The sequence below is a fragment of the Heptranchias perlo genome, chromosome 11 (genome assembly GCF_035084215.1).
Source record: "Heptranchias perlo isolate sHepPer1 chromosome 11, sHepPer1.hap1, whole genome shotgun sequence".
Lineage (NCBI taxonomy): Eukaryota > Metazoa > Chordata > Chondrichthyes > Hexanchiformes > Hexanchidae > Heptranchias > Heptranchias perlo.
In genome coordinates this window covers 65,719,611-66,007,968 of record NC_090335.1, presented here as the reverse complement: position 1 = coordinate 66,007,968, position 288,358 = coordinate 65,719,611, and the positions used below count along the sequence as shown (strand labels likewise).

The window sequence follows — 288,358 nt, the reverse complement described above, 5'->3', positions numbered from 1 at the left end:
TGAGTCACCCCTTCCTTAGCCAATGGATTCTTTCCGTTTCTGTGTGTCGGTATGTTTATATATTGTGTATCTGTGTGTGTCTGCAGGCGGGGTGGTTTGTATGTGTGTGTGCGTTGGTCTGTATCTATACATATATTTCTGTGTCTGTGACCCACTGCTGCTCCTTGTTATATAAGATTGTTATATAAGAACTGGTTATAATTATAATGTTCATAGTATATTATTTTTGACTATGATTTAGATTCCTGCTGCAAAGAACTGTTTGTGTTTCATCCTGATGATATTTGCTTTCCCAGCTCCTATATAATCATTTTTCTGTTGTTCCTTCTTTGAAGTGACAAGCAGCAAATATCAAATTTACTGCGCAAATAAAGAAAGCATAATGCAGACTTTACATTAACAGCTCACCCTGTCATTTCCAGTTCATATCAGATAAAGCCTTGTTTTGAGAGAGTTCAATTTTCTTTAGTAAATTTAACTTGCCTTTACTTGGCAGCCAAGTCAATAATGTTTAGAACCCGAGGCCGAATTATACCACAGGAAACACTCTTTCAGATAAAAGCCACACAGTTTTCCATTGCCACTCCTTCCGGTCCCAATTAAATACCAATTCAGCACCCACGGGCTGAGGAGAGGGAGACTCAGCAGGATTCTCACTTATATTGAGTGACTAATCAGAAAGTTTGCATGTGTGAGGACATGGTTGGACTGGCCTGTGACACCCCCATGGGCAAATCTCCTCCTGATAAGCACTGGCCAGGCTTTTATCTCCTTGCTTATGCTGTCTTCAGAAGGTTGTGGGTTCAAGCCCCACTCCACAGACTTGAGCACATAATCTAGGCCGACACTTCAGTGCAGTACTGAAGGAATGCCGCACTGTTGGAGGTGCCGTCTTTCAGAGGAGACGTTAAATCGAGGCCCCATATGCCCTCTCAGGTGGACATAAAAGATGCCATGGCGCTATTCGAAGAACAGCAGGGAGTTCTCTCGGTGTCCTGGCCAACATTAGTCCTTTAACCAACATCAATAAAACAGATTAACTGGTCATTTATTTCATTGCTCTTTGTGGGACCTTGCTGTGCGCAAATTAGTTGCCTTATTTTCCTACATTATAACAGTGGCTACACATCAAAAGTACTTCATAGGTTGTAAAGTGCTTTGGAATATCATGAGGTCATGAAAAGCACTATATAAAAGCAAGTTCTTTCCTTCTTGAACCTTAAAGCAGGAGTTGCCAGGCTTTTAGTCTTCATGGGCTGTTTAGGTGCACACCATGGAACCACACTGAGCATGTAGAGGGGATATTTTTCACCTTCATCGCCTGGGCAGTAGTCTGCCCAGTGAATCACCTGCCTATTGCAGAACCCACCCAATTTTCATCCCATTGGTGTTCTGATTCAGGATTTAACTACCAACAAGGCAACAGCACTAAGAACAGCCCTTTCCAAACTTTCAAGCCCAAAAATTTCAAAGAAATTTAAGGCAAAGCTAGATAAGTACATGAGCGTGCAAGGAATAGAAAGATATGCTGATAGGGTTAGGTGAAGTAGGGAGGGAGGAGGCTCCTATGGAGCATAAACACAGACAGACCAGTTGGGCCGAATGGCCTGTTTCTGTGCTGTAAATTCTATGTAATTCTGTGTAAATGAGTAAGAAATATGAGCGCAAATAGAATCGAGTTGCCTCAGCCTCGATCACCTGGGCTCACGAGCTGCACGTGGCTCCTGGGTTGTAACCCTGCACTTTATTACCAACTCCCAGTATTCCACAGCCTTATGTTTATTATCCTTCATAATCAGGCGATAATTGAGAAGACTGACATGGTATAGTATCAGGAAGAAATTTGGTTGCACAGGGAGCAAAAGAGTCAAGCGGTAACCTCTGCCCAAACTGACTAAGCAATGGCGGTGCTCATGATTGGTGGGGGCAAGAGAAAAACAGGCATGTGCCCTGTTACTGAAGCCGAGTGACATTTGGAGACACGGTGCTTTACTGAACCGAACCTTTCACAAGGTTAGCAAAATAACATGAGTAATACGGGATGCCTCTTTATGTAGTCATCTAGCTTTTTTTCTTTTGCTGTCTACTACAAAGAAAAACACACAGGACATTTTTAGAAACCAAATCTCCCAACTGGCTGCATTCCTACGATGTCTGGGGTTACTCTTTAACAAAATACTGCTAAATTTGCAGAGACAGCTTCCAATGTGAAGTTAGCATTTGCAGCTGTGGGAACTGTTGATTGAAAAGACAGTTTCTTATAATAACGCGCTAAATAAGCCCTGCAGCAGGCCACTGGCAGATGGGGAGAATTATCATTTCCCTGCAACTGTAACCAGAACGCTTTAGCCATTAAGCCATTCACTCTTGGACTCAGTCTAGATAAGTGAACCATGAAATAACTCGGTTGATATTGGAATTATGGCAAATTGGCATTTCAGCAGTGGCTACAGTGACGGTAAGCCTGCCAATGTCTGTGTCTCCTTGGCATTGCATAGTTTCCAATACTAAGTACAAAGAATTTTTTTCAGAAGTCTTCAATTTAGTCTGAAGTAGCCGGTCTCAGCTGCAGTGGTAGTAGGATCGGAGAGTAGACAACAGCACCTCTGGACCAGCAAGGGAAAGAACCAGCCAGGGTTCGTTCGCCTGCTCATTATCCAATGATACCTGCTGGAAAGTCCAAGAAATGACATGGTCAAATTAGAAACATTGGAAGTTGACATTTCAACCAACCAATCTCTGTACTTCCTGGACATGGGAGAAATTCCACAGAATACTAAGAATGACTATTTATGGTTACTTTATCCTCTTGTGCTACCTTCCTACCTCTATGCTACCTTCTTCCAGCCAGGTGGGTATGAAGTTCCAAGCCCACGGATGCCCACATGGTCACTATCAACTGGCTGATGGTCAGCTCGTTTCGTTGTTCCTCCTCTATTCGTTTTTTTTTTCCAGCCCTACCTCATCCCTTTACCCATCAAAAGATGAGGGGGTAGAGATTGGCACTCATTGCACCAGACAGAAAACGGGGGCAAAAACAAGCAGCTCTCACACAGTTATGCCCTGTGCCCCAAGGACACCTGAAATATGTCCGACTCCATGTTGGCCTCGGGCAATTTTCAGGCGTTCCAGTTGGCCGCCGTAAACAGCCATTAGGTCCCTTAAATATGCTAATGATGGGCATAATATCTGTTTAGGGACCCTTCAGTAACATTGGTAGGCTGAGCGGAGTAGGTTTGCTGGGGTTGCTGCAGCTTATGGTCGGTAAGGCAACAGGCTTAACTTTCATGTCTGACTTTAAGTGAGCTGCTTCTGGAGGCAGGACAGGCACCAGCAGCTCACCTATATTATTAAAATGAGGCTGTTATTAGGGACAGGGTGATTAAGCATTTGGACAAATATGAGCTGATCAGAGAGAGCCAGCATGGATTTGTAATGGGTAAGTCACGTCTAACAAATCTAGTTGAATCTAGAGGAGGTAACTAACGTGGTAGATGGGGAATGTCTATGGATGTTATTTATGTGGACTTCCAGAAGGCATTTGACAATATTCCACATAAAAGACTGTTAACAAAAATGAGAGCGCATGGAATTGGAGGCAACCTATTGGCTTGGATAGGGAATTGATTAGGACGCGGAGGTAGGAGGCAGAGAGTAGGGATAATGGGAATGTACTCAAATTCACAAAATGTGACAAGTGGTGTCCCCCAGGAATCTGTACTGGGGCCGCAGCTTTTCACTATATTTATAAATGACTTAGGTATATGGCTCTCTATTCCTTCCTTCATTCAAGTTTGCTGACGACACCAAGTTAGGTGGCAAAGTAAATTGTGTAGATAGGAGCAAAAAGTTGCAAAGGGACATTGATAAATTAAGTGAATGGGCAAAACTGTGGCAGATGGAGTTCAATGTGAGAAATTGTGAGGTTATCCACTTTGGACCTAAGAAAGATAGATCGGAATATTTTCTAAATAGCGAGAAGCTAGGAACTGTGGATGAGCAGAGAGATTTAGGGATCCAAGTATAGAAATCACTAAAAGCTAGTGGACAGGTACAAAAAATAATTTAAAAGGCTAATGGAATGTTGGCCTTTATCTCAAGAGGTCTGGAATACAAAGTGGTGGAAGTTATGTTACAGCTGTACAGAGCTCTGGTTAGACTTCATCTGGAGTACCGCATTCAGTTCTGGGCACCGCACTTCAGGAAGGATATATTAGCCTCGGAGGGGGTGCAGCGCAGGTTCACCAGAATGATACCAGGGCTAAAAGGGTTAAATTATAAAGACCGATTGCATAGACCAGGCTTGTATTTCCTTAAATATAGAAGATTAAGGGGTGATATAATTGAGGTGTTTAAGATGATTAAAGGATTTGATGGGGTAGATAGAGAGAAACTATTTCTTCTGGTGGGAGAGTCCAGAACAAGGGGGGAATAACCTTAAAATTAGAGCTATGCTGTTCAGGGGTGATGCCAGAAAGCACTCCCAAACTCACTCCCCCAAAAAGCTGTTAAGGCTAGGTCAATTGAAAATTTAAAAACTGAGATTGATAGATTTTTGCTAGCCAAGGGTATTAAGGGTTACGGAACCAAGGCGGGTAAATGGAGTTAAGGTACAGATCAGCCACGATCTAATTTGTGCTGGAACCATTCTATGATTCTATGGGCCCAATATTAGGAGGGCGGTGGGTTGGCAGCGGGGGGTCGACTGGGCGCGTGGGTAACGCACCCAGTGAAATCGGGGTGCTCCGCACGCAATCGCAGCTTGATTGAAGGTACTTACTTTTGCATCCGGGTTTCGCGCTGGAAAGCTGCGCAGCGGGCGGACTGCGCAGGCGCATCATAGGCTGTCAGCTGGAGGAGCCCTATTTAAAGGGGCAGTCCCTCCACTGACTGATGCTGCAAAAAATAGGCAAAATTACAGCATGGGGCAGCCCAGGGGGAAAGCTGCTCCCAGGTTTAATGATGCCTCACTCCAGGTCTTATTGGGTGGGGTGAGGAGGAGGGGGAGGACAGAGATCTTCTCCCCAGCGGGCGGGAGGAAGTGGCCTGCCTCTGCCACCAAGAAGGCCTGGTTCGAGGTGGCAGAGGAGGTCACCTGCATCACCAACATATCGCCCACCTGCATACAGTGTAGGAGGCGCTTCAATGACCTAAGTAGGTCAGCTGAAGTGAGTACACTTACTCATTCCCCTACACTCCATCTGCCACATCACCGCCCCCACCCCACATCTCCTTCTGCACTGCCAAAACTACTCTATCACATCACTCCTCACACCCACTCAAAGCTCATCCTCATCTTACCTGCACTTACTCACCTCGCCAGTACTCATCCCACCACTACCACTCAACCCAATCCTCATACAATCTCATGGCTCTATCTCATACTCACCCTCTCATGCATCTCTTTCATGGTCAGCCTCACTCAACCTGCCACTACCTGTGCTACAGCCGCAGGGCATGCATCACATATGTGCAGTAGGAAGCGTAAGGCAAACGTGTCGTGAGCATGAAGGGGATGCACAAGGGTGTTTGAGGGTTTGTCATGGTTTTTACTTATATTTAATTTCTGATCAACTCACATTACATATTATATTGTCACCACTACTGCCACGTCTTTGCGAATCTTGTCTGGTCTGTGCAATAATGCCCTTTCCTGAGGATCACAATGAAGACCCACAACTGATGCCACCCATTGTGTCACTGTAGAGTGGGTGTAGGTGTATTTGCAGGGCTCTTTTGTGCAGACGACTGAGAGACGTCGGCGATGTCCCCGGTGGCACCCTGGAACGATGCGAAGGAGAAGTTGTTGAGGGCAGTGGTGACTTTGACAGGTAAGAAGATGGTGCTCGGGCCAGCCGGGAGTAGCTCGGCATGAAGGAGGCTGCAGAGAGGTCCAGGAAGCTGAGCCTCGGGCTGTGGACCCTGTGGCAAGGGTAGTGCCCTCTGCGACGCATCTCTCTCTGCGGTTGGCCTCCCTCCTGCTGTGCAGATGGATGTGTCACAGCACTGTGTTGTGCAGCTCCACGTGTCAGAGGTGGACGGCATGGTCGGCGAGGCTGGTGATGCTGGTGATGCTGTTCGTCCTCCAAGGAGGTCATGACTGCAGCTACAGCGGCCCCCATCCGGAAGATGTACATTTGAGGGGGTCCGCAAGGTAGGTAAATGTGTCTGGACACCGGGGTTGAGGTTGCAAGTTAGTGAATTTTATTGTTAGGAGGAGGGTGGTGGAGGCCAAACTTTGTCCAAAGTGACAGAGTGGCCTCCTGCAATGAGTGAGGGTCTCCCCCCCCACACCTGTCAAATGGACCTTTGCAGCTGCCACAGGCTGATGGCTGCAACACGTCCATTTCAACTGGGAGTGTTTCCCCCAGTACGGGAAACAGTCTCAGTTGCTTTGAAAATCCCACCCCTCCTAAAATATCAGGTCAATCAGGTCTGCAAACGACCTGAAGTACCTACTTAATTACTTTAAGTGGCATCCTGCCGCCTTTAATTGCCGGCGGGAGTCCCGCATGCGGGGGCTGTGCGCGCATGTAAGCGTGTCACTGGACCCACCCCGGGAATCCCCGATTTTCGGAGGCACCACCCCCCCCAACCCCTGCCGCGAACCCGCCGGCTCGGGGGTCTGAAAATCGAGCCCTATGATTCTAATTGAATGGCGGAACAGGCTCGAGGGGCTGAATGGCCTACTCCTGCTCCTTTGTTCCTAGGCCCAAGGCCAAAATTCGGGTGAGCCTCTGGCTTGTAGCTTCTGGCGTTTGCTTGCAGTGCATCGCCAATCTTGGGCCCGAAAACAGGCTAAAACCCATATCCACCTGGAGACGTTTTGCCACCCTGAGGAGTTTCATCTTGAGGCCTGCCCAAGAACCAGCTAAACTTGCCCGTGGATGTTGGACAAGTTGAATAGCGTAGTCAAGGCTATGAATCTAAATCAAGCCCTCTGAATCCTATACTCTGATGCTGGAATTCTGAGCCTGCCAGATTTATTTAGTTATACAGAATAAAATTCATCTTTTGTACTGTCTCCAAGCCATCAACAGTTAACATTTGATATAAATGCCAGCTCTTTCATTCTTTATAGGATCTTCCCCCTCCCTGCATCTAATTGTGCTGAAATTAAAACTTATCACGCCATCTCTTACTTGAACTCATTCTATTCCAGGACCTCAAAAATTAGGAATTCACATAGAATTACATAGAATGTACAGCACAGAAACAGGCCATTCGGCCCAAAGGGTCCAAGCCAGTGTTTATGCTCCACACAAGCCTTCTCCCACTCTTCTTCATCTAACCCCATCAACATATCATTCTATTTCTTTCTCCCTCATGTTTTTATCTAGCTTCCCCTTAAATGCATCTGTGCTAGTCGCCTCAACTACTCCTTATGGTAGCGAGTTCCACATTCTAACTGCTCTCTGGGTAAAGAAGTTTCTCCTTAGTTCCCTATTGGATTTATTATTATCTATCTTATATTTATGGCCCCTAGTTCTGATCTCCCCCTGCAAGTGGAAACATCTTCTCTTCGTCTACCCTATCAAACTCTTTCATAATCTTAAATACCTCTACCAGGTCACCTCCCAGCCTTCTCTTTTTTTTTCAAAAGAGCCCCAGCCTGTTCAATCTTTCCAGATAGGTGTAACCTCTCAGTTCTGGTATCATCCTAATAAATCTTTTTTGCACCTTCTCCAGTGCCTCTATATCCTTTTTATAATATGGAGTCCAGAACTGTTCACAGTACTCCAAGTGTGGTCTAACCAAGTTTAACATAACTTCACTGCTTTTCAATTCCCTCCCTCTAGAAATCAACCTCAGTGCTTTCTTTGCTTTTTTATGGCCTTATTAACTTGCGTCGCTACTTTTAGTGATTTGTGTATCTGTATCCCCCAGATCCCTCTGCTCTTCTAGCCCATTTAGATTCTTATTTTCAAAGGAGTATGTGGCCTCCTTATTATTCCCACCAAAATGTACCACCTCATTGAAATTAATTTGCCAATTACATGTCAATTCTCCAAGTTAAGTAATTTACCTCCCTCAATCTTCCCCATCCTACAGTCTATAGACTTTTAAAACCTACGCCTACCAACAGTTAATTATTACTTCTTAATTAATTTTGTCTTCCCTCCTAGTCTGTGATTTGGTCATTTGCCCTTCACTTAGATTTCTCAATAATATAAAATTCCAAACTATGAAGTTCCAATGCATGGTAGAAAGGGTGATAGAAATCAACTTCAACTGAAATCTGTCAAGTTCAGACAATTTTTAATCTAGTCCCAAGTGGGAATTATGCCAGAGCTGCTATCTATCTCCAAACCACATTGGAGCGGCTCTGCTTTAGAATATGAGAAACACAAATTTCACAGGGTCCAGCAGCAGGAGTGGGGGAGGGTGTCCTTTTGAAGTTAATATGGCACTGTTGAACATTGCTGGGAACAGCTATCGTTTTAAAACCTCAGTTACAACCTTGTCTTAATGATCCAAATAAAGACTGCAGAGGACAATGATTGCTTTGATTCATGCAACAAATCTGCCTGACCTTTACTCATTAAAAACACTTGCCAATGGGGGAGGGTGAGAAGCAACAAGAACATAGAATCATAGAAAGGTTACAGCATGGAATATTCGGCCCATCAAGTCCGTGCTGGCTCTATGCAAGAGCAATCCAGCTAGTCCCACTCCCCCGCCCTATCCCCGTAGCCCTGCAATTTTTTTCCTTTCAAGTATTTATCCAGTTCCCTTTTGAAGGCCATGATTGAATCTGCCTCAACCACCCCCTCGGGCAGTGCATTCCAGATCCTAACCACTCGCTGTGTAAAAAAGTTTTTCCTCATGTCACCTTTGGTTCTCTTGCCAATCACCTTAAATCTATGTCCTCTGGTTCTTGACTCTTCCGCCAATGGGAACAGTTTCTCTCTATCTACTCTGTCTAGACCCTTCATGATTTTGAATACCTCTATCAAATCTCCTCGCAACCGTCTCTGTTCCAAGGAGCAGTTTAGAGGATACGAAGCCTGACATATCTCCAAAAACAGTGCTAGCACAATTAGTCGTGAAAACATTTCACTTTTATTTTGAGAAGCAAAAATACTACTTACACCAGCGTGCTCTAGCCATCGTTACTAATTTATGCAACTATCATTAGCACTTTGAATCAGTTTTACTGTGCTCTGTGGCAAGAATGACATCGACACTAGTGTGAAATGGGACACGAAACACAGAATAAAAGGTAAACACCCAGACCTCTGGATTTTCTCGGAACTGACCACATCAGGAAAAAGCACTCAACTTGGATTCCTCAACAGGAACATTATCTTTTAATTATCACCAAACTAATGACACCATCTGGATGGAAGAAGAATACATTTGTTCCAATAGCAGCCCTTGAAGCATTCCAAAACTGTAACCTTCGCATGGCTACCACATGATCACACCAGACTTGCATTCCTTCTTCCATCTTAGCTACGAGGTGTTTACAAGAAGAAATTTCTGACTTGCAAGCTATGAATTCCTGTAGCTGCTGTCCTTCAACAGCCTTGTACAGCCCTTGGAGAAAATTGGAAGAGATAAAATCTACACCGACAAATTTTACTGTGTAATATTAGTTTACTATTTTAACTGAGGTGTTGAGATATTTAAAACAAAATAGCGTACTAAGTAATTTCATATGAATGCATTAAGAGCTTGTATGCCAATATTACGCAGTATAATTTCTAGGCACCATTGAAGGTCAGAAGAAGGGATCATATTGAGATTTCATTTTATGAATGATCAGCTTATGAGATTCTGTGACAAGACATCACTGGGATGGTCTTGAAAGATAATACACTCTATTTGCAGATACAATGTATAGTGTTGTCACTAAGATTTCACACTGCTGTAAGTAGTATATTTGCTCCTAAAAAAAATGCCAAACCTTTGCACGATGAATTGTGCTAGCACTGTTTTAGAAGCCATGTCGGGCAACGTATCGTCTACACTGTTACCATATTCTTGTTGCTTCGCACCCTCCCCCATTGACAAGTGTTTTCAGTATAGTATAATAGTGCTAGTGCACTGAAACTGTGAAAGACACCCAGCAATACAATTATAGATTTTCTCTACCCGAGTTTGGAAGGGCATTTCGCTTCACTAGAATGAAGCGCTGGTGGTTACAGGCCCATCTCTGACGGTGGTAGTCATTGCTGTTATTTGAGGTGATGAACTAAGACTATGACACAAGAAGAATTTTGGTGCAGCATTAAAAACTAATGCGCCTGGAATTTCCTCAGAGATGCTCTCACTCTGCTGTCGTAACTTTGCCTGAAGTGCGGCGGAAACCCAGTTACAATGGCGGAGTGGGAGCAGCTCCAAAGAAGTTCCGGGCCAATAAAGAAAGAAAGACTTGCTTTCACTCATATAGCGCTTTTCACAACCTCAGGATATTATAGCCAATTAATTACTTTTTGAAGCTTAGCCGCTGTTGTAATATAGGAAATGTGGCAACTAATTTTCACACAGCAAGCTCCCACAAACAACAATGAAGTAAAAGACTAAATAATCTGTTTTCGATGCTTTTCTTCAAATAAGTGCCATGGGATCATTTACGTCCACCTAGAAGGCGGCTCACCACCACCTTCTCAAGGGCAATTAGGGATGGGCAATAATTGCTGGCTTTGCCAGCGACGCCCTCATCCCATGAACGTATAAAAAGAGAGGGCAGACAGGGCCTCGGTTTAACACTCATCTGAAAGACAGCACCTCCAACAGTGCAACACTCCCTCAGTACTGCACTGAAGTTCCAGTGTAGATTATGTGTTCAAGTCTCTGGAGTGGGACTATGAACCCACAATCTCTGACTCAGAGATGAGAGTGTTACCACTGAGCCACAGCTGACACCAGCTTAATGACTTAAGTACAATTAATTACTATTTAATTCAGTTGAACTTGTTTTACTGAAAAAAAATACACGTAGAGGGCCAGGCATAGCAGGTGGAAGTGTGGTGAGTTTTGGAGCTGGGTGATCCTAGCTGTAACCAGAACCCAAACCAGACAGAAAAATTAGCCTCCATTGATGGCTTAGGCCTGTTAGGAGTTGTATCTGCAACGACAGAGTCAGACTGGTTTCGATTCTTTGGGGGGAAAAAATTGGATAGGGGCCGTTTTTGGGTGCAGGTAGCGTGATGTGCTATTACCCTGCGCCCAATGGCCCCTGCACAGGCAGGACGCAAGTTTCAGCCACCCCAGGACTTACCTGCAAAGAGCGTTCCATTCCATGCCTTGCACGTGGAATCAATGCAATTTGCACTTTCCACCATCAGAGGGAGCTCAATCTCTTAAAGGGAGGATGTTGCTCAGAAATGTCTTAAAGGTAGTTGGTACCTGTTTTTTGCTGAAAATAACAGTCTACTGTCTGCACAGAGTTTGAACAGAGATCAGACATCGCACAAGTAAAACACAGATGCAGGTCCCATCCCTATTTTTACACGCTGAAGAGTTATGTTAAAACATTGAATAAAGGTTGCGCACTACTAAATCCTACATCCTCCAATCTGCACGCCAGACCTCACCAATCTGCCAATCTGTGTTGGTACCAGGCCTGCGGGAGTGCATGCACCATGGTTCTTTGCTGATACACTGAGGTGGACAGAAGGAGGGTCATCCTATATCCACGGGGGGGGGTGGTGGTGGGTGGTGCAAGAGGCCCTCCAAACATATATCCAAAAGGCAGTGGGAGGCAGCGGGGGATAAAGTCAATGCCAGGCGCACAGCATCATGAACATGGATGCAGTGTAGGAAGATGACAGTGCTATCAAGCGGCACTTACTCACCAATAATCTGCTCATCGATGCTCAGTTTGGGTTCCGCCAGGACCACTCGGCTTCAGACCTCATTACAGCCTTGGTCCAAACATGGACAAAAGAGCTGAATTCCAGAGGCGAGGTGAGAGTGACTGCTCTTGACATCAAGGCATCATTTGACCGAGTGTGGCACCAAGGAGCCCTAGTAAAATTGAAGTCAATGGGAATCAGGGGGAAAACTCTCCAGTGGCTGGAGTCATACCTAGCACAAAGGAAGATGGCAGTGGTTGTTGGAGGCCAATCATCTCAGCCCCAGGACATTGCTGCAGGAGTTCCTCAGGGCACTGTCCTAGGCCCAACCATCGTCAGCTGTTTCATCAATGACCTTCCCTCCATCATAAGGTCAGAAATTGGGACGTTCGGTGATGATTGCACAGTGTTCAGTACCATTCGCAACCCCTCAGATAATGAAGCAGTCCGAGCCCGCGTGCAGCAAGACCTGGACAACATCCAGACTTGGGCTGATAAGCGGCAAGTAACATTCGGGCCAGACAAGTGCCAGGCAATGACCATCTCCAACAAGAGAGAATCTAACCACCTCCCCTTGACATTCAACGGCATTAGCATCGCCGAATCCCCCACCGTCAACATCCTGGGGATCACCATTGACCAGAAACTTAACTTGACCAGCCATATAAATACTGTGGCTACAAGAGCAGGTCAGAGGCTGGGTATTCTGCAGCGAGTGACTTACCTCCTGACTCCCCAAAGCCTTTCCACCATCGACAATGCACGAGTCAGGAGTGTGATGGAATCCTCTCCACTTCCTGGATGAGCGCAGCTCCAACTCAAGAAGCTCGACACCATCCAGGACAAGCAGCCCGCTTGATTGGTACCCCATTCACCACCCTAAACATTCACTCCCTTCACCACCGGCGCACTGTGGCTGCGGTGTGTTCCATCCACAGGATGCACTGCAGCAACTCGCCAAGGCTTCTTCGACAGCACCTCCCAATCCCGCGACCTCTATCACCTAGAAGGACAAGGGCAGCAGGCACATGGGAACAACACCACCTGCACGTTCCCCTCCAAGTCACACACCATCCCGACTTGGAAATATATCGCCGTTCCTTCTTCGTCGCTGGGTCAAAATCCTGGAACTCCCTACTTAATAGCATTGTGGGAGAACCTTCACCACACGGACTGCAGCGATTCAAGGAGGCGGCTCACCACCACCTTCTGAAGGACAATTAGGGATGGGCATTAAATGCTGGCCTTGCCAGCGACGCCCACATCCCATGAACAAATCAAAAAAAGTTCAATACTTTGACATGAGTGGTCAAGGTGAGTGAGGTCAACTGTCAAGTGGTGTCTCCTACCAACTGCACCACGCACTACACCCCCCATCACCCACATACCAATAAACTCTTTCCATCAGTACTCAACTCTTCCAACCAGATGCTTCCTCTCACACTTACACATTACCACTGTTTCAAGCCACCCACCCACAACTCACAGGCCACACACACTGGCAGCTATTCAACCATGACAAGCACATCACCCAGACACACGTCCCGCTTTCTTGCAGGAGAAAGTGGTGCATATCATGAGGCAGCAAGTGGCAATAGCATTTAGCCCGTCGAGCCTGTTCCGCCATTCAATGAGATCATGGTGGACCTGTGACCTAACTCCATACACTCGCCTTAGCCCCATATCTCTTAATATCATTGATTCACAGAAATCTATCAATCTCAGATTTAACTTTCACAAGTGATCTAGCATCAACTGCCGTCTGCAGAAGAGCGTTCCAAACATCTCCCACTCTTTGCGTGTAGAAGCATTTTCTAACTTCACTCCTGCATGTCCTGGCTCTAAATGTTAGGCTATGTCCCCGCGTCCTAGTATTCAAGTCAAGGAGACCTCCAAAAATAGTTACAAATGTCTCAGCAGCCAGAAGAAATAATCCAGCCACTAACCTGTAAATTCTGCATGGTCCCTTTAAATAGCACTGGTGGGAGGTCCTCCCGGCACTCTAAGACACGTTCAGATGGTCGGGGTTAAGACTGTGCGTTGAGTTGAGCGTTAGACACCATTTTGGGACTTATCACTTTAAATCAGCGTTGCACACTGATGGAAGCCATTTTCTCCCTACTTTACATGATTCCAGCATTCGTTATCTGCGCCTACACTAACTCCTATTGGGCCGTGTAGCGCCGAAACAACGGGCGCTACACGGCCCAATTTAGCGCCCCTTTTCTTTTATTGAAGAATTGAGGTGAAGGACTAAGGCTGCTCATTGAAGACACCAACTAAAGTTGAAAACCATCGATATATATGGAACAATAAATTTGTGACTGAATCAAGTTTTCATTAAAATGCTTAAATTTAAAACTGTGCTTTTAAAATTATTTTTCAGGTTAAATACTTTTTGTGCTTATCAAGACAAGGGATTTTAGAACTGGCAAATGGAATATCTGTTTTTACTCTGGGCACCCAATGTCAGTATCAAACAGGTCAGGTAGATCATGGGCCAAATGTAATCTAAAATCTATCTATTCTGCCCAACAACAGAACAACCCTAACCTCAGAAGAGCACCCCTTATTGTATTAGTGTGAATTTTTCTATTTCCCACACTGGCTGTCCCTGAGGTCCCTTTAAGTGAGATTACCAATTTAACACTGAATATTGGGCACTTTTGTGCCGTGGGCCCACTAGGAACTGGGTTGAGTCTCGCCTAGCACATTTCACATTGGACCTTTTATAGTCAAAGGAAGATTTCATCTAGGACAACAATCTATGTCCCAGAGGTGCTAATCCATTACATCTCAATCCCTGATAATTTGTTTCTGAAACATTCCCTGTTGCTGTGTCTTGTATTAATTTGATACTTACCCTGTATAACTCGGTGATAATTAGTCCACTTCCTGCTGTGTGATATTCCATACAAATGGTTATACGACACACAATGGGACTATTAATGCTGTAACTTTATCCTTCCACCACAATCTTTAGACAAAAATAAAGTAGGTTCATGTCAAAACAATTCTAGTGTGTTATCGTTGATACAATCACTCTCTACTTGACATGAATACTTTAGACGTGATTTCAGTCTTAATGCACCTCAAAGTAATTCATTTTATATGAAGAAGTTTGAGACATTTCTGAGGGAGGTAATGGGATGTGTTTTTCCTTCTGATGTAATCACTGATCAGAGATTATAGGTGCACTGTATAACCAGTGAGCAGTGACATTGCTGTGTCACCTCAAGTGAATTTGTTTTAATGCAGAAATTAAATTAAATTATAAAACTAGAAATTACTGTTCCTGATATTATCGGATAAACATTTTATGCGCTCATATGACATTCCTCTCTTCATATATAAAGAAGCGTAACCCTTATATTTTGTCATTATTATATAACATAACCTCACACAATGCCCAGTGGATAAAGGCACAGCTCTTTGTAATGCTAAGCCATACAGACCAAAAGATTCCAAGTTTAATTCCCACGCTAAGCTGAGTAAATTGATCCCAGGTCAGGCACAGTAGGGGTGATTCAATTAGCCTCAGCACATCTGGGCTATTGGGGAAAATTCAGGCAGACTATTTGTTAGTGGGGGCTATCAGCCTTGGCTTAGTGGTAGAAATCTTGCCTCTGAGTCAAAAGGTTGTGGGTTCAAACCCCACTCCAGAGACTTCAGCAGATAATCTAGGCTGAAGACATTAAACTGAGGCCTCATCTGGTCAAAAAAAATCCCATGTCACTTTTTGAAAAAGAGCTGGGGAGTTCTCCTGGTGTCCTAGACAACATTTATCCCTCAACCAACATCACTAAAACAGATTGTTTAGTCTTTTATGTCACTGGTGTTTGTGGGTCCTTGTTGTGCACAAATTGGCTGCCATATTTGCCTACATTTCAACAGTGACTACACTTCAAAAGTACTTAATTGGCTGTGAAGCACTTTGGGACATCTTGAGGTCCTGAAATACTCTATATGAATGAAAGCTTGTTCTTGTCCAGTGACTTTTGCTGAAAAGTGCACTTGTGTGATTATCAGATTTCCACAGCGGAGCAGACTTCTGACACTCATCACCTAGCCAGGCATGAAGGCAGCCACTTGAGGAAGGTACCTGAGAGACCCCAATATCCTAGGTATGGTACTTTACCTTCAGGAGAGAGGGAAAGAAAACTGAGGAAAATGCCACATAGTTCTTGCTTTTCTCCCTCCGCAAAGAAAAATAAATTGCCTTTTTTTTTGCAATTGGTGCTCCTTTAAACTTGGTGGGGTGGGGGAGGAAGGGATGGGTTCTTCAAACAATGCTCAGTTATGGACCTTCTTGCCATCCCAGAGTCATTTGTGCAGCTGTAGTTTGATTGCATTGCATGGGGAATCCAGGAGGCACGCTGTTTTTGAATTATAATTATTGATTATTTTAGTTGATAAAAAGCTTCACTGCACAATTTAAATAATTAAAACTTTAGCAATTTTGACATCCTGATTTCACTACATTGAATAGTTTATATTTTTTAACTGCAATGTGCTTGCACAATGAAATTTATCAAGCCAATTAACTCCATAAGTATTGTGAGAACTGCCACCATGGGACTGGGAGTTCAATTTGTTAGTGTATCCCAGCATGCAATTGGTATAGTGCTGCAGTAACATTGTTGTTAAAATCACAATTTTTGGAGTTAATATGCACGCTCCATGGTGTCGTGCTAAACCAGAGGATCACAAACTCAATCCCCCGTCTGGGCTGAACTGGCTGGTCTCTGCTGGGGTAGCAGTTGGAGCAATATAATTAGCCATGGCGACCCTAGGCTATAAAGTGGAATAAGCCAATATTCCACTCCTGATGGCCAAGCAGTGACTCCTGCTACAAGGAGCAGGCGGTATGAAGATGACGTAGGGTAAGGATAGGCTCGACAATGATGCCCCTAGAGTTGACTAGCATGCTCACACTCACTGTATAGGTTCATATGTGAAAATTAGCGACTTGGATGAAGTCCTGGAGGCCTGCCAGCAGATGTGTAGCAATATTCAGCAATTTGACGAGAGGGTTGTGGAGAACTAGAGGGCAAAAAGGCCTTCGCTTGCCATGTTTATGACTGGAGCTCTTTTAGAAATAGTCAACATAAGTTGCAATGTTTCCAAAAGATTGTATGATGAATAAAATTGATCTGCCTGGAATTCCATCTCTTTTATTTGAATTAAGGGGAATCCCCATCCCCAGTACAACATTGTTATTTAGCTCCCATGCAGCTTGTGACGTTTTGATGAATAAAGCACCAAGCCATAAAGTTTGGTTGTGCAAGCGCCAAATCGAAAACCAGGCAGAGTTCGGAGCAGGGAATGGGATTACCACCTGGGTTCTGAGTGTTTACATTGCTGCTGATAAAAATTCATCAACAACCGTAATAACCCCGATTCAACTAATCATGAGACACTGAAGTAAATGTGAAAAATCACGCAGGTAGATTCTCCTGGGCTTGTGCCCAGCTGTACTGGAATTCCTGGGCACAGCAAATACAGGAAAATCAGGCCGGGACGAGCGCAAGCTATTAAAGGAGCTCGTCTGACTTTCCAGCCATTAATTTAAATTAATGGAAAATCAGGCAGGCTCTTCTTACCTCTCTCCACCTGATTTTGCTATAAGCTCTGCACCCAATACACCTGAGCTCAGGCCCAGGAAAAGTTCCCCTTCAGACTATAATTTTTTTTAAAAGAGCTTCGATATTTGCTTTGCACATTGGAACTTTTCCAGACATGTCCCTCCAAAACTGGCATGTCCAGTTTTTGTACAGACTGGATGGGTGAATCTGTTTAGCTCAGGGCACTGGGGAAGAAATGTTCCTGCAGTCACCAAACAGTTAACAGTTCTCGATTAAGTGTAGAAATGCTAAGATCATCAAATCTGGTGTTTTTGTGAGCTGAAACAATCTTCCACTCCCAAGAAGTGAAGACTTTGGGCAATGCGGCCCCTGCAGTAAAAAAAATCAGCCACAAATTGCAGCTTCCAACATCTGCAAGTCATTATGCTGTAATTTACACACCCGAGACATAAAAATGAACGTCACTAGCTGAGTGAGTCATGGGGTGGGGCCTCAGACCAGCAATTACACAATGTGGCTCATTGTCTTATTACACTTCCCTATTTGATGATAAACAGCCACCGTGCACCTTACACAGCGTTCCTAGAAAGGACATTGTCATTTATTCACCTTGCTAAGATAAACTAAACTCACAAATTTCGCATTCACTAACTTTCAGCCTCCCGTGCAGTGTGATAAATTTGATAATTTGAAGGTTTTTAGAAAAAATGTTTTTAAAAGTTCATCCTCAGGATGTGGGGCTTCACTGGCGAGGCCGGCATTTATTGCCCATCTCTGGTTACCCTGAGGAGGTGGTGGTGGGCCACTTTCTTGAACCCCTGCAATCCATGCGGTCTTCCGTGCAGTGGTTTAATACAACTGAGTGATTCGGCTAGGCCACTTCAGACGACAATTAAGAGTCAACCACATTGCTCTGAAAAGATACGATCAGAATTTCTGCATCAATCGATATTAAGCTGTAGAATGTGCTCTCTGCTTTACTCAGCAATCAGTTCTATCTCCTCTATTTCATACAAATGTAAGAATTGCGCCTAAGTATCACTGACTTTAAAAAGAACTTGCATTTGTAAAGCGCCTTATCGTGTCCTCGGGGATCCCAAAAAGTTTCACTTCCAATTAATTACTTGTGACGTGTATTTTGTGTTTTTACATGGACAAACACACAAACAACAAATGAGGTGAATGATCAGCCAATGTGTTCCTTAGAGGTGTTGGTTGAGGAAGAAAATTTGGCCAGGACACTGAGAACTTGCTGCTCCTCTTCGAGTAATACCCAGAGATCGTTTACATCCATCTGCAACATGCAAATCAGAGCTGTTTAGCTGTCACAGTTTGTGCTGTGTAATGTGTGGAGAGCTTGCTGCTGTGCATGCTCATGTCAAAGTCATATACCACAGGAACAGGCTGGTGACCTCTGTACGCTGCGGTGTGTACTGTGGAGAGAGGCTCTCATCGTTCAGTTATCAGACTTTATGTTCTTAGATGCAAGGGTCAAACTCCTGGATTCCCGCTGTCAGCATGAGCAAGAAACCAGCTACTCGGAAGGTATAGCAACATCAGGTATGATCATGTTGTGATAATGGACCCAAGAGATGAGATTGACCGACCTGTGGCCTCTTCCTTTTTCACCTAGTCCTTCACTATTTATTTAAATGTTTATCACTAACAAAATCACGTGTGCACCAGTACAGGTTCTCACACAGTGACTGGAGTTGGCAAATCGTAATTCAGCAACGTCCCATTAACTCACTTACTAAGGATTACTCCTGATTACTATCCAATGACTCCTGCTGGAAAGGTCAGGTACGTGGATATCGGAGTGGGAAAGGACTGAGCTCAGCTGTGATACATGGTTGCAATTTCTGCTGACACACTCAACAAGGTACCAGAGGGCTTGCCTGTGAAAACCATACCCCATGATGAGTAAGTCCCTTCAGGGAAGGAGAAAGAGAAATGGGAGAAGGAAGATAAAAAGAGAATATTATTTTTTTACTGCTACACTTAATCATCGATGTAGGTTTTGATGTGGATGTTATTCACTGAGAATATCTGGCTCTTGCAAACAGTTGTCTTATGAGGCACAGCACACAGCCGAGCCAAAGCAAACAAAATATATATGAATAAGCACTGAGAAATGCTGTTTTAAAATCTTTAAACACACTGAGTAACTACAAAGTGCATTCATACTCATTGACTCATTACTGACTAAAGGCAGAGTCTGAGCTGCTCGGTTCAGAACACTTGAGAGAGAATAATGGGCAGGTTGAGGAGCAGTCACTCTCTGAGTTACATAACTTAGTATGACTGAAACTGCTTGCACTGCTCCCAGTGGACCACAGAGGTATGGCACCATGTACAGGCAATCCCTGTTTTGGGTGGATAATCTCATAATTTTATTCATATTTCCAATTGCAGTGCACAGTTCTTTGCATGCTGTGATTATAATGGGGAATGTGCAAATACACAACATTTCACACTGTTTAACATTTATTGTGCCCTCCTGTTACCACCACCCCCCCCCCCCCCCAACCCCACTGCCACCACACTTTAGTTTTCTCCAATTTTCTCTTCAGTTTTCTCCAATCCCCTCCTGAAGTCATTGACTCCCTTGCTGGGGTATTTCATGGGCAATGGTTACCTGCCATTCCCCAGTATCTTGCACAAGTAGCCATTATACTTAAATCTTGACAATGAGTGCCAGCAACTGTGGAGGGCAATGCAGTACTGAGGGAGTGCTGCACTGTCAGAGGTGCTGCCTTTCGGATGAGACGTTTAACAGAGGCCCCACCTGCCTTCTCAGTTGGATGTAAAAGATCCCGTGGTACTATTCGATGAAGAGCAGCAGAGTTCTCCCCAGTGTCCTGGCAAATATCTATCCCTCAACCAACATCACTAAAAAAGCAGATTATCTGGTGATTATTCCTGGGATGGCAGGACTGTCACATGAGGAGAGATTGGGTCGACTAGGCCTGTTTTCACTAGAGTTTAGAAGAATGAGAGGGGATCTCATTGAAACATATAAAATTCTGACAGGGCTAGACAGACTGGATGCAGGGAGGATGATTCCCCTGGCTTGGGGGGGGGGGGGGGGTCCAGAACGAGGGGTCACAGTCTCAGGATACGGAGTAGGACATTTAGGACTGAGATGAGGAGAAATTTCTGCACTCAGAGGGTGGTGAACCTGTGGAATTCTCTACCACAGAAAGCTGTGGAGGCCAAGTCACTGAATCTATTTAAGAAGTAGCTAGCTAGATTTCTAGATACAAAAGGCATCAAGGGATATGGGGAGAGAGCAGCAATATGGTATTGAGATAGAGGATCAGCCATGATCATATTGAGTGGCGGAGCAGGCTCGAAGGGCCGAATGGCCTACTCCTGCTCCTATTTTCTATGTTATCATATTGCTGCTTGTGGGACCTTGCTGTGCACAAATTGGCTGCTGCATTTCTTACATTAAAGCAGTGACTACACTTCAAAAGTACTTCTGTAGCTGTAAAGGGCTTTGGGATGTTCTGAGGTCATGAAAGGCGCTATATAAATGCGAGTTTTTTTACTTATTATGCAATGCAGTTGACAGAGGGCAGTCCACTGAATTCCCATCAGTTGCACACTGATATATCAAAAATGCACAGGTAATTGGAGATGCCAGGATTTGGAAGTGCCATGCTGAAGAGGACAGAAATCCTTCAGACAACAACGTCACAACAGAAATAAAGATGTGGCTGCAATTCTGAAAGAAAATTCTGTTGCTAAGTGATGAGGGTGTGGGCATTCTAAGAGTGTGAAAATTGTGAGTCAAAGGTAAAGAGAATTGTGTAAGACTGTGGGAAACTCCACAGGCTGGGTGGTGAGCTCAGAACTATCACAATTGGCTTTGTATCTCATTCATTTAGTTACCTCACACCAAAATTAGTATTAAATTTGCATTAACACCAAGAAGAGTTCTTACTGCAATCCAAAACACATTAGATGTGTGTGATTCCGTTTTGGTTTGGAGATTTTTTATCCAAAAATTGAGAATTTGTTTAAAACATCACATAACAGTTTATCACATAACAGACTGGGGCACTTTCCTCTAGAAAGGGGAAGGCTGAGGGGTGACCTAACAGAGGTCTTTGATAGGGTAGACGTAGAGAAGATGTTTCTACTTTAGGGGTCATAAATATAAGATAGTCTTTAATAAATCCAATAAGGAATTCAGGAAAAACTTCTTTATCCAGAGATTGGTTAGAATGTGGAACTTGCTACCACATGGAGTAGTTGAGGCGAATAGCATAGATGCATTTAAGGGGAAGCTAGATAAACATATGAAAGAGAGTGGAATAGAACGACTTGCTGATAGGAGTAGATGAAGTAGGGAGGGAGGAGGCTCATGTGGAGTATAAACACTGGCATAGAATGGATTGTGCCAAATGGATTGTTTCTGTGCTGTAAATTCTATGTAATTCTAGGGCTTGGTTGACCACCCACCACCCCCACCCCCCCCACACCCACACCCCCCCATACCCACACCCCCACCCACACCCACATGTGAGGAAATGCATTTGGGGAGAGCAAACAAGGCAAGGGAATACACAATAAATGGGAGGATACTGAGAGGTGTAGAGGAAGTGAAGGATCATGGATTGCATGTCCACAGATCCCTGAAGGTAGCAGGACAGGTAGATAAGATGGTTAAGACGGTATATGGAACACTTTCCTTTATTAGCCAAGGCATAGAATATAAGAGCAGGGAGGTTATGCTGGAACTGTATAAAACACTGGTTAGGCTACAGCTTGAGTACTCCATACAGTTCTGGTCACCACATTACAGGAAGGATGTAATTGCACTAGACAGGGTATAAAGGAAATTTACGAGGATGTTGCCAGGACTGGAGAATTTTAGCTATGAGGAAAGATTGGATAGGCTGGGGTTGTTCTCTTTGGAACAGAGGAGGCTGAGAGGTGATTTAATTCAAGTGTACAAAATTATGAGGGGCCTAGATAGAGTGGATAGGAAGCAACTATTTCCCTTAGCAGAGAGGTCAATAACTAGGGAGCATAGATTTAAAGTGATTAGTAGAAGGATTAGAGGGGAGCTGAGGAAAAAAAATTTCACCCAGAGGGTGGTGGGGGTCTGGAACTCACTGCCTGAAAGGGTGGAAGAGGCAGAAACCCTCAACTCATTTAAAAAGTACCTGGATGTGCACCTCAAGTGCCGTGACCTACAAGGCTATGGACCAAGTGCTGGAAAGTGGGATTAGGCTGGGTGGCTCATTTTCAGCCAGCAGGGACACGATGAGCTGAATGGCCTCCTTCTGTGTCGTAAATTTTCTATGATTCTATTAATTTTATTTATTCATTCATGGGATGTGGGCGTCGCTGGCGAGGCCGGCATTTATTGCCCATCCCTAATTGCCCTTGAGAAGATGGTGGTGAGCCACCTTCTTGAACCGCTGCAGTCCGTATGGTGACAGTTCTCCCAAAGCGCTGTTAGGAAGGGAGTTCCAGGATTTTGACCCAGCGACGATGAAGGAACGGCGATATATTTCCAAGTCGGGATGGTGTGTGCCTTGGAGGGGAACATGCAGGTGGTGTTGTTCCCATGTGCCTGCTGCCCTTGTCCTTCTAGGTGGTAGAGGTCGCGGGTTTGGGAGGTGCTGTCGAAGAAGCCTTGGCGAGTTGCTGCAGTGCATCCTGTGGATGGTGCACACTGCAGCCACTGTGCGCTGGTGGTGAAGGGAGTGAATGTTTAGGGTGGTGGATGGAGTGCCAATCAAGTGGGCTGCTTTATCTTGGATGGTGTCGAGCTTCTTGAGTGTTGTTGGAGCTGCACTCATCCAAGCAAGTGGAAAGTATTCCATCACACTCCTGACTTGTGCCTTGTAAATGGTGGAAAGGCTTTGGGGAGTTAGGAGATGAGTCACTTGCCGCAGAATACACAGCCTCTGACCTGCTCTCGTAGCTACAGTATTTATATGGCTGGTCCAGTTAAGTTTCTGGTCAATGGTGACCCCCAGGATGTTGATGGTGGGGGATTCGGCGATGGTAATGCCGTTGAATGTCATGGGGAGGTGGTTAGACTCTCTCTTGTTGGAGATGGTCATTGCCTGGCAGTTATCTGGTGCGAATGTTACTTGCCACTTATGAGCCCAAGCCTGGATGTTGTCCAGGTCTTGCTGCATGCGGGCTCGGACTGCTTCATTATTTGAGGGGTTGCGAATGGAACTGAACACTGTGCAATCATCAGCGAACATCCCAATTTCTGACCTTATGATGGAGGGAAGGTCATTGATGAAACAGCTGAAGATGGTTGGGCCTAGGACACTGCCTTGAGGAACTCCTGCAGCAATGTCCTGGGGCTGAGATGATTGGCCTCCAACAACCACTACCATCTTCCTCTGCGCTAGGTATGACTCCAGCCACTGGAGAGTTTTCCCCCTGATTCCCATTGACTTCAATTTTACTAGGGCTCCTTGGTGCCACACTCGGTCAAATGCTGCCTTGATGTCAAGGGCAGTCACTCTCACCTCACCTCTGGAATTTAGCTCTTTTGTCCATGTTTGGACCAAGGCTGTAATGAGGTCTGGAGCCGAGTGGTCCTGGCAGAACCCAAACTGAGCATCAGTTAGCAGGTTATTGGTGAGTAAGTGCCGCTTGATAGCACTGTCGATGACACCTTCCATCACTTTGCTGATGATTGAGAGTAGACTGATGGGGCGGTAATTGGCCGGATTGGATTTGTCCTGCTTTTTGTGGACAGGCCATACCTGGGCAATTTTCCACATTGTCGGGTGGATGCCAGTGTTGTAGCTGTACTGGAACAGCTTGGCTAGAGGCGCAGCTAGTTCTGGAGCTGATTTATGATGTCATTGCTGGCTGACCCCCCCCCCCCACCCCCAATCTCCGATGCTGGCTGAACACCCCCCCAATCCCGATCTCCAATGCTGGCTGGACCCCCAACCCCGATCTCCGATGCTGGCTGGACCCCCCAGTCCTTCTACAGAATATCTTTATTGAAGCCAGGTGCAAATTGCAGTCATAGAGTCTTTCACTTTTCTGCATCAAAGCAGCTGCCATGATGTCAAAAGGATCACAGACAGCAGCAAGAAATAAAAATGATAATAAAAAAAAATCCATAAACACAGAGTCCCAAAAGCAAATGGCAATAATGAACTTCAAAGTACGAGCTTAACTGAGTTTTGACTGGCACCAGAGAAATAACTTAAGTGATTGTACCATTAAAAACAAATTATACCATTCTATTCACTATTGTTCACCTATTAATTATTGGTTAATAATGGATTGCTCAAGTTTTACTTATAAATGGTTTATAACCAAAGCTTGCACACACGTGGCCATCAGTAAATGAAGCAGAAAATAAAGATGGCGCTATTTCTTCTATGTAGGGACAATAACTGTTAGCTGTGGAAGGAAATGTGACTGCACCTATTTGCAGGCATGCTGCAGTGCTAACCTATGGGATGGTATTGTAAAATAGTACAGAGGGCAACCCTCCATACAAGCACCTCATGCACAACACAACAAATTCAGCAGTCCACCAAATGGAGGGTCAGGTGCTTAGCTTACCTGAAGACTAGTGCCTGTACCGATGGTTCCTTTTCCCTTCATTTATGCCTGCCACTTCTTAATTCTCTGTCCCTTCAGCCTCGTCAATGGTTAATATGCATTTTAAGGCCCTTCAAAGGCTTTCAAAATTTTTCCCCTTATTGTGACACTTCCCTTTAATTATCCCCATCCCTTTAAATTTGACTTACAATTTTCCTCTCCCACCACTCACCTTCCCTAGACCCGTATAAGTCTGCACCTGGTAAACGAGCGTACACTTGACCGTTAAGGCAGGATTTGCATCAGCTCTTAACCATTTAAAACTGGCTTAAACTTGAAGATGAAAATCAGCCCCTGGGACCATAGGATGGCTTCCACCAGATGCTGTGACCTCACTACCCTACATCACACAATGCAAGTAAATTGAACAAGGGTTTGAGTCAGAACTGCTGCTGAGATTTGATTTACATTTGAAATTAATGATCAATATCCAGGATACCAATCACTAGTCACCTTAACAGCAGCTGGCCTGAGATGGGTCCATGGGATGTGTCATAAGGTAAGTCTTTTCCATCTAGGAGACTTAACATGATAGTTGGGGAGGGGAGTAGTCTCCATCAAACTGCTTGTTAACTTCCACAAACGGGAATATCTTCTCACAGGGAAGAGGTCTCCTTAAATATCTTTTTATTAATACCCTTCTGGGAGAGTAATAAAAAGAAAGACTTATTCATATAGCATCTTTCATATCCTCAAGATGTCCCAAAGCACATCATAACCAATAAATTACTTTTGAAGTGTAGTCACTGCTGTTATGTAGGAAAGCGCAGCAGCCAATTTATACATAGCAAGGTCCCTCAAACAGCCATGAGATAATGATCAGTTAATCTGTTTCTGGTGGTGTTGGTTGAGGGGTAAATGTTGGCTAAGACAGCAGGAGAACACTCCTGCTTTTTTTCAAATAGTGCCACGGGATCTTTTACATCCACCTGAATAGGCAGGCAGACGGACAGATAAGATCTACAGAAAATGCTGCAAAAGCTCAGCAAGTGAGGCAGCATCTGTGGAGAACATCTCATCCAAAAGATGATACCTCTGAAAATGCAACATTCCCTCAATACTTTTTGTCTGATTACGCTGCTGTGAAGCCCCTTGGGATGTTTTACTATGTTAAAGGTCCTATATAAATGCGAGTTGTTGTTGTTGTACTGCATTGAGTTGCCAGCCCAGCCATGTGCTCAACACCTGGAGTGGGGTTTGAAACCACTCTGACTTACAGGCAGGAGGTCTACTCTGAGCCAAGCTGAGACCATCTCACTGTCAAGAAATTGAACTCTGGTCTCCTGCATGACAAGCAGGGATACTCATTACTATGCTAAGAAGAAGTACATTGATAATATATCACTTTGAAGTAACAGTCTCCTTTAAACTGAATTCTTTGACTTTTAATTGGAGTTCTGATAGTGAGACATTCCCTGTAATCCATTAAAAAATATCAAACTCCCAACATATTATTCCTCTTAGTTTTATCCACCATTATCTCTGTACGGTTCCTACTGCTGCACCTTTATGAACTGGCAGCAGACAAATATCTTATTTACATGTCAAAATTAGTTTGATTACTTGCAGATGTGGACTAATTCATTTGAAAATTACACGGCCAATTATAGGTCAGCTCTGCCTCTGGGAGTGACCTCCACAACTTCCAAATTTTCAACTGCCCTTATTTAACATGAAGTTAACAAAGTTGATTTCACTGTCACATGGTTTGAATCTAGTCCACAAAATAGGAAAATCATCTCCCAACCATTTTTAGGCTCCTGTTTTGCCCAAATGTTTTACTGACTAATTCGATGATGACCAACCTAGATTTGCAGATTAATAATGATGCTGGAATTTCCACACATCTGCTGTACACACTAAGCCAGATGGCCTGACCGTGAGTTTAATGAATAGTTTCCATGATTTGTTGATGGTCATGTAAATACAAGCAGTCATTTCCTCTCTACAAATTTGAGTGGCTAGTTTGTCGAATAAGTTCCAAAATTTCTTGGCCTAAGTAAATAGCAATAACCTGCTCAGTCATTATCACATCACTTAAGTCTTGAATTAGAGACACTGAGAGGAGAAATTCAACTACCGTCTGCCTGTTTTTAACCTGAAAAATGGACACCCAGCAGTTGAAAATTGGTGGGGGGGGGTCACTTCAACGGCCCCTTGGATGTCCAAGGACTACCTGGTGCAAATTTCAGGTGGGCCTGTAAATGGGCTCTCAGAACGCCTGCCTGTTTTGGGCAGGAGGCTGTGCAAATATGCAAGTCAGAGTTTTACGCTGTTGTAGGGCCACATTTGCAATTTTGAAGTACAAATGGACTCTTACTTCAAAGTGATATATTATCAAAAGGGACCGCCAGTGGCTGCTCCACACATGGGTCTCAAACTTTATTTCTTTTATTTTTGTGGGGCCAGAAGGAGCCTGTGCTTGCCCCACTCTAAGATCGACTCCCCATCCCTTCCCCCCCTCCCCTTCAAAGCCCAACCTGCTGCCCTCCTACAACCAGCGAGCTGCAGCGAATCAAGCGATTATCACCTGCAGTTCGCTGGTTGCATTCAGATGAGGCCCGAACCGGAAAATAATTCACACCTCCTGATGTCAGCTTCAGCCGCGCAACGCGACCTCCCTGCCTACTTTGTGCCTATTTTGGGTGGAAATTGAAGATATCTCCCACAATTTCATGAAGCCCCAGCGTGTTTTTCAACAGGTAGGACATGACGACGGGATGTCAGTGGTGGGGGGGGGGTCAATGGGCACACGGCAAACCAGGAAAAAAATTCCTACTTTCTTCCATGCGATCGCAACTTAATTGAAGGCCCTTAATGTGGCTTCTGGGTTTGGCGCCCCAATGCTGCGCAGCGGGCGTACCATGCACCCAAATGATGTGCTGTCAGCTGGAGTATTTAAAGGGCCATTGCTTGAATGGCTTTTGTCGGAGAGAAAAGTAATCTATTAAAATGGAGCAACAAAGGACCAAGCCCCCAGCCACGGTTCACTGACTCCTCACCTTGAGGTGCTGATGGCCGAGGTGAGGAGGAGGAGGGACAGGCTCTACCCGGCGGACAGGAGAAAGCGCCCTGCCTCTGCCACCAAGAAGGCCTGGCTCGAGATGGCAGAGGAGGTGACCAGCAGCAGCACCTTCTCCCGCAGTTGGGTCCAGTGTCGGAAGTGCTGCAATGACCTGACCAGGTCAGCAAAAGTGAGTACAGTTACTGATTCACCTGCTTTCTATGGTGCACATCAACCCCCCTCCCCAACCCACCGACCTGCGAAGCCTACTAAATCACATCACTCCTCACACACACTTAAGGCTCATCGTCAACTTACCTTCACTTTCTGTGCACTTCCTCACCTTCCCATTTAGAGTCATAGAGTTATACAGCACGGATAGAGGCCCTTCGGCCCATCGTGTCCGCGCCGGCCATCAAGCCCTGTCTAATCTAATCCCATAAATAGGGTTGGAGATGCTGGGGATTGAACCCATGACCTCATACATGCAAAGCACGCGCTCTACCACTGAGCTACATCCCCATTTGTGAACCCATCTCTACCACTCACCCCAATCCTGATCCAATGTGATAAATGGGTCGGGTAGTCACCCTCTGATGCACCTCTTTTTCATTGTCAGCCTCACCCAAAGCAATTCATCCATTGGCTGACCACTTCACCCTCACTCACTCACAAGTCTGTACATTCTCCTCTTGTAGGAGAGGAGAGCTCAGAATGCACAGAAGAGGGCAAAGACTGGAGGTGGGCAACCACAAATAGTGGTCCTCACAGAGGAGGAGGCCCTGGAAATTAGCTGGACGGTCGAGTGCCTGTCTCTCGGGGATGCTGAGACTGGCACCCCACAAACGTCTGGTGACAGAACGTTAACATACATCACACACAACATGAATTGATGTTATTAATGATTGACATGTTGCACACCTCAGTATACTCATTGCAGCATTACATCTGTGATAATTCTTAATATTGCCTTATGTTCTCTCCCAGACCCTTCAAGGACAGAAGTGGTGGAATAGGACGATTCCTCAGAGGAATGCCCTGCCTCTGAGGGCGCACCATCACATCTTAGTGAGCCATGCACCAGCGCAAATACTCACACCTCGGTGGGTCCTATTAGAGAGTTAGTTGGGTTGGCACCTGGTGAGTCACCACACACAAGTGAGCACGAGCAGAGTCTTGTGATAGGGACAGCTGTGGAGAGGCTGCGTCAGTATGCGCACTCCTCTCCAGGCTCTGCTCAGCTGGTCGCAGATGTTCAACCCCGGGGGCCATCCTTGGAAAGGAAAATGATTGAGGGACAGCAGCACCTTTGCGAGGTAGTGGAAAACGTGCCACGCACACTCTCCAAAATAGTGGAGAGTATGGAGGTGTGCACCTCCAGCATTAGTGGAATTGGGATACAGGTAAGTGCAGGAATGTCTGCGATGGAGAGAAGGCTAGCCTCCATTGAGCTTCAAGCACAGCTCACAAATGAGTCCATTCAGGCCCTGACAACGGCCATGCGGACTCAGGGTGAACTACATTCTGCTGCCCTAAACAGGCAGACAGATACATTAGCACTGGCCTAACAAGGCATCTCACATGTCCTCCAAGCTGTTGTCCAGCAGTGTGGTAGAAGTGATGTGCCACTGGCCCAGGAGAGGGATGATGGCGAAGGGGGATATGGAAGTGGGGACTTCTCTCAAAGCGCTCCCACGTCTCACCATTTGCCCCCCCTCTCAACCAGTACCCACAATGCCTCCTCCTCTCCAGGTGGCTGAGTCTGCCCCTGCACAGGTGCAGGTGGAGCAGTCTTTGGAGGGGCCCTCACAGGCTCCAAAACCCAGAAGGTGTAAGCCAAAAGCATCTAAGCAGTCAGGGCATGAACACGAGCAACCTGCCACCACCTCTGCTGCAGCCACAGGGGATGCACCACGTAGAAGTAGTAGGAAGAGAAAGGCTCAGGTTTTGTGATCACAAAGGGTATGCACAAGGGTATCTGACAAAATGTCATGTTTTTCATTTATATTTGGTTTTTGTTAAATGCACATTAAATCTTATAATTCCCACCATTACTGCCACGTCTTGGCCATTCTTGAGTCCCTTTGGTGAAAGCGTCTTTTCATTTGCTTCATCATGAACGGCGAGCCTTGATGACACCCAGTGGGTGCGTTTACAGTGGGTGTATGTGAGATTGTAGAATGTTTTGTGCCAGGGGAAGGGGAGGCTGGTGTTGGTGGTGCTCAATCCAGGTGGCCTGAGAACTTGACTATCTTCACTTTGCAGATCTCCTTATGAGACTCTATCAAATATGAGTGACTCCCTGGTATCACGAGCAGCTGCTCTGCCGATGGGTTGCCCATCGTCCTCCTCCTCTTCCTCCTCCTCCTCCTCAATGTTGATGGCAGATGTTGCTGCTTCATGAGGGCATGGGGCCTCATGCATCGGTAACCCTCTCTGTTGAGCGATGTTGTGCAGGACGCTTCAGACAACTATAATTCTACACACTCTCGCTGGTGAGTATTGAAGGGCACCCCCAGATCGATCCAAGCACCGAAACCGCATCTTGAGCAGTCCTACAGCTTGTTCAATGACAGACCTGGTGGTAATGTGACTGTCGTTGTACCGATGCTGTGCCTCGCTCATGGGGTTTCTCAGAGGTGTCATGAGCCATGTCTGAAGGGGGAATCTCTTGTCTGCAAGGAGCCAGCCCTTAAGTCTGTTTTGTGCATGGAAGAGGGCACCCTGTGCCCATGGGAAGCCAGCCAGAGAGTGGAAACCCACTGCCCTCTCAGCCTGGCTGATGTCATTGATGGGGAAGTTGATGGAGTGGGACGCCCTGCAAAACAATCCATCCGTGACCTGTCGTATGCATTTGTGTGCAGACGACTGAGAGACCCCGGCAATGTCACTGGTGACGCCCTGGAAGGATCTGGAGGTGAAGAAATTGAGGGCAGTGTTGACTTTAACTGCCACAGGCAATGCATTACCACCAAGCCCAGCCTGGAGCAGCTCTGCATGAAGGAGCATGCAGATGTCTGCGACCACCTGGCAACTCACTCTGATCCTTCAAAGGCACTGCTCCTCAGAGAGATCCAGGAAGCTCAGTCTCTGCCTGTAGACCCTCTCACAAGGGTAGTGCCTCCTGCGACGCCGGGACCTCCGTTGTTCCCCTCTCTGCTCTTCTGCAGGTCCATGTGGTGCACTTATGTCTTGGGGAGCTGCAAGTACCGAAACTGCATGCCGTGCCTGCTGCGGATGCTGATGTGCCTCCTCCTCAAATGTACTGCTGAATACATCCATTGCCCCCCCCCAACCTGATAGTGTCACTTTGATGGAGTCCAAAAAGTAGGTAAATATGTGTGAACACAAGAATTCTGAGTGTGAACAAAGAAATCTGAGTGTAAACACAAAACTCCCAGCCAAAGGTTTGTCTGAGAGAACTGCTTGCCCTGCTGCAAAAACTCACCTTTTATCCCCATCTGTCAAACAGTGATTTAAATGTCCAAATGGCTGCCGGCTGCAACTCGCCTCCATTTCCACTGCTTGTTTCAGAGGCCACAGGAATCACATTGAGGTTAACACAGAGTTAAAATCCTCTCCCTGCCTCAATGCACAAAAAATTGACCACTTCAATAAGTTCAAGTACCCTAATTGATGGTTTAAATATCATCCTGCCGGCTTTAATTGCCAACGGGACTTTCGGCTCCCTGAAGCACGCGCACACCCAGATGTGTCTGGGTCGAACGCGGAAGTCGGCGGGTTGGAGCCGGGATTCATTCCCGCTCCTGAAATCCGCGACTGTTATTGCCCCCTCCCCCACCCCCCCCCACCCCCACCCCCAACCCACCTGGACTTGGAGGCTAAAATTGTGCCCGTAATGTTTGAGTGCGCACAGGCAAGTGCGAGCGTCATTTAAATCGACCACTTATGTTAATAAGGTCCCACACTGAATTTCACCAGCTCAAGCAAGGACCAACCACAGAGTGGAGCTGGCTTATATCAAATAGGCTCATGTCAGCTGAACAGACCTGGCCTGAGTTAATGAAAATTTTAAAGCAAGGTTGTTGTTGCAGTAGGTTCAACAGCAATTTCTTTTTCATTACCATCACTTTTCTATTTTTGCTTTGAAGATCTGGCACGTTTTCTTAATCTTTTACATTGGATCCTTGTTGCTAATTTCTTAAGTAACGTGCTACAGCAATCCTGGCATTGGTGTAGCACTGGAAGTTTCAGCTAACAAAGCTGGGAAGATGGGGATCCCTTTGGCCGTTACCGTTATGATGCAGAAATTTAAATTGCATATAGTTATATAAAAATCACAACATGGAAACAGGCCGTTTGGCCCAACAACTCATCCTCCACATGGATAGTAGTCCTAATCCCATGTGCCTGTCCTGTTTGCATATTCCTTTATCTCCTTTATCATAAATGAGGAGGACGAACTCATGAGAAACCAATATTTTCAGACACCTTAAGCAGTATATGCGCTCCCACCTATACCCAAGGAGATATATTTACAAAACACACCAGATGAGATTTGTCTTTGCCACCTCCACTTCAAGGCAGGGGCCATGAGGGCTACCACTCAGCTAAGGCTTTTGGCCCAATAATATTTTTATTATTAAAAGTTTGTTTACTGATAGACATGAAATTGAGTATTACCTTTTTTTTTAATTGCAGGGTTCAGAGGAGGATGGTAGAAAAGATGTTCAGGTAGGAGGCGTGTAGTAGTACTGGGGAGGGCAGGAGATCATGTGGGTTGGTAGCTTTGGAAGGATAGTCCAGAGAGCTGGAGGCAGCAGGAGGAGGGGTTGGTGGAAGGTGGGAGGATCAGAGGGCTGTTGGAGTGTGGCAGTTTCTTTGGGCGGGGAGAGGGGTTCCTGAGCCTCATAGTGGGTAGGGTTGTTCCAATTTCTGGGAATCTTGTTGATGTTAAGCTGGAGAAGCTCTACCTTATCCACTTGATGTCAGACAAGCATTTGGGCAGCACAGCAATGATCATGCACTTGAAGGTGGTGGTGATGATGTAAAAATGGGTGTAATCAGAATACATATGAAAGCTGACCTCACGTTTATAGATACTGTCACCAAGATTAGCACATGATTGAGGAATAGAAGAGGGCTAAGAATGGAGCTTTGAAGTATGCCAGAGATAACTATACATACATGGGAGGGGAAGTCATTACGGAAGACGTGCTAGCTATGTTGGGTCAATTAGGAGTGGAACCATGAGAGGGGGCACCACAAAGGGGGGACGTGTAGGAAACCTGTCAGACAAGGATGACGGAGTGCAAAGCTGCAATTTGGTGAATTCTAATTTTTAAAAAATTTTTGGACAGTGTATGTTACTGGACTAATATTCCAGAGAATATGAGATCAAATCGCACCATGGCAATTTGAGAATTTGAATTCAATTTTAAAAATTTGGAAATAAAATGCTGGTACCAGTTAAAAAAAAAAGTAACATAGAATCATAGAAAATTTACGGCACAGATGGAGGCCATTCGGCCCATCGTGTCCGCGCGGCTGAGAAACGAGCCACCCAGGCTAATCCCACTTTCCCGCATTTGGTCCGTAGCCCTGCAGGTCACAGCTCTTCAGGTGCACATCCAGGTATTTTTTGAGGGTTTTTGCCTCTTCCACCCTCTCAGGCAGTGAGTTCCAGACACCCACCACCCTATGCGTGAAAACATTTTTACTCATTTCCGCTCTAATCCATCCACCAATCGTTTTAAGTCTATGCCCCCTAGTTATTGATCCCTCCGCTAAGGGAAATAGGTCCTTCCTATCTACTCTATCCAGGCCCCTCATAACTTTGTACACCTCAATCAAATCACCCCTCAGCCTCCTGTGTTCCAAGGAAAACAACCCCAGCCTATCAAATCTGTAATCATAGCTAAAATTCTCCAGTCCTGGCAACATCCTCGTAAATCTCCTCTGTACCCTCTCTAGTGCAATTACATCCTTCCCGTAATGTGGTGACCATAACTGTGCGCAGTACTCAAGCTGTGGCCTAACTGGTGTCTTATACAGTTCCAGCATAACATCCCTTGCTTTTATATTCTATGCCTCGGCCAATAAAGGAAAGCATTCCAAAAACCTTCTTAACCATCTTATCTACCTGTCCTGCTACCTTCAAGGATCTGTGGACATGCACTCCAATGTCCCTCACTTCCTCTACATCTCTCAGTATCCTCCCATTTATTGTGTATTCCCTTGCCTTGTTTGCTCTCCCCAAATGCATTACCTCACACTTCTTCGTATTGAACTCCATTTGCCACTTTTCTGCCCATCTGACTTGTCCATTGATATCTTCCTGCAGTCTACAGCTTTCCTTCTCACTATCTACCACACAGCCTATCTTTGTGTCATCCACAAATTTCTTAATCATGCCCCCTACGTTTAAGTCCAAATTGTTAATGTATACCACAAAAAGCAAAGGACCTAGTACCGAGCCCTGCGGCACCCCACTGGAAACAGCCTTCCAGTCGCAAAAACATCCGTCGACCATTACCCTTTGCTTCCTGCCACTGAGCCAATTTTGGATCCAATTTGCCACATTCCCTTGGATCCCTTGGCCTTTACTTTTGACCAATCTGCCATGTGGGACCTTGTCAAAAACCTTGCTAAAATCCATGTAGACTACATCAATTACGCTACCCTCATCGATCCTCCTTGTCACCTCCTCGAAAAATTGAATCAAGTTAGTCAGACACGATCTCCCCTTAACAAATCCATGCTGACTGTTCTTGATTAGTCCGTGCCTTTCTAAGTGACAGTTTACCCGGTCCGTCAGAATTGATTCTAATAATTTGCCCACCACCAAGGTTAGACTGACTGGCCTGTAATTACTCGATCAATCCTTCGCTCCCTTTTTAAACAATGGTGATTTACCAGGGCCGGATGAAATGTATCCACGAAGCTGGTGGATTGTCTTAAAAATCCAACTGGTTCACTATGTCATAGAATCATAGAAGTTACAACATGGAAACAGGCCCTTCGGCCCAACATGTCCATGTCGCCCAGTTTATACCACTAAGCTAGTCCCAATTGCCTGCACTTGGCCCATATCCCTCGATACCCATCTTCCCCATGTAACTGTCCAAATGCTTTTTAAAAGACAAAATTGTACCCGCCTCTACTACTGCCTCTGGCAGCTCGTTCCAGACACTCACCACCCTTTGAGTGAAAAAATTGCCCCTCTGGATCCTTTTGTATCTCTCCCCTCTCACCTTAAATCTGTGCCCCCTCGTTATAGACTCCCCTACCTTTGGGAAAAGATTTTGACTATCGACCTTATCTATGCCCCTCATTATTTTATAGACTTCTATAAGATCACCCCTTAACCTCCTACTCTCCAGGGAATAAAGTCCCAGTCTGTCTAACCTCTCCCTGTAAGTCAAACCATCAAGTCCCGGTAGCATCCTAGTAAATCTTTTCTGCACTCTTTCTAGTTTAATAATATCCTTTCTATAATAGGGTGACCAGAACTGTACACAGTACTCCAAGTGTGGCCTCACCAATGCCCTGTACAACTTCAACAAGACATCCCAACTCCTGCATTCAATGTTCTGACCAATGAAACCAAGCATGCTGAATGCCTTCTTCACCACCCTATCCACCTGTGACTCCACTTTCAAGGAGCTATGAATCTGTACTCCTAGATCTCTTTGTTCTATAACTCTCCCCAACGCCCTACCATTAACGGAGTAGGTCCTGGCCCGATTCGATCTACCAAAATGCATTACCTCACATTTATCTAAATTAAACTCCATCTGCCATTCATCGGCCCACTGGCCCAATTTATCAAGATCCCGTTGCAATCCTAGATAACCTTCTTCACTGTCCACAATGCCACCAATCTTGGTGTCATCTGCAAACTTACTAACCATGCCTCCTAAATTCTCATCCAAATCATTAATATAAATAACAAATAACAGCGGACCCAGCACCGATCCCTGAGGCACACCGCTGGACACAGGCATCCAGTTTGAAAAACAACCCTCGACAACCACCCTCTGTCTTCTGTCGTCAAGCCAATTTTGTATCCAATTGGCTACCTCACCTTGGATCCCATGAGATTTAACCTTATGTAACAACCTACCATGCGGTACCTTGTCAAATGCTTTGCTGAAGTCCATGTAGACCACGTCTACTGCACAGCCCTCATCTATCTTCTTGGTTACCCCTTCAAAAAACTCAATCAAATTCGTGAGACATGATTTTCCTCTCACAAAACCATGCTGACTGTTCCTAATTAGTCCCTGCCTCTCCAAATGCCTGTAGATCCTGTCCCTCAGAATACCCTCTAACAACTTACCCACTACAGATGTCAGGCTCACTGGTCTGTAGTTCCCAGGCTTTTCCCTGCCGCCCTTCTTAAACAAAGGCACAACATTTGCTACCCTCCAATCTTCAGGCACCTCACCTGTAGCGGTGGATGATTCAAATATCTCTGCTAGGGGACCCGCAATTTCCTCCCTAACCTCCCATAACGTCCTGGGATACATTTCATCAGGTCCCGGAGATTTATCTACCTTGATGCGCGTTAAGACTTCCAGCACCTCCCTCTCTGTAATATGTACACTCCTCAAGACATCACTATTTATTTCCCCAAGTTCCCTAACATCCATGCCTTTCTCAACCGTAAATACCGATGTGAAATATTCATTCAGGATCTCACCCATCTCTTGTGGTTCCGCACTTAGATGACCTTGTTGATCCTTAAGAGGCCCTACTCTCTCCCTAGTTACCCTTTTGCCCTTTATGTATTTGTAGAAGCTCTTTGGATTCACCTTTGCCTGATCTGCCAAAGCAATCTCATATCCCCTTTTTGCCCTCCTGATTTCTCTCTTAACTCTACTCCGGCAATCTCTATACTCTTCAAGGGATCCACTTGATCCCAGCTGCCTATGCATGTCATATGCCTCCTTCTTATTTTTGACTAGTGCCTCAATCTCCCGAGTCATCCAAGGTTCCCTTTCTGAGTCGCTAACTACCTCACTAACTGCCCTGACTGGTGGGCCATTCTGCCTGATGCTTCTGCTGTTGGCTGCTTGGCACCCTCATTCAATTGCTTGGCTGCCAGCCTGGTTGGTCTTGCAGTATCGCTGCATCAGCTCTCAATAGCCCTATGGTAACCAGAAGGAAAAGACGGTTGTCGTCTCTCCCCACTGATCATCCTTACATTTAATTAATTTTCTCTAGAGCAGTCCCAATCATTATTTAATTAAGTTTCCTTTAGGAAAGGAAACCTGCCAACCTTGTCTGGCCTATATGTGACTCCAATCCACACCAACGTGGTTGGCTCTTAACCACTCTCTGAAGTGGCCTAGCAAGCCACTCGGTTGTATCAGGGCAACTAGGGATGGGGAATAAATGCTGAATTTGCTTGCTACACCCATATCCCGAGAATGAATTTTTTAAAAGTGTCGATGACACCAAACCATGGACACAAAGGGACTCTCAGGAGGTATCCCACTGTTGTGGCAGAGTGCATTGGCACTTTGCCCTAGAGCGATAGCTAGTTCTTCCTCACAGTTCCCTAGATACAGAAGTTCCTTTTTACAGGTAGAATGAAATGAGATGATACGAGGATGAATGAGTATCTGGAGTTTTACTTGACTGCCTTTGTGGATCAATTAGTATTTGTGCAAAGTTTTGCCTCAGAAGATTCAACAGATGGAGATAGAATCTATGATACAGTAGATCACATATAGCCCGTGAAAGAGGCAGGCTTAATGGCCCAAATGACCTTTACTCATTCCGTGCATTTCCATACTTTTATATTCTTGAAGGAAGGTGGTGAAGTTGTGGAATGAGTCAGCATCAGCTGGTCTCAAATTGTTCCCAGAGGGCATTTAAATAGCAGCGGCGAGCGGGGGGGGTGGGGGTGGGGGTGGAACAGATGGTCTGCCTGCCATTTGAGTGTAGTAATCGTGTAGGGGACAGGTGGACCTTAAGAGAGAGATAAAGCAAATTAAAAGCTAAAAGCCCAGTGGGTAGAAAAATAAGTATTAAAGAACAGTAAATAAACCAGATAATCCTTGTCTGGTGCTCGATCCAATGTTATGAATCACAGACCTTGTTTTTGTGTAACATCTATTCATCTGTCTGGAAAAAAACTTAACTTTATAACTAACTCTACTGTGCGTAAAACCCATCAATCCCACTATCTTTTTCTGTGTTGCAGCAATAAAGTGTGTGGTGGATTTAATTTCACCACAGGAACACAGTGAAGCACAGGTAGAATACTTTTGAAGAAGTAATTACCCTACAGAGTGCTACCCATGCTAATTAGGATAAATAGTATTCCAGTTACAAATTGGAAGCATCTTGGTCACTAAGAAACATTAGCATACATTACTTCACCTAACTACATTGATACTGAAGGGGCTTCCAAAACACCAAATAATCACCTATTTATCCCACACTTCGATACATTTCCCTGTATCAAAGGAGAACTCTCCCTAATTGCCTCATTGCGTGCAAATTAGCTGCCTCGTTTCCTACATTAAAACAGTGACTACAACAACAAAAACAATAACAACAACTTGCAATTATGTAGTGCCTTTAACGTAGTTAAACATCCTAAGGCGCTTCATAGGAGCGTTATCAAACAAAATTTTACACCAAGCCACATAAGGAGATATTAGGACAGGTAACCAAAAGCTTAGTCAAAGAAGTAGGTTTTAAGGATTGTCTTAAAGGAGAAGAGGTAGAGAGGCAGAGAAGTTTAAGGAGGGAATTCCAGAGCTGAGGTCATAGACAGCTGAAGGCACGGCTCCAATGGTGGAGCGATTAAGATCAGGGATGTGAAAGAGGAAAGAATTGGAGGAGCGCAGAGATTTCAAAGGGGTGTGTAGGGCTGGAGGAGATCACAGAAGTAGGGAGGGGCGAGGCCATGGAGGGATTTGAAAACAAGGATGAGAATTTTAAAATCGAGGCGTTCCCGGACTGGGAGACAACGTAGGTTAGCAAGCACAGGGGTGATGGGCGAATGGGACTTGGTGTAAGTTAGGATACGAGCAGCAGAGTTTTGGATGGGTTCAAGTTTATGGAGGGTGGAAGATGGGAGGCCAGCCAGGAGAGCATTGGAATAGTCAAGTCTAGAGGTAACAAAGACGTGGATGAGGGTTTCAGCAGCAGATAAGCTGAGGCAGGGACAGAGACGGGCGATGCTGCGGAGGTGGAAGTAGCCGGTCTTGGTGATGGAGCGGATATGTGGTTGGAAGCTCATCTCAGGGTCAAATAGGATGCCAAGGTTGTGAATGGTCTGGTTCAGCCTCAGACAGTGGCCAGGGAGAGGGATGGAGTCGGTGGCTAGGGAACGGAGTTTGTGGCGGGAACCAAAGACAATGGCTTTGGTCTTCCCAACATTTGGTTGGAGGAAATTTTTGCTGATCCAGTACTGAATGTCAGACAAGCAGTATGACAAATCAGAGATAGTGGAGGGGTCGAGAGAGGTGGTGGTGAGGTACAGCTGGATGTCGTCAGCGTATATGTGGAACCTGGCTTGTTTTCGGATAATGTCGCCGAAGGGCAGCACGTAGATGAGAAATAGGTGGGGGCCAAGGATAAATCCTTGAGGGATTCCAGAGATAACGGTATGGGAATGGGAAGAGAAGCCATTGCAGGTGATTCTCTGGCTACGACTGGATAGATAAGAATGGAATCAGGCGAGGGCAGTCTCGCCCAGCTGGACGACAGAGGAGAGGCATTAAAGGAGGATGGTGTGGTCAACCATGTCAAAGGCTGCAGACTGGTCGAGAAGGATGAGGAGGGATAGTTTACCACAGTCACATACGATGTCATTTGTAACTTTGATAAGGGCCATTTCAGTACTGTGGCAGGGGTGGAAATCTAATTGGAGGGATTCAAACATGGAGTTGCGGGAAAGATGGGCACGGATTTATGAGGCGACAACATGTTTGAGGACTTTGGAGAGGAAAGGGAGGTTTGAGATGGGGGCGGTAGTTTGCAAGGACAGAGAGGTAAAGGGTGTTTTTTTTGAGGAGGGGGGTGATGACGGCAAATTTGAAGGAGAGGGGAACAGTACCTGGGGTGAAGGAACAATTAACTATCAGCTAACATGGAAGCCAGGAAGGGAAGTTGGGTGGTCAGCAGTCTGGTGGGAATAGGGTCGAGGGAGCAGGAGATGGGTCTCATGGTCAAGGTGAGCTCGGAGAGGGCATGAGGAGAGAAAGGAGGGAAACTAGAGAAAGATGCGAGTTTGGAAGACTACACTTCAAAAGTACTTTATTGGCTGTAAAGCGCTTTGGGGTGTCCTGAGGTTGTGATAGGCGCTATATAAATGCAAGTCTTTCCTCCTTTCATGACGCAAAATGCAAATTTAAGACTGATACTGAGAAGTTATTCACACAAAGAATGATAAACACATAGAATGATCTTGCAGGTTGTGGAGGCAAAAACACAGTTATCATTTAATAAGCAGTTGGCTGCCGTGATGGGGGACTGGAAGTTCTTTCAAGAGAGGAGAGTGAGGTTGGGACAAATTTCTTTCCTCATCCACAGTTTGCCTATTTGATAATCCTAGCTGTCATAAAATTAGGTAAATTGAGAAGCCCTGCCTGACATGGACACCATGGGACTTGGTATTCTTGGTTGATCCAATTGGTAAATCCTAACCAAAGAAATAAAACTTCCATGTGGAATCTGCACCTGAACTGAATGGTGGCTGTTTATTGGGGAAGGAAGAAAGACAAATCCTGTCAAAATTAAAATAATCGAGACTTCTGAATTTCTGGCAGTGCTGACTGGGGAACCTATCAAGAATTGTGTGATCATTTACTCTTTAGAGGAAACCAATGTATATCTTCGTTTTTTTTCTACTTTAATCAGTGAAAGAAACTTGTTCTGAACTGGATTCTAAATGGAAATCTGATGGGGGCAATTTCTGTGTAGAGCGAATATCGGGTAGAAGGTGGACGGGGAGTGAGCCATGCCCACCTAGAGGAGTCAGCCGGGGACATGGGTTTGGGATTGTCATTATAATGTAGTCAGCAAGCTGTCAGCGCAAACCATGCTCCCCAATAGGCACCTCATCAATCTAGAGGAATGAAATTGGGCCGGGCAGCTGGATTAGAACAATTTGCAGCAGCACTTTAAAGGGGAGGGGTAGAAGCGTCAAGAGCAAATGGAAGCACCACTTTAGAGCAGTAGCCAACACTTTTGCAGAATCCACAGCAGCACGGACGTTAAAGGCTCAAAACCCCCAAATGCCGGCAATGAAAATGTGTGCCAAATCTGCATCCAGCTTTCCCTGACTGCAGATTAGGATCCCTTTAAATGGACACTGAAAATGACTGCCTCCCAACTTATACCAGCCAGGAACTGGTGGTAATTAGATGGGCAGCGATGAAAATGGCATCAGGTTTTAATTGCGTCATCTGACCCCGATTAGTATATATTCATGAGGCTTCCTCCTGTTTCTGATGGGAGCTCTGGCCACCTGGATCAAAGTCCACCTGAAAATTGGAACAGGTAGGAGCTTGGTATTTAGTGTTGTGCAAGCTATTTTTGTCCCACTACCACCAGCTTTTAAGCACAAACAGAGCAGTGAAGGATTTTGGACTTGGCCACTCTGAGTTTCAAGTTGTACTTCTAATTAAGGTTATATGAATCCCTATCTGTAAAACTTGTTGTATTTTAATGTTAATAAAACTAAATTAGAAAAATTTAACGCCTTGGTTGATCTTACCTCTGATTGCCCTAAAGAGTAAAGAGAGAATATTAATAACCCTTCAGCAGTAATATATTAACAACCTTACCACCAACAACAGCAAAATTGGGATCTCAGTGATTCATTAGTTCAGTATGCCGCCTGCTTATTGGTGCTAAGTTAGAAGCTGTCAGCTGGGGCAGTGCCAGAGCCAGTACATTTGCCCTTGACATCCACCAGTTAGGATGGCAACAATCAGTCTGGAATCCCATCCCAATAACCATCCAGGGATGTGTAATGTTGGCTGTAGACAGGATTGGGTCATGCTATGATGCTCCCCATGGTGAAATAGCTTGCCAGCATTCACAGTCTAGGCTCACACATGAAAAATGGCCACTTAGTGAAGTAGTGGAAGGCAATAGGTCTCTGTGGAACTGTATCTGAACATGAATCAATATCTTCCCAAAAGGAGAGAAAACTGAGAGCAGAATTATTCCACACCTGTTTTAAACTACCTACTGACAATTTTGCTGACCTTCACTCAACCTGAGATTGGTACAAGCCTACTGCAAATCTTCAGCAGCGTGGGTGTGTATGTTTTTAACTCACAGGTCTGAACTGTACACTTGCTTTAAACAATCAGTTCCAACCTGTAGCAGCTGCAGATTGAATTGATGTTGAAATTGGCAGCTGTATTTATAACCACAACGCTCCCAGACTCAAAAAGATTGATATCAGATGCAGTCTTACAGCTCCTTCCAGGCTCTGTGTTGTTAAACTCTGTGACTGGCAAGGTTTTTTTGTATCTACATTCAGCTAGTGAATATTTCATTTTAAAGGTGCATTCTCATTTGTCTTGCTACACAGGAAGGTTTGACCCTAAGTCTGTTCTGTTAGCTGGCCTCAGCACCTGTGACTGCTGCTGCTACTACTGCTCTACTACAACAACATAACAACTTTAACATAGAAAAAACACCCCAAGACTCTTCACAGAGACGTAAGGAAAAAATTGAGCACCAAACTAAGGAAGGAAATATTAAGATGAGTGACTAAAATCTTGGTCAAAGACATGGCTTTTAAGGAGGGTCTTAAAGGGGGAGAGGGAGGTGAAGATTTTGAGAGGGAATTCCGGAGCGTGGGCCTCTGCTGCTGAAGGCATGGCTGCGGAGGGGTGGGGTGGGATAGGATGGGCGGGGAGGGGGACATGCACACAAGATTCCAGAGTCAGAGGAATGGGGAATTTGGGTACGGGAGGTAGTAAGGTTGGTAGAGGTTACAAAGAAAGGAAGTGGTGAGCCCATGAAGGGATTTAAACACAAGGGCTCTGATTTTCAAAGGAAATCGCTGGTGCGTTGGGGGCGGGGGGGCTCTGAAAATCCCGAGCAGGTGAGAAACCAGGCTCCAACCCGCCAACTTCCGGGTTCCCCACAGCCGCGTCTGTGCGCGCGCGCGCCTCAAGAATGCGGAAGTCCCACCGGCTTTAATTTGAAAACATTTTTAGGGCCATGGGGAAAGAGGGGGGGGGAGCTGGACTAATTGGATAACTCTTTCAAAGAGCTGGCACAGACACGATGGGCCGAATGGCCTCTTTCTGTGCTGTAAGATTCTCCGATTGTTATGATAAAACTGCCGCCTCTAGTCCCCATTCCTGGACTACTGCAAGCAGCTGCCTCGTATGTTAGCAACAATCCCCACAAAAGTTGAATACCAAGAATCTGGAGCGTGTTCCAATCCAGCCCACAAGATAACTCAAAGCCCTGGTGGCACAACAAAAACCCACCAAGTGCTGACACTGCAGCAATACACACCAGTTTCATTATTACCATCTGGATTTGGTTCCCAGAGTCAAGTACAACCTCAACCACTCAGTGACGCTCACTGAGTACTATAATTAGCATGTATATTATACATTGTACACTCTGTACAATGAACATAAGGGGGTGATTCAGTGATCTGGCAGTCCCAGCAGGGAGCAGCGCTTGCAGGGGGAGGGCACCTTGTGATTTGCCAAGTTGCACTCCCTCCGAGCGTTGCTCCCCATCAGGAGCATCTGATCACGGACTCATGCTAGTAACGTGTTTTGTAATTTGCAATAACATTTTTTTAAAAATGCCCCCACAAATTCCATAGTGTATATTGTCAAGAAAAAAAATATAGTCACATGGGAATTATCCGTTGATGGTTAGAAACCACTGAGGTTTGGATGAAATGGGTTATCTGATCATGTGAATCTACCTCTGCAATCAATCGCAGGAATCCATGATCCCAGGAAAATGGCCTCACTCACTCATACAACAGGAGTGGGCGGTTGTCCTCACTGGATTTGGTACGGTCAGCTAATTTTAATAATTTATATGTGTTCCCTGCAACAGGGAATGTAATGAACAGGGGCCTGCTGAAGCCAGAGCATTTAGTCCTTAAAGAGCTGTTGCTCATGATTAAAGGGATGCAGCCACTTAAAGGCAAGTGGCTACATATAGGTGGATACAAATGTTGGAGCCGTTTCAAGGCTGAAAAATGATCACAACAATTTTTAAGTCTTTGCAGAGGCTGTATAGTAGGGAAGAAATGATGGGCACAATCAAAAGGACAGATAACACAATGTGGAGGCACAAAATGGAGTTAGCGGGCAAATGGCAGAGTGATGCTTTCACTGATCCCCTATTTTAACAGCTGACAAAGTGAACATTCCACTGAATGCGGTGGGTGCAAGGAGGATTGGCCGTTTGGTACTCAAGAGAACCCTCCCATAGGATGGCCATGCCTGGCAGGAGGTGACAATCAGACTGAACAGTGACTACAATGCTTGCACAGGACTATGTACCAGGTAGATGGGGCATACCACAAAGTTAGCCTGTCTACCTCTCCATGTTTACTGCTCACCCATGCCAAGCCTTCATATGAACTTACAGCTCTTCTATTCCATCTTATACATACTGATATTTCAGCATTGCAGTCATAATGTAGCATACAATTGAAAGCCAGTGACTTTAAGTTAGACACATAACAGCCGGCAGTAATCCCATGCATTTTGAATCTGCAACAATATGATGACATTGTTGGCATCATAGCATGTATGCCATGGCTTTTTAGCATTAGATACTTTCCCAGGTTCAGCATCAGTGCCACTTCTAAGCAGACCTCGCATTACCTATGATCCAGAGCATGCCTTAACCCGCCCAGTATCTAGGTAAACAACTGCAAGAACCAGAATGGGTAAGCAAGGAATTCTTCTTCTGTACACCGGCTACTGGAATGTACAAATACAAAAAGGGCAAAAGAGTAACTAGGGAGAGAGTAGGGCCTCTTAAGGATCAACAAGGTCATCTATGTGCGGAACCACAAGAGATGGGTGAGATCCTAAATGAATATTTCACATCGGTATTTACGGTTGAGAAAGGCATGGATGTTAGGGAACTTGGGGAAATAAATAGTGATGTCTTGAGGAGTGTACATATTACAGAGAGGGAGGTGCTGGAAGTCTTAACGCGCATCAAGGTAGATAAATCTCCGGGACCTGATGAAATGTATCCCAGGACGTTATGGGAGGTTAGGGAGGAAATTGCGGGTCCCCTAGCAGAGATATTTGAATCATCAACAACTACAGGTGAGGTGCCTGGAGATTGGAGGGTAGCAAATGTTGTGCCTTTGTTTAAGAAGGGCGGCAGGGAAAAGCCTGGGAACTACAGACCGGTGAGCCTGACATCTGTAGTGGGTAAGTTGTTAGAGGGTATTCTGAGAGACAGGATCTACAGGCATTTGGAGAGGCAGGAACTGATTAGGAACAGTCAGCATGGTTTTGTGAGAGGAAAATCATGTCTCACGAATTTGATTGAGTTTTTTGAAGGGTTAACCAAGAAGATAGATGAGGGCTGTGCAGTAGACGTGGTCTACATGGACTTTAGCAAAGCATTTGACAAGGTACCGCATGGTAGGTTGTTACATAAGGTTAAATCTCACGGGATCCAAGGTGAGGTAGCCAATTGGATACAAAATTGGATTGACGACAGAAGACAGAGGGTGGTTGTAGAGGGTTGTGTTTCAAACTGGAGGCCTGTGACCAGCGGTGTGCCTCAGGGATCGGTGCTGGGTCCGCTGTTATTTGTTATTTATATTAATGATTTGGATGAGAATTTAGGAGGCATGGTTAGTAAGTTTGCAGATGACACCAAGATTGGTGGCATTGTGGTCAGTGAAGAAGGTTATCTAGGATTGCAATGGGATCTTGATAAATTGGGCCAGTGGGCCAATGAATGGCAGATGGAGTTTAATTTAGATAAATGTGAGGTGATGCATTTTGGTAGATCGAATCGGGCCAGGACCTACTCCGTTAATGGTAGGGCGTTGGGGAGAGTTATAGAACAAAGAGATCTAGGAGTACAGGTTCATAGCTCCTTGAAAGTGGAGTCACAGGTGGATAGGGTGGTGAAGAAGGCATTCAGCATGCTTGGTTTCATTGGTCAGAACATTGAATACAAGAGTTGGGATGTCTTATTGAAGTTGTACAAGACATTAGTAAGGCCACACTTGGAATACTGTGTACAGTTCTGGTCACCCTATTATAGAAAGGATATTATTCAACTAGAAAGAGTGCAGAAAAGATTTACTAGGATGCTACCGGGACTTGATGGTTTGACTTATAGGGAGAGGTTAGATAGACTGGGACTTTTTTCCCTGGAGAGTAGGAGGTTTAGGGGTGATCTTATAGAAGTCTATAAAATAATGAGGGGCATAGATAAGGTAGATCATCAAAATCTTTTCCCAAAGGTAGGGGAGTCTATAACGAGGGGGCATAGATTTAAGGTGAGAGGGGAGAGATACAAAAGGGTCCAGAGGGGCAATTTTTTCACTCAAAGGGTGGTGAGTGTCTGGAACGAGCTGCCAGAGGCAGTAGTAGAGGCGGGTACAATTTTGTCTTTTAAAAAGCATTTGGACAGTTACATGGGTAAGATGGGTATAGAGGGATATGGGCCAAGTGCAGGCAATTGGGACTAGCTTAGTGGTATAAACTGGGCGACATGGACATGTTGGGCCGAAGGGCCTGTTTCCATGTTGTAAACTTCTATGATTCTATTCTATGTACCACCACGTAATTCTCTTCATTTTGAACATACACTCTATCTGACTGAGACACAGGCTCTAAATCATCAGATGGTTTTATTTAAATAAAACAGGTAAATAATCAATATGCAATATAAAGCGATGGAGCGTACAATTCACTCTTCACCTCATTGCATAAAATAATGAAGATGCCACTTTTTTTCTCTACACAGAGCCCAAAATTCTGATCGAGCCCTGGGTGAATCTAGAATCTGGGCAAATCACCCAACCAGGAACCAAAAAATGGTGCCTTGATTCCAACCCAAGATTTTGCTCTTGCCATTTTCCAAATGTGGGGGAAGAGCCATGGGCAGATCTTTCACCCATCCCTGGGGGAGCCAGGTCAAGGGGAAATGATGGCTACCCCAATAATTCTGCTTTTTCATCCTGAAAAGGCATCAGCGGAACTCTTGTCAGCTGATAATTGGGACTCTATTTTCGTACCTGCGATCGGGTGCGTTCGTGGCGGGAGGGCTGCAAAAATTCGGGTTTCCCTGTGACTCGCTCACATGGGTGTCCCACGTCGCCCCCACATGTGGGACACCCGCCGGTAATTAAAGCCGGCGAGGTGCCACTTAAAGTACTTGAACAGGTACTTCAGGTTGTTTACAGACCTGATTGACCTGATATTTTAGGGGGGATCGGATTTTGAAATTAACTGAGACTGTTTCCCGTACTGGGGGAAACACTCCCAGTTGAAATGGACGTGTTGCAGCCACCAGCCTGTTCCAGCTGCAAAGGTCCATTTGACAGGTGGGGGGGAAACCCTCACTCATTGCAGGAGGCCACGCTGTCACTTTGGACAAAGTTTGGCCTCCACCACCCTCCTCCTAACAATAAAATTCACAAACTTGCACACTTACCCCGGTGTTCAGACACATTTACCTACCTTGCGGACGCCCTCAAACTTCCGGATGGGGGCCACCGTAGCTGCAGTCATGACCTCCTCGGAGGGCGAACAGCATCACCGGCCACGCCGTCCACCTCTGACACGTGGAGCTCCACAACACAGTGCTTTGACACAACTACCTGCACAGCAGGAGGGAGGGCAACCGCAGAGAGAGATGCGTCGCAGAGGGCACTACCCTCGCCACAGGGTCTACAGACCGAGGCTCAGCTTCCTGGACCTCTCTGAGCAGCAGTGCACATGGAGGCTCAGGGTCACTCGACATGTAGTCGTGGACATCTGCAGCCTCCTTCATGCCGAGCTGCTCCCGGCTGGCCCGAGCACCATCTTCTTACCTGTCGCTGTCAAAGTCACCACTGCCCTCAACAACTTCTCCTCCGCATCCTTCCAGGGTGCCACCGGGGACATCGCCGGTGTCTCTCAGTCGTCTGCACAAAAGAGCCCTGCAAATACACCTACACCCACTCTGCAGTGACACAATGGGTGGCATCAAGTGTGCGTGTTCATGGTGAATCCCATGAAAGGGACCTATTCCACAAACCAGTCAAGAATGGGCAAGACGTGGCAGTATGGTGATAATAATAATATTTATTGTGCATGTGAAACAAAACAAATATGAATGAAAAACATGACAAATCATCAGACTCCCTTGTGCATTCCCTTTGTGCTCACAAAACCTTCGCCTTGCGTTTCCGGGAACCCCTAGGTGGTGCTATCCCTGTGGCTTCAGCAGAGGCAGTGGCAGGTTGCTCTTGTCCATGCCCTGACCGATGAAATGCTTTGGGCCGACACCCTCTGGGATTAGGTGCCCATGAGGGCCCCTCCAAAGACTGCTCCACCTGCACCTGTGCAGGGGCAGACTCTGCCATCATCTGACGAAGGAGATAATCTCCGAAAGCTTGTGATTTTAAAATAAATTTGTTGGACTATAACCTGGTGTTGTAAGATTCCTTACATTTGTCCACCCCAGTCCATCACCGGCATCTCCACATCTGGAGAGGGGGCAGCATTACGGGTACTGGTTGAGAGGGGGGAAAACGGGTGAGACGTGGGAGCGCTTTGAGTAGTGTCCCCACTTCCATGTCCCCTTTCACCATCATCCCTCTCATGGCCCAGGCCCACATCACTTCTTCCACCCTGTTGGACGGCAGTTTGGAGGACTTGTGTGAGGCCTTGGAAGGCCACCTGTAAAGTATCTGTCAGCCTGTTCAAGGCGACAGAATGTTGCTCACCCTGAATCCGAACGGCCGTTGTAAGGGCCTGAATGGACTCATTGTTGAGCCCTGCTTGACACTCGAGGGAGGCGAGCCTTTCCTCCATCACAGACATTCCCGCACCTACCCGCGACACTATCTCAGAGATGCCTTCACGTCCCTGCGACACTATCTCGGAGATACCCTCCCTCACCTGTGCTACCATTCCCCTCATGCAGGAGTTGGACTCCTCCATCCTCTGCGCAATTGTGGAAAGTGCGCGTGGCACCTGTTCCAGTACCTCGGCTGCCCCTCGATGACTCTCCTTTTCATGGCTGGCACCCAGGGTTCAGCATCTGGGTCCAGCTGAGCAGAGCCTGGAGAAGAGTGCTCCCACCAACGCAGACTCTCCACGGCTGCCCCTGCCACCAGGATCTGCTCGTGCTCACATGTGCGTGGTGACTCACCATGTGTAAGCCCAACTAAGTGAGGACGGGGACCCACCGAAGTGTATGTATCTGCGCTGATGGATGCATGGCTCAGATGTGACGATGGACCCTCAGAGGCCGGCAGGTCCTCTGAGGAATCGCCCTACATGGTCACGGCGCTTGCAGATGGTCCTGCAAGAGAACAGAAAGCAATATTAGGCATATGGACAGATGTTGAGGTGCTGCAGATGCCAAGTGATACTAAGATCATTCGATATCATGAGTGCTGAGTGTTAGCTTTCTGTCACCGGCCGCTTGTGCAATCCCAGCCTTGGCATCCGCCACGGACAGGCACTCCAGCGTGCGGCTGATGTCCAATGCCTGCTGCTCCGCGTCCGTTAGGACCACCTGGTGTGGCGGGCCCCCTCCGGTCCGTGACCTCTCCCGGGCGTTCTGGCATCTCTTCTCCTTTCAAGGCAAAACAGAGGCATGATTGAGTGATGGTTGCATGGTGAGCCGCTGCGTGCATTGCTGTGGGTCGGGTTGAGCGTAAGGGAGATGCATGGGAGGGTGCGTGTGCAACATAGCCATGATATTGTATGAGGATTGGGTTGCATGGTAGTGTTCGAATGGGGACAGGGGCGGTGAGTACGTCCAGGCAAGGTGAGGATGATATTTGAGTGGATGTGAGGAGTGATGCAACATCGTTGTGGTGGCAGTGCAGAAGGGGTTGTGTGGTGGTGGAGATGATGTGGAAGACGGAGTGTGGGAGAATGCGTAAGTATACTCGCTTTGCCTAACATGGTTAGGTCATTAAATCTCTTCCTGCACTGGACCCAGGTTCGTGGCACATTGCCACAGCTGGTGACCTCCTCGGCCACTTCCAGCCAGGCCTTCTTCGTGGTGGAGAGAGGGCACTTCCTCTCATCAGACGGGAAAAATATTTCCCTCCTCCTCCTCACCCATCCAGCAGCAGCTGGAGTGAGGAGTCTGAAAATCTTGGGGCAGCCTTCCCTCTGGCATGCTCCATGGTTTAGCATTGGTTGTTTGCTGCAGGAGGAACATTGGTGGACTGCCCCTTTAAATAGGGCTCCTCCAGCTGACAGACCTTACTGCCCCTTTGTGTTCAGGTAAGTCTTCAGGTAAGTCTTTGGGGGCATGGGGGCACCGTTGGGCATGGGAGTCGGGGAAGGGAGTCAGTCATGGGGGGAAGGATCAGGGGTCATCTCGGGGATCCGCGGTCGTTGAAGGGATTGGGGATCATCGCAGGGATCCGAGATCGGGGAGGGTCCGCGATCGTTGTGGGGGGGCTGCGATCATTGGGTGGGTCATTGCAGGTAGACTTGTTAGGCCTGGGGGAAGCACTGCTGCTCCTCCGGGCCCACAGGCTGTGCCAGAAAGGCACTTACCTGCAGTTTCGGGCCTTCTCACCTCCTTTTCATGTGGCATGAAGAAGAAGGTCTAGGAATCCCGGGGTTGAAATTGCAAATTCTGCAAAAATGGAGGCCCGCAGCCTCCTCGCAGGGTTTTAGTCACCAACCCGCCTTCTGGGAGTGGGTTGGTCACCCGCCCCTCATCCCGCCCTGGTGAAAACCGGAAATAGGCGGGTCTAAAATGGTTGCGATATTGAATGCCCCCCCCGCCCCCAACCCACCTGTATTTCAATGTTAAAATCATAAGTTAGACCGTTGCGCTCCCTGATCTTCCAGTGGCAAATTTACACCACAATTTGCTGGAAAAATAATTAGAATACACTGCAGCGAGCATAGCGGCAGATCAGGAACGGAGCGGCCAATGGCCAAAATAAAAACCCATTGCAATGTGATGCAACCCGGTTCCAGAAGCATTTAAAATAGATGTTTGAAGGTTGAACTGAGGGGCAGAAACAAGCACAAATTCAAATTATAGAGAGATGATTCATCTAAAGGACTGTTTTTATAGTCTGGTTAGTTCATTAGATGAAAAGTGACCTCCACACTTCCCATTGAGGTTGTACGAACAACATGAAAAGCAGAGGCTTTTAGTCTTCAATTGCTCAAGCAATCTGTAATCCCAGTGCTCTACCTGATTTACTACCGGATTTTAATAAGGTGTAAATGGGCTCAATATGATCACTAGGCACATTCCCAACTGACGATCCAAATTACATATAACAAAAGTCACATTTGGATGGTAGTTTAAGGCTAGGGACCGACAACCAACTCCTGCCAAATATATATTATCTTCATAATCGTGTTGCAATATTGATTGAGACTATAAAGTGCTGCTTGTTAATAAACATCAGAAGAAAGGTGTCTAATGCTAGCTGTTTATGGCTGCATTGTTAGTGATAATCAGGCTGAGATCTCCTTTTAAGGTACTTTCGAGATCTTTGATAGCTGGCAGAGGTTGTATTTATTGATTGGTATTTGTAGTCAGGTGAAAAGTACTTGTCAAGTTTTGATTGGTTTAAAAACACTGGGCTTGATGCCCTGATAAGAGTAAAGATCAGGGCTACCAGACAAATGCTTAATAGTTTCAGCTCAACTTCTCATGATGGTACGCAAAGCCTTGAGAAGCTATGAATACACAGCAACTCCAGAAAAGAATACCCCTACATGGATGAAGGTACATTAGAAATAAAAACAGAAAATGCTGGAAATACTCAGTAGGTCAGGAAGCATCTATGGAGAGAGAAACAGAGTTAATGGGCCCGATATTACCAGGGCGGCGGGTTCGCGGCGGGGGGGGGGCAATTGGGCGCGTGGGTAACGCACCCGATGATATCAGTCTGTCCCGAACGCAATCGCAGGCTGATTGGATCCACTTACCTCTTGTTCCGGGTTTCCCGCTGCTAAGCTGCGCGGCGGACGGACTGCACATGCGCAGTAAGGTCTGTCAGCTGGAGGAGTGCTATTTAAAGGGGCAGTCCTCCACTGACTGATGCTGCAAGAAATAGGAAAAAGTACAGCATGGAGCAGCCCAGGGGGAAGGCTGCTCCCAGGTTTAATGATGCCTCACTCCAGGTTATATTGGATGGGGTGAGGAGGAGGGGGAGGACAGAGATCTTCCCCCCCGGCGGGCGGGAGGAAGCGGCCTGCCTCTGCCACCAAGAAGGCCTGGCTCGAGGTGGCAGAGGAGGTCACCTGCACCACCAACATATCGCCCACCTGCATACAGTGCAGGAGATGCTGCAATGACCTAAGTAGGTCAGCCAAAGTGAGTACACTTACTCATTCCCCTACACTCCGTCTGCCACATCACCACCCCCACCCCACATCTCCATCTGCACTGCCAACACTACTCTGTCACATCACCCCTCACACCCACTCAAACCTCATCCTCATCTTACCTGCACTTACTCACCTCGCCAGTACTCATCCCACCACTACCACTCAACCCAATCCTCATACAATCTCATGGCTCTATCTCATAATCACCCTCTCATGCATCTGTTTCACAGTCAGCCTCACTCAACCTGCCACTACTTGTGCTGCAGCCGCAGGGCATGCGTCACATATGTGCAGTAGGCAGCGTAAGGCAAACGTGTTGTGAGCATGAAGGGGATGCACAAGGGTGTTTGAGGGTTTGTCATGGTTTCTACTTATATTTGATTTCTGACCAACTCACATTACATATTATATTGGCACCACTACTGCCAAGTCTTTGCGAATCTTGTCTGGTTTGTGCAATAATGCCCTTTCCTGAGGATCACAATGAAGACCCACAACTGATGCCAACCATTGTGTCACTGCAGAGTGGGTGTAGGTGTATTTGCAGGGCTCTTTTGTGCAGACGACTGAGAGACGTCAGCGATGTCCCCGGTGGCATGCTGGAAGGATGCGGAGGAGAAGTTGTTGAGGGCAGTGGTGACTTTGACAGCGACATTTAAGAAGATGGTGCTCGGTCCAGCCGGGAGCAGCTCAGCATGAAGGAGGCTGAAGATGTCCACGACTACATGTCGAGTGACTCTGAGCCTCTGTGTGCACTGCTGCTCAGAGAGGTCCAGGAAGCTGAGCCTTGGTCTGTGGACCCTGTGGCGAGGGTAGTGCCCTCTGCGATGCATCTCTCTCTGCAGTTGCCCTCCCTCCTGCTGTGCAGGTGGATGTGTCACAGCACTGTGTTGTGGAGCTCCACGTTGCAGAGGTGGACAGCGTGGCCGGCAAGGCTGGTGCTGCTGTTCGCCCTCCGAGGAGGTCATGACTGCAGCTACGTCGGCCCCCATCCGGAAGATGTACATCTGAGGGGTCCGCAACGTAGGTACTTGTCTGGACACTGGGGTAAGTGTGCAAGTTGGTGAATTTTATTGTTAGGAGGAGGGTGGTGGAGGCCAAACTTTGTCCAAAGTGACAGAGTGGCCTCCTGCAATGAGTGAGGGTCTCCCCACCCCCCCTCCCCCAACACCTGTCAAATGGACCTTTGCAGCTGCCACAGGCTGATAGCTGCAACACGTCCATTTGAACTGAGAGTGTTTCCCCCAGTACGGGGAACAGTCCCAGTTGTTTGTAAAATCCCAACCCTCCTAAAATATCTTGTTTATCAGGTCTGTAAACGACCTGAAATACCAAAATAAATACTTTAAGTGGCACCCCGCCGGCTTTAATTGCCGACGGGAGTCCCACATGTGGGGGCTGCGCGCGCCTGTCAGCGCATCAGTGGGGAACCCGGAAGTGGGCGGGTTGGAGCCGGACTCCCGACCCGCCCCGGGAATCCCCGATTTTCGGATCCCCCCCGCCAGGAACGCACCCGATCGTGGGTGCTAAAATCGACCCCAATGTTTCAGGTCGATGACCTTTTGTCAGAATTGGTACATTAGGGTTGGTTAAAGATACAGGAAATATGGTCCATTTAACTAACCAACCCACCCACCAGTAATAGTCTTTTCAATTAGGGGAACACACAGGAGTAGAGCAATTTCACAACATTCAAGAGGTATATGAAGTACAAGAGGTAAATGCAATATCAAGACGTGTTAATGACATACAGCACTATAAACTACACATTGTAATAAAATTCATTTACCTATAATCTATCTTGCAGCCTGTCTTTTATTGTGCAGAAAAGAAAGCATCAATTGTCCAAAAATAAGAGCATGAGAAAATTCAGAGAATTGCCATTCAACCCATGAAGCTTGCTCCACCCACCTGTTGACTCCCTACTTTAGGGAGCACTCATTTCTATTCCCAACCTCCCCAAAACAAAATCTAGCAGCATTAGATAAATATCTTTATAACCATCAATCCCATTTCTCCCTCAATCCCTCCTTCTCAACAAATATCGACCCAGCTCCTTTATAAAGGTGCCAATTATCTTCTCTGGGACTCTGTTCCAGATGTTGACTGTCCTGTGAGAAAAAAAATCTTTCCTAATCCCTAACCTTGCTCAAGGCAAATAAACAGAATAGAATGTGTGCAATACTCCGCAAAAGCAAAACAAGCAAAGCAAATAACAGTTTATCGTTTGTAAATAGAAAGCAATAGTAGAGGTTTCTGTCAAGTTGTTGAGTAACAGCACAGAATGCCTAATGAGAAAATGTACTTACCATGCATCCCCCAAAGTAAAATGCTGGGAAATGTACAATGTGTCAGAAATTAAAATTCTCTGGAGGACGGGCCACCTGCCAAAGTTCCTGGAAAATGAATCTCCTGCCTTGCATTCCCCTTCAGCAATGTCTAAGTCCGGAACTGCTGACCAATTATTTATAAAGTATGATCGATTAGTCGTCAATTTTTTAACATGCTTAATCGTCATCAATCTATTTTTCTTTTGTTTTATCTTTCTCCTTCTCGCTCTTCCCCCACCACCCTGTATTCGCTATGCCCAATTTCTAGCCATCAGAAATATGAGCTGAGCCTAGGTCTGTGGTGATGCTTTGAAATGTTCCTATTGGTAAGCCCATACTGAGTCTGACTTTTTAGTGAAATACAGATTTTATGAGATGGCCATGCAGCTTCATGACATTATGACTTCATGACACAATGTCCTCATTAATGACATTAACAAGGAATTAATGAGTCCAATTTACTAAGCTTTTGATAATGTTCATTAATTTGTTTGTAGAGGGGTAGAACTGTTTTGAGCAACCCTATACACAGACAACAATCATTGCCACCTTCTACCTCCATCCCATTACATTTTACTTGTGTCTATACTTTTACACTAGAATTAATGGTCTAGAATTCAAGCCTTTAATTGCTTGATACTAGTCCTATCATGCAACAGGATGCACTGCAGCAACTCGCCAAGGCTTCTTCAACAGCACCTCCCAAACCCACGACCTCTACCACCTAGAAGGACAAGAGCAGCAGGCACATGGGAACAACACCACCTGCACGTTCCCCTCCAAGTCACACACCATCACGACTTGGAAATATATCGCCGTTCCTTCATTGTCGCTGGGTCAAAATCCTGGAACTCCCTTCCTAACAGCACTGTGGGAGAACCGTCACCACACGGACTGCAGCGGTTCAAGAAGGCGGCTCACCACCACCTTCTCGAGGGCAATTAGGGATGGGCAATAAATGCTGGCCTCGCCAGCGACGCCCACATCCCGTGAATGAATTAAAAAAAAGATCTGTAATGTAGAAATGAAATACAACTGGAAGTGTGCAACCTTCCTCTATTGAATTCTTTTCAAACTCCTCCCACCCAACTTTTGTTTATTTTCTCTACCCCACATCCAATGATACACCATCCACCTTCTCCCAGTTAAAAGGCCCTTGACATTCTTAAGTCAGACACTAGAAGGAGCACTAGATGAGTGTTTGAGCATGACTTGTCCTCCCACTTTTTCTCTGGATCTCCACCTGGCCACTCTGTGACTCCCTACCCCCTCCCTGTGACTACGAGGTTAGGGACTCTACTCATGGGGAATTACGAACACAAGCCTAGCACCCTACCATTCCAGACCACCAACTATACCCACTCCACTGCGGACCAACATGGGGGGGGGATTTTGGTTTAAATTTTAAAACTATGATACTTCTAGTTCTTCCAGGGAGCTGTCCATCAAATTCCCCAATGCTACTTTAATAGGAGCAAGAGGATCTAGGAATGTTCACCAACCATTAGAGATTTTTCAAAATGAGATTTGCATCAGAATTGAATGCATTTTGAATACAATAGTTTGCAACTGAAATCCTTACACTATTCAGAGAGATAAGAGTATGTTAATAACTTGAAGTTGGCAATGTAGCATTCCCTGAAGATGTGTTTGGAGAATGCACCATGTGGTGTGTTGCTAAACCAATCAAGGCAGCAGGTCCCAGATTCAGTCTCTAGCCTTTGCTGAGTTAATTGATCTCAACATGGCAGCAATTGAGACTTCAACACCCCTGGTTAGGTAAGGGGAAAATCAGACATAGTTTCCTAATCCTAATCTCCATCAGGTGACCCACGTTGGAAAGTGCATGTATGTGGTTATCAGGTAAGGGGGGCAGGGTGAACCTTGGAGTAGTGTATTGCTGCTCATGATCTAAGTGCACATATGAAGAATGGTCTCTGGTACAAAAATTAATCAAAAAGGCTAATGGAATGTTAGCCTTTATATCTAAAGGGCTAGAATATAAAGGGGAGGAAGTTTTGCTACAACTATACAAAGCCGTGGTTAGGCCACATCTGGAGTACTGTGTACAGTTCTGAGCACCACACCTTAGAAAGGCCTTGGAAAGAGTGCAGCTCAGATTCACCAGATTGTTACCAGGACTCCAAGGGTTAGATTATGAGGAGAGATTACATAAACTAGGCTTGTATTCCCTGGAATATAGAAGGTTAATGGGTGATTTGATTGAGGTTTTTAGGATTTTGAAAGGAATTGATAGAGTCGATAGAGAGAACTTTTTCTGCTGGCGGGGGAGTCGAGGACAAGAAGACATAACCTCCCTCAGATAATGAAGCAGTCTGTGCCCGCATGCAGCAAGACCTGGACAACATCCAGGCTTGGACTGATAGTGGCAAGTAACATTCATGCCAAACAAGTGCCAGGCAATGACCATCTCCAACAAGAGAGAATCTAACCATCTCCCGTTAACGTTCAACGACATTACCATCGCCGAATTCCCCCACCATCAACATCCTGGGGGTCACCACTGACCAGAAACTTAACTGGACCAGCCATATAAATACTGTGGCTACAAGAACAGGTCAGAGGCTGGGTATTCTGCGGCGAGCGACTCACCTCCTGACTCCCCAAAGCCTTTCCACCATCTACAAGACACCAGTCAGGAGTGTGATGGAATACTCTCCACTTGCCTGGATGAGTGCAGCTTCAACAACATTCAAGAAGCTCGACAACATCCAGGACAAAGCAGCCTGTTTGATTGGCACCCATCCACTACCCTCAACATTCACTCCCTCCACCACCGGCGCACCGTGGCAGCAGTATGTACCATCCAGAGGATGCACTGCAGCAACTCGCCAAGGCTTCTTCAACAGCACCTCCCAAACCCACGACCTCTACCACCTAGAAGGACAAGGGCAGCAGGTACATGGGAATAACATCACCCGCGCGTTCCCCTCCAAGTCACACACCATTCCCGACTTGGAAGTATATCGCCGTTCCTTCATTGTCGCTGGGTCAAAATCCAGGAACTCCCTAACTAACAGCACTGTGGGAGAACCGTCACCACACTGACTGCAGCGGTTCAAGAAGGCAGCTCACCGCCACCTTCTCAAGGGCAATTAGGGATGGGCAATAAATGCTGGCCTTGCCAGCGATGCCCACATCCCATGAACTAATAAAAAAAAAATCAGAGACAGGCCATTCAGGATAGAAGTTAGGAAACACTTCTTCATACAAAGGGTAATAGAAATGTGGAACTCCCGCCTACAAAAAGCAATAGATGCTGGCTCGATTAATAATTTTAAATCTGAGATCGATAGATTTTTGCTAGCCAAGGGTATTAAGGGATATGGAGCCAAGATGGATAAATGGACTTAGGATAAGATCAGCCATAATCTCATTGAATGGCGGAACAGGCAAGAGGGGCTGAATGGCCTACTCCTGTTCCTATGTTCCTGGGTAAGGCACCAGAGGGCTGCTGGAACTTGTGGAACATACCCCAACATGAGGCAGAGCCTAGAAGAAGAGAAAAAATTGGAAAATTCTGAAAAATATCTGACAAGATTTAGTTGTGCTTCCTTGTCTTTGAGGTATAGTTTCTCCAGCAAAAATATGCAAGTCTGTTTAATTCTCTGCTAGGCATCCAAAGGTTTTAAAAAAACAAAAAAAAATTACTGATAAATATTTTCACAAAACACTCCTCCAGCTGTTTGAACAAGTCTGGAGCATATAGAATGCCACTGGCATACTGCCATCTTTCAACTTGTTTAGTGTGTATGTATGTGCACTGCCGTGGGCCATTGGCCACATCCCAAATGTCAACAGCAATGTTCCCGGAATGTTGCTGGCTCGTTTGGAGTGTGGAGATTAGCAGTGTTGCTGATGTCACTGGCCTATTTTTTAAATCATTTTCCAAAAGTCACATGGCCGCTTCTGGTCAGGCCAGTTTAACTAAGTACATGGGATTGGCGGAGGGTTGAGTAATTCTGCACTGGCATGAGTGTTGAAAGACAATAAAAAAGCAAAGTGACCACACCTCCAGCCTGTTACCTAGAAAACAGGCGCCGTAACGAGCCTCCACCTCAAATGAAAGAACTGGTATTATATTCTGGCAAATAAAACTTGGAATCTGTTTTTTTTTGTCCTCTAGCCTGTCTTTTTTTTAGTTATATTTGGATTCCTCTGCTCAATGGTGAAGATAAGCCGTAGAGATGATCAACAAATCATACGCGGTACCAGTGATTCCCAACTGGGTTAAAGTTTGTTTTTTTGGTCAGCCAAGTGTCTAACATACTGAAAAACCGATCATTATGTTTAAGAGTCCCGAAACCAAGATACTGAGAAATCCACAAAGCTAGAGTTTCTGTTTGCCCACTATGGAGTGCATTTTCTCTCTCTGTCCAGAGAGCTTATGCACACTTTGGCAGAGGAATCATCAAGCACATACAAGGATCTGCTTATACCAAGTACCGAGCCCATTTTTCACCCAGCAAAATTTCCATTTGTGTACATATGTGTATATATATGTATTAATACTGCACAGCTTACCAGCATGGAGCACAAGTGAATTAGCCACTGTTTGGCCAGCTAGCACCATCACATCCAGTGAGGCATTGGTTCGCAGAGCTACCTGGAGCTAATTGGGAAGTACACATATTGTCCATTTACTGATCTGTCCAGGTCTGGGAGGGAGTGAGGTTGAATTCAATCACTGCCAACATAAAGATGCACCCAAATTTTTAGCAAAAAAACATCACAATTTGTGTGGGCAGTGTGGAAATTGGAGTGGGATCTGATTATGCTGGGTACTTGCCCACTTTTCCACCAAACGAAATTTCCATTTTTTTATATAATATTAGTTTAGTCCCATCATTTACACCTAGCAATGCTGGGTGTCGTGGATTGGCCCGAAATATTTAAATGTCCCTGACCCCAGGAAGTGGAACAGGTAAAGGGTGCAAGTGGTATTTATGGCAGAGTGGCACCAGAAGAATTTTAATGCCTGTGTTTGTTTTCCTCTACAGTTACAGTGCAGGATTATTCAATCCTTGCTCATATAGAAGTGGAGAAAAAGTGAATTGAAGGAAAGGGGAATCCTGGGTACTAGCATAAGTCTGTAGGCAAATGATGGAGGAGCAGAACACCCAACCTCATATCTGATAGCGAATGAAGTCAAGGTGGTGCTGCATGAGATAGTTGTGAGGAAGGTGGCTCTCTGTACCACTACATGGTACCATCCCCATAGGTTAGCATTGCAGCAACCCTGCAAAGAGCTGCTGCTAAAATTTCAGACACCAGCTAACCATACTGTCATTGCTTGTGTCAGCACTTTGATTGCCTGGTTTCCAGCACGTGGTTTGCGCTTGTGTGCAGGACTCTCCCACCCATTCCTTTGTACCGATTAATGAAGCTCCCACCTGTTCCAAACAGAAGATTCCGAAACCCGCCTCAACCCTGAGCAGAAACTTGAATCGGCAGTTTATAGGTGAAGATATCATTTGGTTCTGACCACCGCCAAATTTCCTGTTACGTTACACCCTATCTGTGCCCCTTTCTCGGAGACCAATATTGGCCCCGCTCATCTTCACTCAGCACCTTCTCTCCTTGAGAACTGACTATAGGTGAAGGGAAAATCATGTCCCAGAACACACTGGGGCACCAATATACTACACCCCCAGGTCACCCTCCTGCAGTACTATCACACCCTGTCACAGATAATCAGCAGAACATTTGTAAATATGTAACCATAATAAATTGCAATGTCATATTGTTCTGGAGGTGTATTCTCTTGACCCAGACACCCAACATCCCACAGCTGTGTGTCTGAATAACTGGGCAGTGCTGCAATGTAATATAATTTTACTTACCTTTCTGACAATGCGTTTCACACAATGAGTAACTGTGAAAGTGGGGGTGATGCAATACAATCCATACAACACACCAGGATTTCACTTAAAATATTTGGCTAATTACTAATGGAAACACACCCAGCAAAAAGAATTGAAACCATACAACGTAAAAAGGCCGAATTTTACAATTATTGAGTCAGCACCAGTGTGATGCCAATAACACTTGAACAGTACCTGAGCAAGTCAAAATGGTTCTTTGTTTTCTCTACCACTATATGATTTTTTAAAAATTCTTTTCTGGGCTCATGTGACAGGTCAATGGGTCAATGCATTACATAGTATGATTAATGAGCCACACAGACCAGGAAAGTCCCTGTTTCAAAACCTTGTCTGTACTGAGATGGCTGCACTCAGTCCCAGTGCCCCTTAAAAATGAGTAATGAGCCAGATTTAGTTAACAGCCTAATGGTGCGTGAACATTTATCTAATTGCAGCCCATGGAATAAAGGGGGCAGTAGCAACATGGATACTGAATTGGCTAAGTGACAGGAAACAGAGAGTAGTGGTGAACAGTTGTTTTTCGGACTAGAGGGAGGTGTACAGTGGTGTTCCCCAGGGGTCGGTACTAGGACCACTGTTTCTCTTGATATATATTAATGACTTGGACTTGGGTGTACAGGGCACAATTTCAAAATTTGCAGATGACACAAAACTTGAAAGGGTAGTGAACAGTGGGGAGGATAGTGATAGACTTCAAGAGGATATAGACACGCTGGTGGTATGGGCAGACACGTGGCAGATGAAATTTAACGCAGAAAATTGCGAAGTGATCCATTTCGGCAGGAAGAACTAGAAGAGGCAATATAAACTAGAGGGCACAACTCTAAAAGGGGTACAGGAATAGAGAGATCTAGGGGTATTTGGGCACAAATCGTTGAAGGTGGTTGAGAAAGCGGTTAAAAAAGCATATGGGATCCTGGGCTTTATAAATAGAGGCATAGAGTACAAAAGTATGGAAGTTATGATGAACCTTTATAAAACACTGGTTTGGCCACAACCAGAGTATTGTGTCAAGTTCTGGGCACCACACTTCAGGAAAGATGTGAAGGCCTTACAGAAGGCCTTCTGAAGGCAGAAGAGATTTACTAGAATGATTCCAGGGATGAGAGACTTCAGTTACGTGGATAGACTAGAGAAGCTGGGGTTGTTCTCCTTAGAACAGAGACGGTTGCGAGGAGATTCGATAGAGGTATTCAAAATCATGGGAGATCTAGACAGAGTAGATAGGGAGAAACTGTTCCCATTGGCGGAAGGTGATTGGCAAAAGAACCAAAGGTGACATGAGGGGAAACTTTTTTACACAGCGAGTGGTTAGGATCTGGAATGCACTGCCTGAGGTGGAGGCAGATTCAATCACGGCCTTCAAAAGGGAACTGGATAAGTACCTGAAAGGAAATAATTTGCAGGGCTACGGGGATAGGGCGGGGGAGTGGGACTAGCTGGATTGCTCTTGCATAGAGCCAGCACGGACTCAATGGACCGAATGGCCTCCTTCCGTGCTGTAGCCTTTCTATGGTTCTATGATTCTAGCGATCATAATATGATTAAATTCAATGTTGTGTTTGAAAGGGGGAAACCTGTAACAGCTACTAAGATTCTAAATTTAGGTAAGGCCAACTACAATGGGATGAGACAGAGACTGTTCACAGTAAACTGGGCAAAACTGTTAATGGGTGAAACGACAGAAGATCAGTGGGAGGTGTTCAAAAAAGAATTTAACGTGATACAGAACCAATTTATACCCTGAAGGGGCAAGAGCTCCACTTGCCAAAAAAAACACCCATAGATGACAAAAGACTTATGGGACAACATAAAACTAAAAGAAAAAGCATACCAAAATGCAAAGAATAGCACAGATCCTGGCGACTTGGAAAGATACAAAGAACAGCATAAACAGATAGTAAGAGCTACAAAAGGGGAGTATGAAAAGAAACATGCAAGGGATATCAAAATCACAAAAAAAAATTTTACAATTATATTAGCAAATAGAGGGTGGTCAAAAGCAACATGGGCCCCTTAAAAACTAATAATAGTGATATTGTAAATGAAAATAAGGAAATGGCAGACATGTTAAATAATTACTTTGCGTCAGTATTTACAGTAGAGGAAGAGGATAGCATGCCGGACACCCCAAGGAAACTAATTTTGAATCAGGGACAGGACTCACCATAATTAACATAAGCAAATTAACAGTAATGAAGAAAATAATGGCACTAAAGAGTGACAAATCCCCAGGACCAGATGGTTTCCATCCCAAGTTTTTAAAGGAAGTAGGTGAGAACATTGCAGAAGCCCTAACTATAATCACCAAAGTTCTCTTGACTCAGGAACCATTCCTTTAGACTGGAAAATTGCACATGTCACTCCGCTATTTAAGAAAGGTGAGAGAGGGAAATCAGGGAATGATAGACCAGTTAGCCTAACATCTGTTGTCGGGAAATTAATAGAGTCTATAATTAAGAATAGAATGACTGAACACATTGAAAATATTAAGCTGATGTGAGAGAGCCGGCATGGATTTGTAACGGGTAGGTCATGCCTGTCGAACCTGATTGAATTTTTTGAAGCGGTGACTAAAGTAGTGGACAGGGGAATGTCTATGGATGTTGTTTATATGGACTTCCAGAAGGCATTTGATAAAGTCTCTCATAAGAGACTGGTATCTAAAGTTGAAGCTCATGGAATTGAGGACAAATTATTGACCTGGTTAGGAAATTGGCTGAGCAGCAGGAGATAGAGAGTAGGGATAATGGGCAGGATGTAACTAGTGGTGTCCCACCAGGGATCTGTGTTGGGGCCTCAACTATTCATTATATTTATTAACGACTTAGATGACGGGATAGAGAGCCACATACCCAAGTTTGCCGATGACACAAAGATAGGCAGCATTGTAAGCAGTGTAGATGGAAGCATAAAATTACAGAGAGATTAAGTGAATGGGCAAAACTGTGGCAAATGGATTTTAATGTAGGCAAGTGTGCGGTCATCCACTTTGGACCTAAAAAGGATAATCAGAGTACTTTCTAAATGGTGAAAAGCTTGAAACAGTGGAGGTCCAAAGAGACTTAGGGGTCCATGTAGATAGATCATTAAAATGTCATGGACAGGTACAGAAAATAATCAAAAAGGCTAATGGAATGCTGGCCTTTATATCGAGAGGACTAGAATACAAGGGGGTAGAAGTTAGCTACAGCTATACAAAGCCCTGGTTAAACCACAGCTATAGTATTGTGTTCAGACTGGGCACTGCACCTTAGGAAGGATATATTGGCCTTGGAGGGAGTGCAGCATAGATTTACTAGAACGATACCTGGACTCCAATTACGAGGAGCGATTACATAAACTAGGGTTGTATTCCCTGGAATTTAGAAGATTAAGGGGTGATTTGATCGAAGTTTTCAAGATATTAAGGGGAACTGATAGGGTAGATAGAGAGAAACTATATCCGCTGGTTGGGGAGGCTAGGACTAGGGGACATAGCCTAAAAATTAGAGCCAGGACTTTCAGGAGTGAAGTTAGGAAACACTTCTACATGCAAAGAGTGGTAGAAGTTTGGAACTCTTAGCTGCAAACAGCAGTTGATGCTAATTCAATTGTTAATTTTAAATCTGAGATTGATAGATTTTTGTTAACCAAAGGTATTAAGGGACATGGGACTAAAGTGGGTATATGAAGTTAGGTCACAGATCAGCCATGAACTCACTGAATGGCGGAACAGGCTCGAGGGGCTAAATGGCCTACTCCTGTTCCTGTGTTCCTATGTTAAGTGGAAAAACAGCCAGGGTTCCTGCTTTTTTAAAGATGTGCTGTTGAGATGTGAGTGACGCTGGCAATGTCGCATTTATTGCCTATTTCTAGATGCTCTGAGAAGGTGGTGATAACCTTCTTCTTGAACTGCTGCAGTTCTTGTACTGATGATAGAGAATTCCAGGATTTTGACCCAATGATGATGAAGGATTAGCGCAATATGTGTCCAGATCAGGATGGTGCGTGACTTGGAGGTGACGATGTTTCCATGACGTTGCTGCTCTTGTCCTTCTCAGTGGTAGAGGTTGCGGCCAGAAGTGCTGTCAAAGTAAGCTGTGGGGTAACTTAAGTACAAACCCACTTCCTGTTGTTCAGTGATTCAGCGCATTTAAAGTCTTACTTGACTTTGCTACTGTTTCACACAAACTCCAGTTTATTTTGTATCATATTGTTAGATGCGAAAGCAGCTCTGGCGCCATTCTCATGGGACGCTGTAGTGTGAAAACATTAGGAACATGGGCTAGGGAGGGGGAAGATCAGCCAGGATTCCCACTCCTCATCATTATTCACAGAACCCTACCGGAAAGTGTCGACGTTGATTGGACTCAGCTGTGATGTCTTCAAATAGCCCTGCTGACACTCTGGCCCCGATATTAAAGTGGAGGTGGGGTGGCAGCAGGGGGTTGAATGGGCGCGTGGGTAACCCACCCAATAAAAAAATGTCCGTTCCCCACATGATCGTGATTCAATTGGTGCCACTTAACGTGGCTTCCGGGTTCGCCGTCCGAAAGTTGCGCAGCGGGCAGACTGCGCACCCGCATCACAGGCTGTCAGCTGGAGGAGCTCTATTTAAAGGGGCATTCCTCCAATGGCTTTTCCTGCAGCAAACGCCCAAATACCACAATGGAGCAGCTCAGGGGCAAGGCTGCTCCAAGATTCAACGATGCCTCATTCCAGGTGCTACTGGATGGGGTGAGGAGGAGGAGGGATCTGTTTTACCCGGCCGACAGGAGGAAGTGGCCTGCCTCTGCCACCGCCACCAAGAAGGCCTGGCTCGAGGTGGCAGAGGAGGTCACTAGGAGCAGCAACATCTCCTGCACCTGGGTCCAGTGCAGGAAGTGTTTCAATGACCTATGTAGGTCAGCCAAAGTGAGTACACTTATTGATTCTCCTACATTCTGTCTTCCACATCACCCGTCACCCCCCAGCTCATTCTGCACTGCCAACACTACTCTATCACATCACTCCTCACACCCACTTAAGGCTCATCCTCAACTTACCTGCACTTCCTCATCACTTCCTCACCTCCCCATTAGTCACCCCACCACTACCACTCAACCCAATCCTCATACAATGTCATAGCTCTGTCATAGCTCTGTCTCATACTCAGCCTCTGATGCATCTCTTTCAGGGTCAGCCTCACCCAAACCAAGGCATTTATCGGTTGGCCACTTCACCATCACTCAATCACACGTCTGTACTTTCTCCCCTTATAGGAGAAGAGAGCTCAGAATGCACGGGAGAGGGCGAGGACCGGAGGGGGGCCGCAAGAAATCATCGTCCTCACAGAGGCAGAGCAGGAGGCACTGGAGCTCAGCCGAACCCTCGAGTGCCTGTCTGTTGGGGACACCAAGACTGGCACCCAACAAACGTCTAGTGACACAACTTTAACATTCATCACATACAATATGAATTGATGTTAACATGCCTTGCCATCTTCAGCACCTCAGTATGCTCATCACAACATGACACATCTGTGATGATGCTTAATATTGCCTTCTGTTCTCTTACAGGGCCTTCAGCGACCGCTGTGATGGCAGAGGGCGATTCCTCAGAGGACCTGCGGCCTCTGAGGGTGCACTGTCACATCTGAGCGAGCCATCCACCAGTGCAGATACTCACACCTCGGTGGGTCCTAGTCCTCAGTTAGTTGGGTTGGTACCTGATGAGTTACCACACACGTGAGCACGAGCAGACACTGGTGGCAGGGGCAGCTGCGGAGAGTCCGCGTCAGTGGGAGCACTCCTCTCCAGGCTCTGCTCAGCTGGATGCAGATGCGGAACCCTGGGGGCCATCCTTTAAAAGGAGAATGATCGAGAGACAGCTGCACATTTGCGAAGTACTGGAACAGGTGTCACGCACACTGTCCACAGTAGCGCAGAGGATGGAGGAGTCCAACTCCTGCATTAGTGGAATGGTGGCACAGGTACAGGAGGGAATCTCTGAGATAGTGTCACAGGGACGCGAGCAACTCTCTGAGATACTGTCACAGGTATGTGCGGGAATGTCTATGATGGAGAGAAGGCTAGCCTCCATTGAGCTTCAAGCACTGCTCACAAATGAGTCCATTCAGGCCCCGACAACGGCCATCCGGACTCAGGCTGAACAACATTCTGCCGCCTTAAACAGGCAGACAGATACACGAGCACTAGCCTTACAATGCATCACACATGTCCTCCAAACTGTTGTCCAGCAGGGTGGTAGGAGTGATGTGGGCCTGGCCCAGGGGAGGGATGATGGTGAAATGGGACATGGAAGTGGGCACGCCACTCAAAGCGCTCCCACGTCTCAACCGTTTCTCCCCTCTCAACCAGTACCCGCAATGCTGCCTCCTCTCCAGGTGGCCAAGTCTGCCTCTGCACGGGTGCAGGTGGAGCAGTCTTTGGAGGGACCCTCACGGGCTCCAAAACCCAGAGGGTGTAGGCCCAAAGCTTCTAAGCAGTCAGGGCATGAACATGAGCAACCTGCCACTACCTCTGCTGCAGCCACAGGGGACGCACCACATAGAAGTAGCCATAAGAGAAAGGCGAAGGTTTTGTGAGCATGAAGGGTATGTACAAGGGTGTTTGACAGACTGTCATGTTTTTCATTTATATTTAGTTTTTGTTAAAGTGACATTAAATTTTATGATTGTCACCACTGCTACCATGTCTTTACTGGCTTTTGTGATAGGCCCTTTTATGAGGTTCACCATGAACGGTGACACTTGATGCCACTCATTGGGTCACTTTACAGTGGGTGTGTGTATAGTTGCAGGACTGTTTAGTGCAGGGACAGGTGGGCGGCCTGGTTTGGGCGCTGCTCTTTCCAGGTGGTGTGAGGACTGGACTGTTCATTGTGATGTTAGGAGAACCGTTCACATATCAGTGACTCCCTGGCCTCACGAGCAGCCAGGTGAGCCTCTGCTCTGCCCATGAATTCCTCCTCCTCCTTCTCCATGTGGGTGGCAGATGTGGATGGAGCCTCCTCAAGCGGCACCCCTCTCTTTTGTTGCCCTCTGTGCTCTTGTGCAGGTGCCTGTGGTGCGGCACTGTATTGTGGAGCTCCAAGTGGCGGAGGTGGACGCTATGCCTTGGCGAGGTTGGTGATGTTGCTCGTCCTCGGATGTAGTGGTGAATGCAGCCATGGCCTAGCCCCGCCCCACCCTGACGGTGTAAGTTTGAGGGGGTCCGCAACGTAGTTAAATATGTGTGAATAGAAGAATTTTGAGCAGAAAGTAAAAATTTTCAGTGAAAACACAAAGATCTCGCAGCCAAAACTTTGTTTGAAAGAACTGAGTGACCTTTTCTCCCCATCTGTCAAAGAAACATTTGAATGTCCCACTGGCTGCTGGTTGAAACATGTCTGTTGCAACATGGAGTGTTTCCCACAGCACGGGAAACACGCTGAGGGTACTTCAAAATCGCACCCCTGCCTCAATGTGGAGAAAATTAAGTAGTTCAACTACTTAAACTATCTAAACAACTGTGTCAAGTGTCATCCCGCTGGCTTTAATTGCCGGTGGGACTTCTACATTCGGGAGGCATGCGCGCACCCAGACGCGTCAGTGGGAAACCCGGAAGTCTGCGGGTTGGAGCCGGGTTCCAAACCCGAACGGGATTTCCCCAATTTTCGGAGCCCCCCCCCCAATGCACCCGCAATTTCCCAGCAAAATTGAGTCCTCTGTCTGCGTTCAAACAGAAAGTATGGTTACTTGGACAAGATATCATGCGGCAGCTGACATCCATTGAACCTATACTCCAGTATGATATTTCATTTTATCTGTATTAATTCTGTTTGTGTTGGGATATAAAGCACAGCTGTGACCAGCTCTGTTGTGCTTTGATGTTAGTCACCTCGGATTTGTTACCAGGATGTGGGCGATGCTAGCAATTCCTCGTGTGCTGCCCATCCCTAGTTGTCCTGAGAAGGTGGTGGTGGGCCTTTTTCTTGAACCATTGCAGTCGTTGTGGTGATGGTGCTCCCACAATGGTGTTAGGTAGGGGGTTCCAGGACAGTGACCCAGTGACAATAAAAGAATGGCAATATACGTCCGAGTCAGGATGGTGTGACTTGGAGGAGAACTTGAAGGTGATGACGTTCCCACAACATTGCTGCTTTTGTCCTTCAGTGATGGAGGTCGCAGAAGGAGATGCTGTCAAAGTAACCTTGGTGAGTTGCTGCAGTGCATCCTGTGGATAGTATATACTGCATACACAATGTACTGTTGATGGAGATGGTAGATATTCTGACCAGTAGCAGCGGCATTAGTCAAACAAACTGCTTTGTCCTGGATGACATCAAGCTTCTTGAATGTGGTTGCCTCTGCGCCCATCCAGGCGACTTGACTTGAACCTTGTAGTTAGTATAGAAATTTTGAATGGTCAGACAGTGAGCCACATGTCAGAGTACCCAGGCTGTGCCTGCTCTTATAGCCATGGTGTAGATATGGCTGTCCAATTCAGATTCTGGTCAATGGTGACTCCAAGATGTTGATGGTGGGGGATGGCAGTGCCATTGAAAGTCAAGGGGAAATGGTTGAGCTTTCTCTTGTCCATAATGGCTATTACCTGCCACATACATGGCACAAATGTTACTTGCCAGTTGTCAGCCCAAGCCTGGATGTTATCCAAGTTCTGCTGCCTGGCATGGGCTACTTCATTATCGGAGGAGTTGTGATTGACACTGTGGAATCGTTAGCAAACAACCACAATCCTAACCTATGATGGAGGGACAATCATTGATGAAGCAGGTGAAAATGGTTGGGCTGAAAATGCTGTCCTGAGGAACTCCTGCAGTGATGTCCTCGGGCTGTTCCAACTGGCCTCCGACAACCACAGATGTGACGCTAGCTACTGGAGGGTCTTCCCTTTGACTCCCGTTGATATTAGTTTTGCAAGGGCACCTTGGTGCCATACTTGGTCGAATGTTGCCTTGAAGTTAAGGGCAGCTACTGTCATCTCTCCTCTTGCGTCCATGTCTGGATCAAGGCTGTTATGAGTCTGGAGCTGAGTGGTTCCGGCAGAACCCAAATTGAGTGTCAATGAGCATGATATTGGTGAGTAAGTGTTGCTTATCTCAGTCTATGCTTTACTGATGATTGGGAGGAGGCTGATAGGGCAGTAATTGTCCAGGTTAGCTTTATCCTGTTTTTTGTGGCTAGGACATATCTGGACAATCTTTCACATTAGCGGGTAGATGCCAATAATATAGCTGCACTGGGACAGCTTGGCTTGGAGAGCAGTCAGATCTGTGCACGGGTCTTCAGCACTTCAACCATTTCTTAATGTTATGTAGGACAAGCAAATTTGATTAGATACTGGTATCTCTGATGGTGGGGACCTCAGGTGGAGGCCGAGTAGGATCACTACTCGTTACATTTGGCTGAAGACACTTGCAAACACTTCAGCCTTGTCTCTTGGGGAGAGGCAGCTTAGCGATTCCAGTCAAAAGTCGAAATTTATAGATTTGCTAGATAACCGTAAAGTACTCACCTCCCTTCTGAGTGACTTTTTAATGATCTTTCCTGTGTGTTTTAAAAGTGAGGCATTACTACATTGTCATAACACAGCAGGAACCTGAGAGAATGCGTCCTCAGAAAGGAGGTGACACCCACCACTCGACAGACAATAGGCATTCACGACCTGGCAGACACTATCTAAACCCTTATCCATTGGATGGGAAATCCTGCAGGACCTGCTGAGCTCTGCACCTGAGTTCCCAACATGCACTCCTGGCAAGCAAAACTCCGGGCTAGCAGCACAAATTTGTAAAATATACCCTTCAGGATCTCACTGCTTCTGTGAATAAATCTATTAGTTTTAGCCTGTACATATTGACCTAATGCTATGGTATTTTCCATCTTTTGAAGGAGACAGAAGACTATCGACTCTCTGGTGTACTATAATGAGCAGCTAATTGTTAATCCTGGACTTGCTGCTCCACATGTAATATGTATAAGCATTCTGATTTTGGATCAAAGGAGGCTTGACCTGCTATGGAAACCATCTTTTCACATGAACACAGGCCAGGAGTGCCCTGAGAAGACTTCAACTGTAACTGTGAGTTCTCAGGAATAAAGCAACAAATCAGATATCTTGGTGTCAAGAACAGCAGAACTCACTGGCTTCCTTCCCCGTTCTTAATAGTAAGCTGGCCACCCATCTGAAATGGTGTTATATAAAGTTTAATAGCTTATTCTTTGACAACCCCTTTGAGCTCAGGTTGTGAAAATTCACACTTCAATGATGATTGATCTTACAACAAAATGGGTCGGATTTTACTGTAAAAATAACGGTGAGGCGAACAGGGCTCGCCATTATTTATGTGCAAATTGGACAATAACTTCCGGCGACCGCACCTGCGCAGTTAAACGTGGAAATCGGGAAGTTGCTGACCGAGGTGCCCTGCTCCTCCAAAAGCTGCGCGAAAACGGCATTTCGCTGGCTGACTCACCTTGTATCGAATGGCGTGAAGTTCCGGTACTTACCTCATAGATACGGGCTAAACTTGCCACAAAAAGTTAGGGCTTGTCTATTCCAGTGTAAGTACCCTTTTAATGGCGTGATAAGTCTTAATTACTGCCAAAAAAACTCTTTGACACTGAAAATTAAGTTTTACAAGTCAGGAGTCTCATTCCTTCAGCTTTTAATTATTGGAGATTTTTTTTTTAATTTTAAAACCTTTTTTTTCTTTCTCCTTTATCTCTCTCTCTTAATCCAATCTTTCTTTCCCTCTCTTTATTTTACTTACTGTACCTGATTTGACATTGATTTCACTATTCTAACTGACACTTCCTGATTCAGACTCTGCGCTGCTCATTAAAGTGCTGATTCTCAGCTTTTCGACCATAGGGAGTGCAGCAAAGGTTCACCAGACTGATCCCTGGGATGGCAGGACTGTCGTATGAGAAGAGATTGGGTCGACTCGGCCTGTATTCACTCGAGTTTAGAAGAATGAGAGGATCTCATTGAAACGTATAAAATTCTGACAGGGCTCGACAGACTGGATGCAGGGAGGATGTTTCCCCTAGCTGTGGGGTCTAGAACAAGGGGTCACAGTCTCAGGATACGGGATAGGACATTTAGGACTGAGATGAGGAGACATTTCTTCACTCAGAGGGTGGTACACCTGTGGAATTCTCTACCACAGAAGGCTGTGGAGGCCAAGTCACTGAATATATTTAAGAAGGAGTTAGATAGATTTCTAGACACAAAAGGCATCAAGGGGTATGGGGAGAGAGCGGGAATATGGTATTGAGATAGAGGATCAGCCATGATCATATTGAATGGTGGAGCAGGCTTGAAGGGCCGAATGGCCTACTCCTGCTCCTATTTTCTGTGTTTCTATGACACTGCACGTGCGCTTCTTTTTGTATTACCACCATTGCTATGAAGTTTTCACCCTCAACATAAAAGGAGCAAATTGCATAGCATCAACAGCCAACACAAATCGAACCGCTTCGATACGAGGTGGCTCTGGATAATATAAACTGGCAATGAGTTCCTCACTTTTCAAAAACCATTCATTTTAAAATACCGTGCTGCCCCTGAGTTCATCATGTGTGTAGCTGAAAGCTCCCCGGTTCAATCTCCAGTCTTTTGCTGAGTCTGCAGATCTCAGACAGGGTGCTGATAGCAATGCTGCAGTCGGCCTCAATGTCCCTGAGTAAATAAAAGAAAAATTGGCCCGGGTTGAGATCATTTTTCAGTGACACTCACCCCCCACCCCCCCCACTCAACCTCTGCCCAACCCCCGCAGAATTGCATGGGTATTGACTGTCAGGTGAGGACAAGAATAGACCTCCTGTGGTTGAATTTCCTGTTGACACTGCTGTCAAAGTTCATATATGAATAATAATCATTCAGGGGGAGGGATCAAGAGTGGCCATGGAAAGAAACCTCACCGTTTCAATGTCTTCAGGAGAGGGGCCCAAGTGGTGAGAAGAAAAATACAGGTTGTAGACAAATTACAGATGTGCAGTTATTCGTAATGTGGGCTTAGTGGTAACACTGAATCATCATGACCACAAATTCGGTTGTATTAGTAAGCATTGTACCTATAATAGGACCAAGATCTGCAAGGGGTACCTTGCACATACCTTGGGGAGGATTTTAAAAGGGAGAAACGGGTGGGTTGGTGGCAGGGGGAGCAATCAAAATCACTGTTTTTGGGAGTGGGCAGACATCCCAGCTGGAACCCACACATTTTTGAATGTGACTCAGGCAAATCTGTGTTCATGCGCACATCAATCACCAGGAAGTCCCGCCTCCACTCAAATCCGGCAGGCCGAAAATTAAAGGGGCAAATGTACCTCATTGAGGTACTTAAGGTAGTTTATTATTTGTATATTGGACACTTAAAAAGATTTCAACGTTACCTGGGCGGCTTTCCCATGGCTTCTGATTCATGCCTGGTGAAACCAGGGGGGAAGGGCCAGATCAGTGAAAAATAAATTAAATAAAATTACATTTCCCATTATATAAAAAAAGTAAATAAACGTACCTTAAAAACGATATTGCCTGGACTCCCCCCCACCCCCCACCCAGTGTCCGATGTCCGATGTCTCCGCTTTGATCCCGATGTCTGATTTCTCCACTCTAATCTTTGCTCCCCCCATCTCTATCCTAACTGCCGATGAGGTCTCTCTCTCTCACTTTCTCTCTCTCTCTCCTACCCCCCACCCCCTCAGATGTGCAGCTCCTGTCAGCAGCCAGCCTGTCAGTCAGGCTGGCTGCCAGGCGCGAAACCCAGACGAGGCTTTGATTGGCTTCATTGGTGTTGCGATCTCGCCTATTTCCCTTCCGGGTTTCGCACCCGCAAATCACCCCCCCCCCCCCCAGCCTGGACTCTTCCCACCAGCATTTTAAAATCCTGCCCCTTGTGAGAGTCTATGTGTGATTATAAGTATAAACAGATTTGTTCACGAAATTTAGGAAAACCTGGCCTGGAAATTCCATGGGGATTCTCCCAATCTCCCACTGTAACTTCAATAGAAGATCGTCAGATTCCCTGGAAAAACTATGTACCTGGCTGAACACAGACACACCATTTCTTTTGGCTTTCTGCTGATCTCCCACCAGAGTTATGGCAGGTGGCCCCATTGGAATTTCAGGGCCTCTGTTTTCTAAACATGCTGTTTGCTTTTTTTTTTACTTTTAAGCCCCACTGTTTTGATCCGGGCAACAATAGAGTAGTTCTTGCAACTGTGCATCGTAGCCCAGGGGGCAGGCTTCATCCAATTTTGCAATGCTCTCCAGGCCAGCCTCCCCTGTTCCACTCTCCATCAACTAGAGCTCATCCAAAACTCTGCTGCCTATATCCTGACTTGCACCAAGTCCTGTTCTCCCATCACCCCTGTGCTCACTGACCTACATTGGCTCCCAATCTGGCAAAGCCTCGAATTTAAAATTCTCATCCTTGTTTTCAAATCCCTCTATGGCCTCGCCCCTTCCTATCTCTGTCACTTGCTCCAGCCCTGCAACCCTCCGAGATCTCTGCGCTCCTCCAATTCTTGACTCTTGCGCATCCCCGATTTTAATCACTCCACCGTTGGCGGCCATGCCTTCAGCTGTCTAGGCCCTAAGCTCTGGAATTCCCTCCCTAAACCTCTCTACCTCTCTCTCCTCCTTTAAGACGCTCCTTAAAACCTACCTCTTTGACCAAGCTTTTGGTCACCTGTCCTAATATTTCCTTATTTGGCCCGGTGTCAAATTTTGTCTGATAATCACACCTGTGATGCGCCTTGGAATGTTTTACACTGTTAAAGGTGTTATGTAAATATATGCTGCTGCTGCTGTTGTAGTAGTAGTAGTAGTAGTTGTTGTTGTTGTTGTATTAATTCCATCCCTTGTTTGGAATAGGCAACAGGCAAAGGAAAAGCTTGGCCAGAGAGCAGGACTTGCAACCTGTGGCCCACCTGGCCTGGGATCGCAAAATCCAGCACAGGAGCAGCTCGCCATTAAAGAGGATTTTGTAATGAGGGGAAAGAAAAGTTGGTGAAGACATGTAGGCAATGCTGCCACTTTTAATGTTGAAGAGTTCTTGCTGCAGGAGATGTGCCAAAGGAGCAAGGCCCTATTTAGGCCTGAAAGCCAACCCTCCCAGTAAAAATACTCCCAGTGCTAGCTGCATGCAGAAAGGATGCCAACTAAATCAATGCAATCACCCAGCTCCCTATGTACCTGGCTTCAAAATGGGGAAGAAGTTTGGTTGTTTTAGAGGGAAGACAAAGTTAACTGTACTTTTCAATTCTTTGTGGGGCCTATCACCATGACACAAGCCAAAAGCAGGAATTCCTGCCCCTTCTCGGAGGTACCATTTAAAGTATTGTGCAGAACAGTTGCCCTTTTGCATACAATCTATCAGCCCAAGCAGAACGGCACATTTTTCTTGCAGGTGCAAGTGTTGGATATGGAACTGCAAACAGATGTTCAGGCTTCCAGCTATTGGTGGAAGGTTTCTCAGTGAGGTCAGCAGTCATGGATGCAGAAGATCAGCTGATTCTCCTAACAGCCAACCACCCAGTATTTCTCCTCCTTCACAGGCACCAACAATAACCATACAATATAGACCCTTCACACACTCCTCTTTCTCATTTCAATTGCGCAGACTGCTCAGAACCCCCAAAGGAATACCCACCTAACTTCTTTGTACGATGACATGTCAAAGAAAGGAGAAACCTGGAATAATCCATAAAAGAAGTAGCAAGGGGGAATAAGTAACAAAAATGGATGCCTTCCCAGCAAAACCAACTAATGTATGAAGCCAAATGCAACCAAGGATATCTAAAGGCGAAAAAAACCCCAAAGAAAACTTATTTTCTCCCTTTAAGTAGGCCTCACTGGTTTTAACTTTAATGCACTTGGTGCTTATCGGCAGGGCTAGTCTGTGGGCAGAAGCTCATCCAACCTTGCAAAATTCAATAGAAGGTATTTAAAATCCCATTTGGTATGATCACATGGCCTGCACAGGCCCTGAAGCAAAGGCCTCAAAACAGCCCTCAAAATTTACACCACAAAATTCAGTATGAAGTGCTTCAGGCACCCAATTTTGTAACCTGCACCACCAGAGGATGTGACCCCAAAAAAATGTAAACCAGACAGAAAAGGTCTGATTTTCTGGACTTTTTTTTTGGTTTTCAGCAGATATTTCTTCATCCAGTATGACGGTGGTTTACAGTAAAATTGACCAGGGCCTCAAAATAAAGTTCGGTGTCACCTGCGAAGGCACTATATCTAAATGTGCAGCATCTAAAAAAAGAGCTGCCGAACTGGCAGGAGTCAGGAAATCCTGTAACAGAGAGGAAGAGACCGCATTCAAATAAATATACCCTCATACTAACAACAACAACTTGCAATTATATAGTCCCTTTAACGTTGAAAAGATTCGTCCTATGCGAGTTAAATCTTGAGGCCACATAAAAGTTGAAATGATTTTTTTTTAAAGCCATTTTTTCCCAAGCCACACTCTTAGCCCTGACCCCAGACCTGCCCTCTGTTCCAGTTTTGGACTGGAATGCAACATGTCATTCTTTAGTAATGTAGGTTGCAATGTCAAGGTGACATCCCAGATTTTCCCTTGATCTCCTTTGAAGAGTCAGGGAGATATTTCAGTTTGATTTTCTTGGGTGTTTAACCTGTGGTTATTCATTTCCCTGAGGCGAGACTCCATGGCAGTGGAATTTTACATGGTCATTTTGAAGGAGTGGCCGAGTATTAAAAAGGAAAGATTTGCATTTATATAGCTACTTTCACAACTTCAGGAGGTCCCAAAGTGCTTTACAGCCAATTAAATACTTCTGAAGTGTAGTCACTGTTGTAATGTAGGAAACACAGCAGCCAAATTGAACACAGCAAGATCCCACAAACAGCACTTCTCCTCTTTGAAAAATGCCGCGGGATTTTTTTACATCCACCTGAGAGGGCAGGTGGGGCCTCAGTTTAACGTCTCATCCAAAAGACAGCACCTCCGACAGTTCAGCAGTGCATTTTTTTTTCTTGATTTTTTTTTGTACAGCAGGCAATTTGATAACTCTGACCAGATAAAACATGTTATAGGATCCTTGGCAAGACAGCCTGCAGTTGAGGTGCTGCACTGACCTCCGCGCTCCTGGACTAGAGCGTGGGAAAAAAAAATCAGCCAGGATTCCCAGTCCTGATGGCTATTCGGTGACCTCTCCTGGAATGTGCATATATATAGAAGTCAGAAAAGAACAGGATTGGACTCCACAGTTGAATAGCTTTCCAACACTCAGTCTTTATGTTCACACCCAGAAAATGGTCACTTGGAGTTAAACCAACACTGATGGAACCATAACTAGGTCAGTGGGGATCATTTTCACTTTCACCGCTTGTGAGGTGGGTAAACTGGCAGAGCAGATCACACGCCCGTTATAGAATCTGCCCTATTTTCAATTACATTCAATGGAAATGGGGCAGGTTCTATAGCGGGCGGATGATGCCCACTGCCAGTTTACTGCCCCCCAAGCAGTGAAAGTTATCCACAATATCTTCAGGAGTGGAGGAAAGAAAAGGGGATGTAGTTAGAAAAAGAGATATCAGGTTCTCGTGTGATGTGAAATAATAAAGTCGCAGTGCCGCCGTTAATCTGCCATTATTAACCATTTTTACATAGAATGTACAGCACAAAAACAGGCCATTCGGCCCAACTGGTCCATGCCAATGTTAATGCTCCACACAAGCCTCCTCCCACCCCTCTTCATCTAACCTTATCAACATAACTTTCTATTCCTTTCTCCCTCCTGTGGCAGAAATCACTCACGTAATAATGGAGAGCTCAACACCGTTCTGCGTTGTTAGTGGTGAAATGGAGGAGCAAGTTCCAGCGTTCGCACATGCGCAAACGCGGAAATCTGGAACTTGCTCCTGCTGGTTCGCCGGTTATATGACAGCTTCGAATTAAAGGGCCATCGCACACTGCAATCAGAGAAATCATTGAAAAAGTGCAAAGTTGCTTGTCTGCCCAGCTGGAAAATAACTAATAGTGCCACAAAACAGGTACGCGTAAAAATACAGGTCTATACTAAGTTTTAACTATAAGTATAAATCTATGGAGCGGTAAGCAGTGTTGGTTCGCCACTCTGAGCAATTTCTGCTGCATTGTGTTTTTTTTTGTAAGCAACAGAAGCCTTAATTGTGGATCTTTGCTTGGTACAGATTTAGATTAAAAATTTGGCAACATACTAAAAACACAAGTCCTCGACTATTGTATATACACAGAATACATAAACAATTCAATAACCAATTTATTCAACTTGTGAGGAATGCGTTCCCTACCTAACTCGTTTCCAACTCATTAAATAAATCGGGTATTCCACTGTTCTCCATCGTGTATCCACCAGTTATAGATAATGCTGGAGATTGGGCAGGGGGTGATTATTGGACTCTACAGGACAGGGTAGACTATGTCAGCAGTCAGCTGCCTGCTATGTGAAAGAGTGTTAGAACCAGAGGTGCCAGCTTCAGTACACCAACTTAATTGACACTCAATGATACCAAGAAACCCTAGGCCTAGATTTTACAATTTGTTATTTTAACGCCGGTATTTAAATGTGTGGGTAAATGCCCACATTAAAGTAATGCCAATCTGCAAATCTAGACTTAAAGGATGAAAGGACTCAGGGTATGTTTGGTGACTAATATCTTCCAGTTGCATTAAGAGTATGGGAACTTATTTGTTCATCATTAATCTGCTCTTGTTCTGTTTTTACCCCAAGCTATGTACTGTTTGGGAATTACTTCAGTCAATCCCCTCTCATGAAGAAAAAGTTCAACATGTCTAGTATCAGTTCCAGGCCTCCTTCTATCCAAACATTACACATAAGTGATACAAAGATAAATCTTAAATAGATAAAACTAGTTTAAACTCTTCATTGTATTGGATAAGGCTGTATGGCTGAGTCCACTTAATTCTTGCGTCATCTGCACACTGGGATTCCCCTTGCATACAGTCATCTTTAGTTGTGATTAGCACATTTCAGCAGCTGCTCCTTCAACAGAGTGGAGCAAGATCATACACGACAGGATTCACCACATCAACCACAGCTTCTGAAAAACATGACATGGCAACTGGCACAATGGGGGATAAAATTGGATAAGGGCCATTTTTGGGTGCAGGTAGCGTGATGCGATATTACCCCGCGCCCAATGACCCCTGCGCAGTCAGGACGCACGTTTTGGCCAGCCCGAGGACTTACCTGCAATCAGCGTTCCATTCCGGGCCTTGCACGTGGAATCAATGCAATTCGTACTTTACACCACCAGAGGGAGCTCAATCTCTTAAAGGGAGGTTGTTTCTTAGAAATCTCTTAAAGGGAGCTGTTACCTGTTATTTGCTGATAATGACTGCACGGAGTCTGAACGGAGATCGGACATCGCACACGTAAAACACAGATGCAGGTCCGATCCCTATGTTTACACACTGTTGAGTTATGTTAAAATATTGAATAAAGGTTGCGCACTACTAAATCCCATGTCCTCCAATCTGCACGCCAGACCTCACCAATCTGCCAATCAGAGTTGGTACCAGGTCTGCGAGAGTGCCTGCACGAAGGATTCTCTGCTGATGCACTAGAGGCCTTGGAGCAAGAGGTGGACAGAAGGAGGGACATCCTATATCCGAGGGGGGGGGGGGGGTGGGGGGGGCAAGAGTCCCTCCAGATATATACCCAACAGGCAGTGGGAGGCAGCGGGGGACAAAATCAATGCCAGGCGCACAGCATCATGAACATGGATGCAGTGCAGGAAGAAGTTCAATGCTTTGACACGAGTGGTCAAGGTGAGTGAGATCAATGTCAAGTGGTGTCTCCTACCAACTGTACCATGCACTACACCCCCCATCACCCACATACCAACAAACTCACTCTTTCCATCAGTACTCAACTTTTCCAACCAGATGCTTCCTCTCACCCTTACACATTACCACTGTTTCAAGCTGCCCACCCACAACTCACAGGCCACACACACTGGCAGCTATTCAACCATGACAGGCATATCACCCAGTCACAAGTCCCGCTTTCTTGCAAGAGAAGATGGCGCATATCAGGAGGCAGCTGGTGGCAGTGGCATTTAGCCCCTCGAGCATGTTCCAATTTTCATTGAGATCATGGTGGACCTGTGACCTAACTCCATATACCCGCCTTAGCCCCATATCCTTTAATACCTTTGGTTCACAGAAATCTATCCATCTCAAATTTAACATTCACAATTGAGCTAGCATCAACTGCCGTCTGCAGAGGAGCATTCCAAATGTCTCCCACCCTTTGCCTGTAGAAGCATTTCCTAACTTGACTCCTGCATGTCCTGGCCCTAAGTGTTAGGCTATGTCTCCTAGTCCTAATATTCAAGTGTAGGAGACCTCCAAAAACGGTTAGAAATGTCTCGGCAGCCAGAAGCAATAATCCAGCCACTAACCTGTAAATCCTGCATGGTCCCTTTAAATAGTGCTGGTGGGGGTTCTGCAGACACTGTAAGACTCGTTCAGATGGTCGGGGTTAAGACTGTGCATTGAGTTGAGCGTTAAGTCCCAAAATGGGGTCTATCACTTTAAATCAGCATTGTAAACTGATTGAAGCCATTTTCTCCCTACTTTACACGATTCCAGCGTTTGTTATCTGCGCACGTCACGCTGGAAACATGCGTGTGCATCCAAGATGCCACCTTGGATGTCGGAGAGGCCGTGTAGCGCCGAAACAACAGGCGCTACACAGCCCAATTTAACGCCCAATGACTTGATGTATTGCATCAGAATCTCCCACAAGGACTCGATGTTCGCAAAATCTTTCCCACTGCCTTAGGGCCAGATTTCATAAAAGTACAATGTCTCAAATTAAACTCATCCATTCTTCTGCAGTTACATTCTTGGGACTCGATCTTTCAGAGGGTGACTTTGGTGTCAGTTCAAAACTCACCTGCCGCAGTAAAAAAGAGCTGGTAATCGCCATGGAGGGCCAAGTCATTTACAGAGTCCACGTTGTTTTAGCTTGAAGGCAATGATTCGTTGGGAATTATTTTAATTCCAGGCCTCATTTAAATATGGATGGCAGACTTCCCACCCCATTCCGAGCGGGAAGTCGCCAGGAAGTGGTGCAAATTTGTGTGGCCCAGAGGCAGTCCCCACCTGCCCCCACCCTGAGCAGGTAAGTGCACAGGATCTGCTCCCCAGGAAGGTCTCCATGATTGGGAGGTGGAGGCAAGCTGGTGACAGGGAAGGTCTAAGACTTCCTCGTGTGGCCCGGAGGGGCACTCCTGCTCCTCCTGGCCTCACAAGACTATTACAAAAACATTTTAAACTTGCCTTTTCGGGCCTCTTCTGGCCCCAATCCACTTCAATGCTGGATAGGCCCAGCAGGAAACTCACTGCCGTTTCCCACTCAGGCCTCCTAGTAAAATTTGAAGTCAAGCGCCAATCTTGGGTCATCTGGACCCGACATGTATATGTTAAAAAGGACCTCGCCAGCTTTGGGCGGGTGTCCTTTCCGCCTGCTCAGGAGAGCAGGTTAAAATACCGGTCAGCTCCCAGCATCTCCAGGGCGGATAAGTAACTTGGGCAATTTTAACAGCCCACCCGTCTGGTTTCCGCCCAGTGAGTAGGGTTAAAATCACCCCCTTGGTGTCCCCTATCAGAAAAGCTTTAGAGCTACTGATGGATATCATATAAGTGGTGATTTTTTTTTTATTCATTCATGGGCGTCACTGGCAAGGCCAGCATTTACTGCCCATCCCTAATTGCCCTTCAGAAGGTGGTGGTGAGCCGCCTTCTTGAACCGCTGCAGTTCCTGTGGTGAAGGTTCTCCCACAGTGCTGTTAGAAAGGGAGTTCCAGGATTTTGACCCAGCGACGATAAAGGAATGGCGATATATTTCCAAGTCGGGACGGTGTGTGACTTGGAGACGAACGTGCAGGTGGTGTTGTTCCCATGTGCCCGCTGCCCTTGTCCTTCTAGGTGGTAGAGGTCACGGGTTTGGGAAGTGCTGTTGAAGAAGCCTTGGCGAGTTGCTGCAGTGCATCCTGTAGATGGTATACAGTGCAGCCACGGTGCGCCGGTGATGAAGGGTGTGAATGTTTAGGGTGATGGATGGGGTGCCAATCAAGCGAGCTGCTTTGTCCTTCGAGCTTCTTGAATGTTGTTGGAGCTGCACTCATCCAGGCAAGTGGAGAGTATTCCATCACACTCCTGACTTGTGCCTTGTAGATGATGGAAAGACTTTGGGGAGTCAGGAGGTGAGTCACTCGCCACAGAAAACCCAGCCTCTGACCTGCTCTTGTGGCCACAGTATTTATATGGCTGGTCCAGTTAAGTTTCTGGTCAATGGTAACACCCAGGATGTTGATGGTGGGGGATTCAGCGATGGTAATGCCATTGAATGTTAAAGGGAGGTGGTTAGACTCTCTCTTGTTGGAGATGGTCATTGCCTGGCACTTGTCTGGCACGAATGTTACTTGCCACTTATCAGTCCAAGCCTGGATGTTCCAATCATCAGCAAACATCCCATTTCTGACCTTATGATGGAGGGAAGGTCATTGATGAAGCAGCTGAAGATAGTTGGGCCGAGGACACTGCCCTGAGGAACTCCTACAGCAATGTCCTGGGGCTGAGATGATTTGCCTCCAACAACCACGACCATCTTCCTTTGTGCTAGGTATGACTCCAGCCACTGGAGAGTTTTCCCCCTGATTATTTGACGATCAGTTTGTTATGGGGTGCTCAGAGACTCTGGAAGAGGGGAGAGCAGAGATGCATTTCAAAATGGAGGAATTATAATTCAATACAATATTGGTTCATTTTAAATACAGATATTTGGATCGTCCATTCAACACAATCAATATTTTTTTCAACTGAGTAACTCAAATGGATAATGACAGAGTAACAGTTGCGACATAATGTTATATGTGACGCATTGGTTAAATATTACATCCAATGAATCTCCGATATATTTTCTGTGTAGATTATGGACATAAACTAGCAAAGTTAGACATTTTAATTTTAAAAAGTTGAAGGTGGACTTAGAGCAGAGTTAAATGATGTGGTATCCATGGCACCTTGTGCAGTGTGGTTGTAAAGTGAATCTTCTGTAGCATGTAGATGCTGGGGATCAGTTATTTCTGTTTAAACCCTCAACGCATCCCAAGATCCTCACATACAGAGTACGGGTAGTTGTATAGAAATCATAAGTGGTATATAATCAGCTGAACAATGCAGCCTGTGATATAATAAGTTTCAATAATAGAAGCAGGGAGTAAGCAGAAAGACATGATAAGGAGAACTGGAGGAAAAGCAGTAATAAGCTCATTTTCCACTGAGATCTACATTAAATTGAAATAAATTGTTATCAAGCATGATTAATAAAAAAAAAGAGTAGGATAGGACCTGGTCGTAAGAACATGAGAACATAAGAAATACGAGCAGGAGTCGGCCATACGGCCCCTCGAGCCATTCAGTAAGATCATGGCTGATCTTTGACCTCAACTCCACTTTTCTGCCCGATCCCCATATCCCTTGATTCTCCTAGACTTCAAAAATCTATCGATCTCAGCCTTGAATATACTCAATGACTCAGCATCCACAGCCCTCTGGGGTACAAAATCCTAAAGATTCACAACCTCTGAATGAAGAAGTTCCTCCTCATCTCAATCTTAAATGGCCGACCCCTTATCCTGCGGCTCTGTCCCCTAGTTCTAGGTTCTCCAGCCAGGGGAAATAGCCTCTCAGCATCTAACCTATCAAGCCCCCTCAGAATCTTGTATGTTTCAATGAGATCACCTCTCATTCTTCTAAACTCCAGAGAGTATAGGCCCATTCTACTGGTCGACAAACATTTTGTCATTTTGGGGCGAGATGTTGGTGCTGAACATTAGCGTCCCCAACATGTCTGGTTGGCCCTTTGATTAATTTATTTGCGTCAAGACTGAGTTGAAAGGGGTTGTAGCTAGTTGCTTCTGTCACTTCGTTTCCTGTGTTGTTTTTCAATTGTGTTGCTTCGGCTTTCACTCTCTTATCAAAAAAAGTCTTGGATAAAGGTTTCTCATTATATCTTAACTGGGAAATGATTTTGGGAGGGAGTTCTGTTCAGGGCTTGCATGGAAATTATCCAAGCCAAGGATGATGGACTTTCTTTTCCTCCTCACTATATTTTCAAAGTTGTGGGCATGCCTTTAGATTGTATTGTGGCCCTAATGACAGAAATTAGGGTCTCCACCCCCTTTACATAGGCCAGGGATTTCCAGGGGCTCCCCCGAGGCTGGTAGAGAGCTTCTGTCCACAATAGGCAAAGGCACTGCATTTCCATGTAAATGAAGCAGTACTTTCTCTAGTACTGAGGGATTGCTGGAAGAAGCAGGATATAAGGCGGAACACCAGCCCCTCTCCAATTAGAGGATCAGAGAGAGGAAGGCAGCAGCACTGCAGATAAATCCCTGCTCTTTCTTTTAGAGACATTAGGCCAGAGATCGGCTGGAGGCCTTTGGGCTACTGTGTTTGGCCCAAGCAGAGTAACCATTGCCTCTGCTATAGGCCTCACTGGCTCACACCAGCAGCCCACCTTTCTGTCTCACTTGCCAGCCACTAGGCTCTGCCAAGGAGAAGGCCTGTGCTGGTTTATGACTAAGCTATGGAAATGACTGGCCCTACCCCATCTGGATGCTCTGAGGCCCGGACAGGTACAGGGCACTTGAGGCATCCTGCTTCTATCCAGTTCCCAGCCAAAAGGGGCCAGGAAAGACAGCCCCCATATTTCTTCTACTTTGTTACTGAGAGGAGCTTACTTATTGGTTTTTCGATGATGGGTTCTGGGTTTATTATACCTTCTGTTGACTGCAATATCTGCAACCGGAAATAATGGGGAACCAAGGGTCTAACTTAAGGTAATGGATATTAGTAAAGAAAAAGTACTGGAGAAATTAATGGGACTAAAAGCCGATAAATCCTCTGGACCTGATGACCTACATCCTAGGGTTTTAAAAGAGTGGATGCATTGGTTTTGATCTTCCAGAATTCCCTAGATTCCCATGGATGTAACCCCACCATTCAAGAAAGAAAGGAGAGAGAAATCAGGGAACTATGGGCCAGTTAGCCTGACATCAGGAGTAGTGAAAATGCAAGAATGTATTATTAGGGACGTGGTAACAGGGCACTTAAAAAATCATAATATGGTTAGGCAGAGTCAACAGGTTTCTCTGAAAGGGAAATCGTGTTTGACAAATCTATTAGAGGTTTTTGAGGGTGTAACCAGCAGGGTAGATAAGGAGGAACCAGTAGATGTGGTATATTTGGATTTTCAAAAGACATTCAATAAGTTGCCACACAAGAGGTTGTTATACAAGATTAGGACTCATGGGATTGGGGTAATATATTAGTGTAGATTGAGGATTGGTTAGCAGACAGAAAACAGAGAGTAGGAATAAACGGGTCATTTTAAGGTTGGCAGGTTGTAACTAGTGGGGTGCCACAAGGATCAGTGCTTGGGCCTCAGCTATTTCCAATCTATATCAATGCCTTAGATGAGGGGACCAAGTGTAATGTATCCAAGTTTGCTGACGATACAAAGCTAGGTGAGAAAGTAAGTTGTGAGGAAGATGCAAAGAGGCTACAAAGGGATATAGACAGGTTAAGTGAGTGGGCAAGAAGGTGGATGATGGAGTATAATGTGGGGGAATGTGAAATTATCCACTTTGGTAGAAAGAATAGAAAAGCAGAATATTTTTTAAAAGGTGAGAGACTAAGAAATGTTGGTAGTCAGTGGGATTTGGGTGTCCTTGTACACGAATCACAGAAATTTAACATGCAGGTTCAGCAAGCAATTAGGAAAATAATTTTTTTTTTTGCCTTTATTGCAAGGGGGTCGGAGTATAAGAGTAAGGAAGTCTTGCTACAATTATATAAGGTTTTGGTGAGACCACACCTGTGTAGCTTTGGTCTCCTTACCTAAGGAAGGATATATTTGCCTTAGAGGGGGTGCATTGAAGGTTCACTTGATTGATTTCTGGGATGAGAGGGTTGTCCTATGAGGAGAGATTGAGTAGAGTGGTCATATATTCTCTGGAGTTTAGAAGAATGAGAGGTGATTTCATTGAAACATACAAAATTCTTTGAGGGCTTGACAGGGTAAATGCTAAGAGGCTGTTTCCCCTGGCTGGAGAGCCTAGAACTAGGGGTCGGAGTCTCAGGATAAGGGGCTGGCCATTTAGGGCTGAGATGAGGAAAAATTTATTCTCTCGGTTGTGAGTCTTTGGAATTCCCTACCCAGAGGGCCGTGAATGCTCAGTCGTTGAGTACATTCAAAACAGAGGTTGATAGATTTTTGGACACTAAGGGAATCAAGGGATATGGGGATAAGGTGGGAAAGTGGAGTTGAGGTGGAAGATCAGCCATGATCTTATTGAATGGCGGAGCAGACTCGAGGGGCTGTATGGTCTACTCCTCTTATTTCTTATGTTCTAACCCATGTCTTGGATTTAACTGTTACCCCGGTCCTGTATCTTCTATGCCTCAATATGTTACCTGGCTTCTCTCCAAGTTCAAAAAATATAAAGGATTTTGAAAAAGTGCCTGTAATGCCTTTCTTGAGTTTTTTAAAAGCTTGATGCAACATTGTAAATCCCCCGAGCATGCACCATTGTGTTACAAAACCTCACTGCATCACTTATGTTGATGTCAGTGCATTAAAAATAAAACATAGCTATTCCAACTTTTCTCTCTCCCAGAAGTTGAAGACGGGTGATTATTTTTGGCCCAGTTATGCTACTACTGGTGGTGTAAACTGGGCAAGGGGATCAGATGTACAAGGAGAGAGTGCTCCTGCAGGATCTCCACATATTCAGCACAGCCAGGCTATTTCCATTTAGGCAGGATGGAAGCTGGAAGCTATTGCCCAGAGCATCAAATAGATGTTGCAGGTTGATGGGATACCGACAATGACATTAAATCAGCAGTTTAAGTGAAGCTGTCATTTTTAACCCTTTTGAGAACAGAATTCCTTTTGATGCTTGCATGTTTGTTAACTACCAAAAATGTTTTTTTTTAAACCGATTTTTAGAGGCCTCAGAATTTTTTTTTCTTTTTTGTCAGCTTATTTATTTGAAGCCAATCTTCTTCAGACTGTGTCAAGAGGGTTGACATCACTAATTTCAGTTGATGCAATTTTTATTGGCACCCTGGAGTTATCTCTGGGAATCATGGTATATTTATGTTACATTGGTACATTAGGTCCACAGCACAGAAACAGGCCATTTGGCCCAACTGGCCTATGCCAGCGTTTATGCTCCACACGAGCCTCCTCCCTCCTTACTTCATCGACCTCTATCAGCATACCCTTCTATTCCTTTCTCCTTCGTGTGCTTATCCAGCTTCCCCAAATGTTATTTGGAGGCCTCCTCCATAGAAGCCTTCAGCTTCTGAAGGCAGGTTAGTACTGTCTCCAATGATTGGAGCATCATTCATTCAAAAGCAGGACCCATGCTGAGTGTATGATTTGATGGCAACAAGTGAATGAGTAGAGTGAGAAGGAAGAGCAAAATGAAGGAAAATGATAGCCTTGAATTGGGAGAAGGCTTCCAACTTCACCACCATCAATTCCCTCAATACTCACATGATCAATAATCTGGAGGGTGTTCTCCTCAAAATCGTTGATTGGCCTCAAGTTAAGAGGAGCTTCTCCCATTCGGGTCCGCATCTTCCTGTTATGTGAAGATTTTGTTTGAAAATAGAGAAGCTGAATTGAGAAGTTATATGTCATACCCACATGTCATGGTATCAACCACAGTGGCTATGACAACATGCATGCATCAAGCAGTAGCATTCAGATGGGAAAACTTTTTTTGAATGAATCCCTTTCATTTTTTTGCCACTGAAAATTCAGCTTTAAAGCTTTATGCAGTTTGTCCATCAAAAAAAACTTCCCTTTAAGGTGATTTCCCACTCTTCAGGCTGCAAGCCCAATCAGAGGTGTAATTCACACCAGGAACTCACTCAAATGTTGAGAATGGGGCTAATACGGAAGTTGCATAGAAATCAGAACAAAACTAATCAGGTAGGTGATAATCCCACCACATCGGTCCACGAAAAGACCCAAAATTGGTACTGTCGTCCCTTTAAAACATCTGGAATTCTATATCTGGAGGTTATTAGCCTTGGACAGGGAAGAACTTTCCTCCTCTGGCTTTTCCCCAGGGTCTGTGCGACTGTGAATGCTCGACAATCCTGCTCAGACAGGATTTTTAGCATGATACTATTTTAATTTTAAAGCTCTCGACATGTGTTTTTTGGCAAGTGCATTAGTGAGATGATAAAAACTTGCAACCAGAATTTGTATCACGGACAAATTTCATGAGTCTGAGCCAGGAGCGCACAAAAGGCCAGGGACATTTCTTTTTGGTTCTCCCCAGTGTCCTGGTCAATATTTATCTTTCAACCAATGTCAATAAAAAAGCAGATTATCTGGTGATTATCTCATTGCTGTTTGTGGGACCTTGCTGTGTGCAAATTGGCTGTCACATTTCCTACATTACAACAGTGACTACATTTCATTGGCTGCAAAGCACTTTGGGATGCGCTGAAGTCATGAAAGGTGCTATATAAATGCAAGTCTTTCTTTCTTTATGCTGGTTTTGCGGATGTGGTCTAGTTTTCTTGCTGGTTTAGTAGTTATGGGCCTGGTTTCTCTGTTGCTTTGGTGGGTTGCATCTTGTTTTTGTGTTGGTTGATTGGACATGTTTATTTTTGGACTGGTTTAGTAGTTTTGGGTTTGGTTTTGTGATGGTTTTTTTGTATATGGATTTGTTTTTTTGTGTTTGAGTAGGTTTGAGTCTGTTTCTGTGTCCGTTTAGTGGGTTTAGGTCTGCCTTTGTGCCGGTTTATTGGGTGCAGGACCATTTTTTCTCGGTTTATTGAGAATGTGTCTGTCTTTGTGATAATTTGGTATATATTAGTCTGTTTTTTTGTGTTAGTTTGTTGAGTGTGGGTTTGATTGTCATACTGTTGTGCTGGTATGGTGAGTACGGGTTTGGTTTTCTGCTGGTTTAACAGTTATGTCATTGAATGCAGAGCATGTTCAATCCGAGGCCCTCAGTGAAACAAACCCATTCCTGTGTAATTTTGACAGGTGTGTTTGAATCACTGAGAATATTTCCACTGTACAGATCACCCAGTGCATAACCTCTAATTAATTATTATTCTTCAAATAAAAATACACAAAGCTTTTACAAAACTGACTTCAATTTGTCAGACTCCAAACCATCTGAAGTGCTGCCAGTTGCCTCGATTCAGACAATGTCATTTCTCACTGATCATAATGCGCTAAATTGGGCTGTGTAGCACCCGTTGTTTGGGCACTACGCGGCCTCTCCGACATCCAAATGGTGCCTTGGATGCGCACCCACGTTTCCTGCATGACGTGCATTGGACGCCATCTTGGTATAGGAGTTAGCGCAGGCGCAAATAACGAACGCTGGAATTATGTAAAGTGGGGAGAAAATGGCTTCAATCAGTGTGCAACGCTGATTTAATGTGATAGACACCATTTTGGGACTTAACACTCAACTCAATGCGCAGTCTTAACCCCGACCATCTGAACGTGTCTTAGAGTGCCTGGAGGAACCCCCACCAGCACTATTTAAAGGGACCATGCAGGATTTACAGGCTAGTGGCTGGATTATTGCTTCTGGCTGCCGAGACATTTCTAACTGTTTTTGAAGGTCTCCTAGACTTGAATACTAGGACGCGGAGATATAGCCTAACATTTAGAGCCAGAACGTGCTGGAGTGAAGTTAGAAAATGCTTCTACACGCAAATGGTGGGAGATATTTGGAAACCTCTTCTGCAGACGGCAGTTGATGCTAGTTCAATTGTGAATATTAAATTGAAGATTGATAGATTTCTGTGAACCAAGGTATTAAGGGATATGGGGCTAAGGCGGGTATATGGAGTTAGGTCACAGATCCACCATGATCTCATTGAATGGTAGAATAGGCTCGAGGGGCTAAATGCCACTGCCACTTGCTGCCTCTTGATAAGAGCCACCTTCTCCTGCAAGAATGCGGGACGTGTGTCTGGGTGATATGCCTGTCATGGTTGAATAGCTGCCAGTGTGTGTGTCCTGTGAGTTGTGGGTGGGCGGCTTGAAACAGTGGTAATGTGTAAGGGTGAGAGGAAACATCTGATTGGAAGAGTTGAGTACTGATGGAAAGAGTTTATTGGTATGTGGGTGATGGGGGGGTGTAGTGCGTGGTGTAGTTGGTAGGAGACGCCAGTTGACAATTGACCTCACTCACCTTGACCACTTATGTCAAAGCATTGATCTTGTTCCTGCACTGCATCCATGTTCATGATGCTGTGCGTCTGGCAATGACTTCGTCCCCCACTGCCTCCCACTGCCTTTTGAGTATATGTCTGGAGGGCCTCTTGCCCCCCTCTGCGGATATAGAATGTCCCTCCTTCTGTCCACCTCTTGCACCCAAGGTCTCTAGTGCATCAGCAAAGAACCTTGGTGCAGGCACTCTCGTAGGCCTGGTACCAACTCAGATCGGCAGATTGGTGAGGTGTGGCATGCAGATTGGAGGATGTGGGATTTAGTAATGTGCAACCTTTATTCAATGTTTTAACATAACTCATCAGTGTGTAAACATAGGGATGGTACCTGCATCCGTATTTTGCATGTGCAATGTCTGATCTCCATTCAGACTCCGTGCAGACATTAGACTGTTATTTTTAGCAAATAACAGGTACCAGCTACCTTTAAGAGATTTCTAAGAAACATCCTCCCTTTAAGAGATTGAGCTTCTTCTGGTGGTGGAAAGTGCGAATTGCATTGTTTCCATGTGCAAGGCCTGCAAAGGAATGCTGACTGCAGGTAAGTGCTCCGGTGGGTCCAAACTTGCGTCCTGCCTGCGCAGGGACCATTGGGCATGGGGTTCTAGCACATCGCGCTACCCGCGTCCAAAAAAGGCCCCGATCGAATTTCTCCACCATAATCTTTTGTCGCTACCTCAACTCAGCATCTAGACCATTGTTGGTAAAAGATTGTTTATACCACAACACAATTGCAGTATTTTTCTATTTTAACCAATTTTGTTTTTTTTGGGGGGGTGATTGGGAGTTATTTTTAGCTTCAGATTAGATGGTGAGTTTGCCATTTTTTTTCCAGAGGTCTGGATCGTAAAGTAGCTGGCTAGATCCATAGGTTATGGTGTGGATCCAACATTTGGTAAATGAATAACACATAAAAGCTCAAGCAGCACTTAGTTGTCCATTTGCCAGCAACGTTTATTGAGATGATGAACATTCTGTGGTAATGAATGAAAGCTAAATGTTGCTGAGCTTTGGCACCATTACAAAGTGCTGAAAATAGAGTGAAAGGACATGGAGTACTGCCTGCAATTCCCCACAGGGCACGTTCCCAGGTCTCTGCCTGCCATCAGTGGACGGTGTTAAGTGGAGCCCTGCCGATTTTTTTTTAACTCCATTCTCGGGATGTGGGCGTCACTAGCAAGGCCGGCATTTATTGCCCATACCTAGTTGCCCTTGGCAATGTGGTGGTGGGCCTTCTTCCTGAACCGCTGCAGTCCTTGTGGTGAAGGTGCTCCCAAAGTGCTGTTAGACAGGGAGTTCCAGGATTTTGGCCCAGCAACAATGAAGGAACGGCGATATCTGTCCAAGTCGTGATGATGTGTGACTTGGAGGTAATGGTGGTCCCATGCATCTACTGCCCTAGTTCTTTTAGGAGGTGGAGGTTGCGGCTTTTATTTCAGAGGACCTAATCGTAAAGCAGCTGACTAGTTCCTTAGCTTATCGTGTAGATCCAACATGATAGCTTATGGAACTAGTTGCTGGACAGGGAGAGAAGGAAAAGTACCTCCAGCAGTTCTCCCACACCTCACGGCAACCAGCGTAATGGCAGCATTGCCAGAGGCCTGGGAACAGTTGTCCACCTGCCCTCTCCTCGGCCTTGAAAAGGGGCAAGGAGAATGAAAAAAGTTAATTCAAAATGGCACAGGAAATTCATTTAAAACCAGAGGCCCTTCTGTCCGTCCTAGGTGAGTGTAGCAGCAGATGTCACAGGAACTGAAGCCACAAGCAAAATGGACTGAAATCCAAGTGTAAATTTCAGTTTCTGCTCCCAAATCAACCAGCATTCTTGTGATTTTGTTCATGATTTATTGATTTTGCATTATTATATTAATACGTGCAATTCACAGAGATGGAAGGAGATATGACATAGCAAGAGAAGAGGCATCAAAGATTGGACTGATTGCTAATCATAAAAGTCAAATAGCCTAGGATCAGCAAGGGGCCAGTCAAATATCTACAACTGCCAACAGTAAGGTTACATGACTGGCCCAGTTCTAACATCTCCGATGCTGACTTTGCAAATAGTTTTATTACTTAATTTTATTCTGTCTCCAAAGCTCTTAGACTCACTTAAAGTGCTATGCACTTAATATCGAAGCATTTCATCAACTGTGGTGATCTAGCCCTTTTTTGTATGACTAAATCCTGTTCTGAATGGGAGTACCCTTTTTGTTTCTAGTCTCCCTGTGCAAAACTAAACATATTTTTAGCATACAGTCATTAAGGAGTAATTTTTCTTGGAGGGAGAATGGGCTTCACTATTCTCCTTAACATATTTCAGGAACTAAACAAAACATAAGACAGTGGTAGTAGCAGAAGATCCATTACCACTTTTGCCCACCAGTTTTGTGGTTTCTACTTTTTCATTATCATTAGCACTCAGAGTAAAATAAGCCCCACATGCACAGCCTCTAAGGCATAACCACAGGTACATTCCCCCCACCCTGAAATTTTTTTGGCTTGGGTTATGTCCCCACTCTCCAAATCCCAGAATTGCCCCTGAGGTCTGTCTTCCCCACCCCATCTCTTTATATGTGGTTGCACTTCTGCCCACAGGCTCTTAGTGGAAACGTCCATTTTCAAAATATTTGTTCTTCATATTATCCACATCTTAGCATTTCATAGCCAGCTGGCATTGAGGCAATGGGTCCAAAACCATCAAACATGGCCAAAAGAAGCAAGGACAAATATGATGCATTTAAGGGGAAGCTAGATAAGTAGATGAGGGAGAAAGGAATAGAAGGATATGCTTATAAGATTAGATGCAGTGGGAGGGTGGGAGGTGGCTCGTATGGAGCATAAACACAGGCATAGACCTGTTCAGCTGAATGGTCTGTTTCTGCACTGTAAAATTCTTTGTAAATAGTGAACAAACAACAGTGCAATTTTTTTGTGCATTCAGTTCTTTGTTTTTTTTAATTCGTTCATTGGATGTGGGCATCGCTGGCAAGGACAGCATTTATTGCCCATCCCCAATTGCCCTTGAGAAGGTGGTGGTGAGCCACCTTCTTGAACCCCTGCAGTCCGTGTGGTGAAGGTTCTCCCTCAGTGCTGTTAGATAGGGAGTTCCAGGATTTTGACCCAGCGACGATGAAGGAACGCCGATATATTTCCAAGTCGGGATGGTGTGTGACTTGGAGGGGAATGTGCAGCTGCCCTTGTCCTTCCAGGTGGTAGAGGTCGCAGGTTTGGGAGGTGCTGTCGAAGAAGCCTTGGCGAGTTGCTGCAGTGCATCCTTTGGATGGTACACACTGCAGCCACGGTGCGCCAGTGGTGAAGGGAGTGAATGTTTAGGGTGGTGAATGGGGTGCCAATCAAGCAGGCTGTTTTGTCCTGGATGGTGTCGAGCTTCTTGAATGTTGTTGGAGCTGCACTCATTCAGGCAAATGGAGAGTATTCCATCACACTCCTGACTTGTGCCTTGTAGATGGTGGAAAGGCTTGGGGAGTCAGGAGGTGAGTCACTCGCCGCAGAATACCCAGCCTCTAACCTGCTCTTGTAGCCACAGTATTTATATGGCTGGTCCAGTTAAGTTTCTGGTCAATGGTGACCCCCAGGATGTTGATGGTGGGGGATTCGGCGATGGTAATGCCATTGAATGTCAAGGGGAGGTGGTTAGACTCTCTCTTGTTGGAGATGGCCATTGCCTGGCACTTGTCTGGCGCGAATGTTACTTGCCACTTATCAGCCCAAACCTGGATGTTGTCCAGGTCTTGCTGCATGCGGGCACGGACTGCTTCATTATCTGAGGGGTTGCGAATGGAACTGAACACTGTGCAATCATCAGCGAACATCCCCATTTCTGACCTTATGATGGAGGGATACTAGAATACTAGACCAAGTTTTTATGTAATCCTGGCACTCGTAAACACCGGCTACACAGAATTCTAATTAGTTTTCTCATCCTCTTGCTTCATTCTATCCATTCGGTTGGTTTTCTGAATATTTCTCTCCTGATTGCGGAAATTGTTTTGGAAGAGTTACCAATGCCTGACAACACAAATAAATAAATAAACACAGCTGAAATAACCTGACTGCTAAAAGAAGCCCTACACACCTGCCTCCCTCGATAATGCAAGGGAGCAATTATTATCGGTAGATGATTAAACCATTAAGTTCGCAAAATCATTACATCAAATTACCTTAGTTTTTCTAAGTGCGCCTTTAAAGCCAAAGCTAGGAACAGTAGCTGCTCAGGAAAATGGTGTTCTAAGGACACGCAGTTGTGCAGCATCTGGTTGCTGTTTATAGTTTTATTTAGGTTGATGGTTAACTCATAGTGGGATAGCAGAGGATTGTTAATTCATCATTTCATCAGCATGGATTTAGCAACAAATTCTGAAAACAATTAATTGAAATCTTCCTCCAGATCTGTCAACAAGTGATGATTGCTTGTGTTTATTGTGTAAATAATTCATGGGAGACTATCAGTCAATTGCTATTCGGTTACACCAGACATTGGGAAATTCCAGAAACAATGGAAGTCTTGAGACTTGTTGCTAAGCATTTGATGAAACAGTTCTCAGCGCAAAATTAGTCAACAACAAATCAACCCCATGTAAATGGACTGGAATGATTTAATAACTTTACTCTGTATTGACTCAACATATTCTAATTTACTAATGGTACAGTCACACTGCAAGCCTTGCATCAGACTGACATGGTCTTTCAGAGTGGTGAATGTAACACCTGCAGTAAATATTTACTGATGTAATACTGCAATTCAGTTTGGCGGTGACTGGGACACTGCTTGGAAACGATGGCCTAATATGGCAAAGGGTGCGTATCATTTAAGCCTAGGTCTTCCGTTCAGCGCTAACACTTGAAGAACAGCAAGAAGCTGGGACTTCCGCCCACTACAAGGATGCTCCCCAACCCCAGCTATGTTTCCAAGCCTAGGGTCATTTAAATAATTTTGGTGGGTTTCCCAGGGGAGTCCACCCGGAGAAATTGTACATTGTCCATGGGCAGGCTTCAGAGGCCTACCACAGTGTAGCATGGTCAGTGGCCTTTCTGCCGCCGGTTTAAGAATTCTTTGTAATTTTTACAAGCCCAGCATTGCTATGGCGCAAATGATAGAGATACGACAGATGCCCGCCCATAGAGCATGGATATATTGTAAGTCATCCATCATTTCCAGCTGAAAAACGGCCTGGGACCTGATGGAGCAGGCCCCCAAATCATATCCTGCCCCTGTCCACCCCAGTTCCACCAAACAATTCAACTGAAGTGGGGGACAGAAAATCCAGACTTTAAACTTTAAAGATTTCTCTTAAATCCCTGCTGGTTTGCAGGACCTCCTATCCATTCCTAAAAATTAAAAAGAGCACATTGTCTAACAGCTCTTTTCATTCATTATTTCACCAGTGTACAATAACTGTAAATAATCTGTTCAACATAACTGGTCAGTGTGCAGACCTAATTTGAAATGAGACATCCATGGGTTTGACGTCGGAACTAATTATAATTTTGGTTGAGGCCCTGGGGATTCCATACGTTAGATTAAGAGTGGTATTGATTGCCTTGCGGGTATCGTGTTGCACTGAATGTTTGTTATCACTTCGTTACTATTGCGTCATTATTTATTTTTCACAATAACGTTATATATAATAAAATATCTAAAATGTCATTGTCAGTTGTAGATTGGTAAATAAAACTCTAAATGTGAAATATCCCAGGTTCAATCTCCGGTCTTCGCTGAACTACCTGGTTCCAGAGCACCAGTAATGGTACTACCATTCACCTCATCATCTAGGTTAGAGTGGAATTAAATTAGCCAGCATTCAGGCTCCTCATCACTATCCAGGACCCGCTGCTTATGTAAAGGTTGGGTGAGATCAGGATTGGGTTCTACTGTGATGCCTCCTATAGTTGCATACTCTGCTTTTTTTTATTCGTTCATGGGATGTGGGCGTCGCTGGCGAGGCCAGCATTTATTGCCATCACTAATTGCTCTTGAGAAGGTGGTGATGAGTTGCCTTCTTGAACCGCTGCAGTCCGTCTGGTGAAGGTTCTCCCACAGTGCTGTTAGGAAGAGAGTTCCAGGATTTTGACCCAGCGACAATGAAGGAATGGTATGTGACTTGGAGGGGAACGTGCAGGTGGTGTTGTTCCCATGTGCCTGCTGCTCTTGTCCTTCTAGGTGGTAGAGGTCGTGGGTTTGGGAAGTGCTGTTGAAGAAGCCTTGGCAAGTTGCTGCAGTGCATCCTGTGGATGGTACACACTGCAGCCACTGTGCGCCGGTGGTGAAGGGAGTGAATGTTTAGGGTGGTGGATGGGGTGCTTTGTCCTGGATACTGTCGAGCTTCTTGAGTGTTGTTGGAGCTGCGCTCGTCAAGGCAAGTGGAGAGTAGAATTGAACACTGTGCAATCATCAGCGAACATCCCCATTTCTGACCTTATGATGAAGGGAAGGTCATTGATGAAGCAGCTGAAGATGGTTGGGCCTAGGGCACGGCCCTGAGGAACTCCTGCAGCAATGTCCTGGGGCTGAGATGATTGGCCTCCAACAACCACTACCATCTTCCTTTGTGCTAGGTATGACTCCAGCCACTGGAGAGTTTTCCCCGATTCCCATTGACTTCAATTTTACTAAGGCTTCTTGGTGCCACACTCGGTCAAATACTGCCTTGATGTCAAGGGCAGTCATTCTCACCTCACCTCTGGAATTCAGCTCTTTTGTCCATGTTTGGACCAAGGCTGTAATGAGGTCTGGAGCCGAGTGGTCCTGACGGAACCCAAACTGAGCATCGGTGAGCAGGTTATTGGTGAGTAAGTGCCGCTTGATAGCACTGTCGACGACATTTTCCATCACTTTACTGATGATTGAGAGTAGACTGATGGGACGGTAATTGGCCGGATTGGATTTGTTCTGCTTTTTGTGGACAGGACATACCTGGGCAATTTTCCACATTATCGGGTAGATGCCAGTGTTGTAGCTGTACTGGAATAGCTTGGCTAGAGGCGCAGCTAGTTCTGGAGCACAAGTCTTCAGCACTACAGCTGGGATGTTTTCGGGGCCCATAGCCTTTGCTGTATCCAGTGCACTCAGCCATTTCTTGATATCACGTGGAGTGAATCGAATTGGCTGAAGACTGGCTTCTGTGATGGTGGGGATATCGGGAGGAGGCTGAGATGGATCATCCACTCGTCACCTCTAGCTGAAGATGGTTGCAAACGCTTCAGCCTTGTCTTTTGCACTCGTGCTGGACTCCGACACGTGATACAGGAAGTCTACAACTGGTCAATCAGTAATTGAAAGAGAAAGATAGGTTGTTTTTAGTTAGCACCTTCAGCAACATTTTCCTCATTGTGATTTCACTACTTGCTTAGCAGTGTTCCTTCAGCGGTGCATGATGCTTGGTGTGCTGACTCGCTACTCCCATGGAGTGTAAAGATACGGGTTCATCAAAATGATTTTGCCACCTGATGAATGTCTGATCTTCGCCAAGCTATCTAGGGAAAGCATCAACTGGAGTCAAAGCATCTCCTTGGGGGAAGGAGAAGAAATGAGAAGGTGGGTTAATTTGAATCACTCTGGTGACTTTGCTAAAGAGTGGAATTGGCAGAGGGCAGAGAATGACGGGTAGCATGGGAGAAACTCAAAAGCAGCAGGAAATAACTTCAAAGGGAAATGTCTGATCTTCTCGTGTGGAGAAATGCTACCATAAATTTCCCACAATTACTACCACTGTACATTCTCCGTCTAATACAAAACATATCACTATTAGAATAGCACACAGTGACTAAAGCAATTAAGCAAATTATTAGGAATTGCTTGCATTTAAATAAATCTTATTAGTGTTTTCCTGAGGTTTCTTTTGCAGTTGTAAGGTTATTCAAAACATTTTATAGCCAACATAGTCCCACAACAGAGACTTGAGCACAAAATCAACGCTGACTCTTCAGTGCAGTTCTGAGGGAGTGTTGGACTGTCAGAGGTGCCATCTTACAGATAAGACATTAAATGGGGGCACCGTTTGCTGTTTGTGAGACCTTGCTGCATACAAATTGCCTGTCCTGTTTTCTACATTACAACAGTGGCGACACTGCCAAAGTACTTCATTAGCTGCTTTGAGACATCCTGAGGTCGTGATAGGCGTTATCGAAATGCAAGTTCTTTCTTTAAAATGTTCTTTATTTCATTAATAACATAACAATCTGAGCAGTACTTTATTAGCAAGTATCAGAATCTGTGGAAGGAATTTCAACAAATTCAGCCTCAAAGAGAAATGACACAACAACAACAACCATAGTGGCAATCAAGGCTGTCTCCTTAATCCCGCCTAACTGGCCATCAGAGGACACTGTTGTAGCTGTTATGACTAGCTCCATCCTCACTTGCCTGCAAATGTATCCAACAGATTGAAAACTGAGCCAACTGCTCGGATAATTATACACAACTTTAATGAATTCTGCGGTATAAACAGATAATATTGTACAGTCATTGTAAAGCTGACTGAATAGTAACACCTACCTTTCCACTGCTCTGTGTGTCCTTTGGAACTGCCCCCCTAGAGATTTGAGGATTGTATCAGGAAACCGGAGAGGCAGTCTCCAAGGGCCCGATGTTACCAGGGGTGCGGGTTGGCAGCGGGTGGTCAGTCGGGTTCGAGGAAAACGCGCCGTCCGAATTGAGTGCGTTGCGCGCGCGATCGCGGGATGATTGAGGCAATTAGCCGGCAGTTACGGGTTCCGCGCTTCTCAGCTGCTTGCCGGCGGCCTGCGCATGCGCATTGACGTCTGAGCAATGGTGGCGCTCTATTTAAAGGGGCAGTCCACCAAAGCCCCTCCAGCCACAAACTATACTCCATGAAGGATGGAGGAGCGCAGGGGTAAGGCTGCTCCCCGTTTCACGGACCACGCCCTCCAGGTGCTGCTGGACGGGGTCCGCATGAGGAGGGAGACGCTGTTCCCCACAGATGGAAGGAGGTGCCCTGCCAGCGCCACCAAGAGGGCATGGGAGGAGGTGGCCGCGGAGGTCACAAGCAGGGGAAACACCACCTGCACTTGGATTCAGTGCCGCAAGAGATTCAATGACCTCACCAGGTCCAGGAAAGTAAGTACACTAACGCACTCTGCCTCACTCCGTCTTCCACATCACCTCAAACACCTCACAACCCCATCTCCACTGACAGCACTGCGCTCCCGCACCAATCCTCACGGCCACCCAACTATCATCCTCACAGTGCCTGCACGTACCCACCGTCCCTGTCCCCACTCGACCACTACCACACACCCCAATGCCCATACAATGGGATGGCCATGTGGCACACGCATCCTCCCATCCATCTGGCACACGCTCAACCCACTCACACCAATGCTTGAAGCGTCTCACATTGTAATCATCACTCAATAACGTTTTTGTGTTTTGCCCTCACAGAAGAGGGCCAGGAACGCACGCGAAAGGGCACGCACCGGAGGGGGCCCGCCACACGAGGTGGCCCTGACAGACGCCGAGGTCGAGGCACTGGAGATCAGCCGCACGCTGCATTGCCTGTCGGTGGCGGATGGCGAGTCTGGTTCTGGCGAAACGGCCGGTAAGGGAAAGCTGGCACTCATCACTCATGATCGCGAATGATCTTAGCATCACATGGCATATGCCGCACCGCCACATTTGGACACATGCCTGATATTGCCCTCTGTTCTCTTGCAGGGCCGTCTGCGATCGACGTTTCGGTTGAGGGCGATTCCTCAGAGGACATGCCCGTCTCTGAGGGTGCATCGTCACACATGAGCCTTGCATCCACCAGCGCAGATACACACACCTCGGTGAGTCCCCCCCCTCAGTTAGTTGGGATTGCACATGGTGAGTCACCGCGCACACGTGAGCATGAGTAGACCCTGGTGGCAGGGTCAGCCGCGGAGGGTCCGCGTCGGTGGGAGCACTCTTCTCCAGGCTCTGCTCAGCTGGACCCAGATGCTGAACCCAGGGGGCCACCAGTCAAAAGGAGAGTCGTCGAGGGACACCAGCACATTGCTGAGGTACTGGGAGAGGTGCCACGCGCACTCTCCACAATCGCACGGAGGATGGAGGAGTCCAACTCCTGCATGAGGGGAATGGTGGCACAGGTGCAGGAGGGTATCGCCGAGATAGTGTCGCAGGGACGTGAAGGCATCTCTGAGATAGTGTCGCGGGTAGGTGTGGGAACGTCTGCGGTGGAGGACAGGCTAGCCTCCCTCGAGCGTCACGCACAGCTCACCAATGAGTCCATCCAGGCCCTCACAACGGCTGTTCAGATTCAGGATGAGCAACATTCTGCCGCCATCAACAGGTTGACAGATACATTGGAGGTGGCCTTGCAAGGTCTCACCCACGTCATCCAAATTGCCGTCCAGCAGGGTGGAAGGGGTGATGTGGGCCTTGGCCATGAGAGGGAAGATGGTGAACGGGGAAATGGAAGTGTGGATGCTACTCAAGGCGCCCCCACGTCTCACCCGTTGCCCCCCTCTCAACCAGTGCCCGTAATAGTCCATCCTCTCCAGGTGGCCGAGTCTGCCCCTGCACAGGTGCAGGCGGAGCAGTCTGTGGAGGTGCCCTCACGGGCACCGAAACCCAGGGGGCGTCGGCCCAAAGCATCTACCAGGTCAGGGCACGAACAGGAGCAACCTGCCACCACCTCTGCTGGAGCCACAGGGGTAGCACCACGTAGGGGTACCCGGAAATGAAAGCCTAAAGTTCCGTGAGCACACAGGGATTGCACCAGGGTGTTTGTCTATTTTTTTTTTATTTCCACTCTTTGAATGTCAACACAAAATAAACTCACTTTTTCTCACCAACGCAGCCACCTCTTGTCCATAATTCTGCGGCTTGTGCAATATGTCCCTTCCGTGCGCCTCATCATGACGACAACCACCCCGTCCCACCCATTGGGCATAATACAGTGGGTGCAGGTGTACAGGCACCACTCTTCTGTGGAGGGAGCCAGTATGGACCCTCGTCTGTGCACGTTATGACATGTGAATGCCTCACACAGTGTGATGTTCGGAGAACCGTTGGCATATGAGTGCCTCCCTGGCCTGACGAGCACGCAAGTGAGCCGGTGTTCGGCCCATGGGTCGTTCCTCCTCCTCTCCCTCCTCCTCTTCCTCCTCCTCATTGTCGTCCTCAATGTGGGTGGCAGGTGTGCATGGGGCCTCCTCCAGCGGCACCCCTCTCTGTAGTGCCATGTTATGCAGGGCACAGCAGACAACTATAATTCGTCCCACTCGGAGTGGCGTGTATTGGAGCGCTCCCCCGGAACGATCAAGGCACCTGAAGCGCATCTTGAGCAGCCCTATAGCCTGCTCAATTGTAGACCTGGTAGCAATGTGGCTGTCATTATATCGACGCTGCGGCTCGGTAATGGGATTCCTCAGAGGTGTCATAAGCCACGTGTGCAGGGGATATCCCTTGTCGCCGAGGAGCCAGCCGTTGCCGGTGTTGGGTGCGTGGAAGAGGGGCAGGACGGTGGACTCCCTGAGGACGAAGGCATCGTGGCAGCTGCCAGGGTATCTGGCGCACACGTGTAGGAATCTCTGGCAGTGGTCACAAATGAGCTGGGCGTTCATGGAGTGATACCCTTTCCTGTTGATGAACAGCCCTGGCTCATGTGGAGGTGCCCGTATTGCTATGTGGGTGCAATCGATTACACCCTGCACCCGTGGGAAGCCAGCCACAGCATGGAATCCAACCGCCCTCTCCGTCTGGCTGCGCTCATCCATGGCGAAGTTGATGTAGGTCGAGGCCCTGCGGAACAACCCATCGGTGACCTGCCTTATGCACTTGTGTGCAGACGACTGAGAGACCCCGGTGATGTCCCCCGTGGCACCCTGGAAGGATCCGGAGGCGAAGAAGTTGAGGGCAGTGGTGACTTTGACGGCGACGGGTAAGAAGATGCTGCTTGGTCCATCGGTACGGTAGCATAGTGGTTATGTTACTGGGCTAGTAATCCAGAGGCCTGGACTAAAATCCAGAGTTATGAGTTCAAATCCCGCCACGGCAGCTGGCGAATTTAAATTCAATTAATTAATTAAATTCAATTAATTAAATAAAAATCTGGAATTAAAATACTAGTATCAGTAATGATGGCCATGAAACTACCGGATTGTCGTAAAAACCCATCTGGTTCACTAATGTCCTTTAGGGAAGGAAGCCTGCCGCCCTTACCCGGTCTGGCCTATATGTGACTCCAGACCCACAGCAATGTGGTTGATTCTTAATTGCCCTCTGAAATGGCCTAGCAAGCCACTCAGTTGTAAAATCTCGCTACGAAAAGTCATAATAAGAATAAAACCGGACGGACCACCCGGCATCAGACCACTGGGCACCGGACACGACAACGGCAAAACACCAAGCCCAGTCGACCCTGCAAGGTCCTCCTTACTAACATCTGGGGACTTGTGCCAAAATTGGGAGAGCTGTCCCACAGACTAGTCAAGCAACAGCCTGACATAGCCATACTCACAGAATCATACCTTTCAGCCAACGTCCCAGACTCTTCCATCACCATCCCTGGGGATATCCTGTCCCACCGGCAGGACAGACCCACCAGAGGTGGCGGTACAGTGATATACAGTCAGGAGGGAGTGGCCCTGGGAGTCCTCAACATTGACTCTGGACCCCATGAAATCTCATGGCATCAGGTCAAACATGGGCAAGGAAACCTCCTGCTGATTAACACCTACCGTCCTCCCTCAGCTGATGAATCAGTCCTCCTCCATGTTGAACACCACTTGGAGGAAGCACTGAGGGTAGCAAGGGCACAAAATGTACTCTGGGTGGGGGACTTCAATGTCCATCACCAAGAGTGGCTCGGTAGCACCACTACTGACCGAGCTGGCCGAGTCCTGAAGGACATAGCTGCTAGACTGGGCCTGCGGCAGGTGGTGAGCGAACCAACACGAGGGAAAAACTTACTTGACCTCGTCCTCACCAATCTACCTGTCGCAAATGCATCTGTCCATGACAGTATTGGTAGGAGTGACCACCGCACAGTCCTCGTGGAGATGAAATCCCGTCTTCGCACTGAGGACACCATCCAACGTGTTGTGTGGCACTACCACCGTGCTAAATGGGATAGATTCAGAACAGATCCAGCAGCTCAAAACTGGGCATCCATGAGGCGCTGTGGGCCATCAGCAGCAGCAGAATTGTATTCCAGCACAATCTGTAACCTCATGGCCCGGCATAGTCCTCACTCTACCATTACCAACAAGCCAGGGGATCAACCCTGGTTCAATGAGGAGTGTAGAAGAGCATGCCAGGAGCAGCACCAGGCGTACCTAAAAATGAGGTGCCAACCTGGTGAAGCTACAACTCAGGACTACATGCATGCTAAACAGCGGAAGCAACATGCTATAGACAGAGCTAAGCGATTCCACAACCAACGGATCAGATCAAAGCTCTGCAGTCCTGCCACATCCAGTCGTGAATGGTGGTGGACAATTAAACAACTAACGGGAGGAGGAGGCTCTGCAAACATCCCCATTCTCAATGATGGCGGAGTCCAGCACGTGAGTGCAAAAGACAAGGCTGAAGCGTTTGCAACCATCTTCAGCCAGAAGTGCCGAGTGGATAATCCATCTCAGCATCCTCCCGATATCCCCACCATCACGGAAGCCAGTCTTCGGCCAATTCGATTCACTCCACGTGATATCAAGAAACGGCTGAGTGCACTGGATACAGCAAAGGCTATGGGCCCCGACAACATCCCAGCTGTAGTGCTGAAGACTTGTGTTCCAGAACTAGCTGCGCCTCTATCCAAGCTGTTCCAGTACAGCTACAACACTGGCATCCACCCGACAATGTGGAAAATTGCCCAGGTATGTCCTGTCCACAAAAAGCAGGACAAATCCAATCCGGCCAATTACCGCCCCATCAGTCTACTCTCAATCATCAGCAAAGTGATGGAAGGTGTCGTCGACAGTGCTATCAAGCGGCACTTACTCACCAATAACCTGCTCACCGATGCTCAGTTTGGGTTCCGCCAGGACCACTCGGCTCCAGACCTCATTACAGCCTTGGTCCAAACATGGACAAAAGAGCTGAATTCCAGAGGTGAGGTGAGAGTGACTGCCCTTGACATCAAGGCAGCATTTGACCGAGTGTGGCACCAAGGAGCCCTAGTAAAATTGAAGTCAATGGGAATCAGGGGGAAATATCTCCAGTGGCTGGAGTCATACCTAGCACAAAGGAAGATGGTAGTGGTAGTTGGAGGCCAATCATCTCAGCCCCAGGGCATTGCTGCAGGAGTTCCTCAGGGCAGTGTCCTAGGCCCAACCATCTTCAGCTGCTTCATCAATGACCTTCCCTCTGTCATAAGGTCAGAAATGGGGATGTTCGCTGATGACTGCACAGTGTTCAGTTCCATTCGCAACCCCTCAGATAATGAAGCAGTCCGAGCCCGCATGCAGCAAGACCTGGACAACATCCAGGCTTGGGCTGATAAGTGGCAAGTAACATTCGCGCCAGATAAGTGCCAGGCAATGACCATCTCCAACAAGAGAGAGTCTAACCACCTCCCCTTGACATTCAACGGCATTACCATCGCCGAATCCCCCACCATCAACATCCTGGGGGTCACCATTGACCAGAAACTTAACTGGACCAGCCATATAAATACTGTGGCTATGAGAGCAGGTCAGAGGCTGGGTATTCTGCGGCGAGTGACTCACCTCCTGACTCCCCAAAGCCTTTCCACCATCTACAAGGCACAAGTCAGGAGTGTGATGGAATACTCTCCACTTGCCTGGATGAGTGCAGCTCCAACAACACTCAAGAAGCTCGACACCATCCAAGATAAAGCAGCCCGCTTGATTGGCACCCCATCCACCACCCTAAACATTCACTCCCTTCACCACCGGCGCACTGTGGCTGCAGTGTGCACCATCCACAGGATGCACTGCAGCAACTCGCCAAGGCTTCTTCGACAGCACCTCCCAAACCCGCGACCTCTACCACCTAGAAGGACAAGGGCAGCAGGCGCATGGGGACAACACCACCTGCACGTTCCCCTCCAAGTCACACACCATCCCGACTTGGAAATATATCGCCGTTCCTTCATTGTCGCTGGGTCAAAATCCTGGAACTCCCTTCCGAACAGCACTGTGGGAGAACCGTCACCACACGGACTGCAGCGGTTCAAGAAGGCGGCTCACCACCACCTTCTCAAGGGCAATTAGGGATGGGCAATAAATGCCGGCCTTGCCAGCGACGCCCACATCCCGTGAACGAACAAAAATAAAAAGGCTGCAGATGTCGGCGACTACCTGGCGAGTGACTCTGAGCCTACGTATGCACTGCTCCTCAGAGAGGTCCATGAAGCTGAGCCTCGGTCTGTAGACCCTGTGCGGAGGGTAGTGCCTCCTGCGACGCATCTCTCTCTGCGGATGCCCTCCATCCTGCTGTGCAGGTGGATGTGCCACAGCACCGTGTTGTGGGGATGCACATCTCTGAGGCGGACGGCGTGGACTGCGAGGCTGGTCATGCTGTTCGTCCTCCGAGGATGTCAACGCAGCACCCATCTGGCAGGTGTAGGTCTGCGGGGTTGTGCACGCTAGAAATGTGTGTCCTCGCACAGGGATTGCACTTCCACGCCGGTGAATCTTCTGGCTTGGAGGAGGGTGGTGGAGGGCAGGCGTTGCCCAATGTTACGGAGTGTCCTCCTGCGTTGGTGAAAGCTCTTCCCCCCCCCCCCACCCCACCTGTGGAATGCACCTTGGCAGCTGCCACAGGCTGCTGGCTGCAACACGTCCGTTGGGAGTGTGAGTGTTTCCCCCAGTATGGGAAACAGTCTCATTTCACTGTAAAATCCCACACTTGTTAAAAAAACAGCTCAATCAGGTCATTTAATGACCTGAAATACCTCGATAAATACACATAAGTGGAACCCCGCTGGCTTTAATTGCCTGCGGGATTCCCACCAGCGGGGGCTGCGCACGCACCCCCGCACGTCTGCGCGGAACCTGGAAGTGGGCGGGATCGAGGCGCGATCCGGTCCCGCTCCTCGATTTCGAGATTTTAGAGGCCCCCCCGCTGAGAACGCACCCGAGACCGGGTGCTAAAATCGGGCCCCAAGTCTTTGGGGAAACCCACCTCGATTGACAGTTTTGATTAATTGTGGAGGATACCATCTTATTTTACTTTGTGCCTTCTGAGATTCCTTCAACGAAACTTGCTTAATGAGGGATAGACTCTTTTGTTCTGAGGCACAAGCTGCCCAGACTGGGCATATCTGTGTGCCACCCTGAGTGCCTTCAGTTCACTGGGGAGACCACATATCTGAATCATGATGGCAAGAAGAAAGGCATAACACTTAGAGCCATAGTTTGCTTCATCAAAACTCAGTTTAATGTGCGCTGAAAAGGGCTAAAGAGTGGATTTTAACTATCAGGCAGGAAACCTGCTCTATTTCAAGGGCTTTCCTGAGTTCACTTAGGATTCTTGCAGACAGCAGATAAAGGAAACATTCATCAGTCCGAGAGTGATTTGAACCTAGGATTGCATACACGTGACATTAAATGCCCAGGGGTGTAAACAGGGATTATCAGTTAACTTTTCTCCTGCAAGAAATTGGCCTTGGACCACCTGATCAAAGTTCCTCAGTCATTATCTTGTGTTTTTTTTTTGTTCCTATAAAAACATCCGATTCATACTATCAGAGGGCGGTAAGATGCTGGTTTGTCTACATTTCGCCACATGGCCATGCCATCTCGAGGAGGCCATGGCAAAGGCAAAGCACTTCCCCATAGAGAGAGAATAATCTATGGTCAAATCATCCCAAGAGTATTCTAGGGACAAGATTTCATGTCCCGCCCTATCACTCTGGGGAAAGGGGCGTAGAATAGCAGATGATAAAGTTAATAAGAAGGGCTCTGGGAAAGAGCAATGGAGTGGGACTAATTGGTAAGCTCTTTCAAAGAGCCAGCACAAGGATGATGGGCCGAATGACCACCTCCTGTGCTGTATGATTCCATGATTCTAAGGGCAATGAAATAGAAACACGCTTGAAATGGTTGAGTCGCGCCATTAGTAAGCATTTACATTCCATTTCTAGTTTGTTTCCCACAAAGCTTCAATTTTCAAAACTATCCTTTAAAGCTCCCAGATTTACAAATATGACGTCATTGTTGTAATATCACTGCAGAAAAAAATAAGAACTGTTGAAACCAGACAGTAAGTAAGCAAACTTTTGGATATTCAGTATTAGCTCTCAGTGTGCTGTTCTTATCTTCTAAAAGGTTGGCAACAGTCTAACTGGTATACAAATATTTCTTAACATGCACCTTTTAGAGAGAAACTGCGTCACTTGCCCATTTCAGTGTACATTTTGGCACCTGGAGAGCTTAACTATGGTTACAATGAAGTCACACTCTGAATATTAATTTCTCCCATTACCCAATGTCATGATTATTTTATTGCTGTCAGTCAGGATTAAATAACAAGTCACCACAATTTCTCTTGCCTGCGTCTTATTTCCCATTAATTTGACACTGAATTTTAGCAGGACCTGATGTTCCCCTTCAGTAGTCCTGGATATGCATAAGGGGTATAAACATGTACCTAAGGACTTAATGTCCATTTTCACTGAGGCAATTTCAATGTTCAAATTAATCCTATGAGCAGTTGAGACATTGTCATTACTGTTAATATGAGCCATGTACCAGTGGGCAAGAAGCTGTCCACCAATTTGTTTTTAAATACAATTTTGATTGATTGTTGCATCAGGATGATTGGCTGTGCTTGTCCCATGATGTACATAAAAAGGCATCAGTCCAATAATTTGCTTGGTTACACAAAATTTCAGCCATTTCCAACATGTACATTGTCCAGTTTATATTGCGTTGCTGGGTGTTTGTGCCCAGCTTATATTGCCCCGCCGACATTACAGGCTCAATTTTAAAATTGCAGGTGCGTTGGGGCTGTGAAAATGGCGAAAACCCCGAGCGGGTTCGGAAGCCGGCTCCAACCCGCTGAGTCCCGAGTTCCCCAAAGACGAGCCTGTGTGCGCACGAGCTTCACGAATCCAGAAGTCCCACCGGCTTCAATACGGTTAAAGATAGTTAAAGATCCAAATGTACTTAAGGTACTTTATTTCTGACACTGTAGATAGTTGAAACGATTTTAAACTTACCTGGGCGGCTTTCCCACAGCTTCCGATTCATGCCTGGTGAAACCAGGCGTGAAGGGCCGGATCAGGCAAAAATAAACAAAATAAATTAAAGACCACTGCACAAAGTTAAAAAAACAAAATAAACCTACCTTTCCACCCTGCTCCGATGTCCAATATCACCCTCTCCGTTGTCCCTCTCGGCCCCGATGTCTCCCTCTCTGATATCCCCCATTCCCCAACCGATCTTACCCTCTCCCCGCCCGATCTTCCACTCTGCCCCACCTCCCCATCTTCAGCATCCTCCACTCTCTATTCCAGTGCCGGATGACGTCTCGCTCTCTCTCTTTCTCTCCCCCGCCCTCGGCGTTGCAGCTCCTGTTGGCAGCCAGCCTGTCAATCAGCGCGTTTGCCACGCGCACCTTCACCCCTGCCCCCCCCCACCGACCGTTGCCAACCCACCACCATTTCAAAATTGAGCCCTACCTGTCTGACATCAATACAAGTTCCCCACCCTCTTCCCCCTCAGGTCTGCGTTGTGCATGTACAATAGGAGATAAAGCTGCACCATTTGCATACTGTATTTATAAAATATGCTTGTGATAGGTTTTGTTTGGATTCATTTGAGCTTCAGGTTCAAGAGGCACAAAATTCAAGTCTCGGGGGTTTTACAAAGCCAATAGAAAGCTGTATCTCATCATTAGACTGACAAGGACTGGATAGCTTCCAATAAACTGCTACAGACCAGATACTCCGCACACACATCATTTTTTTTTTAAACACTTAATTTTGCTTTTATTCCTCCTTTCAACCACAATAATGAGAAAGTTGTGTCAGCTTTAGATTGTATTCCACACAATGGAGTAATATATTTGCTGTGTGAGATATCATGGATCTGGTTGTAGTGCTGATGGTGCCACATGACTTCATGTTCCTACAATGTCAACAGCTTTGTTTTTCCAATTGGCAAGTAAGTGTTTGGTGACATATATAATAACAGCTTCAGGCAAATGACCTAGCTGAATTTGACTCATTGAGACCCCATAACCCTGCATTTCATTTCATTTCATTCTAGACCAAATACAACAGAGGCTTTAGTGAAGGTCTTGGATTATCAAAGAAATTGTGGGTAGCCAATTAGATAAACTCTACACAAAACTTAAGCAAAAAGAGGTTTTTTAAAAAAATATTATGTAGCTTCCAAATCTCAGCTGGACCTTTGGCAGCTGGGATTGGATTGTGTGTATAATTGGAATCAAGGTGCTCCCAAACAAAAAGATATTCAAAGAAAAGCAGGGCGTTCTCCTGGAGGCATGATCAACATTCCTCCTTCAACCAACACCACCAGAAATAGATTCATTGGTCATTCATGCATTTGCAGTTTGAGGATTCTTGCTGTGCACAAATTAGCTGTCGTGTTTGCCCATGCGACAAAACTGACTGCACTTCAAAAATAACTCATTGACTGCAAAGCACTTTGGAACATCCTGAAGACATGAAAGGTGCTATGTAAATGCAACTTCTTTCTCTCCTTGCTGGTCTGTAAGGCTGTGATTCATCTGATTAACCCACTGAACCATCAGGGAAACTTTAGTGGAAATGTCATAAATTGCCACAAAAGGATTCCAGGGATGCATGGGCAGTATTTCCACAAGCGATACTTGTACCAATTTTGGAAAGTTAATTTTCTTTTAAATTAAATTTTAATTCCTTTTCCATTTGCCCAACTAAATCCCTGTTTCCTGATCACAAGAACCTGACCGTGCCAATGGGTGTAGAGTAAGTCAAGTTGGAGATAAGGTGAGCTTCTGTCTTGGTGGCATGTGGGTAGTTCCATCAACCATTGTCAACTAAAACAACACCTTCCCTGATCCAATTGCTGGCTCAGGGAAGGGGTGTGCACTAACTGACAGAGACTGAAAAGACGTCAGGCGGTGTCAATAATAAGCGTTTATATTACGGCCACTGTGAGGAAGGAACGTGGCACCTTTGATGGAAGAATACAGTTTGCGATCTCTGGCAAACAGCTTATGTCAACTATTTGAGGAATGTTTTTACCTTGTAGCAGAAATATGTCAAATGGATTTGGTGAGGAAGTAGATCATGGAGGAGTGTTGTGTGTGTTCAATATGAGCCATGTGGCCAACATAAGGAGACTGAGAACAATGATTGGCAGTAGAGTCTGTGGTGTCTACAGTAATGGAGCTTTGTTTTCAAAGTAACAAAGTACCAGGATTAATCAGAACCCAATCAAAGGAATCGAACAAGTCCAAGGAATGTATTTTGTATTGACACAAACGTTAGCAAATACTACTTATCTTTGTGTTTCAGAACTAAATAATCTCTGATTGTATTTCTACTGTAACTAATAGTTACCAAATAGTATGGACACAAAAAACACACCTTCAATCACTTATTATTTAGCTCTATGTGTGATTAATCATTTCATATTGTACTGAGTTTACCCAGTCAGTGAATGGAAATGTGCCACACCTTTATTCCATTGATTTTATCAATTTTTGCTGGCCCTCCACTATAGCCCCAGTCATTAGCCAAAGCCCAACACTTAGATTGCCATGCCAATTAAGCCTAATAATTCTGCTCCTCCAGGCCATTCCCAAATGATTAACCTCAAGTGTTCAACCACTGTTAACTGGACATTAATAAACACTGACAGTGCCGAGAAGAATCGCAGTGAAATTAGAACAAAATAACTACCTGAAACATGCAAGTCCCCTGTAGCAGACTGGAAGGAGCCAGTGTGGAAGAAGTTAAGGGCTGTGGTAACTTTGACAGCCACTGACAAAGCATAACCTCCTGTTGTCCAGCAGGCAACAGAGGTCTGGAACAGCCTGCCCAGAGAAGTGAAGCCTCCTAAGGCATTGCTCTTCAGATAGATCCAAGAAAGTGACTCTTGGTCTATACACCCTGTATAGGAAATTGGACATGAATTTAGATTTGAGGTTAGGATCAGATCAGCCATGATCTTATTGAATGGCGGAGCAGGCTCGAGGGGCCGATTGGCCTACTCCTGCTCCTATTTCTTATGTCCTTATGTTCTTATGTTGGGTACAGCCTCCTATCAGCAGGCTCCTCACCTGGTGTCTTCTAATAGGCCTAGCTGCTGCTGCTCCTCTTCCTCCAAATATTCCTCCATTTAAATGAAACTAGCAATAATAGTGCCTTTGCGAGACCAATTCCACTAGGTTTTATTGGTGGGTTAAGCACTGGGCGGGACTTTCATGATTTGAAGTTAAAATGGCGCAATTAGGATGCAATTAGGACCCCAATTTACAAGTACTCATGAAGCCTTTGCTGGGCACCTCAGCCAACTCCGAAACTGCACAGTTAAAATGGCAGCTGGTGGATGTGCGTAAGTGCTCTACTGCTATTTTAACCACTCCTGTTTCTGCCGTGTAGGCAGGGTTAAAATCGGGCCCAATAAGCCTGCAAACTACAGTGTAAGCAGTTTCAGTATACCCTCCTGTGTATCACAAAATGCTGCTATTTTCTTTTGTGGGTTTCACAAATAGCTGTTCTACCTACAACTGAATATCATCCCTTCTCGTTGTCATTCATATTCTCTTCACAGTAATTGACACAACAGCTTAAATTAATAGAGAGGCAATGGCAGCTAGTAGGAGGGCACTGAAGGACTAACCAGAGTGAAAGCAGTGCTGACTTTCCTTTGCTCTTGTCAACACCTCCATTCATCTGAGGGATGTCCCCCGATGGGCAGCTAAAACTGGATTCATTCGAATCTGTTTTCCCTGGCAGTAGATTGTGTTAGGAGATTAGATCTAGAATGAAAATGTAGTTATAAAAGTAAATTAGATTTAGAATGAAAGTGTAAATGTAAGATAAATTTGCTTTATTTTATGTACATGTATGTTTAATATAGAGGCTAGTAGATTCTGAATTAAAACACTATTATGTGTCCAGAAACTCTTGAATTGTAGCTGACCTCATAGCACCAGCAGTTTGATTACCCTTTTAATATAAACAATCCTCTGACAAACATATAAAAGCCTGAGGATCATTCAGGATCTGAGTGAGAGTGTGTGTGCAAGACAACATGGCAGCTTTCATACTATCCATCTTCCCATTGACCCACTGAACTACGGGGTCTACTGAAAAATGTTTGAGAAAAGATGTAAAATTTATTGCCCAACTGATAGACTGAGTGACATTATCGAGCACACTCTCTATTTACAAGTAGGACACGTCTTCCAGGATAATTTGGCCCCTTTAACAGAGGTATGCAAATATAATATGTGAAATATCCATACACCTCAGTACCAGTTTCATAACTGGTGCAGTTTTAACTCAATTTATACAGATTCATATCATTCTGGCAGGTTCTAATGTGCAAATCAGTTTTTTTAGTAAGACTCCTCTCTTACCTTATTAGGTAGCAAAATGAATTGCTTGGCTGAAGCTGATGGTGATATCGACTCCACATACAGAGCCATCTAGAGTGCAGGCTGAGCAATTACCTGTGTCTGTATATATATATATATATATATATGTGTGTGTGTGTGTGTGTGTGTGTATAGCACCAGCCTTTGTGAAGCTGGAAAGCAGCAAGTCAAGCAGGGATTGAGTCAGTAATACTCTTATTTGTAAATAAGGACTAAGCGATTGTATGAAATAAAACTTGAGTTATCTTAATGATTTAAAGAATCCTGGCCATTGATGTACTTGGATGTCATTCAAATGCCACCTGAATCTGGCCAATTGGAGACACATGAGAATTGCCCCAGTCTGACTCTCCCTCTAATTCTCTCACCTATAGCGAGGTGTCTGACCCCACAGTGATGTGGTTGATATTGTGAACTCAGTAAATAAAGGATCACAAGGAGAAACTGATGTCCTAAGACCCAGCATACATACCCCTGCATATAACGCAGTTTATCACTGCAATTAACATCAGTCTAAAACTGTATTGTACTTAAGATTTTTTTGGGTAGATACAGTATTTGACAAAACATGGCTGACAAATGGAAAACATCCATTCATTCATTTGACCACAATATTCTTTTTGTAATTTTCGAATTAACATTGTTTATTTGTTCTGTGTCTGGTTCTCATTCAGATTTCAGTGCTGTGTGTTACAATGATCTTATAGCTGGGAGCCACAGTAATTACATAGGTTACAACAGAGCTGAACTCTGCACTATTAACTGCCAATGAGACCTGAAGGGTTCAGTCCCACAAGTCAGACTAAATGAAAACCACATTCCCTCTGCCACCAGGCTTCTAGTGTCTGCCCGGCATGGGCCTGCTACTAATTAGTGGATAAAATCTACTTCAGAATCAACCTTCTGTGCAATAAAAGGTATTGAATCCAGCCATGAAATGTGTCGATGTTAGCACTATTTGTTTATCACTGGAAGGATTGCAACTGGAAAGAGAGTGACAGGCAAACTATCACCCCAGGCATAATAATTGTTCCCTGTATAAAAATGTAAGAATGAAAGGAAAAGGGAAAAATATGATGAATGCGAGTTCTTTCCTCCTTGATATTTACACCCCTATTTAAAATATTATTAACCCTTGAATAGTGCAGTGAGTGTCACTGCACCAGCAGAATATCATGAGGTAAGCTCTAACCCTTTGTGCCACCTCATGGAAGGACATAGGTTTGCAGCTGGGATTGCGTGCACAATGAGTTCCTGGTTGCAGCTGTGCGGCTATGGTGAAGCATGGCACAGAGACATGACACTCCTCACGAGGATCGAGAGGCTCCCCCTACTCTGCACTCATGCCTCTTCTAGCAGCCAGCAGGTCTCCATTCCACCCTTTCAGATGACAGGTAGATGTATTTTAAAAAGTAAATGGATTGAGGACAAAGAGAACTAATGTCGTTCTGTAGTTTAATTTTATTCTCCATATTTTTGATTTACTGTGTATTTTTTCTTCCCTTCCCCCCCCCCAACCCCCCTTGTTCGATATCCCTGGGTTTCCTGAGCTGGCAATGCAATAAAACCTATCGCTCACAAATATAGAAATACACATTATATTAGCATAGTGCTACTTACTAATGTAACAAATCCACTGTTTCATCTCGTCAACATCACTATACTTCACTGGAGATCGTCTGATTACCTACTAATATATTGCTGGACCTTATATTATTCAATTTTTTAAAAAAAATAATTTGGCCCTCATCAAGGTGGGGAATGTTAGTGCTGCGGAGAGGATCACTTTTAATTTCGCACATCTAGTGACAACAACATCAAACCTTTATCATAAAAGGCACTTCAGAAAGGAGAAACAGATGACAAGCAATAGTGGAGGAGTTAAGGGAGGGGAGAAGACATGAAGCAGACTTTTAAAGGTGAGGAGAGAGGTATTACAGAGGAGGGATTTAGAAAGGGAGATCCAGAAAGTAGGGCCAAGATGGCTGAAAGCTCTGCCATCAATGTCAATGGTGGAGTAGAGGGTGGGAGATGCACAGTAGGGGGAGAAGGACTGGGACACAGACAGCAGCGGGGCAGAGATATGGTGGGACAAGGGCATGAAGGGTCTTGTAAATGAGGACGAAGATTTTGAATTTGGTGCGTTGAGGGACAGGGAGCCAATTGAGGTTGATGAAGATGGTGGGTGATGAGTGAGTGGAATTTAAAGGCTATGAAGGTCCAAACATGAAAGCAAAGGATTGATACACCACAGCAATCTGTCCAAGAATGTTGAAGTGACAGGAGAGCCTGGGTGGGGGTAGAGGCATTCAAACCAAGGACTAGCCACCGGGACTCTTCCATTGGTAAGAAGCAAGTTTAAGTTCGGTTTCTAACAGAGTGATCGGGTGATGTTTCAAAATGGTTTCCTCTTCTGTTTAAAGCGACATTAGACATGTTCATATTGTCGTAAAGAATCAATAAAATGTTATTAGGTGTGGAACTAAGCCATACATGTCATAAAATCTCAGGATCAAATCCTTAGCCTGTGATAAGTTGGCTAATCTCAGTGGAGGCAGCAGTTCTAGCATTTCAATTGGCCTCAATTCCGCCCACCGACCCCTTGGCCGAGGAAAGGAATTAGTCAGCCAGTTCCTGATTGCTATCCAGGGACATCCTGCTGGAAAAAACATGAATGTGACTGTCAGGTGGTGACGGGATCAGGTTTGGTTGTGATGCATTTCATGATTAAATAGTCTGTCAACACTCAGTGACTGGGCTCACATGTGAAAATGGCCACTAGGGTGAGGAACCAGACAGGGGCCAGTGCTTGTGGAACCATAAACTACTACATCAGTGCCTTCAGAAGAGGCGAGGAGTAGGGTTGCCAGCCCTCCCAAGATTGTTTTGGAGTCTCCAGGAATTAAACCTGGAAAATGCTGCAAGCAACCCTAGAGAAAAATCATAGGGGTGTTCCAAAATATTGTGTTTTTTTTGAACACTTTTGTTTACTAGTTATAAAATATTGGAGCTGGGAAAAAAAAGGTTGTTTAAGTGGATGGGGTGGTTTGAGGTGGGAGGTCATGTGATGAAACCTCCAGGAATACGTCCAACTGGAGTTGGCAACCCTCGAGAGGAAAAAAACTCGAGGTTTTTTTAAATAAAGCGATGTGTTCATGTCTCGGGGGAGGTTTTCTCTCCTGTTTGAAGCACGACTATGTGAGTGTATATATTATAATGAATTAAGTTTTTATGTTTACTTTTTTTCGCCAGCTATCTTTAGTCTCTACTTTCACCCTCAAACACTTTACTCACAACAAACACACTCGCACACACCTCACCCACCGCAGACACCCTCACACCCACCACAGACACCCTCACACCCACCTCACCCACCGCAAACACCCTCACACCCACCACACCCACCACAGACACCCTCACACCCACCACAGACACCCTCACACCCACCTCACCACCACAGACACCCTCACACACACCACAGACACCCTCACACCCACCTCACCCACCACAGACACCCTCACACACACCACAGACACCCTCACACCCACCTCACCCACCACAGACACCCTCACACACACCTCACCCACCACAAACACCCTCACACACACCTCACCCACCACAAACACCCTCACACCCACCACAGACACCCTCACACCCACCTCACCCACCACAGACACCCTCGCACACACCTCACCCATCACAGACACCCTCACACACACCTCACCCACCACACCCACCCTCACACCCACCACAGACTCCTCGCACACACCTCACCCACCCTCACACCCACCACAGACTCCTCGCACACACCTCACCCACCGCAGACACCCTCACACCCACCACAGACACCCTCACACCCACCTCACCCATCACAGACACCCTCACACACACCTCACCCACCACACCCACCCTCACACCCACCACAGACTCCTCGCACACACCTCACCCACCACACCCACCCTCACACTCACCACAGACTCCTCGCACACACCTCACCCACCGCAGACACCCTCACACCCACCACAGACTCCTCGCACACACCTCACCCACCGCAGACACCCTCACACCCACCACAGACAACCTCACACCCACCACACCCACCACAGTCACCCTCACACCCACCACAGACACCCTCACACCCACCTCACCACCACAGACACCCTCGCACACACCACAGACACCCTCACACACACCACACCCACCACAGACACCCTCACACACACCACAGACACCCTCACACCCACCTCACCACCACAGACACCCTCGCACACACCACAGACACCCTCACACACACCACACCCACCACAGACACCCTCACACACACCACACCCACCACAGACACCCTCACACCCACCTCACTCACCACAGACACCCTCACACTCACCACAGACACCCTCACACACACCTCACTCACCACAGACACCCTCACACCCACCTCACTCACCACAGACACCCTCACACACACCTCACTCACCACAGACACCCTCACACACACCTCACTCACCACAGACACCCTCACACACACCTCACTCACCACAGACACCCTCACACCCACCTCACTCACCACAGACACCCTCACACCCACCACAGACACCCTCACACCCACCTCACTCACCACAGACACCCTCACACACACCTCACTCACCACAGACACCCTCACACTCGCCACAGACACCCTCACACACACCTCACTCACCACAGACACCCTCACACCCACCTCACTCACCACAAACACCCTCACACACACCTCACCCACCACAGACACCCTCACACCCACCTCACTCACCACAAACTCCCTCACACACACCTCACCCACCACAGACACCCTCACACCCACCTCACTCACCACAGACACCCTCACACACACCTCACCCACCACAGACACCCTCACACACACCTCACTCACCACAGACACCCTCACACCCACCACAGATACCCTCACACAAACCTCACTCACCACAGACACCTCAAACGGTATCCGTCAGCTGACAGCATATCCAGATATACTCTTTTGCACCACAAGTCGTGCAAGTGCTAAAATAAAACCTCATCACCCGTGGTATTAGCTTTGCAAAACAGTGAAGGCATTTGGGGCTGACAGGGTTAAAATTAAAGTCTATCTGATCGCCTTGCAAGCACAAGATGGGAATCTGATCTGGATTCCATTTTGTTGGCACTGATTTTTTTTTCTCACTGTTCACCACACTAATAGAGCCAAGAGCAAAAGGAAACATTTATACCAGTCAGTGTATAAAACCTCAGGGGTTAAGGGTCAGTGACTACAGGAAATGTGGCCAAAAGTATTGTATGCAGTTGAGGGGAGAGAGGCAGGGGGTTCTATTTCAGGCCACAGGATGTGAGCTGTTAACAAGTGGGAATGGAACAATGTAAATCTTTGGTGAAACTAAACCTTAGTTCACCTCTGACCCGGACATAAATATTGCAGCTATCAGTTTTAATAAATAACACAGTTTAGTTATTGTTTAAAAGACCACCCATCGCCTAAGTATAAATACAGTTGATTCCACTTAAATGAATGCATTGGAAGCATTCACTCCATTTCACTAAATAACTTTTGCTGTAAATTAAGTGAGTACTCTTGTGGTTAAATTATGTATTGTACACTCTTTACAGCCCAGACTACACATGGTCACCATCTGTACAACATGTTGTATAATCTCCGATTTCTACAAGTTAGAGTAACATTAGAAGTAAAAAATAGTATAAATCCTTTTTACCATTGCATGCTCAGTGGTTTATTTAAGCCCCCTCCTCTGCCCCCACCCTGTGTGGTACAGAGCAATGTAGGTCAGAAAGGACCCCAGTCCATGCTGAGGTTTGATGCCTGGTCTGTGCTGAGTTCACTGACCTCAGCTATATGACGGCAGCAATAGGCAGGGTGCAATGGGCCTCAGCACCCCGGGGAAATTGTTGATTGTTATCGAGTGACTGTAGCTGGAAAAGGCACATGTGTTCATAATGAGCGAGAGATGATTAGGCTGTGAAGTCTCCCTCGGTCAAACAGCCTGCTAATTCTCACTGTTTGGGCCCACATCAAGAATAGCCACTTGAGTGAACTTTTGGAGGGTGCTTAGCATCTAATGTGTGTCAGTGCCTTCAGGAGAGGAAGAGAGAAAACTGGAGCAAATGCCCCATATTGTAAAGATTACAGACTAAATTCTACACTGATGTGTTTCAAAATAATTTGCCCAGTATCATTCCACACTTCCTAGCCCCCGTTTGCACATTCTGTGCTGGTGCGACTGATCCTACTAGCCAGAAAAGATACCCCAATGTCTTTGGAAATTATTTTTTTTAAAGTTTACTCTGTATTTTTAGATGCTGAGAGGATGTTACCCCTCATGGGGGAATCTAAAACCAGGGGGCATGGTCTCAGAAAAAGGGGTCGCCCATTTAAGATGAAAATGAGGAGGAATTTCTTCTCCCAGAGGGTCGTGAATCTTTAGAATTCTTTATCCCAAAAAGCTGTGGAGGCTGAGTCATTGAATACATTCAAGGCTGAGTTAGACAAATTTTTGATCAGCAAGGGAGTCAAAGGATATGGGGAAAGGGCGGGAAAGTGGAGTTGAGGTAAAAATCTGATCAGCCATGATCTCATTAAATGGCGGAGCAGGCTCGAGGGGCCGAATGGCCTACTCCTGCTCCTATCTCTTATGGTATTTAAGGTTAATAAGAATTTATTGAGATTTTGACTTCCACCCAGAGATGGTAATTGATTCAGGGACAACCAACACATTTAAAAAGGAACTGGATCAATATCTATTGAGAAGGGGGGGAACCTCGTGCTATCGAAATATTTAACAACACTGCTTGATTATCTTTTTGAGAGGTTGGGAAAGGAAATTAGTGTTCAATAAGTGATCTGAGAGGAAAGTCTATTATAGAATAATCAAAATAATTTAGCAAAGAAAGAGGAGGAAACATCACCCCAGTAAAAGTCTTATGTCACTTCTTGGCACATTGATCTTCACCATTTTGTGTAAAAGCCTTGATATTGTTCGATCCAAGTAGAACCTATTGCAATAATACAAATCAAATCCTGGCAGATTTTCAGGGCTTGATACTACCAGTGACTTGTTGCTTTTTAATTCAGATTCAAATTGTAGAGCACTATCAGGGTATGTAAACAATCGGCAATGGGATGGAGGTTGCCTTTAACATGCAAACTCCTGTTTTTTCTCTGTAATTTAATGGCCCACTGATAAAATCACAGGGGCACATAACTTTGAAATGCACGACTTCTGAAATTGCATTTCGTGAGTGGGTCATGAGATACTGAGAAAAATAGGGATTCCCTTTTTATCATTAAAAGAGGAGTTTCATCTTTGATGGCAAAGAGTTGTCCAATTGTTAAAATCAACAGCTCAGATCAAAGCAATAAAACAAGCCTACAGCTCCACCTAGTGACAGATAGCGAATAGTCCAGTAGTGTTCTGAATGTCAGAGAAACTGTCCCCTCTCAGGAACACATGAGTAGAGAGCTCCGCAAGAGGACCCCACATAAATCTTCAGAAGATCAGGCAAAACACTTGCATATTTACTTCTAATTGCTGTTAGTGCCTTCAGGAGAGATGGGGAACCTGACTCGTGCTGGGGTTCTGAAGGTGCGAGTCGCCCTCCAGACCTCACCCCAGTGACGTGTGAGCCCAATCATTGAGTGTTGGCAGATTACTGAGATGTGCTCAACCAATGCGCCAGTACTTCCCGAAGGATGCAATGAGAAGAAGAAACCCTGGATGACTTGCCTCTCCATAGCCTAGGTGCTCTGAGGTAAATTGTAGTGTCCCTACTGACACTCCAGCTGAGATCAGCTAACTCAGCACAGACATGGGATCGAATGTGGGCCCCTTTGTTGTGACCCCTCTACACCGTATGTTGCTGAGAGGATAGTCAGGCAAGAGCAGCAATGTCGTGGAAACACCATCACTTCCAAGTTCTCCTCCAAGTCACATACCATCCAGACTTGGACATGTATCGCTGTTCCTTGATTGTCTCTGGGTCAGTATCTTGGAATTCCCAACTTAACACCATTGTGGGAGCACCATCACCACAAGGAGGGCAGCAGTTCAAGGAGAAGGCCCACCATCACCTTCTCAAGGCAACTAGGAAAGGGCGACAAGTGCACCATTGCCAGTATTGCCCAAATCCTGAAAACAATTCTTTAATTAAAACTCCAGGCAGGCTTCTGCAAACATAATGATGGGTGAATTTGCATGACATCGCTGGGAGACATGGTGTTAAGGAATTACTGAACCTGAGAGTGAGGAAAGGATTAACTCAAAGTTGCAGAGACCTAATTACTTCAACTGTAATATTAAATCAGCTCCCTCAGAAACTCTTCTGAGCACAACCTTATGTGATGACATCACTGCTCAACCGTTAAATCAAAAGATGCATTTTTTAAAAATCAATAGAAATAAATCTTTAAATTAATTGCAACCTCTTTTTTTCCCCATGGGGCAATGTCGCAATAAGCACTCGCCCCGTTCACCTTGGTCTGACACCATTGCAGCCGATAAGCTTGGCACGACCCCCTCTCACGCTCCCTATCACTGGCCGTTAAAAGGACAAAGTCTCTGCAAAAAACTGTACCAAAAGAAAAATTAAGAATTTTCCAGAAAGCTGTTTCCAGTGAAGATCAGTCTCCCCCCATCTGGCCCGCACATGCACCAGACACACACTTTTTGTTATTCACCTCTGTTACCCAGAGCTCCCACCCGGCTTCATATAAATTGTCTGCTGTATTTCCTTTTGAACTGGAGCAGGCCTTTTGAACTCAGTAATATTTCACAACAATCTAAATCCAGTCTGCATGAATTACCTCAGCCTTGTTCTGAAGTTTCGATTGATTCTTCCGTTTACAAGCCTCTCCTTAGTCTGAAAACTGCATTTTGAAAAAAATTAAAGATAAATTATGCTTTTAAAATTTTTTTTATTATTCCTTTCCCTCCTTTCTTGGGGTACAATTGGTCCAGGGAGGAAAATCAAATTAACCAGGGTTCCTGCTCCTGATTTTTATCCGATTATCCCCGCTGGAAAGTACATTTGTATGGATGTTATAGAATCATACAGCATAGATGGAGGCCATTCAGCCCATCATGCCCGTGCCATCTTTTTAAAAGAGCTATCCGATTAGTCCCACTCCCCTGCTCTTTTCCCAGTGTTTATGCTCCACGCGAGCCTGTTCCCACCTTATTCACCCTATCCTTCCATTCCTTCTCTCTCGTGCTCATCTAGCTTTCCCTTAAATGCATCTATGCTATTCGCCTCAACCACTCCACGTGGTAGCAAGTTCCACATTGGTCGGTGTTTGTGTTAAGGTCCATAAACATTGAATGCGACATTTTAAAAAAATTCTCAGGATGTGGGCATCACTGGCAAGGTCGGCATTTATTGTCCATCTCTAGTTACCCCGCTGAATAGATCGTGGGACTTCAAAGAGCAGTTAAGAATTAACCATGTTGGTGTGGGACTGGAGTCACATCGAGGACAGACCAGGTAAGGGCAGCAGATTTCCTTCCCTAAAGGACATTAGTTAACCTGGAATAGAGGACGTTGGAGAAGAGGAGGGGTTTAGGGAGTGGGATTTTACAACCATCTGAGCTTCATGGTCCCTTTTGTTTCATTAATACTGTACCAGTTTCTTATTTCCAGATTTTTTTTCAAACTGAATTCAAGTTGCCATGGTTTTTAACTCATGTTCTCTGGATTATTAGTCCAGGCCTGTAGATGACAAGTCCAGTAACATAACCACTACGCTACTTTTGTTTAACCTGAAAGTCCTAATTATTTCTGGGCTTTGTTAAACTGAAGACAAAGCAATTCTTGTCTGTGCAAACTACCCATGTATTACTCCCTCTGTCTCTGAATCTTCACCACTTTCCTCTCACATTCAATCAGTTCCTCCTCCTCCCACACCAGCCCCCCACCCCAACACCCAACACCAAAGGAGTGTTCAATCCATTTTTAGAATCAATTTCCTGACTTAAAACAGTTGCTACTGACAAAGGTGGTGGGAGGAAAAGATAATTCTGTATCTCTGCCAATCATGGTTAAACGGCAAGGATGTGCTCCGAGGAAGTTATTCCAATACCAAGTATTTCCTCTCAAATACTTCAATAAAAAAGTCTCCCTAAATATTAGAAACGTTATTTATTAGGACTGTGGAGATCCAACATTTCGGGGAAAGTGGAAGTGCTCATACACGTTTAACTGTCAGCAGGATGCTCAGGCAGAGAGTGCCCAGACTCACCTTCCTGGTGTTCCTGAATACCAGCCCAGAGCAGCTAGTCTTGAAATTCCTTCTGATAAACGATCTCTACCCGAAACATCTTTTCCCTTTACAGCTGCTGAGGGACATGTTGTAAATTTCCAGCATTTTATTTCTAATATCCAGCAGTTTTATCTTTCACCATCAAATAACTTGCATGGGTACAGCTGTGTAATCAATTGATAATGCGATTTTATAATCAACAGCAGGTACGAGGAGGGAAGTGTAAAAGGACAAATCATTCTGAACTGTAAATGTCAGTGCTTTTAAAACTTTGGTATGTGGGAGTACTGTCTCTCTCTCCACCCCCGCCTCTCCCTCTGTAAATATCAGGCAAATGACCTAAATAAAGAACGAAGACATTTTTTTACAACATATTTTAATAATTGACAGGCGTACAAGATAATGTCAGCAATGAGACCAGGGCTGGATGTCTGAAGGAGATGAAAGTAAGTCTAGACTGGAAATAAATGAGTACTGCAATTAAAAAAAACTTCAAGGAAAAATAAAAAATAAAACAATGAACAGGAGACAGTTACAGTACTCTCCACAGTTTAACAAAATATTTAATTCACGACATCGCAAAACAAAACTCACGGTTCAACATTTTAAGTTTTATAAAACATTACTAAACCCAGATAGCAAATAAAGTATTTTTGAAATTTTCTCAATCGTTAATTTAAAAACTAATTAGAAATTGTTACGGTCTCATGTATACAGGTTGCTTTGGATCTTGCTGGTATCGACTAGCTGCTTCAGTATTTCTGCACTTCGGGAGGTATCCTGTAAGGAAACAAAGAAACCATTCAAAAATACTGCTAAATGTCAATGCCTTTTAGTCTCTAAGGATTCCAGGGCTAGGAATGGTGGGAGGGCAGTGAGAATCAGACAAGGTTCCCACTCCTAACTGTTATCCATTGATGGACCGCCTACTTCCACCTCCGTAACATCACCCGTCTCCGTCCCTGCCTCGGCTCATCTGCTGCTGAAACCCTCATCCATGCCTTTGTTACCTCTGGACTTGACTATTCCAATGCTCTCCTGGTCGGCCTCCCTTCCTCCACCCTCCATAAACTTGAACTCATCCAAAACCCTGCTGCCCATATCCTAACTTGCACCAAGTCCCCTGTGTTTCGCTGACCTACATTGGCTCCTGGTCCGGGAACACCTCGAATGTAAAATTCTCATCCTTGTTTTCCAATCCCTCCATGGCCTCACCCCTCCATATCTCTGTGACCTCCTCCAGCGCTAATGCACTCCTCCAATTCTGGCCTCTTGCGAATCCCCGATTTTAATCACTCCACCATTGGTGGCCCTGCCTTCAGCTGCCTAGGCCCTAAGCTCTGGAATTCCCTCCCTAAACCTCTCTGCCTCTCTCTCCTCCTTTAAGATGCTCCTTAAAACCTACCTCTTTGTATCCTAATATCTCCTTATGTGGTTTGATGTCAAATTTTGTTTGATAACGTTCCTGTGATGCGTCTTGGGACGTTTTACTACATTAAAGATGCTATATAAATGCAAGTTGTTGTTGCTGGAAAATTGCATTACACATTCTATCCCACACCAAGTTCCATTCATCCATCACCCCTGTCCTCGCTGACCAACATTTGCTTCTGTCCCCCCAACACCCCAAATCTAAATGACTCATCCTCTGATTTAAATTCCTCATGGCCTTACCCCACCCTATGTGTGTAACCGTCCCCAATGCTACAACCTACCACCCTCTCCCCCAAGCTCTCCATTCCCAATTCCAGCCCTCCATTCGCCCCATCACTGATGGCTATGCAAACTGTCCTCAAAATTATGAGGACAGATTGCATAGACTAGGCTTGTTTTCTCTTGAACATAGAACATTAAGGGGTGATCAAATTGATGTATTTAAGATGATCAAAGGAGTTGATAGGGTAGATACAGAGAAACTATTTCCTCTGGTGGGGGAATCCAGAACAAGGGGGCATAACCTTAAAATTAGAGCTAGGCCGTTCAGGGGTAATGTCAGAAAGTACTTCTACACACAAAATGTAACAGAAATCTAGAACTCTTTTCCCCCAAAAAAGCTGTTGGGACTGGGGGTCAATTGAAAATTTCAAAACCAAGATTGATAGATTTTTGCGAGCCAAGGGTATCAAGGGTTATGGAACCAAGGTGGGGAGATGGAGTTAAGATACAGATCAGCCAGGATCTAACTGAATGGCGGAACAGATTCGAGGGGCTAAATGGCCTACTCCTGTTCCTACGATTAATCTTGGCTGTGATGTTCTCCACTCCACTTGTAGAATAGCCTGATGGAACACCCTGTCAAAGCTCACAATGGTGACCTGGCAAGGTATTGGACGGCTGCTGGTCAAGGAACAGTAGCCTATCAACAGTCAACTCCTTCAGGACTGGAGGGATATAGAAGGGGAACAATGGACATGCAGGTCTTAGAAGGGTATTAAATTCTGGCTGTTAAGAAGTTAAGTAATGAAGAGGATTTAATTACATATGTTTTAAAAATGGATCACCAAATAGACTACTGCTATAAACCTAACACAGTGTAAATGCCTAACAGTTCCTATGACATATATATGTGTTACCTTTCATGCTGCACAGGTTTTACATGCATGATTCAGAATCGCTCATTAATACAGCCCCCACACTCTCACACACATGAAATGTGAACTGCTCTCTCACCTTCACAAAAGAAACCAGGCTCTTGCACACGAGCACCGGCCTAAAAGCTTCTATCGTCAGAGAATCTAGTGTTGTGACATCACTGTAGCAATGATAGTGCACAGCAGGTATCTGCCGAACCTGACAGTAGCTCAGAACTGGAGAAGAAACCACAAGAAAACGAAGTGTTCAAAGCAGACAATTGGACACTCAATTCCAAAAGCACATTTCCCACCCCCCGACCCCTCCCACCCCACCCAACCCTCAAAAGACTAAGTGAGTAGATCCAGGTCCTGTATTCAGCCACACAGACCAGAAACGTTCCGTGCTCCATCCTGTTCCGAGCTGAGTTGGCTGATCTCATCCAAGCTGGCAGTGGATGTGTCACAACTGGCCTCAGTGCCGTTCAATGGCTCAGCTCACACGTGAAGAACAGTCAGAGGGGAGCTGCTGCCCCATGAAACCAAACCCCACGAGTTACTGCCCTTCATGAGAAAAAAAACAAGGGGAAGACAAGACCAAAAACCAAGCAAGTTTAACCATCTGAAAGAAACTTAATAGCTTAGATTTCATAGGGTTAAACCTAAAGCCTGTTTTTGACTTTAAATTATTTTGCCAGGAGACAGTAAGCTTTTAAAAAACACAACCCTCAATAAATGTAGAATGCAAACTATTTAGAAAGTCAAAGGCTGCTAAAGTAACTCAAAAAGCATTATATAGGGAGTGGCGTGGTATCATTACACATTCTGTTTTAAAAATTCATTCTGGGAATATAGAATCATACAGCACAGAAGGAGGCCATTCGGCCCATCGTGCCTGTGCCAGCTCTTTGAAAGAGCTATCTAATTAGTCCCATACTCCTGCACTTTCCCCATAGCCCTGCAAATAATTCCTTTTATAGGCTTTGCTAGCAAAGCCAGCATTTATTGCCCATCCCTCATTGCCCCTTGAGGCGGTGGGCCTTCTTCTTGAACCGCTTCAGTCTGTGCCACGGAGGGAGCAGTGGGATGTAGGTTTAACCCCTCCGTCCACAGAATTCTCAGCAATGCTGCTGTGGAGGTGCAGGAGATCAGGCACTTCCCCATAGAGTAGGGGACAAAAAATAAATTAAATATGGGGTGGGTGGGTAAGAGAGACAGGACCTGTTATAAGGCTGCTCCCAGAAACCTTCTTCAGGCCACAGCTTTTTTTTAAATGAGAACAAAAGTGAAAAGTTAAATCCCTGAGCGGGACAATGTTACAATGGATAGGAACAACGACTCAGTAAATCCAGAATAGTGATGAGGTGACACCAAGCTTCAAGACTTAAAAGGATAATAGGCATTGGGAAATTAGGCATGTATGACACAAATGGGCTAACTGTGTCACCATCAGAAATGGCATCAGCTATGAGTACATAAAGATACTTGAGAACAATTTTAAACGCAGGCTCTTGGATTACATCTCTGGGTCTGTTCAGAACAACCTTATTGTGAAAATTACATCAGACCACCAACCACCATTTTAATACCACACACTGTCACCCTTGGCCTGCACCAACAGAGGGGGTCAGGTAGCAGAATAGGGGCCAGGTTAGAGATGAGGCATTTTCATAAAGGCAAGATGGAAATAAATTGAATAGGAAACGGAAGGTGATCAACATGCAGAGCCGCTTAGGGAGGGTAGAGGGCAGTGCTGGCAGAGGTCACCCCTGCTGACCCTTTCGCGGGAGGGCAAGGAGAGTAGGAGTGAGATCCAAAATAGGGGAGAAAAATATGTTTTGCATGAAAATGGGATAAAAATTAAAGGCAATGAGATTGAGAAATTGTAAAAGGGTCATTAAGTATCGTATCCAATGGCCGTTTCATTTTTAATTACCCATTTTGAAAGGTCTATTGTATAATCACTTGTCAAAGGAAGAAAAAATGAAAGGAAAATCAGCCAAAATCTGAAACGTCTCGTCTGGTTCAATACAGGGATTTCCAGCTTGCAAGCCAGAAATTCTAACTCCTCCCCCATTTGTCTTACATGCAATTCAAGGGGGTTTCAGCATCACTGAAGATATAAACAATACAAACACAGTAATAGAAACAAATATTAATATCAATTGTCTAATCATTCAACTTCCTTCACCTCTCCCATAGAATTACCCATACAGACCACACCTGCTGCGGGGAGGCCAGATATCACATTCGGCTGCTCGAGTAACGGGCAATGCGGAGTCTCCTGTGATGCATTAGTTTTCAGAGCTCGAAGGAAAGGCACAGAGATGTTTGAAATGGGCGTGGATGATTTATATTCAGTCACAGAACAGCTCGACAGTACTATCACATCTAGGTTCCTTTTTTGGATATTTCCAAAAACCTGTAACGGGAAGAACAGGAAACAAACATTTCCTTCCTTTAGTCACCAGACACACGAAAATACCAAACAAAAGACAAGAGTACATCGCTCATTTTGAAATCAGCATGACTTCTCCCACTAACACAAGAGTTTTGTGTACTTTATTATCTTGCCAACACAAAGCAGAGTGAGTGACCGTGTGTCTAAATCTGGGCTTTTCACATGGCAGACTGCTGTCCATTTCCAGATCTCCTCACCACGTGGCACAGGGCTTTGAGGCACAAGATAGCGCAAGCACAGACCTATCAGATTATAAACTTTTGTCCCACCCACCAAGCTTTTTTACTTCTGATTGGACAATCATCACTGCCATTCATTAATCACTTCCAGATGTTCACAATGATTGATCAAGGAAAAGCGCGAGAGCTCCATGGGCAGGACCACACCGACTGAGGCAAATTACTTCTGGACAGAGAGAAGTAAAGAGCTTTGAATTCACAGCTGATGGCACCAAATTGGCAACCTCACTCAGCAAGGCCACAGGATAGCTGGCATGGGAAGTGGAAATATCACAACGGTGCAACAGAATTGCCCCCCCCGCCCCACCTACTCCGGTATATAAATTGGAGATCAAGCCATGTGAGACACTTTCTTTTATTAATTTTCAGGATGTGGGTGGCGCTGGCCCTTCCCTAGATGGGTGGTGGTTTGAGACAACTGGGTGGAGGGCAGTTAAAAGTCAACCACATTGGTGTGGGACTGGTGTCACAAATAGGCCCAGAGCCGGTGAGGACAGCAGGTTTCATTCCCTAGAGGACATTAGTGCACCAGTTGGGTTTTTACGACAGTCCAACACTTTACCGGTACCAGGATTTTATTTCCAGATTTATTTAAACTGAATTCAAATTCTCAAACTGCCTTGATGGGATTTGAACTCACGTTCCCTAGATTATTAATGCAGGCCTCTAGATTACTAGTCCAGTAACATAACCACAACACTATCATATCCTGTGCTAGTTGGAGAGACACATTAACAAAGTTCTGGAAGAAGGCAACCTCCCAGTGCCATGAGCAAAGGCAGTATTTTTAAATGAAGATGTGAACTTCTGCCCACAGGTGTAATACAAGAAATATAGTAACACTGCTGCTGAACAGACCACAGGGAATGGGCGGAAGTGTAACAGTAGAATTGTCCCTTACTTTTTCAGTCCACTGGAAGAGCTGATCCTCAGCCACATAGCAGCTACACTGGCAGGCCAGGATCTGCAGTAATAGAAAGAGAACGCATGGCAGGATAAAAACAACATTTATTGGAAATGACTTGCATTTATATCGCGCCTTTCACAATCTCAGGACATCCCAAAGCGCTTTACAGCCAATGAAGTACTTTTAAAATGTAGTCACTGTTGTACGCAGGGAAACTTTACAGCATCAGCACAAGTAGAGGGGCATTGTCCATGGCAATTGCTGGCTTGCAAGGTATATATTTGAAAAACAGTGACATCTACAGATAAAACAGAAATCCGTGATGTTGAGGGTGCAGCATTAATCATTTTAGGACCCCATTATTCGATGGATAATGGGATTCTGCTACATTTACTGAACGGCAGAATGCAGTTGCTTTTAACTGTACAAGGAGTAAATCCATTGCCACTGGGGTTATACAGGGCCTTATTCTGCCCTTTCTCTGGCTTATTTCAGTCAATTTTTCAACATCCCTCAGATTTAACAGGGCTGGGAGGTTTGGAAAAACAAACTCCGCCAGGGGGAGATGTTGGCACTGAACCCGACCTAACATCAGTCATGCCTCTTAGCCCAATATACTGTCCTCAGCACTGTCCAGTCAGAGAGAGAAAAACAGCCAGGATTCCCACCCCTCATCATTTGCTGGAAAGTGCACATTTAGACATCGAGCAAGGACAGGATCAGATCCAGCTGTGATCTCTCCTCTCCCACCCACTCACTGTCAAATCACTTACTGACACCAACTTTCAAGGGTCGTGCCCCATATCCCAACATGGGTTAGTGCCTCCAGGAGAGGTGGGTCAAAGATTGTGGGGGGAAATGTTTGCTGCGTATCATGGGTGTGACCAACCTGTCTGCTCCTCCTCACCAGGGTCAATGAGCTTGGAAATACAATACCCACGAGGTTACCCACAGATCAATGGATTGATCTAGTGACGGTTGATTTTGATGCTCTTGAACGGGATGAGAGACACATGCAGTAATAGGAAACTCTGGTTTACACTCTCAGATTGTCAAATATTCAGATACATTTATTCAATCGCAAAACAACACACCATTGGGTTGGACGTTAGCCGGTAAAGTAGACATGACGAATTTGTAGGAAACTGCTGATCTAAGGTATCTGTTCCCTTAACCCTCTCATTCCACAGTTTCACTGCTCCAATAACTTCCCAGCTCCCAGAGCTTTGAACGAAGGAGGTCAGAAATCCTATTTAAAAAAAACAGCAGCTTAAAAATACAATTTTAAAATAAATTCAGTCATTGCTGTACGTTGAAATACTGATGCACAATAGACAAGGTAAATCAGGAAGTAGTGATCAGGTGGCTCCACACTTGAGTTTTAATGAATTGAAGAATGTAGGGGCAAGAAGAGGGCCGAGGGGAGCCAGAAGTTTGAGATATGGGGGGTAATTTTACCACCCGCTATCGGGTGCGTTCTCGGCGGGGGGGCCCCGACCGGATCCCGTCTCGATCCCGCCCACTTCCGGGTTCCCCATGGACGCGCCGGCGTGCGCGCGCAGCCCCCGCTGGTGGGAATCCCGCAGGCAATTAAAGCCAGCAGGATGCCACTTGACAGTATTTATTTAGGTATTTCAGGTCATTAACTGACCTGATTAAGGGATTATGTGGGATTTTAGAACAAAGTGGGACTGTTTCCCACACTGGGGGAAACACTCCCAGGTCAAATGGTCCATTTGACGGGGTGGGGGGGGGGGGGGGAGACCCTCACCCATTGCAGGAGGCCACTCTGTCACTTGGGACAAAGTTTGGCCTCCACCACCCTCCTCCTGACAGTCAAAGTCACCAACTTGCACACTTACCCCAGGGTCTGGAGACATGTGCCTACCTTGCGGACCCCCTCAGATGTACATCTTGCGGATGGGGGCCGCCGTAGCTGGAGTCATGACCCCCTCGGAGGGCGAACAGCATCACCAGCCTCGCCATCCACGCCGTCCACCTCTGACACGTGGAGCTCCACAACACAGTGCTGTGACACATCCACCTGCACAGCAGGAGGGAGGGCTACCGCAGAGAGAGATGCGTCGCAGAGGGCACTACCCTCGCCACAGGGTCCACAGACCAAGGCTCAGCCTCCTGGACCTCTCTGAGCAGCAGTTCACACGGAGGCTCAGAGTCACTCGACATGTAGTCGTGGATATCTGCAGCCTCTTTCATGCCGAGCTGCCCCCGGTTGGCCCGAGCACCATCTTCTTACCTGTCGCTGTCAAAGTCACCACTGCCCTCAACAACTTCTCCTCCGCATCCTTCCAGGGTGCAACCGGGGACATCGCCGATGTCTCCCAGTCGTCTGCGCAGAAGAGCCCTGCAAATATACCTACACCCACTCTGCAGTGACACAATGGGTGGCATCAGTTGTGGGTCCTCATAGTGATCCTCAGGAGCGGGCATTATTGCACAAACCAGACAAGATTCGCGAAGACATGGCAGTAGTGGTGCCAATATAATATGTAATGTGAGTTGTTCAGAAATTCAATACAAGTAACACCCATGACAAACCCTCAAACACCCTTGTGCATCCCCTTCATGCTCACGACACGTTTGCCTTACGCTGCCTACTGCACATATGTGATGCATGCCCTGTGGCTGCAGCACAGGTAGTGGCAGGTTGAGTGAGACTGGCCGTGAAAGAAATGCACGAGAGGGTGAGTATGAGATAGAGCCATGAGATTGTATGAGGATTGGTAGTGGCGGGATGAGTACTGGTGAGGTGAGTAGGTGCAGGTAAGATGAGGATGGGGTTTGAGTGGGTATGAGGGGTGATGTGACAGAGTAGTGTTGGCAGTGCCGAAGGAGATGTGGGGTGGGGGCAGTGATGTGGCAGACGGAGTGTAGGGGAAAGACTACGTGTACTCACTTTGGCTGACCTACTGAGGTCACTGGAGCGCCTCCTGCACTGTGTGCAGGTGGGCGATATGTTGGTGGCGCTGGTGACCTCCTCTGCCACCTCGAGCCAGGCCTTCCTGGTGGCAGAGGCAGGCCACCTCCTCCCGCCCGCCGGGGGGATGATCTCTGTCTTCTCCCTCCTCCTCACCCCATGTATTGATACCTGGAGTGAGGCATCATTAAACTGGGAGCAGCCTTCCCCCTGGGCTGCTCCATGCTGTAATTTTTTCTATTTGTTGCAGCATCAATCAGTGGAGGACTGCCCCTTTAACTAGAGCGCCTCCAGCTGACAGATCTTACTGCGCATGCGCAGCCCGCCCGACGCGCAGATCAGCAGTGGGGAACCCGGAGGAGCAGGTAAGTGGATCCAATTAGTGGATTGTCTGCTACGATCGCGTGGGAAACTGATTAATTTCACCGGGCGCGATACCCACGCCCCGATAGCCCCCCCGCCGAGAACCCACAGCCCTGCGAACATCGGGCCCATGAGAAGACTCTACAATGAGGTTTGATTTCAGTATAGCAGGTACACACGGAGGAGAAAAAGCATGCATGGTGATATATTTGGTTTTAGAAAGAAAGAGAGAGGAAGGTGCAAAGGAGCACTGGCAGTGATCAAAGAGAGAGACACACAAGACTGTGAGACAGACAGGAATTGGCTACCCAACAATTCTCAACCATCTGCACCTCGACTTCACTCACCTACAGCGTTATGTCCAACAGCAATTAGAAAAGTTGAACAAGGGAAACTCAGTTCTGCCGTGCTTTCAGTTGATGTACTGCTCTCTGCACTCCACTGGATAGAAATCTCTCTAGTGGGGAAGACACAGGTACAATAAAACTATAACATCCAACCACAACCAGAAGAAAACCCACTACACTGCAAATAAATGTTTCATTAACATTTCGAGGTACTTCCTGAATTTAAAAAAAATCAGTGACATGAACATGAAGAGATTGTTGGGTGTGCATCATTTTCTTAAAATAATGAAACCCGATCAACATTGATCAAAAGGGACATTCTTGCAATTGCCTTTCCAAGTTCAGCACTGACCAAAACACAAAAAGAAAACCCTGCAGATGTTGGAAATCAGCAATAAAAAAAACAATAAACGCTGGAAATACACAGCAGGTCCAGCAGCATCTGAATGAGAAAAGATGAGTTAATGTTTTGCATGTGTAAACTGACCCATTCCATCAAAGGGCTCCCACCCAAAATGTTGACTTGTCTTTCCTTTTTCCAGATGCTGACGGACCAGCTGTGCGTTCCCAGCATTTTCTCCTTTGGTGTACAGCGGTAGTTCACACCACTCTGCATTCAACAACATCAACTTACATTTATATAGCGCCTTTAACGTAGTAAAACGTCCCACAGCTCTTCACAAGAGCATTATCAAATGAATTTTGACACCAAGCCACATAAGGAGATAGTAGGAGAGGTGACTAAAGGCTCGATCAAAGAGGTAGGTTTTAAGAAGTGTCTTAAAGGAGATGTAGGGAGGTGGAGAGGTTTAGGGAGGGAATTCCAGAGCTTAGGGCCTAGGCAGCTGAAGGCACGGCCGCCAATGGTGGAGCGATTAAAATTGGGGACGCGCAAGAGGCCAGAATTGGAGGAGCAGAGAGATTTTGGAGGGTTGAAGGACCGGAGGAGGTTACAGAGACAGGGTAGGGCGAGGCCATGGATGGATTTGAAAATAAGGATAAGAATTTTAAAATCGAGGCGTTGCCGGACCGGGAGCCATTACAGGTCTGCAAGCACAGGAGTGATGGGTGAACGGGACTTGGTGCGAGTTAGGATACGGGCAGCAGAGTTTTGGATGTGCTCGAGTTTGGATGAGCTCGAGTTTGGATGAGCAAAACACAAACAAAGCTCTGTTTACAGGCCTCAAACCAATTGTCCCCCTCAGCTCTTTTGAATCTGATAGCAGGGCCATTACCTTTGTTGACGCCCTAGTAAGAACGGGATATGACGCTCGACTCATCGATCGACAGTTCCGACGGGCCACAGCAAAAAATCGCATAGACCTCCTCAGGAGACTAACACGGGACGCAACCAACAGAGTACCCTTCGTCGTCCAGTACTTCCCCGGAGCGGAGAAACTACGCCATGTTCTCCGCAGCCTTCAACATGTCATCAATGAGGACAAACACCTCGCTATGGCCATCCCCACACCTCCACTACTCGCCTTTAAACAGCCACCCAACCTCAAACAGACCATCGTTCGCAGCAAATTACCTAGCTTTCAAGAGAACAGCGTCCACGACGCCACACAACCCTGCCACGGTAACCTCTGCAAGACATGCCAGATCATCGACACAGATACCACCATCACACGAGAGGACACCACCCACCAGGTGCATGGTTCATACTCCTGTGACTCGGCCAACGTTGTCTACCTCATACGTTGCAGGAAAGGATGCCCCAGAGCATGGTACATTGGCGAGACCATGCAGACGCTGCGACAACGGATGAACGGACACCGCGCAACAATCGCCAAACAGGAGGGTTCCCTCCCAGTCGGGGAACACTTCAGCAGTCATGGACATTCATCCACCGACCTTCGGGTAAGCGTACTCCAAGGCGGCCTTCGAGACACACGACAACGCAAAATCGTCGAGCAGAAATTGATAGCCAAGTTCCGCACCCATGAGGACGGCCTCAACCGGGATCTTGGGTTCATGTCACGCTACACGTTACCCCACCAGCGAACAAATGTTATCTGTTTTTAATATAATGGGTCATTTGCTGGCTTTCTCTGCCTTCCGGATGTTTCTGCCTCTCTCTGTTTTTTTTCCCTGTTTGTTTTTTTGTTGAATGTGTATTCGGGGGTTCTGCAGGTGACACCTCTCTGTCTGAACACGGTGATTGCCTTGGCAACGGGCAGTTGCAGGGGCATTCTGTAAACACCATGTATTGTTCTATATGTATAAATGCGTAGGCTTCGAGGAGCTCCTGAACATTTACCTGAGGAAGGAGGAAGTCTCCGAAAGCTTGTGAATTTAAAATAAAATTGCTGGACTATAACTTGGTGTTGTAAAATTGTTTACCTTTGGTGAGGGCTGAGGAGCAGATTGTTAACCCACTGAAATAATGAATACTGACAAGAAACACAGAACCCAGGGAACTATCGTCACAAACAAAATAACAAAAACAATCACTGACTTCACTGCACAATTAAGTGAGATTAGGTAGGATGATCTGATCTCGTCAGAAGCTGTTAAGTCAAACATCACTTAGCCTTCATAACATTAGTCAGTATGTAAAGCGCTTTGAGAAGTTTCAAAGCGATAAAGTGCAAAATTGTATTTTTATTAATCCAGAATGACTGATTAATGTGAGGGGTTGAATCTCTCAGCATGTCCCGTGCCTATAATCATGTCATTATGCTGTATATCCATTTACTATCATTGAATACAGTAACAAGACTGCAACTAACACAAACTAGAATCCAAATTAAACATTTTTCTGAACCAGGCTTTTTCCCCAACTATTTGGGTAAATGGTAACCTGCAGTAATTAACTACGGCATCCAGAGTAGAACAGTTACACAAGCTGCAAATACTATTAAACTACAGTGAAGACTTTCATCAGACTGGGAGTAAATCCAGGGCCCCGAAATTCCAAGTAACTTCAGTCGGAGTCCACCAGAATGGCCACGAACTGGGCCGGGACCTGATACACCTGCTGATCCTGCACACCCAACTGTCCAGCTGGCCTTGGGGAGACAGAGCCGCTACCTGGCCCAGAATGGACCTAAAGGACCCGGGGGGCCAAGGACTCCTTATTTCAAAACTTCCCGCTCCCCAGGGCCTCAGAGACACAGTGAATAGTCAGCAGGACACGCCTGCTCAGACCAGGGGCACAGAGCGAGAGGGGGGGGGGGGATTAATCCACCATCAGTGGGGGGGGGGGGGGGGTTAATCCACCATCAGTGGGGGGGGGGGGTTAATCCCCCATCAGTGGGGGGGGGGGGGTTAATCCACCATCAGTGGGGGGGGGGGGTTAATCCACCATCAGTGGGGGGGGGGATTAATCCCCCTTCAGTGGGGGGGTGGATTAATCCACCATCAGTGGGGGGGGGGGGTTAATCCACCATCAGTGGGGGGGGGGGGGGGGTTAATCCACCATCAGTGGGGGGGGGGGGGTTAATCCACCATCAGTGGGGGGGGGGATTAATCCACCATCAGTGGGGGGGGGGTTAATCCCCCTTCAGTGGGGGGGTGGATTAATCCACCATCAGTGGGGGGGTGGATTAATCCACCATCAGTGGGGGGGGGGGGTTAATCCACCATCAGTGGGGGGGGGGGGGTTAATCCACCATCAGTGGGGGGGGGGGGTTAATCCACCATCAGTGGGGGGGGGGGATTAATCCACCATCAGTGGGGGGGGGGTTAATCCACCATCAGTGGGGGGGGGGGTTAATCCACCATCAGTGGGGGGGGGATTAATCCACCATCAGTGGGGGGTGGATTAATCCACCATCAGTGGGGGGGGGGTTAATCCCCCTTCAGTGGGGGGGTGGATTAATCCCCCTTCAGTGGGGGGGTGGATTAATCCACCATCAGTGGGGGGGGGGGTTAATCCACCATCAGTGGGGGGGGGGGGTTAATCCACCATCAGTGGGGGGGGGGGGGTTAATCCACCATCAGTGGGGGGGGTTAATCCACTATCGGGGGGTCGAGGGGGGGTTAATCCACCATCAGACGGGGGGGAAGGGGAAGGGCCTGCGGGCCCAGACCGGGAGCGGGTGAAGCCCCAGCCGCAGCCCCGCTGCTTTTACCTGCGGCCTTCCAACGCTCTCCGGATCGCCTGGTCCTCCTCATCCTCGTCCTCTTCAACCGCCCGGGAGAAAACCGACATAACCTCCCCGAAAAACGTGGCCATGACCCAGCCTGCGTGCCGGCCGCGCTGTCTGGTGCCGAGTCCCCGGCGCTGGAGCGAGAACAGCGGCCGCGGGCCTGATACAGGGCGGCGGCTAGAGGGCGCTCGCCGCCACCGGCCCGAGAAAATGCACAAAGTCACCACCGGGGGGCGCGCTCGCCGCCACCGGCCCGAGAAAATGCACAAAGTCACCACCAGGGGGCGCGCTCGCCGCCACCGGCCCGAGTAAATGCACAAAGTCACCACCGGGGGGCGCGCTCGCCGCTACCGGCCCGCGTAAATGCACAAAGTCACCACCGGGGGGCGCGCTCGCCGCTACTGGCCCGCGTAAATGCACAAAGTCACCACCGGGGGGCGCTCGCCGCCACCGGCCCGAGTAAATGCACAAAGTCACCACCGGGGGGCGCGTTTGCCGTCATCGGTCATTACCCAAGAGCTTGCAAACACAAAAATCCTGTTGGTATGTAAGAACTATATGCAGAACTATATGTGTACATATATACAATGTATTTACACTCGCATACAAAACACCTATTCACAACATGTACACTTGGACACACATATTCTTAGAAATTAAAGAATAAGTTGGACAACCTGGTGAAGCTACAACTCAGGACGACATGCATGCTAAACAGCAGAAGCAACATGCTATAGACAGAGCTAAGCAATTCCACAACCAATGGATCAGATCAAAGCTCTGCAGTCCTGCCACATCCAGTCGTGAATGGTGGTGGACAATTAAACAACTAATGGGAGGAGGAGGCTCTGTAAACATCCCCATCCTCAATAATGGCAGAGTCCAGCACGTGAGTGCAAAAGACAAGGCTGAAGTGTTTGCAACCATCTTCAGCCAGAAATGCCGAGTGGATGATCCATCTCGGTCTCCTCCCGATATCCCCACCATCACAGAACCAAGTCTTCAGCCAATTCGATTCACTCCACGTGATATGATCAAGTTCAAGGTAGTGCTTGAAAGGGAAAAAAGTGAATCAGCTGCTAAGATTCTAGACTTGGGTAAGGCCGACTTCAATGGGATGAGACAGAGACTGTCCACAGTAAACTGGGCAAATCTGTTATTGGGTAAAACGACAGTGGGAAATGTTTAAAGAAACATTTAACATGATACAGAATCGGTTTATACCCCTGAGGGGCAAGAACTCTACTTGCCAAAAAAAACAGCCATGGACAACTAAAGAGGTAAGGGACAGTATAAGACAAGGAAAGGGCATACAAAAAGGCAAAAATTGGCACAGATCCTGGCGAATGGGGAAGATACAAAGATCAACAAAGTGTCACAAAACAGATAGTAAGAGCTACAAAAAGAGAGTATGAAAAGAAACTTGCAAGGGATATCAAAATCAATACAAAGAACTTTTAAAGTTATATTAGGAAAAAGAGGGTGGTCAGGAGCAGTGTTGGCCCCTTAAAAACTGAAAGTGGGGATATTGTCATTGGCAATGGGGAAATGGCGGACATGTTGAACAATTACTTTGCGTCAGTATTTACAGTAGAAAAAGAGGATAGCATGCCGGAAATCCCAAGAAAACTAATATTGAATCGGGGACAGGGACTCAATAAAATTAACATAAGTAAAACAATAGTAATGAAGAAAATAAGAGCACTAAAGAGTGACAAATCCCCAGGACCAGATGGTTTCCATCCCAGGGTTAGAGACTGTTAGCTAAGATAGAAGCCTATGGAATCGAGGGAAAAGTATGGACTTGGTTAGGAAGTTGGCTGAGCGAAAGTAGGGATAATGGGTAAGTATTCACATTGGCAGGATGTGACTAGTGGAGTCCCGCAGGGATCTGTCTTGGGGTCTCAATTATTCACAATATTAATTAATGACTTAGATGAAGGCAAAGAAAGTCTCATATCTAAGTTTGCCGATGACACAAAGATGGGTGGCATTGTAAACAGTGTAGATGAAAATATAAAATTACGAAGGGATATTGATAGATTAGGTGAATGGGCAAAACTGTGCCAAATGTACGCAAATGTGAGGTCATCCACGTTGGATCAAAAAAGGATAGAACAGGGTACTTTCTAAATGGCAAATGACCCATTATATTAAAAACAGATAGCTTTTGTTCGCTGGTGGGGTAACGTGTAGCGTGACATGAACCCAAGATCCCGGTTGAGGCCGTCCTCATGGGTGCGGAACTTGGCTATCAATTTCTGCTCAACGATTTTGCGTTGTCGTGCGTCTCGAAGGCCACCTTGGAGAACGCTTACCCGAAGATCGGTGGCTGAATGTCCCTGACTGCTGAAGTGTTCCCCGACTGGGAGGGAACCCTCCTGTCTGGCGATTGTTGCACGGTGTCCGTTCATCCGTTGTCGCAGTGTCTGCATGGTCTCGCCAATGTACCATGCTCCGGGGCATCCTTTCCTGCAGCGTATGAGGTAGACAACGTTGGCCGAGTCACAGGAGTATGAACCATGCACCTGGTGGGTGGTGTCCTCTCGTGTGATGGTGGTATCTGTGTCGATGATCTGGCATGTCTTGCAGAGGTTACCGTGGCAGGGTTGTGTGGTATCGTGGACGCTGTTCTCCTGAAAGCTGGGTAATTTGCTGCGAACGATAGTCTGTTTGAGGTTGAGTGGGTTTGAGGTTCGAGCAATACTTCTTCACTGCACAGGATCTCCAACCAATGCTATACACCAGATACATCGACGACATTTTCTTTCTATGGACCACGGCGAAGAATCGCTAAAGAGACTACACGATAACATCAACAAGTTCCATCCCACCATCAAGCTCACCATGGACTACTCCTCAGAACCAGTTTCTTTCTTGGACACACGAATCTCCATCAAAGACGGGCACCTCAGCACCTCACTCTACCGCAAGCCCACGGACAACCTCACGATGCTCCACTTTTCCAGCTTCCACCCTAACCACGTCAAAGAGGCCATCCCCTATGGACAGGCCCTGCGAATACACAGGATCTGCTCAGACGAGGAGGTACGCGATGGACACCTACAGGCGCTGAAAGACGCCCTAGTAAGAACGGGATATGATGCTCGACTCATCGATCGACAGTTCCGACGGGCCACAGCGAAAAATCGCATAGACCTCCTCAGAAGACTAACAGGGGACGCAACCAACAGAGTACCCTTCGTCGTCCAGTACTTCCCCGGAGCGGAGAAACTACGCCATGTTCTCCGCAGCCTTCAACATGTCATCAATGACAACGAACACCTCGCTATGGCCATCCCCACACCTCCACTACTCGCCTTTAAACAGCCACCCAACCTCAAACAGACTATCGTTCGCAGCAAATTACCCAGCTTTCAGGAGAACAGCGTCCACGACACCACACAACCCTGCCACGGTAACCTCTGCAAGACATGCCAGATCATCGACACAGATACCACCATCACACGAGAGGACACCACCCACCAAGTGCATGGTTCATACTCCTGTGACTCGGCCAACGTTGTCTACCTCATACGCTGCAGGAAAGGATGCCCCGGAGCATGGTACATTGGCGAGACCATGCAGACACCGCGCAACAATCGCCAGACAGGAGGGTTCCCTCCCAGTCGGGGAACACTTCAGCAGTCAGGGACATTCAGCCACCGATCTTCGGGTAAGCGCTCTCCAAGGCGGCCTTCGAGACACACAACGCAAAATCGTCGAGCAGAAATTGATAGCCAAGTTCCGCACCCATGAGGACGGCCTCAACCGGGATCTTGGGTTCATGTCACGCTACACGTTACCCCACCAGCGAACAAAAGCTATCTGTTTTTAATATAATGGGTCATTTGCTGGCTTTCTCTGCCTTCCGGATGTTTCTGCCTCTCTCTCTCTCTGTTTTTTTTTCCTGTTTGTTTTTTTGTTGAATGTGTATTCGGGGGTTCTGTAGGTGACACCTCTCTGTCTGAACACGGTGATTGCCTTGGCAACGGGCAGTTGCAGGGGCAGTCTGTAAACACCATGTATTGTTCTGTGATGTATAAATGCGTAGGCTTCAAGGAGCTCCTGACATTTACCTGAGGAAGGAGGAAGCCTCCGAAAGCTTGTAGATTTCAAATAAAAATCGTTGGACTATAACTTGGTATTGTAAAATTGTTTACAATTGTCAACCCCAGTCCATCACCGGCATCTCCACATCATTTATAAAGAGAGGCATAGGGTGCAAAATGAAGGAAGTTATGCCAAACCTTCAGAAATCACTGGTTAGGCTTCAGCTGGAGTATTGTGTCCAATTCTGGGTACCATACTTTCGGAAAGATGTCAAGGCCTTGGAGAGAGTGCATAGGAGATTTACTAGAATAGTACCAGGGATGAGGAATTTCAGTTATGTGAAGAGACTAGAGAACCTGAAATTGTTCTTCTTAGAGCACAGAAGGTTAAGGGGAGATTTAATAGAGGTGTTCAAAATTATGAAAAGTTTTGATAGAGTAAAAAAGGAGAAACCATTCCCATTGGCAGAAGCCAGAGGACAGAGATGTAAGATGTAAGATAATTGCCAAAAGAACCAGGGGGGAGATAAGGATCATTTTTTTTATTCAGTGAGTTATGATCTGGAATTCACTGCCTGAAAGGGCGGTGGAAGCAGATTCAACAGTAACTTTCCAAAGGGAATTGCATATATACTTGAAAAGGAAAAATTTGCAGGGCTATGTGGAAAGAGCAGGTGAATGGGACAGCTCTTTCAAAGAGCTGGCACAGGCATGATGGGCCGAATGGCCTCCTTCTGTGCTGTATGATTCTATGATTCACTGATGCATACAGATATACAATGCATATATATGTATATTGATGTACATATCACACACACATATATGACCATATTTCCCATTTTTAAAAAATTGCTGAAGATTTCAAAAGCCTTTAGTATATGGAAGTTTAATCTCCTTATGGAGTAATAAATTAGATTCAAAGATCGCAAGAAGGGCAAACTCTAGGAACTATATACATCAAGAACAAAATGGACCATCCACTGACCCTAGAGCACACCACTTCCAACCCTTCTTCAAAACTAAATACCCTCACCTTTTGTTTCCTCATTCAATCATAAATTTGCATTGTTTCAGAAATTTGTGCAAAATAGTGTGAATTTGACACTTCTTTTTCCAATTTAAATAGCCACTTCCAGGATTTTAGGTATCAGTTGTAGCACTCTCGCCTCTGAGTCAGAAGGACATGGGGTGAAGTCCCACTCGAGACTTGAACAAATAATCTCGGCTGACGTTTCAGTGCAGTACTGAGGGAGTGCTGCACTGTCAGAGGTGCCGTCTTTTGGAAGAGAAGTTAAACCATCTCCCCTCTCAGGTGGAAGTAAAAGATTCCATGGCACCATTCGAACAAGAGCAGGGGAATTCTCCCCTAAATCAACACCATCAAAAATGAACGATCTGGTCATTCATCTTATTGCTGTTTCTGGGACCTTGCTGTGCACATATTGGCTGCAATATTGACTACACTTCAAAAATCATTCATTGGATGTAAAGCACTTTTGAATATCCTTAGAATGTGAACGGTGGTATATAAATGCAATTCATTTCTCACTATGTACAGGCACTGAAATTCCTAGGAAGGCTTTGGAGGGTGGATGTCAGGCAAAGCAGAAGCTCCATTTGCCACTGTGATAAACCCTGGCCCCCATCAAAAATCCCAAGATCAGGCTATATTTTAGCCTAGATTTGATTGCACTTGGTTAGGCAAACAAAATTCACATTATTTTACACTTGAAGTGGGAGGGGGAAGTTATGTCATTGTGTTCTGTTTCCTTAGGATCTCCTCCATTGAAGTAAACTTACTCATCCATGCCTGCAGGTCAATTTAATTGAAATTAGGAAAATCCTACTGAAGTTACATGTTGTAAAATTAATGTTATCCCCTGCCAACTCAGCTATTGGCACAGCCATATTTTGCAAATAGGACATCTTTCACTACAGTATGAAAAGGACAATCTATGTGCTCAGAGCAATTTTTGTCTGCTTGCATTGCTCAGGTTGAAAGCAAAGAGTGGAATTTCACTTTGAGTGAAGGGCCAAGACTCAATGTAAGACACCACTGAGGTAGAGAAGGTAAAATAAATCATTAGGTGGAGATTAGTAACAAGTAGGAAGAAAAAGGAAAGATTCACGTTCATAATTTCAGGACATCCCAAAGCGCTTTACAGGCAATGAAGTACTTTTGCAGTGTAGTCACTGTTGTAATGTAGGAAACGCAGCAGCCAACCTCCCACAAACAGTAATGTGATAATGACCAGATAATGTTTTAGTGATGTTGGCTGAGGGATATAATTGGCCAGGACACCAGGAGAACTCACCAGCTCTTCTTCAAAATAGTGCCGTGGGATCTTTTAAGTCCATCTGAGACAGACAGGGCTTCGGTTTAACATCTCATCTGAAACATGGCACCTCCAACTGTGTGACCCTCTCAGTTCTGCACTGAAGTGTCAGCCTGGATTTTGTGCTTAAGTCTCTGGAGTGGGTCTTGAACCCACAACCTTTTGCGTCAGAGGAGAGAGAAAAGACTGGAGCATAGAGGTCAGCCTATAAAACTAGCAAAAGCTGACCCAACAGCTTGAAAAATGCTGACCAATCAAGCACAACCCCAATTATAAACCTATGCTATGTAAATATAAGTAATTACATGGGTCATAATTTATTAGGAACATGCTTCTTTTTCCTTCTTCACTTTGAAGGGAAGAAAGTAAGTACATGAAAGAAGGAGAACTACAAATACTGAAACCACAAAAATTACTTTCTTGGCATGTCTGGGGTATGCTCCCCCAGAAAACATTGACTTTTGACCTTTTTGTTGCATTTCTCAATATTTTGGAATCCACAATGAACATTGCATTTTTTCCATCTAAAATGGGTCATTTCCAGTTACAGCAAATTTATTATGGAGAAAAAGTCTTAATTGGTTTTTAAACAAACAAGGTCTAACAGCAAAATAGAGAATTTGACCCCCTTTTTACTGACCAGTGCTGTGGACAATAAATATAAAATTGTGTTTGCTTCTAAAATAGCCACCCATGTGCACTCCAACTTGAAGTGCATTTCTGGGGGAGGATGGAGGTCAAAGCACAAATTCCGACAAATTTTTAATTTTTATATTAAAATTAAACAGAATATTATTTTTAAAACAATTTTAGAAGTCACTATTAATAGATTCTTAAGGAAAACAGTGGGGCTGATTTTCCTGCTTATGCAGTAATCAGAAGGAACAGATCACCTGCCTGATTTTCATACCATTGATTTCAGTGGGATGAACTCCCCCTCCCCCCCAATCTTGAAGTTCATGCTGCCACTTCCCTTTTCTCCTCCCACTCTCAATTAAATGCTGATACTCACCCCCCTCCTCCCCTCCCCCAAACCAGATTCACCAACTTCTCTCTACACCATTCCTATCGACAGTACTACTGCTACTTAGTATGCAGGGGCCAGAATCACTGATGAATACCCACCTATTGTTTGAAGTGACAGGAATCACTTCAAATAGCAGTGGGACTTGAGTAGGTAGCACTGAGGGGTGCTTGGTCTGTGCAAATTTTCATCTACATAGACCAGACTCCCAAAACATGGATGGTTGGTATGTATATTGATGGAGGTAAGTTTTATTGTTTTGAAGTCCTAAGAATAATTTAGACTAGGAAACAGTGCACTAAGTTTTACTTTCAACACAATGATGTGGAGATGCCGGTGATGGACTGGGGTTGACAAATGTAAGGAATCTTACAACACCAGGTTATAGTCCAACTGTTTTATTTGAAAATCACAAGCTTTCGGAGGCTTTCTCCTTCGTCACACTCGCTCACCTGACGAAGGAGAAAGCCTCCGAAAGCTTGTGATTTTCAAATAAAACAGTTGGACTATAACCTGGTGTTGTAAGATTCCTTACATTTTTCAACACAATGACAATGTAAGGTTACTTTCAACACAATGACAATGTAAGGAGGAAGTGCATGTAGGGCAGCATATTTGGAACTTAGGAAGAACGACAGGGGAAGATTCAGAAATGCATTGACCATAGTGATATTGATAAGATGGAGTTACAAGAAACCCTGTATGTGTTCCCTACCCTCAATAATTTCCTCCTGTTTACACACCTTTCCTAAATCAGGATTGCTGATATATATCAATTATTTATACAATTTTAAACCCATTTGTCCCTCATACCCCTTCCCCAACTCATGCCAGTTTTGCTTTCAGTCATAAATGAGGAGTGGGCTGATCCTTGGACTGATCTATAATAGTTGTTGCTGCTACTGCTTTGTTGCAGTATAATAGTAGGATATGCTTCTGCAGACGTGGCTACCCACAATGTTTCCAGGATATGAGGTAGCTCCATAAAGTCCACAAGACACAACTCACCATAAATCCCTGCAAAGAATACAAGGACAGAATTTTTGAAATGCCTTTTATTTTTAAACAAGGAATTGCGTGTGTTTTTTTAAACGGGGGGGGGGGGGGCGGCGGCGGAGGGAATCAGTTTTCCACATAAAACCTGGAAAATAGCATAATCACAACCACATACACTATTAATTTGTACAATATGCTATGCTGCTAAGGCAAAAATTGCATGTTTTCCAAACTTTTACATATGTACAATTTACAATAAACAGCCAATGTTTTTCCTTGCATATCAAAGAAAACTGAAGTCTGCCATTTAGGCAAACACCTCTCCCTGAATAATTTGATTCTTCAGTTTGTACATATACAGGGTCCTGAGATCATAATAGAAACAATTTGGCAAAAGCAATGTCCCAGGAAAAAGAATAAACATGTTCTCAATTTTTGAAGTGGGGACAGCAAGATTATTCTGTACTTTAGAACTAATCTATACTTTCAAGATTATTTATACAATGTTAAACCCATTTATTCCTCATACCCCCCCTCCCCCCAACTCACACCAGTTTTGCCTTTAGTCACAAATGAGGGGTGGTCTGTTCCTTGAACTGGTCAATAATTGTTGTTGCTGCTGCTCTGTTGCAGTGTAATAGTGGGGTATGCTTCTGCAGACATGGTTACTGTCTTGCTGTTTTTCTTTTTCCTTTCTCTCCAAGATCAAACTCCATTAAGTATCCCACCTAGAGGCTCAACCAATAATGAATTCATAAAGTTGTCCACTGAAGGAAGTCAAGAGGAGGATTAGGCCTCAGGCACTCCAATTTGGCAATGCAGCACTCTACTTCTGAAATGATGGGAATGCTGCTTTCCTCCCCAAACAAAACCTCTAAATGCCATAATCACATCATCTGGGACATTGCTGCTGTATCACACACGTGCACAAGTTATCAACTTCCAGGACTGGAAGTCTGTGGAAACATCACCCACTCCGTAACAGAGTATGCAACACAATAAAGCATGGCATGTTTTCCAAAACCAATATAATTTTATTTACCTACTTGTATTAAATCAAAACCAGTTAAATGTTTGAATTTTTATACTTTTAAAAAAAAAAGTCTTAGAAAATTCTTAGTGTTTTCTTTTTCCAATATTGTACTTATAACTGGAAACCCAAATGCATAGTCACTTATTATACTATTATTCCCAAAGAGTTAGAAAGTTGCTGATCAAGTCTACAGGTCAGAAAAGTTTTACAGGCAATGTCAGTATGTAAACAAAACTTTGCGCTATAGAAATTTTTTTCTTTTTTCTCAAGTGCCCTCCAAATTTTAATTTGAAAGAAATCTGTGCTTAAACTATAAACAGTGATACAATTCAGTTGGATATTAGACATTGGGGAAATTATTTTTTGATTAAAAAGGATTTAAGTTTGTTCCTAAACTGAAATGGCTTTATAACTTGTTTTGGAGTCAACATAATGTTGGATGTGAATTGCATTTTTTTAAAAAAGTAAAACGCAAACGCTGAAAATGTACAATAGGTCTGAAGTATAAAGAAAGGTTGAAGTTTTGGGTTGAGGTCTTCAAAATCCAGTCTCACCTGAATCATTAACCTTTCTTTATAAAAGAGGTAGGATATCAAAATCAGCTGTAAATGTAATGCAAACTATAGGTGGAAATCACTGTTCTTGGTTTTTACTCTTTAATCCATCATGCTTAAGGATAAAAATCTCAGTCAAGCAACACCTCCAGAAAATGAATTCACTGCAACTATTATGTCATTCCCTGACAAATGTAATCACTTGGTAGAGTAATTTAGAATTACATTTTCTGGGCAAGTGTATTTTTCATCATATTCACAAAAAAATCCTAGAAAGAGAACGCTGAGAATTCATAGTCAGAAAAGAGATCTAATTTTGTCACACACAAGTTATCTAGGATTTTCCCCTCAACATTTTTAAAAAAATCAAAGCAGAATTTTGCCTGCACAACAGAATGGTACCTAATGTGCCAATGCTTCTATTACAAATTACAAGTTCAATCCCTGTGCTGTTCACCTATGGGCAAAGGAAGAGGAAGAGGACTATGGCGATTCAAATGGTCACAGCATCCCTGGGCTAGGGAGGGGAAAAAAAGTCAGGGTTCCTGTTCCAGATTGCGATCCATCTTTTTCAAAATTGTATGTGAATAGAAGGATTGGGCAGAGCCACAGTGCCTCCATTTGATCAGGCTTCTGACACTAGCTGCCCAGGCACGAGTGAACAAAAGTTCATTGCAGTGAAAGGAAACTTCTGTGCAAAATGAGAGTCTTCAGGATCACACTTGGCTCAGCTCGAACAGCCTGCTGATACTCATTATTAAGGCTAACAATTAGTGGAGGGTGCCCAAAGCCTGCAGAACTGTACTCCTGCAAAAGCCAGCACCTTGATACCTGGAATTTCTACGTTTATCACTATTTTGCTACAGATTTTAACTTTAGTTTGGCAAACTGCATTTTTCAATTAATAAAAAATATATTAGTGTACTTTGGGTGATGTTAGGCACTAATGTTTCCTGTTATAACATGGTTTTGTTCAGCAACAGACTGATCGCCTAAATGATGTAATATAGTAAGATCCTGTCATTACATACTAGGCATTTTAACTGCCATTGGTAATATTCAGATAAATCTACCTGTTTATATGAACAGTTTTACATGCAATACAAAATTTAAAAGGGTTGGCCAGAGTCACAACACACTGGTATGGTTGTGGAATTATGGGATGGGGAAGCATTAGAAAACAAAGGTTAGCCAATGTTGTTCTTATGCAGCTCCTAGGTGTTAGAGTGGCATAGGAGTAGGTCACCTGCCTCAGTTGGAAATAGTATACTGTGCTCCCCTAAAGGATCAGTGGAAAAACAAATAGCCAGAATACGTAATGCTGGACTTTTGTTGATCCATTTACAATTGGATTATGTAGTACAATCCATGCAAAGACACAAAAATCACCCAATGAACCAAATACTATGGATTAGACAATCCGAGATCTCTTCTCTGCACCCCCACCTTCCTCCCTTCCTCCAAGCTCTACAAGGAAAATACGTTCTCTTACAATTAATTGGATTGGGGGTGGGAAAGGGAGTTGCATGATGGAATTTAAAAATCAACAAAAGGATGGAATGCATACATTTGAAGTATCTAGTATAGTGAACAAATTTGCTGAACATATTAGTATTTTGCTGCTCAACCAATTGTTGGAAATGGACAAGAAAATAAAACTATGGTAAGAAATGAAATCAAAAGTAAACCATGTGATTCATGATCCAAGGAATTACATAGTAGATATTCGAACATTGGTTGATAATTGAGGTACTTCCAAGATTAATTTAGACACTCAGCTTTACCATTTTTGAAACTGCCATCTTTACATTCATTGTCTTATCCCAACTATATTCCAGAGAACTTTCTGCGTCTCCCAAGATGGATTTATTGCTCCATTAAAGACATCAAAAGTGTTTATACTTAGTTAACAATGACCTATTAAAAGTTGATGTCTTGGTGCAAATTACCTGACTGTTGTGGTTACTCTATAAATTTACATTATTTTCTAAATGCACCAACTGATGCAGAATTAGCACCATTTTTCCTTATATCTAACAGGCTAAACAATATCCAATATTGAAGGATGTTTTACCCAAAACAAAATTCCTAAGTGGAAGACAATTCATAGATTCTCAGATAATGCAAGCAACTAAAAGTAGAAAAAAAACTATGTTTTACATACAACCATAACCATCTCATCAAAACTACCTCTCCATTTGAAATGGACATTAAATGTAGAAAATATGAGGTGGCAAAATATTTTGCAACATTCAAGCTGGGGAGGGGTGTAGGCTGAGGCAAAACATTCCATTTTAATATGCTCCTGAGGACAACTGCCACAAAAAGATTGGAAATGTCATCTAGTATCACTGTAGGCACAGACAAAACTGAAGGCACCAATTTCTTTTTATAAAGAAAACTCCACACTAAAACTGTGGATGAGCTAAAAGGTCACTTGCCGTTACAGGGTTTTTTTATATATATATATATATCAGACTGAACAAAACTGTGGCTGCAGTCATAAATCATGCTGAACAATTTCAGAAATTACTCTAGTTGACGTCAGAAATCACACTCTCTCTTAGGTGAGAAATTTCAACTACCTCCTCTCCTTCAGAGGCGATCATCTGGTATCCCCAGGACATTTTGCACGTAGTAAATGCAAAGCTTGGCTGCAATTTGTTTTAAAATAAACTTCCATTTTTATAAGATTGAACAGCATAAAAATTTCAGTTGACTTCCTTTCACTCCCTCCCCTCACACCCCCGAAAAAAATACACGTGATAGATGGGAAATGCTGTAAGCAAGCCATCCCGGGTATAACGTGTCTGAAGAATGGTGGCCAACGGTCTTGCTCTGCCAAAAATGTCAGCAACTTAATAGGTTCACAAATTTTAATAGGTGTTTGTTGTGTGTGTTCTTTTAAAAGCTAAATGTGCACATTGAAGATGTTTAATTACACTATCATAGATTTTTGAAAAGGCTAAAACAGAATACATGAAAGGGGTAGGTCAATCTGATTTAGTTAACAGGAAAAACAAAACTTAGCCTGACTAACAATCCAACAACTGGTTGCAGTACAAATTAAATATTTTCTTAAATAAATGGCTCATTGTAATAAACTGAAGTGAAATTTAAACATTTTGTAAAATAACAGAACTAAAAGCAATCCAGCAGTTTTGTATATGCAAAAAATAAATGAAAGTATATTCGCTAACACTTCTTGGATCATTATAGTTAGCAGTGGGTAGATGTCTTCAGAAAATAAAGACAATTTTATAGCATGAGGGACCTAATGTAGACTTAAGACAAACTGTTTTATAAATAGGCAGAAAAGTTATACTATGGAAATTTATTTTGGTGCATTTGCATTCCTGTCAATATAAGAACTATGGAATTACTTTTCTTGCAACATTCCTGTGAACTTTCTTTGTGATCTACAATTCGTAACTGAATTGAAGACATATTTATCGAAGGGGGTTCTGCCTAGCAACTTATGGGCATCAGTGATTTGTTGCAGATTCAGTCAAAACTGGAGTATAAATAATGCTATGTGCCATCCCAGGTGAATTTTGCTGTGGGAATTGGCAAGCAATTTGGAATTAAAAGACACATATTGGGGCTTCTCCAATGACTCAATACAGTAGCATCATGATACTGAGCTATGTAGAACAGCAAAGTCCCAAGTTTGATCCCTGTTATCTAACCTCAGTCTGGGGAGCGGTGGGGGAGCTAGAGTTGACCTCAACATCCCTAGACTGGGAAGGAGAAGTAACAGCAAGGGTTCTTCCATTGATTATCTATCGACACTTGCCGGAAAGTACGTGACATGGTTGTTAGGTAAAGCCAAGATTAGGTTTGGGTGAAATATCCCCGCATTTCATCAGCCCTTTGGTTGGATAAGCCTGTGAATGCTCACTGCTTAGACACACGTCGGGCAAGGTACCGAATGGCTGGCATCGTCCATGGAATTGCACCTCAGCATGAATCATTGCCATCAGAAGAGGAAGGCAAGAGAAATGTTCTTCCAAACAAATTCTCACACTCTGAAAGTGGGTGTAACTTCAGTTAAAATTATAGATTGACGGTACCAATGGTGTACGGCACACCAGTGGCCCAAGGGTTGGGAATATACTCTCTACTTTGAAGTGTTGTTTTAAAATATTCACACGAGATTTATCATAGCAAAGAGACACCATTTTGACTCCAAAGTTAATCCATGCTGTCTGAATTTGCTCAGATTACACCCCTCTTTAAAAAAAAATGTAATAATGCTTTTAAACTGTCTTTAATGAAGGTCTTTTTTTTAAAAACAAGACTCTACCCTCTGCTAAATTTGATGGCCAGCATTAACAATTTGCACAGATATGGAGATAGTAACAAAAAACAATTAAACAAACTAAATGTGATTCACTTAAAACAGAAAAAATGAGTAGTTACCAGAAAAGTCATTTAAAACTGAGGAAAAATTGATTTTAAACTAGACCAAGTCAAAGTGTGTCACTTGGGTATCTTTTTCCTGCATTTTCTAATTTATCTGCTTATAACTTCTAAGCTATTACTCCTCAACTCTGTCAAGCTATTCACATTCTGAACAGATTTGCCCTGTTACTGCACCAGCAATTAGATAATCAGTCCAGTACTGTGTAAATACTGATTTTCTCTTTCCTCTCCCTTTCTAACTTTTAATAAATGGGGGGAAAAAATTAAGGAAATATTTATATACTCTGACCAGTAAAGCCAGTAGTACACTTATTACGTTATTCTGGTCCTTTACCCAAAGAAAAAACTGTCCATCAAGAATCAGCAAATTGATCAGGCACAGAGTATGGCTGCCGAAGTGACAGAAAATTTAAACAATCAGAAGTACCTGATTTACTGCTAGATTAAACTATTAGTCGTCAATGTAAAATGTTAGGACAAAAAAAAGTCACAGGCTTTTGTGCAATACTGTGCACCTACTTGAAAAGAAAATCTGAAGACTTTTAACCTTTACCAAACTACAGTGGGATTTTGAGAGTCATTTTCCTTCCATTCTACCATTCCCCCTCCAAAAAAAAATCTCTAAACTGGCATTAAAATACACAAGCTTTAGTCAAAAATATTTGACTTGAACATAAATTCAATTAATGCAAAGCCATTATCATAAATCATTGGGTGTAAAACTTGTGTGTTTCTTCCTGCTGCCATAATCCAGTGTCTAATTGTGAAAAATAACTGCTTTGACAACTGGAGAGACAGAGATATGCTGTTCAGTTGGCTTAAAATACATGCAAGGCAGCAAAAATAAATAACCTTAGCTGTAGTGCTTAATAGTAGACAAAACTAAGTTGCACACACCTTTCTAGCATGGTCCATAGACATCGCTAGAGTTGCCTTATGTACTATTGCAGTTTTTTGTGCTGTTACTACATGTTCCTTAATGTTTGCAATATCAGTCATGATTTTGTGTCCATGAACAGCCAGCTTCCCCCCCTCCCCCAGAAAAATAATCCAGAAAAATATAAATATAATCCCTGAAATTTTAGAGAAAAAAATTCACAGTGGTACAATGCCAATAAATGGCTGCATCTCAGTCTCTCACTCTCATGGGTATCCGCCGTACCCGTCCAGACCGGGACACTCCATGGTTAGCAATCTCATTATGTAAGACACTGTCTGTATCTGAATCGAAATCATCATATCTTACAGTCCTTCTGCCTTGATTTCTGGTCCTTATTGCAGATGGTCTACAAACACGATCTCGTTTTACATAATCAGAGTCATCATAATCCTCCTCCTCCTCATCGCTGTCCAAGATCTTTTGCTGTTTCTTATATTTTAACCTGCTGGTGGCTTTTTTACAGATAGCTACTTTGTTTTTTTCTCTCCCTTTAGGTCTCCCTTTCTTCAGTTTTGTCTTTGCTTTCACTTTTGTCTTTGTTTTCACATTGTAATCGCTATCCAAATCAGAAACAGACCGGGATTCAGAGTCTGACTGGGGTTTTGATTCAGAACTAGAGCTTGAGCTACTTTCAGTCCCAGAACTGGTACTGCTACTGGAACTAGATTTACTGCATTCCTCTTCCTGCCGCTGCTGGCTCTCAGACAGAGAGTCATCCTCTTCCAAAACATTTGCACACTTTCTTCTCTTAACTGCACCGAACATCTCCTGCTCCCTCTCAGAATGGGACTCTTCTTCCTCAGAATCACTCAAGATCTTGCGTTTCTTAGCTGCAGCAGTCTGACGGACCAATTTTCTGTTGTGTCCATTTACCTGAGTACCACTTGTAGCTGTTTCTGCAATAGAACAAAAACTGGTTTCACCTTTTGAAAGCCTTCAGTTAGAAAAGGGAAATAAAGTCAAAATTGGGAAAAGCTGAATCAGAACTGCTGGTAGCCATATCAAAAAACATAATCCAGATCATCTGGCCTTCTAGAGAATCAGAATGGTAGTGAAAGACAAGAAAGAAAAAAAAGTCATATTTTAAATGTGTCTCAGAAACATTTCAAAACATTTCACACACAATGAAGAGTAGCAACTCTTAGATAGGCAAACACTAGAGACATTTTGCACGTTGCAAGATTTATCTGTTTCCGGTGGTGGTGATGAATTAAGGCAAAATGTTGGCCAGTGCACCAAGAGAATTCCTACTTTTAATCAAAATTATGCCATGAGATCTTGTAACATCCAGCTGAACCACTGGAACAAGATAGGGCCTAAATTTAAATGTCTCATCCAAAGGGTGGCAGTGCCATCATGCAGCCTCCCTCAGTACTGCACAGAAATGTCAGCTTAGATTGTGTGTGAGACAAACTAAATCAAGCTAACACTTAATAAATGACAAGAGAAAGAAGTGAACTGATATCTCAAATGAATGAAACAGGAGAATCAATACACTAAACTATCATGCAAATCTCTCCAGAAAAAAATTGTACTGTAAATAAAATAATTCAGTAACCAGCACAGCACACAAACAGTAATCCATGGTACACAGTAATGAAGATGACAGATTTAATCCCAAACACTGCTGAGTTGCCAGTCTCATCTGAACTAGTGTGCAGGTGAAAGTCAAAATTTGAGATACTTTTCAAGATGTGTATCTAAACCAAAAGAACCACATAGTTGCTTTATATTAAAAAGAATCACTCGCTCAGTCATGCTCACCTGTTTTTTGTTTAAATAACAAGCGATTTCTTACTGTCCTACTGCTACCAGCCGTGGACTCTGCCCAAGCACCATTCGGAGAAGAGGCCGTAGATTTCATAGTGCTTTCATTCTCTTCGGCGGAACTTTCACTGGAGTCTTCACTTTCTGATGCTAAGAGACACAATATCAAAGAAAGAGTGCTCTCTTATTTAGAGTCTTATTTACTCAGGTATGCAAACCCTTTCCAGTTGGCTTGTTCTCTACTTATATTTAGATATTTGCTCTGGATCTTCACGCAAACTATTAGTCACTAGGGGACTTCACAAAAAGGTGTCACTGCTCCTTTTAATTTTTTTTAAAAAGGCTCTCCACAGAGATCTTTTGCATCATTTCACTCCTTTTTTTTAAAAATCAGAATCGTGACTTGTAGTCATTATTATTTTTTAAACCAGCAAGAGATCATCACTGAGACCTGATGTTTTGTACACCATGTTAAGTTCAAACAAACCAACACAGCAGCATAGTTAGGAACAGTGTCGACTGTTCAGAATCCCAGTCTTGTGTTGACTGGGAGATGGAAAGAGGAGAGTGGCTGGAGAGTAATGTGAAATTTATAGAGGGCAGGTCAGGCTAGTTTTAAACACAGTGTTGATACAAGTAGCAATCTAGGATATCAGGAAATCAGCAAGACAGTCCAGGGAAACAGGACCATACCAACAGCAGTTGAATGCACCCACAAAATTACTCTGACATATGAAACTAAAATTCAAAACAGCTTTACTCTAGGAATAAGCACCAAGCTAAACTTTGAAGTAAATCAAGATACAATATATCAAAATTTAATATTGCAAGACTTCACTATGGCAAAAAGAAAATGTGCATAAGACCTAAAATATGAAACCATAAGAAACAGATACATTGTACTATGACCTGCTGTTTATTCAACAACAATTTGCATTTATATAGCGCCTTTAATGTAGCAACACAATCCACACATGAATCAAACTGAATTCAGTATGTTTGTTTGCTCACCCGTTGTTGATCCAACTGATCCATTGGGCAAGTCTTTTTTTCTTTCTTTCTTTATGGTTAAGACAGTTGCCCTGGAGGCCCTCACATTCCTCACTCTGAGTAATGTAGAAGAATGCTCAGAAGCGTCACTACAGGCACTATCTCCAGTGCTACTTGTGCTGTTCCGAGATGAACTTAATGAGGTAGATCTTTTGGAAAGATGTTCCACTTTTGCCTGAGGCTTCATTGGTTTCCGTTTTCGTTCTGGACTAAAGATGGCACAAAAACAAGTAAACAGTTCAAATTGATTGCTGGCTACTTTCTTGAAATTATAAATGGTGGTACCTGTAAGTAATATTCCAAGGATTGTAGATCATATGGGTGGTATAGTACAACATAGATACATATGCACATACACAATTTTAAATCCCCATTATTTTCTGAAATTCTACATTCATGCAAACTACATTCTCCTAACAAGGGAGTACAGATTGTCATCTTTCTCTACTCATAATGCTAGATATCCATTGTGATATTTCCCTTTTAATGTCACATGGACATTATTCCATATTGGAACAAGCCTCATGTGCAACTTGCTTGGAACACCTCAAGAAACTATCCCTTTAAGACCACTGCATCTTGGTCAGGCGATTCTTTTCTCACCTGCTGTGTATAAAGTTTTTTCTCAAACATTCTTGGTTCTCATTCCCCTGAGGCTGCCAGAATCTGCCGCTTGTACAAAATTCACAAAGCTACCAATAAATTTGGCATGAAATTCCTGCTATAAGAATGGCATAATTGACATTGCCTCACAGTTAGCAACATAAAAATCCCATACCAATCCCAGTGATTGAACTTAACACTTACAAGACATATTCGTTGTTTAATCATTCCATAGGTATTCTGTAGAAAACTCTTGAATCATGCACGATACCCTACTTTTAACATTAAGATATCTCTTCACTTACGATCCTACAAGTGCTTTTTGGACATATAACCATCATTTTAATTCAAACCCATTAATCTTCCACCCACCCCTGCAAAAATAAAAACTAGCCTTATCTTTTTCTAAGGTACTTAACATAAACATGGACCACTGAGGTGCACCACAAAATGATATAACACAGTATTACATCCACAACTCTCCAAAAGATGAGTTTCCAAAGTCGTGTGTTAAATTTCTCAGCGTATCACTTGGCACCTCCATTAACCCCTCCTCCCCAGAGTAAGGGCATGCTGCGCTGTTAGAGCCGATGTATGGAATTGCAGTGGTTGAAAAAAATCAAAAATTGACCACTGGCTTAATTTTTGTAGCGATCTGTTTAAAGATAACATCACACTACAAATAACATACCTGGAGGCTCTGCTACTTGACCTGGAGGCGTCAGAACTGTGTAGACGTTTCTTGCATCTCTGTTTGTGCTGACTCCTTTTATTGTACTTTAGAGCCGTTTTGTAATCAGAGACAATTGTTCGAATTTGGTCCTCAAAAAATGCAGACAACCTCAGAGTCATGCTGTATATCTAAATGTTTTTTAAAAATAGCTGTTAAGAGTATTCTAATATAAAGCATAGCACAGCAACTTCCTAATGGAATCACTATTATAGATCGTTACATAATCCATTCAAAATCAGCATTAAATGGTTTCTCTTCCAAATTTCTCACTTTTTCTCCTGAAAAGGTGCTGATTTATAACAAATATGGTTCCCACAATTAAGAGCCTCACCCGAGTAATTATTATTCATCTATGAGCCTTGCCATTGAGTATTGGGAGGCTATTTAAAAAGGGGGAAGAGGGAGCTTGTAAAAGGGAAGAAAGGGCATCACAGTTGAATCTGGCGCCACACAAACATACTATTCATCAAGTCAGAGCTTAATGAACCAGGAGCTGTAACCTTGGAAAAATTTTCATTCCACACTGCAGTTTTATATATCTACCCATTTTTAAATTCTTCCGTAAGAAGACGGTGGGGGGTGGGGTGGGGGAAGAGCTGGATCTTGGGGGGGTGGGAAGAGAGGGGGGGAGGGGGGAGGAGGAGGGGGAGGGGCAAGAAAGAAAAGGGAATCAGAAATAATTGTGAATCAAGAGGTGAAAGGGAGGGAGGAGCTTAATACATTTACAATCACCACAAGGCGCCACATCAAAGGCTACTCCGCAAAATAAGAGCTCATGGTGTAGGGATAACATATAAGCATGGATAAAGGATTGGTTAGTTAACAGGAAACAGAGAGTAGGCAAAAAAGGGTAATTTTCAGGTTGGCAAGATGTAACGAGTCGAGTGCCACAGGGATCAGTGCTTGGGCCTCAACTATTTACAATCTATATCGATGACTTGGATGAAGGGGCCGAATGTATGGTTGCTAAATTTGCTGATGACACAAAGGTAGGTAGGAAAGTATGTTGTGAAGAGGACGGAAGGAGTCTGCAAAGGGATATAGATAGGTTAAGTGAGTGGGCAAAAATTTGACAGATGGAGTACAAGGTGGGAAAATATGAACTTGTCCACTTTGGCAGGAGGAATAGAAAAGTATATTATTTAAATGGAGAGAGATTGCAGAACACTGAGGTACAGAGGGATCTGGGTGTCCTAGTACATGAATCCAAAAAGTTAGTATGCAGGTACAGCAAGTGATCAGGAAGGCAAATAGAATGTTGTCATTTATTGCAAGGGGAATGGAATATAAAAGTAGAGATGTTTTGCTACAGTTGTATAGGGCATTGGTGAGACCACATCTAGAATACTGTGTGCAGTTTTGGTCTCCTTATTTAAGAAAGGACATAATTGCTTTGGAGGCGGTTCAGAGAAGGTTCATCCGACTGATTCCTGGGATGAGGGGGTTATCTTATGAGGAAAGGTTGGACAAGTTGGGCCTATATACATTGGAGTTTAGAAGAATGAGAGGTGATTTTATTGAAACATAAAAGATCCTGAGGGGATTTGATGGGGTAGATGCTGAGAGGATGTTTCCCCGTGTGGGAGAGACTCGAACTAGGGGCCACAGTTTAAAAGGGGTCTCCCATTTAAGATGGAGATGAGGAGAAATTTTTTCTCAGAGTCGTGTGACTGTGGAACTCCCTTCCCCAGAGAGCGGTGGAGGCAGGGTCATTGAATATTTTTTTAAGGCTGAGTTAGACAGATTAATTCCTGATTAACAAGGGAGTCAAAGGTTATAGTAGGTAGACGGAAAAGTAGGGTTGAGGTCACAATCAGATCAGACATGATCTTATCAAATGGCAGAGCAGGCTCGAGGGGCCGAACAGCCTACTCCTAATTCGCTTTAATCGGGTGGGGGGGAAGTGGGAGAGAGCGAGAGATCAGGAAGGGGAAATCAGGAGGGATATACATTCAACAAAAAAAAAACAAACAGGAAAAAAAGAGAGAGAGAGAGGCAGAAACATCCGGAAGGCAGAGAAAGCCAGCAAATGACGGGTTATATTAAAAACAGATAGCTTTTGGTCGCTGGTGGGCTTACGTGTAGCGTGACATGAACCCAAGATCCCGGTTGAGGCCGTCCTCATGGGTGCGGAACTTGGCTATCAATTTCTGCTCGATGATTTTGCGTTGTCGTGTGTCTCGAAGGCCGCCTTGGAGTACGCTTACCCGAAGGTCGGTGGCTGAATGTCCCCGACTGCTGAAGTGTTCCCCGACTGGGAGGGAACCCTCCTGTCTGGCGATTGTTGCGCGGTGTCCGTTCATCCGTTGTCGCAGTGTCTGCATGGTCTCGCCAATGTACCATGCTCCGGGGCATCCTTTCCTGCAGCGTATGAGGTAGACAACGTAGGCCGAGTCACAGGAGTATGAACCATGCACTTGGTGGGTGGTGTCCTCTCGTGTGATGGTGGTATCTGTGTCGATGATCTGGCATGTCTTGCAGAGGTTACCGTGGCAGGGTTGTGTGGTGTCGTGGACGCTGTTCTCCTGAAAGCTGGGTAATTTGCTGCGAACGATAGTCTGTTTGAGGTTGGGTGGCTGTTTAAAGGCGAGTAGTGGAGGTGTGGGGATGGCCTTAGCGAGGTATTCGTCGTCATTGATGACATGTTGAAGGCTGCGGAGAACATGGCGTAGTTTCTCCGCTCCGGGGAAGTACTGGACGACGAAGGGTACTCTGTTGGTTGCGTCCCGTGTTAGTCTTCTGAGGAGGTCCATGCGATTTTTCGCTGTGGCCCGTCGGAACTGTCGATCGATGAGCCGAGCGTCATATCCCGTTCTTACGAGGGCGTCTTTCAGCGTCTGTAGGTGTCCATCGCGTTCCTCCTCGTCTGAGAAGACCCTGTGTATTCGCAGGGCCTGTCCATAGGGGATGGCCTCTTTGACGTGGTTAGGGTGGAAGCTGGAAAAGTGGAGCATTGTGAGGTTGTCCGTGGGCTTGCGGTAGAGTGAGGTGCTGAGGTGCCCATCTTTGATGGAGATTCGTGTGTCCAAGAAAGAAACTGATTGAGGAGTAGTCCATGGTGAGCTTGATGGTGGGATGGAACTTGTTGATGTTATCGTGTAGTCTCTTTAGTGATTCTTCGCCGTGGGTCCATAGAAAGAAAATGTCGTCGATGTATCTGATGTATAGCGTTGGTTGGAGGTCCTGTGCAGTGAAGAAGTCCTGCTCGAATTTGTGCATGAAAATGTTGGCGTATTGAGGTGCAAATTTGGTCCCCATGGCTGTTCCGTGTGTTTGGGTAAAGAACTGGTTGTCGAAGGTGAAGACATGGTGATCCAGGATGAAGCGGATGAGTTGCAGGATGGCGTCTGGAGATTGGCTGTTGTTGGTGTTGAGTATTGATGCTGTCGCAGCGATGCCGTCATCGTGGGGGATACTGGTGTAGAGTGCCGAGACGTCCATCGTGGTGAGAAGTGTTCCTGGTTCAACTGGTCCGTGGGTACTGAGTTTTTGTAGGAAGTCTGTAGTGTCGCGACAGAAGCTGGGGGTTCCCTATACGATGGGTTTCAGGATGCCCTCGATGTATCCAGAGAGGTTCTCACACAGAGTTCCGTTGCCTGATACGATAGGACGTCCGGGTGTGTTGGCTTTGTGTATCTTTGGGAGGCAGTAGAAGTCTCCCATGCGGGGAGTACGTGGGATGAGAGTGCGTAGGATGCTTTGAAGGTCTGGATTGAAGGTCTTGATCAGTTTGTTGAGCTGGTGGGTGTGTTCTTTGGTCGGATCTGCGGGTAACCGTCTGTAGTGTTCCTGGTTGTCCAGTTGTCGGTATGCTTCTTTGCAATAGTCCGTTCTGTTCTGTATGACGATGGCTCCTCCTTTGTCCGCTGGTTTGATGACGATGTTGCGGATGATCTTGAGAGCGTCGATGGCGTTGCGTTGTGCTCGGGTGACATTCTGGACTGTCTTCTGAGTGCGCCTGATGAATCTGGTATTGACGCATTTCCTGACAGCTTGGGCATACATGTCAAGCTGAGGGCAGACTGCCGGCTCACAGTGGAAAGGATATCCAAGAAGATCGCGCATATAGACACAGACATCAAGTTTTTACAGAGCTGCAAGAAAGCAGACAAGATCCCGAAAGGACTCCAGATCACGAACCCACTCAGGTCCACATACAACTCGGATTACGCTGAGAGACTCTGCCGCCGTACCTCTCGCACACCCCGCAACCATCTCGTACACCAACTCTACAGCAAACGCCGCAACCTCGAAACCAAGATAGAGTCCATACTCTCAACCTGTACTCAGGACACAGCAGACCAGCTACGAGATACCGCCAAACAGACGAAGCAACGAAACTACGCTGCCTACATGAAAACCAAGAGCAGGAAGCTTGAGAAACTCGGCATCACCACCAGCATCGACCAAGCTTCCCCTGGTACCACGGTTGCAACCACAGGGAAGTCTATCGTCAATTTGTCCGACCACACCCTTCAACCAGACGAAATCGAAGTTCTCAGCCGAGGGCTCAATTTCTGCCCCACTACCAAAATGGACCCCGTTAGTCTCGCGGCGGACACAGAGGAATTCATCAGGAGAATGAGGCTCCGGGAATTCTACCACAAACCCCAAGATTTCAACAGTGAACCCAATGAGACAATCAATGATCCGGAACAGCAGACAGAGGGATCCGCGGTACAGCAACCGAAGAGGAAAGAGTCAAACTGGACTCCTCCGGAGGGTCGCTGCCCTCAGCTTGACATGTATGCCCAAGCTGTCAGGAAATGCGTCAATACCAGATTCATCAGGCGCACTCAGAAGACAGTCCAGAATGTCACCCGAGCACAACGCAACGCCATCGACGCTCTCAAGATCAACCGCAACATCGTCATCAAACCAGCGGACAAAGGAGGAGCCATCGTCATACAGAACAGAACGGACTATTGCAAAGAAGCATACCGACAACTGGACAACCAGGAACACTACAGACGGTTACCCGCAGATCCGACCAAAGAACACACCCACCAGCTCAACAAACTGATCAAGACCTTCAATCCAGACCTTCAAAGCATCCTACGCACTCTCATCCCACGTACTCCCCGCGTGGGAGACTTCTACTGCCTCCCAAAGATACACAAAGCCAACACACCCGGACGTCCTATCGTATCAGGCAACGGAACCCTGTGAGAGAACCTCTCTGGATACATCGAGGGCATCCTGAAACCCATCGTGCAGGGAACCCCCAGCTTCTGTCGCGACACTACAGACTTCCTACAAAAACTCAGTACCCACGGACCAGTTGAACCAGGAACACGTCTCACCACGATGGACGTCTCGGCACTCTACACCAGTATCCCCCACGATGACGGCATCGCTGCGACAGCATCAATACTCAACACCAACAACAGCCAATCTCCAGACGCCATCCTGCAACTCATCCGCTTCATCCTGGATCACAATGTCTTCACCTTCGACAACCAGTTCTTTACCCAAACACACAGAACAGCCATGGGGACCAAATTTGCACCCCAATACGCCAACATTTTCATGCACAAATTCGAGCAGGACTTCTTCACTGCACAGGACCTCCAACCAACGCTATACACCAGATACATCGACGACATTTTCTTTCTATGGACCCACGGCGAAGAATCACTAAAGAGACTACACGATAACATGAAGTTCCATCCCACCATCAAGCTCACCATGGACTACTCCTCAGAATCAGTTTCTTTCTTGGACACACGAATCTCCATCAAAGATGGGCACCTCAGCACCTCACTCTACCGCAAGCCCACGGACAACCTCACAATGCTCCACTTTTCCAGCTTCCACCCTAACCACGTCAAAGAGGCCATCCCCTATGGACAGGCCCTGCGAATACACAGGGTCTGCTCAGACGAGGAGGAACGCGATGGACACCTACAGACGCCCTAGTAAGAACGGGATATGACGCTCGACTCATCGATCGACAGTTCCGACGGGCCACAGCGAAAAATCGCGTAGACCTCCTCAGAAGACTAACACGGGACGCAACCAACAGAGTACCCTTCGTCGTCCAGTACTTCCCCGGAGCGGAGAAACTACGCCATGTTCTCCGCAGCCTTCAACATGTCATCAATGACAACGAACACCTCGCTATGGCCATCCACACACCTCCACTACTCGCCTTTAAACAGCCACCCAACCTCAAACAGACTATCGTTCGCAGCAAATTACCCAGCTTTCAGGAGGACAGCGTCCACGACACCACACAACCCTGCCACGGTAACCTCTGCAAGACATGCCAGATCATCGACACAGATACCACCATCACACGAGAGGACACCACCCACCAAGTGCATGGTTCATACTCCTGTGACTCGGCCAACGTTGTCTACCTCATACGTTGCAGGAAAGGATGCCCCAGAGCATGGTACATTGGCGAGACCATGCAGACACTGCAACAACGGATGAACGGACACCGCGCAACAATCGTCAGACAAGAGGGTTCCCTCCCAGTCGGGGAACACTTCAGCAGTCGGGGACATTCAGCCACCGACCTTCGGGTAAGCGTACTCCAAGGCGGCCTTCGAGACACACAACAACGCAAAATCGTCGAGCAGAAATTGATAGCCAAGTTCCGCACCCATGAGGACGGCCTCAACCGGGATCTTGGGTTCATGTCACGCTACACGTAAGCCCACCAGCGAACAAAAGCTATCTGTTTTTAATATAACGGGTCATTTGCTGGCTTTCTCTGCCTTCCCGATGTTTCTGCCCCTCTCTCTCTTTTTTTTCCTGTTTGTTTTTTTTTGTTGAATGTATATTCAGGGGTTCTGTAGGTAACACCTCTCTGTCTGAACACGGTGATTGCCTTGGCAACGGGCAGTTGCAAAGACTGTCTGTAATCACCATGTATTGTTCTGTGATTTATAAATGCGTAGGCTTCGAGGAGTTCCTGACATTTACCTGAGGAAGGAGGAAGCCTCCGAAAGCTTGTAAATTTCAAATAAAATCGTTGGACAATAAGTCAGGAGTGTGATGGAATATTCCTGGATGGATGCGGTATGTAGGTTCTACGGGATGCACTGTAGCAACTCACCAAGGTTATTTCGACAGCACCACCCTCCTCTGTGACATTCACCATCAAGAAGTACAAGAGCAGCAATGTTGTGGGAACATTGGGGTAGATCTGGACTTTGCGCGATAGAGTAAAACGGGTGATAGTAAGTTGGCAGCCTGTTTTACATCACTCCTGGTTTTTATTTCCATTGACTTCAAAAATGCATCCTAGTTGCATGCATCCGAAAGGAAAGTTTTTCCAAATAGCAATTTTAATACAGTTAAAACATGTTTTGTTCAGCTTACCTTAGACTTTTTGTTTGGTGAATAAGCTTTAGCGTTGCTGAAGATTAATCGCACATCTTTGCAAAGCTCTACAGGACTATCGTAATTTTCCATTTCTAATGCTTCTTTTATAGTCGCCAGGTCCATTGGAGTGTGTATAATATCCCTGTAATCCTAGATATGACCACGAAGTATCAAAACCAAGTCAGCGCTTAAAACTATCAGAAATGCCCACAATTTCTCTTCACTTACAATATAATATGCATTGTTTTTCCATGAAGGCTTTTTAAAAAAATTCTAATTCTTCAAAAAAAACTTAATTTAAATACAAAAATAAAAATGTAACCTTACATATGCACAACTGTGTTTGCAATAAGTTTATGTATTTTGGAATACATGCCTGGCTGATGAATGGAAGAGATCTTATCAAATGCTCATTTCCAGTTGGCATTTTGCAGCAATAGCAATGCTTACAAATACTTCCTACAAAAGTACAGCCATGCAAATGTCACAGAAATGAAAGCCACAAAGCAAAATGCGTTTTTAAAAAGAAAATATATACTTTCAGTTTAAAAAACACTTAAAATTTAAATGTAAATAAAAATCCAAGGAAAATGGTCACATTTTCCATGTGAAGATCCAGGGGTGGGAAAAACAATGTATAAAATTTTCAACAATAACAATTCATATTTACTGGCTCTAAGGAGGTTCCAGCAGGTGGTCACCCCACAGCCACAGAAAGTTCAGGATAGCAAGTGGATGGCCATCCGAAAGGGATGGAAGAAGCAGGCAGTGCAGGAATCTTCTGGGTGTGCGCCATTCTCAAACTGGTATTCAGCACTGAATACCAGTGAGGGTGACGACACCTCGAAGGAGTGCAGTCCTGAGCATGGCACCATGGGGCAAAGGACTGCACGGGGGTGGGGGGGTGGTACAATGTAGTGTAGAAATGCAGTAATCATAGGGGATTTGATAGTCAGGAGGACAGACAGGCGTTTCTGTGACCGTCAACGTGAGTCCCACATGGTGTGTTGCCTCCCTGGTGCCAGGGTAAAGGATATCACGGAGAGGGTGCAGAACATTCTGCAGGGGGAAGGGGATGAGCCAGATGTCATGGTCCATGTGGGTACCAACGACATAGGAAAGGAAAGGGATGAGTTCCTGCGGCCAGAGTTTCAGGAGCTAGGGAGGAAGTTAAAAAGCAGGAACTCAAAGATAGTAATCTCTGGACATTGCTGCAGGAGCTCCTCAAGGCAGGTCGTAGGCCCAACCATCTTCAGCTGCTTCATCAATGACCTTCCCTCCATCATAAGGTCAGAAATGAGGATGTTCGTTGATGATTGCACAGTGTTCAGTTCCATTCGCAACCCCTCAGATAATGAAGCAGTCCGTGACCGCATGCAGACCTGGACAACATCCAGGCTTGGGCTAATAAGTGGCAAGTAACATTTGCACCGGACAAGTGCCAGGCAATGACCATCTCCAACAAGACAGAGTCTAACCACCTCCCCATGACATTCAACGGCATTACCATCGTCGAATCCCCCACGATCAACGTCCTGGGGGGTCACCATTGACCAGAAACATAAATACTGTGGCTACAAGAGCAGGTCAGAGGCTGGGTATTCTGCGGCAAGTAACTCACCTCCTGACTTCCCAAAGCCGTTCCACCATCTACAAGGCACAAGTCAGGAGTGTGATGGAATACTCTCCACTTGCCTGGATGAATGCAGCTCCATCAACACTCAAGAAGCTCGACACCATCCAGGACAAAGCAGCCCGCTTGACTGGCACCCCATCCACCACCGGCGCACTGTGGCTGCAGTGTGTACCATCCACAGGATGCAGTGTAGCAACTCGCCAAGGCTTCTTCGACAGTACCTCCCAAACCTGCGACCTCTACCACCTAGAAGGACAAGGGCAGCAGGCACATGGGAACAACACCACCTGCACGTTCCCCTCCAAGTCACACACCATCCCGACTTGGAAATATATTGCCGTTCCTTCATTGTCGCTGGGTCAAAATCCTGGAACTCCCTTCCTAACAGCACTGTGGGAGAACCTTCACCACACGGACTGCAGCGGTTCAAGAGCAATTAGGGATGGGTAATAAATGCTGGCCTCGCCAGCGACGCCCACATCCCATGAACGAATAAAAAATAATCCCAGTGCCATGCACTAGTGAGTTCAGAAATAGGAATATAAGGCAGGTTAATGCGTGGCTAGAGCCATGGTGCAGGAGGGAGCGCTTCAGATTCTTGGGGCATTGAGACCAGTTCTGGGTCAGGAGGGACCTGTTCAAGACAGACACACCTCACAATGTCCTCGTGGGGAGGTTCACTGGTGCTGTGACCCGGTTTGGTGGGGGGGGGTTAAACTAATTTGGCAAGGGGATGCAGTATTAGAAAGGAGAAACAAGGTGCACAAAGGATTGGGAGAGAGACAGATAGCACTAGAGTAGGGAATAGTACAGTATTAGGTGGGATCAGACTAAGAGAATATGGGAAGGTCTAAGATAGGTTTAGAGTGCATGTGTGTTAATGCACAAAACATGGTAAATAAGGTTGGTGAGCTGCAGGCGTAAATAGCCACATGGGAATATGATGTAGTGGCGATAACTGAGACCTGGCTCAAAAAAGGGCAGGATTGAGTACTAAATAAGTCCTGGATATAAGGTGTTCAGGAAAGATAGGGAAGGGAAAAAAAGGAAGGGGGTGGCAGTATTGATTAAGTAGAATATTGCAATGCTTGAGAGAGAGGATGATCTTGAGGGGTCAAGGACAGAATCTATTTGGTTAGAGTTAAGAAACTATGTGTATTCTATAGGCCACCAACTAGTGGGAAGGATATAGAGGAGCAAATCTGCAGAGAAATTAGAGAGGTGCCAGAATTATAGAAGTGATAATGGGGGACTTCAACTATGTTAATATATACTGGGATAGTAATAGTGTAAGGGGCAAAGTGGGGGAGGAATTTCTGAAGTGTATTCAGGAGAACTTTCTTGTTCAGTATGTTTCTGGCCCAACAAGGAAGGGGGCATCGCTGGATCTGGTTCTGGGGCATGAAGTGGGTCAAATGGAGCAAGTGTCAGTGGGCGAACATTTAGGGAACAGTGATCATAGTATCATAAGGTTTAGATTAGTTATGGAAAAGGACAAGGAGCAATACTTAAAAATACTTAATTGGAGGAGGGCCAATTTCAGTGGGTTGAGAGCGGATCTGGCCCGGGTAAATTGGAATCAAAGATAAGCAGGCAAAGCTATAATTGAACAATGGGCAGGCTTTAAAAAGGCAACCAAAGCCAGAGTTCCCTGGATGACGAGAGAGGGTAAGATGAAGCAGAAAAGGTGGCATATGACAGATGTTAGATTGATAATACAAGTGAGAACCAGGCTGAATATAGAAAGTACAGAGGGGAAGTGAAAAAGAAAATAAGAGGGGGAAAGAGAGTATGAAAATAGACTGGCAGCTAACATAAAAGGGAATCCAAAAGTCTTCTATGGGCATATAAATAGTAAACGGGTAGTAAGAGGAGGGGTGGGCCGATTAGGGACCAAAAAGGAGACCTACACATGGAGGCAGAGAACATGGCTGAGGTACTACATGAGTACTTTGCATCTGTCTTTACCAAGGAAGAAGATGCTACCAAAGTCACAGTAAAAGGGGAGGTAGTTGAGATACTGGATGAAGTGAAAATTGATAAAGAGGAGGTACTGGAAAGGCTGGCTATGCTTAAAGTAAATAAGTCACCAGGTCCGGATGGGATGCGTCCTCGGTTGCTGAGGGAATTACGGGTGGAAATTGTGGCGGTACTGGCCATAATCTTCCAATCATCCTTAGAAACGGGGGTGGTGCCTGAGGACCGGAGAATTGCAAATGTTACACCATTATTCAAAAAAAGGTGTAAGGATAAACCTGGCAACTGCAGGCCAGTCAGTTTAACCTCAGTGGTAGGGAAGCTTTTAGAAATGATAATCCGGGACAAAATTAATAGTCATTTGGACAAGTGTGGATTAATAAAGGAAAGCCAGCACGGATTTGTTAAAGGCAAATCATGTTTAACTAACATGATTGAGTTTTTTGATGAGGTAACAGAGGGGGTTGATGAGGGCAATGCGGTTGATGTGTATGTGGACTTTAAAAAGGCGTTTGATAAAGTGCCACATAATAGGCTTGTCAGCAAAATTGAAGCCCATGGAATAAAATGGGGCAGTAGCAGCATGAATACCAAATTGGCTAAGTGACAGGAAAGAGAGAGTAGTGGTGAACAGTTGTTCTTCGGACTGGAGGAAGGTATACAGTGCTGTTCCCCAGAGGTCAGTACTAGGACCTCTGCTTTTTTTGATATGTATTATGACTTGGACTTGGGTGTACAGGGCACAGTGTCAAAATTTGCAGATGACACAAAACTTAAAGAGTGTAGTAAATAGTGAGGTGGATAGTAATGGACTTCAGGAGGACACAGACAGGCTAGTGGCATGGGTGGACACATGACAGATGAAATTTAACGCAGAGAAGTGCAAAGCAATACATTTTGGCAAGAAGAACGAGGAGAGGCAATATAAACTAAATGGTACAATTCTAAAGGGGGTGCAGGATCAGAGAGACCTGGGGGTATAAGTGCACAAATCTTTAAAGGTGGCAGGACAAGTTGAGAATGCAGCTAAAAAAGCACACAGGATCCTGGGCTTTGTAAATAGAGGCATAGAGTACAAAAGCAAGGAAGTTGTATTGAACCTTTATAAAACACTGGTTCAGCCACAACTAGAGTATTGTGTCCAATTCTGGGCACTGCACTTTAGGAAGGATGTGAAGGCCTCAGAAGGTGCAGAAAAGATTTACTAGAATGGTTCCAGGGATGAGGGACTTCAGTTACATGGATAGACTGGAGAAGTTGGGGTTGTTCTCCTTAGAGCAGAGAAAGTTGAGAGGAGATTTGATAGAAGTGTTCAAAATCATGACGGGTTTAGATAAATTAAATAAAAAGAATTGTTCCCATTGATGGAAGGGTCGAGAACCAGAGGACACAGATTTAAGGTAATTGGCAAAAGAACGAAAGGTAATGTGAGGAAAATCTTTTTTTATGCAGCGAGTAGTTATGATCTAGAATGCATTGCCTGAAAGGGTGATGGAAGCAGATTCAATCGTGGCTTTCAAAAAGGAACTGGATAAATATTTGAAGGGAAAAAATTTGCAGAGCTACAGGGAAAGTGTGAAGGAATGGAACTAACTGGATTGTTCTTACAAAGAGCCGGCACAGGCTTGATGGGCCAAATGGCCTCCTTCGGTGCTGTAAAGTTTCTATGATTCTAAAGAACGTTCTCCACCTGAAATATTAACCTATCTTTTCTCTTTTGATTGCTAACTGAGTAACTGTTCATTTCCATCAATCTGTTTTTACTTCAATACCTTTTTTCTAGTTTTATTTTATTTTTATTTCAGTTTTTAGGTGAGATAAGAAAATACTACTTATGCAGCTGTCTCATCATCTTCAACTGAAAGGGATGCATAGAAACAAATCTCAAACCCAAAGAAAATTGTGCAATTTCCCCAAATTGGCAAGTCGGTCAATTAATAACTATTTCAGAATACCTTTAAAGTCCAAGAATTCATTTGTGGGAGAAATTGAATACCTTGTGTAATTTACATAATTATTTTCTTATGGTTTGAAGCTGCCTTGTCCTGTAATACTTACATCCAATAAAGGTTTAAAAGAAAACATTCAGACATTTCCATAGGAGATTCAAATGACTGCAGAGACTGTAAGGCTTAAGAATTTCACTCAGATAGGTAAAACAAGTCAGAGTGTCAGGTTTCCCTGGTACTCAAACATACTACCTTTTGGTTGCAAGTTCAGCACTTGACCACTTGAGCTGTTACATAAATATTTTCTTGACATAATTCACCTTTTTAAAAAAAAATTATCTTGAGACATTTAACATTTTTACTATGATGTGGAAGTATAAGCCTTTAATTAGTTTCCATGGAAAAAGAGTCTGAATTAACCTACTGGGTATTCAGCGAGGTCCACAGGCTGCCTGAAAGGTTCAGAGTCTTCACACTGAAACAGGATCTCCACCAATTCCCTGCACTGAGTTTTCCACGTGCTGATATCATAGTTCAGGTTCCGACTCAATTTGTGTTTTACACGATTCTTTAGATAGGAACAAAATAGGTCAAAGTAATCAATGAGATTGCATCATAAAAATAAGCATTTTATATATAAGTCACTAATAGTAATGCTAAATACATAAAGAAATAATCAATGCAGAAATTCTTGCACCATAATCCCATTTTTAAACTCAAACCTTTAGGTATAAAGCAACTTTAAAGGATGAAAATATATTGCAAATGAATACAGAACTGACATCATTCATAAACAAAATTGTTAATGACCTATGATCTGGTTGGATAATGCAACAGTCTCTGTATTCCAGTCATTACCAATGCATTCAGTTTACACTCACTGTTTTGAAACAGCAAAAAAATTTCATGCACTTTAGGAAGAAAAAGTCCTTCTCTGTTGGGTGCCCATTGGGATCAAGCAATTGAGTTATTGGACGTAATAGTAGTCTCAAGTCAAACATTAGGCCACAAGTAACCCGGTCTGTCTTATTTAACCACTGTTCGGGCCACTTCAATAGAATAAATGCTGAAAGCATGAAAAATGTTTCCTTGAATTAAAATCAGGGTCAAGAAGACTGTTAAAAAATGCTATGACTTATATTAAATTTACAATTTTTTTTTGCAAGCTGCCACATTTATTTATTTTTAAAATCTTGCCTTTTCTTTTTTCCTGTTTTGTTCAAAGTTAACTTTCAATGTTTATCAATATGGGTAGTATGCAGTGCTGATCAGTTTAATGATGGCAAGTGTTTTCCTTCTTCCTTCCTCAATGCCCAAAAATAAAGTAGAATAGTAGAACAGAGCAGTCCAGCTACTGGCACAATGAAAAGTAGCAAATCCTGTACACTGTGGGCAGGACAGCACAAATGTTAAAGTAGGAATTTGAACAGGTACCCACTGTGGAAGCCCAGTGCTCCAAAACCTATCAAAACAATCATGCCATATTTTTGCCAGTGGAACCATTAATCTATGTTACTCACTCTTCTCGCAGTAGACGTTCCTGGAACAGTAGCATTGGTTGACTCATCATCTTCCTACAATCAGATGACATTTAAGTTGAAGTATGGTAATTTGTTTATAAAAATTTTCTTTTCCTTAAAAGGACTGTACATTGTAAAATTCCATGTCAACAGAATAAACCCAAACCAGTTAAGCTATCTGTATCAACATTTAAAAGTAGTAACTCTTTTGATCATTTCTTTGTACCTCATCCTCTTCTTGAGAGTCCAATGAACAGTTCTCCATGGTATTCCAAATCTCAAAAATATCACTACAGTCTTCATTCCTGGAATTAAATACAATGTATTAACAACAGTCTGTTAAATGCAAAGAAAAAGTTGTACTTTTGAAAATGAATGCATCAATATTTAAGTCATCAGTAACCTTTCAAACTGCATTTCTAATGCACTGTGCTATGAAGTAAAAGTACACATCTGTATGTGGGACATTGCTGCCTATATAACAATCACCGTAATGCAGTGCATCAAGTGCTTGGAGTTATTTCAATATGATAAGTCACGAAATGAATGCAAGTATTTTATCATATATTATTATTCCAGCCAATTCCCTGCATAGTGAATGCTTGATCTCAGCTGCATCATTTGCAGAAAAAAAGTCAATGGTAACGGTCAAAGGCACGCAAACTGAGTTTGGGATTATAATAGATAAGACTTGGATGGTCAATTACGCAGACTGTCAGGGGAAGGGAAGCAAAAGATTATAAAAAGTGAATATAAAATTTTCCAACAGTATACCTTTTAAATTCTGACTTTTGTTTATCAAGGTGAAGGATGGGAATTTTTTCTTTTAAAAAAATGCATTTTGGATAGCCAGCATCGGCTATATTGCTCTGTACCAAGAACGTGCCTCAAACCCAATTTCAAATAGCCCTATTAGACCATTTTCTCACAGCAGCCACCTTTATAGGCTCTCCAAGCAAGATTGCCAATTGAGAACAATTGTGTGCTGTGAAGCCACAGCCATTGCTAACTGCACTGAAACACCCCAAATCATTTACAGAAGATCCACATAGCTGGAGAGGAGATTTACTTCTCTTTAATCTAGGTTTCATTCGAACACAGATCCCAGTCACAAAAGGACTAATTTACCCCTTTGCGTCACCCAAATGCTAAGATTTTCAAAATATGAAATTTAACAATTTTATTGCTCTCATTTTGTATGAGCTATTCCACTAGATGAGCTGAATAGACAACGCATTCAGCATAAAGATTTTAGCCAGAAATTTTTAAAGCAATACGAAGAGCATGAAAAGCAACATTAGTGACAGTAAAGATTTTAAACCTCTGAACACTGTTTAAATAAGGGATCTGTTGCTGTCATGCATTTTAAGAGAGGACAAGTGCTTGGAGAGAAGATATGACGTGGGGGATTTTAACCACCAGCAGGAACCCGCTGGTTTCAGTTAGATTCCCTCCCACCGTCGCCCATAGTCTCAGGATGAGGTCTGACATTTAGGATTGAGATGAGGAGGAATTTCTTCGTTCAGAGGGTTGTGAATATTTGGAATTCTCTACCCGAGGGCTGCGGATGCTCAGTCGTTGAGTATATTCAAGACTGAGATTGATAGATTTTTGGACTCTAAGGGAATCAATGGATATGGGGACCGGCCGGGAAAGTGGAGTTGAGGCCGAAGATCAGCCATGATCTTATTGAATGGCGAAGCAGGCTCGACCAGCTATATGGCCTCCTCCTGCTCCCATTTCTTATGTTCTTATAGAGCATTTTGCATTGATCATCAATGTTCATCTTCTGTTGCCAAGGCACTTTACAATCAATCTACACAAATGGTCACTTATACCATTGCCTCGAGTTCCCTTACCAGCCTCATGAGAAATTTGTCAAAAGCTTTTTGAAAATCCAGTTAAACTATACCTCCTGCCTTACCCTCCTTACCCCTCAAAGAATTCCAATAGGTTTTGTAAGGCATGACCTACTACTTCTAAATCCATCTGCTTCCAACAGTACCAGTGCTCTTTAAATGCGCATTTATAGCAACCTGTAGAATGCCCTCAAATATTTTTCCTACAATGGATGTTTGGCTAATCAGCCTGTAATTACCAGGTTTGTGCCTTGTTCCTTTTTTGAATATAGGAACCACACTTACTATCCTCACTTCTCCAGTACTTGTAGAGCTCTAAAAAAATAACTAAAGCATCATTAATTTTCTCATTTAATTTCTTGAGTTCTAGGATATATCCTCAAATAAACATCCCCTTATGCTAACAGTCACAAAAATTTCACTTAAAGTTAGGTTTGAAGTGAACTTAAAAAATAACGCTTTCATAAATGACACCAAACCTGCCTGCATCCCTAAACATAACTACACATGGGTAATGTACCAAGATTCAACCCCAACCTTCATTAAGTAAACTATGTTTAACACTAGGTCAAGAAGAGAGCATAAGCATCTATATATATCCTGGGAAACAGATTTGTCACCCAGCCACCTACAAGTCAGTCATCACCCACCCAAATTATCCAAGGTCTTGCACACTTAAGAGCACAAGACTTATTTTATTGCTCCAATAAAAGCTGAACAGACATTTCCCTTTAGTATGAAAGGGTGACTCTCATGATTTGGGTGGCACTGGCAATATCGTTTCAATTGCCCATGTCTGAACTGAGCGGCTTGGTAGGCCTCTTCAGAGGGCATTAAAAGCCAATCACAGTGTGGACTAGAGACACATGTAAGCCAAGATAAGGTAGGGTGGGAGGTATCTTTTCCTGAAGGACACTAGTGAACAGTTGCTTTCACAGTATTCTTTTCCAGTGCTAGTCCTCGAATTTGAACTTTACCTTCTGAGCTGCTTTTGGGGAAAAAAAACCAAGTTACTCACTCAATGAACTTAAGAAGCAGGTCAGTGATTCTCCTGGCCGATGTAACGATAGGGCTATCTGGTTCATTGAAAGTTCTTGCATTATGCTCTATGTACCTCACCTCCCAGACAAGTGCAGTGATCCTCCTGAAAATTATAGCACAAGGCATACAGATGACAGCTTCAGAATCTCAGCATTTGCCAGTACTACAATGTAATTTCTTTGCAGGATACAAAACATATTACAAAAATGTCAGGCACCAAGTACTTTTCTTTAATATACAGAATACCAATATGGAGCCACTGCCACCGATCACTAAATTATTTCACATATACAGTTAAGTGGAAGTTTTCCACTGGTAGCAGTCATTAATTAATTTGGATTAATTATTTTATTAAATGTATCAATGCTTGTTGACTAAAAAGTTGTGTAGAGCAGAAAACTCCCCACCACCCCCCCCCACCCCACACTTTATCTGACACATGTGACAAGTTAAATCATAGTAGAAACTACATATTAGAGGAGTTCATGGCTCAATATTTGTCAATTATAATTGTAAATAATGGCAATGTGATGAATCCTCAGGAGGAAAAGTTAGGTATATACACCCGCCACCCTCCGGCCCCCCAAAAAAAACAAAGCCACCCTCCAAAATTGGCCCAGCTAACAACAAACTCCATATAAGCCTTTAATGCAACTTGTCAGCAGACCTGCTAGGAGGAATTCTTGAGCTGCTCCAGTATGAAATCCCCAGTGTTAAGACAGTTTTTTTTTCCCCCCTCTTGCCTCAGACAATCTGGCTAAGACTGGCAAAATTCACTTTCATGGGATGTCAGTCAAGCCGAGGATTCCAATTTAAAGCTTCCAGTCTATTGTTTAGTTACTAGGCTAACAAACAACTTTAGACACACACAATCATTTCTGTGGTCTTGACATCAATTTTCATCCTTCTACTCTCTCTCCCTCCACCCCGCAAAAATTCAACACCTAATGAACATCACAAAAAATTACCACTTTTTCCCAATTTTATTTTCTTCTTTCCTGAAAGCAACTCAGCTCAAGTGGATACCAACCAGTACTTCATCCAAATTGCCATTCTTCAGGTGAGCTTAAAAAATGTTAGCTGCATTTTCAAGCTTGGGGAAGAAATCACAACTGAACCGAATTTTGTCCTCACCTGATATCCACACTGGATGGCAATCAGGCACAGGAACCTTAGGGATTTTCCCCCATAGCTCAAGGACACAGACATATTGCAGTTTCTTTTTTTTTATTCGTTCACGGGATGTGGGCGTCGCTGGCGAGGCCAGCATTTATTGCCCATCCCCAATTGCCCTCGAGAAGGTGGTGGTGAGCTGCCTTCTTGAACCGCTGCAGTCCGTGTGGTGACGGTTCTCCCACAGTGCTGTTAGGAAGGGAGTTCCAGGATTTTGACCCAGCGACAATGAAGGAACGGCGATATATTTCCAAGTCGGGATGGTGTGTGACTTGGAGGGGAACGTGCAGGTGGTGTTGTTCCCATCACAATCCCAGCTGACAATTGGCTACCAAGCACAGACTAGAGAAGGAAGCTGGAACATTCCTGATCTGTAAATCTCTGTATCATACTATATGGTACATTATCTCACTAAGCCAGAGAGTTCTTATTTTACATGAAATATTATCATTTCAAATAATGGATGATTATTTGCTATTTGATTCATGTCATGAAGTGAAAGCCCAACAATAGCCATATATCATGCTAGTGCAGCTAGCAGCAACACCAGCTATATTAAGGCCAGCAGCCAACACTACCCAGTAAAGTGTGTTCCTGGCAACTGGCTGTAGCAAATCTGGCAAGCTTGTCTTTGATATTGCTGCAGGAGACCTGCACATCAGGTGCTGGTGGCTGTCTGCATAATATAAAAGCGGCTTTTGTTACTCATGAATTTTGCAGCAATACTTATTTAATTACCTTTCACTCATCAACAAAAAAGCCACTACCCTGAAGGACATGAAACAGTTAACCTCAATGCACAGAAGGTGTCAGTTAACTGAATCTCTGACTCGATCAGTTTCTGACAAGAAAGGAAGACACCCGAACAATGCCATGAGCTAAACGTCCATCACAGTGAGGGAAACCACATTATCCTTCATGCGGTACGGATAGCAGGGGAGGAGATAAGGAGTTGTCTGCATAGCTCAGGAGATTGCAAGACCGACATGAAGAGGTGTGAAATGCCAGGTTGCTCAGCAGGCTGATAACCAAACTACGGATGGGGCCCAGGTGTGGGATAACGTGACTGGAACACTAAGGGACGACATCGACACGTGGATACTGCAGTCAGGTGCTGAAGGACGGAGACCGGTCATCTCCAGATCCAGGCCTACAATCAACATTGGTAACGACCAGTCGCATGGGTGATTGTCAAATCATAAAGGGGTTTGTACTGTGGTTTTGTTGGTCTAATAAACTAACTAATTTGAGTTGAGCCAAAACTTATTTGTCGTGTATATTTTATTCTTGTAATTCCAGGGTCCAAGAATCATTGTAAGGCAAAAGGGAACTGAACACCTTACAACCCATTAACTAATGTTAATTGTTTTACTTTATAATTTTTTGCATTAAAAGACTATTGCAACTGATAAGAGCATGCATGCTTTATTTCTGAACAAGTGAGTGCGAGAAAGTGTCAACATATTCCATATACAGATTTCTGAAAACGGAACATAATTACGTAAATGTATATAATTTATACTTTTTCATACAGGATGTCCATATTTAAACTTTCATTCCTTAGAACTTTCTTGAAACTTATCTACTCACATTTAAGGCAACCATATAATTAGTTACACTTAAGCTTTAAATATTTAACCTTAACACTTGTTAAAAAAAACAAGTTTATTGATAGTAACAAGCAGCTTTCTATTTACATTTGGAGAAAGCACACATACCTGTAAAACCTATTGACCAGCCTCATTCTGATGGTGCTGAGGTCTGTAAGGTAGGAAACCACCATACAGTATACAGGATATGCACGAAGATCCACAGGAGCATCAAAGGGGGTTGCTATATCTGTTAAATAAAATAGCATAGCTTTTTAGATCATTTTCAGTAGTTCTGAATGATAGCAATAGCACATTGGCATAAGGCACAGCTTCAAGTATAATATTAATATTAGCTCAGAAAACAAATGCAGTTAGTAAACCCACCAAGTGTCAGAAGGTCATCAATGCCCCTTATAATACGTTCACATTCTTCATCTCGTGATTTTTCTCCCCACTCTCCCTCTTGAGGTTTGTAGAGCAGAGCTTCTAGCTCTTCCACGGTCACAGAAACACCAGCACTAGGGTCATCAGGATACTCAGCTAAAATTTGAACAGAAGCATAAAAGCACACTTAAATAACTACTTGTATAAGGAAGACTATTAAGTTGACATGAGACAATTATCACAAACTTATTGGGACATAAAGCAGCTTTCATCAGGGCCAGTTGACCTTAATTTAAGTTTAAGCGTACTGTTATGGTTTGGGCTTTCTCCACACCTCCTACCAATATTCTTTATTCATGCTCACAGCAACAAGTTTTTTTTATTCGTTCATGGGATGTGGGCGTCGCTGGCAAGGGCAGCATTTATTGCCCATCCCTAATTGCCTTTGAGAATGCGGTGGTGAGCCGACTTCTTGAACCGCTGCACTCCGTTACCCCAGGCAGACCCCCACCTCCTATGATTCAAAATGTCTAATCTTGTTCATGGAGTAAATATGTTTAATGTGAAACAGAATGAACAATCAACCTTTTCAGAAATATTTTACATTGGAAGTCATACATGATGCCCACCTCTTCAATAGGTAGAATAACATACAGGGTCAAGATCATGTACTTGAAGCTAAGTTACTAGTCATGTTCTTTTTAAAAGAAATCCACAAAAGCAAAAATATAGAACATAGATTAATAATTTATTTCTTGACTTGAAAATAAAACCTTGTAAAAATCAGTCTCTCTTCAGAATCTTTAAACAGAATAGATGCACACCTTTGCCCCTAGAGTTCTATCTCACCACAATGATGTCGAAACAGTGCTTGAAGTGAATTAAACATCCTAGGACTGCTATGCAGATATACCCCTCAATTCCTTTGAAATGTCAGTCAGCTTCTTCAAAAACACTCCATGATCAAAGCAGTCCATTCAGATGAGGCATGTAAATGTGTCATTAAATAATTTTATCTTTTGGGCAGATATAAAGAAAGAGAGGCAGTAGTGTTGCTTGCTCCTGATGCATATGTATTCTGTAGCCAGTGGCAACCCTAGAATAAACTTACCAGATCTGTTAAGCTCCCTGTTGTTTTTCTTAAAACCAGATCTTCCAGGCAACCAGCCTTTGTGAACCCAGCAAAGTTACTCTGGGATTGTTACTGGCTGCATAAGGCTGACACTAACAATACAAACACCCACTAAATTCAATATAAAAAGTGTTATTATTAACTCCAGTCAGAATAAAGTGTTATTATTAACTCCACACAGCCACTCATGTCAAGAGAAACTCCTTTAGAAGCAGCTAACATAGCTCTATTTTAAATTCCCAGTGCATCAGCCCAGCTATAATTTCAGATGAACAAGGTAGAAGAGAGAAATATTTTATAATGCAACGCAGATGTAATGCTGCACTGTGACACCTGTGTACCAAATAAAATAGAACTTTAGGCAGGAGCAGTGAAAAAGTTACTTTTTTAAAAAAAGCAAGCAGCTTTGTGTTTATTGCATTTTGATAATCCATACAGAAAATGCATAAAGTACACCTGAAGTGTGACTGCACATTACACGTCATTCTGGGAGATAATCAAAATTAATTTTGTGCATTTTTCCCTCAACTTAAGGCTTGCTGCAATTGGTTTAAGGACTGGCAAGAGAACGCTCCCAGGTCTCAATGTGACTTTCCAGCTAGCCACCAGGAGACATGGAAGAGAAGCCCCTGATTCAACCTCTACTCTCTGCTCCCTCCTTTGCTGGGATGCCTGAGCTATCCTCAACACCTTTGCATGCCTGCTATCACTATGCAATAACTTATGATATAAAAAATTAGTCCATTGTAACTAATGCAGTAGTGGAGGAGTGCTTTACCGACAGATAAGAAAGTTAAACTGAGGTCCTGTCTTCCCTCTTGGGTGAATGTAAGATATCTCATTACAAAGAAGAAGAGGAGTTCTCCTGGTGTCCTGGCCAACATTTATCCCTCAACCAACACCATTAAAAACAGATTGTCTGGTCATTTATCTCACTGCTGTTTGCGGGATCTTGCAGTGCGCAAATTGGGTGCCATGTTTTCCTACAATTCAGGAATAACTATACATCAAAAGTACTTCATTGGCTGTGAAGCACTCAGAGGTCATTAAAGACGCTATATAAATGCAAGTTCTTTCTTTCTAAAACAATGATCAACATCATCTTCCTTGTACATAATGGTTCCATATTACGCAGATTGTTAGCTGAAGTAGAAAATCAATTTTGAGACACTGTACATTAACAGTATACCTCTAAACATTCATATGAAATAGACCAATATTTATTTGCAATAGAACTACTTTTCACTAATAATTTTGTGGAGAATTTGCACTAATTTTAAACAAAGCATTCCAGCTGCTTACCATTTTCAGAAATGGGTTCCATATCCCAAGGACTGAGTCTTTCAATTTCATTATTCTCCCAGCTGTGGAGACAAAATAAAAAAAGACAGAAGTTAATGATCATAGCTTCTGATAAATTCTAATGACTTTAGAAACTTGAGTCCACTCCTATTAAAGTGCAAAGATATAGTCAGAAGGTTGCAAGTTCAAGCCCCACTCTAAGACTTGAACGCATATTAATGAGATGTGATACTTAGTGTGATACTAATGAAGTGCTACATTGCGTGATGGTGTCGCCTTTTGGATGAAATGCTAAACTGAGGTCCAATTTGCCTGTTCAGGTAGAAAGAAAAGATCTCATGGCACTTTTTCAAAGAGCAGGGAGTTCTCCTAATGTTAGCAGGGCTGCGGGTTCTCGGCGGGTGGGCTAGCGGGCGCGTGGGTAACGCGCCCGGTGAAATTAGTGGGTTTCCTGCGCGATCGTAGCAGGCAAACCACTAATTGGATCCACTTACCTGCTCCTCCGGGTTCCCTGCTGCTGATCTGCGCGTCGGGCGGGCTGTGCATGCGCAGTAAGATCTGTCAACTGGAGGCGCTCGATTTAAAGGGGCAGTCCTCCACTGACAGATGCTGCAACCAATAGCAAAGATGACTGCATGGAGCAGCCCAGGGGGAAGGCTGCTCCCAGTTTAATGATGCCTCACCCCAGGTATCAATACATGGGGTGAGGAGGGGGAGGACAGAGATCTTCCACCCGGCGGGCGGGCGGGAGGAAGCGGCCTGCCTCTGCCACCAGGAAGGCCTGGCTCGAGGTGGCAGAGGGGGTCACCTGCGCCACCAACATATCGCCCACCTGCACACAGTACAGGAGGCGCTCCAATGACCTCAGTAGGTCAGCCACAGTGAGTACACGTAGTCATTCCCCTACACTCCGTCTGCCACATCACTGCCCCCACCCCACATCTCCTTCGGCACTGCCAACACTACTCTGTCACATCACCCCTCATACCCACTCAAACCCCATCCTCATCTTACCTGCACCTACTCACCCCGCCACTACCACGCAACCCAATCCTCATACAATCTCATGGCTCTATCCCATACTCACCCTCTCGTGCATCTCTCTCACGGCCAGCCTCACTCAACCTGCCACAACCTGTGCTGCAGCCACAGGGCATGCATCACATATGTGCAGTAGGCAGCGTAAGGCAAACGTGTCGTGAGCATGAAGGGGATGCACAAGGGTGTTTGAGGGTTTGTCATGGGTGTTACTTGTATTGAATTTCAGAACAACTCACATCACACATTATATTGGCACCACTACTGCCATGTCTTCGCGAATCCTGTCTGGTTTGTGCAATAATGCCCGCTCCTGGGTATCACTATGAGGACCCACCACTGATGCCACACATTGTGTCACTGCAGAGTGGGTGTAGGTGTATTTGCAGGGCTCTTCTGCGCAGACGACTGAGGCGCATCGGCGATGTCCCCGGTTGCACCCTGGAAGGATGCGGAGAAGCTGTGGAGGGCAGTGGTGACTTTGACAGCGACAGGTAAGAAGATGGTGCTCGGGCCAGCCAGGAGCAGCTCGGCATGAAAGTGGCTGCAGATGTCCATGGCTACATGTCGAGTGACTCTGAGCCGCCGTGTGCACTGCTGCTCAGAGAGGTCCAGGAGGCTGAGCCTTGGTCTGTGGACCCTGTGGCGAGGGTAGTGCCCTCTGCGACGCATCTCTCTCTGCGGTAGCCCTCCCTCCTGCTGTACAGGTGGATGTGTCACAGCACTCTGTTGTGGAGCTCCACGTGTCAGGGGTGGACGGCGTGGATGGCGAGGCTGGTGATGCTGTTCGCCCTCCAAGGGGGTCATGACTGCAGCTACGGCGGCCCCCATCTGCAAGATGTACATCTGAGGGGGTCCGCAATGTAGGTACGTGTCTCCGGACCCCGGGGTAAGTGTGCAGGTTGCTGACTTTGACTGTCAGGTGGAGGGTGGTGGAGGCCAAACTTTGTCCCAAGTGACGGAGTGGTCCCCTGCAATGGGTGAGGGTCCCCCCCACTCCACCTGTCAAATGGACCTTTGCAGCTGCCACAGGCTGACAGCTGCAACATGTCCATTCGGCCTGGGAGTGTTTCCCCCAGTGTGGGGAACAGTCCCATTTTGGTCCAAAATCCCACATAGTCCCTTAATCAGGTCAGTTAATGACCTGAAATACCTAAATAAATACTGTCAAGTGGCATCCCGCTGGCTTTAATTGCCTGCGGGATTCCCACCAGCCGGGGCTGCGCGTGCACGCCGGCGCGTCAGCGGGGAAACCGGAAATGCGCGGGTTCGGGGCGGGCTCCGGTACCGCGCCGGGATTCTCCGATTTTCGGAGCCCCCCCCGCGGGAAACGCACCCGATAGCGGGTGGTAAAATAGAGCCCAATATCTTGGCCAACATTCATCCCTCAACCAAAATGACCGGAACAGATTAACTAGTTAATCATCTTATTGCTGTCTGTGGGACCTTACTGTGCGCAAATTGACTACGGCATTGCCTACAGAAGTGACTACACATAAAAAGTAGAGCATTAGCTGTGAAGCCCTTGTACATGGAAGGTACTATATAAACGCAAGTATTTCTTTTGTATTCTAATTACAGTAATAGAAAGTTCCAATATGCTATGCCAGAGTAGCAGGACAAAGGACTATACCCAGAACTCCTTCAAAAGATGAATTATTGATCTCGGCCTGCTTCACGGGGAGCAAAAAGGCAAAGGAAGTCACATAGCACCAACCAACTGCAAAGAGAAGCATGAGCTGGAGAGTGGCTGAAGCCTGAGTTGAGTGCAGGCAGTCTGCCCTTTCGCATCAGGGGATTATTTGGCCTGGGAGACCCAGAGAAAAGAAGGAAAATAGGAAAAAAAAACATATAAATGAAGAGTGAAATTCAATTTACAATTCAAAAATCTAAAATCAGAATAAATGTGTTGGCTTAATGAAATGCCAAATGTTACTGCTTGCGTACAACTTATGATCAATTCATAACTGGCTTGGCGGGGGCTTCCTACAGAAGCATAAAAACATTCATCACCCAAATGCAACAGAAGTGGCAAGAGGAACTGGGTAGCACAATGCCTTAAAACATTCCTCTTTACCTCTGGTTCCAGGGATTGAATCTACCTCACCTGAGGTAGATATAGTGCCTTGGGACGTTTTACTACGTTAAAGGTGCCATATAAAGTTGTTGTTGATGGAAAGAGAAAGCTTCTCCTCTCTGGACAAGTTCAGGCAATCACACCTTGTTTTATGTGGGGTCACATCAGAAAACTAGCTACAAATCAGTACAAATCACCATTAATTTTTTTAAAATTCGTTCATGGGATGTGGGCATCACTGGCGAGGCCAGCATTTATTGCCCATCCCTAATTGCCCTTGAGAAAGTGGTGATGAGCCGCCTTTTTGAACCACTGCAGTCCATGTGGTGAAGGTTCTCCCACAGTGCTGTGTGCTGACCCATTTTGACCCAGCGACGATGAAGGAGCAGCGATATATTTCCAAGTCGGGATGGTGTGTGACTTGGAGGGGAACGTGCAGGTGGTGTTATTCCCATTTGCCTGCTGCTCTTGTCCTTCTAGGTGGTAGAGGTCGCAGATTTGGGAGGTGCTGTCGAAGAAGCCTTGGCGAGTTGCTGCAGTGCATCCTGTGGATGGTACACACAGCAGCCACAGTGGTGAAGGGAGTGAATATTTAGGGTGATGGATGGGGTGCCATCAAGCAGGCTGCTGTGTCCTGGATGGTGTTGAGCTTCTTGAGTGTTGTTGGAGCTGCACTCATCCAGGCAGTGGAGAGTATTCCATCACACTCCTGAATTGTGCTTTGCAGATGGTGGAAAGGCTTTGGGGAGTCAGGAGGTGAGTCGCTGGCCGCAGAATACCCAGCCTCTGACCTGTTCTTGAAGCCACAGTATTGATATGGGCTGGTCCAGTTAAGTTTCTGGTCAATGGTGACCCCCGGGATGTTGATGGTGGGGGATTCGGCGATGGTAATGCCGTTGAATGTCAAGGGGAGGTGGTTAGACACTCTCTTGTTGGAGATAGTCATTGCCTGGCACTTGACTGGCACAAATGTTACTTGCCACTTATAAGCCCAAGCCTGGATGTGGTCCAGGTCTTGCTGCATGCGGGCTCGGACTGCTTCATTATCTGAGGGGTTGCAAATGGAACTGAACACTGTGCAATCATCAGCGAACATCCCTATTTCTGACCTTATGATGGAGGGAAGGTCATTGATGAAGCAGCTGAAGATGGCTGGGCTTAGGACACTGCCCTGAGGAACTCCTGCAGCAATGTCCTGGGGCTGAGATGATTGGCCTCCAACAACCACTACCATCTTCCTTTGAGCTAGGTATGACACCAGCCACTGGAGATTTTTCCCCGATTCCCATTGAATTAAATTTTACTAGGGCTCCTTGGTGCCACACTCAGTCAAATGTTGCCTTGATGTCAAGGACAGTCACTCTCACCTCACCTCTGGAATTCAGCTCTTTTGTCCATGTTTGGAACAGGCTGTAATGAGGTCTGGAGCCGAGTGGCCCTGGCAGAACCCAAACTGAGCATCGGTGAGCAGGTTATTGGTGAGTAAGTGCCGCTTGATAGCACAATCAACGACACTTTCCATCACTTTGCTGATGATCGAGAGTAGACTGATGGGGCCGTAATTGGCTGGATTGGATTTGTCCTGCTTTTTGTGGACAGGACATACCTGGGCAAATTTCCACATTGTCTGGTAGATGCCAGTGTTGTAGCTGTACTGGAACAGCTTGGCTCGAGGTGCAGCTAGTTCTGGAGCACAAGTCTTCAGCACTGCAGCCGGGATGTTGTCGGGGCACGTAGCCTTTGCTGTATCTAGTGCACTCAGCCATTTCTTGATATCACGTGGAGTGAATCAAATTGGCTGAAGACTGGCTTCTGTGATGGTGGGGATATCGGGAGGAGGCAGAGATGGATCATCTACTCGGCACTTCTGGCTGAAGATGGTTGCAAACGCTTCAGCCTTGTCTTTTGCACTCATATGCTGGACTCCGCCATCATTGAGGATGGGGATGTTTACAGAGCCTCCTCCTCCCCCCGTTAGTTGTTTAATTGTCCACCACCATTCACGACTGGATGTGGCAGGACTGCAGAGCTTTGATCTGATCCGTTGGTTGTGGAATCGCTGAGCTCTGTCGATAGCATGTTACTTCTGCTGTTTAGCATGCATGTAGTCCTGAGTTGTAGCATCACCAGGTTAGCACCTCATTTTTCGGTACGCATGGTGCTGCTCCTGGCATGCTCTTCTACACTCCTCATTGAACAACTGATCCCCTGGCTTGTTGGTAATGGTAGAGTGAGGAATTTGCTGGGTCATGAGGTTACAGATTGTGCTGGAATACAATCCTGCTGCTGATGGCCACAGCGCCTCATGGATGCCCAGTTTTGAGCTGCTGGATCTGTTCTGAATCTATCCCATTTAGCATGGTGATAGTGCCACACAACATGTTGGATGGTGTCCTCAGTGCGAAGACGGGACTTCGTCTCCACGAGGACTCCGACCAATACAGTCATGCACAGATGCATTTGCGACAGGTAGATTGGTGAGGCCGAGGTCAAGTCAGTTTTTCCCTCATGTTGGTTCGCTCACCACCTGCTGCAGAATATAAATCTCCGAAAGCCAATAAAAATGCACCCTGCAAAGTTGGCAGAGTAATTCTGAGACTGAAGCACATTGTTGATATTCTGACTGATTCAGTATATGTACGTTTTGAATACAATGATCTAAATTGTTTGAGGAATATCTAATGTTTAAAATAATTCACCAGAAGTGTTTTTTGTGCTCAACAAGGCAAGAAATGTCACTGCTGGGAAACAGAACACACACTCATTTTGGTCACCCAGTATTGGCATCAAGCATTCCCAAGTCTGCATGTACAATGAAGTACAGAGTCAAACTGTGTCACGCACTGTGCGTATTAGACTTGGAAATGCTAGATCCAACACTGGGTGCCAAAGATGAGAGCGTTTGCCATTTCCCAGCAGTGACATAAAGATGGAGGTGGGTCGCGTTACATGGGTAGAAGTAGGCAGCCTGTGTGATAAAGAGGAGATAGCTTAAAGGGGGCTCAAAGAGTTAAATTATGAGGACAGGTTGTAAAGACTGGCTTGTATTCTCTTGAATACAGAAGATTATGGGGTGATATAATTGAGGTGTTTAAGATGATTAAAGGATTTGATAGAGTAGATAGAGAGAAACTATTTCATCTGCTGGGGGAGTCCAGGATAAGGGAGCACAAACTTAAAATTAGAGCAGGCCGTTCAGGGGTGATGTCAGAAAGCAATTCTTCTCACAAACTGTAGTGGAAATCTGAAACTCACTCTCCCAAAAAGCTGTTGAAGCTATGTCAGTTGAAAATTTCAACAGTAAGGTCGCTAAATTTTTGTTCGGCAATGGTATTAAGGGTTATGGAACCAAGACGGGAAGATGAAGTTGAGATAAAGATCAGCCATGACCTAACTGAATGGCGGAACAGGCTCAAGGGACCGAATGGCCTACTCCTGTAGCTATAGGCTCAGAAACTCAGCTCAGGGTTAAATAGGACATTGACGTTGCGAACAGTCTGGTTCAGCCTTAGGCAATGGCCTGGGAGAAGGATGGAATCAGTGGCATGGGTACAGAGTTTACGGTGGGGCCATAAACAATGGCTTTCGTCTTCCCAATGTTTAGCTCGAGGAAAATGCAGCTCATCGAAGACTGGTTGTCAGACAAGCAGACTGACAAAATAGAGGCAGTGGAGGGATTAAGAGAGGTGGGTGGAGAGGGAGAGCTGGTGTCATCAGCACACATGTGAAAGCTGAATCATGTCTATGAACGGTGTTGCTAAGGGGCAGGACACAGATGAGGAAGAGGATGGGGCCAAGAATTTATCCTTGGGGACTCCCAAGGTAATGGTGCAGGGGTGAAACAGAAGTCATCATTGGAGATGGAGGGCAGTTCCACTGAGCAGGACAACGGAGGAGAGATGTTGGAGGAGGACAGTAGTCAACTATTATAAAGACTGCAGAGAGGTCAAGGAGGAATAATGCATCATGGTTACAATCACACACGATGCTATTTGTGATTGTAATTAGGGCCATTTCACTGCTTTGTCAGGGACTGATTGGATTGGAGAAATTCAAACAGGAAGTAGCGGGAAAGACAGGCATGGATTTGGGAGACGACAACACGTTCAAGGACTTGAGAGGAGAGGGGTTGGAAATAGAGCTTTAATTTACAAGGACAAAAGGGTCACGGGTAGAGTTTTTTTTTGAGGAGGGGGCGTGATGACGACTGTTTTTAAAAGGGAGAAGGGACAGAACCATCACAATATCAGATCGCAGAGTGGCCAAGAAGGGAAGTTGGGTGTTCAGCAGTTTAGTGGAAATGGGTTCAAGGGAGCAGGAGGTGGGTCTCATGAACGAGATGAGCTCAGAAAGAGCATGAGGGGAGATGCGAGAGAAACTAGACACGCGGGTTCAGGGCTAGGACAGGGGGAAGTTTGGCTTGATGGATAAGGGGAGGAAACGGCAGAAACAACTGTACGAATGGTGACAATCTTAAGTGACAAAGTTCAAGATCCTCACACTTGTTTGGGAGAGGGTGGAGGAGGCAGAGCAAAAGGGTTTAAGGATGCAGTTGGTAGCGAAGAAAAAACCAAGAGTTATCTTTGCTCTTTAGGATGATCCTGAAATAGTGGGCAGTTTTGGCAGAGGAGGGCAAGGCCTGATGGCACCTGATGTGGTCCAGCCAGATCTGGTGATGGATGGCTTAACTGTCGTGTGTCAGTTTATGGTCGTCTGCATTCCTTGGATTTGAGAGAATCAAGCTGGGGACCATAATGGGGGGGGAGCAACTGGGATAGGAATTCATGATGGTTTTTCTGGTGACAAGGGCATCAAAAGTAGAAGTGAGGCAATTTCAGAAGTATCGTGACCTTCCTGCTTTATTGAACATTTTAACAATTCAAAAGCATTGCGGCACTACTCCTTGAACCTGAACAATTATGAACAAATTCCTAACTACATCAGTAACTCCTCTGCCATTCTGAGCATCAAGTTGTCTAATTCTTATTGCTCATTTTCTCTATGGATCTTTTTCGTGTTGATTTACAGAATCACACTTTTTTAGTCTCAATTAAATGTGTTTAAAAACTTAGAGCTGTACACTTAACAGGAATAGACTTGAGAGTTCAGATATGGTTCCTCCCAACTTACCAAACAGTGTAACACTGGAAATGACTATCTGGATATGCTGGCTGGAATGGCTCCTGACCTAACGCTGTCCCAAACCACCAAACATCATCTATTATAGACCGAAATTTGTCATCTGTAGCAACAAAAGAAATATGAATAATAATTGTTTGAATACAGTGGTTATCTACGTTCAAGATAATGACAGCGTACAATACTCAAGAATTTAGAATAAAATGCTAAAGTAGTACAGGCAACAAAACACTTAGATTTTCAATGCAGAAACAAACTATGTATAAAAACGCTACAATTATATTCTTTTAGGAGACAATTCCCCATAGCCAAGAAAAGAAATTGAAGGGAAAGTCACAGATTGTGCAGATCCCTTCAACTTGCTCAAGAGGAGTTTTGGCTGAAACTTGGGCTAAGTTTCTTTATTAGAAGGGAAAACGTACGCAACCAAGAGGATATTAAACAAATACTTTTTTTTTTCAAAACTGCCTTCCACCACACTTCGAGATACCGATACAGAAACTAAGCAGAGCTGTTAATACCTCAGTTTCTCAATAAAGCTGTACCCTGTGCACCATTTAGCCACATTATAACCATAATATTGTAATATGCACTCTTTGTATCACAATGCCCAAACTTGCGCAGCAACTCCACAGTCATAAATCCTCAAGATTAAGAATTATCACAAATATTGTTCAATAGCATTAACAAAATATGAATGCACTGTGGGTCCACTAAATTAATAGTACATGCCCTCAACTGTGCAATTGTGGAAAGAACCAAGCTGAGGGGTAATCATTCCAAGGACTCCTTGGCAGTTGATTATAGCACTTGTGAAAGTTATGGAGCTGGTCTTCAGCCAGTCTTCTAGACAGAGTCAAATACCAGGGTGACCTCAGAACAATAAACAAAAGAAAAAAAAAATCCAGACTTTAATAATGCAAGAGTCGTATGGCAGATTTCTACAGATTAGTTTCCTTTAGAAATAGCAGATTATAACTGGATAAAGAATTTAATAAAACTTACTAGTTTTCCAATTCCTCTGCCTTGCTTCATCATAAAACTGACGTAATACAAGAAAATCAATGACATCTGGCATGTCGTGGTACCTGGAACAAAGAACAACCTCATTCCAATTTCTGTCTTTTAAAAAAAATCATTAAGAGGCAGACAGTATACAACTGGTCATAATTTCACACTCAGACTACATTTGGGCAATTAGGGATGGGCAATAAATGCCGGCCTTGCCAGCGACACCCAGATCCCATGAACGAATAATAAGAGATAGTTCGTGTGGGAAGTGAGAAAAATTCAGAGAGGTGCAGTAATAGCTGCTCTTCTAAGGTTGGGAGTTACGGTATACGACTGGAGCAGAACGAAGGACGCTTTGCTCTGCATCTGATCTGTGCTACATCTGACCTAGGAGTGCAACACTGGATGGAAACACATGCCATACCCCAGCAGCAACATTTCATCACTAATCTCACCCAAGATGAAAAATGCATTTCATATTAATTTACATTTCAGATTTGAAATGTAACAACTATATATTAAAAAAGTTAAATAACAATTCTTTAGAGTGTTACAAACATCAATAATTTCAACAGAAGTACATACAGAGGATCACGAGAATCATAGAATCATAGAAGTTTACAACACGGAAACAGGCCCTTCGGCCCAACATGTCCATGTCGCCCAGTTTATACCACTAAGCAAGTCCCAATTGCCTGCACTTGGCCCATATCCCTCTATACCCATCTTACCCATGTAACTGTCCAAATGCTTTTTAAAAGACAAAATTGTACCCGCCTCTACTACTGCCTCTGGCAGCTCGTTCCAGACACTCACCACCCTTTGAGTGAAAAAATTGCCCCTCTGGACCCTTTTGTATCTCTCCCCTCTCACCTTAAATCTATGCCCCCTCGTTATAGACTCCCCTAACTTTGGGAAAAGATTTTGACTATCTACCTTATCTATGCCCCTCATTATTTTATAGACTTCTATAAGATCACCCCTTAACCTCCTACTCTCCAGGGAAAAAAGTCTCAGTCTATCCAACCTCTCCCTATAAGTCAAACCATCAAGTCCCGGTAGCATCCTAGTAAATCTTTTCTGCACTCTTTCCAGTTTAATAATATCCTTTCTATAGTAGGGTGACCAGAACTGTACACAGTATTCCAAGTGTGGCCTTACTAATGTCTTGCACAACTTCAACAAGACATCCCAACTCCTGTATTCAATGTTCTGACCAATGAAACCAAGCATGCTGAATGCCTTCTTCACCACCCTATCCACCTGTGACTCCACTTTCAAGGAGCTATGAACCTGTACTCCTAGATCTCTTTGTTCTATAACTCTCCCCAATGCCCTACCATTAACGGAGTAGGTCCTGGCCCGATTCGATCTACCAAGATGCATCACCTCACATTGATCTAAATTAAACTCCATCTGCCATTCATCGGCCCACTGGCCCAATTTATCAAGATCCCGTTGCAATCCTAGATAACCTTCTTCACTGTCCACAATGCCACCAATCTTGGTGTCATCTGCAAACTTACTAACCATGCCTCCTAAATTCTCATCCAAATCATTAATATAAATAACAAACAACAGTGGACCCAGCACCGATCCCTGAGGCACACCGCTGGTCACAGGCCTCCAGTTTGAAAAACAACCCTCTACAACCACCCTCTGTCCTCTGTCGTCAAGCCAATTTTGTATCCAATTGGCTACCTCACCTTGGATCCCGTGAGATTTAACCTTATGTAACAACCTACCATGCGGTACCTTGTCAAAGGCTTTGCTAAAGTCCATGTAGACCACGTCTACTGCACAGCCCTCATCTATCTTCTTGGTTACCCCTTCAAAAAACTCAATCAAATTCGTGAGACATGATTTTCCTCTCACAAAACCATGTTGACTGTTCCTAATCAGTCCCTGCCTCTCCAAATGCCTGTAGATCCTGTCTCTCAGAATACCCTCTAACAACTTACCCACTACAGATGTCAGGCTCACCGGTCTGTAGTTCCCAGGCTTTTCCCTGCCGCCCTTCTTAAACAAAGGCACAACATTTGCTACCCTCCAATCTTCAGGCACCTCACCTGTAGTTGTCGATGATTCAAATATCTCTGCGAGGGGACCCGCAATTTCCTCCCTAACCTCCCATAACGTCCTGGGATACATTTCATCAGGTCCCGGAGATTTATCTACCTTGATGCGCGTTAAGACTTCCAGCACCTCCCTCTCTGTAATATGTACACTCCTCAAGACATCACTATTTATTTCCCCAAGTTCCCTAACATCCATGCCTTTCTCAACCGTAAATACCGATGCAAAATATTCATTTAGGATCTCACCCATCTCTTGTGGTTCCGCACATAGATGACCTTGTTGATCCTTAAGAGGCCCTACTCTCTCCCGAGTTACTCTTTTGCCCTTTATGTATTTGTAGAAGCTCTTTGGATTCTCCTTTGCCTTATCTGCCAAAGCAATCTCATGTCCCCTTTTTGCCCTCCTGATTTCTCTCTTAACTCTACTCTGGCAATCTCTATACTCTTCAAGGGATCCACTTGATCCCAGCTGCCTATGCATGTCATATGCCTCCTTCTTCTTTCTGACAAGGGCCTCAATCTCCCGAGTCATCCGAGGTTCCCTACTTCTACCAGCCTTGCCCTTCACTTTATAAGGAATGTGCTTACCCTGAACCCTGGGTAACACACTTTTGAAAGTCTCCCACTTACCAGACGTCCCTTTGCCTGCCAACAGACTCTCCCAATCAACTTCTGAAAGTTCCTGTCTAATACCATCAAAATTGGCCTTTCCCCAATTTAGAATTTTAACTTTTGGGCCAGACCTATCATTCTCCATAGCTATCTTAAAACTAATGGAATTATGATCACTGGTCCCAAAGTGATCCCTCACTAACACTTCTGTCACCTGCCCTTCCTTATTTCCCAAGAGGAAGTCAAGTTTTGCCCCCTCTCTAGTCAGGCCATCCACATACTGAATGAGAAATTCCTCCTGAATACACTCAACAAATTTCTCTCCATCCAAGCCCCTAATGCGATGGCTGTCCCAGTCAATGTTGGGAAAGTTAAAGTCCCCTACTATTACCACCCTATTTTTCTTGCAGCTGTCTGTAATCTTCTTACATATTTGCTCCTCAATTTCCCGTTGACTATTTGGGGGTCTGTAGTACAATCCTATCAAAGTGATCTCTCCCTTCTTATTTTTCAGTTCTACCCATATAGACTCAGTGGGCGAACCCTCGGATATATCCCCTCTCACTACTGCCGTGATGTTCTCCCTAATCAAGAACGCAACACCCCCTCCTCTCTTACCTCCTGCTCTATCTTTCCTATAGCATCTGTACCCTGGAACATTGAGCTGCCAGTCCTGCCCCTCCCTTAGCCATGTTTCAGTAATAGCTATAACATCCCAGTCCCATGTACCCATCCATGCCCCGAGTTCATCTACCTTGCCCATCAGACTTCTTGCATTGAAATAAATGCAGTTTAATCTAGACTTCCCTTGGTCTTTGCCCTGCTTTCTCAGACCATCTGTCCGGTCATGTTTTGTACACTTTCCCTTACTGCCTTTTGTTTCTGTCACCACTTTACTTCCCACTGACTTCCTGCATCGGTTCCCATCCCCCTGCCACATTAGTTTAAACCCTCCCCGACAGCACTAGCAAACACTCCCCCAAGGACATTGGTTCCAGTCCTGTCCAGATGCAGACCGTCCAATTTGTACTGGTCCCACCTCCCCCAGAACCGGTTCCAATGGCTCAGGAATTTGAATCCCTCCCTCTTGCACCATCTCTCAAGCCACGTATTCATCCTAGCTATCCTGTCATTCCTACTCTGACTAGCCCGTGGCACTGGTAGCAATCCTGAGATTACTACCTTTGAGGTCCTACTTTTTAGTTTAACTCCTAACTCCCTAAATTCAGCTTGTAGGACCTCATCCCGTTTTTTACCTATATCGTTGGTACCTACATGCACCACGACAACTGGCTGTTCACCCTCCCCCTCCAGAATGTCCTGCAGCCGCTCCGAGACATCCCTGACCCTTGCACCAGGGAGGCAACATACCATCCTGGAGTCTCGGTTGCGTCCGCAGAAACGCCCGTCTATTCCCCTTACAATCGAGTCCCCTATCACTATAGCTCTGCCGCTCTTTTTCCTGCCCTCCTGTGCAGCAGAGCCAGCCACGGTGCCATGAACCTGGCCACTGTCACCTTCCCCTGGTGAGCCATCTCCCCCAACAGTATCCAAAACGGTATACCTGTTTTGGAGGGAGATGACCGCAGGGGACCCCTGCACTGCCTTCCTACTCTTCCTCTGTCTGTTGGTCACCCATTCACTATCTCCCTCAGTAATTTTTATCTGTGGTGTGACCAACTCACTGAACGTGCTATCCATGGCTTCCTCAGCATCGCGGATGCTCCAAAGTGAGTCCATCCGCAGCTCCAGAGCCGTCAAGCGGTCAAACAGTAGCTGCAGCTGGACACACTTCCTGCAGGTGAAGGAACCAGGGACACAGGAAGGATCCCTGAATTCCCACATCCCACAAGAGGAACATGACACGGGTCTGGGATCTCCTGCCATGACTTAACCCTTAAGTTAGCTTGACAACTACAATGTCAAGAAAAAAAAAGGAAAGAAAGGTTAGAGAAAGGTAACCTCTACGCCTCCATTTATAAAGCCCAGGATCCCGTATGCTTTTTTAACTGCTTTCTCAACCTGCACTGCCCCCTTCAACGATTTGTGCACATATACTCCCCGATCTCTCTGTTCCTGTACCCCTTTTTAGAGTTGTGCCCTCTAGTTCATATTGCCTCTCCTCAATCTTCCTACCAAAATGTATCACTTTGCATTTTTCTGCGCTAAATTTCATCTGCCACATGTCCGCCCATGCCACCAGCCAGTCTATAAACTTTCAGAAGTACGTTTACACCTAGTTAACATACTGGTGGAAAATTACAGCAAGAACATTATGTTTTAGACAGATTACAAAACCCTCCTTTTTTGCATTAAGTATAAAGATTTTTCTGTGAAATATGAAAATCAGAACAAAAACTTCCTTTTAAAATCTGCTTGGCTGTCAGACAGTAAAGCTTGAAACATAACAATCATGAGTTTAATTTGGACCATTACCATTATCTGAACACTCAAACTCCAGCTTGCTTTTTGTTTCTATTAACATTTCATCAGTCATAAAAGCTTTTGGGCCCAAAATTCCTCTGGCAATTGCCCCAGGGAAATGGCAGAGACCTGGGGCTCGATTTTAAAACGGAACTGCGAGTGTGTTGGAGGCGAAGAAAATCGCAATTTCCAGGAGCAGGCTGAAATCACGGCTCCAACACGCCTAAGAACGCACACGACCCAGAGTCACCTGGGTGCACGCGCCGTTCCCGAACCCGAAAGTCCTGCCGGCAATTAAAGCTGGTGGGACGATATTTTAACAAGGAATTCAAGTACTTAAAGCTGCCTCAGCGTGTTTCCCGAGCTGTGTGAAACATGCCATGGGGAACTAGTTGTGTTTCAGCCGGCAGACTTTTGGAAATTTAAATCCCTGTTTGACAGATGGGGATAAAAGGTCAGTTATTGCAGTTCTCTCAGACAAACTTTTGGCTGGGAGTTCTTTGTGTTTAGACTGAAAATTCTTGGTTTCCATTCAAATTGTTCTGTTTCCACATTTACCAACTTTTCGGACCACCTCAAAACTGACACCATCAGGATGTGGGGCGTGATGGCTGCATTCACCAGCACATCCGAGGACAAGCAACATCACCGACCTCACCAGGCAGGGCATGCACATCCGCCACTTGTAGCTCCACAATACAGTGCTGCGCCACAGAAACGTGCACAAGAGCACAGAGGGAAACAACAGAGGGAGCGATGTCGCAGGAGGCACTACCCTCGTCAGAGGGTCGACAGACTGAGGCTAACTTCCTGGACCTCTCTGAGGAGCAGTGCAAACGGAGGCTGAGGGTGAGTCGGCAGGTGGTCGCAGACATCTGCAGCCTCCTTCACGCCAAGCTGCTCCCGGCTGGGCCTGGCGGCATCTCATTGCCCCTCGCTATTAAAGTGCCATTGCCCTCAACTTCTTCACCTCCAGATCATTCTAGGGTGCCACCGGTGACATCACCAGGGGGTCTCAGTTGTCCGCACAGAAGTGCATAAGGCAGGTCACCGATGGCTTGTTTCGCAGAGCCTCGCAATACGTCAACTTCCCCATGGATGACCTCAGCCAGACGGAGAGGGCAGTAGGATTCCACCCTGTGGCTGGCTTCCCATGTGTACAGGGTGCAATCAATTGCATATATATAGCAATCCAAACACTTCCACATGAGCCAAGACTGTTCATTAACAGAAAGGGGTATCACTCCATCAACGCTCAGCTCATTTGTGTCCACCACAAAAGATTTCTTCACGTGTGCACCAGATTCCCTGGCAGCTTCCCAGATTCATTCATTGAGGGAATCCAACATCTCGGGCCTCTTCCACACCCTTAAGGGCTGGCTCCTCGGGGACCAGGGATACCACCTGCACACATGGCTCATGACACCTCTGAGGAACCCCATCAGCGAGCAACACTGTTGATACAATGACAGCCACATCGTCAACAGGTCCATAATTGAACAAGCGATAGGACTGCTGAAGATGCGATTTCGGTGCTTCGATCGTTCTGGGGGAGCGCTTCAATACACACCAAGGAGTGTGGGTCGCATTATAGTGGCGTGTTGTGTCCTGCACAACATGGTGCAACAGAGAGCGGTACTGGTTGACGAGGCCCCATTCCCTCATCCACATTGAGGAGGAGCAGGAGGAGGAGGATGACGACAATGAACTCATGGGCAGAGCAGCAGCTCACCTGGCTGCTCGTGAGGCCAGAGAGTCACTCATATATGAACGGTTCTCGCAAGATCAGAAAGTGAAGAGTCCAGTCCTCTCACCACCTGGAAAGAGCAGCGCCATCACCAGCACCCACCCCCTGCACAAAGTGCTGCAACTACACATACACCCACTGTAGTGGCCCACTGGGTGGCATCACCGCGGGTACTGGTCGAGAGGGAAGCAACGGGTGAGATGTGGGAGCGCTTTGAGTGGGGTCCCCACTTCCATGTCCCCTTTTGCTATCATCTCTCTCCTGGACCAGGCCCACAGCACTCCTACCACTCTGCTGGAGAACAGTTAGGAGGACATGTATGATTCATTGGAAACCCAGTTGTATAGTTTCTTTCTGCCTGTTTAAGGCGGCAGAATGTTGTTCACCACGCGTCCGAACGGCCATTGTCAGGGCCTAAATGGACTCATTTGTGAGCCGTGCTTGAAACGCGATGGAGGCTAGCCTTCTCTCCATCGCAGACATTCCCGCACTTACTTGTGACACTATCTCAGGGATTCCCTCCCGTACCTGTGCCACTATTCCACTAATGCAGGAGTTGGACTCCTCCCATCCTCTGCGCTATTGTGGACAGTGTGCGTGACACCTGTTCCAGTACCTCACAAATGTGCTGCTGTCCCTGGATCATTCTCCTTTTAAAGGATGGCCCCCGGGGTTCACATCTATGTCCAGCTGAACAGAGCCTGGAGAGGAGTGCGCCCACCGACGAGGACTCTCCACAGCTGCCCCTGCCACCAGTGTCTGCTCGTGCTCACTTGTGTGTGGTGACTCACCGGGTGCCAACCCAACTGACTGACTACTATGACCCACCGAGTTGTGAGTATCTGCGCTAGTGGATGGCTCACTAAGATGTGACGGTGCACCCTCAGGAGCCGGGAGCTTGTCCGAGGAATCGCCCTCTGCCGTCACTACGGTCGTTGAAGGCCCTATAAGAGAACAGAAGGCAATATTAAGCATAATTACAGACGTGTCAAGTTGCGATGAGCATACTGAGGTATTCAACATGCCAAGCATTGCTAACATCAATTCGTATTGTGTGTGATGAATGTTAAAGTTGTGTCACCAGACGTTTATGGGGTGCCAGTCTCCGGCGGACAGGTAATCGAGAATGCGGCTGATCTGCAGAGCCTCCTCCTCCGCGTCTGTGAGGACCGCTATTTATTGTGGCCCCCCCTCCAGTCCTTGCCCTCTCACGTGCATTTTGCGCTCTCTCCTGGAAGGGGAGAAAGTACAGACGTGTGAGTGAGTGATGGTGAAGTGGCCAACCGATGAATACATTGCTTTGGGAGAGGCTGACCATGAAAGAGGTGCATCAGAGGGTGAGTATGATACAGAGACATCACATTGGATCAGGATTGGGGTGAGTGGTGATGGTCGGGTCACAAATGGGGAGGTGAGGAAGTGAAGGTAAGTTGAGGATGAGCCTTAAGTGGGTGTGAGGAGTGATGTGATGGAGTAGTCTTGGCAGTCCAGAATGAGTTTGGTGGTGGTTGGGAGTGGGGGGAAAAAAAAATGTGCAACACGGGAATGCAGGAGAATCAGTAAGTGTACTCACTTTTGCTGACCTAGTTAGGTCATTGAAACGCTTCCTGCACTGGACCCAAGTGCGGCAGATGTTGCTACTGCTGGTGACCTCTTCTGCCACCTCGAGCCAGGCCTTCTTGGTGGCAGAGGCAGGGCACTTCCACCTGTCGGCCGTGTAAAATAGCTCCCCCCTCCTCCTCCTCCTCACCCTGGCCAGTTGCAGCTGTGGTGAGGCATCGCTGAATCTTGGAGCAGCCTTGCCCCTGTGCTGCTCCATTGGGTCTTCTTGCTCTTTGCTCCAGCAAAATCCATTGGAGCAACGGCCCTTTAATTCTAGACGCTCCAGCTGGCAGCCTGTCATGAGGGTGCCCACTGCGCAGCTTTCGGACAGCAAACCCGGAAACAAGATTAAGGGGCACCAATTAAGTCGCAATCGCGTGGGGGACAGTAAGTTTTTATTATTCGGATTTCCCACGTGCCGATTGATCCCCTCCCTCCCCACCACGCTGCCATCCGCCGCCCTTTTAAAATCGAGCCCCTGGTTATGCAGGCTCTCCACAATTTCCAGGAGTTTCTTTAGTGCTTTGTAAGGGATGGAATTTCTGTCTAACTCCTACAAGGCAAATGAACAAGGCTTACCTGCTGCCAAAGTTACCTATTACAGTAGCTCATCCTACTTCCAAAAATCCCTCAGCATTTCCTGACCAGGGCTGACCCTGGTCTAATACAATGAATGAAGTGTAAACTATCCATGAGCCTCATTGCATTTACTTCCAAGTATTGTGAAATGTGTACCACAACATGTATGAAATCATGTCCTTCAGAGCATACAACCTTCAATGTTACCTCCTGAGTCCCCCAAGGATCCAACCTTAGCTGCCTCCTCTTCCTCATCTACATGCTACCCCTTGGGGTCAGCTTCCACATATACACTGATGACACCCAGCTCTACCTCTCCACTTTCGACCCTTCCACTGCCTCGGTGTTGTCAGACTGTTTCTTCAACACCTGGTCTCGGATGAGCAGTAACTTCCTCCAGCTAAACATTGGGAAGACGCAAAGAAATCCAAACTCTGGTGACCGACTCCAATGCACTCAATGGCCACTGTCTGAGGCTGAACCAGATTGTTCCTGGGCATCCTGTTTGACCCCAAGATAAGCTTCAAATTTAATACTCTCTCCATCACAAGAAGAGTACCTATCTCTGCCTCCATAATATCATCTACGTCTGACCCTGCTTTAGCCCATCTGCCACAAACTCCAATGCCTTTGTCATCTCCAAACTCAATTACTCTCCTAGTCTCCAGAAAATTTATCACATGCAAAACTCTGCAGCCTATATCCTTTCCCATACCAAGTCCTGCTCATCCATCACCCCCATCTTTGCTGGCCTAGATCGGCTCCCAGTCCCCCCAATGCCTCATTTAAAATTCTCATCCTTATGATTAAATCTCTCCATGCTCTCACACCTCCCCATGTCCAGCCCTACAAACCCCTCGCCCTGTAGTACCCGTTTCTATGAATCCGACCTCTTGTGGATCCCTCTTTCCCTTTACCCAATCATTGATGGCTGTGCCTTCAGCTGCCTGGGTTACACTCTGGAATTTCCTCCCTCAACTGCTCTGCCTCTCCTCCTCCTTAAAACCCACTTCTTATGACTAAGCTCTTGGTCACACCTCAATCTCTCTCTTTGGCTTGGCATCATTTTCCCTTATGCCTTTGTGAAGCATCTTGGGGTGTTTTTCTATGTCAAAGGTGCTATATAAATGAAAATCATTGTATAAAATAAAGTTGCAAACCCCCCCCCCCCCACCTAAAAATGAGTCTAACAACCTGTAAAGTTTATAACCGCAATACCTGTCTATATTTGTATAGTAATTTTAGAACTTTTGTGTTTTTTTTTTTAAGAACGGAACATTCCTCTTGCTTTTAGTGGGAGAATATTAATATCGTGATTTTGCCATTAACAGTCCAAAGGGAGTAGCTGCAGGCTTGCTCCCATTATACTGGACTGCCAGAAGCTCAGCAACACTCAATATAGCAACACTTATATTCAGTTTACTGGTACGCTAGCACCAAGCTGCAACTCCAAAGTAAACTTCTGAAATACCTGAAACATTAACTTATATATGTTCTCTTCATAGAGGCTGACTTACCTGTTGTGTGTTTCCAACTTTTTCTGTTTTAATTTCAAATTTCCAATTGCAGCTTTTTTGTTTGATTTCTAAAGTAAACTTGCCAGAAACTGTCAGCAGCTGAAAAGATCCACTAAGCCCAATATAAAAGCAGCTAATGTGATAAAGGATTTGCTGTATCACCAACCTTACACATAAGCAAGATACAAATATCAAATTTTGCTATACCTAACCCAGGATGACCACAGCCTGACTAGTTGGGGAAGGAGGAAACAGCAAAAGAGGCCATTTTAGGTTGTTGCTATGATTTCATATCTGTAGATATTAAATATGCAAAAAAATTTCTAGGTTTTCTCAATTTTTTGACAAAGCATCTCCTTACAAGTCTGGCCTGGCTCAACTCCATTAATGCATGAATGGTGCTCATTAAAGGGACATGCTTGTTGAAAAATTAAAGAAAGCTGATAGTCAAAATAAGATTCAAAATAAGCTACGTGAGCATGATAATTCCGCAAGTTCTTGAAAATCAGTTCTCAAAAGTGGATTTAGTCATGTTCTTAATTGCAACAATAAACTTTAAAATCAAATCCATCGGTTTAATTGTTAAACTAAGACAATGGTAACCAAAAAAACATTAAATACAGAACGTACTTCACAGAAAATGACTTATCCATAATTTTGCCTGTGTCGTGGTCTATGAACGCAAGCTTGAGGCAACATAATGTAGGAGGGCCAACTTCATATTTTAGTCCAACAATTTTTAAAAATTCTTGATCCTATTTAAAACAGAAATAAGTTCAAAATCTCTCAATTGGATGAGTAAAGTTAGCATTCTAAAGTTCCGAGTAAATCCAGACAGCAGAAACAGTTATGGATTCAAAATATTCAAGCTCCAGCCAATACTCGCAATCCACAATACTGTTTTAGCTGGTTAATAGTCTAGGAACATTATACAGACACTCCTGCCATTAGTAAGCACATAATTTGAAATGCAAACTTTCAAAATAGCAACTTGTTCATTAAACAACAGGAAAGGAGCAAAACATATGTCAATTACAAATGATGACTTCCTCTAACGGCCTAATGGCTAAACACAACATTAAATCAAACAGAGCAGAAGGGCTCAGATTTGATCTCCATTCTCTGCTGAGTTTGTAATTTCAATCTGGGGTTTCGGGGTCGGGGGGTGTGGGAAGAGAAGACGGAAAAAGGGAAGAAAATAAAATTTAACAATGGTTCCCACTACTGATCACTATCCAGCAACCTGTGATGGAAACTATGCACATGGATATTAGGTGAGAACAACATTAGGCAGTGTAATGTCCTCTACAGCAAAACAGCCTATTGACACACACTCTGTCTAGGCTCACACAAGGATGGCCAGATGGGTGAGGTACCAGAATGGCTGCCACCATCTATAGAAGTGTGCCCCAGCAGAAGTCAGCACCTACAGTTGTGAAAATTAAAACATAAATGGTGTACCACAAGTTTAAAAACAAAAGTACACATAATTGTTTCCCTCAAAATGCCATTCACGACTGGCAACAGTAATGGAATGTCTGGATCCATTGATAGGTTTTTAGAAAGTAAAACTGATATTTATTAATATATTTTAACATCTAAAAACTGCACAGCTAAGTTTATAGTACCACTGTAATTTAACTATGGAAACTGCTCTAATTAGGTCATTAATTCTGAAAGTCAAATTTTAGTTCCATAAATTCATTGTTCAGTCTTACCCTAAGTTCCATCTTATGCCATGGCTGCTTGCGTGAGCTAATGGTATATATTTTAGCCTTTTTGACAGCTTCAACATAAGCTTCATGGCCTTGCCGAAAGAAGACAACCTGATGAAACAAATTCCTCCAAAATCAAAAAAAATTGAGATGCTTGGCATATGTTAAACACTACCAATAAAGATCCAAAGTGAATAATATTCAAATGTTATTAAAGAGACATAGCTATTTCTCATTCAATAAGATTAAGCACACTAAAAAATTTCCTGAGAATGAATATTCATCATAGATTATAATCTATTAATTCAGTGGAACACTTTCACGGTGTTACCATCATGATGGACATGGACAATTTCATTACAAAAAAGGGTTGGAAGGAATGCCACATCTATTTTTGAAAACATATTAATCTGGCAAAAACAAGTGTATGCACAATTAACGAAATTGTAGGAAAACAATTTTAACTGGGTGCAATACAAGTTTACTCATCAGGGTATTAGACTCCAGAGCTGCTGACAAGTATACTTGTACAGCAATCCTCTTCCTAGCTTGATGCATAGACTTGTTAGCAAAATTAAAGCCCATGGGATTAAAGGGACAGTGGCAGCATGGATACAAAATTGGCTGAGGGACAGAAAACAGAGAGAACATAAGAAAGCGGTGGTGAACAGTTGTTTTTCAGACTGGAGAGAAGTATACAGTGGTGTTCCCCAGGGGTCAATATTAAGACCATTGCTCTTTTTGATATATATTAATGACCTGGACTTGGGTATAATTTCAAAGTTTGCAGATGACACGAAACTCAGAAATGTAGTAAACAATGTGGAAGATAGCAACAGACTTCAGGTGGACATAGACAGACTGGTGAAATGGGCAGACATATGGCAGATGAAATTTAACACAGAAGTGTGAAATGATGCATTTTGGTAGGAAGAATGAGATGATGCAATATAAACTAAATGGTACAATTTTAAAGGAGGTGCAGGAACAGAGAGACCTGGGGGTGCACATACACAAATCTTTGAAGGTGGCAGGGCAAGTTGAGAAGGCTATTAAAAATGCATATGGGATCCTAGGCTTTATTAATAGAGGCATAGTGTGCAAAAGGAAGTTATGCTAAACCTTTACAAAACATTGGTTAGGCCTCAGCTGGAGTATTGTGTTCAATTCTGGGCACCACACTTCAGGAAGGATGTCAAGGGTATAGAAGAGATTTACTAGAATGATACCAGGGATGAAAGACTTGTTACATGGAGAGACTGGAGAAGCTGGGATTGTTCTTCTTAGAACAGAGAAGGTTAAAGGGAGATTTGATAGAGGTGTTCAAAATCATGAACGGTTTTGATAAGAATAAACAAGGGGCAACTGTTTTCAGAGGCAGAAGGGTCATGTTTCTTTTTTTAAAAACTCAGCGATTTGTAATGATCTGGAATGCACTGCCTGAAAGGTGGAAGTAGATTCAATAGCAACTTTCAAAAGGAATTAGGTAAATACTTGAAGGGAAAAAATTTAGAGCTATGGGGAAAGAGCAGGGGGATGGGACTAATTCGATAGCTCTTTCAATGAGCCGGCACAGGCATTATGGGCCGAATGGCCTCCTCCCGTGCTGTATGATTCTTTGATTAATATTAGTGAAGAGAAAGTACTAGAGAAATTAATGGACTAAAAGCCAACAAATCTGCTGGACCTGATGGGCTACATCCTAGGGTTCTAAAATAGGTGGCTGCAGAGATAGTGGACATGATGTGGAGCTGCCGGTGATGGACTGGGGTGGACAAATGTAAGGAATCTTACAACACCAGGTTATAGTCCAACAGTTTTATTTGAAAATCACAAGCTTTCGTTGGTTGTGATCTTCCAAAACTTCGTAGATTCTAGAACAGTCCCAGTAGATTGGAAGGTAGCAAAGACTGAGATCGATAGATTTTTGGACTCTCAGGGAATCAATGGATATGGGGACCGGCCGGGAAAGTGGAGCTGAGGTCGAAGATCAGCTATGATCTTGCTGAATGGCGGAGCAGGCTCGAGGGGCCGTATGGCCTACTCCTGCTCCTATTTCTTATGTTCTTGCCTACTATGATATTATGAGTGTTTCAACGGTTGAACTGGTCACATCTATGCAGATCATGTCAATCCTCCAAGTCTGTTTTTTTTTAAAAAAGACCTTTTTTAAAAAAAAAATATTGCTCAACGTGCAACCACCTCCAAAACAGACAGAAGCCAAGGGAAAGAACAAATTGAATATTTTAATAGCTAGCATTCAGTATTTTATGATACATTAATGGATCTTCAGTGATTTTGCTCATGTGCTAAGATAAGGCTGGGTTGTGTGTCTGGTGGGACTGGGTCTAGATGGAGGTTGCAGATTGGGGAACAGAACTGGGAGGATGGCAAGATGCAAGTTTACATGCAAGGACAGCAAGATGTGGCTAGTGCAGGAATTCGGCCTGGCTGTGAGTATTAATTGTATGATTTATAGCAATTAGTGTTAACTGTATTCAGGTGATGGAATCAATTGGGGACTCTCTTGTATCCTTTTTATAGGAGAGCTGAGCTAGGGTGTGGTGTGTATGTAAGGGGAATCTCTGAAGAGCTAAAGACCAGGCTCTAATATTCTATCCTTCACCACATGGCTATTCAATTTTAACAGTGAGTACAATGGAATCGGAGGTGGAATTAAATTGAGGCCTAGCCCTAATGTCAGGATAAGGCTGGGTCGTGATCGGGGCGGGGCGGGAGAAATGGGCAAAGAACGTGGCCAGTGGAGCTGCACGTTTTAGATCTCATGCAGAAATATTTTCAAGCACTCACACTAGTACAAAATCTGTCATTTAAAAAAACACGTATAGTACACACACTTGATATAAAATAGACAACAGCTTGCTTTTCCTAAGAAATTTTAATTGTAATTCCAAATAAATGATACGGAGAGCTAATTCTCAGAAAAACTTGACCAATTCTTGATAAAACATCTGAACAAATACATTTCACATCCAGGCAGGAAATACTTCTTTAAAGATGTTCAGCATACTAAAATTTGTATCGTGTCTGCCATTAATTAGACAACTGCAATAGCAATAAACACTTAAATACATTTTAAACAAACTGAAGAAATGGTGCCAAAGATGCCTGACACTTACTTTACCAAGTACATATTCCAGGCATTGGCCATCTCGAACAAAAGGCCCAACCACCGCCCCCAACCTTCAATGGCAGCACCATTGCTAAATCCCCCATTATTGACATCCTGTGGGTTACCACTGACCAGAAGCGTAACTCGACCAACTACATCAACACAGGCTGGGCACAGGCTGAGTACTCCGCAACAAGTGGCCCAAGTGCTGATCCCTCAAAATCTCTCCCCCCATTTACAAGACACAAGTCAGGAGTGTGATAGAATACTTACCACTTACCTGAATCGCTGCAGCGCAAATACTGTTGTGGGATTTGAACTCATATTCTCTGGATTATTAATCTAGGCCTCTGGATCACTAGTCCAGTAATTGTAGAGGCCTGGACTAATAATCCAGAGAATGCGAGTTCAAATCCCACATCAGTTTGAGAACCTGAATTTAGTTTTAAAAATCTGGAAATAAAATGCTGGTATCAGTAAGAGACCACAAAACTGTTAGATTGTCGTAAAAACCCAAATTAAATTGCAGGTCACTCAGCACAAGACTTTGGATCATAGGCAAGATGGATCTTCTGCTCCAGACAGCCAGATTTAATTATTTTATGTAAACAAAAAGAATCTCCATAAAATTCCCAGAGCCTTATTTACAACCTTTGGTCATTTCTTCATACGTAAACTTAGTGATCTCGTTATCAAAAGAAACCCAGCTGTATTATCATTTGTAACTGGATGCAAGCTTTCTTACCTCATCACCCATCTGTGGAACATAAGGTGACCTACGCGGTACAGTGTCTGTGATCCACCTCGTCGGATGCCATTCCTCTAAAATTGTACCTTCTCCAGTTGGCAGAGGATTTGGTCTCTGCATTGCAAAGAGGAAAACAAAATTATATAATTGCAGACATACACCATTTGTACATGGAACAATTCTCTCCCCAACTTAAAAATATTTATTTGCTGAAAATTATAGTTCCTTAGCAGTGATTGTAACAGATTATATATTGCCAATTAGAACTTTGCATAGCTATTAATGATATGGAAGCTAGACCAGTATCAACATTAATGATCCAATTTCAAGACCACATCAGTGCCAGCTATCTGCATTCTTGTTCCCTTTATTGCATGAAGCACACACTAATTTCTCCTCCTCCACCCAGTCTCATTCAAATGAGAGGTTAAGACAGTCTGAGCAGCATTACTGTAGCTGTGTTCAGGTGAAGAAAGGTGAACTCCTGTATAATACAACATTTTTGACAATCGCCCGAAGGCACTGACTTGTTCCATGGGCACAGATGCCCTTTGGAACCTTAACCAAGCAACTATTTGTCATGCAAAATCTTAGCCAGCAAGTGACAGGCGGCTAATTGACCACATCGCAGCCAATTCATCAGATCCTGAATTGTTCTGGTCTGTATGGTTCAGTGCAAAACGAGGAAGTACATTAACTCACTAAACAACCAGGAGAGATTTTTTTTTAAACCCACTCAATGTTTACTACTACCTTTCGTGGTCTTCCTTTGGGTTTCTTCAGCTTTTTATTCCACAGTTCTTTAGCTTTATCATCTTGTTCATCTTCTGAGCTGCTCACTATGCGTGGAGCACGCCGCCTGGTTGGTCTTTTGGGCGGTTGAAGGTTAATTCCTGCATTTGCTGTCCAATCTGAATACTCACTCGAAGAATCACTAAACAGAAACAAGAGGTAATTCAACTTCCATCCATGTCCATAGAGGAAATTATGTACATAATAGGTTTTATAAACATACAAATGACACTTTTAAATAGCTTTTCTTGCTTTTTATGAGAACTTAAATAGGATAGTAACGCAACAAAATGTTCCTCTAGCACTTAAAAGATGGATTAGCTACCTAGTAGGATCATCTTTGTTCCTTTAGTGATATGTATCTTCCAAACTTCCCAGGAGCAGAGCCCTGCTTTATAGGTTATGAATAAACCATGTACTGAGCTTGCACCTAGAAATGTTGCCATAATGTTGCAAATAGAAGGTACTAATCCAAGATTCTTATTTGTAACTTGTATAACCTATAATGCCTCACGATCTGAACGATTCTGCAGTTTTTTTTTGACCTGAAGATAATCACCACTTAACAATATTCCCACCACAAAAACATGCCCGTAAGAGTCCAAGGGATGGCTGGAGAATATAAGAGCAGGGAGGTTATGCTAGAACTGGATAAAACATTGGTTAGGCAAAAGCTTGAGTACTGCGTACAGTTCTGGTCACCACATTACAGGAAAGATGTGATTGCACTAGAGAAGGTACAGAGGACATTTACGAGGATGTTGCCAGGGCTGGAGAATTTTAGCTATGAGAAAAGATTGGATAGGCTGGGGTTGTTTTCTTTGGACAAAAGAAGCTATGGGGAGATTTAATTGAGATTTCGGAGCTGGAGCTGCGGGTGGATTCAGTGTGGAGCATCCGCGATGCTGAGACTATCATGGATAGCACGTTCAGTGAGGTGGTCACACCACAGGTAAAGATTACGCAGGCAGAAAGGAAATGGGTGACCGCCAGACAGAGTAAAGGGACTAGGCAGATAGAGCAGGAGTCCCCTGGGGCCATCTCCCTCTCAAACAGACATACCACTTTGGATACTGTTGGGGGAGATGGCTTATCAGGGGAAAGCAGCAAGAGCCAATTTCGGGGCACCACGGGTGGCTCTGCTGCACAGGAGGGGAGGAATAAGAGTGGCAGGGCTATAGCGATAGGGGATTCAATTGTAAGGGGAGCAGATAGGCGTGTCTGCGGCCGCAAACATGACTCCAGGATGGTACGTTGCCTCCCTGGTGCTAAGGTCAAGGATATCATGGAGCGGCTGCAGGGCATTCCGGAGGGGGAGGGTGAACAGCCAGTAGTCGTGGTCCATATCGGTACCAATGAAATAGATTTTAAAAAAAGGATGAGGTCCTGCAAGGTGAATTTAAGGAGTTAGGAGATAAATAAGAAAGCAGGACCTCAAAAGGTAGTGATCTCAGGATTACGACCAGTGCCACATGCTAGTGAGTATAGGAACAGGAGAATAGACCAGATGACTACATGGCTGCAGGTATGGTGTAGGAAGGAGGGATTTAGAATCCTGGGACATTGGGACCAGTTCTGGGGAAGGTGGGACCTGTACAAGCGGGACGGGTTACACCCGAGCAGGACCGGGACCAATGTCCTCGCGGGGCTGTTTGCTAGTGCTGTTGGGGAAGGTTTAAACTAGAATGGCAGGGGGATGGGAACCTGAGCAGGGAGACAGAGGAGGGGGAAACAAGGATAGAAACAAAAGACACAAAGGGAAGAAGCAATATTGGAAGGCAGAGAAAACAAGGGCGAAAAAACAAATAGGGCCATAGTGCAAAATAATACTAAGACGACTAGCAATCTTAACAAGACAAGTCTAAAGGCATTGTATCTTAATGCGCGGAGCATTCGCAATAAGGTAGATGAATTAACAACGCAGATAGATATTAACGGGTATGATACGGTTGTGATTACGGAGACATGGCTACAGGGTGACCAAGGATGGGAGATGAACATCCAGGAGTATTCAATATTTAGGAAGGACAGGCAAAAAGGGAAAGGAGGTGGGGTAGCGTTGTTAGTAAAGAAGGAAATCAATGCAATAGTGAGAAAGGATATTGGCTCGGAAAATCACGATGTGGAATCTGTATGGGTGGAGCTAAGAAACATCAAGGGGCAGAAAATGTTGGTGGGGGTTGTCTATAGGCCCCCAAAAAGTAGTGGAGATGTAGGGGAGGGCATTAAACAGGAAATCAGAGATGCATTCAAGAAGGGTACAACTATAATCATGGGTGATTTTAATTTACATATAGATTGGTCAAACCAAATTAGCAATAATACTGTGGGGGAGGAATTCCTGGAATGTGTACGTGATGGTTTTCTGGACCAATACGTTGAGGAACCAACTATAGAACAGGTGATCCTAGACTGGGTATTGTGCAATGAGAAAGGATTAATTAATAATCTTGTGCGGGTCCCTTAGGGAACAGCGACCATAACATGATACAATTCCTCATTAAGATGGAGAGGGAAGTAGTTGAATCCAAAACTATGGTCCTGAATCTAAATAAAGGAAATTACGAAAGTATGAGGTGCGAGTTGGCTATGATAGATTGGGGAACTTTGCTAAAAGGGATGACGGTGGATAGGCAATGGCTAACATTTAAAGAACGTGTGCAGGAATTACAACAATTATTCATTCCTGTCTGGCGCAATAAAACAGGAAAGGTGGCTCAACCGTGACTTACAAAAAAAATTAGGGATAGTATTAGATTCAAAGAGGAGACATATAAAATTGCCAGAAAAAGCGGCAAGCCTGAGGATTGGGAGCAGTTCAGAATTCAGCAAAGGGGAACAAAGAGATTGATTAAGAGGGGAACAAAGAGATTGATTAAGAGGGGAACAAAGAGAGTATGAGAGTAAACCAGCAGGGAACATAAAAACTGACAGTAAAAGCTTCTATAAATATGGCAAGAGAAAAAGATTAATGAGGACAAATGTAGGTCCCTTACAGTCAGAAATGGGGGAAATTAAAATGGGTAACAAAGAAATGGCAGAACAATTAAACACATACTTTGGTTCTGTCTTCAAAAAGGGCACAAATAACCTCCAGGAAATGTTAGAGAACCAAGGGTCTAGTGAGAGGGTGGAACTGAAGGAAACCAGTATTAGTTAAAAAAAAGTGCTAGGGAAATTAATGGGGCTAAAGGCTGACAAATTCCCAGGGCCTGATAATCTATATCCCAGAGTACTAAAGGAAGTAGCCCTGGAAATAGTGGATACATTGGTGATCATCTTCCAAAATTCTATAGTCTCGAACAGTTCCTACAGATTGGAGGGTGGCAAATGTAACCCCACTATTTAAAAACGGAGAGAGAAAAAAAACAGGGAATCACAGACCAGTTAGCCTAACATCAGTAGTGGGGAAAATGCTAGTCTATTATAAAGGATATGATAACAGAACACTTGGAAGGCGTTAACGGGATTGGACAAAGTCAGCATGGGTTTATGAAAGGGAAATCATGCTTAACAAATCTAATGGAGTTTTTTAAAGGAGATAACTGGTAGAATAGATAGGGGAGAACCAGTGGATGTGGTGTATTTGGATTTTCAGAAGGCTTTTGATAAGGTCCCACACAAGAGGTTAGTGTGCAAAATTAAAGCACATCGGATTGGGGGGAATATACTGGCATGGATTGAGAATTGGTTGACAGACAGGAAACAGAGAGTAGGAATAAACGGGTCTTTTTCCGGGTGGCAGGCAGTGACTAGTGGGGTACTGCAGGGATCAGTGCTTGGGCCCCAGCTATTCACAATATATATCAATGATTTGGATGAGGGAACTAAGTGTAACATTTCCAAGTTTGCAGACAACATAAAGCTGGAGTGGAATGTGAGCTGTGAGGATGCAAGGAGGCTCCAATGTGATTTGGACAATTTGGGAGAGCGGCCAAGAACATGGCAGATGCTGTATAACGTGGATAAATGTGAGGTTATCCACTTTGGTTGTAAAAACAGAAAGACAGATTATTATCTGAACGGGTGATAGATTGTGAAAAGGGGAGGTGCAACGAGACCTGGGTGTCCTTGTGCACCAGTCGCTGAAAGCGTGCATTCAGGTGCAGCAAGCAGTTAGGAAGGCGAATGGTATGTTGGCCTTCATTGCAAGAGGATGTGAGTACAGGAACAGGGATGTCTTACTGCAGTTGTACAGAGCTTTGGTGAGACCACATCTGGAATATTGTGTGCAGTTTTGGTCTCCTTATCTGAGGAAGGATGTCCTTGCCACGGAGGGAGTGCAACGAAGGTTTACCAGACTGGTTCTTGGGATGGCAGGACTAATGTACGAGGAGAGATTGGGTCGACTAGGCCAATATTCACTAGAGTTTCGAAGAATGAGAGATGATCTCATTGAAACATATAAAATTCTAATAGGACTAGACAGACTAGATGCAGGGAGGATGTTAACTATGACTGGGGAGTCCAGAACTAGGGGTCACAATCTCAGGATATGGGGTATGCCATTTAGAACCAAGATGAGGAGAAATTTCTTCACTCAGAGGGTGGTTGAAATCTATGGAATTCTCTACCACAGAAGGCAGTGGAGGCCAAGTCATTAGATGTATTCAAGAAGGAGATAGATATATTTCTTAATGCTAAAGGGATCAAGGGATATGGGGAAAAAGCGGGAACAGGATACTGAGTTAGACGATCAGCCATGATCATTTTGAATGGCTTACGCTTGCTCCTATTTTCTATGTTTCTACGAGATATATAAAATTATGACAGGACTAGATAGAGTGGATAGGGAGGACCTATTTCCCTTAGCAGAGGTGTCAGTGACCGGGGGCATAGATTTGAAGTAATTGGTAGAAGGAATGAAGGGGATTGGAGGAGAAATTTTCTCACCCAGAGGGAGGTGGGGGTCTGGAACTGCCTGAAAGGGTGGTAGAGGCAGATACCCTCAACTCATTTAAAAAGTACTTCGATGTGCACTTGAAGTGCCGTAATCTACAGGGCTACGGACCAAGTGCTGGAAAGTGGGATTAAGCTGGATAGCTCTTTTTTGGCCGGCACGGACACGATGGGCCGAAAGGCCTCCTCCTGTTCCGCAACTTTGTGATTCCATGGAGAATGCACGTTATTTGAAGAATAGAGTTTACATTACTAGATAAGTCATCTTTCACATTCCCTACGAACATACATATATCAGTGATCTGGATGAAAGCGTTAGCAAGTGTCTGCAAGTTTACATATGTGCTGGTGTCAGAACCCTCAAGGAGAAGTAAAGATTACAATCTGATATAGTTGCGATGAGGGCATCTGGCAAATTACATTTAATATTGACAAATGTAATGTAGGGCTAATGCCAAGCATGTACAGACCATGCTGGGCTCTAAATTAAAATCTGTTGAAAGGAAAAGAGACCTGGGTTTTATAGTGCTCGAGTCTCTAAAGGTCCACAACCAGTGCCAAGAGGCTACAGCGACATCAAATAGGTTATTAGGATATATAGCTAGCACAATACAATATAAAACCACCACAGTGTCCTTGTACAAGACCTTAATTAGGCCCCATCTAGAATGTTGTGTTCAGTTCTGGTCCCCTCACTTGGTGGTAGATAGAGGTCCTAGAAAAGGTTCAGAGGAGGCCCCTAGATTAATACCCCTAGTTTAAAAAACTCTTAGCTATCACAACAGGCTCAAGGAGATGGGTCAACATTGGCAAATACCTCACTGTAAAATCCTATACAAATTAATACATCACTACCACTTTTAAATTTTTGTTATTTTTAAATAGCCAATCAACCTTTATGCCATATTTGGGATATGTCATACATCTGAAAACCCACATTTTTCTCAGTTAGTAAAACCTCAGACCCAAAACCTTAAATATTTGCCACGACACAAAATGCATACTTAAATATTATTCATGTGTTGACTAGTTTGACTCAACAGAACAGCCAACTACAGTGCCATGACATTTTCTTATGTTACAAACACAGTTGTAGTACTTATTGCCCACATTAAGCAGCAGACATTCAGAAGGGGGCAGTAAACAGGCTGATTTCTCAGAGGTTTTACAATACATTTTTCCTTAGTATTAACATTGCAGGGCACTCTTGAATTCCAAGTGCCAATCCTGAAAGCTTTGAGGCAATACCTGAACAGTACTAAGTCCCGTTGTCAATCCCTGCCTATTTCTAAATCTAATTTATGACAGCAAATGCAAACTTAAAACAAAGTCTGTACTTTACGGCATTAACATTTCAGATTATATCCATAAATACATTTGAATTATTTTCCATATTACCTAGAGCCATTACTTTCACTCTGCCACTCCTCTGAAGAGCCTCCACTGCCCTCTGCTGAATTACTTTCCTATATTTAAAAAGAGACACATCATTAAGTATTGCTTCATTATTTGGCTGCAAATCTGAAATACATTGCATAAATTTTTCCTTTCCAGAGTCTTGCAAGATATTCATCTTCATAAACAGAGATGACAGGCTGTAGATCTGCTTTATAACAGACCCAACTTCCTCCACTCCAGTCTGCCACCTGCAAACGACATAAGCAGTTCCATTGGTCTGTTTAGTGACTGTTCAACCCTTGTCCTCATCAATCCCAATGGGATAACAACCAGTTTCATGACCTCAAATCCAAGGATCGGAGGCTTTAGCACACATTACTCACGACTGGCCAGGTTGTCCACTGCCAGATATGGCTTGACACTTCCTGCTTCGTTATCTCATCCTCTATGTGGCCAAAACCTATTACTCCAGGAGGGAAAGGATGAAGACAAATCACCCCTCACTATAAACCACTTTCACTAACCTACCTCCACCACTAACTTGATCTTCATCTGAAACCGGATGCAAGGTATACACAATTGCTTCCCCTTCAAAACACACCCATCAGTGTATTCACCAATGTTCACTGGCACCCTGTCATACAGACTTCAAAATCCTTTCCATGGGTGCACTCCACACTATCTCTACAAACTTCTCTGGCCCTACACACCAGCATGCACCTCCGACAGGCAGTACCTTATTTACACTACCTGGCTGGAACTGCACTGCCCAGCAGTTAAAAGTTCAAATGCTGAGAGCACACAGGCATTTGTACTATCTGACCATATAAATGTTTAAAAAGTGAACAGGGATCTTAGGGACTCTCTAAGGACTTTTCAAAGCCACATTTGACGCAGTACTAGAGTTACACTCCACATGGTGTCAAATGCAAGACTACCTCCTCTAGGGAGCCTCACGCCACTTCTCTCTCTCAAATAAGGTCAGGGCCTTTTTCCAAAGTTATAGTACAACTTCACTGTCACTGCACAATGAAAACAGTTTCCCAGCTATGATCAAAGAATTAGTTCTAAAACTACCTAATTCCTTTTGTATTTGCTTAATCTAAATGTAGAACTCTAATATACCAAACCATTTCCACATTAAAATCATACAGAATTCCTAAATTATGGGAAAAATTGTTCTGAGTTACCTGTGATTTTAAACAACAAAATTAGCTCACTAGTCTTGCTCTATTCACTGCCAAATATCCACTGACAAACAGCAGCACATTTTACATGTCGGATTTCTTCTGCCGAAATAAAGGCAGGCTTGTTGAGTGAATTATTAAATTGTCTGAGATACAAATATTTTTAACATTTTAACATGTCAGAAATTCTGATGCAAACATTTCATGTCAAGTCAAATATACATTAATCAGCATTCAATTGTATTTCATAATTTCCATCTTATTCTCAGTTTTCTGATCTGGTCTTTTCTTGAATCTGTCTACAGCCTTCCAGAATTAGGTATAAATCAAAGGTTGCTACTGTCTTCATAACTAAACTGAATCACTGTTACCAAATACGCAAATTAAATGAAATCGCTAGGTCTAGGACTAAAAAATGTGACTCCTGTGACTAACCTCTTCAGAGCTAACCTCTTCTGCTTCTTCATGGAAAAATTGAGCTAATTCTTCAACAGCAGCACGAGTTCGATATTTGTGCTGCTCACGACGCCGTGCCCTCATTTTTCTTTTTGTGTGTTCAGACAAGTCCAAGGAGTCATTCTAAAATGAAGATACAAAAAGGCAAATTTTTCAGTAACAAATCATAATGTACTGTGTGAAGAAGAAAAGATTGCAGATCAAAAAAAGCAGAGCATCGCAGTAAGAATATTTAAAAAGGTCACAGTGTATCAGAGCGGGGACAACACTAACGCCAACAGGTGAAAAATCTGAAAATGACATCATAGGCAACGCAGAGGAAGGAACAGCGGAGCCCGAATATAAGCTAAGTGTTCAATTATTTATTTACGCTTTAATATTTAACTATATAGTAGATTAAGGGGCTACTAAACTTAAAAGAAATACATGAGGCGAAGAGAAAAAACAAACTCAGCTTTAAGCAAATAGATGTAATTGGCTAAATATACCAAACTGAGAAATAGAACTAACAGAAACCAAATTAAATCCATCTGATAATCATAATTTAGTATTAAAAGTAAAAAGGAAAATAAAAATAAAGGAGATGTACTCTGATTGGCAGAATGTGACAAGTGGTGTTCCCCAGGGATCTGTACTGGGGCTTCAGCTTTTCACCATGTATATCAATGACTTGGATGAAGGAATAGAGGATTGCATATCCAAGTTTACAGATGACATTAAGATAGGAGGAACAGTAAGTTGTGTAGATGGGAGCAGGAAGTTATAAAGCGACAGACAGATTAAGTGGGTGGGCAAAACTGGCAGATGGAGTTCAGTGTGGGGAAGTGTGAGGTAATCCACTTTGGATCAAACAAAGACAAATTCAAATATTTTCTTAATGGCAGGAGACTAGAAATTGTGGACGAGCAAAGGGATTTTGGTGTCCAGGTAAGTAATTCACCAAAAGCTAATGCACAGATACAAAAAGTAATCAAAAAGGCTAATGGAATGTTGGCCTTTATCTCAAGAGGGTTGGTATACAAAGGGGAGGAAGTCATGCTTCTGTTGTACAGAGCCTTGGTCAGACCTCATCTGGAGCATTGTTCAGTTCTGGGCACTGCACCTCAAGAAAGATATACTGGATTTGGAGTTTAGGTACAGATCAGTGATGACCCAATTGAATGGCGGTTCAGGCTTGAGGAGCTGAATGGACCACTTCTGTTCCTCTGGTCACAAATTTTTGTATGTAATTTTTTCTTTTACGGTATACTTTGTATTGATAAGATACACATTATAGAAGCATCTTAGTGGCTCTTCAGTTTACATCTAATTTGTGCTCAATTCTTTCCTGTAACATTCCAGTTAAACCACCCACCCTTTGTGTAGAGTGAATTGGTCGTCTTCTCTTCTCTCTTGCATACAAGGCTATTTCCTCTTCACTTTTGGCAATCCTAAAATCTTCCTGCAAACTGAACAAAAGGAACAGATACATGTTCGTAGTCAGTCAAAAATGATCAAAGGAAAACTCCAGCAAAAGGCTTCACAATAGCATTCTTTTCAATTTTTTTCTTAAAATGTTAGTGTAGTTGACAATCCTGATTTGGAAGAGCTGGGGAGAGGGCTGGGGGGGGGGGGAGGTTGGCGGCGGCGGTTCACCACCTTCAGACCCAGGCATAAAATATGACTTTCAGCCTGTGTAATTGAACCATAGAACGATACGTTTCCCTGATGATGTCTTGGAAATGGAGCAAAGAGCCAGCCACATGCAACAGAATGTAACTTAGGATATAAACCCTCTGGGGTCAGCTGAGGTTCGGTGGTGGCACTCCCGCCTCTGAGTCAGAAGGTTGTGGGTTCAAGCCCCACTCCAGAGACTTCAACACAAAATATAGGCTGACACCCCAGTGCAAGACTGAGGGAGTGCTGCACTGTCGGAGGTGTCGTCTTTCGGATGAGACATTAAATCGAGGCCCCGTCTGCTCTCTTAGGAAGACATAAAAGATCCCAAGGCACTATTCGAAGAAGAGCAGAGGAGTTCTCCCTGGTGTCCTGGCCAATATTTACCCCTCAACCAACATTACTAAAAAGATTATCTGGTCATTATCACATTGCTGTTTGTGGAATCTTGCTGTGAGCAAATTGGCTACCATGTTTCCTACATTACAACAGTGACTACACTTCAAAATTACATCATTGGCTGTAAAGCGCATTGGGCATCCTGAAAGGAGCTATATAAATGCAAGTCTTTTTTTTTCTTTCTCGATTCCCTCTCTTTCCCCACCCCCGCCCTCCACCAACCAACAGTACCTTGACCATGCACCTCTTCTCAAATTTTCTACAGCACTCTCAAATGGCCACCAGAGGGTGTGAAACAACAGAATGGGAAGACCCTCTGACGTTACAGATTTACATCCTGCATTATTACTTCTATGCCTAGATTTTATGATTGGTGTTATTTATCCATTAATTTTAAATGGGTTAAAGCTGGCGTTAAAACAACACCAATTAGAATATTACAATCATAGAAAGGTTACAGCATGGAAGGAGGCCATTCGGCCGTGTCGGCTCTATGCAAGAGCAGTCCAGCTAGTCCCACTCCCCCGCCCTTTTGAAAGCCATGATTGAATCTGCCTCCACCACCCCCTCAGGCAGTGCATTCCAGATCCTAACCACTCGCTGTGTGAAAAAGTTTTTCCTCATGTCATAGAGTCATAGAGTTATACAGCACGGATAGAGGCCCTTCGGCCCATCGTGTCCGCGCCGGCCATCAAGCCCTGTCTACTCTAATCCCATATTCCAGCATTTGGTCCGTAGCCTTGTATGCTATGGCATTTCAAGTGCTCATCCAAATGCTTCTTGAATGTTGAGGGTTCCTGCCTCCACAACCCTTTCAGGCAGTGAGTTCCAGACTCCAACCACCCTCTGGGTGAAAAAGTTCTTTCTCAAATCCCCTCTAAACCTCCCGCCTTTTACCTTGAATCTATGTCCCCTTGTTATAGAACCCTCAACGAAGGGAAAAAGCTCCTTAGTATCCATCCTATCTGTGCCCCTCATAATTTTGTACACCTCAATCATGTCCCCCCTCAGCCTCCTCTGCTCCAAGGAAAACAAACCCAATCTTCCCAGTCTCTCTTCATAGCTGAAGCGCTCCAGCCCTGGTAACATCCTGGTGAATCTCCTCTGCACCCTCTCCAAAGCGATCACATCCTTCCTGTAGTGTGGCGACCAGAACTGCACACAGTACTCCAGCTGTGGCCTAACCAGTGTTTTATACAGCTCCATCATAACCTCCTTGCTCTTATATTCTATGCCTCGGCTAATAAAGGCAAGTATCCCATATGCCTTCTTTACCACCTTATCTACCTGTTCCGCCGCCTTCAGGGATCTGTGAACTTGCACACCAAGATCCCTCTGACCCTCTGTCTTGCCTAGGGTCCTCCCATTCATTGTGTATTCCCTTGCCTTGTTAGTCCCTCCAAAGTGCATCACCTCGCACTTTTCCGGGTTAAATTCCATTTGCCACTGTTCCGCCCATCTGACCAACCCATCTATATCGTCCTGCAGACTGAGGATATCCTCCTCGCTATTTACCACCCTACCAATTTTTGTATCATCAGCGAACTTACTGATCATACCTTTTACATTCATATCCAAGTCGTTAATGTAGACCACAAACAGCAAGGGACCCAGCACAGATCCCTGTGGTACCCCACTGGCCACAGGCTTCCAGTCACAAAAACAACCTTCGACCATCACCCTCTGCCTTCTGCCACTAAGCCAGTTTTATATCCAAAGTGCCAAGGCACCCTGGATTCCATGGGCTCGTACCTTCTTGACCAGTCTCCTGTGAGGGACTTTATCGAAGGCCTTACTGAAATCCATGTATACCACATCCACTGCGTTACCCTCATCCACACGCCTAGTCACCCCCTCAAAAAATTCAATCAAATTAGTCAGACATGATCTTCCCTTGACAAAGCCATGTTGACTATCCCTGATTAATCCTTGCTTCTCCAAGTGGAGACTAATTTTGTCCTTCAGAATTTTTTCCAATAATTTTCCTACCACTGATGTTAGGCTCACTGGCCTGTAGTTCCCCGGTTTTTCCCTACTCCCCTTCTTGAATAATGGTACTACATTAGCGGTTCTCCAGTCCTCTGGCACATCCCCTGTGGCCAGAGAGGTTCTGAATATATGTGTTAGAGCCCCCGCAATCTCCTCCTTTGCCTCACACAGTAGCCTGGGATACATTTCGTCCGGGCCTGGGGACTTATCCATTTTTAGGCCTGCTAAAACCGCCAATACCTCCTCCCGCTCGATGTTAATATGTTCGAGTATATCACCTTTGGTTCTTTTGCCAATCACCTTAAATCTATGTCCTCTGGTTCTTGACCCTTCCACGAATAGGAAGAGTTTCTCTCTATTTACTCTGTCTAGACCCATCGTGATTTTGAATACCTCTATTAAATCTCCTCTCAACCTTCTCTGTTCCAAGGAGAACAACCCCAGCTTCTCCTGACTATCCACGTAACTGAAGTCCCTCATCCCTGGAATCATTCTCGAAAACCTCTTTGGCACCCTCTCTAAGGCCTTCACATCCTTCCTAAAGTGCGGTGCCCAGAACGGGTCACAATACTCCAGTTGTGGCCAAATCAGTGTTTTACAAAAGTTCATAACTTCCTTACTTATGTATTCTATGCCTCTATTTATAAAGCCCACAATTCCATATGCTTTCTTAAACTGCTTTCTCAACCTGTCCTACCACCTTTAACGATATATGTTCCTGTGCCCCTTTAAAATTATGCCCTTTAGTTTACATTGCCTCTCCTCATTCTTCCTACCAAAATGTATCACCTCGCATTTTTCTGTGTTAAATTTCATCTGCCACGTATCCGCCCATGCCACCAGCCTGCCTATATCCTCTTGAAGTCTATCACTATCCTTCTCACTGTTCACTATCCTTCCGAGTTTTGTGTCATCTGCAAATTTTGAAATTGTGCCCTGTACACCCAAGTCCAAGTCATTAATATATATCAAGAAAAGTAGTCCTAGTGCCGACCCCTGGGGAACGCCACTGTACACTTCCCTCCAGTCCGAAAAGCAGCTGTTCACCACTACTCTGTTTCCTGTTACTTAGCCAAATCTGTATCCATGCTGCTACTGCCCCTTTTATTCCATGGGCTTGAATCTTGACAACAAGCCTATTATGCAACACTTTATCAAACGCCTTTTGAAAGTCCATATACACCACATCAACTGCATTGCCCTCATCGACCCTCTCTGTTAGCTCATCAAATTAGTTAAACACGATTTGCCTTTAACAAATCTGTGCTGGCTTTCCCTAATGAATACACACTTGTCCAAGTGACTGTTAATTCTGTCCCAGATTATCATTTCTAAAAGTTTCCCCACCACTGAGGTTAAACTAACTGGCCTGTAGTTGCTGGGTTTATCCTTACACCCTTTTTTCAACAAGGGTGTAACATTTGCAATTCTCCAGTCCTCTGGCACTACCCCCATATCTAAGGATTCTTGGCTTTGAAGTGTGAGTTTATTTGGCAGAGAGTCAGGAACACTTGTTTAGTGCTTCGGCTTCATTCATCATTACTGTTAAATCTGAGGAAGAGTTATTTGACAACAAAGAAACTGTTTTGAAGTTGAAATGCAAATTAAGTTAGATGTTCTAGATTAATGATTGAAAAGCAAAAGCCAATCATTCCTGATTAACAAGGGAGTCAAAGGTTATAGTAGGTAGACGGGAAAGTAGGGTTGAGGTCGCAATCAGATCAGCCATGATCTTATCAAATGGCAGAGCAGGCTCGAGGGGCCGAATGGCCTACTCCTGCTCTTAATTCGTATGTTCGTAAAAGGCAAAGTAGCGCAAAAGGGACATTTCAATTTTTTTTTATAAATCATTTTTTAAAAAATGTTACTGCAGGGTTGGAAAGGAGAAAAATTAGCAGTATCATATCTCAACCTGTTCTGCAGCAATAAGTATGGAATGCGGCCTATCTTGAGTATGACACTCGGGAGAAGCGTGTAACCTGGACCTCCTACCTGAATGAGGCAGCAAAGAAGCAGGGAGGACAAGAGATCATTAAAAATAATGTTCAGAAGAATAGAAAGAAAAATGAGTAAGATTAAATTTATTACCGCAGAATTATATGTCAGATCTCAAGCTCTATGGCCTCATAGATCTCTGATGCATTTGAACAGTAATTCCATGCAATATAGGTAATGGAAATCTCATTCACTATTCGTTTGTGCAACTATCGCAACACGTCATTCGGAACACAAGTAGCTGTCAAACAGAATCTTCTGATCTTAGTCATTCTCACATGGTTATATGATAGCTCCAACTGCAGGTATGAAAAGATTTGCACGACTACACCTCAGTAATTGGAGAACTGTAGGGTGATTCCCACCCCAAAGTTACTTTAAGCATAAACAAAAACCTATGAAATCATGCAGCTTTATCAACTCTCAAGGCTCCACAATATCATTTGTGATACGAACACTGAACCCAACAAACGCTATTATACTGTGACTGTCAATCTCAAATTGATAGCTACACTATCAAAATGCAACCAGCACTACTTATTTAAACTGCTTGGCTGCAAACCAGACTGTGATGGCCAGGAGAACCCTGCCTCATTCAGTACATTTTATACATCAATGCAGCGAATGTGGGAATGACCCCATCCTCAAAATGTTACCAAAATAAGCTCTGCTAAAGTTGAAGTATCCAGACGGTCCATTGGACCTCCTGAACATATATTAAATTAAGCTTCATAACACACTGGTGTTACATTTCACATGGTCAAGTCAAAGCAGTGTAAGACAAACTTATCCAGGGTAAATTCACAACACTCTCTCGCGAGTCATATCAACACCTGACTCTGGAGTTATACTGTTAATTTTTGTACTGCAAGTCAAGCAATCAATTGCACTGGATAACAGAGCACCATTTTTACCTCGGGAAACCAACCTTAATCTACTCCACACAGATGAACCGAAAATCTTTCAATAGCTTTGAACAGTCCTAACTGACAAATCCCAGTAGTCTCAACTCTGTTCCCAGTAGATGACTGTCCATTGTCCTAAAATTACCCTCATAGTAAACACAACTGACACTCACCAGAAAATAATATATCCCATTGATAATATAAACCAGGGTACAAAGGAAATGGAGAAAAGTACAAGAATCCCCTTCTTAAGGTAGACTTTACTGCATTTTCTTTTTACTGCAGAAGGGGACAAAAGGAGAAGGGAAAAAAACCCACTCCAATACATTTGGCAAGGTAAAGCAATAAATCATATCCAATGACCGATTTCAGATATTTGCTGTAATAAATCCATACCTGTTCACACCAGGTGGTATATCTGGTACTACCACTCTTCGTTTCCAGGCCATGATATCTCTTTCTGTGGCTATTTGACTACGGGGAGCGTTGTGATGCATCTGGCGAACACCTTCAATCTGCCCACTACGACGCAATCCCACATTTGGTGGTGACAGAATATCAGAGCTTGAGTTCCTTAAAGCTTGAAAAAACAAAATACAGTATTAACAAGGACACAATAACCTTTAGTATTTTAATCATCAAATTTTGACGGCTTGTCATGTGACATATGCAGTTAACTTTAATATCTGTGCTCTTTTGTTTTGTAATTCAGTTGGCTGAAAATGCATTTCAGTACAAAGTAAATCCATAATTAGTCAGTCAGTTAAGAGTTCAATAATACACTTCACCCGTATCAGTATCTTTTCAAGTAATTCATTTTTTATAAATGTGTTAAGAAAATGAAAAGCATCAATACACGAACTGCAAAACAACTAGAAATACTTGAAATACACAGCAGGTCCACCAGCATTTGAAAAAGAAGACAGGGTCTGCTACAAATGGAGGCTCTTAACATTAAACTTTTCTTTTTCTTTTGAACCTACTTTGTATTTCCAGCATTTTGTGTTTTGATAATGGTGTGTTCCATAGGATAGAAGACTTACCATGAACAGGACAAGATTTCATACAACCTATAGCACAGAAGCCCAACTGGACCATGCTGGTGTGTAAACTCCACCACGAGCCTCCTCCCACTCTAATTACTTCTTCCCACCGTATCCCACTATTCCCTCATGTATGCATCAAGCCGCCTCCTAAATGCAACAATGTTATCTGTTTCAACTACTCCATGTGGCATCGAATTCCAGTCTCACCACTCTGTGCAAAGAAATGCTTCCTCAATTCTTTATCTGATCTGTAACTGGCCATCATATATTTATGCTCCCCGTTCTGGATACATTCTCAAGTGGAAACAGTTTCTCCACATCCACCTTAACGAACCACTTCATAATTTTAAAAGATCTCAATCAGGTCTCCTCATACTCTTTTTCAAACAAAAAGACAGAAACATAGAAAATGGGAGCAAGAGTCGGCCATTTGGCCTGTCAGGCCTGCTCCGCCATTCAAAATGATCATGGCTGATCGTCTAACTCAGTACCCTGTTCCCGCTTTTTCCCCATATCCCTTGATCCCATTAGCATTAAGAAATATATCTATCTCCTTCTTGAATACATCTAATGACTTGGCCTCCACTGCCTTCTGTGGTAGAGAATTCCACAGGTTCACCACCCTCTGAGTGAAGAAATTTCTCCTCATCTTGGTTCTAAATGGCATACCCCATATCCTGAGACTGAACCCTGGTTCTGGACTCCCCAGCCATCGGTGACATCCTCCCTGCATCTAGTCTGTCTAGTCCTGTTAGAATTTTATATGTTTCGATGAGATCACCTCTCATTCTTCTAAACTCTAGTGAATATAGGCCTAGTCAACCCAATCTCTCCTCATACGTCACTCCTGCCATCCCAGGAATCAGTCTGGTAAACATCCGTTGCACTCCCTCCATGGCAAGGATATCCTTCCTCAAATAGGGAGACCAAAACTGCACACAACACTCCAGATGTGGTCTCACCAAGGTCCCATACAACTGCAGTAAAACATCCCTGTTCCTGTACTCAAATCCTCTTGCAATGAAGGCCAACATACCATTCTCCTTCCTAACTGCTTGCTGCACCTGGTGTACAAGGACACATCCCCCTTTCCCAATTTATCACCAGATAATAATCTGCCTTTCTGCTTTTATAACCAAAGTGGATAACCTCACATTTATCCACGTTATACTGCATCTGCCATGTTCTTGCCCACTCACCCAACTTGTCTCAATCACATTGGAGCCTCCTTGCATCCTCCTCACAGCTCACATTCCACCCCAGCTTTGTGTCGTCTGCAAACTTGGAAATGTTACATTTAGTTCCCTCATCCAAATCATTGATATATATTGTGAATAGCTGGGGCCCAAGCACTGATCCCTGTGGTACCCCACTAGTCACTGCCTGCCACCCGGAAAAAGGCCCGTTTATTCTTACTCTCTGTTTCCTGTCTGTCAACCAATTCTCAATCCATGCCAGTATATTCCTCCCAATCCCATGTGCTTTAATTTTGCACACTAACCTCGTGTGGGACCTTATCAAAAGCCTTCTGAAAATCCAAATACACCACACCCAACTGGTCATCCCCTATCTATTCTACCAGTTACATCCTCAAAAAACTCCACTAGATTTGTTAAGCATGATTTCCCTTTCATTAACCCATGCTGACTTTGTCCAATCCCGTTAATGCCTTCCAAGTGTTCTGTTACCACATCTTTAATAATAGACTCTAGTATTTACCACGCTACTGATGTTAAGCTAACTGGCCTGTAATTCACTGTTTTTTTCTCTCCCTCCTTTTTTTTTAAAATAGTGGGGTTACATTTGCCACCCTCCAATCTGTAGGAACTGTTCCAGTCTATAGAATTTTGGAAGATGATCACCAATGTATCCACTATTTCCAGGGCCACTTCCTTTAGTACTCTGGGATGCAGATTGTCAGGTCTTGGGGATTTGTCAGCCTTTAGCCCCATTAATTTCCCTAGCACTTTTTTTTTTGCTAATACTGGTTTCCTTCAGTTCCTCCCTCTCACTGGACCCTTGGTTCCCTAACATTTCCGGAAGGTTATTTGTGTCCTCCTTTGTGAAGACAGAACCAAAGTATGTGTTTAATTGTTCTGCCATTTCTTTGTTCCCCATTATAATTTCCCCCATTTCTGACTGTAAGGGACCTACATTTGTCTTCACTAATCTTTTTCACTTGACATATTTATAGAAGCTTTTACAGTCAGTTTTTATGTCCCTGCTAGTTTACTCTCATACTCTCTTTTTCCCCTCTTAATCAATCTTTTTGACCTCCTTTGCTGAATTCTAAACTGCTCCCAATCCTCACGCTTGCCGCTTTTTCTGGCAATTATATATGTCGCCTCTTTGGATCCAGTACTATCCCTAATTTCTTTTGTAAGCCATGGTTGAGCCAGCTTTCCTGTTTTATTTTTGCGCCAGACAGGAATGAATAATTGTTGTAATTCCGGCACACGTTCTTTAAATATTAGCCATTGCCTATCCACCGTCATCCCTTTTAGTAAAGTTCCCCAATCTGTCATAGCCAACTCGCACCTCATACTTTTGTAATTTCCTTCATTTAGATTCAGGACCATAGTTTTGGATTCAACTACTTCCCTCTCCATCTTAATGAGGAATTGTATCATGTTATGGTCGCTCTTCCCTAAGGGACCCGCACAAGATTATTAATTAATCCTTTCTCATTGCACAATACCCAGTCTAGGATCGCCTGTGCTCTAGTTTGTTCCTCAACGTATTGGTCTAGAAAACCATCACGTACACATTCCAGGAATTCCTCCCCCACAGTATTATTGCTAATTTGGTTTGACCAATCTATATGTAAATTAAAATCAACCATGATTATAGTTGTACCCTTCTTGCATGCATCTCTGATTTCCTGTTTAATGCCCTCCCCTACATCTCCACTACTGTTTGGGGGCCTATAGACAACCCCCACCAACATTTTCTGCCCCTTGGTGTTTCTTAGCTCCACCCGTACAGATTCCACATCGTGATTTTCTGAGCCAATATCCTTCCTCACTATTGCAAATTGATTTCCTCCTTTACAACAACGCTACCCGACCTCCTTTCCCTTTTTGCCTGTCCTTCCTAAATATTGAATACTCCTGGATGTTCATCTCCCATCCTTGGTCACCCTGTAGCCATGTCTCCGTAATCACAACCATATCATAACCGTTAATATCTATCTGCGTTGTTAATTCATCTACCTTATTGCGAATGCTCCGCACATTAAGACACAATGCCTTTAGACTTGTCTTGTTAAGATTGCTAGTCATCTTAGTTTTATTTTGCATTATGGCCCTATTTGTTTTTCACCCTTGTTTTCTCTGCCTTCCACTGTTGCTACTTCCCTTTGTGTCTTTTGTTTCTATCCTTGTTTCCCCCTCCTCTGTCTCCCTGCTCAGGTTCCCATCCTCCTGCCATTCTAGTTTAAATCTTCCCCAACAGCACTAGCAAACATCCCCATGAGGACATCGGTCCCAGTCCTGATAGGGTGTAACCCATCCCGCTTGCACAGGTCCCACCTTCCTAATGTCCCAGGAATCTAAATCCCTCCCTCTTACACTATCCCTGCAGCCACACATTCATCAGGTCTATTCTCCTGTTCGTATACTCACTAGCACATGGCACTGGTAGTAATCCTGAGATCACCACCTTTGAGGTCCTGCTTTTTAATTTACCTCCTAACTCTTTAAATTCACCTTGCAAGACCTCATCCCTTTTTTTAAAAAAAACTTACGTCGTTGGTACAGATATGGACTACGACTACTGGCTGTTCACCCTCCCCCTCCAGAATGCCCTGCAGCCGCTCCGTGACATCCTTGACCCTAGCACCAGGGAGGCAACATACCATCCTGGAGTCACATTGCGGCCGCAGAAACGCCTATCTGTTCCCCTTACAATTGAATCCCCCATCACTATACCCTGCCACTCTTATTCCTCCTCTCCTGTGCAGCAGAGCCACCCGTGGTGCCAAGAACTTGGCTCTTGATGCTTTCCCCTGATAAGCCATCTCCCCCAACAGTATCCAAAGCGGTATATCTGTTTGAGCGAGATGGCCCCAAGGGACTCCCGCACTACCTGCCTAGTCCTTCTACTCCTCCTGGTGGTCACCCACTTCTTTTTTGCCTGCGTATTCTTTACCTGCGGTGTGACCACCTCACTGAACGTACTATCCACAATAATCTCAGCATCGCGGATGCTCCACAGTGAATCCACCCGCAGCTCTAGCTCCGAAGTACGGTTAGTCAGTAGCTGCAGGTGGACACACTTCCTGCACACGTAGTCGCCAGGGACACCAGTAGTGTCCATGACTTCCCACATAGCACAGGAGGAGCATATCACGGGTGCGAGCTCTGCTGCCATTACTTGCCTTAGATTAAGCTTGTTAGTTACTCCCTTTGAAGAGTTTACTCCTTTAAATTACTCTTAATTTAGAGAATGTTAACTACATCAGGGACCTTGATTCACTAAAAAAACACTACTTGCTATAAGAGCTGCAGACCTTACCTTTCTTTTTACTTTAGTTACTGCAGAATTGTAGAAATACTCACCTGAACCTACTTACCAATCAGCTGCCTCCCCTGCGCCGCGTCACTTTTTCACTGATGACGTCACCTCTGGAACTCCACCGCTGGTCCCAGTTTAGCACTTCCGCTCTCGGGCCCTCCTTTACCCACCTCCAATCTCGCTTAGCTCAGCTCTCCCCTCCCACTCTCTGGCCCTCCTTTATCCGCTTCCGATTTTGCTTAGCTCCAGCCCCAGCCTGCTGAATCTTTACCGATTGTTGCTTCCTCTCAATTCTGGTAAAGCCCTATAAATCTTTTTTGCACTTTTTGTAGTATGGAGACCAGAACAGCACACGGTACTCCAAGTATTGGCTAACCAAGGTTCTAAATAAATGTAACATTACCTCCCTGATTTTGTATTCTATTCCTCTAGAAAATGAACCCCAGCGCTTTGCACTCTTTATGGTCTTATCAGATAAAGGCGTAGGCAGGAAATCAGCTCTAACTAAGGCTGTAAAGGCAATCAGATGTTTTTAAAACAGAAAGCTGTTTGTGGAAGCTTTTGCCATGCTGAGAAGGAAGATGCAGTCGTGTAGTTAGCAGTTACTTTATTTGAAGTTAAGAATACCAACTGATGTGGGGAAGTGCAGCTTGTTCATTATTTTGTACTGTTATGTGAAGACAAGTTATGCTGATTGAGGTAAATGAATCTGATCATAACTGATGCTCAACATGTTCATTCAATGTGAAATAAAGCAGCATATCTATTTGTGTCTATCCTTGTCTTACTAAGTGTTTTCTTGGTCTGCCTTCAAAGAGATTGAAGAAGCACAAGTGCGAAAAACATTTTAAATCATATGGGGATATTGTTGTTATACCCTCGGGTTACGATATCGTACAGTTCGAAATAGTCAGTATGCACACACTCCTAAGCACAAGATGCTCAGACCAATTATGGGAGTGGCTACCATCGCTGTACCCAAGATAATATCTAAGGCAAGTCCCTGAATATAATAATATTAGAAATATATAATTATGTAGGTAGAATATTGTATGTAATGTACTATTTAACCTCTAACTCACTGTGGACCCAATTTTTAAAAATCACAGTTTGCCACAAAAAAACCCACACTTCACAAAAATATCAACAATTAATCTTTAGGCTACTGACAGATTCTTCAGGCTGACTTTTTGTTTTGAATTAAAACTCACACACTGACACTGAAATAAAACATGCTACAATAAAGTTACTTAAATGACAGGAGTAGCTTTATAACTGTATAAAACTAAAACTAAGCTAAAAATTTAAATAAAAACATTTATTTTTGGTTAGTTTTCCCTATTCCCTCCCCCCCCAATTCTGTTTTGTACATTTATCCACTTCATAAAATTATAACTGGTTTTATTACTTTGTTTAAAAATAATTTCACATAACTTCAAGCCTTATTTTCTATGCTACCCAGAAACATTGTTCATTTTGAAGGTGCAAAAAAAATGTTTTCAGCCAACTGGGGTCCAGAACTCTTAGCAGTGGAATGTCAAATATATTTTAAAACATCAGACACACACTCCTCTTGCAATGTGCACGTGCGTGCGTGTGAACAAGATTCAGGCATCTCCACAGCAGGGCGGGTTAAAATAAAGTACAGCATTTTCAAACAATTAGAGAGTTAAATGGCACCATGTTGTCCTGTTGTACAAAGTTAAATTACTCTATATGACCAGACACACGTGAATAAATAAAGCACACAAATTTTCACACTTAGTTGGTTTTACGTTTCTCTAATATTTTAGTTTGCTATTTGCATACAATGGGCTCTTTGGGGACAATTCATTTAATAACATAAGCTGTACCTCTTGCAGGTGTACTGATCCTGTTGTGGGGACTATTTGGCTCATGTTGTTCGGCTCCCACCCGCTGGTCTTGCTCCTGTTGTAAATGTCGGATTATGCCATCCAGAACACTAAGCTCCATGTTCTGCTCATCTTGGTCACTTGTTTGCTGCCCAATCACTTGCTCCACAACATCACCATCACCTATTAACACACCAACATTAGGCAGATATTTAAAAGAACCTCTTCATAAACAGGCCAAACAGTGGTTTGAAGCAGAAGGGGGCACTAAAAAAAAACCAACATGAAAGGTGGAAAAGTTAATTGAAACAAAGTGACTCTTTCCACATTTATATTCACATATACAGTTCCATTCTGACAGCCAAGAATCAAGTGTCCTGATTCTTATTGACATACAAGTGCTGCACGTTCAGTATTTAGCCTACCTGGATCAACAGGATTGCAATATACATGCAACAAAAAAAATAATCATATGTGCTGATAAAGTCACAACATACACAAACTACAACCGGAAACAGAAAAATTGAACTACACTGTGTAATGAAGGAATAGCAGTGGATAACTCAACATTAGGTCAGCAGCTCAAAACTCCCTCACCAGGTGGGTTTCAGAACCAATGACCCAGATATTAACAGGGAGGCAGAAAGGACGCAGGGGAGCCCAGTAGCGAGAGACGAACCCAGCAAGGCCAGGGACTTGGAGGCCCAGCCGATCTTAACGCAATTGGGGGGAGGAAGGTTAAGGCTGCGATCGCGGGGGGGTGGGGGGAAAGAGGGGAAGAGGAGGAAGGCTGAGACAGCAATCAGGAAGGGGACAATCGAGGCTGGGGAGGCTGAAACCTTCCTTGAGAGGCCTTGGTGGGGGGGGGGGGGGGGGGGGGGGAGCACTCCTGCTCCTCCTAGCCCACCAGGAGCTTAAAACCAGGGTGTGCGCTGGGGGTGCGGGGGAGGGGAAGGTGAGGGGGGAAAGAGGAAGGCTGAGGCACTGAGCGGGAAGAGGAAGTTCTAAAATTTATCTGGGCCTCTACTGGCCAGTCGGCTCCTCCCGCCGTGTTGCTGCTGCCAGGCAGCAGACAGCGCGGGACTCCCAGTGTTGATGTTACAAGTAAGTCGCGGCAACAATGGGGCTGCAGCTCTTGCATGTAAAGTAGGCTCCACCTGCTTTTAGTGGAAGCCTCATCCAGGACCTGAATCGTCGTCGTAAATATTACTGCAGCCGGGAACGGGGTTGGATTGCTCGATCCCGTTATTTTAACCCCCACCCCGGTTAAAATCAAGGCCAATGATTCCACAAAATCAGAGTCCATCTTCCGAACTCTATTAGCATTTTTATTTGCATAATGACCGATTTATACAATAACAATGAACAGGATTTATAAAGATGAGATCAGCAGTAATGAAGAGACATCCCAGGCAATGGCATTTGCATTGTAAATCAACCAAAATGAAGTGGCTTACATCAAGAATGAATAGTTACCAAGTAGCAGCATGGCTCAGTGGTAGCACTCTTGCCTCAGTCATATGATTGTGGGTTCGAGCCCCACTCAAGAGACTTGAGTACATAATATAGGCTGGCACTTCAGTGCAGTACTTGCTGCACTATTGAAGTTGCCGTCTTTCAGATGAGACATTAAACTGAGGATCCGTCAGCCTCTCAGGTTGACGTAAAAGATCCTAAGGAACTATTTGAAAAAGAGCAGGGGATTTCTCCCGGTGTCCTGGCCAACATTAATCAGTCAACCAACACCTAAAACTGATGATCTGGTCATTTATTTGACTGCTGTTTGAGGGACCTTGCTGTGTGCAAATTGGATGCTGTTGTTTCTTACATTACAACAGTGACAACACTTCAAAAGTGCTTCACTGGCTTTGGGATGTCCTGAGGTCATGAAAAGTGCAATATTAATACAAGTTCATTCTTTCTTACTGTGGAAAACACCTCACAGTCACTTTTTAAAAATTATATACAGAAATCCTAAATAACATGGCATAGCACATGCAGAAAATGGATAGCAAAACGTACTTCGCATTTCGTAAGGGACAAATTGCACAAAATCAAAACTGAAGCAAAACTAAAGCTACAAACTTTAATAATGCCTGTTTGTTCAGTCAGTAGATGAAGACAGGACTTAATCGATACCATTATTTAATGAATATATAGTAAAAAAGCAGTGTTATGTTCTGTTTAATCATTTGATTTATAGAAGAGGTACTGAAACTCTTATTTTTAAAAAAGGTCTTCCTGCGCTTTTCTACCAAATTAAGCCACTTACTCGTTGCCACATATCCTAGCTGTGGTATGAGCTGCTCATCTAGACAATTCTCACGTCCTGGCACCAATCGCTGGTATTCTGTTCGATGAGGATTTCCATCCACGTCCACTAGGAATGGTGGTGGCATGAGATGGGGAGCCTGTTGAGTCTGCTCATCCAAGACAAAATTGTTCCCATCACGAATTAGTGGCCGATAGTCAGTATGGAAAAACATCTGCTCTGGAATCTGTAAACGAAGCAAATTTTTACACATCTGATTCCATCCAAAGCAACTTGCTTTCCAACTTGCACAATAAAATGCCTTAGCAAGCAAACAAAACTATGCTGTACTGCAAACTTATTTCAACATGGATTTTATTTTTATTATTCAGCTTTATGTTTGCTGATCATCTTACTGGCATACATATACAGGTGAGAATATTTAAATCCAAGTGTGCTGTAACAAAATTTAGTCCACACCAAATCACTTGCTTTGCAGCACACTTCATTTTGATCATTCTTACCGCAATTTAATTAATGCCATTTTCACTAGAACTGCAAATTTGTCATCGGCAAAATTTTATGTAATGTGTTCAAGACAACTTTTTCTTTCTTTTCAACTTTCTATCCTACTCAAAAGAAGCAACTCTTGATGCAATATGGTCCAAGAGGCCATTCTTCATGTTTACATCTAGACAAATGCCATCTTGTCCAAAACCCTGCCACCTACAGCGTGTCATGCACTAGGTCTCACTCACTCATCACCCTTGTCCACACCACTCATACATTAAATTCGAAATCCTTGTTTACAAATCCATCCACAGCCTTGCCTCACCCTACATTCCAGTCCTCGACTCTGGGTTCTTGTGCACTCCCTTCTGATATTCTTCACTTGATGTCAGGGCTTTGAACTATCTTGGCCCTAGCTGCTCTTCCTCCTTATGCCTTCACCTTGTTACTTCCCTCCCTGCTTCTAAAAACCTCAAAATTTACCTTTTTGACTGCATCTTCATCAAAGTCTCTTAAATCCTCTACTACTCTGAATATCTATCTCCTTTGTGAAGCATTCGGTGACATTTTATTACGTTAAAGATGCTATACAAATGTAAGTTATTGTTACTGCAGGCAGTAAGGCCTGGATTTTTACTCCGAGCTGTGGAGAGTGGTGGGGGGACACACCATTTCCGGACAGGAAACCCAGAAGTAGAGATTGTCTTTTAAATAGATCGGGGGGGGGGGGTCAAGAACATTGGTGTGGGTGGGGGGGGGGGGTCAGCTTGTCACTGGGATCAGATCGCAGCAGGTAAGCTTGTTGGACCCGAAGGAAACACTCCTGCTCCTCCTGGCCCACAAGCAATGCAATAAAGGCACTTACCAGTTGATCCAGCCCCTCTCGCCTCCTCTTACGTGGCAAGAATCAGAAGGCCTGGAATCCTGGCCCCCAGGAGTTAAAAATAAAAAAGTTATTAAGATGGAGGCATACAGCCTCCTTATAAGGTTTTACTGACTGTCCCACCTCCTGAGAGCGGATTGGTCGCCCACCCCCAACCTGCCTTCATTAAAACCGGAAGTAGGCAGGTTGGAGGCAAGTTGGAGTCGGGTTTTACATTTTTTACCATCCCACCTGCCCTGAGTGTTAAAATTACCCCAAGTGCCAGCACGCTATTCAGCTGTGAAGAGTTTCACAGTCAAGACTGATCTTGGTCTCACCATATGTCAGTGCACATACACCTTCCAAATAGGGTTAATGGATAGTATTCAAAAACAAGAATACCCCAATTGATATTCCCCTGCCCTAATTGAGGGATTTCCGAGGACAACTGTAGCCCTGGTGGAGCTCAGCTAATTCAGCAGAAACTGAGAATTGAGCACATGACCTTCAGCATGTATAGCTTAGGACTACACCAGATATGTCTCAGGGATACTAAACCATCAAAGAGCAATACAAAAAAAGACATTGGATGCTCCATACCAGTTTCAGACTTTTATGCCTACCATGAAGGTAGTTAATTTATAAGATGCCCTCAGGCCAAAAGAGCAGTGGGGAAGGGGCGAGAGGGAAGCCAATATGGAAAACTGTATTTACGACATACTGTTATTTGACAACTTAATAGCCTTTATACACAATTTTTATGGAGGTTCAAAATTGAGCAGTGGAAGATCAGTAAGCTTCAATATGTAGGGATTATGCTGCTTTTACCCATATTAAGCACAGAAACATTACTTCCTTTGCTTCTTCTGGTATATTCAGCAACTGCAGACTTTGCCAATTAAAATGGGCACAAGTAATTTGAAGATCATAAAACAAAGCAACGACATAGGCTTACCTTTTCATACAATTTACTGCACCCAAACCCAAATATAAGCAGATGTCCATGGGAGTCTGTGCAGGAAAAATGCTGGCCATCTGGTGAAAACTTGCAGTCAAATACAGCACCATGACCTTGGCCTTCAATCTGCGAAGGGAGCAGAGAAGTAATTTTATACCTACATAACTGGATTTTAAAGTTTGGAAAAATAGGACATTTAAAAATTCATTTAACAGCAACACTTTTATTTAGAAGAATTTTAGGAGTTTCTATTTTAAATGGAAATTGGTCAAACAGATTTGACCTGATTCAACAGCAGCTATGTGTTTTCTAATCCAAACAATTAATTCAACTGTCGGCAAATCAAGCGAAAGACAAGGGCACCAAGCTAAAACCAGCATTTGTCTGACTAATGCACTGTAATAAATAAAGTCATAAAATAAGGCCTCGATTTAAAGTCTCATCCGAAAGAGGGCACCTCCAACAATGCAGCACTCCCTCAGTACTGCACTGCAGTGTCAGTTTAGATTTTGTGCTCAAGTCTCTGGTGTGGGATTTGAACCCACGACCTTCTGACTAAGAAGCGAAACTGCCAGCTGACACATGTCAGAGAGAAAAATAATGACTGCCGAGCCAACGAGCGAGATATTGGATTTTGGAGGGGGGGGGGGCAGCCTTAAGGGAAAATAGGGACGTGGGGAGCTTAGCTTATCTTGGGGCCTAGGCAGCTGAAGGCATACCTGCCAATGTTCAGACAAAGTTGAGGGAGAGGGAATGTACGAAAGGCACAGAGGAAGAGAGGAGGGAGGGAGTTGTAGTGCTGGAGGAGTGTACAAAGATAGAGAGGAGCAACGCCATTGAAGCATTTAAAACAGATGGATGAACATTTTAAATCTGAGCTACTGGGGAACCAGGAGCCAATGTAGGTCAGTGAGGACAGGGGTGAAAAATGAGCGAGACCTGGTCTCTGATAGGTTACAGGCAGCACAGTTTTGGTAGATCTGACGATTATGGAGAATGAAGAATGAGACACCATCCAGGAGAGCATTGCAATAATCAAGTCTTGATGTGACAAAAGTATAGATGAGGGTGTTAACGGCAGATGGGCTGAGGTAGATGACATTACAGAGGTCAAAGTAGGTGGTCTTTGTAATGGAGATGGTACGGGATTTGAAGCTCAGCTCAGGATCGAATAGTCGAGGCTATGAATAATCTGGCTCTACCTGAGACAGTAACTGGGGAGATGGATGTAGTCGGTGACAGGGGTTTGTGATGGGAGCTGAAGACAATGGCTTCGGTGCTTAGCTGGTGGAAGCCGTAGCTCATCCAAAGCAGATTGGCGGTGAGCAGTCTGACAGATCTGGGTATTATCAGCCAAGAAGCAGAATGTAGATGAGGAAAACGAAGGATCATTGAGGGGAAGCTCCCAAAGTGACAGTGTGAGGATGGGAAGAGAAGCTATGGGCAGAGAAGCTCTGGCTAGTCGGATAGGTAAGAGTGGAACCAAAAACAAGTCAGCAACAGAAATCCATCCATATAAATACAAAGTCAATGTTTTTCTTACCGCACATGGGTCAATAAGTTAGACAAACAAAAAAAATCATTTAGAAAACTGATTCCTTTTCTCAAATCAATTCTGGGGCAGGTGAAATGACGACATCTTGATCAAATCATAGCTTGGGTGTTGGGGTGGTACAACTCTGCTCATGAATTCGTACATTTGACTAGTCCGCCATATAAAAGGCAGATGCAACCACACTTAGTACTCGAGCTTCAAGTTTGCTATTACTGTCGAATTAGCAATTTGTCTCTCTTCTTTTGTGCAGCTTCAATACCCGATTTCTCAAAGTGGTATCTGCATTGGAGAATGGAATTTGCCACCGGAAATCCATAGCAAGTTGCTCTTAAGGGTCCTCATAACTCGAATAGTCCTCCATGGGAATAGTTGCCCTCTTTTAGTTCGAAGACAATCTTGGATTGTTCATTCTCAAAAATCCTAACATCATTCTCATACCATCTCAACTGAGCCTTGATCACCATGACTTTGATCTCCAGTACCTGAGTATCTTTTCTTCCCCTCTGATATTTGTAATAGTGAACGGCTATATAGATGGGAAATTTTCATGGTCTTTGAGATATTTGAGAGTCTATAGATGTTACATCATAGAGAAGACAGGCCCACTGCCTTTTATACTTTGAGTTTGGTCTAGATTTTTGTTCATCCCTTATATGTTTCCTCAAGCAGCCACAAACTGAGCAGGTTTTTCCTCAGTTGATGAGGTGGTCCTTCTTTGCCAGAGGTGCATCTGATGATAGGGTGCTGTCTAGGTAAGTAAACTGCTAGACTGAACTCAGCTGTGCTCCTCCAATGAATAGTGATGATGATGTATACAGTGAACAAGATGTCTTCTTAAACATCATCTCAATCTTTTTCACTTTGATGGGTTGGTCTTTGACTGCAGACAAATAATGGTAGGTGATATTTTGGAAACCTTCTAATGTGTGGGCCAATACAGCATAATAATCAGGAAACAGGACCTCGAACAATTTTTTAAAAAATTTTAGTCATTGGTGGAATGTGTATCTATTATTTGCCCCACGCCCGAGTTTCACTAAGGAAAGCTAACATCAATCATGTAATAAGCAATCTCTGGCCACTAGGGCAGTCACCTCTTTGGGAAGTCAGATGGGGCCAATCATGCAATAATAAGTGATTCCCTTTTCCATTTGTTTCCAATGCTTGTTAGATGACACAACAGCTGTAGCAGGATAGCCTAGGCAGTTGAAATACACAATTTTTGGAGCACATTTTCTAGTCCCCTGCCTCTTCAGTAACAAGCGTAGAAAGCGCTGCCGAGTCAGCTACGATGCTATGGAAAAAAAGTTAGCGACACCAATCAAAGAGTATCCAAAACCCTGCATTGTCCATGTTCAAGTTCACAACTTCTCTTCCTCATCTACATGCTACACCTCGGTGATATCTATAGACATGGGGTCAGCTTCCAATCGTGCACTCACAACATCCAGCTCCACCTCTCCACCACCTGTGTGTTGTCAAATTGTCTGTTTGACATTAAGTGGTGTATGATTTAGAATTTCTTCCAAATGAGCATCGGGAAGCTCCAGCCATAATTAGGTGTTAGCCATAGCTCAGTGCTAGCGCTCTCACCTCAGAGTCAGAAGGTTGAGGGTTCAAGTCCCATTCCCAGAGATTGAAGCACAAAATTTAGGCTGACATTCCAGTATAATACCGAGGGAGTGCTGCACTGCCGGAGGTGCCGTCTTTCAGATGTTAAACTGAGGACCCATCTGCCCTCTCAGGTGGATCTAAAAGATCCCAAGTTACTATTTCAAAGAAGAGCAGGTGAGTTCTCCCTGGTGTCCTGGCCAATATTTGTCCCTCAACCATCACAAACAGATTATCTGGTGATTATTGCATTGCTGTTTGTGGGGCCTTGCTGTGCGCAAATTGGCTCTTGCGTTTCCTACATTACAACAGTGACTACACTTCAAAAGTACTTCATTTGCTATAAAACGCTTTGGAATGTCCTGAAGTGAAAGGCGCTATATAAATGCAAGTTTGTTCGTTCTTCTTTTAATATCTGCTCCCTTGTCACTAACTCCACTCCCCTTGCCAACCACTTGTTTAGGCAGAATTTGGCCATGTGAAACTTTTGTGTTCTGCTTAATCCAGAGCTGAGCCTCAAATGCCACATCCTATCCGTTGCCAAGACTGCTTATTTCTGCATCTGCAACATCACCCTCCTCTACCCCCACCTTGCCTAAAAGCCCACCTAAAAACATATCCATGCTTTTGTCACCTCTCAACTCAAATCCTCCAATATCCTCTTTGCTACCCTCCCATCCTTAAATTCTGCTGCCTATTTTCTCAAAACAATCAAGCTTTTGCTTACCTCTCCTCAATCTCCCAGCATGCCATGGTGTCCATTCCTTTATTTTCCTATAAAGCACTATGGGATATTTTTCTACATTAACACTTATTGCTATAGTGAGGAAGATAAATGCAGGAATCTGCTTCACTGCACCTACCACATTCCAATGGCAAGAGTCAAGGTAGGTCACCTGCAGGAAATAGTCACCAACACCTTCATGTGCCCAAGTCAGTGAACTTACAAGATGAAGATTCCATCGCCAAATTTACCACTGTAAACGTGTACTTGAATATGTTCCTCCATATTCATTGGTGGCTACATCACCAGTCACCCTCATCTATATTTGTCTGTCAGCCTTGAAAGCTATCTGCTGTGGCCGCTGCCAGAACATAGGCCGAGGCGAAGTGAGGACTATGGTTCCTCAATGAACAAAAGTGGTATTATCACTTCTGAGCATCCCAAATATAGATTTGAGATGAACGAATAAAGAGCAAAGAAACAGAGATTCTAGCTCGCATATATACTTAGTAGACACAAGAATCCCACTTACATGAAAAGATTGAAGGTTTTCCAAACTGGAGGAAAATGTTGAATGCATCTCTTCCTCTGCTTTGTACACTTACCATGTTAAAGTAATGGTGAGATTTTGTGCCTTTGGTAATATCCCAAATAAAGATATTGCCATCATGGCCAGCAGACAAAATAATTCTCGAGTCAAATGGATGTGGCTCCAAAACAAATACTTCATCTTCATGACCCTGAAAAAGTAACAGAAGTTCATCAGGTTGTAATACCGTTTAAAATGAAATTACACAAATTTTACTACTGACAGCTTTTCACACAATAGATACATTTGAGGGAAGCCCTGTGACCCATCTTAGCTCAACTGCTCAATGAATCTAATTTCATTCATTCATTCCCCCACATCCAGATGTGCAGCTGTTTAAATGATTCCAGGATTCAGACACATAGGACAATCAGGCACAAGCAATAAAGTCTGATTGTACTTGAGCAATTTCCAGTTGTTGCAACAAGTTGGCAGGAGGTAGGGCACCTGGATGAAGCATTAGAGAGGAGATGCAAAGTGCACAGAGGACTGGGAGAGACAAACAGCATTAGAATAAAGAGTAGTTCAGAAGTAGGAGGGATCAGACGGTTGGGGGGGGGGGGGACGTGAGGCAGACTAAGATGGGTTTAGAGTGCATGTGCGTAAATGCACAGAGCATGGTAAATAAGGTTGGTGAGCTGCAGGCACAAGTAGCCATATGGGATTATGATATAGTGGCAATAACAGAGACCTGGCTCAAACAAGGAGGAATGGGCACTTAATATTCCTGACGACAATGTATTTAAGAAAGATAGGGAAGAAAAAAAGAGTGGGGGGGTGGGTGGCAATATTGATCAGAGCACTAGCAAGGGATAATGTACTTGAGGGTTCAAAGACAGAATCTATTTGGTTAGAATTAAGGAACAATAGAGGAGCTATTACACTGCTGGGTGTATACTATAGGCCATCAAATAGTGAGAAGGAGATAGAGGAGGAAATGTGCAGGCAAATTGCAGAAAGATGCAAGAACTTTAGAGTAGTGATAAAGGGGACTTCAATTATCCTAATATAGACTAGGAAAATAACAGTGTAAAGGGCAAAGAGGGGGTGGAATTCCTGAAACATGTACAAGAGAACTTTCTTGATCAGTATCTTTTCAGCTCACTGAGGAAGGAAGCAGTGCTGGATCGAGTTCTGGGGAATGAAGTATGGCAAGTAGAGCATGTTTCAGTGGGAGAGCATTTGGGAAACAGTGATCACAATATTCGGTTTAGAGTAGTTATGGAAAAGGACAAGGAAAAATTAAATGTGAAAATACTCAACTGGAGGTGGGGTAATTTCAGTGAGTTGAAAAGGGATCTGGCCCAGGTGGGCTGGAATCAAAACAGCAAATGAGCAATGAGAAGCCTTCAAAGTAGAGATAGTTCGGATACAGACTAGACATTCCCACAAGGGGGAAAAGGAAGGGCATCCAAAGTTAGAGCTCCCTGGATGACTAAAGATATAGCGATTAAAATGAAACAGAAAAAGGAGGCTTATGATAAATGTTTGGGTTCATAATTCAGTAGAGAACCAAGCTGAATACAAAAAGTACAGGGGAGAACTGACAAAGGAAAGAGAGGTAAAGTAACTGTATGAGAATAGATTAGCGGGTAACATAAAAGGGACATAAACATATAAATAGTAAAAGGGTAGTCAAAGGAAGGGTGGGGCTGATTAGGGACCAAAAAGGAGATCTTCTTGGCAGAGGGCATGGTTGAAGTATTAAATGAGTACTTTGCATCTGTCTTCACAAAAAGAGGATGCTGCCAATGTCACAGTAAAGGAGAAGATAGTAAAGGAGGAGGTAGTAAAAGAGGATAGGATAAAAATAGATAAAGGAGGTACTTAAAACATTCAAAGTAGAAAAGTCACCCGGTCCGGTGGGATGCATCCTAGGTTGCAGAGAGGAATAAGGGTGGAAATTGTGATGGCTCTGGCCACAATCTTCCAATCCTCCTTACATATCAGAGTGGTGCCAGAGGACTGGAGGATTGCAAATGTTACAACCCTGTTCAAAGGGAAGAGGGACAATTCCGGCAACTACAGGCCAGTAAGCCTAACGGCGGTGGTGGAGAAACTTTTAGAGACATTAATCCAGGACAAAATTAATTGGCACGTGGAAAAATGTGGGTTAATAAATGAAAGCCAGCACAAATGTGTTAAAGGTAAATGTGTATGACTAACTTGATTTTGTTCTTTGATAAAGTAACAGAGGGCTCATGAGGGTAGTGCGGTTGATGTATATATGAACTTTCAAAAGGCGTTTGATAAAGTGCCACATAATAGACTTGAAAATTGAAACCCATGGGACTAAAAGGGGGGCAATTGCTGCGTGGATACGAAATTGTCCAAGGGGCAGGAAGCAGGGAGTAGTGAACGGTTGTTTTTCATACTAGAGGGAAGTATGCAGTGATGTCCCCCGGGGTCAGTGGTGGGACCACTGCTTTTTTTGATATATATTAATGACCTGGACTTAGGTATACAGGGCATAATTTCACAGTTTGCAGATGACACAAAACTCAAATGTAGTAAACTGAGGTGAATAGTAACAGACTTCAGAAGGACATAGACAGACTAATGAAATGAGCAGACACATGGCAGATGATTTTTAACAGAGAAGTGTTAAGTGATTCCTTTTGGTAGGAAGACTGAGGAAAGGCAATATAAATTAAATGGTACAATTTTAAAGGGGGTGAAGGAACGGAGACCCCTGGCAGTGTATGCACACAAGTCTCTGAAGATGTTAGGGCAAGTTGAGAAGGCCGTTAAAAAGGCATACAGGATCCTTGGCTTTATAAAGAGGCATAGTGTACAAAAGCAAGGAAGTTATGATAAACCAGCTGGAGTACTGTGTCCAATTCTGGGTACCACACTTTAGGAAGGATGTCAAGGCCTTAGGAAGAGATTTACCAGAAATGAAAGGCTTCAGTTACATGGAGAGACTAGAGAAACTAGGGTTGTTCTCCTTGGAATAGAGACAGTTACAGGGAGATTTGATAGAGGTGTTCAAAATCATGAAGGGTTTTGGTAGAGTAAATAAAGAGAAAATGTCTCCAGTGGCAGAAGGGTCAGTAACCAGAGAACACAGATTTAATATAATTAGCAAAAGAACCAGAGGCAACATGAGAGAAAAAAAAAATTTAGGCAGCGCATTGTTATGATCTGAAATGTACTGCCTGAAAGGATGGTGAAAGTAGATTCAATAGTAACTTTCAATGGGGAATTGGATAAATACTTGAAGTGTAAAAATTTGCAGGGCTACGGGGAAAGAGCTGGGTAGTAGGACTAATTGGATAACTCTTTCAAAGAGCCAGCACAGGCACAATGGGCCAAATAACCCCCTTCTGTGCTGTATCATTCTATGATTCTAAGTTGCATCCATGTAACTATCCTAATATATTATTGTTATCCCAGTCTATAAGGGGCAAAGAAGGGGTGGAATTTTTGAAATGTGTTCAGGATAACTTTCTCGACCAGTATGTTTTCAGCCCAACAAGGAAGGAGGCATTGCTGGACTTGGTTCGAGGGAATGAGATGGGCCAAGTGGAGCAAGTGTCAGTAGGGGAGCATTTAAAGAGCAGCGATCATAGTATCATAAGGTTTAGTATAGCTAAGGAAAAGGACTCTGACCATTCTAAAGTAAAAATACTCCAATGGAGGAGGGCCAATTTCAGTGGGATGAGGACAGAGCTGGCCCGTGTAAATTGGAATCAAAGAATGGCAGCCAAAACTGTAATTGAACAGTGGGCGGCCTTTAAAGCGGAGATGATTTGGGTACAGACAAGGTACATTCCAACGAGGGAGAAAGGTAGGGCAACTAAAGTCAGAGCTCCCTAGATGACAAAGGAGATAGAAAGATCAAACGGAAAAAAGCAGCGTATGACAGGTGTCAGGTTGATAACACAAGTGAGAACCAGGCAGAATATATAAAGTTCAGAGGGGAAGTAAAAAAGGAAATAAGAGGGGCAAAGAGAGAGTATGAGAATAGACTAGCAAACATCTTAAAAGGGAATCCAAAAGTCTTCTACAGGCATGTTAACAGTAAACAGGTAATAAGAGGGGTGGGGCCAATTAGGGACCACAAAAGAGATCTACTCATGGAGGCAGTGGGCATGGCTGAGGTACTGAATGTGTACTTTGCATCGGTCTTTACCAAGGAAGAAGATGCTGCCAGAGTCTCGGTAAAGGAAGATATAGTTAAGATACTGGACGGGCTAAAAATAGAGAAAGAGGTACTAGAAAGGCTAGCTATACTTAAAATAGATAAGTCACCTGGTCCGGATGGGATGCACCGTAGGATGCTGAGGGAAGTAAGGGCAGAAATTGCAGAGCTACTGGCCATAATCTTCTACACATCCTTACGATACGGGGGTGGTGCCAGAGGACTGGAGAATTGCAAATGTTACACCCTTGTTCAAAAAAGGGTGTAAAGATAAACCCAGCAACTATAGGCCTGTCAGTTTAACCTCGGTGGTATGGAAACAATAATCCGGGACAGAATTAACAGTCACTTGGACGAGTGTGGATTGATTAGGGGAAGCCAGCATGGATTTGTTAAAGGCAAATCGTCTCTAACCAACTTGATAGTTTTTTGATGAGGTAACAGAGAGAGAAGATGTGGGCAATGCAGTTGATGTGGTGTATATGGATTTTCAAAAAGCGTTTGACAAAGTGCCACATGGTAGGCTTGCTATTAAGATTGCAGCCCATGGAATAAAGGGGGCAATAGCAACATGGATACAGAATTGGCGAAATGACAGGAAACAGAGAGTAGTGGTGCACGTTGTTTTTTGGACTGGAAGAAGGTGTGCAGTGGCGTTTCCCAGGGGTCAATGCTGGGACCGCTGCTTTTCTTTATGTATATTAATAACTTGGAAGTACGGGGCACAATTTCAAAATTTGCAGGTGACACAAAACTTGGAAGGGTAGTGAACAGTGAGGAGGACAGTGATAGACTTCAAGAGGATATAGACAGGCTGGTGGAATGGGAGGATACGTGGCAGATGAAGTTTAACGCTGAAAAATGCGAGGTGATGCATTTCAGTAGGAAAAATGAGAGGCAATATAAACTAGAGGGCATAATTCTAAAAGGAGTAAAGGAACAGAGGGATCTGGGGGCATATCTGCACAAATCGTTGAAGGTGGCAGGGCAGGTTGAGAAAGCGGTTAAAAAAAGCATACGGGGTCCTGGGCTTTATAAATAGAGACATAGAATACAAAAGCAAGGAAGTCACGATGAACCTTTATGAAACACTGGTTCGACCACAACTGAAGTAATGTGTCCAGTTCTGGGCACCGCACTTTAGGAAGGATGTGAAGGCTTTCGAGATTGTGCAGAAGAGATTTACTAGAATGATTCCAGGGATGAGGGACTTTAGTTTTGTGGATAGACTGGAGAAGCTGGGATTGTTCTCCTTGGAACAGAGAACGTTGAGAGGAGATTTGATAGAGGTGTTCAAAATCATAGAATCATAGAAGTTACAACATGGAAACAGGCCCTTCGGCCCAACATGTCCATGTCGCCCAGTTTATACCACTAAGCTAGTCCCAATTGCCTGCACTTGGCCCATATCCCTCGATACCCATCTTCCCCATGTAACTGTCCAAATGCTTTTTAAAAGACAAAATTGTACCCGCCTCTACTACTGCCTCTGGCAGCTCGTTCCAGACACTCACCACCCTTTGAGTGAAAAAATTGCCCCTCTGGATCCTTTTGTATCTCTCCCCTCTCACCTTAAATCTGTGCCCCCTCGTTATAGACTCCCCTACCTTTGGGAAAAGATTTTGACTATCGACCTTATCTATGCCCCTCATTATTTTATAGACTTCTATAAGATAACCCCTTAACCTCCTACTCTCCAGGGAATAAAGTCCCAGTCTGTCTAACCTCTCCCTGTAAGTCAAACCATCAAGTCCCGGTAGCATCCTAGTAAATCTTTTCTGCACTCTTTCTAGTTTAATAATATCCTTTCTATAATAGGGTGACCAGAACTGTACACAGTACTCCAAGTGTGGCCTCACCAATGCCCTGTACAACTTCAACAAGACATCCCAACTCCTGCATTCAATGTTCTGACCAATGAAACCAAGCATGCTGAATGCCTTCTTCACCACCCTATCCACCTGTGACTCCACTTTCAAGGAGCTATGAATCTGTACTCCTAGATCTCTTTGTTCTATAACTCTCCCCAACGCCCTACCATTAACGGAGTAGGTCCTGGCCCGATTCGATCTACCAAAATGCATCACCTCACATTTATCTAAATTAAACTCCATCTGCCATTCATCGGCCCACTGGCCCAATTTATCAAGATCCCGTTGCAATCCTAGATAACCTTCTTCACTGTCCACAATGCCACCAATCTTGGTGTCATCTGCAAACTTACTAACCATGCCTCCTAAATTCTCATCCAAATCATTAATATAAATAACAAATAACAGCGGACCCAGCACCGATCCCTGAGGCACACCGCTGGACACAGGCATCCAGTTTGAAAAACAACCCTCGACAACCACCCTCTGTCTTCTGTCGTCAAGCCAATTTTGTATCCAATTGGCTACCTCACCTTGGATCCCATGAGATTTAACCTTATGTAACATCCTACCATGCGGTACCTTGTCAAATGCTTTGCTGAAGTCCATGTAGACCACGTCTACTGCACAGCCCTCATCTATCTTCTTGGTTACCCCTTCAAAAAACTCAATCAAATTCGTGAGACATGATTTTCCTCTCACAGGGTCTAGAGAGAGTCGGTAGAGAAACTGTTCCCATTGGTGGAAGGATCAAGAACCAGAGGACATAGATTTAAGGTGATTGGCAAAAGAACCAAAGGTGACATGAAAAACTTTTTTACGCAGCGAGCGGTTGGGATCTGGAATGCACTGCCCGAGGGAGTGGTAAGAGGCAGATTCAATCATGGCCTTCAAAAGGGAACTGGATAAGTACTTGAAACGAAAAAATATGCAGGGCTACGGAGATAGGGCGGGGGAGTGTGATTAGCTGGATTGCTCTTGCATACAGCCGGCACGGACTTGATGGGCCAAATGGCCTCCTTCTGTGCTGAAACCTATGATTCTATGCCTACTAATGCTGGCAAAGTCTCTGGCTTAACAACACTGACTACTTAACAGTTGAATTTCTCTGCATCAAAAAAGGCCTTTACATCAGCACAACCACAAGTTTAAGCCAGCCCAAGACTCTAAGATGTTTATTTCACAGCTAAAATTTAAGTGCATTGACTCCCATTCAGTTGGCTAGATTTAGAACCTGTGCTGACTATTAAATTTTGCTATGCACGGTCACATTTCACTATCACCTTAGAGCAGCAAATCAGCCTGCACAGGGTGAACAGACAAAAGAAAAATCCCCAAAGGTGTATGAACACAGACGTAATGCTGAAATTACAAACATGAGTATTCATAAAAATCCTCCATAAAAACAAGTTGCTAGATTCAAAATAGCAGCACTATTCCAGAGAAGCAATCCTTGATACTCATGTTTGCAAACGAAAAGACTGCAAAATGGCTCCAAAAGCATGGGATTTGAATATCTAATGTAGTTCTGAAAACTTCGATTGTATTCGATGAGTGCACTAGAATTATTGCCTCAATAGTTCTGGAAGTCAGCATTTAAGCCCTAAGACACAAAAGCTCCACCATCCTCGATAATAAGAGAGGGCAATACTTCTCTACTTACAGCCTAAAATTTTCCAATCATGGTGAACCTTCACAACATTATTTGGACCTTGTAATTTAATTTATGGGGGGGGGGGGGATTTTAAATTTTCCTTACGGTTTTTAAGAGCATAAGTAATAGGAGCAGGAGTAGGCCATACGGCCCCTCGAGCCTGCTCCACCATGCAATAAAATCATGACTGATCTTCTACCTCAACTCCACTTTCCTGCCCAATCCCCATATCCCTTGATTGCCTTCGTGTCCAAAAATCAACAATCTCAATCTTGAATATACTCAATGACTGAGCATCCACAGCCCTCTGGAGTAGAGACTACCAAAGATTTACAACCCTGAGTGAAGAAATTTCTCCTCATCTCAGTCCCAAATGGCCAACCCCTTATCCTGAGACTATGACCCCTAGTTCTAGACTCCCCAGTCAGGGGAAACAACCTTTCTTTTCCATCAAGTGGTCGTTGCTGCAGCAACTTGCAATCATAGCACACCACTGACAAAGAAAAACATCCCAGGGTGCTTCACAGAGCAGTGAGGAAAAACTGGCACTGAGCCAAGGAGGAACGATTAGGAGTGAGCAAAACCTTGGTCAAAGAGGTTGATTTTGATGGAGGTCTTAATGGAGGCGTGTGTAGCGGGGGGGGGGGGGGGGAGGAAGAAAAAGAGACATACAAAAGGCTGGAGTCAGAGGATTAGAGAGATTCAAGTGTTGTAGGTAGTTACAGACATAGTGAGGGAATTAAGAGCAAGGATGACAATTTTAAATTGAAGACATTAAGGGACCTGGAGCCAACGTATGTAATAAGGAAGTGGGTGAGGGATGAACAGGACTTGGTCCGGGATAGGATATACATGGCAAAGTTTTGGATGAGCATAGTTTATGGAAGGTGAAGGATGGGATGTCAATGAGGAGATCATTAGAATAATCATTTAGTGGAGACAAAGGCAAGCAGAAGAATTTCAGCAGCAGTTGGGCTGCAGTGGGGGCAGAAGCAGTTAACGTTAGAGGTGGAAGTAGGCAGGCTTTCTGATGGAGAGGCTATGGGGTCAGAAAGCTCAGCTCAGGGTTGACCAGGACGGTAAAAATGTGAACAGTCTGGTTCAGATAGACACTGTGGCTGGGGAGTGGATGCAGTGGTGAGCGCCAAAGACAACAGTTTCAGTCTTTCCAATTTAGCTCAAGAAAGCAACAGCTCATCCAGGAACTGGTTGCTGGACAAGCAGTCTGATGCAGTTGAGGAGTCGAGAGAGGTGATGGAGAAGAGGAGCTGGGGGTAGTACCTATGGAAGCTGACCCTATGTCTGTGGATGATGTCGCCAAGGGGCGACATATAGATGAGGAAAAGGGGGCAGAGGACGAATCCTCGCGTGACTCCAGAAGCGTATGTGCAGGAGTGACAACAGAAGATATTGCTAGAGATGCTCTGGTTACAATTGAATAGGTAAGTGGAAGCAATCAAGGACAGTCCCATGGAGGTGGACAATCAAGGTGAAGCACTGAAGAAGAATAGTGTGATAAAGCTGCAGAGAAGTCAAGGAAGATGGAGAAGGAAAATGCACCACCGTCAGAGAGAATGTCATTCATGACTTTGATTCTGTTTGTTTCGGTACTGTGTCGAGGGGTTGGGAAACAGTAACTTGATTTGAGGGAATGAAAAGGGAGCTGCAGGAGAGTTGGGCGTGGATTTTGGAGGCATTATCACATTCAACACACTTGGAGAGGGAGGTAAATTGGAGATGGAGCGGGTAGTTAATAAGAATGGAGGGGTTGAGGGTGGGGACAATGACAGCAGCTTACGTAATACCACAGAATGAACACAAGTGTGTTCTGCACCTCCAATTTGAATTACTGATCCCAGCATCATTGCTGTGGGGAGACACCAAGTAAAGTTCAGCAGAGGAAGATATAGGGATCAGTTTGCAGTTAGCCCTGAGGAAATCTAAGGGGAAGCCATATTATTTTGTTTAAAAAACTTACTCTCTCCCCTCCTCCCAAAAATGTTCCCCTCTTGCTAGCATTATGAATTAGATCCTCCCAATTTATTTTCCCATCTATTTAAAATGATTACAGTATTAGATGGGATTGGACTACGAGAGAATAAGAAACGGTCTAAGATAGGTTTAGAGTGCATATGTGTAAACGCATGAAGCGTGATAAATAAAGTTGGTGAGCTGCAGGTGTAAATAGCCACTTGGAGTACGATGTAGTGGCGATAACGAAGACCTGGCTCAAAAAAGGGCAGGATTGGCTACTAAATAGTCCTGGATACTAGGGGTTCAGGAAAGATAGGGAAGGAAAAAAGGAGGGAGGGGCGAGTGCCAGTATTGATTAATAAGAATATTGCAGTGCTGGAGAGAGAGTATGTCCTTGATGGGTCAAGGACAGAATCTATTTGGTTAGAGTTAAGAAACTAGAGGTACTGTGCACTATAGAGGATACACTACTGGGTGTATTCTATAGGCCACCAATTAGTGCCCATGTACGAATCAATGCATAAATTGCAACAATTATACATTCCTTTCTAGTGCAAAAACACAAAAGGAAAAGCAGCCCAACCATGGCTAACAAAAGAAATTAAGGGTAGTATTAGATCCAAAGAGGAGTCATATAAGGTTGCCAGAAAAAGTAGCAAGCCTGAGGATTGGGAGCAGTTTAGAATTCAGCAAAAAAGAACCAAGAGATTGATTAAGAGGGGAAAAATAGAGTATGAGAGTAAACTTGCAAGGAACATACAAGTGGACTGCAAAAGCTTCTACAAGTATGTAAAAAGAAAAAGATTAGTGAAGACAAATGTAGGTCCCTTAGTCAGAAGCAGGAGAATTTATAATAGGGAACAAGGAAATGGCAGAGCAATTAAACAAATACTTCGGTTCTGTCTTCACAGAAGACGACACAAATAACGTCCCAGAAATGCTAGGGAACCAAGCAAAAAGTGAGAAGGAGGAATTAAAGGAGATTAGTATTAGTAAAAATAGTGCTGGAGAAATTAATGGGACTGAAAGCCGATAAGTCCCCATGGCCTGATAATCTGCATCCCAGAGTACTAAAAGAGGTAGCCATGGAAATAGTGGATGCATTAGTTGTCACCTTCCAAAATTCTATAGATTATGGAACAGTTCCTACAGATTGGAGGGTGGCAAATGTAACCCCACTATTTAAAAAAGGAGTGAGAAAACAGGGAACTACAGTCCGGTTAGCCTAACATCGGTAGTAGGGAAAATACTAGAGTCTATTATAAAGGATGTGATAACAGGACACTTAGAAAATATCAACGGGATTAGACAAAGTCAACATGGATCTACAAAAGGGAAATAATGTTTGACAAACCTACTGGAGTTTTTTGAGGATGTAACTGGTAGAATAGATAAGGGAGAACCAGTGGATGTGGTTTATTTGGATTTTCAGAAGGCCTTTGATAAAGTCCCACATAAGAGGTTAGTGTGCAAAATTGAAGCACATGGGATTGGGGGTAATATACTTGCATGGATTGAAAATTGGTTGACAGACAGGAAACAGAGTAGGAATAAATGGGTCTTTTTTGGGGTGGCAGGCAGTGACTGGTGGGGTACCGCAGGGATCAGTGCTTGGGCCCCAGTTATTCACAATATATAATCAACGATTTGGATGAGGGAACCAAATGTATTACTTCCAACTTTGCTGATGACACAAAACTAGGTGGGATTATGAGTTGTGAGGAGGATGCAGAAAGGCTTCAGGGCGATTTAGACAAGTTGAGTGAGTGAGCAAATACATGGCAGATGCAGTATAATATGGATAAATGTAAAGTTATCCACTTCGGAAGGAAAAACAGAAAGGCAGAGTATTATTTAAATGGTGTTAAGATTGGGAAATGTTGATGTACAAAGAGACCTGGGTGTCCTTGTACACCAGTCACTGAAATCAAACATGCAGGTGCAGCAAGCAGTTAGGAAGGCAAATGGTATGTTGGCCTTCATTGCAAGAGGATTTGAGAACAGGAGCAAGGATGTCTTACTGCAGTTATACAGGGCCTTGATGAGACCACACCTGGAATATTGTGTGCAGTTTTGTTCTCCTTACCCAAGAAAGGATATACTTGCCATAGAGGGAGTACAATGAAGGTTCACCAGACTGATTCCTGGGATGGCAGGACTGTCATATGAGGAGAGGTTGGGTTGATTCGGCCTGTATTCACTCGAGTTTAGAAAAATGAGGGGATCTCATTGAAACACATAAAATTCTGACAGGGCTAGACAGACTGGATACAGGGAAGATGTTCCCCCTGGCTGGGGGTGTCCAGAACGAGGGGTCACAGTCTCAGGATACGAGGTAGGACATTTAGGACTGAGATGAGAAGAAATTTCTTCACTCAGTGGGTGGTGAACCTGTGGAATTCTCTACCACAGAAGGCTGTGAAGGCCAAGTCACTGAATATATTTAAGAAGGAGCTAGATAGATTTCTAGACACAAAAGGCATCAAGGGGTGTGGGGAGAGAGAGGGAATATGGTATTGAGATAGAGGATCAGACACGATCATATTGAATGGCGGAGCAGGTTAGAAGGGCCGAATGGCCTACTCCTGCTCCTATTTTCTATGTTTCTAGTGGGAAGGATATAAAGGAGCAAATTTGCAGGGAAATTAGAGGTGCAAGAATTATAGAGTAGTGATAATGGGGGACTTCAACTATCCTAATAGAGACTGGGAGAGTAATAGTGTAAAGGGCAATGAGGGATAGGAATTTCTGAAGTGTGTTCAAGAGAACTTTCTTGATCAGTATGTTTCCAGTCCAACGAGGAAGGAGGTATTGCTGGATCTCGTTCTGGGGAATGAAGTGGGTCAAGTGGCGCAAGTATCAGTGGGGAAACATTTAGGGAACAGTGATCATAGTATCATATAGTTTAGATTAGTTATGGGACAGGACAAGGAGCAATCTAGAGTAAAAATACTTAATTGGAGGAGGGCCAATTTCAGTGGGTTGAGAACGGATCTGGCCCAGGTAAATTGGAATCAAAGATTGGCAGGCAAAACTGTAATTGAACAATGGGCAGCCTTTGAGGAGATGGTTCGGGCACAGTCCAGGTACATTCCCATGAGGGGCAAAGGTGGGGCAACCAAAGCCAGAGCTCCCTGGATGACGGAAGAAATGGAGTGTAAAATGAAGCAGGAAAAGGGGGGTGCGGGGGGGGGATGACAGATATCAGGTTGATAATACAAATGAGAACCAGGCTGAATATAGAAAGTACAGAAAAATGAATAAGGAAATAAGAGAGGCAAAGAGAGAATATGAGAATAGGCTAGCAGCTAACAAAAGGGAATCCAAATGTCTTCCATGGGCATATAAATAGTAAAACGGTAGTAAGAGGAGGGGTGAGGCCAATTAGGGACCAATAAGGAGATCTACGCATAGAGAGGCAGAGGTACTAAATGAGTACTATATATCTGTCTTTACCAAGGAAGAAGATGCTGCCAAAGTCACAATAAAAGGAGGTAGTTGAGATACTGGATGGGCTAAAAATTGATGAAAAGGAGGTATTAGAAAGGCTGGCTTAATATAGATAAGTCTGAGGGAAGTAAGGGTGAAAATTGCAGAGGTGCTGGCTATAATCTTTCAATCCTCATTAGATTTGGCGGTGGTGCCAGAGGACTGGAGAACTACAAATGGTACACCCTTGTTCAAAAAAAAGTGTAAGGATAAACTGGAAGTTACAGGCCAGTCAGTTTAACCTCGGTGGTGGGGAAACTTTTAGGAACGAGAATCCGGAACAAAATTAATAGTCACTTGGACAAATATGAATTAATGAAGGAAAACCAGCACGGATTTGTTAAAGGCAAATTGTGTTTAACTAACTTGATTGAGTTTTTTGATGATGTAACAGAGAGGGTTGATGAATGCAGTTGATGTTGTGACTTTCAAAAGGTGTTTGATGAAGTGCCACACAATAGGCTTGTCAGCAAAACTGAGGCCCATGGAATATAAGGGTAGTAGCAGCATGGATACGAAATTGGCTAAGTGACAGGAAAGAGTTGTGATGAATGGTTATTGTTCGGACTGGAGGACGGTATACAGTGGTGCTCCCCAGGGGTCGGTAAGAGGACCACTGCTTTTTTTGTTATACATTAATGACTTGGATTTGGGTGTACAGGGCACAATTTCAAAATTTGCAGATGACACAAAACTTGGAAGTGTAGTAAACAGTGAAGAGGATAGCAACAGACTTCAAAAAGGACACAGACAGGCTAGTGGCATGGGCGGACACATGGCAGATGAAATTTAACACAGATGTGTGAAGCGACTCATTTTGGCAGGAAGAACGAGGAGAGGCAATATAAACTAATGATACAATTCTAAAGGGGGTGCAGGAATAGAGATAACCGGGGGTATATGTGCACTAATCTCTGAAGGTGGCAGGACAGGTTGAGAAAGTGGTTAAAAAAGCATACAGGATCCGGGGCTTTATAAATAGAGGCATAGAGTACAAAAGTAAGGAAGTTATGTTGAACCTTTATAAAACACTGGTTTGGCCACAACTGGAATGTTGTGTCCTTTTCTGGACACTGCACTTTAGGAAGGATGTGAAGGCCTTAGAGAAGGTGCAGAAAAGATTTACTAGAATGACTCCAGGGATGAGGGACTTCAGTTACGTGGATAGACTGGAGAAGCTGGGGTTGTTCTGCCGACAGCAGAGAAGGTTAAGAGGAGATCTGATCGAAGTGTTTAGGTAAAGTTCATAGAAAAACTCTTCCCATTGGCAGAAGGGTCGAGAACCAGAGGACACAGATTTAAGGTGATTCGCAAAAGAACCAAAGGCAACAAGAGGAAAAACTTTTTTAAGCAGCGCATAGTTATGATCTGGAATGCAATGCCTGAAAGGGCGGTGGAAGCAGATTCAATCGTGGCTTTCAAAAAGGAATTGGATAAATACTCAAAGGGAAAAAATTTGCGGGGCTATGGGGAAAGAGTGATGGAATGGGACTAACTGGAGTGCTCCTACAAAGAACCGGCACGGGCTCAATGGGCCAAATGGCTTCCTTCTGTGCTGTAACCATTCTATGAATTAGAATTTACAAAAAAAAACCTCCCCCCTAAATAGTACAACAGATGATTAAGAAAGATGCATTACTCCAAATACTTAATTCAGTCACAACTACTAAAAATACTTGAAAAAGCGAAGACAACCCAAACAAAATGAAGCTCAAATCATAATGACATCATATAACCGCTAAGCATATCTAAAAAGGTGCTTTTACATTGCTATGTTGGTTTCAGAAGAGCAGTGCCACACCAGCCTCCTGGGATCACTCGTCCCCATTTACTTTTCCAGCAGCACCATAGACCAGTCAGAAAGTTGGTCACCGTTGCGAGTAAACAAATGATCCCTTTCATACTTCCAAGTGTGATGGGAGAAGCCTGAATTTGCCATCAGCTGCACTTTTACAACAGAAACAAACATGACTTAACACTCTTCAAACACTACTGATCTAACATCACCTGGACAAAACTTCATTTTGGTTGTAATTTTTGGCTCATATGAAATAAAAATAAGCATCTCTATAAAGGAGGATTCTTCTATGTACAAAAATCAGGTTAAGCCCAAACTGTAGTTTCAAGCAACCTTTTCATCTCTTCTCCAACTCCATTAGCTTCTGAGCCACTCGACACTCAAATAGCTTTCAGAACTGCTTGCCAAATTCATGAAAGTGTTGCAATTTTAAATACTGAATGTCTTTCAGACCTCAAATGCCTTTATCGCACAAGACATAATTTCACCTACCCCCCCACTCAAGGATGTGGGTAAATGGGCAAGAGGAGATTAAGGAGACAAAAGAGTTTACATGAATGGTAATTTTGGAATCAGAAGTCACCTTATATATAAATGATTTTGTCTCCTCAACTAGCTCCTTCATCCACATGCTTCACGAGTCCTGCACAGCCAGGGAAAGGCACAATCAACTCATGAATAAAACTGATTAAGTTTCATTACTTCAAAATGATATATTGCAAAAAAGTAAGGAGCCATCTTTAATGAATACTCTGAAAACTACAGGTAGATCTTTTACTATCTTCTCTGCTTGTCTCCAGCTTAGATACATCATTCACAAAAGCAATGATTCAAATATTGTTACTATGTTACTGTTTTAAATGATGGCTAGTTTTAAGAAAACATAACAAAAACTAGAGAATATAACTAAAAAATTGTGCTACAACACTCCGTAGTGTCTTCCTGATGTTAACTTTCCTCTAAAAATGGAAAAGCAGTAAATTCTGCTGTTAAACTACTGATTTTCCTATCCAGCTCATTTTATTCAGATACATTCTCAAGTCAATTTTGCCTTACGTTCGCTGTAATATTAACTAATCTCTATTCATCTTTCTCTCAAAGTATTTACTGATTTGCTCTGAAAACTGTTGGCACAATATCATGGTGTTAAGCCATGTAAATGTTACACATTGCTATACTGTTCATAAACATTGCTAAGCAGTCTTTTTTTTAACATCACAATAGTCAACTTGGCTCATTTGATAATATTCTGACTCAAAGATGAGAATGCTATGAGTTTAAAACCCAATGCAGGATTAGAGCACACAATCTCGGTTGAAACTTCCATGTAGTACTGAAGGAGTGCTACATCATCTGATGTGCCATCTTCTAAATGAGACTTTAAACCATATGCCTGTTCCCATGGCACTATTCAAAGAAGAGCAGGGAATCCTGACCAACACCGATCCCTCAACGAACACCACCAAAACAGATTAACTAGTTATTCATAGCACTGTTGTTTGTGGGACCTTGCTGTGCACAAATTCACTGATGTGTTTGTCTATCTAACAAGTGAATACACTTCAAAAGTAATCCATTGGCTGCAAAGCACTTTGGGATATCTCAAGGACATGCAAGTTCTTTTTTTCTTCTTACTATTTTCATCACTGTTCATTTCTAGTTTCATCCTGTGCATTTTAATTTTCCTTAGCTTTGTACTGCACAATATTTATTAGGATCATCTAAGATCCAAAATAAGAAATGAAAGACTTATATAGCGCCTTGCGTAACCTCAGGATGCTCCAAAGTTCTTTACAACCAATGAAATACTTTTGCAGTGTATTCATTGTTGTAATGTAGGAAACGCGACAGCCAATTTGCACACAGCAAGGTCCCACAAACAGCAATGAGATAATGGCCAGATAATCTGTTTTAGTGATGTTGGTTAAAGGATAAATATTGGCCAGGAAACCAGGGAGAACTCCTCTGCTCTTCTTCAAATAGTGCCATGGGATCTTTTACCTCTACCTGAGTTGGCAGGCGGGGCCTAGGTTTAACATCTCAACCGATAGACAGCACCTCTGACAGTGCAGCACTCCCTCAGTATTGCAATGAAGTGTCAGCCTCAATTATGTGCTCAAATCTCTGGTGTGGGACGACAGCCTACAACCTTCTGACTCAGACGAGAGTGCTACTACTGAACCAAGGCTGACACCCACTATTCAGTTGAAATTTTACACTTAACCCTGACTGAGTCAAATGAGTTACTTCCTGCAAGTGTAATCAGGGGTGGCAGCACTACAGAGGAGGTTATGACTCAATGCTACTGTAAGTAATTCATGCTTGAAAGTGAAAGATCAAACCCAGTCAAATCAGTATGATTGGATCAATCTTTAAGAGTTCTGAGAATCAACTGAAAAACAGGCAAGAAAACTTTTAGCTTCAGGTCAATTTCTTGTATGCTTCTCCCATCTTCAAAATGGATGATGAAATCCCAGGATCCGGGGAGGGAAATAAACTTAAATTTTGAAGAAATAGTAAAAACATTTAAGATACAGAATGAATAGGTTAGGTTGGATAGAAACAAAAGCAAAAAGGAGGGAGAAAATGTAGAAGAAAAGAATGGGACGAGGAAAGAGGGACAGCAGGTGTGTTAATTGTTTTTAGTATTTTATTTCAGTAGTACAAGACTAATTCTATTAGTATAGGATTATTACAGCATTCAAGAAGCCTTCCACAATAGAGGTAGGGGTAAAGGTAAAGGTTTTTGTACCATTTACTCTGAAGATACTTAAGTTCCTATAGGAACAGCTAACTACAGGAACATATATATTATGTGCCCATGGCAATAATCTCTGCTCTTCAGTCAATGAGCACAGGCTTTGTGTTTGGGTTTCTGTTCAATTTCAGAAGTTGAGTGAAGTGACCTTTCCCAGGTCTGTCAATGGAATTTGAACTAGCTACAAGGAAGTGCAGAGTGACCCAATCCAATTTTCCCTCTCCTTGTAGGGAGACAGCAGGACTCGACATACCAACCACCTAATAGCACAGCCAAGGCTGTGAACTCACTATGTGGATTCTGGCTTTCTATCTACCACAAACACAGGTCAAAGAGCGGATGTAAGCTGCACTAGCACACAAAGGCATATGTTCTTGATCTTGAGCTGTACTGCAAAACTGAATTTCATAAAGAACAATGAGAAAGAAAATGCAACACATGGGCTTATTTAATTTCAAAGCCTCTCTCAACATAGACTAAATTGCAGAAATCAGTGCACTGCAGTTTTAAATCACGTCAGTACGGTTCAGTCAGTGATGCAATGTGTTAATGTCCAAAATGTAATTTCATATCATAACCATGCCTGACAGTTGTTGAATACTACTTACCATTAAGATGTGAAGCAACTGCCCAGTATAGGAATTCCACACCTTTAAAGTATGGTTGTTCACAGCAGTGATGACAGTGTTGTCACGACGGTCCCATGCCACCATTGTCGCTTTAAGTTTTGTGACCTTATCATCCCCTGGACATGAGTTGCTTCTAAAGAATAGACAATAAGCAGCAGTCACACATTAAGGCAAAAATAAAACCTATTGGAATATTAACAAGTAATACAGAACAACTGACAAGCAAAAGAAAACGATAAATGTTGGAAGTCAAGTAAAAACATCAAATGCTAGAAATAGGTAGCAAGTCTGTCAACCTCCTTTCTCTTTTCAGATGCTGACAAACCTTCTGTATTTCCATTATTTCCTAAAGATCTGTACAATGTATGTAACAAACCACTTGTCACAGTATCTATATTTTTGGAACGTCATCATCAATCCAGTCAAATTTGTTGCATCTAATGAAAATCATCATTTTATGAAGGCTTGTTCAAATTTTAGATCATTACAGATGTCAGAAAAATAATTTTCTTTTGTTTTCTTCCATCTTACTAATATTTTCCTTCTGTTATTTATATTCATTTGTAAAATCTCTTCAAGTTTCATCAAGAATACCAGTGATAAGCCAGATACATCAAAATTGAGCCACAAATCACAGTACAGCTAGATTCTGTGGAAAACAGAGTTAAACAAAATACAAATCTGAAATTTCTGACACCAAGTAGATTGCCAATATATATTTATACAGAAATTGATGTATGGCAATATTGGACTGAGAAATCTAAAAAAATCCTGAATCTTACCCAGGCAATTTAGTACCCATGTCTAGCAAGATACTTTTCCACTCCTGGTACTGGTACTGCCAGATCCGTGCGGTTCCATCTCTGCTACCACTGACAAATCTGTTTTTAAAAAATAAACATTACTAATATCAACATATACAGGATGAATCTGTTGTATAGTTTAGATTTTTATTTTTAAAAAGTCACTCTTTGATATGTATCTCACAAAATTCAGTGAATGCAATACATTTCAAAGAGAAGCAAAAAAATTCCAAATACCTGTATGAGAGAAATGTACATAATTTCATAGAATGCAATAGAGTCACAGTTGTGAATATTTTAGTTCCTGGGCAATTAGGGACTAAAGGAGACTATGTGTGACATTACATTAGAATTTCAAAATGGAGATTATCAGCTCAATGGGGCAAACAGCCTTTCAAATTAAAATTATGAGTTGACAATTATATTTTTTGAATAAAGTACATCAGATTACACATGATTATTTACCATAATCCAATGAACTATTGTTTTAAATTGTACCTTATTCTGAAGTAGAGTACAATTTTACTATTATTTTAAATCTAGTTTATTAAATTGAAAGTTGCAATGTCCCCTCAAAATGGTAAGTTTGAAAACAAAAGCCCTAATGCACAATTTTATACAGCCATTCTAAAAAAAGACTTTTCCAAATAAATGTTCAGGCTTTTGCAGTGATATGCTGATAATATTTCAGGGTTAGCCAGTGTTGTTTCAACAGGATAAACTAGCAGTTATGAAAAATAAAGGCGACTACATCAATAAAGACAACAGAAATCTAACCTCTCAAAAAGGAAGAGCATCGAAGACACTTAACAGATCTCAAAACGGATAAGATTTTATTAGCAATTTAAAAATTACTTTTTTTTAAAAAAAAAAGTATGAGCTTTGACATTCATACACAGATGGCAACTATGATGCATGTTTTTCAACCGCAGAAGAACCTGACCACAAAACCCATGAGTGACGGTTATTTTGATCAGATTCACTTGAAGGATGCAGGTTATTTACCACAGCTGTCAGACAGTTTTCCCTTTTACAACGTTTTCCCCTACCTCTTTTTTTTAAAAATGGGTCTAAAGAACCATCTGCGATACAAGATTTCAGCCACAGTACATAACACAATTGTCAATATTTAGTACTTGACATATGTTTATCATCTAGACAGATAACTTTATGGAAATGTACAGTTATGAACAAGCAATAAACCAGACATTTACATGCATGTACTGGTGTTCCCCTGGAAATGTTATCCAAAGTCAAAAAGTAAAACAGATGGTATTAAAATCAGATGATAACATTCACATGATGATAACCACAAATAAAATATTTACCTATCGCCATTGTTGGAGAACTGAATACTGTCTACTTTGTCCTGAAAGGGTAAAAATAAATGTGAACGTTAAAGAAAACATTAATAGTACACAAATTAAGTGGCAGATTTTTTTTAAAATTGTACATGTCACATATAACCATTATCTTCTTACATAGTGTGTATCATTCACTGTTGCATATAATCAGTATACCACAGGGCCGCCCAACAAAAGATACAGAGTGAAAAATACATGGATCTTGGAAATCTAAACCAAAACAGAAAATGCTGAAAACATGAGTTTGTCAGCGTCTGTTAACTTGTTTTTTCTCTTTCAAATGCTGGATAATTTACTTTGTACTTCCAGTATTTTCTCTTTTTGATTTAAAACATTAAAACAGCTCATTTTGAAACTTTAGTCACCTGAAAAGATTGCATTTTTATCAAATAATTATGGTAATTAAATAAGAGCTAAGCATTCTAGCTACAGTCTCAAAGTCAATACAAATATTTATTGCAGGTTGTCAAAGCACACTGAACATCAAATCACCATGTCTAAGAGTGATAAGGAGACAGGCCCTTCCCACAGAGTTCACAATTTCAGCTGTGCCATTTTTGGTACTGTACAGAGCATAGGTGGAGTGAACCTTGGCTCAGTGGTGGCATCCAGACCTCAGTCAGAATATTATGGGTACGAGCCCCACTCCAGACAGCCTGGGTGAGCAAAGAGTGTTCTGGTCTCTGAATACTGGGTTGACATCCAGCGGGGTACTTGGGTCTAATGGGAGTGGAATTGTGACCACCCCCCCACCACATCACATCACATCTAGCCAGTCCCCCGATCAGGCTAACGACCTGCCCACAAAAAAAAATGGGGTCTTTGTTACAGAAACAACCCAGAACATGATCTGCTGGGTGTAAAAGCTGTGGAAGAAATGGGTTGCCTCATGTGCCATAAGGCATGGAAGAGAAGCAGAAAACTGAGCATAGACATGCTCTGCCTATTTCATCAGCATGGTAGGGGTAAGGAAAGGCAAGACTCTGGGCCATTCTCATGCAACTCCTTAAACAATACATTCATTATTAGCTGCCATATTCTTGGATTAATGTAAACCATAGAAAGATTACAGCACGGAAGGAGGCCATTTGGCCCATAGAGTCTGCGCCAGCTCTATGTAAAAGCAATCCAGCTAGTCCCACTCCCCCACCCATTCCTTGTAGCTCTGCAAATTTTTTCCTTTCAAGTACTTATCCAGTTCCCTTTTGAAGGTCATGATTGAATCTGCATCCACCACCCTCTCAGGCAGCGCATTCCAGATCCTAACCACTCGCTATGTAAAAAAGATTTTCCTCATGTCACCTTTGGTTCTTTTGCCAATCAGCTTAAATCTATATCCTCTGCTTCTTGACCCTTCTGCCAATGGGAACAGTTTCTCTCTATCTACTCTGTCTAGACCCTTCTTGATTTTGAATACCTCCATCAAATCTCCTCACAACCATCTCTGTTCCAAGGAGAACAACCCCAGCTTCTCCAGTCTATCCACAAAACTAAAGTCCCTCATCCTTGGAATCATTCTAGTAAATCTCTTCTGCACGCTCTCCAAGGCCTTCGCATCTTTCCTAAACAGTGGTGCCCAGAACTGGACACAATACTCCAGCTGTGGCCGAACCAGTGTTTTATAAAGGACCATCATGACTTCCTTGCTTTTGTACTCTGCCTCTATTTATAAAGCCCAGGATCCCACATGCTTTTTTAAACCGCTTACTCAACCTGCCCTGTCACCTTCGCGATTTGTGCCCATATACCCCCAGATATCTCTGTTCCTGTACCCCTTTTAGAGTTGTGCCCTCTAGTTTATATTGCCTCGCCACGTTCTTCCTACCGAAATGTATCGCTTTGCATTTTTCTGCGTAAAATTTCATCTGTCACGTGTCTGCCCTTGCCACCAGCCTGTCTCTATTCTCCTGCAGTCTATCACTAACCTCCTCACTGTTCATTACCCTTCCAAGTTTTGAGTCATCTGCAAATTTGGAAATTGGGCCGTGTACACTTAAGTCCAAGTCATTAATATAGATCAAGAAAAGCAGCGGTCCCAGCACTGACCCCTGGGGAACACCACTATACACCTCCCTCCAGTCCGAAAAACAACCGTTCACCACTACTCTGTTTCCTATCCCTTATCCAATTCTGTATCCATGTTGCTACTGCCCCCTTTATTCCATTGGCCGCAATCTTGACGATAAGCCTACCGTGCAGCACTTCATCAAACGCCTTTTGAAAGTCCATATACGCCACATCAACTGCATTGCCCTCATCTACCCTCTCTGTTACCTCATCAAAAAACTTAATCAAGTTAGTTAAACACGATTTGCCTTTAACAAATCCATGCTGGCTTTCCCTAATCAATCCACTTTCGTCCAAGTGACTGTTAATTCTGTCCCGGATTATCATTTCTAAAAGTTTCCCCACCACTGAGGTTAAACTGACTGGCCTATAGTTGCTGGGTTTATCCTTGCACCCTTTCTTGAACAAGGGTATAACATTTGCAATTCGCAAATCAATGCAAATTATTCTTAAATACAGTAATAGAACAGTAATGATGGGTTTTCTATTAAAAACCAGATTTGAGTTTAAAATCCTGAAACTGTACCTTCAATTTTCACTACCAAAGTTCTTTTGCTCTCCTTTTATACAAACTGTTCCACTGGACTGAAAACATTATGAGATGAAAAGCTAAAAGTTAACACCCAACATCACACAGAATAACTAACCTATTGAGAACAGGGATGGAATGTAATCTAATTTAGACAATGAAAGTAAAGTGGTATATAAAACATATAAAACATTGAAATCAATCATTTTAACACTTGCACTACTTGCCTGAAATGAATCTTGCTGTTAATAAAAGTTAGGACAGGAATTGTAAATAGATTTTTTTTTTAAATGGAATCCAATATTTTTAAACAGTGTGCTAATATTTAGAAGTCCATTAAAGTCAATTTCAAAACTTCATAATGTCTTTACCACATGAGATTCTAATTCAGAAATCTTCTCAGGGGCTCCAGATCCAAGGTAATATATTCTGATTACATGATCACTGCTGCCAGCTGCTAGGAACATGCCACCTTTTAAAGAGAAAAAAAATGATTCTTTGGATCAACATTTTAATCAGGAGCTACAACTAATTGCGACAAATAGGCAACACATGCTTGCAATTATAATTGCTCCAACTGCAATATATCAGCAAAAAGTAGGAATCTAATTACAGATTTTTACCCACAAGTGTAAAGGCATCAAAACTAAATGTTCCATGACAATAAATGGCTATGCAACACAGAAAATAATACCTAATAAAACTATGATGTGGAGATGCCGGTGATGGACTGGGGTGGACAAATGTAAGGAATCTTACAACACCAGGTTATAGTCCAACAAATTTATTTTAAAAATTTTAAAATAAATTTGTTGGACTATAACCTGGTGTTGTAAGATTCCTAATAAAACTATGAGAATCAATTATTTGCAGAATGAATTTAAAACTAAAAAACTAACTGTACAACCAATACAGCAGTCTATTATAATACAGAACAGTGTTATTTCCAAATACTCCACAGCAGAATAGATTCCATAAGCCTTATAGTGGGGACTTCGTCAGAGGACTTATGAGAACTCCACCGTCAGAAGTTCTGAATGGCGCAAGGAAATAACTAATGGGATGGCCTTCCTCATTACAAAATAAATATATTTTTCATAAGAAATGTACAGGTTGCCTAATTGATTTGCTGCATGGTACCATATCCCAGACACACAAAACCATGAGCAACCTTTCCGGGGTGAGGCCATGAAGGGATTTAAACACTTGGATGAGAATTTTAAATTTGAGGAGTTAGGTGGCCCGGAGCCAATGTAGGCCATCGAGCACAGGAGCAATGGGTGAGCAGGACTTGGCGCAGGATGTGGGCAGAAGTGTTTTGGTTGTGCTTATGGAGGGCGGAGGATGGGAGGCTGGTCAGGAAAGCATTTGAGCAGTCGAGCTTGGAGGTAACAAAGGCACGGATGAGGGTTTCAGCATCAAATGGGCTGATGCAGAGGCGAGCAACGTTACGGAGGTGGAAGCAAGCGGTCTTTGTGACGGAGAGGATATGGAGTCAGAAGCTGAGCTCGAGGGTCGGATAGGATGCTGAGGTTGTGAGCAGTCTTGTTCAGCCTGAGATAGAGGCTAGGAGGGTTATGGAGTCATTGGCAAGGGTATCGAGTTTGTGGCAGAGACTGAAGATGATGACTTCAGTCTTACAAATGTTTCATTGGAGGAAATTGCCGCTCATCCCAGATTGGATGCCAAGCAATTTGACCATAAGCAGTGGCTGGGTCAAAAGAAGTGGTGGAAAGGTAAAGCTAGGTGTCATCAGTATACATGTGGAAGCTATCTCCATGTCTACAGTGGATGTCGCCAACAGCAGCGTGTAGATTTAAAAAAAAAGGACTAATGATAGATTCCTGGGGGGTCTCTAGAGGCAACGGAACAAGGGCTGAAGAAAAATCATTGCTGGAGATGCTCTGGCTAGGATGGGATAGCTTTGAATGTAACCAAGCAAGGGCATTCACAACAAGCTGGATAACGAAGGAGGGGCGTTGGAGGAGGATAGTGTAGTCGACCTCAACATCTCTGCGGCCTTTGACGTGAAGAACAAGGAGGGATAATCCACCACGGTCGCAGGGAACGTTGTTTGTGATTTTAGTTAGGGCTGTTTTGATGCTATGGGAAGAATGGAAATCTGATTGAAGAAATTCTAGTGGAGTTGCAGGAAAGATGGGCACGGATTTGGAAGGCAGCATCACATTCAAGTATTTTGTGGAAAAAAGGCAGGTTGGAGATGGGACATTAGTTTGCATGGACAGACAGGTCAAGGGTGGGTTTTTTGAGAAAGGGATGATGAAAAAGGAGGAGTCATTTAAACATTTAGAATTCTTTTTAAATTGCGTTTCTTTGGGGTTTTTTTAGTTATTTTTCTGAGAATAGAGTATTTTTTGTTTTTGAAGACAAAAATCACCAAGCAGGAGTCTCAGCATCCCCGGTCCCTACACCCCCCAACCTCCCCCACTTCCAGCCACAATTTCTCAGTAGGGAGTTCAAGCCAAATGGAAACAATTTTTTTTTAAACTGAAGGTGATCTAATCATCTCTTACATGTACACAACAATTTATTGAGGAACTTGCAAATATGGAGATAAAGCAGTGTTCTCACGCTCGCTTATCCCTCCTCCCATCTGGCATTAGGCAGATACTGATGCTGGGAGATGGCTTTGGAACCCTCCATTACTTCACTCAAATGAACATTTTTCATGGAAGCCTAGACAGCGAGAGTTATCAGGCTGTGAATCAGGGTCTTGGCCTTATGAGACTCCACACATGCAAACCCACCTTCCTACTGGAGCATTGGATAATGATCAGAAAAGGAAATTCTGGCCAATTTTTCCATTCCCCAAGCTCAGAATACATCAGTGCATTCACATTCCTACCTTAAGGAGATCACCCCAAAGTCAATTTCAATTAAATTCAGTAGTTTATATAGGTGTTATCTGTATTTTTGGGCTTAATTTAAATTAAAGAGCTACGTCTGTTTCTGTCACTTACCAACACTAAACGAGGAACAAATCATTGGAGAACCTGGTCTGGATCGCTCTGTAAACTTCAATGGCTGATTCCTTATTGAAAGGAGATTGTTTGATCAATGTACTCAGACAAAAAATTTGTTTTCAACAGAACCACTTACTGACTAAAATCCACTATTTCTTTTTTTCAAATACTTAAACAAATGATTTATGTAGCAATGTGACATAATCCAGGCTTAACACTACCAGTGTTGTCGGTCTTATTTAATATATTGGCACCAATGCACCATGAAAATTTGCAGATAAGCCAATTTACTTTTGTATGTGGTCACAGCATTTCTTGCGTGCCACTTTTAATTCATCACTTGAATTCTGTTTCACCACTACCACCGTAGAACCTTAGATTTTTTATAACACAGGTGGTGGCCATTTGGCCCTTCATGTGTGTGTGTTAGCTCTTTGCTGGAACAATCTAAAGCTAATCCCATTGCCTTGATCTCTCTCCATCACCCTGTAACTTTGTGTTTCAAATATTTAAACAATTTTACCATAAAAGATGCCTCAACCACTCCTTGTGGCAAAGTATTCCATGCTCCAACAACCCTCTGCATAAAAAAAATTCTAACCTCTCTTCACTGTCAGTGACAATATTAAAGTGAAGACCCCTTGTCACTTGCCAACCAGAGGAAATAGTCTTTCCCTATGCACTCTTATTAAAACCCTTCACATGTTCAAAAACCTTTATTAAGTCTCCTCTCAGCCTTCTCTGCTCCAGTGGAAATACTCCCAGTATCTCTTCATGATGATAGTTTCCAATCACTGGCATCAGTGACAGACCTGCACCCACCAGAATGAAACCTAGTGCGATATAACTCAAAATGCATTCTCCGAACTAAACCCAAGTTTGGAAAGGAAAAAAACTTATAATTGTATCGACAGGTGTTTTTCCATTGTGCACATGACCATATGAAAATTTCACATCTCCAGCATTATGTTTTACTGAAATGCTACTGATAAAACTGATTACCTTGATCCCTTACCCATTTTAACCAACACTTTTTTGATGGGATCCACATTTACACAGCATACCATATACATTTAGTATCCAGCTTGCAAAACAACGTACATTTTGAAATAGCTGATGTAAAGTTACGTTTTTCAGCTCAAGAGCAATCAGTACTGTTATCTTATTGGTACTATTTTCAGTTAGATATTAGAGTCTCGTGAGTCTAAGCAGGAGGCAAAACATCTTTGTCACTTTGAAAATAGTACTGCTCAGTCATTTAGTTTCATTCATACAGACATTACACTCAATTATCTGTGTTCCCATTACCTGCAGTGTCAATCGAGTCTGCTAGCAGGTCTGACAAAGGCCAAACTTCTGTCACATTCAGGTGGAGAAAACAATCTTACACTGAAATCAACCAGAAAAGTATATCCACTGACAGTGAATGCTCCCTCCTATGTCTATCTGATCTAATGATGTGGAGATGCCGGTGATGGACTGGGGTTGACAATTGTAAACAATTTTACAACACCAAGTTATAGTCCGACAAATTTATTTTAAATTCCACAAGCTTTCGGAGGCTTCCTCCTTCGTCAGGTGAACGGTATGAACGGTATTTCCATACCGTTCACCTGACGAAGGAGGAAGCCTCCGAAAGCTTGTGGAATTTAAAATAAATTTGTTGGACTATAACTTGGTGTTGTAAAATTGTTTACAATTATCTGATCTAAATAATTTTATCATCCCTAGTCTAAGGATCTTCACTATGCTTCTAAAGATGCCATATGGCATTGGAATGTATTAACTTGTTGCTATTTGGAAAAAAAAATGGCATCTTCCATAAGTACCAGTGGGAGTAGGAGCTGCCAGCAGGCAAATGAGTGACCATTTTCAAAATGGAAAAACATGGGGAACTCCTCATTACCTGCCATTTCTTCCATCCATCAAAGGAATCCCCATTATGATGGATAATTTAGGTTTTACTGTAGCATTAAAATTGGCACTGCTGCCAGAATGGCTCAGAAAGATGTAATATTGCATCTGTAGCAATGATTCAAATGGGTAATGACAAACATCAGTGCCTTTTTTAAAATAAGTATTTAAAATCACTTCTAAACTATCAATTTGCAATGCTGACAAAAAAGTAAAAGTTAGGCCACTAAACAGGAAACTACATTTTAAAAAAACGGAAAGCACCTATGTTTACTAATATGCAAAAATTGTGGTTTTGAAGACGTTAAAATTGCAGTGTACCCTGCTTCAAGCAATTAGCACAAACCTTGTTTCTGAATTTTTAATAGAACAATTCTGAAATCTGAAGCCAGCTCTTCACAAAAATGCTTATTTGAGTCTTGCACAATATTTATTAAGACTTACTTGAACTTCAGCGTATCTGGATCCCACTGCCAAAAGCAAACACTCCCATCAGATCCTGTAGAAGCCATGTACCGTACTGAACCTTTACCCATAGGACTAAACTGGAATAAATGCAGAAAGAGGCATCAATGTACTACACAATCAGATTTTGATTAATTTTTTTCAAAATCCACATTTGAAATGGATCATGCAGACAAAAATAAACTTCTCTCCACTATGACTTTTTTTTCCAAAAAGAGAATCAAACAAATAATCTTAACTATATTTGTTCATTACTCTCAAATAAAACAGTTCAACAATGTTTGCAACTTTATTTTAAGGTAGTTGCACCTAATAAAATTGAACACAGAAAAATTGAGTTTAAATCCAAACAGCCACTGGTCTTAAAAATAATTATGGTTGCGATTAGACTGCGCTATCGGTCAGAGATTAGTCACTGAAAAGAGCTGTATGTGGTCTTACATGCATGCAGGGACCTCACTCATGGCTGGAAAATTTTCAATGTGTTCAGATGGTGGACAGGACCATGAACTTTCCAAAAACTCTGCTTCAGTTTATAAAGTACTCAATAAATTCCCCTCCCCCAGCTTTTTAAACATACCTTGATACCGCAATGGAATCATGTTCCATGTAATGTCAACCCCAAAATTATTCACTATTTTTATTAATGACATAGATAACACAATAGGGAGTCATAGCTTGCCGATGACAAAGATTGATGGCATAGTTAGCAGTGTAGGCGGGAGCATAAAATTACAAAGAGACATCGATGAATTAAATGAGTGGGCAAAATTATGGCGCAGCAGTTGGATTTCAACGTAGGTACATAACACAGAATGTACAGCACAGAAACAGGCCATTCGGCCCAACAGGTCCACGCTCCACATGAGCCTCCTTCCTCCCTACTTCATCTAACACTATCAGCATATCCTTCCATTCCTTTCTCCCTCGTGTTTATCTATCTTCCCTTTAAATGCATCTGTGCTAGTCACCTCAACGTCTCTAACTCCACTAAACAGCAGAAGCAACATGATATAGATAGAGCTAAGCGATTCCACAACCAACGGATCAGATCAAAGCTCTGCAGTCCTGCCACATCCAGTCGTAAATGGTGGTTGATAATTAAACAACTAACGGGAGGAGGAGGCTCTGCAAACATCCCCATCCTCAATGATGGCGGAGTCCAGCATGTGAGTGCAAAAGACAAGGCTGAAGCGTTTGCAACATCTTCAGCCAGAAGTGCCGAGTGGATGATCCATCTCAGCCTCCTCCCAATATCCCCACCATCACAGAAGCCAATCTGATTCACTCCACGTGATATCAAGAAACGGCTGAGCGTACTGGATACAGCAAAGGCTATGGGCCCCGACAACATCCCGGCTGTAGTGAAGACTTGTGCTCCAGAATTAGCCGCCCCTCTAGCCAAACTGTTGCAGTACAGCTACAACACTGGCATCTACCCGACAATGTGGAAAATTGTCCAGGTATGTCCTGTCCACAAAAAGTAGGACAAATCCAATCCGGCCAATTACTGCCCCATCAGTCTACTCTCAAACATCAGCAAAGTGATGGAAAGTGTCGACGACAGTGCTATCAAGCGGCACTTACTCACCAATAACCTGCTCACTGATGCTCAGTTTGGGTTCCGCCAGGACCACTCGGCTCCAGACTTCATTACGGCCTTGGTCCAAACATGGACAAACGAGCTGAATTTCAGAGGTGAAGTGAAAGTGACTGCCCTTGACATCAAGGCAGCAATTGACCGAGTGTGGCACCAAGGAGCCCTAGTAAAACTGAAGTCAATGGGAATCAGGGAAAACTCTCCAGTGGCTGGAGTCATACCTCGCACAAAGGAAGATGGTAGTGGTTGTTGGACGCCAATCATCTCAGCCCCAGGACATTGATGCAGGAGTTCCTCAGGGCAGTGTCCTTAGCCCAACCATCTTCAGCTGCTTCACCGATGACCTTCCCTCCACCATGTCAGAAATGGGGATGTTCGCTAATGATTGCAGTGTTCAGTTCCATTCGCAACCCCTCAGATAATGAAGCAGTCCATGCCCGCATGCAGCAAGACCCGGACCACATCCAGGCTTAGGCTATAAATGGCAAGTAATATTCGCACCAGACAAGTGCCAGGCAATGACCATCTCAACAAGAGAGAGTCTAACCACCTCCCCTTGACATTCAACAGCATTACCATCGCCGAATCCCCCACCATCAACATCCTGGGGGTCACCATTGACCAGAAACTTAACTGGACCAGCCACATAAATACTGTGGCTACAAGAGCAGGTTAGAAGCTGGGTATTCTGTGGCGAGTGACTCACCCCCTGACTCCCCAAAGCCTTTCCACCATCTACAAGGCACAAGTCAGGAGTGTGATGGAATACTCTCCACTTGCCTGGATGAGTGCAGCTCCAACAACACTCAAGAAGCTCGGCACCATCCAGGACAAAGCAGCCCGCTTGATTGGCACCCCTTCCACCACCCTAAACATTCACTCCCTTCACCACCGGCGCACCGTGGCTTCAGTATGTATCATCCACAGGATGCACTGCAGCAACTCGCCAAGGCTTCTTCGACAGCACCTCCCAAACCCGCGACCTCCACCACCTAGAAGGACAGATTCGAGTATTTTTTTAAATGTTGAAAAGCTAGGAACAGTGGAGGTCCAAAGAGATTTAGGGGCCCATGTACACAGATCACTAAAATGTAATCGCAGGTACAAAAAATAATCAAAAAGGCTAATTCAATGTTAGCCTTTATAACTAAAGAGCTAGAATATAAAAGGAAAGTTTTGCTTCAGCTAGACAAATCCCTGGTTAGACCACATCTGGAGTACCTTGTACAGTTCTGGGCACCACACCTTAGAAAGGGTATATTGGCCTTGGAAGGAGTGCAGCGCAGATTCACCAAAATGTTACCAGGGCTGCAAGGGTTAGATTATGAGGAGAGATTACATAAACTAGGCTTGTATTCCCTGGAATATAAAAGGTTACAGGATGATTTGATTGAGATTTTTAGGATTTTGAAAGGAATTGATAGGGTAGATAGAGAGAAACTTTTTCTGCTGGTGGGGGAGTCTAGGACAAGGGACATTACCTTAAAATCAGAGCCATTCAAGAGAGAAGTTAGGAAACACAAGTTTAGAACTCTTACCCACAAAAAGCAGTAGATGCTAGATCAATTAATAATTTTAAATCTGAGATCGACAGATTTTTGCTAGCCAGGATACGCAGCCAAGGCAGGTGGATGGAGTTAGGGTACAGATCTGCCACAATCTCACTGAATGGCGGAACAGGCTCGAGGGGCTAAATGGCCTACTCCTGTTCCTAGGTTCCTAAGCAGTGCAAAACAACCTTCCCAGCTGGGTCTCATACTGCTATATTCTGAACTCTTGAAATGTGACTCCAGTGTTACAATGTCAATTTTATATTTCTATGATTCGAAAGTGACAGTGCAACTGCACTTTAAAAACAAAAATATTCAAGGTGTTAAGATACAATGATATCTGTCAGCAGAGAGTGAAATAATTTTAAGATTTGTCTCAGTGTATTTGCAACCTGATTTTTAATGTCATCAATCTACTGCACTTGCACTTTTTAAATATAGCAATGCATTTGAAAAGCATGCAGTTATACTGCCTGTTCACATCATTATGAAGGGGATATAATTTTACATACCTACACTCAAATGTAAATGCAGAATGTAGTTTCAGGCTCCTTTACTGTCAATTCGTTTTCTGAATTGAATCAGAATTTGAGTATTGAACAAGAAGTCACTCGAGTTTTAAATGCAAGTAAATGCATACTTTGTGCCAGTGCAAAGCAGAGCTGAGTTCTTTCAGAGGTCAAAATAATCTTGTGATAATTCACTGACATCAACGCGTATGAGAACAGGCCAATACAGCATAATAAAAATCTCAAATACAACACCAAAAGTATAATGGTAGAATTAAGAAGAGTAAAAACCTTTGAAGGCATGATCGACCACAGATCACAGATTTAAGCAAGAAAATTTATACCTATTATTTAAGGTTTCATAAACGTCATATATTTTTCAAATTACCTGTAGAGAGGTAATGGATCCTGTGTGTCCCTGGAGCACAGCTACTGGGGCACATGTTCTCAAGCACCAAACTCGAATCAGTTTATCACAGCTGCCAGCAGCTAGCATAGTGTTCTCATAATTCACAGCCATGTCAGAAATCTCAGTCGAGTGGCCACGTAGGGTGGAGAGTAATCGACCAGTGTGTGTGGCCCAGATCTTCACTAGACAGTCATCAGAGCCCTGGAAGATAATTAATCTGTTAACATGTTGCTTTATAATCTTCTGAATATTGCAGAGCCTTCAAACCCTCCTGTGTACAGCATCACTCAATTTTCCCTCATTTTAATTGAAGTGTACATCCTGCACAATTTTAAGCTACTGCAGTAATGCAACCTACTGCAGTAATGCAATATTTGCATATTAACTAAGACATCTCACAAATATAGAACTTTGCATGCTAAAAATGATACCAGAAAATCAAAAATTTGGTGCAAGAGTAAAAAATTAATTTTGAAAGATTTATTTTTGCCTATAATTTGGAGTTCAAAATCAAACTTTGATTGCCCTTCAGTTCAGAAAATTTATTAGAGGTGTTACAGCCAAGACAAGTGCTAGTAAGGCAAAGACACAAAACACATCTAAATGACAGTTTTGTGGACATCAATGAAAAAAATTTGCAAGAAAATGTGCAAAGAAGCCTACAGATTTCATTCAAAGCAACCAGCTATTGCAAGAATTCCAAAAGAACATGCTTTTCTCTGAAGCCTGATTTACGGTGACTAGAATCCATGAAGTCAAGGGCTGGGTTTGTATATCTATTTTAGGTGTTCAGACCGTCTCCATTAGATATTGTGAATATATCTCTTAAGATATTCTCCGAAACCACAGTCACAGGTGGAACCTGGCAGAGTTCAGAAATTAATTTAGGATTCACTGATGGGAGCTGTTTAAAACAAGAATGACCTGATGTTTAATACAACTGGTCAAATTACAATATAGATTGCATAAACTGAACCAAGCCTCAGAAGTCCTTTTAGAAATGACTGAGCACAAAAAAAAATTGTATTTTTATTACCAAATTCAATTACTTATGTGTAACACATCAGTCACGTTAAATATGAACCCTTAGGTATACCAATGATCTGAAGTAGTAATTTACTCCAAAATGTTAGAACACAATTCAGTTAAATCAAATAACTTGCTTTATCAATGCAACTCACAATATATCAGACAGATTACATATTTTCAATGTTAACAAAAAGTCAACCCATACAACTTAACCAGTTTAGAAAGACCACAGCTCATATACACAGGATTTTATGTACTAAAAATCTGTTTGTTCGAACTTTCACCATCAAATACAACTCTAAGCATTTGAAATTTCAAGACTTGAGCTCCACATTAAAGCAAGAGACAAATTTCTCATATCAATTTTACTCTCATACCGTGTGTGTGTGTGTGTGTGTGTGTGTGTGTGTGTGTGTGTGTGTGTGTGTGTGTGTGTGTGTGTGCGCGCGCGCACGCGCACACACCGACCTCACGGTCTCTTGAGTTGATGCCAATTTTTCAATATAAAAAATATACATTATAGGTTGCTATAAATAGGTGCTCAGATAATGGGTCAACACTTATTTATGAGCTAATACAACAAGAAACAACTCATGTTCTGCCATTTAAGGATCCATCCAAATCTTTCACAAAAATATTACCATAATGAACTTCTGGTGCATCCAAACACAGCAAATTCGTTGACAAATTCACATTTAGGAACAAAATCTTGAAATATTAATCTGTTAGACACTGAATTGATCAGGCTATTTTGGAGTAAAATTTCTTGTACTGAATTATATCCATAGGAAAAGTAACTATCTGAAATATTTAACCTCAATTATTTGTCCAACTTTTGTAACAGCAGCTGATTGTAATTTTAATGGACAGTATCACGCAATTTTGTTATCATTCTCATATGTTGCTTTTATTGAAGAGTTCTTCTACAGCCAGGATTCAACTAAGCCATTATTTCAATCAGCTATACATCTTTTTTCATACAAGTTGGCACCTATCATATCAGTCAGTTGTCGCCAACTCCAAAACTCTCAATTTGCAACATTCCATCTGTAAGAGTAAGATCAATGCTCTTACTTGCTACAGCCACGTCCTCTATACTGTAATTTCTATGGTTCAATGCGATTGGAGTAGATAGCCTCAGCTGAAGAGCTGGAACCAGCACAGGTGTGATGGCCCTTTCACGTTCTAATTTTTATTATTCTACCCCAAATGAGCTTTGAGAACTGTCACACAACATAGACTTGATGAAAAATGATGACAACAAATCCTTTTTTAAATTAAAACTTAAGCCCTGGGGCCCGATATTACCATGGCAGCGGGTTCGCGGCGGGGCATTGATTGGGCGCGTGGGTAACACGCCCGGTGAAATCAGTCTGCCCCGCGCTCAATCGCAGGCTGATTGGATCCACTTACCTCTTGTTCTGGATTCCCCGCTGCTAAGCTGCGCGGCGGGCGGACTGCACATGCGCAGTAAGGTCTGTCAGCTGGAGGAGCTCTATTTAAAGGGGCAGTCCTCCACTGGCTGATGCTGCAAGAAATAGGAAAAATTACAGCATGGAGCAGCCCAGGGGGAAGGCTGCTCCCAGGTTAATGTTGCCTCAATCCAGCTCTTGTTGGATGGGATGAGGAGGAGGGGGAGGGGGAGGACAGAGATCTTCCCCCTGGCGGGCGGGAGGAAGCGGCCTGCCTCTGCCACCAAGAAGGCCTGGCTCGAGGTGGCAGAGGAGGTCACCTGCACCACCAACATATCGCGCACCTGCATACAGTGCAGGAGGTGCTGCAATGACCTAAGTAGGTCAGCCAAAGTGAGTACACTTACTCATTCCCCTCCCTTCCGTCTGCCACTTCACCGCCCCCACCCCACATCTCCTTCTGCACTGCCAACACTACTCTGTCACATCACCCACTCAAACCTCATCCTCATCTTACTCACCTCGCCAGTACTCATCCCGCCACTACCACTCAACCCAATCCTCATACAATCTCACGGCTCTATCTCATACTCACCCTCTCATGCATCTCTTTCACAGTCAGCCTCACTCAACCGCCACTACCTGTGCTGCAGCCACAGGGCATGCATCACATATGTGCCGTAGGAAGCGTAAGGCAAACGTGTCGTGAGCATGAAGGGGATGCACAAGGGTGTTTGAGGGTTTGTCATGGTTTTTACTTATATTTAATTTCTGATCAACTCACATTACATATTATATTGGCACCACTACTGTCACGTCTTTGCGAACCTTGTCTGGGTTGTGCAATAATGCCCTTTCCTGAGGATCACAATGAAGACCCACAACTGATGCTACCCATTGTGTCACTGCAAAGTGGGTGTAGGTGTATTTGCAGGGCTCTTTTGTGCAGACGACTGAGAGACGTCGGCAATGTCCCCGGTGGCACCCTGGGAGGATGCGGAGAAGTTGTTGAGGGCAGTGGTGACTTTGACAGCGACAGGTAAGAAGATGGTGCTCGGGCCAGCCGGGAGCAGCTCGGCATGAAGGAGGCTGCAGATGTCCATGACTACATGTCGAGTGACTCTGAGCCTCCGAGCGCACTGCTGCTCAGAGGTCCAGGAAGCTGAGCCTCGGTCTGTGGACCCTGTGGCGAGGGTAGTTCCCTCTGCGACGCATCTCTGTGGTTGCCCTCCCTCCTGCTGTGCAGGTGGATATGTCACAGCACTGTGTTGTGGAGCTCCACGTGTCAGAGGTAGACAGCATGGCCGGCGAGGCTGGTGATGCTGTTCGCCCTCCGAGGAGGTCATGACTGCAGCTACAGCGGCCCCCAGCCGGAAGATGTACATCTGAGTGGGTCCGCAAGGTAGGTACATGTGTCTGGACACCAGGGTAAGTGTGCAAGTTGGTGAATTTTGTTGTTAGGAGGAGGGTGGTGGAGGCCAAACTTTGTCCAAAGTGACAGAGTGGCCTCCTGCAATGAGTGAGGGTCTCCCTCCCCCTCCTGTCAAATAGACCTTTGCAGCTGCCACAGGCTGATGGCTGCAACACGTCCATTTGAACTGGGAGTGTTTCCCCCACTACGGGAAACAGTCCCAGTTGTTTGCAAAATCCTAACCCTCCTAAAATATCATGTTAATCAGGTCTCTAAACGACCTGAAATACCTAAATAAATACCTTAAGTGGCACCCCGCCGGCTTTAATTGCCGGCGGGAGTCCCACATGCGGGGGCTGCGCGCGCATGTCAGCGCGTCAGTGGGGAACCCGGAAATGGGGCGGGTTGGAGCCGGGCTCCCGACCCGCCCCGGGAATCCCCGATTTTCATAGCCCCCCCACCAGGAACGCACCCGATCGCAGGTGCTAAAATCGAGCCCCTGGTGTCAATGGCAAGTCACCAAAAATCAAGTCAATGAACTATTGTCTGCCAAATAGGGTACAAAATTGAAATTGTTGTAGTTTCTTCTTCGGAGTACTTCACTACTGACAAATACAAACACCACGAATCTGATCACTAAGTTTCATTAATTTGATGAGTATTTTGCTTATGACAAAATTACAATCAGCAGAAATCTATTTAACTCAGCAGCTATGTTGTTTCAGTCCTGGTCTCATTTTATTTTTGCCTTCATAAGAAATGTAATCCTAATTTTAGGTTAATTAACAATTCAACAGCTTTATCAACGACTATGTTCCTTCAAATTTTAGACATTAAAAACAAAGGATTTTCTTTTAAATTTGTATTAATTTATTTCCCTCACTCTACGGTGTCCGCATCATTTTTACATCATGCTCATAGAACTGTCACTCCATTCATCTCTGATGAGGTACATTAAAGCAGCCCAAAATGACACTTCCTTCCTGTCTGAAAAGCATCTGACCTCCCACTTGGTGCTTCGTCATTACAGAATAGCTGAGGTTAGCAATTTAACACATGGGAAAACTGTAACACTAACTTGCATTTACTTTCACCAATGTGCCACACCATTTGATAAGTACTCAACATCGAGAGATAATAAGCAAACAAAATTCAAAGCAGAACACAAAATAAATTTTGTCCTCACAGAAAATCATTACTTACAGTAAAAATCCTGTGTCCAGTGCGATCAAAAGCAACACAGTACACAGAAGACAGATGTCCAAGAATCCTCCGGTGCATCTTTATATGCTGATACGTACTGGCTGGAAAAATGGAACTAAAACATCCACTTCCTGTCAACTGTCTGCCACGGACAATCTCCACTGCAATAATAATTTTGCATAAGGTTGAATTTTATGAGAAAGCTCCAGTATCATCACAGCAGAACTGCACTGATCTCACACCACTGATCTCACACTTACCAACACTAGGCGGACTTCCATAGGTAATGGGCACTTCTGGCGGTCTTCCTCTATGAAGAGCTGCAAAAGCTGAGCCTCTCCATACTACCTGCTTGCAATCTTAAACCAAGAAAACAAGCTTCATTATTAATAAATCTATCAAATTACTTAAGACAAGATACAGGGAGACAAAAGTACAAGTATTTGGGAACACTGCTTTTCTTTTGCTCAATTGTACATTCAAATATCCCAATGGAAATGCTGAAGTTTTTTTTTAATATAGGCCGTAAACATATCGCCTCAGCTAATTTTATGCTGTTTTAAATAACTAATTCCTGATTAACAATTTTATGATGGAGCAGAGCAAGGAGGCCAAAAGAGAGAAAAAGGGTCTTGGCTAATCAAATTGAAAACTACAAGCAAAGGTTAAACACAAAGGCAGTTTACCTTCATTAATCAGGATCAAACAGTCAACACAAATTTTGTCAGATTAACAAGGATGTCACATCAAACTAATAATGCACAAAAACTAATACACAATTATGCAAAAATCAACTCAATATTTTTTGATGGAGTGAAGAATCCTGGTGATCGAGTTAGGTCTGCAGGATGGCAGAAGTTTAAGCAGCAAGACAGCCTGGGGCATTTGGGGGATGCGGTAACAAGCTGGAGGAAGGGGAATAAGGTGTCTAGCTGCTCCTAAACAGCAACAGGGACATAGTCTAATAGCAAATCATGTAACTTTCCCTGCAGTGCTTCGTTTTGTGATTTTGGCAAGTGCTTGCTCTTCAATAAAGCAAGTGCTGTTGTTTTATCAAAAGAACTAGCACTTAACAAAACACATCAGAGTATAGATTTCCAGTTTACCAAGCGCAAAATATGCTGCTATATACCACTCCCAGCTGAATGGTGGGTTAATCACAGGTTCTGAATAAAAATTCTGGATTAGATGGGTTGGCAATGCACCATTTCATATCTTCTAATATGATTAGGTACATGAGAAAAGTACATTGGACTTCAAAAGTTTTACATTTAAGGTTAAAAAAACATACCAAGAAAAACACGTTGGACATTTCAAGGTGCTGAAATTTCTAATAACATACACCAATAATTAACAAGGTTAAATTTATTACTGTTTCACGATACAGGCAACCACCACAAACAATCACAACAGAAAGTATGGAGAACATTTATCAAAAGATATATTTAGTGCACCGATATCAACGAGCTATTGGAAAAGACCTAAGCCTGCTTTAATGCTAAACCAATACACTTGTGTTACTGGATTAAGAGTATCACTAGTGTCACAGCTCAAAATGTTCTCCACATTTGGAAGGAGAAAATATATAATTATATTACTGTAGATTCAAGTGGATATAGCATAAACACTTCATAAGCCTACCACTACACTTTACTGATATTTTAATGAAAATATTGGATGAATTAAAACAAAGTTTATACATATCTCTGCATTAGCAAAGAAAGGTAAATAAAATAGGGAATTTAATTTGTCGAGTGCATTTATTTTTGGGAAAGCTAGCAAACTAGGAGAGTTTTCTCCAACTTCTGAAACACTAATTGAAATTTGTTGAAAGCCTCAGGAGACCACAACTGGTCAAAAGTCTTCATGTAACAATAATACAGGATAGCAAAAACCACTTATGATAAACTAGATAACATTAAGGAACTAAAACCAGAAATTTACACAAGTAGTATTCAAATATGTTTTGAATCTTGCATTTTTAGCTCTGAAATGTTTTTATGACTCTGTAGACCTTGGGTATTGCAGCAATTTCAATAAAGTTGCAAAATGCCACCAAACATTGCATCATGAAGCGAGATTACCCAAATAGTCGCTGCCCCATTCTACTGATGATTCAAGTATCCAAAAAAAAGTGAAGATAAAAAGTTAACTCTTTAAAAGACTGATGCAAAACACTGAAGAATATCAAAGAGGAAATATTTTGATTCCTTTGCAAGAGTCAAAGCTTATTCCTATATAGGATAGAGATTAATGCAACAAAGTACGAGGCAGATCCTGAAATTTCCCAATTCCCAATCCTTTTTGCAGATTAATTTTGAATAAGTATACATGAATAAGAGCATCTCAAAATGAACAAAATAGGCATGAGAAGAACTCTACCATCAGCTCACAATCAGCAATGCCATTACACCTCCAATTCTTTCTTTCCCATTCTTACAGCATTTTGTCCCCAGTCTGTTGCCAATCTTCTATACCTCACAAATTTGTTTATTCACCAAAATCTACTTCTTTTAAAGTTTCAAGTTAGTTTTCAGGGAGTAATTTTGAAACATTTTCCTATAACAAAGTTTTGCAACCACCCCACCACCATAAACATTTTGCCCAAGAAACAAAAAAGGAACTACCAATAGCAAAAGTCTTGAATGCCATAAGAATTTTTTTACTGAAAATGAATGAAACAAACATGTCTATGGTGTAATATGAATCACAAAGACATATGCCAAACTCAATTCTGTGCTAGTTAGATAATTTTAGCCAGAGCAGCAGTGAGGCACAACAAACTGGCCTCAGTGTCTTTAGATTAGGAATGGAGGATTTTTTTATATAGGTTTGCCACTCCTGTTCACTGTCCCAGCTTAAAATCAGGTACCTCAGCAAAGACCAGGGACTAGAAACTTCCTGGACTGCATGGCTCAATACCATACCCACAAAGTATATATCCAGTGAACTACCATAGAAATCAACTCAACTACCAGTCAGGGTACTTTATTAATGCTCAGGTCATTATATGGCTCATTTTATTGGTGATATTTATTGTAAAACATTATTCACATGACAGATTTTCAATCATTGGGATAAAACACCCAAAAGCATATAACCTGAACCATGGCAGGAAACAGCAGAAACAGGATATACTGAATGCTGATTTAAAGGTTACTTACATAGCTTGTCAATAGCTAAAATGAAAATAAGGAAATACCATATACACAAATTAATCAGAGTTTAACAGGACCACAGTTATCTTACAGTGACAAGCAGACAAAATAACTTGTACTATTTTGGAAAAGCAGGATAAAGTCAATTAAATGAGGGAAGGGATTAGAGAAACCCAAGTCCTTTTTTGGGGGTGGAGGAAAGAGAAGGAGATAGAATGGTCGATAATGAAGTTATAAAAGCAGGACAGCATGAGAGAAATTAGATTTTAAACCAGTTCTGCATTTACATGTAAATAATTATACCATGTTAATCTTCCAGAGGAACAATATGTAGCTATAAATATTGTGTGTCTTCTTTAATTTCTACATGAGGGGAACACTGCATTAAGCAATCAACATCCTGAGCTGCCAATACACATCACTTGCAAAAGCAGTCCCAAGAGAGGGAGAAGATAGAATCCTGGAGGACCACTACCTCCCACACGTTGGATCAAATGTACCATTTAAAAATAAACTCAGTGCAAGAACAGAAGTATGGAGGCAGACAGTTCATTTTTGATAGCCCAAGCCAAGACATATAATTGAAACACTTGACATCATCTAGTATTTGTGAAGATGACTTCCCAAACGTCATCAGAAACATATATACTAATCAAATGACCAAAGTGCTTCATCTATTTCCCGGATGGCTTTGTGTACATAAAGTAGCACGAAGCTAGACAAATCAGGTTGCATCCCTAGTCTGTATGGCAGCGGTTGGAGGAGGGGGGAGGGGGGGGAATAGAAAGTGGAGGAGGGGAACGCTAGGGAACTATAATTTTCTTTTGTAGCCCTGGGTTGGAGGGGGGCGGTTGGGAAAGGGGTAGAAAGAGGAAAAGAAACTCAATTAAGATTTCCACCCCAGATCACCATCCAGCATTCTCTGCTGGAAAGTAACTAACTTGCATGGTTGCTTCAAATCAACTTGCTATGTAGGCAACTATGCTTGTTGGCAAATTTAACCTAAAAAATGGACAGCCATTAATATATTTGCAACATAAAGCCGCTGCACACAGATTCCTTCAGCCATTGTCACCAGTTCATAGCATGCCTCAATTTAGCAGCTAAGAAAGTACTTTTTAGTCTGGGCCAATAAAGTGTCATTGGGCAATGTATCCAGAACAAATGTAAGTGCCCTCCCGCTCCAATGGGAAGACACCACTAATAGATGACAAACAACTTGTACAAACTAAAAGTCCATGCAAATAAAGTTAAATCACAATTTGATTGATAGACAGTTGACGTTAAGGTGCTCTTTTCCAATTTAAAATTTGCCTTAAAAATGTTTAAACTACCAGCAAGCAGAGCCTTTTGTTGAATGTACTAACATCTGGTTACTGTACATTCAACACATGCTCACTCGCCAGATAGGCAAACATCTAATGTGTATACTATGTTCAAGAGATAACAAGCAGAAAGCAGTAAATCTAATTTAAGTCAAAACATTCCCCCCTAAAATTAGGATTCTGACAGAGAAAATAGTGCATAGAATATAATCAACTTCATAGATATCACTTACTTAAACAACTTGCATTTATATAGCACCTTTAACGTAGGAAAATGTCCCAAGGCGATTCACAGGAGCGTTATCAAACAAAATTTGACACCGAGCCACATAAGGAGATATTAGAACAGGTAGAAGTAGGTTTTAAGGAGCGTCTTAAAGGAGGAGACAGAGGTAGAGAGGCGGGAAGGAATTCCAGAGCTTAGAGCCTAGGCAGCTGACAGCCCAGCCAACAGCCCAGCCAACAGCCCAGCCAACAGCCCAGCCAACAATGGTGGAGAGCTGAAAATCGGGGATGCACAAGGGGCCAGAACTGGAGGAGCGCAGAGATCTAAGCGGGTTATAGGGCTGAAGGAGGTTACAGAGATAGGGAGGGGCAAGGCCATGGAGGCATTTGAAAACAAGGATGAAAATTTTAAAATCGAGGTGTTATTGGACCGGTAGCCAATGTAGGTCAGCTAGCACAGGGGTGATGGGTGAACGGGACTTGGTACAAGTTAGGATACGGGTAGCAGAGCTTTGGATGAGCTCGAGTTTGCAGAGAGTGAAAGGTGGGAGGTCAGCCAGGAGAGCATTGGAATAGTCGAATCTAGAAGTAACAAAGGCATGGATGAGGTTTTCAGAAGCAGATGAGCTGAGGCAGGGGTGCAGACAGGCGATGTTACGGAAATGAAAGTAAGCCGTCTTGGTGATGGAGAAGACATGAGGTCGGAGGCTCAGCTCAGTCAAATAGGACGCCACTGTTGCAGTCAGGTTCAACCACAGACATTGGCCAGGGACAGGGTTGGAGACAGTGACTAGGGAACGGAGTTTGTGGCATTATCACCACTGGCCAAGTGAGACAGATAGGTGTCAAGTGATAGTTATTTTACTGACCAGTGGTGTGAAATATTTTATTGCTGTGAGATAGTGAGCTGATGAAGCAAAGATCTATATATATATATATATATATATAAAATGGGATTTGCATTCAAAATAATGTGCATTTAAAAGAAAATTTAACACCGAATTAAAGAAAAAAAAAGAACTGGGATTCTGAAAAAGTGCACATTTAACCAGTATTTGCTTTTAACTGATGAAGGAAGTTGACTTCAGTATTAATTCATTCAACTGCAGGGTCAACAGCAGTCAAATTGGCAACACAGCACATCCAACCCAAGAACACATGATGGCTAGTGGGCAGACTATAACAGTATACAACACAGTAAAATTGAACAAAAATAATGAAAATTACAGAGCTAAATTAGCAGCAACCTATAGTGGTCATTTAAATTAAAGGAAAATAACCAATATCTGTATTTTCTTAAAGAGCTATCCTGGTGCTCAAGTCCTCTGTCCACTGACTAGCTGAGTCATAAAGTTCCAGGTTCAATCTCCGGTCTGTATTGGGCTTACTGATCCAAACGTGGCACCAATGCGGTTGCGACAATTGGATTTAGCATTCATTAGTTAAGAAGAAGATCGTCCAGGGTTTCTGCTCCCAATCTGCTATCCAGCTACTGCTGCTGGGAGTGTCCGTGTGTGGACATCGGGTGAAGACAGGATTGGGCTCAGCTGTGAAACTCCTAGTCAAATAGGTTGTTAAGTCTCTCATAAATAATGGCTACTTGGGCATGCTACAGAACCCTTGAGCATTATGATGCTGAACTTAGCACAGAAAAGAGTGAGTGGTACCTTAATAACTGGACACATATCTGCATACAATAACTCCAGCTCTTTAGATTTTTACTAAACAGTACAATTGCTATTAAAATGACTATTACTGGCTGCAGCCAAGCAGCCAATTAACTAAACAGTATTCCTATTTCTAGGCAATAATATAGTCCAAAATCACATTCAGTACATCATGGGCAGTTAACCAGAATCTATACCTTTTGCAGTTCGAAGTAGCGACTGTCGGCCTGCACCAAGTAGGGATTGTACTCCAGACACACTTGGAGGAACCTCCTTATCTAACAGTGTGCCAATTCGCTGGCATATCTGAAGCAGATGATCAGGGAGCACATGCTGATTTGTTAAAACCTAGCATAGAACAAAATAACAATCTAAGGTTAAGTTGAAGTAGGACGATGATACAACAATCTGGCGTAGCGTACCATGATTTGGGAGATCCACCACAGTTTACATGCTAACCCCGTTCATCAGTCATAATCTAGCTTCATACGAACATAAGAAATAGGAGCAGCAGTAGGCCATATGGCCCCTCAAGCTTGCTCCGCCATTCAATAAGATCATGGCTGATATTCAACCTCAGCTCCACTTTCCCGCCCAATCCCCATATCCCTTGATTTTCCCCTAGAGTCCATAAATCTATCTATCTCAGCCTTGAACATATTCAGTAACTCAGCATCCACAACCCTATGGGGTAGAGAATTCCAAAGATTCACAACCCTCTGAGTGAAGAAATGCCTCCTAATCTCAGTCTTAAATGGCTGACCCCATATCATGAGACTATGCCCCCTAGTTCCAGACTCTCCAGCCAGGGGAGACAACCTCTCAGCATCTACCTTGTCAAGCCCCTTCAGAATCTTATATGTTTCAACAAGATCACCTCTCATTCTTCTAAACTCCAGAGAGCATAGGCCCATTCTATTCAATCTCTCCTCATAGGACAACCCTCTCATCCCAGGAATCAATCTAGTGAACCTTCGTTGCACCACCTTTAAGGCAAGTATATCCTCCCTTACCCTTAAATAAGGAGATCAAAACTGTACACAGTATTCCAGGTGAGGTTTCACCAAAGCCACATACAATTGTAGCAAGACTTCCTTACCATTGTACTCCAACCCCCTTGCAATAAAGGCCAACATACAATTTGCCTTCCTAATTGCTTGCTGTACCTGCATGCTAACTTTTTGTGTTTCTTGTACAAGATCACCCAAGTCCCTCTGGACACCAACATTTAATAGTTTCTCATCATTTAAAAAATATTCTGTTTTTCTATTTTTCCTACCAAAGTGAATAACCTCACATTTCCCCACATTATACTCCATCTGACACCTTCTTGCCCACTCACTTAACCTGTCTATATCCCTTTGTAGACTGTGTCCTCCTCACAGCTTACTTTCCCATCTAGCTTTGTATCATCAGCAAACCTGGAGACATTACACTCAGTCTCTTCATCTAAGTCATTAATATAGATTGTAAATAGCTGAGGCCCAAGCACTGATCCTTGCGGCACCCACTAGTTACAGCCTGCCAACCTGAAAATGACCAGTTTATCCCTACTGTCTGTTTTCTGTCCGTTAACCAATCCTCTATCCATGCTAATTTATTATCCCCAACCCCATGAGCCCTTATCTTGTGTAACAACCTTTTATGTAGCACCTTATCGAATGCCTTTTGATAATCCAAATGTACTACATCCAATGGTTTCTCTTTATCTAACCTGCTAGTTTCATACTCAAATAACTAATAAATTTGTCAAACACGATTTTCCTTTCATAAAACCATGTTGACTCTGCCTGATCATATGATTTTCTAAATGCCCTGTTACCACTTCCTGGATTCCAGCATTTTTCCGACAACTGAAGTCAGGCTAACTGGCCTGTAGTGCCTTGTTTTCTTAAATAGTGTGGTTACATTTGCTACCTTCCAATCCGCTGGGACCGTTCTAGAATCTAGGGAATTCTTCCAATTAGGAAGTTTGCATTTTCAGGGGTAGCAGAGATGTACAGCAGACATGAAGCAAAGACACTGCACTTAGAAACCCTGTCAGCACCTCAACATGATCTGGAGATGTCGGATTACCTGTCTGCTCAGCTAGAGTTCAGGATGTGTGGCCCAGAAAAAACAGTAATCTTTAAATATGTAAATACACAACTCTTCATGAATTAACTTTTAGACACACACATCCACCATCTCAGAGAAAATGACATCCAGTGGACAGAGAGCAGAGTGGCACAATGACAAAGACTAGGCAGCAAGAGACAAACCACAGGCGTAGAGGGTCTAAATCTTCATCTCACTGTGAGCAACACCTTGGGACAAATAATTATTGATCTAAAAGAAGACTACAATGTAACTCGGGGAGGTGAGGGGGGGGGGGTGGAGACTGGATAACGAGCACAAACCAAATCATGCTTCACTTTCTTAACTTTAGTATAGACAATAAAGTGTGTTGATAACTTTTCTCAGGTCCAAAACCAAACTCTGGTGGAATCAGGTACATTTCCAAGAGATGGCCAAGGATAATCAAAAAATATGCAAAGCCTGTACATTATCCACAGACAAAACCATTTTAAGATGTTTGGAGATTGAGAGCTATTTCGTTAACTCAATGATCAACCTAACACCAAGATTTCAGATGCCACAATTCTGCTGAAATGGAAGGGAGGAAGCTTATTAAAATGCTTTTATGTTTTGTAAGATTTTACAGGTGAAAATGAGGCAGATGACAATCGTTTCCAATTTAAAAATACAATATGCTGAAATGCACAGCAGTTGCATCAACATCTGGTGGAAAAAGCAGGTTGACGATGTAGGTGGGTGCTCTTCATTACAACTGCCATTCAAAACTTTAACTTGTCTTTTCTCTTTCCAAACCAGATAGACCTACTGTACACTTCCAGCATTTTCTGTTTTTATTTTAGACTGCCGGCATTTTATTGCCTCCCACATCCCCCCAAATTTCCATCATTTTGTTTTTTTAAAAAAATCTCTACCCGATCTGACATTATTTAGCTCCAAAACTGTCTAGTTTGGAGCATGCGCAATATAAAGGAACATTTTTTTCTCTCCGCCAATCAGCGATAGGTTCACTAAACTGCACCTCGCCCCTTGCCGATGAAAGCGGAATTGTGATTGGGTCGCGGCCAATTATGCAAAGTGATTACGCCATCGGATTGACTTGCTCTAAACCACGCCCCCTTCGAGATAAAAAAATGCAATAAATTTAGTCACCGACCATTTATCAATTTTAACACCTTTTACCCCAAAATAACCCCCAAAATTAAAAATTACGAGAAATGAAGGAGGAACACTATTTATTTAATTTTTTAATTAAAAATTGTTTTCCCCCCCGATATAAAATTCTGGAACAAAACTTTTCTCCCCTTTAACATCAATTATCTCGACATTAAAATTAAAAATTACTTACAAAGTTTTCATAGCTTCTGTGGTGTTCGTTGCCTTCCCAGTCTATTCGCTTAGGGAGCAGCTGGAGAAGGGAAAAAAAGCGGGGGGGGGGGGGGGGGGGGGAAGATTGGAAGGGGGGGGAAAGATTTTTAAAATGTGTTAAGTCTTTAAATATCTACCTCAGGTGAGGGTTTTTTTTATTAATGCAGAGAGGGGGGAAAAGAACCGTCAAATCAGATAGCATTAGAGTGACATAAGAGGCCGAATAGGAGCAGCAAACAGAGTAAAGGACAGAGAGGCAGCGAGAGGACGAGCTGAGCAGCCGCTGCCGTCCGCCTATACGCACCTCGTTCTCCTCCAGTTCCTGCACCAGCACCTGCGAAGGCAAAAGAGATTATTTTATTATTCAGTGTAATTATTGAAGATTTTTTTTTGTTGAAATTATTAAATACATAAAATCCACTCACCTCCGCGGACTTTTGGCAAGGACCCGCCGAGAGAAAGCGAGCGATTAGGAAGTAGAGCTCTGAAGGGAGAAAGAGAAGAGGCTTTTATTCTTCTAGAACATCGTCTTTTAAAATAAACTGTTGTGGTGTTGAAGTTTCTTTTTCCTTCATGTTTTTCTTACCTGATTCTAATGGAGAGACTTTGGGAGAGGTAGCAGTTGTCTCGGCCATTTTTTCCTTAATTTTTTTTAATTATATACTTGGATTTCAGTAAGGGTTTTTAATACATGATTTTTTTGTTTGTAATCTTTATATGTATTTTTTTTGGAATAAAAGATTATTTTTTTTAGTATGTGTTTTAAAAAAAAATTGTCCCGCCGCTGTTTGTCTCAGCCCCGGGCCCGGCCGCCTCCGGTCTCTTTAATCAAGATTTTCGGTCGCCATTGAGTGAGTGCTGAGGCCTGCCTCAAATCAGCCGTACACATGCGCGTAGGGAAAAGAGTCCCAAACAGTAGAATGAAGGGGTAGAACGAGGAAGTAAATAGATATAGCGCGGGGGGAGGGGTGGAAAATGTACCCTTTTAAGTTCTGGAGATATGGATAGTAGTAAGTACAGGGGAGAAAAAGTAGTGATAATTTAGAGACTTTTTTTCGAATACCAAGGTGCAGATTTTAGGATGGAATAAAATGGAGTCGTGAAGCTATATCGATCCGCTGCGTTCTTCGTGTGACGTCACCACAAGATGGCGGTGCCGGGCTGAAGGCGGTTGGAGTCACGGTGTTGTTTCACCATTTAAAAAGGTTGTTTCGCTTGCAGCCGTTTTAATACGTTTGTTAAAAAAAAATAAAGTGGTGGTGTTAAATGATTGTGACCGTGAGACGCCGTCTGTTTATAGTGCAGTTGATTTCGGGCGAACTTCCCTGACCTGGCACCCTTCAGGCATACTGAACGTTTCGAAGCGGTTACTCCACTTAGTGTTTGCTTAAAAAATAAATACTCAAATTGTAAAGTGTTGATGTAAGAGGATATTACTCTATCCCGTATAATAGCAATTATTTAGTAATTTCGCTTCTAAAAGAGGTTCTTGCATTTAATATCTTTACCACTTACCAATATCATTGCACCTTTTCTCTGTCATAGGGAAATTATTATTTTGCTGTTGTCACACAGTGTACTGTAACAGGAAACCTGTGTCCTAAAGACTTCTCAAAGTACTAATCCTTTCCTATTATTGCTCAGTTTTTATCAGCAGAGCCCAATTGTTAAGGGATTTGGTATTCGCCCCTCCTTGGGTAACTTTTGTCATGTAATAGAGTTCATGATTGTCATTTCTGAAATTACATAGAATTTACAGCATAGAAACAGGTCATTGGTTCCAACTGATCTATACTGGTGTTTATGCTCCATGGGAAGCTCCTCCCACCCTAATTCATCTAATCCTATGACACAAAGGTAGATAGGAAAGTAAGTTGTGAAGAGGACATAAGGAGTCTGCAAAGGGATATATATTAGTGAGTGGGCAAAATTTTGGCAGATGGAGTATAATGTGAGAAATTGTGAATGTGCCCAATGGCAGGAGGAATAGAAAAGCAGTATATAAATGGAGAGAGATTGCAGATCTTTGAGGTTCAGAGGGATCTGGGTGTCCTAGTACATGAATCACGAAAAGTTAGTATGCAGGTACAGCAAGTGATTAGGAAGGCAAATAGAATGTTGTCATTTATTGCAAGGGGAATGGAATATAAAAGTAATGATGTTTTGCTACAGTTGTACAGGGCATTGGTGAGACTACATCTAGAATACTGTGTGCAGTTTTAGTCTCCTTATTTAAGAAAGGACATAATTGCTTTGGGCGGTTCAGAGAAGGTTCACTCGACTGATTCCTTAGGTGAGGGGGTTATGAGGACAAGTTGGGTCTGTATACATTGGAGTTTAGAAGAATGAGAGGTGATCTTATTGAAACATTTAAGATCCTGAGGGGACTTGAAGGGGTAGATGCTGAGGGGATGTTTCCCCTTGTGGGAGAGACTAGAACTAGGGGCCACAGTTTAAAAATAAGGGGTCTCCCATTTAAGACAGAGATGAGGAGAATTTTTTTCTGAGGGTCATGAGTCTGTGGAACTCCTTCCCCAGGGAGCAGTGGAGGCAGGGTCATTGAACATTTTTAAGGCTGAATTAGATAGATTTCTGATTAACAAGGGAGTCAAAGGTTATAGTAGATGGACAGGAAAGTAGGACTGAGGTCACAGTCAGATCAGCCATGCTCTTATCGAATGGCCGACTCCTGCTCTTAATTCGTATGTTCTATCAGCATATCCTTCTGTTCCTTTCTCCCTCATGTACTTATCAAGCTTCTCCTTAAACCCTCTTCACCTCAACAACTCCATGTGGTAGTGAGTTCCACATTCTAACCATTCCCTGGGTAAAGAAGTTTCTCCTGACTTCCTTATTGGATTTATTAGTGACTATTTTATATTCATGATTTCTAGTTTTGGACTAGGAAAAGCTGTACTAAATATATTGCAAAGGGGTATGCCCCCATCTTAAAACCTAACTTGCCATAAAAACCTGTTTTATTATAACTTTAAATAAGTTGACATATTTTTGATCAATTCTGTCATTTTTAACTTGGTATGTGCACTGGTACTGATTTAAAGGAGTGTAACTGAAGACCCTGAATTCATTTTATTAAACACATGATGCAGCATACTATGTGTTAGTTTAAGTTCCTTCTCCTTTCCAGACCATTATCACCAGTGATGTTCAAGGTACTGCTACTTAAACAAGAATATTTTAAAAATTAGCCAAAATGAACAGAAGAGAAAAAAAGGAAATTAAGGGTTGCCATAATTCTTGAACAATCTTGATTTTTTTTTTAAAAAGGGTTCTGACAAGATTCTCAATCCCAAGCAAAATGAAGTCTGCAGGAATAAATATGACAACGACATAACTGGTTTGCCCAGGTTGATCGATAGTTAATACTGGAGTACCATAGGCTTATGTACATATGTGGAAACAGCTAAACACAGAGTTATTTTGCTTCTATTTTACCGCAACAAAAGTATCTTAACTTCTACTTCAGCTCAGAAAAACAACCTTTCCTGGAATTATATTTTAATTTCTCACCACAGCCATCCTTCTGGCTTTTCTGAATGGGCTGACAAATTTGTGCAAAATTGTGAACAGATCTCTGCTAGTTGGGTTGAAATTCATTGAAACCTGATTTCACATATTTGATCTTCATAGCCAGAGCTATTGGTATGGCCTGGATTAAATCTTGGGATTCAAGCAAAGTTTAGTTCATAAAATAAAAAAAGAAATAAACGGCAGGTCCATCAGCATCTGTAGTAATCTCAGGATTGCTACCAGTGCCACGGGCTAGTCAGAGTAGGAATGACAGGATAGCTGGGATGAATACGTGGCTTGAGAGATGGCAAGAGGGAGGGATTCAAATTCCTGGAACATTGGAACCGGTTCTGGGGGAGGTGGGACCAGTACAAATTGGACGGTCTGGATCTGGGCAGGACTGGAACCAATGTCCAAGGGGGAGTGTTTGCTAGTGCTGTTGGGGAGGGTTTAAACTAATGTGGCAGGGGGATGGGAACCGATGCAGGAAGTCAGTGGGAAATAAAGTGGTGACAGAAACAAAAGGCAGTAAGGGAAAGTGTACAAAACATGACCGGACAGATGGTCTGAGAAAGCAGGGCAAAGGCCAAGGGAAGTCTAGATTAAACTGCATTTATTTCAATGCA

General features: G+C 44.0%; 2 protein-coding genes, 1 long non-coding RNA gene and 1 other non-coding gene across 4 annotated transcripts; 1 reads left to right on the top strand and 3 right to left on the bottom strand.

The window, feature by feature from the left end:
• Window positions 1-28,451: 28,451 nt before the first annotated feature.
• On the bottom strand, window positions 28,452-28,523 carry trnaa-ugc (transfer RNA alanine (anticodon UGC)). Its single transcript has one exon. It is a non-coding gene; the product is annotated as a tRNA-Ala (tRNA).
• A 94,728-nt stretch (window positions 28,524-123,251) lies between these two features.
• Window positions 123,252-137,026, bottom strand: psmg1 (proteasome (prosome, macropain) assembly chaperone 1). The gene is made up of 7 exons (XM_067993294.1): window positions 136,816-137,026; window positions 132,737-132,846; window positions 130,183-130,337; window positions 129,083-129,145; window positions 127,705-127,903; window positions 125,582-125,718; window positions 123,252-123,691 (listed from the first exon to the last, which is right to left on the bottom strand). The coding sequence occupies exons 1-7, from the start codon at window positions 136,917-136,919 to the stop codon at window positions 123,617-123,619; spliced, it is 843 nt and encodes a 280-aa protein (XP_067849395.1). The 5' UTR covers window positions 136,920-137,026; the 3' UTR covers window positions 123,252-123,616.
• An 8,259-nt stretch (window positions 137,027-145,285) lies between these two features.
• On the bottom strand, window positions 145,286-285,072 carry LOC137327453 (bromodomain and WD repeat-containing protein 1-like). Its single transcript, XM_067993293.1, has 40 exons — window positions 284,788-285,072; window positions 284,627-284,685; window positions 284,506-284,535; window positions 284,182-284,241; window positions 280,955-281,105; window positions 274,643-274,741; window positions 274,383-274,543; window positions 269,307-269,528; window positions 265,239-265,339; window positions 262,878-262,948; window positions 260,268-260,368; window positions 257,265-257,305; window positions 255,916-256,014; window positions 255,113-255,266; window positions 236,833-236,967; window positions 232,335-232,463; window positions 230,029-230,254; window positions 227,757-227,939; window positions 220,739-220,922; window positions 214,753-214,846; window positions 213,378-213,521; window positions 211,756-211,823; window positions 205,420-205,600; window positions 204,664-204,780; window positions 200,789-200,896; window positions 199,701-199,825; window positions 188,506-188,588; window positions 187,492-187,603; window positions 179,247-179,308; window positions 176,813-176,968; window positions 176,555-176,675; window positions 173,641-173,766; window positions 170,990-171,068; window positions 170,764-170,817; window positions 169,668-169,811; window positions 163,679-163,831; window positions 156,305-156,474; window positions 154,972-155,219; window positions 153,958-154,110; window positions 145,286-153,089 (listed from the first exon to the last, which is right to left on the bottom strand). The coding sequence occupies exons 1-40, from the start codon at window positions 284,834-284,836 to the stop codon at window positions 152,383-152,385; spliced, it is 5,460 nt and encodes a 1,819-aa protein (XP_067849394.1). The 5' UTR covers window positions 284,837-285,072; the 3' UTR covers window positions 145,286-152,382.
• Window positions 284,378-285,472, top strand: LOC137327454 (uncharacterized). The gene is made up of 2 exons (XR_010964487.1): window positions 284,378-284,570; window positions 285,269-285,472. It is a non-coding gene; the product is annotated as an uncharacterized lncRNA (long non-coding RNA).
• The last annotated feature ends 2,886 nt before the right edge of the window (window positions 285,473-288,358 follow it).

Bases quoted from the DNA above. Each gene is read 5' to 3' on its own strand.
- psmg1 (XM_067993294.1), bottom strand. From the start codon at position 136,919: ATGGCCACGTTTTTCGGGGAGGTTATGTCGGTTTTCTCCCGGGCGGTT. The intron at 129,146-130,182 runs GTGTGTTGTTTT...CTATTACTGCAG, and splicing joins GGCTAACGTCCAACCCAATG to ATCCTGGCCTGCCAGTGTAG. The intron at 123,692-125,581 runs GTGAGAGAGCAG...GTTTCCTTACAG, and splicing joins GCCTGGTTTCTTTTGTGAAG to GATACCTCCCGAAGTGCAGA.
- LOC137327453 (XM_067993293.1), bottom strand. From the start codon at position 284,836: ATGGCCGAGACAACTGCTACCTCTCCCAAAGTCTCTCCATTAGAATCA. The intron at 274,742-280,954 runs GTATAGATTCTG...TCTTGGTTTAAG, and splicing joins GCTACTTCGAACTGCAAAAG to ATTGCAAGCAGGTAGTATGG. The intron at 236,968-255,112 runs GTAAGTAGTATT...TTACTTTTTCAG, and splicing joins AGTTGCTTCACATCTTAATG to GGTCATGAAGATGAAGTATT.